Consider the following 229,132-nt stretch of genomic DNA (forward strand, 5'->3'; position numbering starts at 1 on the left):
AAATCTGCAAATTATCTTAAAATTTTAAATTTCAGAGCATTTTTCGCAATTATTTTGAGTGTATATTCCACACTTAATCGGATGATGATCGTGACATAATGATTTGTCACAAATTTCTTGACGATTTATAGATCTTATCCACTTATCAATTAACCTTTCATACCAACTATTTAAAAACGTAATTGCTTATCTAGGATTGCCTAACGGAGCAAAGTGTAATCCAACTGTTTAGCTGAGTAATGTTCAATCAATCAAGATAGCACTGTTCAAAAAGCAGTTTAAAAGATTTCAGTCATTAACGGGCGAGGCTCTTTCGTAATTAAAATCCACTGCTAATTTTGGCCAGCCATGGTTGTGTGGGCTGTTAGACATAAATAAAATTGCGCTTGCTCCCGCGTCTTCCTTTTGTTCCATAATTACACTTTTGAAACTCGTTTCTTGCCTCTCGCTCTCCCGCCGCACGGCACTTTCCTCGCGTAAAAACAATAAGTTAGCTAACTGCGCGCTGTGCCGCTTTTTTAAGCAATTTCGGGCCCGAACGACAAAACATGCGGCGGAACAACAACACCCCCGCCGCCCACCAGGCTTAATCTTTTCATTAGCACGTTGCCGCTCGCTCGCACCGACGTGCAATGACAATAACCGTAAAGCAGCCGCTCGCTTTACGCTGTTTGATCTCAAGAGAAAGCCACGCAGGCCGACCATTCCGTGAAACATTAGTGATTGTTCTGCACTGCGACTAATTAGCCTTTCTCTAGCCAGACGAGAAGCCGCGTCGACCAGCCAAAGGCTTTTATTGTTCCAGCCACGCGACCAATCAAATCCACAGTTCTCAAAGCAATTTTGAGACGGATAGAAGCCGCACTCTCTGCTACTTGCCATTTTGGGCCGCAGTTTCCTGTTGACTTCTGCGCCAGGACTATATTCGGAACAAAAGAGAGGTTTGCAAACTCCTTCTGAAAATCTAAACCGAGGCTGGTAAAATTAAATATTTTAACGAGGATAATGATAGGGCCATCTCAAATAATTCCAATTACAAAAGACACCTGAGAAGAGCAGCACTTTAACCAATTAGAAGACATGTTTACCAACTCCTCAAGGTGTTTTTGTTCGTCTGCGCCTTTGTGCACGCACGGCAGCTTCTAGTGTGTGAAAATGTTGACACAAACACGTGGTAGTTACGAATACATAGCTGGCTAGACAGCACCAGTTTTGCTTCAAACACCTCTGTGTATATTCTTAGCAAACATCCAGGTGAAAACATTTATAGAGGGTGCTTTCGGCAGCTTTTTTAGTCTGATTTGTATATTTTTATGGATAGATAAAACAGGGAAACATTAAAATTTGAATCCTGTCCGGCGTCTTTCTACAAATATTACTTTTGAAATCCTTTAAACTTAATCTGGAATCCGTTTGGGAAATTTTCACAGTGTGAGAGGTGTTCGTGTAAATATTTTCCCTCTACAAGTTCATTTCTTTGACCACAATGGAGTAAATCAAGTGAGGCAGAAGCGAAAAATAATTGCTTCCACGTGAGTAGCAGCAGGCAAGGAGTGAGGGGTGGCTTTTCCTGCGTAGCATTCAACGCGGGTAGACACTTCTTCTATCCTGGCGGGGTGGTAACGGAAATAATGCGATCCTGATTCACAAATTTTCAATACACACACGCTACACTAAGGGTCGGACGTGACCTGCGTGCGCATCAGGTGACCTCGCACAGCAGTGTCAGGAGGTGCAGCATCGCACCTCGTAAAAGTGTACATGTCGAAAAGGCCGAAAAGGCGCGGGGGAGGCCAATAATGGTGCGCTCCCTCGCCCGTTCGCTCGCTTACTGCAGTAATAAGTAGAGCGGCGCCGGCAAAGTGCGGCTCTAAAACGCGTTTTATGACCGATTCAATGGGATGGAAACTTTGATTTATCGTAGTTTTATTGAAACTCAATAGAGCCTCCAGAGGCAGCTCTTGAATTTTCCACTGTCGTTGTTTGCGATTAAATTTCCGCGTCATTGTAGAAATTATTCAGAGAGCTTCCGAGATAACGTCGCCACTGGAATAACAGAAACATTTGCATACATTGTACAAAACCTTGGTCGCATCTTTATCGCTTGCCATCATACTCTTTTGCTCTTTGCTACTGAAATAAGATTTTTACCCTCTTGAGATTTATACAATAGAGTTGGGTAGAAAAGCCGCCTTTTTGTCATTTGGAAAAATTATTAATAATTTCTCAATTGGATGAGATAGCTTCTTATTTGCCAATTTCCACATTAACAATGATGATGAAGAGTGCAATAAGCGAAGTAGAGAAATGCAAATCGAATTGAATGTGATGCTCACTGCGCGAACTCCCCTTTCCAGCTAAAACACCATACATAATTTTTTTTATTTCCATGTCCTGCACATTGATTCAATTTTATGTTTGTGAATAAATTAAAATCTCTTAACAGCTATTAGAAAATTTTATAAATTGATTAGTTTTAACAAAGTTTCTCACAAGCAATTCTGACATGCGATAATTTTTATAAAAAATAAATCATAAACTTTCAGTCTCTTAGCTGAATTTAAAATCTAGAAAGTATCTCACTGGAAAAATACTCACATTAATGAATAAATTTATTTAAATCCAGTGCTTAATTCATTCAATTTTACATCAAAAGAATAATTCTCTAACCATTTCCAACTTTGAACAATAAACGCTGATGCAAACAATCCTCTTTCACGGAATCCACCCTGGCTGGCAACCAGCTTTCTGCTCTCTCGTGCTCGTGCTAGCCGAGCATGTTCATGTGCAGCAGACTAATTAACTAGTTTGTCATCCGGGCAGGCAGGCGGCGTCAGTTAAAAGTGCTGTCAGCCAACAATCACACACGACTCGTTCTCTCCGCCAGAAGCGCAATTTTGGTAATTATCTTTTCACACGTAGTTAGGCCGACTGAAGCGTGTCTGTTCGCCGCGTTCGCATGCCCGTGTGGGGCAGAAACGGATGATTAACTCCATCGAGTAATTAGCATCAAAAACAGCCTCTGAAAATCTCGTATTATTGATTTCGTTGGTCGACACAATGCGGAGGAACTGAGGGTCATCTCATCATGTTTGCGTTATAAAACAAGCCGCACACGGAGCGTGAGCCGCAGTAAAACAGCAGCCAGAAGGGAGCATTACCCGAAAAAAGGGAGACGAGCGGGATAAGAGCCATCAAACGATTCATGAGCCATTACTGGCCTCGTGCTGTGCGCGCGGCCTAATAACAAGGCTCCGCTTGCGCCACCGCCGCAGCTGGACCGGTCTTGCTTACTTGGCCAAATTATGGCCGTGTACGTTGCCCAACACAGCGTAACAAAAGGGGTGAATGAAAAAACTGCTTTCATGTTTTCGAGCACCACTTCAATGTGGTGTTGCATTTTAAAAGTAGATTATTTCTGGAAATTGTCCAAGGGAATTTTGAGGGACAAAATTTTCTTACAAAGCAATAACTTGTTTTTCTTTTTTATTTCTTTAAGGAGAAAAGAGGAAATAAAAAATGAGAAGTTATAATCATAATACGGCTAGATGGATGGGCTGCATAAGGGGACAAATTGAAGTGAAAAAATTATCTCGTGCCCCAAGAATTTGAACAGCAGTAAATAATAAAGTCCGTACTCCATAGAATTAAAGGACAATCTGAATTAAAAGCCGTTGGGACATGCTGACGGCACTCATTGCTGAGCCTAATGAAAAATAGACAAACTTACCAAACACCGCCCTTACTCTTCCTTTGAAAAGACTTTCATCACGAAAATTCCAGGAGATTTATGATTTATTTTTCCGGTTACCTTATTTAAAGCTTTGATCGATTTGTAGCTCAGTTAAGAGTGTGTCTAAGTATCTTGAAATTTATTTGACTTATTCGAGAAGCTAAAAACCGGAAGAAAAGAGAATTACAAAATGACAAAATCACTAACTGCAATTTTCTGAATATAAGAGACAAAAAATAGAAAATTTCTAAGCTTCTCCTGTGGAAGCAATATCCATTTTATTTTAAATTATTTCTCCAACTCAATGGAACCTGCAATTGCATACGGATTGTGCTGACGCGATTTCACAGCGAGTAATTTGCTCCGAGCAGTGGCTATAAATAGACGCACGATGCTAATGCCATTGCTCTCGATTGATCAAGCTGAAATTCGGTACGCAAACACACAGAAGCGCGGGTGGGCGGGCAAAATAGTGCAAATTCGAATGCGTGTGTTTGTGCTTCCGCATGAAATAATAGCGCACGGGTGCAGCAGTAAGCCAGGCAGCGCTGAGTGTGTGTTGCGCTCCAATAAAATCGTTTATTGACACAGGCGCCAGGCAACGCAGATAAAGGACAACAATTTAATGCAACCGCCGCAATATCGCAGTGAACAAATAACCACTCTCGAGTGTATGTACGGACGCTGTGTGTGTGTTATAGCAATTTGAATTTGCGTCCGCGATCCGGTGCATCACTCTCCACGCTGTGCATTATGAATAATACGGTCCTGGCCTTTTATCAGCCAACTCACCTGCGAACGCCAACATAAAGCTGCTGCTGCATTGGACAAATAATGCACAAGCAGTGCTCGCTCGCCCCGCTTGTCCAGCCGAGTAATTAATTTACGCGATGCACTCTACGGAAATGCCGAGTGTTTCCCAACCGATGAGGCCTACAAACGGGGTCGTGTTGTATTAATTTTTGCTGACTTTGTTATTTGCTCTGTGCTGTTGCTACAAATGTGCTGAAATGTTTGCGCAGCTTGCGTGCTATTCCAGTTCCATCACATCTGCAAATGGAGCTACTTTTTAAAACGCAGAAAATTAACGTTTCTTCGAACCTATTGCATAACATGAAAAGCGTAATTTTACAATCTTTGTTTGTGTTCGAGAGTAATGCACTTTTATAACATTTAGCTACAGTTGAACAAACGATGCTATAGTAATAAAATATATAAAAAATATGTTCTATTCGATCGCTGCACGTATAGAAAACATGAAAAGCACTTATACTTCGCAACTGTAGCCGTATGTTAGGAGGGAAATTTATTTTTAGTATAGCACACAGTAATAGAAATAGGACTAGTGGAAAATGAGACATCTGTTAGAGTTAGCCCAGAAAGTAGCAACAAAAAGCTCTTTGTGGCTTACAATAAGTGTTACACCCGGCTCGTCAAATAATGGCGTCCCACTGAATTACCAGCGTCTGCTCCCAAAGCGCTCACAATGGATGAATGGTCCCTTTTTGCCGTGAGAACAAAGCGTCAATCAGTCCGCCGATCGAGTTTCTTCTACCCGAGTCAAATAAGGCGGCACTCGTTGCGGCAAAAGACAAATAATGTGCGCAGTCCCGGCCGCCGCCAAATTCAGGCCTCGCATCGCCACACACTCCAAGCAAAGTCGTTTTATTTTTATCGCACTTTTCCAGCAGCGGGGAAGCAATATTTTTTAGCCATTATGAAAGTTGGGCCTGGCGTGTGTGTGTGTGTGTGCATGCAGCTCATCTGTCATGTGGGAAAAATGACAAATGGGAATTTCGCGACTACAGGTAAAAAGGTCGTACAGGTGACTTCATCAATGTCAACACGTATTCTTATTTTACTCGTGATTGATGCCCTCTCTTATAATAATGTGGATATATGCGCCAAAAGGGAAAAACAGCTGTGCATTTCAACTAGTTTTAGTTTACTATGGATGAAGGCCATTTATCTATTGAATGATATTTTTTAGTTTTTGTCATACAATGAGTGACAACTTTTGAACATCACAGCACAAAGAGGAAAAACTATAAGCGATTTACAGATTTTGATCGTATAAGTTGGTAGTTTGAACATTTGAACACCACAAAATTTGCTATGATGAAAATATGTGCAATTTTTCAGTAAAAATTAGGATTGTGTGAATTATTTTGCTGATTTTCTAAAACATTTTGATGACGTTTTAACGTCCGAATTTGATTCCTCTCAATGATTATTCTAGGCGGTGCATGAAAAATTACAGGGTTTATCGTACAAACTACATAAAATAAAGCATTCAAGCAAGGAAACAAGTACACATGCCATTTCAAGAACACAAGCTTTGGAGTCACATTTACAAGACAAAGTATATTCCACAGCCACACCACCGGGGTCCAGGTTGCAATCTGTGTTGGTTCCCGCCGGTCAGAAGTCAATATGGCGTCGAAATAATTGATGCCAATCAGGAGACAGTCCAGCGGCCAATCAGAAGCGTCAAAAAGGAGGCGTGCCGACCAAATAATTTCATTTTCGCGTATTTTGTTACATTTCCTTTAGCCTGATGTGCCATCTAATGGTCGATTCGCCAATTGCCAGGCTAATCAGCTGTTACTAAAGAAATAACAACTAAAAAAATATTCATTGTACTGAAGGGATTTTCATGATGAATGTTCCAAGTCAATTTCAATTTACGTTCGTAACTTTCCCGCCGTACTCTATCAGACGCCATATCTGCGCGTCGCGTGAATCCAGACCCCGGTGATCCAAACACTCAGGAAATTTGGTCTAAAATCGATCAGTAAAGATCACACAAAACAATTGAAACATCATAGGGATGAATGGAATATTGATTGGCCCATTTTCCCCTTGAAATTAGATTTTATAGTTATTAACAAAATTCATGGGTTTAAAATAATATTTTTAACATTCCTTTATTTATCTTCCTAGTTTCTTCTTCTTTCCAAATTTAAATTTATTTCCATCTCTTTAGAGTTTCACTCAAAGCTCGGTCCTTTTCTCTTTTCTGTTGGGGTTGGAGGACTAGAGGAAATTGGTGCCGCGCTATATCGCAAATCAATCGGCACATACGAGGCACTCTGGAGAGAATTTGTGAATATCAATAATAATCGAAGCGGACGCGGCGGCCACCGCTCAATTGTTAATCAAGCAGCTTGCAATCCAATCAGCAGTAACGACCCGTCCGCGTCCCAAACTGGCAAAGTTGTGCAAAGTGCGCGCGAAGCATTACAGAGTTGGAGTGCGGTTCGGGTCTCCGTTGCCAGAGTTGATAATTCGAGGGCCGCTGTGCACAGTGGTCACGGTTTATTGTTTGCCAAGCGGCTCGCTATCATCAGAAAGGGCATCAATAATAATGTGCCGAGTTGAATAATCAGCCCGTGCGCCGAGTCGGACCATCCTCTGCTCTGCAGGCCGTCCGTGTCAATATTGCTGCTGCGCGAGTGCGGTGCGTGTGCCTATCGCGAGCACAAAGCAAGAAGTGAACCGTGTTATTATTGCATCAAAGGTATACAACGCGCGCGTAGGTACGTTTAATGCAAAGTGCCTTGCCCCGACGCAACCACCGTATATATATATATATGCTCGCCCACAAACGCCGCTCGCCTGTTTATATCTAATATTAGATCTGCAGCCGCATTTGATTACAATCTGCTCTGCTCGTCTCCTTTTATGAATGCCTTTTTCACCGGCATTTATTTTTTTATTTGCCCATGCGGAGCAGCCTTTTACGAGAAGAGTATTTTGAAAAACTCACGTACGCGTGTGCGGCACTGCGACTATTTTTACGAGCTTTAAATTGAACGTTTTTCCTCAGCAATAATTTTTACGTCCTTGTACGTCGCGGGCAATTTTCTATTCGGAAAGAAAAGGCCGTAAAATTAGCATAAAGGTTAGTGCGGAGTAGTAAACCAAGAGCGTGAGAATATTGGAACCTGCGCTGCTGATGGTCAATTTGTTTCCCTTAATTTAGCTCAACTGAAAGGACAATAAACGGTGTGGAAAAAATCAATTTAATTTTCTTAAATGTTTGTTAAGATTTATTTTGTATCACTATAAAGAAACTCCGCACTGGGTTGATTTTGTTAAACGAACTACGCAATTTATTACAAAAACTTTTCTTTCTATGCGTTGAATCAAGTTGGGCAGAAAATGGGAAAAATCAGTAATGAAAATAATAAAATATCCGCTAGTAAAAATTTATTATCAATTGCAATGGAGTCTTTATTTCGCTTACTTTTTAGACGGAATGGCGCAGGAAAACTGGGGCCCAGTAGCCCTCATTGGAAACGTGTTGTCCAGGGAGTTCAGGGAAACTAAATTCCGGCATTTCGCGAGTATTTGCCTGCCGAGGAAGACCTCGACGTCGGCCAAGTCTCACTGCACGGTGACAAGAGAGGGCTAGACAAGCGCTGGGAATTTTGTCACGCGGGGCCTAGAGCACAGGGGTGTCCCCGGCGCCGACGCCAAAATTACAGGGTGCGAGGGGACATTACATAGGGGTAATATAGCGATTGTGAGCATGATTGAATATATGCCAAATGAAATGGACCTAGCGAAATAAAACTATTTTACCTTTTGGTTTGCACAGTATAATAATGAATCATAATTGATGAGTTGACAAAAAATATTATAAACTGTTGACAAGAAAACTAGTTAACGCATCCTTATCATTGGAAATCAATCAAGCTTACACAAATATTAATTCAAGATTAACGATCGATCAAGTGCGGCCGCACCACCGAAAACGTGACTATCTCAGCGGGCAAGCGAGTCGAACAAGCGAAATTACATAATAATTCCTTCAATCCTGACAACCGCACGTCAGCACCTCTATCAAGCGAGTGTTCCAACACGATCAAACTCGCCAACTTAATTAAAGACTGCGCACACGCGAGCAATTGCTTTTCCAGGAGCAATTTGTTGCTCTGCGAGTTGTGTACCTGCCTGTAAATGTATAAATTTCCTTTGCTCGGAAATCCATTCTTCTGCTCTCAGCGCCGGGAAAATGTCAGAAACAGAGAACCAGCCAGACTGACTTCCTTGTTCTCTCTGAAAGTGAAATGAATATCATTTTGTTTGATGAGGAAAATAGTTTTCTTTGCCCGTACGCGCGCATGATTGATACGTTTGTTCTGTTCGTGAAATTCGCATCCAAAATATAAACTGCACCTTTTCGGTCCAATTATAATAAAGAAAATGCTTGGTTTGTTTTTCAACTCTGCCGCAGCGAAGCGTATATATTTACTCTGTTCAAACACAAGCTCACCCATACGAGAAAGCATTCACAATTTCTGCAAAAGCCCGTCTCCAAGGAGTATGTAGGTTTTGACCTTAGGACTCGTGTTTAATCTCTGTTTACGTAACGCCGACAAAAACCACACAGCGTCAGGCGAGAGCCGCAAGGCAGTGATAATGCAAGACGTACAAGAGAATAAAAACGAATCCTGATTGACCGGTTAAGCATTCTTTCGCTGGCCGTCGAGAGGAGCACAGTACAAAAGATTTAAAAATGAAGCTTCTCGTTGTGCTTTGCGCCGTCCTTGCTGTGACCTCTGCAGGTATGCAATATGTTTCCTACCTACAAAGAACACGTTTTAAGTCTGTAATATGGTCTTTAAATTCAATTTTTGAATTTTGTTGCACTTTTTAAGTTTATCGATTTGTTTTGAACGTTTTATTAGCATCGTTTCTACAAAAAATTGCTAAAATCGTTTGAGAAAACTTGGATTTCGCTTTCTTTGGATTCAGAAATTTTCCTGAATACACCAATCAGACTTAAGAGTTAATTATCATATTTTATAAAACGCAATTATGCGTGCAACTCACTAATTGTAAGCCTACAATCGTCCTTATCAATTTTTACAACTCTTCTCTTGGACTAATTCTCTTTGTTGAACATTTAAAAATATGACACTTTTCTCACCGTTCACCAAAAATTCATCATTTAAAAATTGAGCTTGGTGTTCATAATGATACATCTGATTGACACAACATTACAAATAGTGATATCCGTGGTATACAAATCGAGTAAATAAGTGACAAAATTTGGTCGCTGCAATAGTTACCATTTAACATTGCTTCAGTCTGATAGAATGTTTTAATGAGTTAATTTTTTAAATTTTGATTTAAGGAAAAAGTGGTGCTCGTAACATATCACAAAATTAATTAATTAGTTTCAAACATTTTTTTCAACTTCTTTATAATTGCTTCCAACTCGGTGTGATTCATTCACAGCAATCTTGCAAGTCAGTAACAGTTACATACTGTCGTTAAATGTATCATTATATGAGAACGTGTCGTTTTCATAAAAAGTGCAAATAATGCCACTGCGTGTTTGCGGTCGAGGCGGTTATATAAAAGTGCCGCTTGTTGCTATACATTTACAGTGCGAATCCACCGCCGCCGTCGCCCCCGTCCGCATTAACTGAGCAAACAGAACGATAATTGGCCGACAATAATTAGTGTCGTCGTTTGAAGAAATAAACGTGCCGGCCGGGCGAAATTAAATGTTGTGCCGGCCATAAAGGGAGACGCTCCCGCGCGGCAATAATTACCATTCCTCGGAGAAGAGCGAGTGCGGACGAGAAATGTAATAATTAGCGCCATGACTTATGTAACGCGCTCGTGTAATCTAATAATTCGCTCTCGTCGCTGCGTAAACAACGGTCGTCGGCAATATCTCTGCGAATAACTCATTAAAGCGGGTCGTTCAATTAATATCAAAGTTAGCGCGGAACAAGCAAACGGCCGTCGGATATCGTGCGAGAGCAAGGCAAAATCGCTGCCGGCCGTTTGGGCGGAACCACCCTGCCTGCGACAGCCGCCCCAATTTGCCCCTTTCCCACTCGATCCCGCAGCGTGTACCGAAATTTCTCGTGTGTTTTCTTAGCTTGGCGCACGCCCCACAGTCGCAAGTTTGCTCTGCTCGGAATATGCCACTTGAAAACGTCACCGGAAAAAAATTATATGACTCTCCAGAGAACTTGTGACAAGAGAACTCAATTAAATTGTTTCATTTTGTTCTGCTCTGCCAACTTGCCGTGTTCAGCACCCGCCGTCATTTTTGTTTCGCTCTTCTCTCACTCACTCATTGCGCTTGTTAAAAGTCAGCAAATTCGAATACAAAGTTTCAAACGCCAGCGCATTATTTTTCAACTAAAGATTCGAGGCTCTTGTTTGTTGCGTCAGAGGCTGTTAGTTCGAGCTTTGTTTGCTGATATTGATTGATCGAAATGGTCAAAGCCGCGCACGGCACGCGGTGTCAATTTTGTTAGCGAACGGCGCGTGCAGCGTGATTAAAAAAGTGTATCAAATGTGAAAGCTGCTGACGAATTGTGATGACAGTGTTATCAGATTATATGCGGTATTCTCTGTGTGTGAGCGCAAAGGCTCTTTTGGGAAACAGTTGATGCTTTGAAGGTCATGTTTATAATTTTATTTCAAAACCCACTGGAGCTTAAAGATGGGTTCATGAAAGCCAAATATTTACTCGCCTTTTTTTGTTTATAAGTTCACAGCACTTTTAAAAATATGTTTACTTTTTCGATCTAATTTTGTCGGCAGATTATAATAATTTGTAAAAACTTTTTGGATCAATGGCTTGGAAAAACTAACAAGAGCTGAAAGATTTATACTTGGTTTCTCCTTAAGATAAATTTAATCTACCTTTCAAAGGACTTTTTACGATGCCCTGTTAAAATACTGTTCTTTGAACTTGCCAATTAAAAAACGAGCATGGTAAATTTAATCAGCTTTCCTTCCTAATGAGGAACATGTCTTGAGACTTTGGAAAGTTTGAAGAAGCTCAACAATTTTCACTAAAACTTGTTTAACTTTCCTGGAAAGTTATTTAATTTTATAAAATAAAGTAGCAAAACAATAAAATCAATGAAATACTGTTCAAATTCATGGAAAATTTGTAAATTTAAATAGTTTTTAAAGCATTCCATTTTTATGAACAAAATTCAGGTGACACAATAAACGAAAGCTTCATTTTTTGTTGTCACAGTGTATGCAAAAATTAGAATAAAAATTTTCTGCAGCTCGGCTTAGTACATTTGCTTGCACAGCAGGGTATTTGCTGCTTCAACTCAAGCCGTCATTAATCAAGCATTCCGAGGCTCATTTTTCACAGCGCCGCATTTGCGCCCCCGCGCAGCAACAGATTGTCTCCCGTTAATTGAGTTCTTATCCGCCCACAATGAACACTCGGCTGAAAACGCGCTGCTCTGCGCCGTTGGATAAAATTATGCAACGTGCGATTCGCAATTAGCACTGAGTCGCTTTTTATCGCGCGTTTTTCCGTGCCTGCCTGCTTCGCTCCCCAGCGGCCGGTTATTAGGCCAGCTTGTTGCTTCGCCTGTAATGAATGACTGTCCGTGGCAGAATAATAATTAGCGGTCAGTGTATAGGGAGAACGAAAGGCAGTCTATTTATATTCCTGGATGTGACACATCATCAGCAAAATGCGGTTCAACACGATACACACGCTCTGCTCTCTCTCTCTCTCTGTATGTGCACCGCCGCCGCCCCGACAGCCTCGCCCGATTTTCGCCAGATGAGATTTTTCAAAGGCCTTTTGTATACGCGTGATGGATGCAAATTTGTTTTTCCACCCGGGAAATTTGATAACACTGGTACTGTGCTATAACGAAGAGTTGCCCCGCTCAACCATCACAATTTAAATTTTCCCTAACGGAGATTGGAGAACTTTTCGAAATTTGCATCAATATTTTTTCTGCGATTATAGCAAATTAATACCGTATCAAAAATAAACCAAAATCAATATTTCTAATCCGATAAGGAAATATTCCAGTATGCCCTTTGCAGAAATCATTAAAGTTGCCAACAGGTGGAGCCACCGCGCCTTACTTTCATACTCTCTTTCCGGATGTTATCCTTTGCTTTACATTTCACATATTTAACATTGAAATTTCATATTTTGGTTTACAAGGATTTTATTAGAATTTTGCTATTGGAAAAAGTAATAAAATAAATAGATTCGTTTAACTTTTCATGATTTGGACTAATTTTTTCGATATGACAAAAATAGATCACTTTACCTTGGAAAAAAATAAGATTATATACAGCGAGCGCGCAAACATGGCGTCCGGTGGAGCATGGCGCGAAAAAACGGTCACGAAAAGAAGCAAGTTTTGGTGTTTTGGTCAATATTTTGACATAATTTGCATTACACTTAACTAATTGTGTCTTTTGGATCGTAAAAACAAACTCTTGACACCGGTACGGCAATCCAAAGAGAGCTTTCAGACGCCATCTTGGATCTGCGCAATGGGAACTAATTTCATCGCACATCTGGACCCCGCTGATTGTATATAAAAAATTGTATTTAAATATTATGATGAGCCAAATCCATCAACGAATTATTTTTAATATCCAGCAAAAATACATTTTTTATCAGAAAGATTCGAGGTAACAGTTTAAAAGTAAAGAAAAATGCAAAATACCATTTAAAAGGCGATTAACCGAACTGATTTTGTGTTTCTTTTAAAGAAAATTTGACGTAAATCTTGTTGCAAATGAACAGAATGAAATTTTAAATCCCTATAAAATCAGGGTTAAAAAGGTGATTTTTATTTAAACTTTGATGTTAATGGAGGAGGATTCAAACATAACCGTTTAACAAAAATGACCATAGTTTCACACAGTTCTCTGCAAAGGATTTTTTTATAATTTATGGCACGTTCTAACATGCATGTTAGGGTCAATAGAAGCAGGCTAGCCAGCGTGTGTGTTCGACGGTGGGCGGTTTGTAGCACACTAAAGGGAATCGAGGCGATCATCTATAATGATTTAGGAGCGTCGTGCGCGCGCGAGGCATTAAGGGATTACCGGCAACGCAAGTGGACGGCCTAATCGCAGTCAAAATAAAAAAAATCACCTTTGAAAAGCTATCGCGGGAATTCGGATAGTTGGTCGATTGCGCGTACAAACGTAGGCAGGAAAGGCTCAACTTCTCTGACTGCGCGCGTTAACGTCGCGATGGAGATAATTTTCATCGCATCTCATATCTGGTTCTCCAGATTCGAGCGTCGCTCTTGTCTTCGAGTGGCCAATTTGGAAGTAATTACTTTGAAGTTGATAAACCCGCCTTTTCCACAAAATCAATATTTCATTAGGGGCGCTAGGTAGAGTGCTCGCTCGCAAATGCGCAACGACTTTTTTAACGCAATTTCCGTCGCCGATGAAAAGGGTAAATCAACGGAGAGAAAGAAGTTTTAATCGTTTTAGAACTTTCTTTCTTTCTTTCTTTGGAACTTGGATATTATGGATGGAGGCGCCGAGCTTTGCCTTGCTTGATAAAAAAAGTGATGGGATAATAATTCAGGCCAAATTAGATATGAATAATGGTAGTTTAATTAGCCGCAGGATTTGACAACGGACTCTTCCCCGGAAGAAAGGAAATTTTTTGCGTCAACTTTTAAGATCACAGGATATGAAGTTTGAGAGCAGTAATTACGCTTGTTTCTTGACGCTCAATCTTACTTTGCAACCGCATAGAAGCAAGTTTCAACAATGACCGTTTAGCTGGGAGTTTCTCGGGAAACATTCACTGTTTCTTTGGATGATTTCTTTTTATTTGACGTAGACTGTTTAATTTAAATCAAATAGTATGATAGCTTGATGGTTTTGAAGGTTGGAAACTCTGAAAAAATTAGATAATCTTATTTTCACAGCCTTATAGGTATCGTATTTCTGGGTTACTTGATAGGAGAACCGCTCCGCGTATCTTCCCACCGGTATAAGATAAATTTGTCTAACATTAATTCCTAATTTAAGCCCGCTATGTATACGGACCGAGCACGCTAGAGACGACGGCGTGCTGCAAACGTTGTGCGCTTCCCCCTAGGGTGTCAAAGTGGCGATCATTATTTAGTCAAAATGCAGCCTGGAGTGTGCTTAATTCCCCGCATAATTCCGCCATCGACATTATTCCAAAGGAGCACGCGCAACGTTAATTTGTAGCCTCGGTGGCACCTTTCCTTGCTACCTACACACGCGAGCACGTTACACCTGTACATGCACATCCACATGACACTCGCTGGTGTATATATAAAAGCGGAGGGCTCGTCGGATTAGAAGACGCGCGCGGCGCGCTGAAATGTGCTAATTACAGAGTTATGTTTGCCCGGCTCACGCGCGCGGCGAGAAATGACAAGGAACCTACTCCGCGTCGGGAGGCTTGCTTTCCGAAGATCGAACCGAGCAGTGACTTTCGACGTGACGAGATTCACCCCCGTCAGCGGGGGTGGGTGGGTGGGTATTTATGGGGGGCTGACACGTTGCTTTTGACGAGGAGTGCGCGCAGGTGACGAAATTATTACTTCTTCTCTCCCCCTTGCTGCCGAGAGACACTCGCAAACTTATTCAATTAAATATAATTAGAGTGACGAGTGACGACGCTTCTCTTCTGTGTGTGTGTGTTCCAGCCAAAAGAAGTGTGACTTTCTCGCACAGCCTTTTGAACACCTTGAAAACGATAAACGCATAATTCTACAAAAGAGCTTTGACTGCTCCAGAGGTCGCTAAAATTAGAATGAAATCAGAGAAAAAAAGGTTATCTGAAATTAAATATTTGTCAATTGATAGGGGAGGTAATTGATGCATTTTAAATATGGGTTAGCCTTTAGAATAAAGACTATAAAAGTGGCAAATTCGTAAAAAAAATATTTAACCTCAATTTTTAAACCCAAAAATCATACAAAAAGTGTGCACGTTGTTTTCTTTCAATTTTGTTAAAATTAGAAAATAGATTAAAAAAGTGAAAAGCCAGTTTAATTATTAATTGGTTTGCTGTAAGAGAAATTTCTTACTTTATAATTTTTAATCATTTCATTTTTAACGCAGATATGACAGAAATAAACAAGTAGGTATTTTATTTCAGCTAATTATTGTAAACGATCTTACCAAACACGGTACACTTTTTCCTAAGTGTTGGGGAGTAAAACTTTTACCGTGGCCAGCAGCAGGTTTTCCCGCAGAAACTTTTACCACCATTGACTGATCCATGCACTGCCAATTCCGTTCGAAATTGCTGCGTTTGATGAGAACTAATGTCTTTCTGAAGAGCGGCGGCTCGGGAAAAAAGGGCCGGAGCATAAAGTTTTGCCGCGAAAATCAATCACGGAGCGCGCAGTTTTTGAGAGCAATTGATATCACCGGTGCGCCTCTCCACTCTGCTCTGATTTATATATGTACAGTGATTGGTGTATTTGCCGGGACGGCGTTCGCGAGTTGAGAGATAACAATTTAAAGTTTTCATTCCCATTAGAGAGGAGGCGCTCCCGCAAAACTTTTTGGGATGGAGATTTAATCACCGCACAGCCTCTGCTGTATCTGCTCCGCGTGATATATTATATATCGGATCTGACAAGCTAGAGATTTGGCCGAAGAATGTAAAAATTCGTCCATCTTTTAAGGCTGAAATTTAGTATTACATTCCAATGTGATTAGGATTCGAATAGAATTATTTTTAACGACGAGGAGGATAAATGAAAGCCCTCTCACTACTTGTATTAAGTGGTTTCGAGGAGATGATACTTCTTGCGGAGTGCGCTAGCTCTCTCGACGCCTTTCAAAATTCGGGCGTGCGTGTCGTCGTCCTTTTTGCTCGCGAGCAGCGTGAAGTGCACACTTTCCCACGCGGCAAATGAGAAAAAAGCGGAGAAAAATATTTCCCTAATCGATTTTCTTGTGTGTTGCAGCTGGAATCCACGACGCTTTGGTGGGTGAGTATACGCGTGATGAGCATTATATCTTGCGCCCGGCAACATGCATGATGGATGAGAGGAGCCAGCGGAATGAGAGCGAGAGAGTCGAGGGTGTTGCATACCCACCCCTTGCTTGCTTGCTGCGGGGGCGACAAACACGGGCGTGGGAATGCAATTTGAAGCCACCGACTCGCATTCTTTGCTTTAATTTGGCTAACCTAAACGGACACTGCCGAAAGGAATACTTTCCCTTTGCGGCAGAGTCTGCCCAGAATCTAGATTTATTTTTTCTTTGTGTGTGTCTCTTCAACAGCTAAGTGGTCTCCGACTGTCGCTGACGACAGCCTTTACAGCATTCCGACGACCAAAGGTGGACTGGACAATGACGCCATAAGCTGGGTCCAAGTGCCGGGAGATGCTGGAGATCCGTTCACCATCCACTGCGAGAACGACAACGAGAGGTACTGCGTGTTGTTTGACCTCAACGGATTCATTGCAGGAGAGCAGTACAGCGTAAGTCTTTCCATTAATTCACGGGACAAAACTACATTACAATTTCCAGATCCCCGATGAGGACATTGCCAGTGTGTCTGGAAACTACAGTTACGAAATCGTCCCCTCTTTCCGCCGCACGACCATATTCGGACGCAACGTCTGGACAGGCACTGCATTCTTTGTCAACCCCAGTAATGCATAGTTGATTTAGTTTCAACTGCTTTAAACTAATTCTGGGTTTATCATATAGCCGTGCTTGACAACGGTGGCCGCACTGACTTGTCTGAAGGAACCATCGTTGAGCTGTGGGTGCAGAAAGGAGACAGTTACAAAAATGCAGTGCAGATTCCCCTCGACAGATTTGATCTGGAGGCCAACACCAATTACCTTCTGTGCAACTGCGTGCCTGGCATGGGTGAGTCAATTTTTTTCTATAAATTTCTTTACTTAAATCGGGGCCTCAAGCTGATCGATCAAGCCACACAATAAATTAGCCTTATATACACCGATTGGAATGCATGGGATTTGTTTAATTTCAGGAATTCACTACTACACTGAAATGTATCCCACTGGCTCATGCGATAAATTCGACCCGTGGTTCTTGATGTATACCGGAGATACTTTCGTTGGACTTGGTTTCCAGAGCTTCGGAAAGCCAGTTGTTCGACCTAACATTCGCCACTACAGCGAAAATATTCCGCGCGCCGCAATTAATTATGTTGTGCCGGATGCACCTCAATGTTTCTTGGACTTGTTTGATTTCGATGGTGCAATCTCCCTCCATACTTTCTTCGTCTCCCAGCCTCTCAGTTTCATTACCTGCTAAACACTACCAACAACGATTGATCCATTGAATGTAATTATTGTCAATGTACAGCTCGGTAAAATTTTGCCTTAAATTAAACTGAAATAATGCCCTACTAGCTGCAGTCTTTCATTGATATTTCAAAGCCTATATAATATAATATATAAAATGCTTCTCACATCAGCGGGAGAAGTTAATTTCAAACATTTTTGCAGGATTTCACATGTATACCGCAGTGAGGGTGGACGGCAACTGCAACGACTTTGAGCCGTGGTTCTTGTTGTATGTTGGTGTCGACTTTGTCGGCCTGGGTTTCCAGAGCTTCGGCAGGGCTCAAGTGCGTCCCAACATTCGCCACTACGACGAAAATATTTCGCTCGATGATTTTCTTTTTATTGTGCCAAGCGCACCAAAATGCTTCACTGACCTTTACGCCGGCGATGGAGCGATTTCACTTCGCACCTTCTTTGTTTCTGACCCACTTGCAAACAATTGGTGTCCGGAAATTTAGAGAAAAGAAAGATGATGTTTCAATTAATTTGGATTTTATTAAACTTTTGAAAAAGCAGCCCACTTGAGTCACCAGTGTCGCATTCTTTAGAATTGATTTTTTCTCGGTGCCCATCGAAAGGCTTGGGCATCTCCGGCATGGGACACGGAAGAGGCATGCTAAAGAAATACTTGTGTTCAAGCGCCTGTGAAAATCGGAGTCAATAAAAGTTGTCATTTCTTTTAAAGATTGCACCCACTGCTTTCGCTGAAATTCTTGCATCAGGATTATACACCAGGAATCTCTTTGCCAAATCCAAAGCGGAAGAACTACATCGCGGGATCACCTGTTCGAACGGCACAGCTTTCATAGGCAGGAATGTTATTTTATTGTAGTCTGGAAGCGATTCTAATTGAGACCAATCTTTGGTGCTTGGAGTTCCCATCAGTTTCTGCACAACACACAGCTGTTCGATGTCACTCTCACCCTAAAAGATATACGAGTTTAATATAATTAGTTTCAATTGGAAAATTTGGAAATAATTTGTCTCGTATGAAATTCAAACCATAAAGGATATAATTAACTCTAATGGCTGACTTTGCTGCTTTTCAAAATTGCTTCAAAATAAATTATGGAATTTTGTGCTTGTGAAATCTTTCTAGAAAGTTTTTTTTTCGCAAATGGTGGGGTCTTGCAAGATTTCGTCACTTGTTTCTCTAAAATATAATTGTGTTCGGTGAATTTAAATTTACTGGAGCAGATTGAATTTTGCCGTTCAGTTAAAGCACTGCTGATGAGGTCTGAGAGAGCAAAACAGCAGCTGTCCAAAATGCAAGAAAATGCAAGATTATTTTTTTACTAATCAAACCAATTCGAGCAAAAAACTAATTTAAAAAAAACAAATTGGCTAGCTTGACCGTTTTTTGCGGAACAATTAAAACATTATTATATATTGCAAACGAGATTTTAGTTTTATTGAGATTAAACAAACTTTTAGTTGAATTAGAGTAATAAGAGTAATTTTTCTGCTATAATATGCTTCGTTCAAAGACGAAGTTCCCTAGATATGTTTCTACAGTTAAAACTTTCACAAATGATGCTCTGGAAACTCATCTAACGGTGCAATTTATTAAAAAACAAAGTTAATCAAGATTGAAAAAGCAGAAGTTTCCAAAATATTTTAAGTTTCATTCTTTCGACTTTACTGACAGTAAAATAAAATGTCCTATCTTATAAAAATGAATTAGATCCAACCAAAAATTAGGAAAAAATACCCGGAAGATCGGCGCTTTGGTGATCATTTCTCCAAAAACACAGCCCACGGCCCACAAGTCAACAGCCTCGGTGTACACTTTAGCGCCGTAGAGCAGTTCGGGCGCCCTGTACCACCTGGACGCAACTTGGTGCGAGTACGGCCTCTCCTCGGTGGCCCTTTCGTCAAACATACGCGCCTGGCCGAGATCGGCGATTTTCAAAACGCCTTTGTAGCTGACGAGCAGGTTCGCCGGTTTCAGGTCCTACACACACACACGCGCGCGCTTGCTGCGTGAAAGACAGAACAGAAGTGAAAGGCAAGGATCTTACTCTGTGCATGATATACTGCGCGTGCAGATATTCGACTCCTTGTAGCAGCATTTCCAAGTATCTCTTGATTTGGGCCTCTGTCAAAGGAGCGCGCGCGTCTTTGATCATTTCCGCCAGTCCGGTGGGCATGTACTCGAAAACAAGCACAAAGCAGATGCCCTGCGGCAGCACTTCGAGTAATTTAATCACCTGCCAATCAAACCGGATTAGTGCATCGGCTACACTCTAGATTAATTACCGCGGCAGCCCTACGTGTTTGCACTGCACCTTCTGCAGCAGTTTGATCTCCCTGAGAATCTGGATCGGCACCTGCTCGTCGGGTCGGCGCACGTACAGCTTCTTCAAGGCCACGTCGCGGCCCGTGGGCCTGTGCAATGCCCGCTGCACCACCCCGTGGGCCCCCTCGCCAATGTGGCCCAACACCTTGTACTGCTCCATCCCGGGCTCACCGACGAATCGGCCCTCACATATTGCAAAGCGGACCAGGCTCCAGAAGCGTGGAATTTTTCGTCTTATGTATTTCGGAGTGAGGGAAATTCCGCCTTTTTTCAAACGAAATCGCAGCTTGACTGTCGGAGTTCGCGAGTTTTACTCTCGTGTCGCTCGACGCAAGGGTGAGCGCAGGGGTGTGCACCGGGGTGGAACCCCAGCTGCCACCTAGTTGGAGCACGCCGGACTGCTTTATTGCTGTCGTCACAACCGGCAAAATTTCATGCCTTTATTATGCATGCTTTAGTTAGAATTTGCACTGGTGCTCTTATTTACTTTCTTAACTAATCCTATCATTGTAAAATACCTTTTTGACTTTTCCATATTTTTTTATTCCTCCAACTGAAAATTATAATCGTATATATTATGATAATTAATTTAATATTAAGTCATTTTATGCAATGAAATCAATCAATAGCATTTTATCCATTTTATTGTTTGAAACAACACATTGATATATTTCCCAATCTCTAATATTGTTACAATTTATAATAATCAGGTTAATTAACATAGAAACTCATGCTCACAATTGATCCGTTATTTTACAGACACATATTCACGACGAGAAACCGGCTCAACTTCCACGAGTCTGTTTCGCTCTCACTTCTTCCAAAAAGCACACGACCGTTCCTTAATTGGTTCCGCTGCTTCTTTCAAAAAAACTTTTTTGATATGACTATTGTGAAATATAGTTCTCTTTTTAATCTTGAAACACAGCATCCTCTGCACCAGGTATAAAAACGCACGAGTCCGCGGTGCGCAACACACTTTGGCACGCATGTGTGTTCATAGTTTCTGCTCACTCGAGGCGATCTCGCTGAATTCGCACCCTCTCGTGTTGGGATGAAACAGGTATTAGACTTTTGGTTCGACCTTCTCTAGCGTCGGCCAGGGCTGATCCGATCTGCAATCGAAAACTCTGATTACCCCATTAACCTCGACAAATGATGACGATTGTGCTGACACACGATGTAGACACCGGAAAAATTCGTTTTGAAGTACACATAGTAACGTTTTACGGCCGTGAAAATGCACCAGTGGAGAGAGAGATATAGTAATAAAAAGTTACGCCCCACAAGAGCTGCTTTCACGACAACGACCTCAGTGCGCTGGCAAAATTTTATTTTGTTCAATAAAAAGTTTTTACAATCAAGACTAGAAAACAATAATTTTGCCATAAGCATCTTTGCAGAATAGAAATTTCAAATAGTGATTTTTATCAAACACAAAAGAAGCATGAGACATAATAATATTTATTCTTGTGGTTTGCGACAGCTGAAATTGTTTTTATTGAAATAAAAATAAAAAATCTTGGTTATTATCCAAGCAACACATGAAAGTTTGACAAGCAATCTTGAAAGCAGCTCTTTCGGTGAGTCTGTGATTTCGTACATCAGTCCAGATTTCATCAATTCATAAACGGAATAATACTTTTTATATTGCGGAGAAGTTCGTTTATTACAGACATCTTATCACTCATTGGAATAGCTCTGACTATAAAGTTAAGTAGTTTTCTAGAGTTCAGAAAGTAAGGGAAGGTTTTCTTAGAAAATATAATATGTATGGCATTGTGAAATATCATGCCTTCAAATTAATGTTCCCACCATTCAATTTCCACTTTCCCTTAATTAAAACTTTTTGTTGGTTTAACAAATGTTTTTAATTAAAAATATTTCAATATCGAAATTTACACAGCGCAGAAATGGCAGTATTTGGGCTTGTGGATTCATCAGGTACACATTTGGCTCATATGAATCAGTGTTTTTATCTGCTTTTAAATATATCTCACAATTTTGGCAATTTTGGAATACTTTTTTAACGTATGCATATCAGAGCACAAACGAATATGTGTGATGAAATCCTGTCAACCTTAACACTCGCTCTCCCTGCATACAACCCCCTCTCAAAAAAGCGCACTGGCCCATTTTATCCTTTTTTTTTATTAAAAAAAAAACATATCTCAAAGCGTGAAATTCCTGCTTTCAACATCATGAAATTCCAAAAGTGGAAATGTTCGTTTCATATTCCTCATATTTATGACGGCCGCACTTCCTGCTCAATCAAATATGAGCGGTGGCAAAAAGAGCCGTGAATACATTCGCGTCACTAAATTAGCAGTTCGGTTACTTCCTTCTCTAGTTAAAATAAATTGAATTTGGAATCAAGCAGAGTAACTAATTGAATGAAGGAGGTTCATCATCACGTAGTTGACGATCAGCATTAAGGAAAACAATTTAGAATGAAAGCCACGTCTCAGGCTTTGATATTCAACTGACGCTACGATTGGATGCGTTTCCAGCTTAAGTTAGCAGTGGAAGCTTTGCTAAACTTGATCAAATAGCAAAATCCAAGAATTTATTGAGCGCAATCAAGATTCCGCACGAAGCACTCGATTGTCATATTATCTATTTTACGATGTCGACTGTATCCAGTTAAATTAAACACGCCTCTGTGAATTCATGGCTGCATTTTCCGAACTTTCCATACGCTAAATCGCACGTATATGGGTTCATTTATTAAATTATACTCGAGTGGCTCTCTGTCGAGTGGAAGGCGGCAGCAAAACACAACAAACTCCTTGCGGAGCGAGAAATACGGAAATATTGACTGAACAGCAGCGTGTGCTCTCTCGAATCATTAATCGCGTCAAAGCGCTGCAATCAAGCAAAACTGCGCCTGATTAATCCTTTACAAGTTGAGAGGCGCGGAAGGGAGCTGAGCAAATTAAAATTAAAGCGCACCTTGGCTGCCGCTGCTGCTGCTTATTGCAATGAATTATTATTGTTTGCGATTGCAGCACTCTCTCGCACGAGTAGCGAAATAACCGTTTCCCGTATGCAAATTGCGCACACGCTGCGAGCGCCGGGCGTTCATTATTAATTGCATGCGCGAGGCGGTGCCAGTGCGGCAGCACGAGATTTATACTTTTGAACGCAATTAAGGCGCCGGCCCTTTTATTTATTTGCGCGTCGATCAAAGTTACCTTCGAGTCCCACGAGACGTCACCTGGACTGGCACGTGACCACCAGGTGTGACAGTATGACAAGCACACCGAGCAGCGGGGTCACTGGGGCTTGACCAGACGTTCCGTGCTGCACCGCGGCCGGAAGCTCGCCTGCAAGGAGACGCAAATTATTAATTAATTCATTGCTATCTGATGAATACAATATCAACTAGGAGAATGGATCGGATTGGTATAATGATTTCTGAAAGTTTCGATGCACTTTTTGGTCAAGGAACTAAAATTAAAATTCGTCAGTTCTTAGGATTCTACTGAGTTTTGCACTGAAGTATTAAAAATTCTTATTTTTTCAGAGGAGACACTCGAGGATTCATTCTTACAAGATTTTTTAAAACCTCTGCTCAGCACATCCCGAGGGGTAAGGGCTCACTGGGTGGAACATGGGGCCCGAATGGACGCAGAGGAGCTTGAGCCCAATGTGGCCATCTTTTTGCCTCCTCCCACCGAGGTCTTTTTTAAACTCTAGACATTTTTGTCCCTAAAGCCGCTGGAAAGGTGCAAAACCAGCAAGTGTCGAGTCGGAACTGGTGTGCCTCCCAGCCCGTTTAACTATTTGAGCATTTCAAGTCACTAAACTAACCACCTTTGCCATTTCTGACATTGGGCAGCAAGAAATAGATCCCCGAACTGCTCAAATATCTCCCATTGTTTTGGCACTCCTGAGAATGCCTTAACTATTCGAGCCGACGGGCTTGTTAAAAAAAGGAACTGAAAGATTTTGGATATTCCTCACTAAAATATTGAAATAAATCTAAAAAAGCCAGCTCACAATAGAGTTTGAAAGAACCAGAATATATTTAAAAGATTCCTACAATGTGTAGCGTTGACTATTAGTTAGAATTTTTGTAACTAAATATTTTAATCTGTTACAGCCTATGTAGAAGCTTTAATGAAGTTTGCATATTTTTCCTATTTAATTTTAAAACCCCTAACCTCATATTATGTTATTTTCCTCCGAGAGAAGTTACTTAAAGCCATAACAATTCTAAAGAAACGCAGCGTTTTGATGATGACCGTGGAGCGAATAGGATGAAATAATGAAGTTGGATCGGGAACCACGCTGTAAACGAGGATAAAACAAATTAAATGCATCTTTTGTGTGTGAAATTTTTTCTAAGGTCAAAATCCAGCATCAACGTCAATTTTTCCTCATGAACAATTTTGATATTTAGTCTCTTATTGAGCAAACAAGTTAGAAAAACTGAACAATTGTGCTCATTGCACTCAACAGGTTAATTATGGAATATTTAATAGTTTAGCATTTTAAAAATTGTTTCAATTTTGGCTCTGTACAGCTCTCTGGGTGTATTGATAAAAAATAATGTTAAAATTTGTGCATATATTTTAAATAAGGACATAATACATAAAAAACAATCAAAGGGAATTTATTCTACATGATTTTAAGTCGTGTTTGTTGAAATTGTGATTCAAGCATCAAAACTACTATATAAATAATATTGAAAAAAAAACTTCCTGAGGAAATGAGAGAATATTACTGTGCCTGAGCTTGCATTCATAAAAAAGAACACATTTTTTTAAATAAAAGTGCGCCTTGAGAGCACAGAATAAGCAGAAGAACTTTTATAAGAGCCGGCTAAAAAAAGTCTCCATTAAAGGAAAATCCCCGGAGACATCATTATTTTCTGTAAACTAAAGTTTATCCAGACACAATTCTCAAGCAGAGAGCATAGTTTTACGCAGTCATGCGTATACACGCCTAACAAATCGAGTAGATCTGCTCTCATCACATTTGACTAGTGGAGCAGCATCTGGCATTGGATTCGTCACTGCCGAGTTTCCTTTGCATTTGCATATAAGAGATTGGATTGCAATATGCAACACAGCCGGCGAGATATCAATTGGAGAGACTTCGGGATTGCATCTGCACGGTGTGCGCGTTTTATCTGAATGGCATCATACTTGAAGGCCAATAGCGCCAGACACAAATACCCACTCGGCTGTCGTTGCAGCGCACAGATAAAATTTGACGTCTGGAATTTGCATTTTGCGAGTTTAATAATCCAATCCAGCACCGCTGCGACTTGGAGCAGGAAAAATGTAGGTTGCAATCCAACGTTCCACGGCATACCGCAGCACTTTTGTGATGCGCAAATGGGAAAATAGAAGAAGAAAATAATTGTATAGGTTTTCAAAGATTTGCTTATTTCGCTCAGCTCTAAATGGCTTCGGTCTATGCCACAATGTGCGGCGAATTTAATGCAGTCTATGAAATTGGATCAATGATTGCATGACCTTGAAAGGACTCAATGTTTCTTAGATTTATTTATAAGAAGTGGCCAGCCCGTTGGCTCGCATTGACCAGCCCGTTGGCTCGCATTGTTAAGGCACTCTCAGGAGTGTCAAAGCAATGTGAGGTATTTGAGCAGTTCGGAGATCTAATACTGGCTACCCAATGTCAGAGATGGCAAAAAGTGGTTAGTTTAGTGACTCGAATTGCTCAAATTGCTCGACGGGCTGGGAGGCGCACCGGCGCCGACTCGCTACTTGCTGGTTTGCACCGTTCCAGCATGCGTGATTTGGCTTCACGGGACAAATGTCTAGCGTTTCAATGCAGTCCTCGGTGCAGAGGCAAGTGGCCCTTCAGTGGGCTGGGTCCCTGTGCGGCCTGGTGCGCCCATGTTATCCGTTCGCGGTGTTATTGGGACCCGGGTTTCAGCATTCGTGCTAGTGCAGTGCGCGCCCTTCCCGGTCCTCGGACGGACAAGGATAAAAAGAGCAAAAAAAAAAAAGTGCACAAGAGAAATGAATCATTTTAAAACTACTGGAATGATCTTGAGGTGAGAGTACAACGACTAAAATTTTGATTTTTTTTTAGATTGAAACTTCAGAACAGAGTGTGTTTAAAAAGGTTAACAGTCTTACATACGCAGTTATTTCCCAAAAAATATACTCTCAAGGGGAGATCTAATTCAACTGAATTTAAAAAAATTTTTAAGTGGTACAAAGAGTAGGGCCATTATTTAAGTAATTTGTGTGTAGTAAATAAAAAATAAATATTTAAAAAGCCTGATTCAAATGGAAATTTTGCAAAAGTGAATTGAAAAACTTCACTCGGTAGAATAAAGACCATAATATGGAATATTAATTAAATTCTTATAATTTACAAATCCTTGCCAACTTTATCAACCAAACACCAAAAAATCCTTCTTTAATATTTAATTTTGATTCTTTAAAGAGAATACGATTTTGATAGAAAATTTATTAAAAGGGGGAGAACTGAGTGAGTGAGCTCATGAGTTTCAGAATTCGCCGAGCGCATATCTCGCAAGACAAGTAGTGGAAAATTGAAAATAACTCGTCGTCTCGTGGCAGACAGACCGAAATATTCACAGAGGAGAAGAGCCGAGCGAGACTTGTGTCAAACGACCGTAAAGTTTCATTATTTTTAATTAAAAATATAACGTGCTTTGCCTTGCTTCAAGAAATAGGGCGAGATGAGGTATGCTGAGCCTGTCAGTGTCTTTACGAGCTTCACCTCGCCTTGTCAGCGAAAATTCTTTCTTTTAATTTTCGGAAACTTCTTCACTCTCCCGTTAAATCGTCGTTTTGTGCGGATAATTGCGGATTCCATCCTGCAGGTCGCTTTGATCACTACTGCTATTAATATCTTCTTTTCAAAAGGGTGAAATTGGGAGAAAAGAGAACTCTTTATTAATTCCTCTCTTGGTTAAATTTAAGAAAGATGATGGAGATTTTCCTTTAGAATAAAATACATATATGAGAGCTATTCGAAAACACTCTGGATTGTTTCTAAGGCGCAGCATCTGCGCGGGAGGAAAGGCGAAAAGGAGCACATAATCTAGGCGGATTGTTCGAATGTTGAACTGGAAACCGCGGAGAGAAAGAGGCGGCGAGAGCAACGAGATTACGAGCGCAGTAAAGTTGCTTTCGATGAGAACATGTACAACACGCTGCACGCAAGCGAAATAAGAAGCCAGCCTTTGCCTCGGAATAAATTTAATCCATCAAGCCGGGATGTCAGCCGAGCATGATCCTTTTACAAGCAGCGAGAGGGTAAATAATGCGTCTTTCTCTCGGCGGGGCCATCGTAAATACATCCATCTGACAAGCAATCTCCAAAGTCCACGGCGAGACCAAATTTTGTCCTGCGGCTCACGGTGCTTGAAATATTGCACGATTATCGTTGGCAAATATAGAAAAAGAAGAGCAAATGTTTGGCCCGGCTTATTTCGGCGGGTGTGCGCGCGTCCAAGAGCCGGGAAAGGCACTTTGTCTGCGTCAATTGGAGATAAATTGCTCGGAAATGCTTAAATTTGGCTGCTGCGAGGAGGAACAAAAAGCGCCGCTGGCATATTTCAGCAGCAGAGCGCAATTTTGCTAAAAATGCGCGGCCGCGCGTTTTTTGCTCGGCAGCTCTCTCCGCGATACAAACGCGCGGCCGCATATTTCGTTTCCACGCTGCATCCTTTTTTTGCGCGGAAGAAAGTTGAAAAATAACGTACGGTCCCGAGGAGAGCGCGCGCGGAGCCCCAAACGTCTCTCCCCTTTAACACCGTACGTATAAACCAGAATCAATATATCACCATCACGGCGCATTAACAATTCAAGAGTATTTGCCTCTAGCCCATATTTTTATATTTGTTTCGAAACAAAAGAGCGCGCGCGCTTCGTAATGATGATCCATGCTTTATAAATGAGATTATGATTTAAAAAGGCTGCCAGCGGTGGCTGGATTAGGACGGCGCTGAATTTTTGATGAGCCCGCCCAGCAGCGGTTTAAAAATGTAACCTTGCCACGCTCGTGCTCGATACAGCTTACGTGTCGATCAGAATTTATGGTCTCCTCGTGTCACAAAACTCAGTGTTTCAATTTTAATCGTGTTGCATTAATCCTGATAAATTCATTAATTATTTTATCGTTTAATAGAAAATACTCTGACCAGGAGTAGATTGAAATCCACCAAAAAACTGGAATTATTCCAACTAAGATTTTAATTATTCACTTGTAAATTTAAGTTAACGTGAGTTGATTTTGAGTAAATTTTTGTTGTGCTTTAGAATTGATGCTTTTTTATAAATTGAATATAAAGAAAAAATAGCCTAGTTTTTTATGCAAATGTTTAGGGATTGGCGATTGAATTCTAAATAAAATTTGAATCATATTTCTGACTGATTTCTAATTACTGAAATCAAGGATGAGTTTATCTCCTTACTTATTTTTGGATGTTTATGATTTATGCTAGTGCTCGTACGTTTTTTATTTCTGGCATTGCTGCTGGTCCCAGAGGAAAAATACTGAATTGATTGCCACAGCCTCCACAGCAAAAAGAAGTAGTAGTACTACTTTAATATTGTTCCTTAACAGGGAAATTTTATTTGTTTATGAAGATCTTCAAATTAAACTGTATTAAAACTCGACAGAAATCTATATATTGCTTTTCTATCTGCAAAAATGTGTTATTAACTCAAGTTTCCGACGCTGACCACACATTTTTAGCGCAAAACGCGAATTGTTTTCCGATCCATTCTGCGGCGCGCCCAGACCGATATTTATCGGCGTGCTGCCTGGGCGGAGGTGGTCCGTAAATTGTGCCACTCACGTGACGGACAGGCTGACTCACCATTCAAGATGTGCACGGTGACCGTCGCCTCGGCGATGTCAGCGACGACGCAAGTGTAATTGCCAGAGTCCTGCTTGCGGGCCCGCTGCAGCGTCAGCACCGTTCGCACAGTGTCCTTGCCCACCAGAGTGCCAGAGGTGACACTGCGAATTAGTGGCTTTACTATATATACTCACGTCAACACACACACACACACACATACACACACCGAAGCGTCTTTCACACTATCACAAACACACCTCCAACCCGCCTTGATCGAATCAGGCCTCGATTAGTGGTCTGATTGGCTCTACTCTGTCAATTGGATCAAACCGGAGTTGCATGCAACTGACACACGAATATATCTAGCAAAATCAATATGGTGCGTACGTTAAATGACAATTTTTCATATTAAAACACCATGATCGTAAATGTAAACATTGCTCCAAAATTTATTTATTTTAATATTTTAAATTGTGGTTAATTTGGTCAACAACTCTGTGTGTTTTTTCGAAAAGTTACATTTATTACAGCACTTTATATAAGCAACCATATCTGAAATCATGCAATTTCTTTCCAAATGTGTTTGAAGCACACCACCCACATTACAAAGCAAAATTGTCTTCAGGAATTTCCGCAGTTTTTTATTACTAATGTTGGTCTGAAGGTCTTCAGCTTGATCACGGTTTACTTGATAGCTCAAATAATTTTATTTTGGTCCTCACATTCCATAAATAATTATTTTTCTTTGATAGTTGTGAAGTATTTGATGACTACGTAAAGAGACAATCCAATTACGTCCCGCAAGCTACGATTGAAGTCAAGCATCACATGCAGTGTCAATTCCGCCAATTAGCCGTAAACCCTAATTGGCTGTTTTGCATGCAGAATATTCCCAGAGATGGAATAATTGTCGCTCGTGTTTTACCTGAGATCTGGGCGTGAATGGTTTTTCGCCACTGCGGCAAGGGACACGCCAGCCTGCCTCCACTCAACCGTCGATGGCGACTCTTGCACCCTCGAGGCTTCGCACAGCAATTCCACCCTGCTGCCTACCTTGTAGTAACGATCCCACACGGCGTGCCCGTGCTCGTCCAGGATGTGCAGTTCCGGAGCTGGAAATACGCAATCCCAATTTAATCAAGTCCGGCTCGGAATTTAATTTGGAATTTGCATCTGCTTTGGCGTAAGCAGCCGCAGCCGGTCGAAAATTTCCGCTCTCCAGCACAGCTATCAATATGTAGATTCTGGCCGTGCTCGCGATCGGAGCAAAAGGCCGGGCGGAGGAGAATTGCAAAGTTTTAAAAGTTGAAAAGGGCCATAAAGGAGCAGTAAAACTCGTTGGAGACACGATGCCGCGAATAAATAATTGGAAATTTACTGCCCCTGCTGTGGCGACCACCGTGTGCACGGGTAAAAATAAAGCAAGAGGCGGAAATCAATGAGAGCAGACAGCAGAGCAGTAAATTTCAGAGTTTCATTGCAATCGAAAGGGAAACACACGCGTCGATCGCGCAGTGGGAAGAAGCAATAACTGGGAATGACACTGTAATTGTGCCGTGATAAATCGGCGGAAAAATATTCACTGCTGTTCTTTATTGCAAATTCATGACTGCTGCCGTGTATGTGGCAATGTAACACATGTGCTTATTGTATGCGATGCGGTGATAATATGCTTGTAGGTGAAATAAAAGTAGCCTGTAATCTTGCTGCATTACTGCAGCCGGAAAGAAGACGCAAAGCGAGAAAGTCGGAGCGAAATTATGCCGCTTTTAAATTGCTCTTTATAAAGATACGCGGCGTTTGTTATGCACGAGCAAAGTTTCTTTTTCACTGCTTCCGGAGCTCAAGTTGTCATAAATAAACGATTCAATCGTTCTTTTCCAGGAACTCTTCTTTGAGAATCATCTATTCTCATGCAAAGAGACAGCTTCTCAGCATTTGTATTATGAAATTAAAATTTATTTCAATTTAAGCAAACACGAAGGAGTTTTTAAATTTCATTTTCTAAAGACTAGATTAAAATCCGATTGTACGCGTGAACGCTGTCGTCGAATTAAAAATTGCTCGCGGTTGCGGCGGAGCACACTAATAAGGAGTGCGTCACGTTCTCGCTGCTCTATAAATCAGGATTGCTTTAATATTGCTCGCTGAAATCCCTTCGCCGCCGCGATACGTGAGCGAACGTGGCTAATAAAGGAAGTGCAGACGAACACACACACACAAACTCGGGTATGGATATTCGATATTCACCCCGCCACTTGTCGCGGGTGCAGCTGCCAACGCTGATCTACAGCCTGAACATGAATGAAATATCGAGTGTTGCCGGCAAGCTTTGGTGACAAGTCAAAAATTCCGTCCGCGCAATTTCAGCAAAATGCAGGGAAATTTGAGCTGCATAGTGTTCGATAAAAGGAGGCTGCTTTTGATGGCGGGCGGTCTCGGCGTGCATATTTTACGACTTGATGGACAGTGTTGCGATCATTAGTCTGGTGTCAGCATCATAAATCAACCATCTCCGGCAACAACAGCCCAAAGTGTACTGATCAATCAGACCCGCTCAATATTGAAGAGCGCTCGCTCTTTGTGAGCGGACTGAAGAGAGCCACTTTGCACGCTGCTATGGAGCTAATTCTCGCAAATTAACCCGCCGACTGACGGTTAATAATGCTCAAGAGTGTAATGGGTCAAAATTGAAGCATTTCGAGCATGAAAGTTTAGCCACTTCAGCCGAAACTTTGCACTGTCATATCGTGTTGCTCTAGGCAACAATTCAGTGGGCGGTCCATTGTCGAAAGCTGATTTGATCAGTCGATTTAGACGATGTTGAGTTAAGAGAAATCAATCCCAAAAGGTAGTATTTATGGTGTTCTAGTCTTAATTAAAACTGTAAAATTTGAACAATTTTAATGAAAAAATATCAACTATCCTTAAATTTATTTATTCAGAAAATTTCGTATTCATTCATTCATCGAAGGTGAGCCCCCGCAGCGTCTATCTCAGTGGAGGGATATATTTAAATGTGAGTCAAAAATATTCCTAAAATCTGTAGATATTGATTGATATTTTTGTTAAGGATTGCGCTTGGCGAAAGACACATTTATTTAGACTTCACCCACCAGCAAAGCGAGTTCTTGTCATGAAATACGTTTTTTAACTGTAAATTTAATGTTTCACCTTGTATATTTGTTACTGTATGCATTAATTAAGTTAATTTTTAATTCAAGAAATAGGTCTGCAGTTGATAGTCAAAACTAGCAGGCACAAATAAATGTTTTCATCAAATAAATACGAAGACAACTATTTTGAACAAGGAATATCCGATTTTATCTTTTTCTATAAATTTTTTAATGTGGATTAATGAAATGTTATCATAACCAGTTTGGGTATTTCTTAAAACTAATTCCAGATTTCAAACACAATTATCTTTTACTTGCAATCTATGATACAATATCAGAAATTCTAGGGTGTAGCATACTGGACACAACGGTTCTAGTTAGATCACCGAAGTTAAGCAGCATGCGTGTAGTCGGTAGATGGATGGGTGGACCACCTGGAAAGCCTCCCTGCCGGCTATACATATAGCTCTAGGCCAACTTGCTACTTGCTGGTTTGCACCTTTCCAGCATGCGTGATTTGGCATCACGGGACGAATGTCCAGCGTTTCAAAAAAAGTCCTCGGTGCGGAGGCAAGCGGCCCTTCAGTGAGTTGTGTCCCTGTGGAGCGTCCATGTTATCCGTTCGCGGGACCCGGGTTTCAGCATTCATATGTGCGCGCCCTTCTCTGTTCTTAGCAAAAAATAGTATTATGTGACCACAGATAAAATTGCATAAAAGTATAGTGTCCACAGAAATCAAGAGTACACATTTGATCCGTCGGAGGAAGAGGGAGAAAAGACGGTTAATAAATATTTACTGAAGCAGCAGAAGGTAATCTGCTGGGGACAGCGGCGCCGATCCGATTTCCAATAATGAGAGCAGACTGTTTGTCGTCGACGCAAACTGTTGCCTCTGATGGCACATATTTCCTAAACGATCTCGCGAAATCTGATTGGCCACGACGAGCACACGCAAGATATATATATTTAATCCTACGAGCCAGAATGAATGGCCGGACCAAAAAGATCCCAGGGGCGGTCGGTCGGCAACTGCTTATGGATCTGGAGCAATCAGCCCGCCACGGCCATAAATCCAGCAGAAACAAGCAGAGCAGACGTCTTTCCGCAGTGCCTGCATTATTCTTCGGTCGGCGGCGGCCGGCTCACTTGCTTTCCAATAAGCGGGCCGGCGGAGAAAAAGGTTGGCGAGTGCGCGGGGCCAAAAAATGCGCCCGGTCCTAGGCAAACACGAGCTGCTCCGTTCTCTAATTAAACGCGGGGGGCGCAAAAAGCCGCGGAAAGTTTGTCTGCGGCTCGCACGCACGCGTTATTGCCAGGTCGGGCAACAACAAAAAAACGCGGCGGCGGCGGAGCAAGATGAGGCCGTGGGAGAGCGAATTTCCTGTCTGTGTCTTTCCTGACGACGACGTCTACCCGCTGCACTCTCTCTTCCTTCTTCCTGCCCAGCAGCAGCAGCAGCAGCAGCATTAAGCAAAGTTCGTGCCACTTTGTTTGTGCACCAGATACGTATAAAAATAAATAAACGCGCGCGTGACTGGCCAAGGAGTGAGCATGTCTTTTTTGTGAATGTGTGTGTTTGCTGCCGGGCGCATAAAAAAGCAACAATCTTCCTGCTCGCCGGGGCACAATGGAGTTTAGTATGTACGTGAGATGGATAGTGATGTAGCTGGGCCGCAGCAAGCCCGACTTACCCCACGATAAATCACTTGAGCTCGCTTTAAACTTGCGGGCGGCCGGAGTCTCTTCACCTTCCAGGCTGCTGCCTCGGACAAGGTTTCTTCCGGCGCCGCCCCACTTGAGGGATGGTTTAATTTTTTGAGCTGGCGTGTGATGCACTGCAGATTGCTTGCTTCAACATTTAGCAGGGTCGAGTGTGCTGCTTAACAGGTTGCATGCATGCACTAAATTTTTAATCCTTCGGTTTGTTTGCCACTAATTCGGAGAGCACTTCGACCCACTTTTGGCTAATCAAAGTTGAGAGACTTGCTTGATGGTGATTACCCCGTGCGCGATCTTTCTTTGCACCGAGTTTAATGGAGCAAGTAACTGTCTCTCCTTGGCTTAATGCCCTGCACGCCCCTGGTGTTTATTGCGCCTCAAAGACTCTTTTCTCGCGGCTTCTTTAAAGAGCAATTTAGACCCTGATTCGCGATCAGATTGTGAGATTAGCGCGGCGTTATGAAATTTAAGCTTAACCGGCTTACACCGTGTTTTTCTACTTTTCGTCGCCGCCGAGCAGCTACAAAAATGTCTCTCGCAAACTGCACTCGGGAGATTAAGTAATGACCGTGAAATGTGATTTCGCCGTTTCACGGTGCCGCAGGGCGATGAAATTTAATCACATCGTGGTGTGCAGCCACCGGCTCGATTGTCCTTTCAGCCCGGCAGAGCAAGAAAGCGCTCCTCTCGTGGCGACAAATTGAATATTTTCAATATAGGCCGACCAGCTTGGTTTTATGGTTGGAAATAATTTGCGCGGATCACGTGCGCGCGCACCGCCGGAAGCCTTTTCGCTGAATTTTTCAGTGCGATTGATGATGCTGCTGCTGCCAGTTTTGTTTTCCAGCGTGTATCGGTTTGTCTGATGAAACAACAATAATCCGGCCAATATTTTCCACCTCCGGCTCTCGTAAAGTAGATTTTCCACTTGGCGTGCCGAAGCGAAGAGCTTTATTTTCACGCCGAATAAATAAATTGGTGCGACTGGCGCGAGCGAGCAGCCATTATCGCCGACGGCAAATGAAAAGAAGGAGTTTCATTGCGCGCTGATGGCCTGCCGATAGTGATTGCAGCATTTTGGCTCGCCTCCAGATCTTTGCGACGAGAGCTCTGTTGTTGTGTTCCAGAGTGGTATCGTATTATGGCTTGATTTACAAGTGCGGCGCCGATCCTGCTGCTGCTGCTGCCGCCGCTGAGTGGAAAGGAGGAAAATGTGATTGTCCATTGCAAGCGACGCTCTTTTTAAAATGGCCCAGCAACATCACAAAAATTGCATTCATTCTATTCAATTATTTAACTTCTCATTTTAGAACGACTGGCTAAAAAATGTCAAAATTTAAAGATGTTTAGTCAAAAACCATATCGTTCAGCTTAAAATTCACGGAAAATCAGGTAATTTAGTTAATAAATCAGCTATCTTGGGCAAAAGATCAAACTTTTAAAACATTTTCAGCCTTGTGACAATAACCGTCAATCTCTTTTGGCAATACATGCCGTATATGCAAATATCAGAGTGCATAAGAAGTATGGTTTGGAAAATTATCTGTGTTTAATGATGGCTATAGAAAGGAAAGAAAAATCAAGATTATTTAATTTCAATGAACTGCAATGGCCCAGCTTAAATATTTCAATATATTATTCTTTCATTTCTTCCTGTAGTATGAAGTTTTCAAAATTTATCAAAGAACAAAATATAAGATAAAAGCCGCTAAAGCTGATAGACTAACAATAAGTGTTAATTAGACAGCAAAATGTAGATTAAACAATGACTAAATCAACTAAACACAATTAATCTGGTTTTAAACACATTTTGTACATAAATTCATGAGCCAAAAGATATTATTTAACCCCTTTAAATTTTCTCAGCGACAAAAAAGTGTTCATATAGTAGAAACTGTTAGTGCGACTTCAGTTTCACGGCAGTCAGCTTAAGTCGGATTGACATTCCGGTGCGCTTTGTTTTCCGCTGCGGTGGCGCCGGCATGCGCGAGTGTACCGCGCTGTATCAGTGAATTCCACCTCCCCAAAGGGTCACAGCCTAAACTGTTGACACGTCGGCACATAATATCCTCTACGAATTTGACACACATGCCTGCGTTATCCTGCTCTCTCGGCGCTTTGTTTACACGTGAATTCGGTCGGCCCTGCGATGCAGTCGCTCTCTCTCTCTCGCTTTGTGTGTGTTTAAATTCGCAACAAATTTCTGGTCCGTCCGCCTGCCAGCCTGGCAGTGAATTTGTGTGTTGCGCGCGGAGAGAGAACAAGCTGTTCCCGATGTACTCTGCAGCGGCTGCTGCTTTTGGGAGATAGGCAAAAGCCGTCCGTCCGCACCCGATTGCCGCACAGACCGACCGCACTCGCTCGGAATCAGAATGCGGCGGACGCGCGTGCATCGCAGAATTGGCCTCTGCTAATTTGTTGCTTGTTACTGCAAATCGCAAGCGGCTTCAATTTGCCGCCAATTAGTCCGAATGAAATGCATAACGAGCTGTACAGACTGGACTTACAATTAGTAGTGGAGCGGTTAAAATGAGGCGTTTGCTCTACGCAGTCTAGCGCATTTGTTTGATTGCGTGCACGCGTAGGTGACAAAGTGAGGTGGCATGAAATTTGAGTATTTTGGCTAAATCGCGAAGGAATAAAAGGATGGCAGTAACCAAATCAGTAATGCTGGGTGCTAAGCTAATTTTTAAGCATCGGTTGGAGACGTGCCAATCTAAATTCAAAATGATGATTCAAAATCAGAACTTTTATTTCAATGTTGTTAAATTCTTTGACCTTAAAATCTAGCCAACAGCCTTATATGGAATTGAAATTATCTGGCCACATCTAACTAATACTGATTTTGGAAACCCTAGAAAGAGTTAAAACCCGCTATCTTAAGAAATTGCTTGGAATTTCAAAGTACAATAAATCTCGTTATATATGTATGAATTGATTGGGAAAGACTCTAATTGGTACACAACTGACTTGAAAAATAGATTTAATTTACCAGAGACTGATGTGCATCCAAAATTTTGTGAATCTAAGAAAACAAATAGACTGCTTATTTGTGACGAATTCTTTGAGACTGAAACGATGATTAATGAGAACTGGCGTGGTCCAGATTTTCCCGACAGACATACATATTTTTGCTAGATTTGCTTATCATGGCTATCATTTTGCTTTCTGTAATAATGCAGCTTTCCATTATGAATGTAATTTTTGTGGCGAGATATGTGAAAAATATCATATTCAAACGTGTACGGTAAGAAAATTGACTCTGAGGGAAGCTTAAAAAATATGTTAAAATTGAGAAATTGTGTAGATTTTAAATTGTTGGACGCATATGCGTTTAATAAAATCAATAATCATTTCAATGTTGTTTCTAAAAAAGATAAATCAAAATAACTCATTATTTGTTAACCCCAATCATTAAAATATATAGTTTCTGTCTATCGCTAAACCTGCAATATTACATTACAATAGAAATTTCTATCTCAAAATTGAATTCAATGTCAGACATTGTTTTGAAAACCACCCTATTTAATTCAACAACATCTTTTCTCTTTTGTTTGAAACTACAAGAGCCACAACGCACCGGTCAGACAGGTAATTTGCCTTTCATTGGGATGGCGCGATAATGGAACTAGGCTGTTGTATCCCGTGGGCAATCTGTGACCTTTCTTTTTGCATACAACAACACCGCACACGTATTTACACGCTGAGCTGAATGCAAGCCGCCATTATCCTGTCCCTGTTTTATTCTCTTTCTTATGCAACCCACGTAAGATAGAGCGAAGAGTCTCCGCCGAGAATTTGTGTGCGGTCGGTTGCATAAGCAAGAAGATGAGATTCTTTCCGCTCCGGCAGTGAGAAAAGTGGGGAAAAAAACTTGGCAGATACTCACCGCTGACCCTGAGTCTGACTTGCAGCACCCTCGGCGGGTGGGTGGCAACCTGGCACTCGTACGTGGCCTCGTCCCGCCGGCTCACGAACAAAATTTGCAAACGCCAGTTGTTTGGGTAGCGGAAATTGAGGCTGAACCTTGCGTCGTTGCTGTAAGCCTGCTTTCCGACTGTCAGCAAATGGATCGAGTCCTCCTTGCGCTGGATCCACGTTACCTGTAATTCAATAAAAGCGGCTTAATCGTGAGTTGTGCTGAAAGCCCGGACCCAGACGCGAAGCCCGGCCACGCAGCAGCCATAAATCACTTAATCACGCCCGGCCCGAGATTAATATTTGCAGAAACTTCGCCACTCGGCGCAAATTAATAAGTTTTGATTTACTAAAAGCCTCGCCCGCCCACACCGCCGCTAATTGGACTACAATGCCGCTGCATGTTTGCTCTCAAGTCAGTGTGCGCGAGGCGGCCACAAATAAATTATTGAGGGTCGGGAAACTCGGCTTTGAGCAACAGAACAAGAGAGCAACACGAATGAGTTGTTGAAATATTGCGTGCGCCAGACGCCTTTCCTTTTCTTTTTTCACTCTCTCAACTCTGCGACCAAATATCATAACACTCTTTTTTACCTTATTTTCTATACCGAATTTCCAGCTAGATATTCCCCTAATTTTAATGCAGTGTGCTGATTATGCATCCTTCAATTAATATTGAGCTGTAAGACTTGATATTTAATTAATGTTTTTTGAGAAAAGAAAAAGGAAGGGGTTTCAGAGCATAGTATTTCCGCAGTAATGATTTTTTCCAAAATGAAAATTATTCAGATGTTGAAATATAATAAATAGAAAAATGCTTAATATTGCTGACGGTGTATTTTAGACAGAGAGAGTAAAGAGGAATTGCTTTCAGTTTTTTAATTGGTAGTGGTTCAGCAGATATCAATTAAGCCCACTAAATAACAATTTAACTTTCTGCGATCCATAATTATCAAACAATTGCACAAAGTTGAGTGGGTAATTTAGGTACCCATCACTTACTTACGTTTTGAGAACTTATATGACCAATTTTAAATTATTATTATATTGAAGTTTATCATTGATTTGACATAACAGAGTAAAGGTTCTCATAGATTCAGTTACAATATATAACTGTCATGATAGTTTCGTTAAATTTATAAAACAAATTTAATGTGTGATAGCTATTATTAGTTTATTTGTTTAAAAGTTTACAATTGTAAAAAATTAATAAACATTTAATAAAAATTAAAAAAAGAATAAAATATATGTTTGTAATTTTTATTTTAAATTTAAAATGCTGTTTGAATAACTTGAATCATTCTATAGTGTATTAAAATAAATTATTATAAATTTTTACAACTACTTTTATAAAATAATACAACAACAAAAATTCACCACTGATGCAAAAATTAAAAGTTTAAAAAAGTCCTCACGAGTTACCTCTTTGTAACTCTTAGCAACCTCTCTGCATTAAAAGCTGTTTTCCGCTGAAAATATTTGGAAACACTTGAATCTTTTTACTAAAATCAAAAGCAGCCCGGAGTAAAAGAGAGGAATGGGCGGAGGAAAACTCTTGAACCAAAAATAAAGCAGCTCGTGCCGGGCCGTTTTGAAATCCCAGGGCAAGCCAACCTTCCTCTTGCTAAATTCCTCTTACGTGTGCAGTTTTATTTTGCGTGCTAATAAAGGCAGCCGAGTGCGGGTGGAGTGCAATACAAGGAAAATAAACGCACCGTCTTGTCCTGGAGCATGCCAATGCGACAGTCGAGCAGCACGGTGGAGCCGACGCGCGCCGTCACGTTGAAAGGGCCGAGACCGTCTTCGAAGTAAGGGCCGTAGCGGCGCTGGCCGTCGGGCGGGTGCAGGTGCACGTGCTCCAGGAACGAGGGCCGTTTCAGCGGCGGCTGGGTCAGCCGCATCGCCGGCTCCGTGGTGCTCGTCCACGACGCATCTTCGTCCTCCAGGGCGGCGGCGACCGGCGTCGTACTCCGCCGCTGATCTTTCACCTCTTCGCCGTGGTGCCACTCGACGCCCAGCGACGAGTTACTGCCTCCTGCGAAAATAACACGCAATCGTTCTTCATTCACTTTTATATTGGCAATTAAATTTATTAGTTTAAATGTATGAAATCAAACCTGATAAAGTTAAATGAAAAATAGGAAATATAAATTCTTTGAGGAGAAGCCAATATTTTTAATGAGTTTAAATTAAGTTAGTTGAAATTTTTAGAAATTTTTCGAGACAGTCGGCCTTTTTCAACCAAATCCAGTAGTTTTAAAACACCATGAATTATGAAACTACATGAAATATCGATCATGGCGCATTATTTCTTCTCTGTTGCTAGTGGTTTTGGACGCGCAGTCTGGTTTTGTGCGGTCTCCTTTATCCATCGTCGTCTGGTCACGGCATGCACGCATTTTTGCTGTGGTCTGACCGTCATTGCGGCGCGTTAAATTTCATCGGCCGTAATGGCGGGTTGTTGGGGATTAAGCTGAGAAAGGTTACCCTTTTGCTCAACGAGCAAAACGAGAGCAAAATGAGGCGACACGAATTATCCCATAACCTTCCTTCAAATTTTAGACAAAATTCTAGTTTTTGATAAGGAAAATCGTATATTGTTTTAAGGTCTGAAATTTGTTGAACTCAATTTGAAACTAAAAATTGTTTAAAAAGAAGGGGGGCAATAAAAAGCGATATAATTATGTCATCTTTTTTTTAATTTAAAATATTTCTCGTTTTTAAATTCGATTAGTGCATAACATATAAAGATTCAGCTCTTTCTAGGCAAATAAGAATAATTTTGATTTTTAAAATCTAATCGAATTGCTTTTTTAGGCTGATTACACTGACTCAAATTTCTAATCAGTCGGCGTAATCAAATTTGTGAGACTGTTAGAATGAATATGAAGCAATTTTTTTTATCAAATATCCTAACACGATTCGATAAAAGTTGATAACCACCGATTCGAGCACATTTTAAATTGCGTCATATAAGAAAATGAAGGTTTTTCGACAATATAAAGCTCCACACCGCAATTGTGTGGCATTCACGTGACGCTGGTTGCTTCAAGCGCGTGGCTTGTCTGGCCTCAAGAGACAGGTGCACGCAGTTTCCGCGTTAAGGAGTCGTGGCCAGCACGCTTTGCACTCGATGCCCACGCTGAGTGAGATAATAGAGCACGATGTGTATCGGTGGGCACACTGTGCGCTCGTTAGGACGAGCCTTCGTTATTTATGTATCTCTCTTATCACCGTTTATGAAGAATATGACACGTGCCTTCCTCATGTATATTATTAGATAGACTAATAAAATTTTATGCCTCTCTTTATAATATCGTGTTTGAGGCCAAGTGGACGAATGCGGCCCAGACAGGTACCGCGTGTTCAATTATCAGTTCTCAGTGCTCACATCACGTTTCCTATCCCATATATCCCACCACAAAAAAATCTATAAAATAGCACAGGGAAGCAGCAACGGATGTACAAGAGCGGTGGAACCAAGAACATACAAACGTCTACCATAAATTGAAGATGAAGGTTTTCGGAGTCATTGGTGCATGCGTTATGCTACTGCAGCCATCTGTGATATGCAGGAATCTCAAAGTTGTACCGATAGAAGGTGAGTTATATTAATTAGAAATATAAATTTTCAAATTTATGGGGCTAAAATATATTTTAGATAAGGATTTCTGGTACCAGGAGGGCAAAAATCGAATCCGGAATCAACTGACTAAAAAGTTAAGCGTCAACCGGGCGAAGAACGTTATAGTATTTGTTGGTGATGGAATGGGCTTGACGACGATTACAGCGTCACGAATTTACAAAGGGCAAATCAATGGCGAATTGGGCGAGGAAAACTACCACTCATTTGAACTTTTCCCTGGCGTTGGATTGATCAAGGTAAAAATTACATTATTTTTATGCCACTCCCGAATATTGAAGAGTTTCTTGCAGACCTACAACACTGACGCGCAAGTTCCTGACTCTGCTGGAACTGCGACAGCAATGTTTAGTGGCATAAAGACCAAGTCAGGAACTTTCGGCATCGACGCAACTTTGCCAACTGGGGAATGTGACCCTGCCGTTTTTGAGGCAGCCAAGGTCGACTCCATACTCAAGTGGGCTCAAGATGCTGGTAAACGCACGGGATTGGTTACAACCACAAGAATCACCCACGCCACCCCGGCGGCGGCGTATGCTCACGTGTCAGATAGAGATTGGGAATGTGACAGTGAGATCCCGTCTCAATACAGAGATTGCATGAAAGACATCGCCAAGCAGCTTGTTGAGGACTCTCCTGGCAAAGATATCAACGTAAAAAAGGAACAAAGGTAGAGCCTAGATCATCCGACTGACACCAATTATTATTTTTAGGTTATCTTTGGAGGCGGCCAGCAGCAGCTTGGCTTTGGAAATGGTGATGGCTCCTGCCAACGCGAGGATGGATTAAACTTGACTGCCATTTGGGAGGAAAATCGCAAAGCGGAGGGAGTCAGTCACCGCTTTGTCACCACCAAAGGCCAAATGGATGAACTTAGCACCGAAGAAAAAGTGCTTGGCCTGTTCGACTTTGGTCACATGGCGTATGAACTGGAGAGAGAAAATACAGAGCAACCGTCCATCGTGAATATGACAGTCAAGGCCATTCAGATGCTGCAAAAAGCGGAGAACGGATTCGTGCTGATTGTAAGAATAAAATTTTATGTGTCTCCAGAATGTAAAGATTAAAATCTGATATCAGGTCGAGGGCGGAAGGATCGACCACGCTCATCATGACAACTATGCGAAGCTTGCATTGACCGAGGCGATAATGTTCGATGAAGCCATTGCGGCGGCCGTGGCGATGACCTCGAGGGAAAACACCCTCATAGTAGTCACCGCTGATCACTCGCACTCGCTAACTTTTAATGGTTATCCAGATAGGGGAAACGACATACTTGGTAATACATACGCTTTCTTATCAAATAAGTAAGATGAAAGCAATTCGTTGCTACAGGTTTTGCACACAACGAGTCTGATAAGAAGCCCGTTTACGAGACCTTGACCTACGCTAACGGTCCTGGGTTTAATGTGCACCGTAAAGAGGGGGCCCTTGGCGCAGGAGACTACCTTTGGAAAGACCCTACCCTGATGGAAGATAGGGATGAACTGTACTATAGGCACTTTGCACCCATCTTCGAAAAGTCCGAAACCCATGGCGGAGAAGATGTTGCCATTTATGCAATTGGTAGAATTTTAAATTTGAAAAACAACATGATTGAATTTAATGAACTGCATTTTTCAGGTCCTTTCTCGCACTTGTTCAACGGTGTATTCGAACAAAGTTACGTCGCACACGCTGTCAGCTGCATTGGAAATTTCGGGCCCAGCAAAGACTTATGTAATTCATCGATATCAGTGAAAGCTGTTTCTGTTCTAGTCCTGATCATGGCATACATTTCCAGTCGTCTTGTTTGACGAGCCTGAAATGCTATTTTGTGAATGCACGCCTTGTTTGCACGTTTTTGGCAATGTCCACCGTAGACAAATGAATTTTGCCCCGGCAAAAACAAACAAATACATGGGCCACCAATTTTAAACAAACAGTGCATTTCAATTCTACGTCCGCGCGTTTGGGTCTAATGAAATGTTTCGCCAGCGAAAATCAGTTGGACGAGAAAGGTCAATCAAAGCATGCATTGTCTGCCGGCGCGATTGATTATTTACAGCCCACTACTGAATTGTGTACTAGCATGAATGATGGATATTTGCCTGTGCCGCGGTTGCAAATAAAATTATTTACTCGCCGCACACGGATAACAAATTCAGCAGACTGGGCTGCTGTGCGCGCGGTGCATTATTTGCATGTACACAAGGCCATTGACGTGCGCAGCGCTCCATTGTTGGACGGGCGGCCGTAAAAGTTGATGGCGGCGTTTTTCATTTATGCGATTCCGGCCGGGATCCACATTGGCGTCATAAAAGGGCAGAGAGCGTTAAGAAAACAGGTGCCGCGCCGAGTTATAGATTCCCAGAGGTGATTGTCTGCACCGGGAGACGTCGCCTCGCCGTCCCACTTCTGAATGCACTTTGTTTCATTTCATGCAAATTCAGAAAAGAGCTGCGCACCCAGACAAAAAGGGGGACGCGAACGTGTCCCGCGCTCACAGAGTCGAACCAACAAACGCCGATTTCCATTTGCATTTTATGTCCCGAGTTGTTACGCGTTTATTGCACCCATTCATACATATGCGCATGTGATATTTTTGCGTTTCGTTTCATTATTGCGTTTGTTTGCGGCTTGTGATTCGCTTTGCGCTACAATAAAAGTCTGGGTGACGCATATCACAATGTAAATTGAGACCGTAGGGATCCATGTTGATTGTGTATTATAAATAACAACAATTCCAGTGTTTCTATTTCTTTGGAAGTGTAATTCGTGGCAAATAAAAATCGATTAGAAAAGACCAGAAACAAAGTACCCATTATTTTTAGCAATAAGTCCGAGATATTACAATTAGACCCCATCATTTTTCACTCCAATGTACAGGAAAACAATAAACTACTCCAGAATCAATCTTTCAAAGTCAATATGTCCGGAAAGAAAAATGGACCTGTAGGAAAATTATTACCGGCTTTCAAGAGAGAGTTCGCGAGCGTGTGCTCCTTTTATTCCGCACAAATTGCGAGACACACCTCGTGAAACCACGTCGTTTGTCTCTATCACAAGTATGCAGCCATTCATATTGATACAAGCGCACTCGTTGCGTCCGTCGGTTGGCGGTTTTGCTCCCATCGGCACGTGCGGCTAAGCCACCAAAAGTGAAATACACAGAGTCTGCTGGTATCGAGACCGAAGGATGGTAATCCGCGAGGCGTGCATGCAGACGTCATTGGCAGGAACACATCAGCGCCGCCGACAATTCATCACGACGCACACCAATCTCCGATATTGCTGCACAGCCCTTTCACATCGCACCGAAAATGGAGTTTTGTCAATCACAATTCACGCACGACAGAATAATATTTAATTGTATTCCCCATTGAAACGCCGGAATTCTCGAATTCGTATATTTAGCTCGATCATCGTGTGAAATTGCTAAATATGTTCCAGACATTTGGGATTGACACAATTTTCAATAAAGATAAAATTGGAAATGCCAGGATTGTGAAATGTTCCACGCGTCAGTGAACTGAATAATTCCTCAACGTTCGTATCCCATTTATTAGGAAATGTTGATCTCGGCTCTCCACACGAAATTAATTTCCATTTAGATAGATAAAATTTGACCTTTTAGTAAGATTTTGCCTCTACAGTTTATACAATGGGTTCTATCTTGATCACTTTTTTCTAAAATACAATTCTGAATTTCAAATTCTCTCTTGGACAACTTTTCAAGCAGCTCGTGTATTTAATTTATAATCACCTGTCTGTTTGGTTTGTGGAGCAAATAAATTCACATTGGCATTAATATATATATATTCGTAAAAATAAGTATATATTTCACCTGCTGGAGGAAATAAAGAGCAGTGATTTTGAAGGATCTCTCTATCCTCAAACAAGGATAAAAAACGTTGCAAGGAAAGGTCATACGGTTGGCTGAAAGGAATATAAATCTTAGCAAGCGCTTTGGCCGCAGGAAGTAATAACCAATAGGTTTCCCTTGCAGTTGCAGCCGTGCTTTCTTTCTCTTTATTGAAAATCGATCACCTGTCTATATTGGCACTGCTCACTGCCGCGTACACAAAGAAACAGTTTTCAATGATGAATGAACCACAGCACGGCCGTGAAAGCTTTTTCCTGCGGCAACCCGCTTTTCTCCCCCTTGTCGTTTCTTTTGTAGCAGTGCAATATACAAAAAAACGCCGAAATAACGAGCTTCCTACCAATTATGAGGATTTAAATTCTGAAGCGGACTCGTGCGCGCAATCAGCTGGAATTTAATTAAATTTATATGCCTGCGTTGGAAAAGATTCCGCCCACAAAGCATTGCTCCGAGTGAAACGCGTTATCGGACGCGTAGGGCGCCGAAACTATTGGCTTCGCTTAGTTCTGTGGCTTTCATTTATTTTGATTTCGCTGCCGAAATGATTTCAGCCTTTGCTTCCCCGAGGTACGAGACTCTTTGATCTCGCTCTCGCCGACTAAAAGCATCCCTGCTTTGGATTTATTATTATTTAATGCTCTCGTCGCAAACTCTGAAAGCACTTCTTTCTCGCTGGGTGTACGAGGAGTAAAATATGCATAATCGGCCTTCAAGAAACTGCTCAAATTTCGAGTAAGAAACAACTTTGAGCGCTCCTCTTGGCTGCCATAAAGCTTAAAATGTGTCACACGAAATAAAAAAGCGTAAAGTATTTTGGACAAAGTTTAAGTTTCTTTTCCGTAAACGGCAGATCCTTTTTAATATCAGGCATATTCATTCGTGCGTATGATGTTTAGCTAATATTAAATAATTCAACGCAAAGTCACATGTTCAAAAAACGTTCAGAATGTAAAAGTTTTTGTTAAAGCTTACGCTGTAGCTCACAAAGTGCTCTCATGCAATTGTTTGTTTGTTCTCTCTTTCACCAGAACATTCCGCTCCCAAAGCATGATCGCAAAAACGAACTGTACCAGTCTACCTTGTTTTAAACAGCACGTAGCCAAAATAAATCTGCTGCCCTCCAAAAGAAAATATACCATTCAAAATATTTTAGATATTATTGTTGGCTTGTGGAAAAATGAGTCAAAATTTTCGTACTCTAGTACTGTGAGTTATTTAATAGTTTTATCAAGTCTCCTTAACATTTTGAGAATGTTAACAAACATTTTTTCGCTGCTCGGATGGGCAAAGGGAAAAAATGGAAAAATAACTTTCCAGGCTGGAACACGGTTCATTGGTGCGAAACGCAAAAACTATCGGGCCAAAACTTTCAATTTGTTTTCAATGGCGCGGAACGGAGTGGCCACAAAAAGTCTCGGGCTGAGCGGACAGACCGTAATTAACTTGATAGGGTGAAAAATGGTCCTGTGCGTCGCCACGTCGTCTTGAAATTAATTGAACCGGCTGACCCATTCACCTAGCCCTTTTCAACTCGTCCTGCTAGTTCGGTCAACAACAAAAAAAAAACACGAGCTTTGACAACAAAATCGCGACCTTCTGTACTCTCGCTTCGCACTCGAGCGTCCCTTTTTTAATTGTGTGGATTGTGTCACAACGAAAAGCGAATGCTGCACTTCTTCTATTGGTGTGTCGCAAACACTTTGGAGCGGCAGCTAGCTCCGATTTCTAACAAACTCAGCAGTTGGCGGTGTGTTCCAAAGAGCGGCTAACAAACTTCATTGTTGCCTCTGCTGCGCGAGGCGAGTATCCAGTTGCTCACGTCGAGGGAAAAAGCGACACCTTCTTCTTTTTAAGAGTGGAAGCAGTAAGAGTTGCTGGCAGCGGAGGCGCGTATAATTATATCAAGCGCCCGACAAAAGTCAAGTCAGCAAGCAGAGCGAGCGTTGCAGAGTTGCATAACTAACAAACAGGTGACTTGCAGCGGAAGTAACAAAGGAAACGTGATTGGCTAACTAACTGGAACAGACGAACGCTTCTACTAGAAGCACAGAGTGCAGCCGCTTTAATTTGATAACACCTTATGCTTGTTAACTCTTCTTTACTTGACTGTCAAGTGAAAATGCTACGTTCTTGCTCTATTCTAACAGTAAGAGCTCGTACTAATTTGTTCACGTAGTGAATACAATCAAGCCAGCTCGTTTTTCATCCCTAACGAAATCACCAATGCCACAAGGATGTGAAATTAAACCAAGTTATTCGCAATTAGTCCAAAAATAAATTCATCTGATTCGGAAATTGTAACATTTCTGAGAGCTATCTTTTCAGTTAACTAATTTTCAAAATTTCCTGCTTTTTTATTTATTTTACAAAGACCAGCGGGGGGCCAGATGGGCGATAAAATTGGTTCCGACTGCGCAGATCCAAGATGGCGTCTGAATGTGGGAAACAAACAGCTCTCTTTGGATTTTCAAGATTGTCAAGAGCTAGTTTTTACGATCCGAAAGACACAATTAGTTAAGAGTAATGCAAATTATGTCACAATATTGACCAAAACTTGGTTCTTTTCGCACATTTTCACGTGATCGTTTTTTCGCGCCATACTCCACCGGACGCCATATCTGCGCGTCGCACGAATCTGGCCCCCGCTGACAATGACAAACTTATAGATTGGGATGGCTATACAAACAACCAGTAGCCATAATATTTCTAACAATTGAAAAAAATAGTCATTTGATTACTTTGAAGTATAATTAAGCCATTGTTTTATCAAAATAAATATCGGGGACACATCACATTTCTTCTTTTCCCCTCTAAAATACTTCCAGATAGATGAAGAATGTGTAGAGACTCGTTATACTTCCAACGTATTATCTTTTTGTAGCCAGAAAATTCACCGATTTATAATCTCTTATTTAAATCCATTTTTTTGCTGGTGGAGCGAGAAACCCTGCCCGCCTGTTTCTGCATCAAATTTTCCAATTGGAATGAAGCCACCCGGCGCGGCTGCCTTATTAAAATTCATGCAATCGCAGTTTGGATGGATGGGTACACGTTGTACGGCAGCCGAGAACATAGCCGATGTACAGCTCATGCAGCAGCCGGTTATTTAAAAGCATTGATCCGTGCCAAATCGTAATTGCAATTGCCACCACACGGGACGGAAAGATGATCTAGCCCGAGATTGTGCGGTGGGAACAATGCAACCGCACAACGTGCGCGCACGATGACTCAATTGCCAGCCTGGAACATTGTTATCCATGCACGGTGCTGGCTGGCTGGCTGCCTTCGGAGAACGGTGCCACACCGACTTGTAATAGATGAAGTAATTTCTGCGCTGAGGTGCTCTTTAATTTCAATGCCATTATCTTGCCGGCAAAGCGTTCTTGCCGGGAATAATTATGCAAAGAAGTTGAACCCATTACCGCAATTATACCCAAGGAGACTTCTTCAACACAAGAAGACAGAGGAATTTGAATTCTATTATGCACCTTCTTGAGTATATATAGCACTCTATGTGCTTAGCTCTAGAAAAAATAATTTTTACGTTGATGGAAAGGGAACTTTGAAGAAGTTATTATCATTTTAACCAGTTTCAACGCTATACTTTTTCACCATGCTAAAGGAGGACAAATTCTCAGCTGGCAACAGGCCATATGTGCACGATAACATCACGAACGAATACCATGGGACGCATGGGACATGAAATAATCAGTATTATAGTCGATTTTGGTTCAGATAAAGCTTCAAAATTTCTTTAACATTAGAAAATGTAATCTGTTTTGAAACCCTACGCCACGGAACTCCCGCTAAATGTAAATAACTTATAAAAATAAAGGTAAATAATCATTTCAACATTGTTTTCATAAAAACTGTTATCCCAGTAAATTTTAGCTTTTGCGTATGGGCTTCTGAAAATAAAAACAGGTCAATAAGAAATCAATCAACATGGTAGAAACCACTCTTTTTGAAGAAAATTCGTCAGTGAAAGGGGGTGTGGCTCATGGAAAAAAATCGAAAAATTTTATGATATCTTTCAGGGAGCATCAGAATGATTTCAAAATTATTATTATTTTTTATATTTGGCCGCCCGAACAACATATCGGCAACACGTATAAAAATCAATCGTAATTTTGCACGTCCCTTTCCATTTCAAACGCTTTTGAAAGCGATTCAACGACATGGTTATGAATTAAAAAATAGTACCCAATCGAAAATCATAAAAAAATCATTACACGATAAAAAAAATTCCACCGTAGCAATTTTCCTACTAAAATTCCTATCTTCGATGTTTACTGCCCATCAATAATGCACACCGGCTGAAATTGACGCCTCCGCCTTTATCCTCTTTACAGCAGGTAGCCGTTATAGAGGCGGAATTCCATTAGCGCACACTATTAGATTGCAACAATCGCGGAGAAAGAGCCTAGCGCGAAAGTTATATTAAAGAAGTTTGCTCGCTGTGGCAGACAGACTGCAAAGTCCCAAGGGTTCTCACTTTTGAAAATCAACAAATCGGTGAGCTCGGCATAAAAAGTGGCTGCTTCCGTAATCCAGCGACGTGCATGTAAGCCACTTTGAAGTTGCACTACATACGTATGTATACTAAGAAAGTTATTCATGAAAACGGCACGTGTACTGCGTTCTTGGGAGACTCTCGCTAATGAGCTGTGTTTGCGCACTTGCTCCAGCGTTTTCGTACCTGACACAAGCGTAAGCGGCTTAGCGGCAGGCTTCTGCTGCCCGGCGTGTTCTTGCGGCGCCAGCTGCTGCTGCGTTTGAGCCTCGGCGCCCATCAATAAAATCAACAGAGCCGCATTTAAGACGGCTCCTAATTCACCGCTTCCTGCTCGCCTCTTTCGCATGGCTGTCGATGCGCCGCTCATCGCCGGTCGGGCCGTTCGAGCGCTCGCAGCTGGTGGCACATGTCCAAAATCTGCAACAGCATGGGGAAAACGGAAATTACAAACCGAATACGCTGTGTCTGCCGACGAGAGCTTTTAAAAGCACGACGAAAATGGAAAAGCTCTCCACTCGGAAAACGGATCCTTTTTTTTAAACCTGCTTGATATTGAAATCAATATGTATCAGCGTGGGAGAAACACTCTCTTTGAAGCAAAATTGAACAATGGATATCAGCTTTGAGATTATTTTCATCTCCAGAGCGTCCTGTTTTTTGCGTTATCCGTCAGAGATGGGATTGCTTTTTCCTAGAAGCACACAGGTGCAGTGACGCTTATTTTAAGAGGCGTGATATAGAAAATTCTATTCCTCGAGAGAGTCAACCTCCAACATTCAATCAATCTAATTTTCTCAAGAGGTAAATAAATCATGTTCATGGCTGGTGTTGGAGCCAGTTGTGTTTTTCTTCGTGTAAAGAGGAAGAAGTCCATTTCAATTATATTATGGAAAATAAAACGAGTCCGGGATATTTACGACAGTTTATTTCAATCGTTGGTGAAACTTTAAAAAAAATATGAAATTCAGCTTAAATTTGTACGAGGCGTGGCCATTTAAAACAAACATAGGCGCAGTAAGAAAATAGCAACGGATTTTTGAAAACCTTTTCGCACACTCCAAAGAGAAAACCGTTGGGACAAAACATCCTTTGCTTGTACCAAAGAGCCACTTCGTCAAAATAAACATATCGTGCTGCTTCATATCGTCTTGTTAGAGGAAGAAGAGCAAGCGAATTTTTTTATTCAAATACAAACCAGCCAGAGAGTGTGAGCATCATAAAATAAAGGAGAGAGTATGCAAACATTTGCTCGCGTCTGCTACGCAGGTTGCCTAACGAAACACCGCTTGCAGGCTTACTTGGGCTTTTCCCCATATGCTTATGTTTATAAATCACAACAGATTGTGCTCTCGTAAATTGCAGAGAGTGTCTCGGGTTGCAAAACGTGTTTGAGCAGCAATCGTTCGCTTGAATGCGACTTTGACTTTGTGTCTCAACTTGGCACTCGCTTGGGCGGATCAATGGCAAAGTTTTCAGGTGAATGGCGCCTGTTGTTCTATTTCAGATAGAGACAAAATGGAAATATATATAAAGAAAATTTACTCACACTCTACACGGACTCTTTTTGCTTCCTTTGACGAGGAGTACAGAGTGAAAGCTTTGAGTCTCCGACATTGCATATTTTCTTGTTCCATCCGCGTGGAAATGCGATGTCAGCCGGAATGATTTCAGGCGTCGAGGAGGCTCGGTGGAAATAAATGCAAATCCGAAATGTTCACGCGACGCATTGCTAAATTGAGAGCGCGAAATGCAGTGGATTTTATTTAATTTAATTATATCACCGACGTGGTTTCACTTGCTTAATTTTTAATGGGCGTCGTGCTGCGCAATCCAAATTTCTGTTGCACAAATGTGCTTATAATTCGAGTCGTAAAAGTTATACAGTGCTTCACAAAAATTTCCGGTTGCAAAAAGACTACGAGGCTTTAATGTTACTGCGCTCCAATTTTATGCCTGCACTGTCTCTGTTTAAGTATTAAAACGGGCTTAACCGTGCGAGCGCACAAAAGCAAAGCCTTTTGGGCTGGAGCTGGTCCTTGCTTCTCGTTAAAAAGCAGAGAAAAGCGTACGTATTGAAACAAAAACACACTCACGCACGGTTATAGCCTGTGTGAATAATTACTAAGAGGAACATTTTAGCCACCGATGAGCCCGGCCTCTGAAAGAGTTTAGCGAAAATCTCAGTACTGCTGCTCCAGGCCGACTGTTCTACTGGACCAAGCCCGCAGGTATAGATTCAAATCATTGCCGTTCATTTGGGAGTAACGTCGATGTTACGGGTTTGAAAAGGCATGCAAAATAATTGGCACCCAGATAACCAATGCAGTTCATTAAAATAACGTAACAATCGCTAAAAATATATTCATTAAATTTAGCTTATATGCCCATAAAAGTATATTTATTATTTTTAAGGGAAAAAATACCTTCATTTATAAAAAAGGCTATTTGTCAACGCCGTGATTCTAAGAACTGCCTGGAAACATTTTAGGTTTTTGTTGCATGTTGGAAACTAAAAGCTTTTTATTAAAAATTCACCTGACAAGAAAATGTGCTTTGGGAAGCATTTTCCTCTCTAAAATCTGTATTGTAATAAATTTACACAAAATTAAACAAGATTGGAATTCCGAGTAGCCGGATTCTTGATAAGGAGCACAATTTATCCGCTGCTCCTCTGTTGATAAGGGAACAGCTCTTCATCAACTTTATCGTCCAGGCAAAATCCCAAAATGCTGCTCGGCTGATAATCAAGGCCTGCTTAAAGTGAATCTCGTGCTCCAGATTTTTTTTTTACATCGGCTCAAAAGCAGCGACAGCGTCTCCCGTGACCCCCACGGGCTACACGCGATAACGCCGCATGATAAATTGGAAATTCAGGACGGCTGCAGTGGAGATTGAAAAGTCTCTCATATAGCGCAGCACTCAAAGACAGAGAAAGAGGCTGCACGCGGGGTAATGGTAATCACATTAATGGCTCCCTGGAGCACCGATCCGAACAAAGGCAGCCCGGGCCGACGACGGAAAGGACCTATACTCTCTCTCTCTCTCTCCACCTGCGTGTGTGAGACGGATTCACGGATGCACACACGGTGCAGTAATTGGGCCGGCTAAACACTCGGGCAGGATATCTGGCGCCGCACGTGCGCATTGTTATGAGTGTGATGCGAGAGAGAGAGAGAGCTGGAATCTTTTCCATTCAATTGGCGCCCGGGGAGAGGCTGCGAATGTGTCTCGCTATTACACACGCTATCTACCTGTGTGTGCGTTCGAGAGCGAGTGAGCGAGCGAGCAAGGGCTCTTATCGCAAATACGTGGTAATGTCTGCGGGCCGATTGCAGCGGAAGCCGGCAGGAAACTGAAAGAGCAGACTTTGCGCTCGTATCACTCTCCTCGTTCGCTCGCTGTGTGTACACTCTTTCTCGCCGGCAAACGCCCGCACTCGCTGCCTCTGCTAATGGCTTGCGTTCGGCAAAAAGCTGCTGTGCAAAAAGTCGGTCAATGATATCGCACGGAATGGAAGGCGGGTTTCCGCCCTTCCCGACCGCTGACGCGCATCGTTTCAAACGCATTAGCTAATTGTGGATCTGATCTGCTGGTCAGCCCAAGTGATTTTTGATCGCGCTGCCCGAGTACCCACTGTTATTTTTGTTGAATGACCCGCCACTTTTTTCATATGTTGCGCCATGATAAAAAGGCTGAAACCAGCATGAAAAAAACTGGTTTGTAGTATTTTTTTTCACTGGGTTTGGATCATGTAATGGTCAAACGACAATGAAATGCGTGTTTAGTTATCATAAACTGTCCCTCAAAATTTGAACGAAGCTGTTGGCGTCATGACAACGAACCATGGGGGAAAATAAGTAGCATTAAATTTTTGAAACTCAAATTTAATTTTCATTCAGATACGTTATTACTCTTTAGGGAAAAATAAAAAAGTTTGAACCTTTTACAGTACAGGCAGAATAGAAAGTATTAGAATTTGTTTATTAAAGAGGGAAAGTTTAAAATAATGAATGAAAAGTACTTAATGCATTGCTCTCAAGTTTCCATTTTCTACAGACAATCATAATCAAATTTATCCTGCTATTTGCTTGCTAATGGCTAGTACTACTTTTATACCCATGTCCTTTTTTGCTATGTAGGTCAAAATACCGTAGCAGTACTATTTTTTATTCGTGTGTATAAACAAATTAGATCATTTTTACACGACACTGCTCTCATCATCAGTTTGACCTGGGTTTGTCTGCGCTACACGCTTTCCTGGATTTGCATGCCCGATTCTGAATGCGAAATTAAAATTCAGTTTCGCGTTGCAAAATCGAAATCCACGTTTTATCTGTTAGCATAACAAAGCCGAAAGTGCAAAATAAAGCTGGAAACAACACAGAGGCAGTGTCAGAGGTGGTGCTTCCCTTTTGTACGCGTCCCGTCGACACAATGGCTGCTTTTATTTATTATCCTTTCAAAAGGGGCCATAAATAAATGCGCGCCACGCGTCTGCGGGCTCGGTCGCGAGCACCACCGACAGAATCAAAGCATTCTTTTGTTTCCGAATTTCATGCTTTTCAATGCTCTTCCGAAAAAGCAAAATATCCCACGGCTGCCGAGCTTCCATCGGCTCGGCTGAGATTTAATTGTGTTTTCTGCGTTGGCGCAGGTGGCGCAGGTAAATGAAATTGCGAAGAACAGTCTTGGGAAACGAGAATCTTTTTGGTTGACAAAGCGCTTGCCACGGGCGCAATTTACCTAATGAGAGTGTGCGCACCTTTCGCCAAAATAAGAGAACACACGAAGAGGCGGCAGACTACTTAAATTTTACACAAAAGGCGGCACGGCAAACTTGGGCCACGCTTTTGTGTTGTGCTCCGGCAAGTGATAAAATTAAGAGAGGCCTGCTGCGCACCAAGGGCTCCCACAGCCGCAGTTTCGCCCAAGAAACACTAGCAGCTATTTTTTTAACAATCCAACTAACTAACCGCATGGCAACAGAAGTTAGGTTAGGGTTACCAAAATCCCAAAAACTAAATTCACATTATTAAAAAAAGGAAACGACACTAATATTAATTTTTTTACGACCGCACCAAGAATTGATTTTAATTGAACTGCGCTCATTAAATTGTGTTAATTCCATGTTTCGTGATGTTTTATGGTGCCTGTTTTTGTAACTTGTATCTAGAATGGTGACTAAACATTATTGCGTGAAAAAGGTTTTTGGTGTATTTGCGACCCGGAGACAAGGGGACTTGATATAAAAATTAAATGAACATGCATCACGTAAATAAGTACGAAAATGATGGCAATAAATATATCTCAAAAGATTTTTCCCGCGAATCGTTTTGATGCGTAGGATGGGCTTGTGTTGGCGGTGTAGTTTTATCATAAAATAAATGCCAAGCAAAAAATCCTGAAACAAAATACGTTTCACGAAGGCGTCTGGCAATCCTAGCGCGTGTGGCGAGCACAAAAATAGCGTCAGCTAGCAAATTATTCACGCCCGATGAAGGCGGACACTTAATTTTTAATTCAAATTGGCGCGGCGTGTCGCATCAGATTGCCCCTTTGGGCGCAGCACGGACACTTTTTGATTAATACTCGCCGCGCTTTCCTCTCCAGAGCCGTAATGGTGGGTGGAAGAGAGTTGGGGGCTGAATTTTTCATGCAAATAGGAAGCGTGGAAAAAATCTTTGCTGCTGACAGCTGCTGAATAAAAGGTGATGATGTAGAGGCTCCTGTGTGTATATGTGCTGGCGAATAGATAAAATTGCGCGCTCCAACTCGTTGCCTTCAAATCGGCGTGGCACTTTGATAGATGGCGCTGCGCTCGCGAAATAAATAAATATAATTTATATTCATGCATTTGCGTGAAACACAGGCGAGCTGATCGAGAGGAGTTTGACTGCCGGCAAGATTGAGCACTCGATCTACACAGAATTGCTGTTTTGTTCTACTTCTCCTCCCTCTTTCCATTTGCCGCACCTCTTTTTTGCCTCCAGGCCGTTTTTAATACTTTCGCGTCGCGTATATTTCCATTTTTATGAGCAAATAATGAGAGAAGAAGCACCTGCTGCTGGCACTCTGCTAAATCAGCAGGATGCTGATTTTTTTTCTCTCTCTCAAGGACAGCGAAAATCCATCCATGACAGGCAGGAATTTTTATTTTAATTCTATGAAAACGCAAACAATACTGGCGATTAGTCAGTTAAGCTGAGAGGTGAAATCCGCTGCTGTCAACTGTCCAGCGCACTTGAAAGGGTGCAGTGTGTTCAAACGAGCCGTGGGTATTTGTTTTGTTTCACGCAAAACATTTCAGTGCCTGCGGCGGCTCGAATATCTGCCGTGTTTATGACGCCACAAAGGTAGCACCGCAACTTCAAATGAATGCTAGCGATGCCAGCGAGCGAGCAAAAATGAAAAATTTATTAATCCGCAACGCAGCAGCCACCGTGCACAACATGTATCAAACAAAGCGCGTCGTCTCGCTGCGCGCACACTGTATTTTTTCTAATTAATTCAGCATTAAATCACGCCGGTGACGCGTGCACGCTAATCTCGCAGCTAAGCACTGGTTTTTTTTTCAGCGAAGCGCATACATCACGCCTAATTGAACAAAACGGGGTACGTTGATTGGGGGTTCAAATTTCATCTGCTGTCTAGTCGTTGTTAAAATTTCATCGGCGCTTCCGCAAATTCGATTACAGTAGCGAGCGAGCGGGCGAGAGCAGCTTTGGCCGCCGGTCTCGAGGGTGTTCCTACTTTATTATTACAGACCAAGGTAGCCGCCCGGTTGACATGAGTCGAGGAGAGATTTGGGTTGTCTCTGGTGGCCGAGAGAAGTGACCACCGCGCGTCTTGTCAAGATCCCCGGCCCGACCGCCGGTCGGCAAGAGCCTTTTCTTGCTACACGCACTAAGAGGATGGACGGAGATGGAGTAGCGAGGCGGCTCCCTTTACTCCTCTCTCGCTCGTGGCGGTGCATACACAATCAAATAATTTATGGCGCTGCAGATTGGCTTGCTCCAAATATTTTCAGCCGTTCGTCCCGTGAATTATGACTTGAATTGGTAAATCGGTCAAAGTTTGCCGTTTGGGAGTTTTCCAAATATTGAGCGATATGCGCGTGATTACCATCAAACATGGAAAGGCCCAGTGTGTGATTCAACACAGAATGATACGCGGTTGGGACTTTTATTTTTGGAATTAATGTGGAAACGTGAGCCTGTTTAGCTTCTTTACACTAAATAAGCACGAATAATGGAATCTTAAGACTTTGAGCCCAAATTTAAATTGCTAAAATCATTAAAAAAAACGTAAAAAATCACCCGAAGTTTTCTTAATGCCTCTATAATAGCTCTATCTTGTAATGTCTCTGTTGTTGCTTCCAATTTTTTTATCTGAGCTTCTCCAGACGGTTTTAGAAATTTTAAAGGTGCTTTTTAAACAAATATTGGATTTAGAAAGCAAATTTTTGGTTTAGCTTTCAAGTTAAAACCATTGAAACTTAAAATCGTATTTAGTTTCTGTTGCAAGATGTATAAATAAGGCTGGAAATCTTTTGATTTTTTTATCACACTTTTTATTTTTTTTTAATTTTAATACAGATTTTAATGATCCCATGAAGCTTTGAAGACAGTTGTCAGCTATGCATAAACAATGAAACGTTAGAGTATTAAATTTAAGTCTTACTGGCTTTGTTACAACAATAAAGATTACAAAGAAAAAACAATAATTCTACTCTTTTAGCGATGAAAATTTGCAACCCTAAATCAAAATAAAATTTGAATATGTGTTAAGAAAAATTAGGAAATCTGGTAGAAGCCATCTAAATGGTGTCAAAAATTATAAAGATGTGTTCTTGCCGAAAAACCACGTCTACAACTATCAACCATAATAAAGTACTTTTGCCTTGAGAAACATTTCAAAGCTATTTCACGTAAAATCATTTCTTAACATTCAAAAATACTGTTCGTATATTAGTCCAGGAGAAAAGTCTATACAACTTAAAAAATTGAGGTCTACATTAAAGTTTTTAGATTTTCCATCTAAATATTGGTTTATCCCTTCAGATTAGAAGTAGTGTTTATATTATAAATTTAAGTTAATTTAAGAATTTAAATCTTAACGCAAAATAAAAGCGAATTGAAAATTTTCTTAAAATTCAATTCTTTCGCTTTTTGGCTGTCACGCACGCTTTTGAGTGCTTGGTAAGTCAAGAAACGTATCCAGCAAAGCTCAAATAGAAGAAATTGAGCAACATGATGGCAAAATCGATGCGCAATGTGACAGTGTGAAGACGGGCTCCGGGGCGCGCGTTGAAGATGCATGCACAGGGGGAGATATACCATTCTCACGCGCGCTCCGTGTGTTTATGTGCACTTTCGAGAGTAGATCTAGGCGAGCTTTAAGGGATGCCGCCCTCAAAATAGACTCATCAAAGCTAGAAGCACTCGGTCGAAAACACGCCCTAAAGAGCGGTCTTGTTGGCAGCACGCGTTTTCATTCTTGCGCCGCAATTTCAGCGAGGCCGAGCGCCGTGCAAGGCGCAAATGGGCCGCAGCGCTGAATATTCCGCTCACTTGACAGAGTATCATTGCGTCGTGCCGGTGTTGGCTCCAGGAGTGTATTCATGCGTCGAGATAAAAGATGGGTAGTCGGGCAGAAGAGCAGCTCGTTTCGCTGGCAAGAGGGCAACTCCGCGTGTAAAGGCAACAATGGGCTCGCTAATCCCCTCAGGGCGCGAATCGAGAGCACTGCAAAGGTCAGACGGCCGCGATTTATGCATTCGGGCGCCAGGTGTAGCAAGATAGTCTCTGTTAAGAAAGTCGATGCATGTTTGTCCGCGGGGACGGCAAACTTTCAAATAAGGGCTCACATTCGGGATTATCAGCCGGTAACTTTTTTAATATTTCTCTGCTTAGTGCAGGCTCTCCCTTTGTAATGAAAAGAGTTTGCCGGCAGTCTTGATGGACGAGAGGACGCGAAATCAATCTATTTGTGTGTTTGTGTACTTGCTTTGCTGCACGACGCCAATATTTGCCATTCTCTCCGCCACGGAATTGGAAGAAATGATAACATTATTAAGAACGGGAGTGAAGCATTGTGCATGTGTGCTGCGCTCGAACCCCCTTTCAATCGTCACTGCAGCGCACGAATTTAATTTCCACTCAAATTGCGATGAATGCCTTGGTAAAAAGGTCGCTGTCAACGCGAGTTTAATCTTGAGCAGACGAAGGCCGATAAGCTGGTTTTGACGGCAACCAATTGAATTTGGCGGTTGCGAGAGCCCATTCACTTCTTGCAAAGTCAGCATCGTGAGATCCTTTCAAGCAAAAATTTGCGTGAGCGCTTGGAAATTATTCAGAAAATCCACCAAGTCTGCTTTTCTGTTTGTTTAAGGCTTTCTCTTACAAAATATAAGAAATTGACTGGCGTTAATTGTCGTAATTCGACATATCATTCAAACATTTTAAGATGAAGCAAAAAAGACAGTTTTAAATTATTTATTGTTGTTGGTTTTAGGGCATCGTTTGTAGCAAAATTCAAACAACTTGAGGCTTTTGTTGACATTTACTAGCAAAATCTCCATTTATGCCCTTTTTCAAGTGGTATATTTTTCTGTAAGGGTTAATTTCTCTTCATAAGGAAAATGTTTTAAAAATTTAACAACAGAGGGAGACAGACCATACATATGCTGACATTTTAAAAATCTTTAAATTTAAGGTATAAAATGCACCGGAGGCCGGATTCACGCGACGCGCAGTTATGGCGTCTGGTAGAGTACGGCGGGAAAGTTAAAATCGTAAAATGAAATTTATCATGAAAATAGCTTCATAGCATCATGAATATTTTTGTTGTTATTTCTTTACTGACCAGCTGATTAGCCCGGTAATTGGCGAATCGACCGTTAGATGGCACATCAGGCTGATGAAATGTAACAATATACGCCAGAATGAAATTATTAGTTCGGCACGCCTATTTTTCGACACTTCTGATTGGCCGCTGGACTGTCTCCTGATTGGCCTCCATTACTTCGACGCCATGTTCACTTCTGACCGGCGGGAACCAACACAGATTGCAACCTGGCCCCCGGTGATAGATATATCTTCTATCAACCTATGAAGCATTAAAATATTTAATAATTAAAGAGAGCAAAGTTGAAAACAAAATGTTCGGCAGGCAGACTGAAAGTTCAACTAGCAACGAAAACTGGTCGATAAAGCACCACTTGTGTCAGCTGATGTCGATATTTGCTCGGCCTCAAAGTCAGCAAACGGCCGAATATTAAATTGTCATCGCCTAATTGAGACGCGTAATTAGTTTATGTGGATGACACTTGATTTAGTCGGGTACGCTCCAACTACAACATTGTTATTCCACTCTCACATTCGCTGCAAGAGGGCAGCCGACCGTGAGAGAGCAGCCGCATCCAACCAGCCTATGTGCCAGCCTACATTATGCATACACGCCCGGTTTACATGTGTGGCAGGCTAATTTTATTACCACTATCATCACAGGCCGCAAGGCACGACAAGCGAAGAAGCAAAACTAGCCAGCGTCCAAACAGAATTTCCCCTGAGAAGCCGGTCATTTGCAATTCCTGACGACGCCGTAAACGGAACACGCGCGCGCGAGGATATGTAATGAAACTCACGCACGCTTTCATACCTGTAGCATTTATTTGCGTCGGTGTCCAATTTTTCCCCGTCAGAAAATTTTGCGTTGTTTCAAAAAATACATTAAACATTCGTCTGCAGCGTGAAAAGCGGTTTCTATTACGGTATTGTGTTACCAAAATAATGCGTCACTGAGTAAATGTAGCAGCGTGAGCAGGTAGAAAGACAAATTTCGTGACAAGCCGTAATCAATCCCCAGATTGCCTCGAACCACGCCATTTTTTCGTGTTTTCCGAGTGAATCGATGTCGACTATCAAATGCCTTTGGAAGATTTAAGTACAGCGTTCTTACAACAAAGCGGCATTCTTTTCAATGCAAACAGAAAGGCTCGGTAAACAGCGCATAACTTTTTTCTCTTCGGTCGTTTGTATCGATCTCTTGTCCACGAATTCACCGCCTTCGGTGGAAAAAAAGAGACAGCAGCGTGTTTTTCTCTTAACAAGGAAGAGAAATATTTGTTCTTCACCGTTTCTGCCACGATCCGAGAGACAGGAGCAGCAAAAATGTGACATTTACATCCTCTCCAGTCGGCGCGTCAATATGTAAAACAATAAATCTATGCCAAATAATAGGCGAGAGTATCTAGGCCGAGCGAATCCGTCCCCTGAGAGAATAAAAACGAGGACATGTACAGCAAATAATGTGACAAATCCTGCGGAAAAAATGCATTTTTTGCACTGGTTGAAAGAGTGCAGTATGCAAACAATGTGGGACGCGGATTTATGTGTCATGACTCAAACACGGCAGTTTATGTCAAACACACAGGTTTCTTGGCTCTCGGCCATTTTCCGAGCATATACCAAACTCAATCAGAAAAAGAGCGTGGTGAGGAAAGGGATTTCGGTTTAGTTGTTAAGGTGTGCATTTATTTACTAGTGAATTTTGTTTTGTTTGCATTTTTAGACAATAGTAAAATGCTTCGATTTTTAATCAAGGTAGTAAAAATAGCGTTTTATTTTAAAGACAATGAAACGCTTTGTATGAACAATTAAATGAGAAATCATATATGTGCACGCAAAAATCCTTCTCTGCGAAGCAAACAAAAGTACGTCGCAGCATTAATTTCCTGGAAATCGCAGATGGTGCTTAAGCTATTTTCATCGCGCGACAATAAGGTTTTGTTTGCTCTTTGATAATGGCGACAACACGCAGCGGAGCCTGTTGGAGCGGGAACATCCTTTTTGAAAATTAAGATTGTCTCGTGAATTTACGTCTGGACGCCTGAAGGCATTTTCGCTGAAATTCGAAGTATGAGCGTTATTCCGCACGCTTTTCTCTTTGAGAGCTAATTACTCGACTTTACCATTGAAATAACACGAGCGGTGACAGAAACGCTTGGCTGCGTGCAGATCAAGAGACAGTTGTATTATTTCCAGGAATCTGCTTTTGTTATTTTAAATCCTTGAACAAACTGACAAAACTGACTGATCACGTTGGAAAAGGAAAATGAAGGATAAAAATTATTTTTTTAAACCATTTGATTGCACCGGTGCTCATAACGCAAATTTGGTTCCAACTCTATAAATTGTTCGTGCGTTTAGGTTTGCAGACGTACGTTTTTTTGCATAATCTTTCTTCGCTCTTATAAAAGTTCGTCGAGTAATGCGATTTATTCCAGGTGGGAAGCAAACAAGAAAAGATCAGGACGGTATAATGATCACAGTCATAAAAACATATTCTTTAATACTGCAATATATATCTTAATCATATTATTTGTACAATTATTTGATAAGCTATTTATATCATGAAACCAATTGGATGCATGATATGTGTAAGCCGATATCGTGTTCAGTATAAAATGGTATAAAATATTGTTAGTGAAGATCCATATGCTTATTTGACTCTTGATTTCAGATGCATTGAAAAGGCTATATTACAAGCTTAGGAATAGATCAAAAAGTGGTCTCAAATATACTCTTTGTATAAAAGCGAGAAAATACGAGTGTTCTTAAAGGGAATCGAAATCAACGCGATTTCCGTGCAGCTGAAAAACTTTGCTGGATTATGCGCGTTTATCACGACATTCAAATCAGCGAATCTGGAAAAAAGATTTTAGTGAAACGCTTTATTTTTGTGAATTGCGGCAAACATTCTCGGCCGTACGAGAATCTGCTCGGTGGTGCCGGATATTTCTCTACGAATTGCAGGTTGCAGGCTCACAGCAAACATGTAGCCTTTTTTAACGACATTTCGAACAAGCTGGAGGACGTGTCCTTCTTCTGCAACCTGGACAGCAAGATTAGCTCTAGGGAGAGGCTGGCAGTTCTGGTATGGCTGGATGGGGTTGGCCTTCCCCGCGTGCACGTCATGCGGGACAACAGATTGCACGCGAATCTGATGCTCGGTGACTGGAAACGTTCTTATTAACTTTTTTTTGTCTTTCAACGGCTTTTAAACGAATTCCTGCCGGAATGTGGGGCGCCAGGCTGAATTTAGGAAACAGAAGAATTCGGAGGATGGCTCTGAACCAAATGATGGTTTTTGGAGAAAAGGCGCTCTTCAAAACGACAAATTCGTTTGGCCTCTTGCCACTTAAGCCGGTGGTATTCACGCTTTTTAATCCACTGAGTTTCGTGTTCAGGAGGAGTGAAAAGTTGGTTTCGCAGAATTTTTCATGCAGCATGACAGTTACCTTAGCGACCAATGCCGGTCTATGGACGTCATCCTACCATTCCCAACAAACAGCAAGGCATATAAATGAGTATGAAATAGGGCGAGTTGGATTCGCCGAATTCAGCTGAGTTTAATTTAATAACTCGAAATCAATTAGTACATATTGATAAGGGAACGATTTGGGCATCTTGAAATAGACACCCGCCCCAAATGAAGTCTCTCCACTTAAGTTCCGTGTCCTTTGCGTTTTTTAGTCTTTGATTCTACAAGGAAAACAACATCATCTGGAGTGGATCAATTTAGTTATTCATGAAAATAACTGCCGACACTGCTGGCTCAAATGATACAATGCCAGGAGCCGTTGTATGAATTTTGAATTCAAAACACGTTTACCTTCTCTTGGATATGTGTTATAAATTGGATATTTACTGACTACGCTGTTGCTCGATCATTGCGCCGCTAATACGACGTTGCGGTGCTGAGAAAAAGTGTCATAAAGGAAGGCAGTCGCCCGAAGAATAAATTTCACGGTACGTTAAGTAGTTGCATTTTCCTCCTCTCTCGATATGGCAGGAGCAAGAGGAAGCAGCCATCGAAGCCGCATCGAGCTATGCAGAGATGGGAATTCCTTGTGGGAATAATGCAGCCAAGCAGCTGGCACACTTCGCTCCGGCGAGCTATACTTTATAACCACGCATCTCATGCCCCGGCAGCGTTTTCCAAACTCATTGTTCGTCTCGCTGTATATAATTCCATACCTGGCATTCCCGGAAGCACAGACGGCTTTTACGCCGAATCGGCATCGCGGGCGGGGCACTCGTAATGAAATACCGCGAAGCAGTCGAATGACGCCGACGACGCGATAAAATAAACCCGCCGCGCCTTTGTCGCACAAAAGGCATTAAGCACTTTGGGCAAAAAGTGCGTTGCCACAATTCCACGTTTCACCACGATTATTCTTCATTAAGAAAATGTATTCGCGCGCGCAGACGGCATTAAAAAGCGCGCCGCCGGCAAACACAGCAACAGTGGCAGCCCCGTAAAATATTTTACGTCCCGAGAAGAAATTAAAACTTCCTTGGAGAGATGATTTCGTCTTGGCAGCTTCATTTTGCGAACTTTTTATCACTGAGACGGCGCGCGGGATTTATGCCTCGCTTTGATTCCTCGTGGGGGTTTGCCGCCCGCGTCGTCGTTCGTCTTTCTCTGCACTGGCCGGCAGCTGCACCACTGACGGCATCTGCAGACTTTCACACAACTGGTACATTTCGTCTCGACGATGAAATTTCCCTCTTCCCGACGGCTCTAAGTGGGAATTTGCATGCGACGCACTCAATCGCCGCCACTCGTTTTAATCCGGCCTCTTTTCACTGCCAGTGATGGATTTTCATTTTATCGTGCCCAGCTAACGACACGCCGTCTTTTACTGCCTGCATTTTATCTTGCCCAATTAACTAAGTCTGCTGGATGTTCCGATTGCAATTTCAAGAGGTGTAAAATTTATGTTACTCTAGAGATATTTTAATTCTGAAGATCGTATCTTGCTTAAGCCTGGGAAAACTCCAGCATTAGAGAAATCACATGCAAATGGAAAATTTGCTGCAATGTTATCGAAAAATCAAGGTTTGGGGAAAATTATGATTTAGGGCCGCTTTTTAATATTTTAATTCGTTCTTCTATATTAAAATTACCAGTTTTTAGGTGTGTTGTATTATTATTTGGAGGATAGAAAGAGGGATGAAATGATGAAGACCGATGAATTCAGATTGACGAATTTGGTTGGTGTAATAGTTACAGTTGGAAATCCGATCGGACACTTAATCAAATACCAGAACTGAAATGGTTTACAATAATAAGTGATAAATTCTTTTGCTAACTGATGGTTGGACTCACACCCCTTTGAATCGAGTTCTGCAAAATTAAACGAATCACGTCAGCACCGTGTGGCTGACGGACGAAAACTGAATTCTTATTTTAAAATCATCTTTCTGCTGTTAAACAATAATGCAAAATTACAATAATTCAAACCGCCGACAATTGTTGGCTTCCAACTAAAAGCAGGTCCGCGTTGTTGTTCCGCTACAATTATTATGATGATTGATAATTATATTTTTTTGGTTTAGTTGATTTTGATATCGGATGAAATTGCTTAAAATTTCCCGGTTGGCTGGAATTTTAAATTGAAGCGCAATATGATGACAAACAGGCAAATTTAATGAGACAAGGAGTTCTAGCTGTTTTTCATTAACATGAAAGCTTATCTTTTATGTATGGAAAAAATATAACAAAAATATCGAACATTCATTTATTTCATCAATGCGAAATTAGTTACTGCTTTACAACATTCGAAGCTAGCAATTAATTTGCACGCTGAAAGGATTTTATTAAATACCCGAAGCGAATTAATAACATTTTGTGTATGCACGCCATCCGAGTAATTCATTTATTTAATTTATGAACGAAACGGGATGATGAATGACGCACGAAAACAATACAGCAAAATATATCGTGTTTCCAGCTTAAAGCCGACCTCGCGTTTTGTGCGTGTATACCTCGTTTGCCCGAACATGATGATTATTTTGTTCTTTTCTGGGCAGTTACCGCTGTAAACACATGTTTTGTATACACGCCAGCATCGACCGAGCGATATGCCAGGAAAGGGATCACTTGTTCGCTGAATACCCATCTGCAGTACGAACAGAACGTGGACGGACAAAAGCAGTCGACCGTCGGAGCTAGCCAGCATTTTATTCCTCCGCGTGCACAGGCAATATTAAAAACATTGGCCCAACGCGCGGACGCGATCAAATATTGAAACGCCATCAACTGCAGGACACCGCTTTTTCAATTGGCCATTCAATCAATTGCGGCGTGAAATCAGTGTAAATGTGCACGCACGGGCGCCGGTCGAAACAGCGAAATATCCGTTTTTCCGGCCCCGTTTCCAGCAGTCTCGGTCCATCCTGTTGATTGGCAAACAATTCCATCCGCTGGCGGCAAAGTAATCGCTTGGGCAAAGCAGCACTGACGTTGAAATACGGTGCTTTGCGGCCTCGTGCGAATAAGTCACTGGTCTGCAGCTTCAATTTCATTAGACGTGTGCGCGCACGCTCGGTGCAGAATTAATAGCTGGTTAAAGTTGCCCGATTAATATTAATTCTGCGTTGCGGTTCGGGGCCGACTCTCGCGCGCCCAATAAGCCGCGTCGATACATTCTTGCCTGCAATTCGGTGCCTCGTTACCCGCTTTTGAGCCACCTCTAGGGAAATCCGCTATTGGCCTGGAGAGGATTCCTTTTGTCTGCGCAAAAGAGCGCACAAGGGGCCAAATTAAATAAATTCCGGGCGCAAATTGAAAAAGCGCGCCCGCGCGAACGGAGCGGGGATTCTACAAATTCAAAGGAGAAAAGCTCACAAAGGCTGCCAAGATTATTATTCCTTAGTCAAAGTAGTTTCTAACTTAATTTCGGTCGCGAAATAATACAATAATTGCATTTCGTCAGGAAATTTTGACGGAGTAGTTTTTGCTCACCTGAACTTTCCTCGGCGTGAAGATGCTTCAATTTTCCAAGTCTGAAACAAACGAGTGAAATTGAAGAAGGGCCATAGAAACGTTTGTTGTAATTGGTCGTCTATCAATTGATTTTTTTTTAATTCTCGAGGCGTTTAAAAAAAAATAAGAGAAATATTTGCGTGCAATTGAGGCACTATTTGACCTTAACAGATCCTAGCGCTGCCTTCGATTAATCTAAATCATGAATTGGACAGTTGAACTGTAAAGTTTAAAAGTATTTGTAAACTAGATCCACAAATTACATTATTTTTCAAATCGACTTAAAATATTATTCAATTTTCAACGTCGATTTTGCAATGGCTACCAACATACACTAGAAATAAATTAAATTTAACATCAATCTTACAGTTAATGTGTCCCAATCGGCTTCTTTAGCTTTAAAACAGTTCAGGTAAATTCATTTCCAACTTTTTTAGTATGAGATTTGACAAAATTTGAATGTTTGCATGAAAATCTGAAAGTGAACATTTAAATCCTTCTCAGAGCGTCATTTCAAGGGGACATTTCCAACACAGCAAGCGTCGAGTGGAATGAGCGAGTCGAGCTTTTGGTTCCGGCGGGCCTAAACTTTTTCCAAGTGGCGCCCTTTGTGCGTCTCCCCTCACAGTCAGCCCGGCTCGTGAGAGGTCACGTTTCATTAAAGATAAGCATGCAAATACGCACAATGGAGTTTTTGCGCGCAACGTCAGGCCCCCTGGTGGCGCGAGGCTGAGCAATTAATTAGGCACGTTACTGCATTTTTATGGCGGATCGTGACCTCAGCTGCGGAGGACGTGACACGCCGCCGCGCCGGACAACTTTCGCCCTTTTGTTTCACTCTGGATGCGAGCAGCAAGTTGTTGCATGCGCTCTCGTTCTAAAGATTTATCTCTCCTTTATTGTAATAAAGAGAGCCCCGGATACGGTTTCGCTCAAGTGTCGACTCAATTTATTTTTTGCCTGCCCCGCTGTCGCTCGGTTTATTTTATTGCTTCTTACGAGGAAAACAATTTATCGAGCACCTTTGCCGCCAGATTAAATAAATTGCTACCGTGACACGACAGTACGTAATTTACTCCAGACATCTGCTCAACTCGTGGACTCATTCAAAGAAAATTAATTAAGCTTGTAATTTATCCAGCTGAAAGATGCTGTCATCACAAAATTCGTTTTAATGTTTGTAAAGGAATTAGGGCTCTCGAGTCGTAACTACGCCTTTTATGGCGCTAAAATTCGAGAGTTGAAATTATAGATTTGCTACACAAATATGGCATTTTTTATTATGATATAAGCAGCGGGAGCCAGATCTGCGATAAAATTGGTTCGCACTGCGCAGATCCAAGATGGCGTCTGAATGTGGGAAACAAAAAGCTCTCTTTGGATTCGCGTACGAGTATCAAGAGTTTGTTTTTATGATCCAAAAGACACAGTTAGTACAAATAATGCAAATTATGTCACAATTGACCAAAACTTGCTTTCTTACGTGCACGCTTTTTCGCGCCATATTCCACCGGACGCCATATCTGCGCGTCGCACGAATCTGGACCCCGCTGGATAAGAGCTACCGATGCAAAAAAAATGTAGCAAACAAATTGAAAAAACTTCATCAGCTTTGTTTAAACATTCTCTGCTTTTATAGTCGCTGAATTAAAAAATAAATAAACAGTTTTTCAATTTAGGTCACTTGCTGACTGCCTTGAGCGGACAGGTTAAAGTTCAATTATCTGACATTCCATTAATAAAATCAGTCTGCACCTATTCACTTGCGCCAATTTGACGCCCCCATCTGCTCCCGAGCAGCAGTTGTCGGGGCCATTATGCAACCACAGCACACGTATGTGCCAAGCAGGTTGCATAACCGCAAACTTATCCGATCGGATTAGGCGGGCGAGTCAGTCGCAGAAGTTGGCTCCATTCTCTCTTTCTTTCGCGCTCCCAGCAGTCCGTTCTTTCTTTCACTCGGCTCGGCACTCTTTCTTTATTTATTACTCGCAGCCGGGAGAACTCATTTTGCGCGATAAAACAGACAGCTGCTGAGTTGACAGGCACGTCCGTGTTTTGACGTGGTGCGCGCGCGGCGGCCCTTTTCTTCTCATTGAAAGGATTTTCTCTTTTGGCCAGTGAAAGGAAATCAATTAAATCTGTGTTTCAGGGACTCGAGGGTTAAAAGCTTTTCTCCGCAGACTTTTTTTACTTAACGCTGCCGCAGGAGGAGAAAGGAAAAAGAATGTCGGCCGAGATTCGGGCTCGCCTCCTAATAAAAAGAATGATTTTCATGGAACACATCCGAGCGTGTGGTCCCAGCGGCGCCCGTCGCAGAATTTACAATTCAGCCCTTTCTCAGGCACCGCCGGTGCCGCGTCGAGACGTATGGTATGATCACAAGGGTCGTTTCCAGAAGTAGAAATCGAAGCGTAAATTACATCCAGCAGAACAGGGGGGAAGCGAGTGCGCTCGAGTGAGAAGGCAAACTTCGTAGCGAAGGCCATAATTGGAGTCAGGTGTTTTTAGATTTTGTCTGTTTAGACTGTTAGGACTGTTATAGGAAAGTAGGACGCCAACTTACTTTGCCAATCGGCTGAACTCGCCGTGAAAGGAGAAATAATGCAGCAAATTTATCGGTTTTAATACGAGTTTTCAAAATGCGAATAAAACTACTGCACAAAAGAGTTTTTCATTCGTGCACTACATAAATTCAAAGCATTCCTCTTAGGTTTCCATTAAAATGATCATCATTACATTCAAATTGTTTTATCATTACGTGGAAATACTTTCCAAGTGGATGCTATGTTCATAAAGTGGAACAGATTAAAAGCTGCGCTCTTTTTAGAGGAAAATTCAAATAGCAAAACAGAATTAACAACGTGCATTGCAGAATTACACAACGTGAGTGCGCTTGTTTCCCCATCATCAAACGCCGGCAGTCATATCGGTACAAGAGAGAGAGAGCATGCTTGTGTGTCTTTTAATGTGATGATGAATCGAATGGCGCATGTAGATTGATCTAATTCGCCTTTGATGTCGGCAATTCATTTGCAAAATCACAAATATGAGGTAATGAAACGCGAAAACAGAAGGCGTCAGCTATGCATCGACTCTTCCGACGCCCTCGACGCTAAGCAAATTCCAATTACGGAGCAAGCGCGCGGCAAATTCCGATATTATCCGCTTGCATTTTTCGCCAAATAAACTGCGCGGTCGCAAATTCATGCGAACGTATAATACGGTTTCATTAGCATGCATTGTGTCTCTGTTCCCATTTGCTTTATTAATATCACTGATGCTGATTAATAAGCGTCGAGGGGCCTGGCAAACGGACTAAATGACACACGCCCGCCAATTCGTGCAAATTTAACGCCCGTTGCGTTGTCAGTCAGACCGATAAAGCACTGGGAATGACCATTTTTTTTAATTAAAACCCGCGGCAAGTGTGGGAAGACGGCGCAGATTTTTTTCTGCTCTCGGCCGGTGCAGGCAACAAGCGAAATTTCTGTCTCTCTAACGGTTCATTCGTCATTGTTAACTGCAGCGGGGGCCACGGGAAAAAATGTATTTTAATCACAAAAAGCGCTCTCGCAGGAGACGATGCCGGTGGTGGCGGTGCAAATTGCTTTTGTGTTGCGAAGGTCGATAAAATGTAAGCACACGCATCAGCCGCAACACGCCGGCATAAATATCTCCCTAGACAAGAGTGTCGGCGGCGGCGGCAGAGTGCAAAAACGCGCGCGCGTATATGTGTATAAATTCGGCTCGATGGCATTCCTATAGAGCGAGCACAACTCCGGCACTTCATTAGGGAAATGGATCCTCCGTTTTCTCCGCATTTTTGTAACGAAATAATAACTCTGGCTCGCGTTTTTGCGTGCGGTTTGCATTTTCTGTACAAAAAAGAGCAGCAGCTGCTCGCGTTTCGGCCCGCGAGAACGCGCGGGAAAGGAATACCGTGTCAGATAAAAATTCGCAGCGCAGAGCAGATCGTGGCGTGGCTGTTTTATCGCGTGTTCGTTGTTTCAAAGCGCCGATGGTGGCGAGAGATGGATTCGCTGCCGCAACCCGTCGAGATGCATTATTGGCTTAAAAGCGGCGCGGGTGTCTCGCTAAAACCTTTATCCTCGCCGACGAGGACGTGTCAGTCAAAAGTTCACTTTGGTAATAAAATGGAGTGCGTGCACTGTTTGTTGAACGACTTTTATCCACTTTGTGCGAATGGGGTCGTGGGAGAAGATTTTCCCTCAATTTAGATTTGATCAAGTGCCTTGAATTATTTTTTAATTAGGACTAATTGACCAATTTCCCTCGTTATATTTGTAACAAGTGAAAATTACTTAAATTTCTAATTTTATAACTTATAAAAAGTGTCTTTGAATCATTAGCCTGGCGGATAAACATTTTAAAAATATCCAATGAACAATATTAATTAACCAAAAGGTTTTTTTTTACGGTTTATCGCTCATGCAAAGTCCACATTTATTTACATACCTAGAATAGAAAACAGATGAAATAATTACTTAATTATCATCGTTGTAAAAGGTTATTTATCCTTTATCATAGCGGAATAAATGAAAATAATATAGGTTAATAGAATACGTTGAAGAATAATATATTGCTGTTTATCATTATACCGTGCCTTACGCCAATTAAAGGTTTAGGGATATTTCTAAAGCAAAATGACTGTAATTTTCTTTTCAATAATAGCTGTTAAAACTCCTAAATTTGCCCGACGTTATTACTATTGAGATTTCTACAGGTTTGTGTACTCAAATAAATTTAATGATGGATTAACAAACACAGAGTTGATCGCAGGCAATCATTCATCAAACGGCCTGCGCTTTGGGGCTTCACCTCTCTGCAGGAGCGATTCCTTGACAGCTTAAAACAGCTCGGAACCGAATATCAAGCTCGGGAATTAAAACAGCATGATGCGGCGAGGGCGAAAGAACGAGAGAGCGAGAAGAGAAAGCATTAGGCAATTGCTCTCTCGCTCTCTCTCTCTCGCTCCCTAATGTGCTGCTGGCCGGATGAAAGAACATCATATAAAGAGGGCCGCGCGCGCACCGAACTCGAGAACGAGTCTGTTTATTGCCGCTAAAAAGGAGAAAAAGCTAGGCAGCAGCAACTGACGCCTCGTGCGGCGCGTTTCCTCCGAAGGCTATAATTAAACAGGCCCTAAATCTCGCGCGCCGACCGTTCGCAGCGCACGTGTCGCCCATCACGATGCGAAAACTAGTCTCTGGGGCGCTGATTTTTCCAGCTGCCACTTCGTCAACACGCTTCTTGAATAATGACGCCCGCCCACGAGCTCTTTGCGCGCGCTGCAGCTCAATTGCATATTACGCGAGCGGATCAGCGCTTTAGCGAGCGTTATTAGGGCGTGCAAATTGCGTGGGCAAACACAGTACAATCTGATTACAGCGTCTGCAGCTGCTCCCACTGAGGCACACTTCGAGCCTCGGGCAATAATTGGGCCACCCACGTATTGTTCCAGTTGCAAAATTTGGCGCTTTGCTGTTTTAATTATTTTAAAGAGAAAAAGAAAGTTGCATGAACGCCTTCATTTTGTTTCTAAGAGCTGGCCGATTGATGTTGTTGTTTACGAAGAGATTGTGTTGAGTTTTCCTTCTTGAGCAAAGTTGGGCAAAAATATGAAATAACCCATAAGTTTTTTTATCCAGCATTGAACCACTGACTTGATATACTTTTAAGTAAACGACGCTGTTTTTTTCTCTACATAGAGATAAAATTTTAATGATTTACTGTTTTATTTTACAAATCACTTTTTTTGTTACAAAGCATACGATAAGAGAGGCGAAATAAATTTATTTAAAGATGCAAATGCTTGCTTCAAACATTTCAAAAATCAGTTTGGAAAAGATGAATTGACACGAGCTCAAAAGCTAAATTAGCCGGGTTCACCTGCTGTATTACATCGACACTGACGGACGAGGAGCAGTCGTTGGTCTTGCATGGGAGCACCATAAAGCCCTCCATCGTGGCAATCTCATGAAAAAATGACACCCTAATACCGGCGGCTTAATAGTTTAATTAAACTTGACGCGCACACACGCAAAGAGCGCGTGAGTGCGTGCGTGCTACAATTTTGTGAGTAGACAAGGCGTCGCTAATTACGTTGCAGCCCGCGGCCAGGCTCTCTCGGTTTCTCATTTTATGGGGCAAAAAAATAAGAACAGCGAAAAATTAATTCAGGCGCGCGAAGGAACAAGGAGTGAGTGTGTATAGCGCCGGAATTGCTAATTAGGTGATGATGAGAGCGCTGCTGCTTCTAATCCGAGTGCTGATTAATCATGAAAGATGTTTTCGGAGAAAGACTGGCTGGCTGGCGTCGACCTCTTTAAATTTTCATTTCTCGAGCCAGCCCCGACTCACCCTCGCTTTTTTACTCCGCGAGCTCTCCGCGCGCGCCGTGAAATCTAGTTTACAGCGACGGAGGATTTGCTTTAAAAAGGCATTACGATAAATCATTCCTCTGCTCGCTATGCACTCGAGCTTCATAAAGAACAATTTTTCAGTTCAAGACGGAGGCAAAGAAAATGGCTACACGAGGCTGGCCCGGCCTTTATGGCTCGTTTAACTTTCTTTAATGCCGAAAGCAAAGCATCAAAACAGAATTGCGACCGGGGACCCGCGAGTAAAACGGACCTCGTTTCAGCGAGTGGGTCCGAATTTATCAGCGAGTGGCCCGAAAACGTTTTGCAAAAAGGAAGAAAAAGCAATTCGGTTTTACGACATAACTCATTCGACGGAAAACCGCGTGCGAGCACCGTTATTTCTTATTGCCCGTGCTTTCCCCTCAGTTATATTTCACAACGCAGGAAGTACACAAAAATTAACGATTTTCCGCAGTTTTCCCTTGGGACCAGGAGTAACGTGTGTGTGTGTGTTGTCGGTGAGCCGCAAGATGTAAATTTGAGTGAGCGTAAACTTTTCACTTATGGAGGCTATAAACTGAATGAGCTGTTCGCGAGATAATAAACGAAAGAGTTCATTGAAATTAAATCGATTGTACCAAAAGTTCGTGGCATAGCATAAATGTAGCTCGTGGTGAAAATTATTTTTAGTGCCTCTGTTCAGAATTGTAAAGAAATGGCACATGTTAGAATATATTAAAGTACACCAGAATTTCCGATGACTTTGTAAGTGGCAACTTAAAATTTAAATTAAAAGGATTTTTGTATTCTTCATTTTGTGATGTTAATTAAAATCCTAAAATATTTCACGTCTTTCTGTTACAAAATCCTTGTGATTGGCCAGCAGTAGCTAGGACTTCAGCGATGAACAAGGTATTTTCTAAATAGAACTTTCGTGATGGATAATATTTTTCTAGGGTGTAGCAAGTTAAGCAGCGTACGTGTATGCCGGTATAGCTGGATGGGTGACCGCCTGGAAAGCCTCCCTGCCGGCTATATAGCTCTAGGCCATCTCGCTACTTGCTGGTTTGCACCTTTCCAGCATGCCTGATTTGGCATCACGGGACGAATTTCTAGCGTTTTAAAAAGTCCTCGGTGCGGAGGAAAGTGGCCCTTGAGTGGGCTTGGTCCCTGTGCGGCCTGGTGCGTGGTGTTATTGGGACCCGGATTTCAGCATCCGTGCTGGTGCAGTGCGCGCCCTTCCCGGTCCTCGGACAGGAATAAAAAGAGCAAAAAAAGAGGGGGCTTCATTTTAATGACTAAAGTGGTTTAATTTTTGTTTTGTTTTATTGAAAATATATCAATGGACGAAACAGTAAATTGTACGGTAAGTGAGAGCATGCGATATAATTTTATTTACAAAATTGACCAACTGCCCATTAGCAGCTTTTGTAAATTCCTTTCAGTTCAAAATAATTTCTCTGTGTTTACTTTTTTACGTTCACTCTCAAATGAATTGTTAGAAACTTGATATTCTTCGCCCTAAAAAAAGGATACATACAATGCTAATGGATTTATTACACTAGTTCCGGATAAAATCCGGCGCAGAGAGAGCACCGAATTTGCTGGCACTAATTTACAATCAGCACGGATGCGTGGGAGGAAGTGCGGATTGGCAAACTCAATATTCCATCGACGGCCCGGTGGGTGCATTTTGACGGCGGGCAATTGCTCACAGCAGCGTTTTGGCAAGCGGCAGTGGGCACTGGGCAGAATCACTTTCTCCCGATCGGCAGGATCTTGCAAGGCGGAGGGAGGTAAGCGAGCGTGAAATCAGATTAAAATCTGGCGACGCGCGAGGAATTCGCACATTTGCGGCCTGCCCTCGGATCAGATCATTAGAGAAATCAGAGCGAGGACCAACGGCCGGCTGCTGGTCCGGCTGCAGCTTTTCCGTCTCGTCTGCCGGCGAGCGTTTTGGCCGCGGGCCAGACAACCCCAGAGGAAGCTGCCTTGCCGCATTAGCCGGCGTTCGCGAGACGAACCGCACACGCGAGCCGATTATTTATACACGCACAGCCGTTTGGTTTAATCTCTCAAATATACGCTCACAGCGGGAAAAACGGGCTGACGCTCATCCGTGTTTAATTCCAGCACCCAGTCTTTCCGCTTTCTATTTTTCGGCCTTCCCGAAACATTACTTTGTAAATGCCATATCAGAGTTTAATCCAAAATTTTCACTGAGTGAGCGCGGTGGCAAGTGCGAAACCCGCATTTTTCAACTCGAGCCGAGGAGTGATGGAGAGTAAAAGCGTGTTTCGCAGTTGTCAGACCTTCTGGGCTGAAATATGTGGTAATGATGAGTGATGTGGTCGCTCGAGATTCGCAATCAATTACGTCCGCGTTTGGCGGGTCGAATGAGACGAGTGTGTTTCACAGCAGGCGCCGAGATAAATTCCTGGTGGACAGTGTGCTAAGCCATCATTTTGCCAACGCGTCACGAAAGCGATAACACTTTTCATTATCCCCATAAACGCGTCGGTCGCGCACGTGACGCAGATAAATAAGCGCGGCCGCGACAGTTAAGTTAATCAGATTCGAATTTATTGCGGGAAACAAACGGGCGGCGCTGAATCCTTTTGTTCGCACTGACGTGCGTGCGCTCGCACTGTTTTAATTTATTTTGCGGCAAGCCGTTTAAAATTGGGATTACACGCACTCAGCTCTGGGTTTGCGGAATTACAAGATTTGTGTTTCAGCGCGCGCGATGCTATCCAGCACTCAGCGGCGCCTATAATTTGTTTCATTGCGTCCAAAAATATTTGCCTAAAAGCTTCTGCTCTGGCGTTCTCTTTTCAGTGTTTTAAAATGTTTTTGTCATTCTCTATATCAAACTTTTAATTTTATTATGCAAATGTGTAGTGAAAAAACTACAAAATAGTTTTAAACTTGCGAAAGTAAAACATATCAATGGAAAAAATGTCGGTAACTTGCGGAAAACAGGTCTGCTATGACGTCAAAGAAGGTGACAGGGGACACAAGAACTTGAAAAGATTCACCATTGGAGGGAAAGCTTTTGAGATAATCACTCGATCAAGGTTTCTGAGAATCTTTCGCCTCCAAGTCAAATATTTTATCAGCTGTCAGCATTTTTGGCAGCTCAGCATGGCTCTTCACGTTTTCAATCATTTTTATCTGCTAGTTTCGGTTGTTTTTCTCACTATGTAATCCTTTCCCAGAATTTATTAGCTTAATATTTTTATATTAATTGGAAAGAAAGAGTTGGAACGGGAGAGTTGTGTGGACTGGAAATAAATATTGTATCCAATCCTTTTATAAATCCATAAATGGTCGGTGTAATTTAATTTTTTGAATTTTTAAAATCCAGTTGAAAAAAATAATATTTGCACAGTACGTGTTTCTTTTTTTTTACAACTCTTTATACTTTGCACGATAAATTTTATGGATGGAATTTGCAATTCCAGTGGAGATGGAACAAAATCAGAGATGTAAATCTTCGGTGGTGAGAAGAAAAACAAGTGTAGCGGCGAGACAAAAATGCTGGGCAGGCACGAGGCGATGAACTGGCTGAGCTTCATTATTCATCGGCCAAACTGGAGCGTGGGTTCGATCGGCGAGAAAAGTGCGAGCATAGCGACTGTCAAATTACTGATGCGCGCCAGCAGATAATGCCAGGCGCGGTGGCATCAATTTTCAATTATTAATTTCTGCGATGTGAAATATCTCCGTAATGGAGAAGCAGCGGGCACGATGCGGGGAGAATATGAAAGGCGGGCGGCGGGCCCTTGCGGGCGGCTCAAACAGACAACGCGCACAGAAATAAGAAGGAAATTTTCTGCGAGAGGCAGCCAGTTGAGCAGAACCAGTATTTTATTTATTCCGACACGCAGCTCGCTCTCGACACTCATTTAAATAATTTGATTTGGCCGACTCGGGTGCGCGTCCTCGGGTCAAACGGATTTCGTCGTTTTGCCTTGTGCCGCACGGAAGGAAGTCTTGCGAAATGAGGAATTTCAAGTGGAGCGCACGAGAGCTTCTGTTTTTTGCCCAGCAGCCACCGACTTGATGAATAGTTTTCCAGGCAAGAAGCTGAAATAGCCGCTCGTCGGCGAACCGAAGAGATTTGTGGCTTTTCAAGAACAACAAACACCGCGTGGCACACCCAACAAATGTTTTCAATTTTTTGCCTCCCCGTTCAAGACAAACACTGTAAATTTGCCCAAAGAATTTATTCAACAACTTGGCGTGAGAATCATTACTGTTTGGTCGTTTAAACAAGATACACATCTCCAGACCGGTGTGATTTATGATGCTTGAAGAAATATAAAGCGTCATTATTTGTATTTTAGAACAAGTGCTTTTGTCATCATCAAGAAGTCTCCTTTTAACAAAGATTGGAGCTGGTTAGCTGGATGAAAAGACGTTGAAGCTGAATTTGTTCCTTTTGTTTCAAGTGCCGTATAGATTTAATGTCAGTTCGTAGAAGGCAAACTAAAAGGAAGGAGAGTGACAATTTTTCAACTGTCACCCAAGTGTAAATAAAGCGAGAACAACTCTAATGCCACCCGTCACGTTTTGTAATTAGCAGGAGTAAATATACACGAGGCCCGACCACCGATGACAATCAGCGCCGAAATAGAAACACAAAACGAAACGGTGGCAGTCGTGATTCGCGAAGGCTGTCAGCTGAAACGGCTTGCGAACAAATAACCCAACTTTGGTCGTATCGAGCGTCACTCTACGAGCAAGAGAGCAGACAAGAGCGAGTGATTTAGTGAAAGGGTTGCGTGACACGACGCGTTCGACAAAAAGCGGCGGAGACGCGCGCGAGAGACAGTCAAGTCATCTACACGTCACGAGCGCGGCTGATGTTTTGTCATTCGCGCACAGTATCAAACAAACAAACAAACAAACAAATGACTGTGACACGTCATAAAGCTGCTGCAGCCGACGCATGTGAAGCCGAAATTACTCGCCGCCGACGGTGACGCCGCCTGCTTTGGTTGTCAACCAGCCGCGAGCAAAATTTAAACGCTCTTGATTCGAGCCGCGTCGTTCCTGTGCGAATTGAAAACGCGCCCATGCACGCGCACCGACGGCATTTCAACCGCACGGGATTGCTCTCTCTCTCTCTCTCTCTCTCTCTCTCTCTCTCTCTCTCTCTCTCTCTCTCTCTCTCTCTCTCATTTCCAGCCAGCTGCCCTCACAAGGGTAATGCGACGAAATAATTTCCACGTGTGTGCCGACGACGACAATCGTACACCACTTGCACGGCGGCACAGCGCCGCCGAAATTCACTTTGGGAACAGAGTGCGTGTCTGATTTTACGCCTGCAGTACGAGGGCTCTCGTTACTTTTGATCGTGTGTATTTTAGCAAAACCAGAAATTCGGTTGGCAGCGGGCACGGTTGGAATGTAATTCCTTTTAGCAGTTCCCCAAAATAAATTTCCCCTGCTCTTTTTTTCGACACCATTTTAATATATGAATGGAAAAATTCCTCACCGGCATTAAATTTTGTTATTCACTGAACAATGCAACACACTTCCATGGAATACTCCGCATTGATGGAATGGTTTGCTCATGTGTGAGAAAGGCATTTCTGCTTTAGCTTACAGCTAGCAACGAGTCATGTACGGAACATAACAGGTCACAAGGGATGAGCTCGGTCCTGTAAGGAACCGCCGACGTGCCAGCACCTGGGTCCAAGTTCAAACCAAACATGAAAAAATTTCGTGAAGCCATTCACACATGCGAATAAATGGGCGTGTTTTCATACACCTTCCAATTCCAAAGGCAAACTAGAATTTCAGCTCAATGCTGCACGCAGAAAACTCATCCAGAGTAACGACCACTACGTCGTGAACCATTGAACTACTTTTACCCACTTGAAATGCTTATTGAATTGCTCAATAATAAGATAAGTTCTGCTAACAAATTATCTGTTGTAAGTCCTTCGGCAGCAATGTAATATTAGTTGCATTGAACTTTAACGTACTCTGCAGCTCTGATTCTAATTAAGAGTAAAAGTAATTGAAAATAATCACATCTACAGAGGGTGTGCAGAATCGGGTCACGATCTCTGGGGCCGTTTGGATGACGCAAGAGGCTAAATTTAAGCCTCTCCAGCTGGAATTTAATTTTAATAAAGCAAAAGATTTTGATCCATGGCCTCATCAAGGTTTTAATTAGAACTCGCTCTTTGTGAGCGAAATTCCTGCTCGTCAAGTTCCATATATTCCACGTCCGTTCGCAGCCACTTTTCTACGCCCTCGTCTATTGTTAGCATGTAATCAAACTTTTAACTAGTTTTTGCAGCGCACTCGGCCTCCACCGGCTGATCAATTACGCCACGTGCACTTTATTGTGTACTATCAGATCAATGCTGATGCAATTGCTTCTTGCGACAAGTTGTGGCTCGCGGGCATAGGTCCCGCAGCTCATTTCCTCCGCTGGGGCGAAGTGCTCATTTCCTTTCAGTGAGAACGTCCTCTGTGCCTCCTCGGATCCATTATTTATCCAACGGGCGTTACCCGTAACGGGATTCACCTTTTTATTTGTTCACAGCGAGTAAATGAAATGCATTGCGATCTCCATCCAGGCCGATTGTCCTGCTTTCAACAATGAAATTAATCTGCGAGGATTTAGATGATTTATTGCTCAGTCTTTTTTTAAATAAATTACTAAAGATTTAATATAAATTTAACGCGCTTGCGGACGCAATTTCGGAGCTATGGGATAATCCACACCCAAAACAATATTGCTTTGGTGTTTTCAAATATCCGAGCTGCGCACGTAACGACACACACACACACACACACACGCGCGCGTGTTTTTATCTAGCACATAAACGCCCACAGCTGGTGCGCGTATTGCTTCTGCCTTCGGCGTGCCACATTATTCGGCCGCTGTTTTGCTTTATGACGGGCACTGCAGCTTTTATCAGGCGCGCTGAACACGGTTCGCACATTACAGCCCGGCGTAAAGCACGCTGATGCCACTCGCGAGCGAAATTATCGTGATCAGCCGCGCTTCATCGATTATGAGCCCTGATATAGGCTTTGCTGAACTTGAAGGATGGAATGAGAATATAATCAGAAAGGATGCGATTTTGCTGGGGGATATGGATAATTTCTAGTTTTAGTAGATTTTAAATGTACCGAGCGAATGTGTGATCGACCAGTTGGAGCAAATTGATTTTAGAGGAAGAAAGGATGGACCGGGTAATTGGCAAAAGGAATCACTCCACGCCAAAAACTCATTTTTATCGCGTTTTCCTCCGTCTTCCGCTGTAATTGAAAGGTCAAATCGATTATAATCCACTTTTTGTCCCGCTGTCGAAATCAATCAATTTTCGAGAGTCACAAATCGATCGGTATCTGCTCTAGCGAGAGTCGAGATTCTAAGTGAGTCGTTTAAATGCATGTTTGCTCGAATGCAAATTGAAAATATTATCTCTAGGGTGGCTTTATTTTACAGCGGGCCGACAGCCGGCCAAATAAAGCGCTCGGCTCAAGCCGCACAGCGTGAAAAGGGGGGTAATATACGATTATGGTCTCTGGTGGTATTGGATTGGGCGGAATGCACCCTAAATTAGATTCGCTCAGGCATAAATAACTTTTTTAAAAGTCGTGATAGCCCAATAAAAGGCAACACATCCCCGGCGAAAAATGCAGACGCCACTTTAAATAAAAGCGCCAAATTATTGGGCCATTTGGGTTCGTATGTTAGTGGCCGTTAAGTTGATAAATTGTGTCGAAAAGAGGCGTCGGTGGCGGCGCTGTGAGAGGGAGCATCCCGCTTTAATGCACCCCCGCGCTGCTTTATCTCCTTTATATTCACTCACGGCCTGCTGTAAACTTGGCGCTGTCCGGCTGTGACGCTGGAATTTTCCAAATGCTCTTTTGTCCCGTTGGGAGCAGCGCCGCGCGCACACCCAACAACATCTTGATTCAAAAGCTCATTCCTGGCCCTGGCAATAACTCAAACGCAGCGTGCGTGCTGTGTGCTTGCCTTTTATATCCGTGTGACGAGCAAAATATGGCGCACTCTAACCGAGAGATAAGCACGTGCTGCAATTTGCAAAATCATTCCGTGCACATGCTTCTTATCTTACTGGCCCGAAAATTTCTATTATGCTTGTATGATAAAATTATTTTCTTCAATTAAATCATTTTGCTCCGCTTTGTATGGGATTTATCACGTGTTTACATCAATTAAATAAACATTACCAAACTGAAGTAGATCAAATCAGCCTGACGGTGATAAATGAAATAGTTAAATACATATTCAGAAAGCATTCTTTGAGAGTGCTGTACCAGGTCCACCTTCACAACCCACAAACGCAGACTAGTATGAACATAATTCACTCGCAATTTTATTCATTCGTTTTTTAGGGTGGAAGTTAGTTGGTAGTTAAACCCTACTGGTCTACATAACCTCATGCAGCACAGAAGGCACTACCAAAAATACATATTAGTTAGTAATTAGGTTTCCAATATTAAAAAATAGATTGGTTCACCGGCCCCAAGACTTCCTGTGTGATCTTTGGCCGATTTATTCTCTAGAGGAGTACGTCCTTTGTTTCTAGAGGCTAAAGAAAACTACTTAAAATGCAGACTTTGTTGCCAGTTTGATGAAACTCATAGCAATAGCATATATTTTTGCAAACACTTTTAACGAAATAAAAAAACATGTTTTCTGCATAGATATACAGGGATAAGATCTAAAAGACTCAGGCTTTTGATTAAATCAACAAAATAATATGGAAATTTTCCGATTGTAAAAACTGAAAATATTTGTGGTAGAAATAGAGCAATGCTCTGATTCAGCAAATTCACATACGTAACACACAATAGCAGTGATCACATAACAATCACATAAATAGATAAATTCAACAACCAAACCAAACGCAAATTAAGCTCAATACAAGCAACAGTAATCAGCTTATAATGCAAACAACTCAGTTTGTGCGCCGAGCACACAAATTTTGCCGTCATAATGCGAGTCGGTGCTCCGGAGAGATCTGTTGATTAATCCTAATTGAAGCGTCTCTGCGAGTTTGCTTTCGGCTTTAGCAACCCTTTGAGCGGCCAGGGGCAGAAAACCTTAGCATTGCCACGCAGTCAGCGAGCGTGCAATCCGGAGATAAGCTCTTTCCAGCGTTGCAATGGATTTCTATATATGTCAACCGATGTGTTTCGCAGATAATATGTGCTCACCGGCGCACAATCTGACTGCGAAAAAAAAGTGAAATAATGCGCACCAAACGGGTGACGCACATGCGGGCGGGAAGGGCGAGATTATTCATCTGCGCACATTAGCAGCTCTTTTTGCTCCGTCTCCGCGCCTTCATTAAAGGAAAGTGTATTAATTTTAATACCTAAAGAACGGCTCGGGTGGCGGTTGGGCTGCTTTTTAATTAATTCCACGGCTCTTTTCGACTTCAAAGCGCGCACTACTCCCGGATTTTTTTCTTCCGTCGCTTTGACGAGAAATTCGTCGCAGACTCTTCAGGCGCCGCGTAATAAAGTGCGGATTAGACTCGTTTTCAACTGCTGGGCGGCACAAAATTGTGGCCACGACGCACTTTGACCAAGAAACCGACTGCCGGCCATTGTTGCTCTCGCCCTCGAATGTATGCTAAACGGGCACTCCGCTCTTATTCGCCTCAGTACATGTTGCCACGCTTTTCATTCTAGCAGTCCTTTATTGTTGCAGCACTGAGAGGATTTGCAAGTGAAAAAGAGAAAATCTAATGGCAGCACCCTTTGATTAATTAAAAAAAGCTCGCCACAGGCAGCGTACATGCCTATTGTAGTTTTTTATTTGCAAATTCCTCCTTTCATATTCAGTGGAATGCACTCAACCGCCATTTCCATAAAGAGCACGATGGATTCCTAACACAGAAAATGAAGCTGAGCACTGCTCTTTGACTAAACTAAATTAATGTCCGCCATCTTCCTCCTTTTTAATAAGCTCACTTATGGGTGGAATGTTAAATTACATAGTTTTGAGTGCTCGCTTTTAATTAAATAACTACACACTCAAATGAACGAATCACAAAGGAAAATTGAGGCTTTCTTTGATGAATAATTGAATCTCATTTTTAACAAAAAGGACTGTTCAAATCATTAAATTGAAAGTGCGTCAAAGGTACATTTTTTTCTGCTGGATAGTTTTCAAACTGGAAAATTTTAGAGAACCCCTGAAATTACCGTAAAGTTATATTAAACGCCGACTTTGGACAACCAAGACATCATCAGTCTGTTTATTTAATTTTTTGTTAGAGTCAAATCCCTCCACCAACAGTAAGGACTGTGTTTGCAAATCAAGTGATCAACAAATCATTTCCATTCGATATTTTATAATGCCAATAATTATATATAATATAAAAGTATAGTATTTTATACTCTAGCTTCGGATGGGCAGCAAAAAATATTTCTTGCTGTGATTTATTGATGTTAAGTCTATCCATTTAATTGTTTTCGTAAAATAATTATCAGGTTAATTGCCTTTTATAATTACTATGAGATTGATCGATTCTTTGCAGATGCCTCATGCGCAATAGCTGGCTGATTGGGTTGCTCTCTTGGTCGCTTCTCATTAATAATATCCTTCTCGCAGTTGCCACTACTTACCGTTACTCTTAACTCACTTACTAACAATGCTCTTCATTCACTATCGCGAGCCAAAGTTCTTGTTCAACTGATTGCAGGCGAGGTTTCAACTCATGAGGGGTAGTATAACCCCTGAACTCCAACGCAATTTAGTTTAGGTAATGGCAGCCAGCCATTTTACTCAACGGTTGACTTAGTTAATCAAATTTAGAGATAACTAATTGGATTAATATTTTTGCACAAGTCTTTTTCAACTTTAAACGTCGCGGCAATAGCTGACCGCGTGGCTTGGCCCACGGCTCAGCTGGTTAATTGGGAAATATCAAAATTAGTGCTCCCACTGTTATTAAAAAATTTACATAACCATTATAGATATAAGAGGACATGAATGAATTGAAATTTAACATGATTGCCACCCACAACAAAACCACGCACTCACTGATGAGTATAGAGAGAAGGAAACTGTGCCGTCGGACATTTCTGTTGTGCGGGAAGCATAACCACTGCTCACTCAGTTTTGATTCAGTGACCAAGTTGTAGTCAGGAAAGACGCAATAATTGAATTTTCGTCAAACAATTACTTCCTACCGCAGATTATAGTGTGTCATGTTAGCCGACTCTAACAACCGCGGCGCCATGCTGACTTTTGGATCGTGCGCGGGGCATTGGAAGGCTTCCAGCTAAACTGTTCGCTCTGCTGTTAATTTAGCGATCTTCAAGGGAAAACACGGTTGAAACCGCACGACGCCAGCGTGGTCAACAGGGTGCAGTGCCGCGATTACAGCAAGCCAACGACGCCGCGTCCGATGCGACCGCACCAAACAACAATGGGCGCTGCAAGCTGCCCGCTTCTGCACGCGCCCCAAGGATAATTGCATTTGTGTGCACATATACACACACACACACACATAGACAAGAGACCGTCGTCAGAGAGGCAAAAGCGACGACAGCAAACTCGGCTGAACTTGGCTATGCACCTCGCTCTGAGTAATAAAGTTATGTGTGTACATGCAAACGGCCAAAGCAGGCCAGGTCAGCCCAGCCGAGTGTGCGGTGTAGGACGAGGACGGCGCGTCTGCTGCCTTTAAACGGCGTACGTGCTGGAGGAGCGAATCACTGCTGCTGTTGTGTCGCCTGTGGATGCGAGTGGGTGTGTGTAATACGCGCGCAGAGGTCGCGGCCCAGAAGAGCAGCGAAATTTATGCAGCAACAACAACAACACGAAATTAGCTGCTTCTGCCGGAATTTTAATCGTGTCAGCCACTCAGTTAGATGCTTCTTTTCATTTTAACGCTCTGCATGAGCCGCAGGCACGAGTAGGTGCAAACCGTGCAAACGTGGTAACAGCTGCGTTTGCTCTTTTTGGCAGGAAAACACGTCACACACTCAGCTTTGGGCAAATTCTAAATTTGCTTTTACCAAAATGAAAAGTTGGGGTTCAAATCTATTTTCTAAAAACAGTTTTAAAACGGAAGAATATGCAAAAAGGTAGTAAGGAAATGTTACGAAAAAAGGTTAGGAATAGACGTTAGATTTATTCATATTTTTGGACTCAAAATTACAATTAGTATCAGAGAAACATTAAATAAATATTATTATTCAACAAATGCCAAATTTCTAGAGCATTTTTAATTAAAATATCGACAAATATTAAGATTTGGATCTGGATTGGTCTTGGGCAGTAGCCATTTATATTACATTTAATTAAGAAAAGCACTAATTTAATAACTTGGTACAAATAATCTTCCTGCCTTCATCTGGTTGAAATAGTAAAATAACTAATTTTTAACACGGAAAAGGAAGTTACATTTTTTATCAAATTTTCCTAGTTCATAAAAATCTATCAAAAAATTTGTTTACAATTTTTATTTTTCAGATTTTCATCAATTTTTTCAAAATACTGCTGAACAGGCCTGAGGGGCTGCAACAGTGGCTGTCCCATTGCTGGAATTTTAAAGATTTGTTTCAAAAATTTCTCTTTTGCCTCTCTTCCTCCGTGCATTACATCAAGTGGAGCAGCTTGAAACTTACAATAAATTCAAGTATTTTAAAAAGTGAACATTTATAATTCGCCTTCTATACATTATTTGACATGTTTTGCGCCCAATTGACCTTAAACCGGTGCAATTCGCGGGCGTATTCGGACGTTGAGTGCGGCTCCACTTGAGGATTAATGGGATTAACAGTCCTCTCTGTCAGAGGTCGAATCGTGGGCCGTGGCTGTGTTTGCTCGCAGCCAAAAGGACACACAACATGGCCATAGTCGGCTGGCCGGCCGGCCGGCGTTCTACAATTACATTATGCATGCTTTCTTTGAGGGCTGCCGTTGCTCTTGATGTGGCACACATTCTCGCACAGACAGACAGACAAAACACACACACACACACACGCTGCGACGACGCCCCTCTGTGTGAGCGCGCTACACAATTATGATATGCTCGGCTGTCACATTCAGCGAGCGCAATATTTATGCCGCGAGATAAATGAGAGCAGCGTGTATCGCGCACTGGTGCGGTGGACAGCCATATTTCAGACGCGAGAGAGAGAGAGAGAGAGAGAGAGAGAGAGAGAGAGAGAGAGCGCAAGCCCTCCAAAATAGGCCGTGTTTTAAATAAAACGCGCTTTGTGCAGTGACGCCCGCGGCCAACTTGTGGCTTTTGCAGACGAGGATTATTCTTGCCGCTCTCTCGTAATGAAGCTGCTGCTGCTGCAGAGGAATTAAATTATTATTTCTCTGTGTGTGCGTGAGTGAGAAGGCGCACTCACGCACACGCATTTCGTTGGATTTGGTATGTTTTACGAACTGAGATTTAATTAATGACGAAACTGCTGCAGTGTGTGTAAATGTGTAATGATAATCCTTCAAGCTTTTCGAATTTAATCGTGCCTGAGATGTTTTTCAAAATTAATAAGAGCAGTTGCAGCTAATGATATCGATTCCCTTAATCCTGTTCAGACTGTTCATCCATAATTGCCAATTAGTTTCAGCAACAAGCTTTTTTCGCTCTGCTAGTTTTATTCGTGGTAGTTACTCGCTAACCAGAGCATCCATCAACTCGGAGTTATTTTAATACGGTTCTTCCAGTCGGACTTCTTGACAATGGGCTTAAGATTATCATCATGCGCCGACATGGTAATTCAGCTCCACATCTACAAAGGGAACCTCATTTTGTAACCTCTGCGAGCTATTGGATGTTTAGTTGCATCTCCGGAGAATTAATAATAAGCAACAAATTATATTTATTTATTTTAAATTTAAGTTAAATATGGTTTTAAATTCTTGGCCTGTTCGTTGAAAATCACATAATGTTTATTCTTCTGCAACAAACTTACAATCTTTTATTCCTTTTCTAAAACTCATATCACATATCAAAAGAATAACTAATTACGGAAGACTTCGTCCGAGTGATGCAATCAGATTTCTGCTTAAAACGAAGATTAAAGAGCTCAGTTCCAATGGCTCTCGTCGACCCCTTCGTCAAACGAACCTGCCTCCAGACGAAATAGAGCAAACATTCCTCGGGCTGTTGTTAGTTATGCAGACGGTTCATTAACCGACTCGTTTCTCAGTCGTTTTCATTTTGACGCGCGTCGGACGTCTGCCTGCGAGCTGCGAACGTGACGAGCTTAAGAATTCTCACGGAGCAAATAATTATCTTAATCAAGAAGAAGGCATCAGGATGAGCGACGAGGGAGGGAAAGAGAGAAGAGCAGTGTGTGTGTGTGTGTGTATAAATAATAAACTCAGCCGCCGCTCGGATAAAAAGCTGAGCTGGCTTGTTAATTCGAGTTTGTGCGCGACAGTCAGCAGGTCACGGCTTTTAATTCAATTCAAAAGCACCAGCAGTGGAAACCGGTTTGCAAACTACGCAAAAGTCACACTGAAATGGAACAATACGCCGGGTGATATGAATGTGCAGCAGCAGCAGCAGACAAACGAACGAACGACTCTGACGCAAAATCACACACAATAAAATGGGATGCTCAGTTAGGCTGGTTGACCGTTTAATTTGCAGTAGGCCGGAAAATTGCGGACGTGGCATAAATTTCATTAAACTTTCCGTCCGCATTGCCATAACGGAGGTGAATTTCCACCCCAAGTTAGGCGTCCAATTTGGAAACCTGGCCGCATAACTTGCTCGAGATGTTAAGATTTGCATGAAGAAGCGATTTACACGAGGAAATGGACATATTTTGAATTATGACTTTTTGTTTTCCGTGTGCAAAGAAGACAATTTTAATCGTATAAAATCTTGTTAAAAAAATCTGGCTCTTTTTTTCAATTTCAAGGACTGAGAGGGCCGCGGCAAGTAATCCAAGCAGAAAGACGAAAAATGGCTACAAGCTCAGGAATGTCTGCGCTTGATGGGTCAAATTTAGCGTATATATCAGCTAGGTTAGCACGAAGCGAGCCATGCTTTTCAGACGATGGAGCAATTTCCAAAACAAGTTGGAATGAGGAAGAAATCCTGATGTGAATCAACTCGCGCCGAAAACGAGCAACACTCTTGTTTTACGAGTTGTGCCCAAGACGGAGTAAAAGAGGCATTGCATTGCAGCGACACTGAACAATAATTCCGGCCTTTGTTTCCCCCTAGCCCCGCACACACAAACACACTCTCAGAGGGATGATGTCCGCAGCCTTTCGCACAACAGCTAGTTTCAGGGCTCGCTTCCTTCCCTCCGTGCTGTTTATTTTTTACAACCGCGCTCTTGCTCTTGATCCTGCGCTTTTTTTCATCAAACAACGAGGGAAAGGCAATCGAAGAGACGAGAACAAACAGGAAAGAGGGAAAGCTCTTCTTGCTCTCGTCAGAAAGAGAGAGCGAGTGAGCTGGCAAATCGGCAAATTAAATAGCTCCCCCAACTCGTGACCTATTTCCCACGGCGTTCCTTTCATTTTAAGTGAACGGTGCGAGTATGGAGCTATTACCTCACAGATCAGTGGCTGCGAACTACTTGATAAACTTTGCAATGCACGATTTTCCAAACTCAAGGCAAGAGAGAAAGTTAAAAGTTTATTTTTAATTCATATTATATTGTTTGAAAACATTTTGAGTCCAGCCAATTCAGAATTTGACATTTTTGCAAATGTTCGGACAGCACGTGAGATATTACAACGTTGTACCAAATATTTACGCAAATAAAGTAGAGCAATTTATTTTATTTCAATGTACAATAAATTTTTTTTGACATTTTTAAACTAGAACAATAAAATTGTCACGATCCCTTAAATACAAATTTATATTGAGTTGATTGAGACAAACTGGCAGCATTTGTGCTGACATTGAGAGATTCAATCCATTTGATGTCACACGGATTTCCATCGCTTAGAATGTTCGTCACCCACGTGGATTGGTCCATTATAGGGAATTCGTGTCTGCATTTCAGAGATAATTCGGTCTCCGCAAAGTGATCCGCAGTTTCAATTTCGTCAGGTTAAATTATTTGTGCGCGGCAAAGTGCCTGCAGCGCTCACATTCACTTGTCCCTTGTCCCCCTTGAGAACCACACACCCTCTCGTGATACAAACCAGCTTACACGTCACATCACTTTACCTTAACATCGCGCTTCCCCCCCCCCCCCTCTCTCGTTCGGCCACATTTTGCTGAACAATACCCCCTGCCTCCCTTCCACCTCAGCTGCGTCTTGCAGGTGCTTAAAAACTTGCCTCGCTCACAGCTAATACACACATTACTTAAGCTTGATGCGAGTTTGACGTGAAGTGAGCCTGATTACTCGCATTCAAATTTTGCCTCGAGTGCGGCCGCCTTTGCAAATTTCAAAACTTTCCACTTCGGTGCAGCGCTGAAATTATCTTTTGGAAGAAACTTTAGCCTTTGATCGTTTATTTATTAAGGCTATCAAATATTTCGCTATTAAATGCTTCTAATTCTGATTTTTTATCCTTTTGAAACCTGTTTTTGCTTCTTTGAAGCGGAGAAAGTTGAAAACATTACAGAAAAATAGCTTTTTATCCCTAATCAGCTGGCTGAAATATAAAATGGAGCAGAAGCCGCGGGGAAGAGAAAAAGATGAGAATGATTACAGAAGATTATCTGGTTTACCTCAAATCTTCGTCTCTCTTTGTTACTTTTTAATATAAAAGAGACGTATGAAAAGCTTTTCATCTTGAAATTAGATAAAACAACCTGTTTAAATGTGACACAAACGTTTTATTTAACTATTTAATGTTGCAAAAACGAAAAATCAGAACAGCTGCTCTTGCTAACTTTTGTTTATTTGTTTATTTTTAAATCCCTCAGCAGTTTTGCACGGACCTTTTCAGACCCACTGGCCTGTGTGTATTTATGCAACCCGCTTGGTATTTGAGTGACGCGGGTTGCAAACACTTGAAAGAGTTGAAAACAGGTCAGACGCGTGGGGCGGCGGACGCATTGCGACTCGTTATAATCACTAATGCCAAGCTAACGACACTTTTCACTTTTTGCGCTGGCAGAATTGTAGCCACGGGGACTCGTAACGAAAAGCGACCGATTTTTAGAGTGGCGTCTGAATTTTCACAGCTGGCAAGCGTTTTTAATCTCAGCAGACTCTCGCGATCGCACCTCGCTACACCCTCAAAGTGAATGTTCGAGCAAATAATTAAACGGCGGCAAACATTGACCCGGCCACCGTGTACCCTTTGAGTCGGCGAGGCCTGCAAAAACCGCAGCCTGCCTTTCTTACATATCAGGTTTGGAGCGGACGCCAAATGAACGGGTTTGTGTCAATATTTAGCGTTCTGCGGAAAAGCCGGGCCGACGGACAAAGAGGCCGAGTTCGCACCCGAAAACTATTTGCAACTCAAATGACCACGGTTGTCGGTCAAACGACAAACAACAAGCAGCGACGCCGCCGGCAATGACACTAATAAGAGCAAACGTCGACCGGCCAGTTCTATTATTAACCGTCGCCGACGACCCCTCGCTTTCCACTGTGGCCTCCTCTGGCCGTGCTGCCGAATATTCATGAGGGTGCAACCGCTTCGAGGTGATTGGTCTTTTGCCCACTCGCATGGCCACAAGCAGCGCTAATTGGTTTAATTACAAGCGGTCGTAATTTACCAATTTGGCATCTATATATGTACTAATAGGTTTAGAATTTATCAATGTCGGTTGCAACGCTGCGTAGTCAAAACGCATAAATATATCGCTCCGAACGCTTCCAGGAAGGCTTGAACAAAACTCCATAAATTGGAATTTTGATTGGATAGAGAGATTTTGTAGAATAATTCATCCCTATTTCCTGGAAGCCGATTAATATTCATGAGTACCCCTGCTTCTTGCTAGCTGTATCACAAAATTAAAAACTTTCCAATCCAGCTGCGGTAAAGAGTCCTATGCTGCGATTTATCAACGTCAATTTTCAAATGTCGAATGAGTTGCTGAAAAGTTCCAGGAATGAAATTAATTTCCAACTCTCTGCAGAAATTATCTGACGCTGCTAATGACGCTGTGTGAGACTCAGTCGATTTTCACGATTGCGAATGATTGATTTTGTAAAATGGGTTTGTTCGCGCTAATGAAACAATTTAGGCGAAATGAAAGCGTATAAAATGCAAACAAGACTTTCGCTTGTGAATCCCATCAGACGAATGAATTATTTCGAATTTGCTCGCGGTCATTGTTAACGATCGGAAGCAGGCGACGCCGTCTAGAGCAGAGGCAAGGTTAATGCCTGATTAGTTCGAATGCACTTACTAACTTGTTGGTAATGCTTTTAAATATTCATGGAGGGCACCATGCTCGTCGAAGACGCTCTCCTCGGATTCTTCCTCTCGTCAGCCATTCTATTTGCTCGCGTACGTGTATAAGCCGCGTTCTCTGCCTCTCTGGTGCGACGCCAATAGAAAGTAATGATTCCTCTGCCTGCCCGCCCTCCGCCAGCCCCGCGTGCAGCCGTGAAGAGCAGATTAAAATCCAAAGCAAACTCCTTCTCGTCGCGAGAACGCAATCTCGGCAAAGCGTTTTTGAGGCGGAAAACGAATTTGAAATCAAGTTAGGAAAACTTAACGATAATCCAAATTATTCACAATGGAATATTTTTTAATGTGAAATAAATGTATTAAAGGCAACCAAGGTTTTGTATCAGAGTTAAAAAAATAAATATGAGCTTTTATCTGATGCCACAGGGTTGTTTTCCTCTCTAATACATCCGCTAAATCTATGGAGGGTTGGATTGTACCAAAGTAAATACAGTCCCAGGTTGAAAAAATACAAAAATCAACGATGCATATCAACCAAAATTTAAACACTGTTGTTGTTTAAACTTTGAAGCAATACCGCTCGATCATTCGCAAATAAAAAATCCATTCACGGCACTTTTCCTGGAAACTCAAGCATCCGTTGTTTTTTGGCTGACGATAAGTAAACAGCGGTCTTGGCAACAGTCCTGTTTTTAATCGGAGCGTAGGGAAAATACGGTAATATTTTTGCGAGCTCTCGCGGGCGCAAACACTTGACACAGTCGGCAATGAGCGAACGAGCGCGGGCGGGCGGCGACGAGAGCGATTGGTTTATCAGCAATGCAAATAGCGTGTGCCCCCCGTCACGCAGAAATAAATCAATGAATGCCGTTTGACGTCTTCATTGTTGCCACGACTCACGCATTCCAATGAGGCCGAAATTTTTTGAATAAACGCGGAAAACACGAGGGAAACGTGCCGAGACTGCAACGTTTGCCGCGTGCGTGCATTCTTTTAATGTGCCCGTTCATCCGTCAGGATGTTTTCGAATTTCCAGAGAATCTGCCGAGGACAAGAGAGTCGAGAACGGGCTTATTTAATATTTCATCCCTCGGACCAGTTATCGTTTTGCTGCAAGGGCGACCGCCGGAATGGTGCGGGGAAAAGGCAACAAAGGACGTGGAATAGCGGATGAGACGCGCGTGTGCACATTTTTAAACGCGAGGTCTTGACGGCTGCTGAATATGCTGGCTCCATTTTTATTCCTGCGGATGTCTCAGTGTGTGTGTGTGTGTGTGTGTTTTTGCCGTGATAAACCCACTTTTTTACCAGACACATTGCGCCCGCATGAACCGCCGCGACTCGCACACACGAGTATGTGGGCGAAAAAATAGCTCGCGGACCATTAGACGCGACGATTTTTTCGTGTCGGGAAAGGAAAACAGTTCTTATCTACGCGTACTAAAATTCCATACCGAATCGAACCACGTCATAAACAGAGGTTTGCTTAGCCCGTGCGTTATTGAATAAAAAGCTAACGTGGTTTTACGAGCTCAACAATCGATCTTTCATAACTGTTTTCTCTCGGAACTGGCTGGGAGGAAAAAAAAGAGGCGGGTGTGCGTAATAAAAAAATTTGGCTGAGGGAGCAAATCTCTTTGGCAAAAAAGATGAAAGAGCGCCGAGGCAGGTAAAGGCTTGTGACTTAATCAGACACACTTTTGTCTACCTGCTGCCGGGCCCGAGTAGCTAGATAAAAGCGCGCCGCCCTTTTTATGCATTTAAATTGACTTATAAATGCCGCAAGCCCCGCTGTTCCGCCCGAAACGTGATTTTAATTCTAAACATCGGCCAATCCATCAACCCGGCAGAAGCTAGCAAGGAGCCTCTGTCTGCTTTTGCATTCAAAAGCGTGATTCCCCTTTCAAGCAGCCGCACGCGCCCATTAAAAATCAATAATAAAATCGGGTGCGGGTGCGGGACGCCGTTTTATAGAATGCACCAATTGCGATATGTATTGGAATGACTTGCTAAAGTTTTGTCCAAATTGTTTTGAGTTCAATTATTGACGAACATGTTTTTGTTGTATCCGTTGCATCCACTTTTTTTAAAAAAAAATCCTTTTCATTTGAATTACCTTCATCCCTTACCTTTCACTATCCAGTCTGGCGCTTAGAAAAAGAGAAAAAATACTCCTATCCATTTGAAGGTTCGATGAAGCCCCTTATTTATCGAGATCAATCGGTATTGCAGCAGATTTTGGACCTCACAAATCGATTGCGTCCCCTAAAAACGCAATTTCAGGCAATGTTCTGTACATACATATTTATCACGTCCGAAAAGTTGGGCCTGTGAGCAAAGCTGAATTCCAAATTGCGGTCAGCGAGCTTCAGACTCTCTCACGCAATTGAACCAGTCGGGCCGGGGCAACGCGGAAGTTTGTCCCACCACAAAAGAGGACGACCGCGTGGTGTATAAATAAATTCTGGCCACACATAAATTTACTTACTTTTGACCAAGAATGCAGTCGACGCTGTTACTTCTTGTGTGTGTTTGCCTGCCGGTCGGCTGACTGTTTCCCTTCTGCAACATTAGACGAGGAAAAGTGAGCATTTGTTAGGATTCATTACGCTAAAGGAGCTCGGGAAATCCACCCAGCTAATTCCACGCGGAGCTATTTTTATGACCGTCTTTCAGTTTATTGCCAAGCTCGTTGGATTAAGCACATAATGGCTCGGCGCAAAGTTGATTCAAACTCACGAACGTATAATGTTTGATCAAGCGTAAAGCCAAGAGTTGTTGCTCGTCGCGCAGCAGTATCAAAATTAGAAACGGCGCTGCTTTTGAGGCACCAAATTTGCCAATCACGAAGGATTATAAAAGCGCCAGCAGCTAAACAATATAAAAGTTTCGGTCGGAAGAGCGTGCAACCGGTCTGAATTTCAGACGGGCTAACGCGAAAATAAATGTTCCGCTAATTTGAATGGCAGGCGCGCGAGCTCTTTTAATTGAACAGCACCGTAATTTCAATAATTAAGCCTGACGCGTGCAGCTTAAATAATTCCGCCAGCGTTGGCGAACAAGACAAGTTTCTGACGACGTCATCTTTTCAGTTTTCCCACCCGACGTCCTCTGGTGCAATTAACGGAGATATTCCACACCTCATTCACGCGCGTAACTCGGCTTTCTGCTCCATTATTTTAGCAAGAACGAATCCTATTATGGGCAACTGCATATGTGTCTTATTCTCTCATTTTGAACGACACCAACGCGATGCGACGCCTATGCTTGCTCATCTGTGCTTCTTTTGTGCTGGCAGCTAAGTAATTAAAGCGAGCTGCGATGCACAAAGGGGCGATCTTACAAGGAATTTCACCGGGATTGGCAAACAAATAAGTCGGCCGTATTCGCTCGTGTTTCGCAAGAAATGCATGCAGTGGCATTAAAAATTAAGGCCAGTCCACTTAACTTGGTGCTCTATACTGCACAAAGGGCAAAGCAAATAAGCTCTGGGACACAATTACAAAGATGTGAACATTTCTAAAATGGTCGGGGGATGTGCGACAGTCATTTGATCCAATTAAAAATGATTATTCCAGTGCATTTACGTCCTGTTAAATAAACTATTAACATACCAACAGTATAGCAGACTTTATTAAAATAAAAAACAAATTTTCCTGTTCTCGATCATTCCGATTTTTCAAGATATTAGAAGCAGAATTGGACAATTCAAATAAATGAAGAAAATTTGGGCAGTTGAATTATTAAATTGGCGGGATTTCCACAACATTTCAACACTTGCTAATAGTTATTCTCATAATCAGTGTGTTCAGTTGATCGTTTTCAGTGCGGATTTTATTTCTAGATGAAAAATATGACGAGGCCTGGGGACTGGAATAGTTGTTGCCCTTCACGAGATAATTTTTAATCATATGTCATACATTATTCACTTAAGCTGACCTTCCTAGAGTTGAGACCTATTAATAAAATTTTTGTCTTACCGTATCAAATAGTATTTTTGCTATCTAAAATTTATGTGGCAGCTTGGTTCTCGTAATTTATCCTTGACGGTTTGTTCGTATTCCGCAACCGTGTGGCAACTGGCAACAACTCAGGTCTCCGCTAATTTAAAAAGATGGAGCATTTTTCACCATTTCCAGGCCATTCAGAACAAACGGTTTAAAATTGGAAAGCAGAAGCCGGCTCGAGCATATATAGCGTGCGCTCGGGAATAAATTTTATTTCGCTGCAAATGGAGGTCGTCTCGGTCGTTTTGCAGCGCGGCTCCGGCAATAAATAACAGGCTCGGGATTCGGAGCCAACAACTAACTATGCTATTGCACGGCGGCGAGCGCAAGAGTGTCAAGTTGGCATCCAGTCGCGCGGTGGCTTCTTGCTTCAACTCGCGCCCGTAGAGTGCCTTTCTCTCGCTCTCTTCCTCCACTTTCGCGCTAATTATGCATGCCGAGCCGAATTTCATTTCACTCCTGCCAGTATTATGACACACGCAGCCGTCCCGGCATTTGCATAACACAGCCCAAAGTTTCGAATCCTGCGTCTTACGCTAGCGAGGTGCGAAACTAACAGTTCCTTATCAACTTGCCAACGGCTGGAGTGTGGAAATGTACAAAATCCGTCTCAGATTCTCTCCGCCGGCTTGGCTCTCGGGGTGAGGAGAAATGACAGCTGAAAAACAGCGCGATGTATTTCTGTTTCCGTGTTTGCTTTCAGCAGATTAAAAAAAAATGGAGAGAGAGAAGGAAAGAAAGACATTTTTTCTCCACTCACTGCTGATGTGCTTTTAATTTTTCTCTGCGCCGTCGTCGCGCGCGATACACACTTGGCAGCGCCTTAATTTGACTCCTACTTGCCGAGCAAACTCCTTGGAGCGCGCATTAAAAATTTCGCCGCCAGGGATGGAATTTCAGTCCACTGTGATGAAACAAACGAGATGAGATATTGCGCACGGAGCGCTCATTTGCACAAGTTTTGCATTGTAAAAAATTTAATCTAGAGACACTCGGTGTACAATAACACTTGGAACTCGTTAAAAATGAAAAATAATTTTTCTAGCACACAGTGACGGTAGAACGTGACTCTCTGTTTATATTTCGCTTCACTACTCACCCAAGAGATAATTTTCAGAATAATTCTACGGCAGTAGACCTCATCGAGCGAGAATTTTTAAATCGCAGGAGCAGTAATGAGGCTGAGGTCATAAAATCAAATTCTTAACATCTAAGGAGCCGTGCTTGGTTAATTAAGCAAAACTAGTTGAGGACCAAAAACTTTTTATCTGGCCAAAATTACGACTCCTCGGAGCCCAATAAAACTGGGGGAAACTAATATCCACAACCCAAAATTCGCCATCTCCGATGCATGCACTCGGCGAAAACGAGCGCGAGAGTTGATGAAACCGAGACGAAAAAAGGGCGCAAGACACGCACCTGCCTCTTTTTACGGCGCGGAAGCGCGTGGTTTAAAAATTCACGCCACCTGCAAATTATAAATTAAATAAGCTAAAGGGGCGAAGTTAAAACGATTTGCGTCGCTCCAGGGGCTGCTTGTGCACCTCAGCAGAATGCAAAAAGAGCAGAGCGAGCCGACCGGCAACTCGTTCCATACGAGTGGACAACTCTCCCGGGAACCGCAAAAAACTACTAACGTGCATGTCGCTTGCAATGACGTCGTGTGTGTGTGTGTGTGAGGGATGAGCGCAAAAATTATACCTAACTCTTTTTCTACGTCTCCGCAGAGGCAAAGCTGTGCTGCAGAGCGCGAGTGAGTGCTCATGCATAATTGCTGGCACCTTGCAGCATATCAGAGAAGAGAGCAGAGCATGAATTCGGAGCAGCCAGCCGGCCGGCCGGCCAGGGTGCGCGCAAGAAGCAGCCCCAGGCGCAAAAAGAGATTGTCGGGGCCGCCGCCGCCGTCCTTTTGGAAGTGAGCCATGAGTCGCGAGAGCGAGCAAGAAAAACGCGCACTGGTGTGAAATTCGCAGGAAAAAGCAAAATGGATGTGCCTCGTGAAAAATGGGCGCATTTTTCTAATTTTATTTTAGACACCCGACCCCGTTTTCGTCGCCATTATTGATCACCCACCATCTAGAATTTCTTCATGGTCTATAATTGAAAAAGGAGAAAATTAGGCCTAGACTAGCATGAAAACTCCGTTCAGCAAAAACAATAACAAAAGATAAATTTGGGAACATCTCTGTGGAAAGAGCGCGTTCTTGTTTTGCGTACCTATAGAGACAAAGACATTATACTGTGCTAAAATAGCTCTTTTGTATCTGTACGTTTATTATCTCCTTGACATCATTTATCTTTTTGCATTTAGACGCAAAAGCAATTTCCTTTCCTCGTTCAATGCTAATTTAAGGCTTCGGATCTTATGCTCTCGAACTGCTTTGTATTTTGAAATTTTAGCTACACAAAAACAGTGAATCAGAGTTTCACTGGTAATTAAGAAATATGTGTAGGTTGAACTACAAGACACCCTACAATCAGCGGATTTATACAAAACGTGAATCATACAGGCTTTTCCTTGTAGCAAAGCTGTCAAAAGATCGTGTTGAGTAAAAGCAACAGAAAAATGCTGCCAAAGAGGATTAGACGGAGCTGCATTTTCCACATCGCAGTTGAATTATGCATTTTAACACTGCAATAACGTTGAAATTGCAGGAAAATAAATTTTTCCCGGCGGTCAGCCAGGCAACGCCGTAGAGGAAAGGAGCAATAAAAAACACGGCGGCTGTTTTCCGCCGCCAACTCTGTCTCTGGAGATTAATTTGCGCTCCGCGTGATGCAGATAGTGACCTTTGCTCCTCCAGTTGCATCCTGCACGCTCGCCATTATGATTAAATTATACACACATCGCACCCCACGGCCCACCATTCATTTGTTTACGACGCCTGCTGCGTGGCGATAAATTATCGAGGCTGATTAAAGCGTGTGCGCTTACTGGTTATGCTGCTGCGATTACACAATGCCATGCATGCGGTGATAATTTTTGCTTCGGTTTATTCGCGGTGATTAATCTCGCTGTGACAACCACCGCGGTGAGCATGCAGCAAATAAACTTTTATTGGTTCTCCGCGTGTCCAGTGCAAGTGAGCTCTTTATCACCTCTATTGAATTTGCAACGTGTGCGCTGCTAAATAGAAATTTTCCGACTCGTTGACTCCGCGCCGACTAATTATGTTACATTGATGCAGAGTCCAAAGCAGTTCAGCCTTCGCACAAATTACTCTGATTTAGATTTCATTTTTAGACTTTAGAGGCTACACAAATTTTATGTTTGAATTTTACTCCAAATTCCACAATCAATTATTTTCTATGGCCAAATGTTTAACATTGTTATTTTTTGAACTGTTAAGGTGCTAATTCAAATTAAATGTCTTCAAGTGGAGATGTTCTGCAAACATTTTTGCCTTTTCATTCTGTATTATCTGGCTAATGGTTTAGATATGTCTGATCGTTTTTGCAGTATTCTGCTAGCATTGCATGCCATTTCTTGCTGTTATCTTGTAATCGGTATAATCTTGCAAGTTGATTCCAGGACGCAGCTGATTGGAACCCTGCAGTATGTTGACAACCGGTATCTCAGTTTGATTCTATCTACAGCCTAGTTCAGATTTGCTTTCGCATGAGTTGCCTATTGACAATCTTCCTGATGGGCGCGCGGATTGGGACTCAAGGGAGTGCCTTTTTGTTGCAAGCTCAACTATGCAAGATATCTTCATACACTTGGGCGCGCCAGCCGTTGGGCGTTTGAAAACAAGGGGCGCGATACCATGATGTAATTCAATAATGAAAAAAACACGTTGTGTATGCCGAGTCACGCATGGCGAGGAAGAATTCGTTTTGAATAATTCAATACGCGCGAGCAGTGACGCCGTAGTGAGGCACGACCTGGATGCGTGTGCCGTGCACGGCTTTATTTCTCATTTCGGCGAGTGCTGCGCCGATTGATGCTGCGCGCGAAAAGCGATTTGCCGCGTCCCGTCAGGATTTGCGGTCGGAAACATGGCGAGAAAAATGAAGCGAGCCTCGGCAGCAGTTAAAAGTTGCGATGATTTATTAGCAAACTTGGTGGCGGACGGCCGAAATCACGTCCGCCACCTGTGAGCGGCCGGGCGGGTAGCGCGCGAGCGAGCGCGAACGAACGAACGAAATCAAATTACAAACTCCAAGTTGCGGCTGCCAGCCACCCAGCCATCCGAGCGAGCGGGTGGAGTTTAGCGCGTGCAAAAATGCCGCAAACCGTTAATGAAGTTACAAGTGTGCTTGCTCACGAATTAACACCCGGGGCCTGATCTGCTCCGCCGGTCCTTTTCCGCCGTCGACTCGTGTGCGCGCGCGAGTGGAATAATTTGTTAATTGTTTTTCGAGCACGGTGGCATTCATGAAATTCAAGTGCCAATTAATGGTCACGCGAGTGCGCACCAGCGTTTTAAAAAGGATGGTTAGAATCACATTTGCACCTAAATATCTGTTGAAGCGCTAAGTTATAATTATTGTATTTATTCTGGACACGTCAGCCGCTAGAAATTTCCTATAGCTGCCATATATACACCAGTTGAGCGTAAATTTTCCAGAAACATTCTAATTATTTGTGTTTATACATCGAAAGAAGATTGTCTTGCACTTAATTAGGTGTTTTGGGTGCCTCAGAATTTGGTTTTAATAAACGTGAAATTGTTATCTTTCAAAATTCAAGATTTAGAAGATTTACTAAACAGAACCATCTGGTTTTTTTGTCGGTATGTGCCCTTTAAGGCTTTGTAATTTTTTCAGTTGGTTGATTTGAAAACAAATTTTTCATTTGTAACCTATTTCTATTGCAACTGAGTAGGTTAATTATTTCCACGGCCGATGTGGCAATTCTCCAAAGTTAATTCTGCCTAACAATTATGCGATTATTTAGCTGATATACGGCAGGGAAAGTGTGTGAATTAATTGTTTCCCCTTTATTGTTTACAATCAGAAACAATCATTGATTTTTATATTTGATCCTTGATACTTAATTTATTTTTAAAACTCTCCTAACGTGCGTGCCTGTTTTTTTTTATAAATATCATGGCTGCTTCAATACATATATCTTCGTTATTGATTATAGAAATTGGCTTGCATTATCAAAAATCGATCGAATCAAAGCAAGTTTGCATGAGAAAAGCCTCTGAAAGCCCAAACCACTTTGTGTGAGAGGGAATATTCTCCATTGAGTTTCCAGTTTGGCCCGAAATTTCATGCCTGATAAAAGTCTCACAAAAAATATCCCCATGCATTTCCCGCGGCGCGTCCGAACTGCACGTGATTTCCTTTCGCAAAAAGCCGGCGCTTTCATGGGCAATGCATGCGTCGGTTGGCGCAAAGTTATTGTTTCCTGTGCCGCGCTGGCAGTCGACGCCGTTTTTCAGGTCCAACAACGCGCTGGCCAGCTATCTATACATATATTCGCAATAATGTCTTGAGGGGTTTCCCGAAATCCTATTTTATACACGCGGCAGGCCTTTTTACGGCATCACTGGGATGATATTGATAATATTGCTTCTGCCGCACTACGTGCCCGCCACTGGGCTTTTTTCGGCGCGTATGCAACCGAGTTTGCCTCCAGCTAGAGAGTATCAGAGCGTTTTTACGACCGGATCATCTCGAGATTTCCTCTTGGAACAAGTTTATTTCGCTCATTTTAAATACGCCCGTTGTGCGAGCAGCACGGTCGCCCTTTGCCGGCTGGACGCATTGCAAATAAGTGGAAATTTAATGCGGTGCTCCTTATTCAACTCTTGTCCCACCATGAGGGGGATAGCAAGGACGACCGGACAGGGGACATCAAAGACCCGTTTACTTTCCCTCTCGCGGTCAGCAGATGAATCCGCTTTGAGATCGGCCGCACCCTCTCTCGTTTTCAAGTGAGAAAGCTCGCTCGTGCAAACCGAAATTACCGAAACCTGGCTGCAGCTATAGGCGGGATCCTCACTGAAAAGGATTGTGTGGTCTCTACTTTGCATCTGAAGAGCAGGGAAATCACGTCATTTGGCCAGCTTCACCGGCACTTTTGGCATCAGGAAGTGCTTTAAGCTTTCAGCCGAGACTTAGAAACATTTGTAATGTAAACGCTTTAAAAGTTATTTCGCGCTTTGGACTGTTGAACAAAATTAGTTTATAAGCTGCTATTTCACCCACAGGTATTAAACTTTCGTTTGAACAAAATTGCAGAGTACATTTTTCTAATGTATAAGAGATTTAAAAAACACAAATTAAAGTACATTTCTATGAAAATTAAGATGAAAAAAACTAGCCAATAAATTATTATATCCGTGGTGAAAAACGTAGCTTATTTAAAATTCAATATTGATTTTGTAAAGTCATAGCGGCTGTTTTCTCCCTGATTTTCCGGGAAAGAAGCCCATATTTTCTCGCTTTTTGTTTTTTACCCAAGCAATGAATACAATATCAAAATCTCTCGTAGAAACATTCCCATTTTCAGGAAAATCATGCTTCACTAAAGCTCATGAACGGAATAAAATCTTCTTGCATATTTTGCTTTTACGCTTCCTTGTGATTTTCTTAGAAAGGAAAATATATTTTTAACACAAGCATATTCGCAGTAAATCCTTATAAATCTGTTGCAGAGTTGAGACTGCGAATTAATTTTTATGACAAGCACAAACACGACTTTCTTACATTTTCAGTGTTTCCAGTGCGTTTATGACCGGAGAGAAGTCTCGCGGCGAACAGGTTTCCTTGCCTAATTAGGACACGCGCATTCAGCCCCCTCGGGAGAATGATCCTCGTTTCTAATTGTAATTCTCGAGCACACGGCCAAGCCCGTTTTGACGAAGCCTCGTAAGCAAAGGGCATGCTAGCTCCTTTAATGAGCATTTCCGGGCCTTGTTATTGAGAGGATTCCGGCGACCCGGATGCCACTTTGCGGTGCAGCAGTCGGACGCCGCAAGTGGCCATTCATTGCAAAGGGGACAAACGCGCGTTGAGAACGGCAGGCAGGCAGGCAGGCCCGCATTGTTATCGACTCGATTTCTTCGCCACCCGACTAATGACGCGCGCGGTCCATCACAGTTGAGAACCCGCCTGCTCGAATACAATTCATTAACACAAAAGGGTCTTCAGCAAGAAGCTTAAACGCCGACGGGACCGCGCACATACATATTTCATTTCTCCGACATTAAATTTAAGTTCCCGCGCGAAATCATTTGCTATGCAGCGCCAAAACTTGCCTGCGTCGGCTGTATAAATAAATCATGCCGATTGTTCTCAACGCATTCCTCCTTGCTCTTACCGAGGGCCCCGGAAAGTTTGACTTTTTGCTTCGCAAGAATTTGGTAGTGCAAGTCGAGGCTGTTCGGCGCCAATGAGTGCGGCAAATGCATTAACTTCAAAGACAGCCATCCCCCTTGATTAAAAATGAAGCCGACTCATTTTAACGATTTGTTTATTAACCAACTTTTGAGGTAAAGAGATCACCACAAATCTCTAAGATTTCGCACTTTAAATTGGAGTCTAATCCTTTTCCTAAAGCCTCGGAAATGTTTGCAAAGCAAGTGAGGTGTGCAGATATCCCTTGAACTGCCGAAGCGCGGCTTTAGTCTCATTTAAAAAGTTTGCTCCCTAATTAGATCTATCTCTCTTCCAAAGTTACTTTTGGCCGAACTTTGGATGAAAACTCGGCCAATAAATAGCGGCAATGTTTGCGGCGTCACTGGTCAAGCGGAAAGAAAGATGCATGGGCACGGCCGTAAAGGAAAATTGCCAGGAGCGAATTTAGGCGCAAGAAACGAGCTTCATTTGTGTTCATCAAGAATTCATTTTTTGAGGTTTATTCGAAACGACAAGCATTTTTCCGCCTTTCATCCGCGTTGTCAAAATCTAGCGATGATTCCACGCGACGCTTGCTTTGATCACAGAACACACACACAACAGCAGCGACTCGGAAAGAGATTTAGGTGGTGCAGACAAACACAATCGCACGTCATTTGCCAAAAAATGTATTCAGCGGGTGGATAGCGAGGGCAAAGAACAGGTTCGTCATTAGTCTTCATTGCGTCATTGCGTTTCGTGTCGATATTTGCTGCCGGAGCTTGTCAATATCGCAGCGGCCGATCGCTTTTTCCGACCGTGCCCAACAAGTAATGGCCGAAAGGGTGCGGCCGAACACAGCCCAATTTTTTTCCACGCGGCGGGTCAGATTTGCGAAGGAGCGGAAGAGAGCGAGAGAAGGAGAGACGCATGCTGCAATTTCGCCAGCCGTGCGGTCGGCGCTCTTTTGATTAATAGCGGCTCGATTTTCCATTCTGCCTGCTGGCTCATCTTCGCTTTTTATCAGCCGCGCGGATTTCTTATTTATGAGCCACGGCTGCGCGGGAATAGGGTGTCTCCTTGACAGCGCACATAATTTATAGTACTTTCGCCCGATTCGCCTGCATTTTTACCCCTTTTTGACTTCTGCCAGACGAAATAATACTTCTAACGGGTTGCGATTCAAAGGTTCTCACTCAATCTCAACTTTTTCAACCTGTTTCTCCCTAATCCTTCTCTTTCCTATTATTTCCACCTATGCAATTCATTTTTGAAATGTATTTCCCAAAAAATTATTTCTCTTCTACGGCGTAAAATTGCCTGTGTTAATTTTTTTATTAAAAAATTGTGCATAGTTTTTAAAGGAGCGAAAAATGTTGACCCACATCACTCGGATTCTCTTTTAAAAAGGGCTCGCAAAGCCAACAATATGAGCCAGGCTTGGTTTTAAAGTTAATTAATTAATTTAAGATATATGGAAAGAAAAATTAACTATCGCAATCACAAACACGTTAAGTAATCGCACCGATCTTGCTGCTAAAAATTCAGATTCAAAGAGTGCAACGAAGCTTCAATAGTAACCACAAAACAGAGTGGGATTCTCGGCAATCACTTAACGGGACGTTTCAAGCATAATGAAAGGCGATTTTGCGAGGTCGTATCAGCATGATTCCAGCTTGCACGCACGCCCAAAGTGCAAATTGGAAAAGTATGTTTGTTGAGCAGCAATCCATCATCGCAGGGCGTGAGGGGCTGTAAAAGTTTTTCACTTTGAGCTGGTCGGTGGTGTGCCGTGAATGATTGAAAGGGTAATTGTGGTCGGTGGCCCTCTGACGACCGGGCCAACTGCACTTAACATGCCAATATTATAGTGCTCGTGTTGCATTTCAGGACCAAAACTTTTATTACAATTGATTCGCGCCCATTCGGCAAGGAAAATAAGAAGAGTGTCAGGAGACGTAAAAATTTTATATGCTCTTCAGAAGCAAATGCGCTCTCGTGAAACCAACAGATTATATGGGTTCTTAAATGATGCAGCTCACATTTTATCAGTGCAGGCAACCACAAAACTTTATTGGTTTGCATGTGCAATTCTTTATAGCAATGACATAGATAAGAGTGGATTTTGTGCCACGTATTTTAATGACAAGGAATTTGTGGTGGAATTCAAATTATTTCCATGGCTAGATTTTTCAAGCTCCATTATCTTCAAAAACAGACCTGCAATTTTCATAAAATTCTCGTCCCCCTTCTCAAATAGGGCTTTCTACTTTTGCTATATCGCCCTGGAACGCAGCAAAGTTAACCATGCGGAAATCAGCAGTTTACTCAATTTAATTGCGCCGACAATTAAGTCTCGGGTCGTAAAATCCGTCATCTGCACGGATATTAAAATCCAGCGTCGGTGTGGTGGAGAGTAATTTGGCGGGGCGAGATCAAATCTAGCACTCGCCGGTGGCACTCACACGTTATTTACCCATGCACTGGCCCCGCAGGCAGTTTTTCCGCGCAACGGCCAAGTGGCTCTTAATTTAATTAGAACGCAGCCTGGAGAACAACAAAATGATAAATCTCAAGCGTCGGCCGACTTTTGGCGGCGAACCAAGCTGCATTATAATATGCCCACCGGCCAGGGTCAGCCTCTCTACCAGCGCGATGTGTGCATAACCATATCCCCGTCCAAACACACTCGCGTGCACGGCGAATTTTATTAGACACAATAACGTGGGTCAGGGGCGTGAAAAATAGGGCGTTCAGACTTCGAAAATCTTGTTTGCTGAATCTTTTGGGCTTGGTGCGGATAAGCGTCTTTTTGCCTCCGCAGTAAATTTTCTCTTTAGCATAGAAATAAAAGACAAAAAATTGAAAAATTAAAAAAAATCGCTCAAATAGGGGCAATCCACTTATTAATATGGCAAATTTCACGTTTTTGTGAGAAACAAATATTAAATTCTGAATAGGGGGTTCTGAAACCAACTGAAAGAGGAACAAAAATGTTTTAATCACGGTAAAAGGTTTTTTCTGGGACGCTGAGCAAAAATTTAAAACTGAAAGGAATTAAAATTCGGAAACATTTTATAACTCATTTAGCTACAAACAACAAAACGAAAATAAATTGAGTGGACCGCACATCCAGTAATTTTACCACTTCCCTAAGTTCGCCAGTTCCATATTTTTCTGTGCAAAACTGTTCGTTGGCCAAGGGAATATTTCCGTGCCGTCTCGTCTGCTGGCCAGCTGGAGGGGTTTGGTGATGCTGTTTATTTTTTATGACCCACCGCACTAATTTAAAGTTAGTCTCTGTTTTGCCGAATTCCGCCTGAGAGCGAGTGTGAGAGCGAGCGAGTCTGTGGGGTGAGCGAGTGCTGCTGTAATTTTTAGAGAAACGCAATAATGCTCGCGCTCTGCTGCGGGCCGACGCGCGTGCAAATTAAATTTTAAACTTTAAAACGGAACCCAGCCAGCGGGAGTCGGCGCATAATATTACTCGAATTGCAAACAGATAAATTTCAGGCCGCCGCGAGCACGAATTATGCAAATGCTGGCTGAAATTTGAATTTTATGACAGCAGGAACCTCAGCTCCGGCATCGGCAGCCGTAAAATAGTTGCGCATTGTTTCACTCCTCCGATGGCGATAGTTCTACAACTATTTCATATTGCATTAGTGGACGGTTACTGCCTTATTTACGATTGCTATTCACAACTTTATCAGGCATTGTTTTGTGTTCACAAGTGCTCAGAACCATAGCATTGTGAATTAATTAGGCTGTGTTGTGGAATTCCTCAGCACTTAACATTTTACGGTTAGAATTCAGCAGAAGAGGAATGGTGTTGTCATAACAACTGTTACGAAACTCGGTTTGTGCGTCTGCGGTGCCTCAAAATATAATACAATGTTTAGGAGATTGATTACCTCTGCGATTTAAAATATTTTGGTTTGTCTCTATAGAAAGCTGGATGATGCATTATTTAAAGAGGAATGATACTGCAAAAGCCTGGAAAATGCTAGTTGCCAATGCATAAACTCGTCCCTTAGGATTAAGTTGAAGCCTAAATTGACCTAAGAAGCACTGTAATTTTTCGAGAAAATTGGCTGGAAAGTGAGCATGCTTTTCAAATGGTAAGGGCTGTCTCCTTGCTTGAAATCCGATTTAATTTCAAAACCAAGAGTTTCCCCAATAAGTGGCATACACCGTTGGACAGATCTCGACGAGAGGAATGTGCCAAGAGAATATGTTCAAGCACTGTGAATTTTGGAGCAAATTGGCAAAATTTGAATTTTTACTGTTTTTTATTATTGCAAATTGTTGAACAAATTGTTAATCGATCAATTGTTTATGGTATCCAACCATTTAAATAATTTTCAATTGTTGCCCAGCATCATTCCACTTTAAAGTGGGCTTTGTCAGGCTCTCCATCATCATATTTTGACTGAGTGAGAAATAATTGTCTCGGGTAAGTTTTCAAAAGTAATTACAACAATGGCGTGAATAAGAAGGTTTAGCAATTTTTGCAGCCTAACTTTTTGTCAGAAATGAAAGTGTTAAAAATCGCCTGTAATGGAGGCAGAAGAAAAGCTTTTGCTGCGCTGGAATTTCGTTCAAGTAATTATTTTTAAGAGCGTTAATGACTTCTAGGGAAATTACTTTTCTCAGCTCTCTCCTCTTTTTTCTTTCTTCGGCGGAGACTCTTTAATGGGAAAAATACGGAAACCGCGGAATGAGCAGGAATTCTGGCGCGGGAAATGAAGGAAGCGAGTTGCGGAACCAGCCAAGTGCCGTAACGGCAGTCAAATTTTACGCTCATGATGGGGCGATGAATAAAATAAAAAGCGGTCTTCATTATTATTTCGGCAGTTTGATATTTTCGATACCATAAGCCTGCTTTTTTGGCATTGCAGAACACTGTGTATAGAGATAATTCCTCGCCCCTAAAAACAAGTTTGCGCCAAACGAAATTGCTTTTTCGCCCTATCTTTTGATGGTGATTACACCGATACGAGACTCATTTTATTTCGCTGTGTTTACCAAAAAGGAAACATTTATCACTTTTATTTTCACTGGCGAAATGAGTTTCATTTTCGCGAATATCATCGTTTTGCCACCACCACTGATCCTCCGCACTCAATATCAATTCGCATCACGCAAAGAGCCCTCCTGAATATTCATAAGTCTCTCTAGGATAATTTATTGAACGCAGCCGTGTTTTGTGGCCATCCAATATTTATAAAGACGAAACACAAGCCACCACTCAACTGGATACGCTGCGAAATTTGAACCATAACGCCGTTGCACCTGCCAACCTAGCTTGAATTTGAAAACCAGCTTGACACTCTATTGTCGGGCGAGTGTGCGAGCCAACGAGCGAATTTCCAATGAAGGGGCAAACACGGTTTAATTACCATGCATGCACCGCAATGTGTGAGCGGCGCCGGTCATAAATTAGTTTGCCTCCCGCGCCGTTGGACAAGATTTTGCCATCGCCTGTTGACGAACCTGCCCGCTTTCACGTGAAGAGTGCGCAATCGAGTTAGTTGTCAATTTGTTATCCTCGTCGTTAATGCAACTTGTAGACGCTCCCACCTCGTTGAGTGATTTGCATATATGTACATACCGTGTGTGTGTGTGTGGTGCCAGGCATGTGTAGCGCCATTAACTAATTACGTCCTGGATTTTTTTTTATATAAATCTTTGGGAGAATGAAGAGGGGGTTGAAATGATGAAGACCGATAAATTCAGATTGACGAATTTTGTTCGTGGATTGGGTTACAGTTGAAATCCGATCGGATACTTAAATCAAGTACAAGAACTGAAATTGTTTTACAATTATAAGTGATAAATTCTTTTGTTAACTGATGGTTGGACTCACCCCTTTGAATCGGGTTCTGCACAAAAAATGATGCTGGAAAAGCCTGGAAAATGCTTGTTGCCAATGCATAACCTCGCCCCTTAGGATTCAGTTAAAGCCTTAGTTGACGTAAGAAGCGCTGTAATTTTTTTAGAAAATTGGCTGGAAAGTTACCGTGCTTTTCAAATGGTAATGGCTGTCTCCTTACTTGAAATCCGATTTAATTTCAAAACCAAGAGTTTCCCCAATAAGTGGCATACACCGTTGGACAGATCTCGACGAGAGGAATCGAAATGTGCCAAGAAAATATGTTCAAGCACTGTGAATTTTGGAGCAAATTGGCAAAATTTGAATTTTTACTGTAGGAAGGTTATTTTTTATTATTGCAAACTGTTGAACAAATTGTTAATCGATCAATTGTTTATGGTATCCAACCATTAAAATAATTTTCAATTGTTGCCCAGTATCATTCCACTTTAAACAATAATGCAAAATTGCAATATAATTCAAACCGCCGACAATGGTTGGCTCCCAACAAAAAGCAGGACCGCGCTGTTGTTCCGCTACAAATCGTTCATAATTTTAGAATAACAATCCATTCGAAATTAAATTATTTTAATACTCTTAACCATCATTTATCACAGAAGTACGTGATTTGAATTTTTGTAAAATTGTTGGGATAACTACAGCAGTGGTATAAGTGGAAGGATCATTGCTTGAGAAAAATTAAAACTGATTTGTAGATCACCCTCAAGAAATTGAAAAAGTGTATATATTATAAGCGGTCTTATTGATTTTTGTGTTTTTTATTTTGGTTCATGAAAATTAAAACTGCTGAGTTTCAAGAGCATGTGTCTGTTGGCCTCCCAAATTTTTTGAGCTAGAGAAGGGGCGCAGAAAAATTATAGGTCAACTTTTAAGAGCTTCTTTGCCGTGAATTAAACTATTGCATCAATTCCGGGGAGTGAAAATCAAGTAATCATGGCGAAAAATGTAACCCAGTCTCTGCATATTCTTGATTTCGTTGAAATAAACCCATAAGTCAAGTCATTTATTTCTAATTGCAGTTTTATCTAGCTGTTAATAATTCCAGAGTTTGCACTTAACCTCTTATGCTTTTATTATTAAAATCTATGAATATACATGCTATGGGGGAAGCATAGATATTGATCAATTCGGATTTTGTAAGAAAAAGTTCGTCCCCACTCTCGAATTAGCAATTAAAACTTTAGTTTCAATCGGGGAAAGGGGATCTCGTTAAAAGTTTTCATAAGATGATTAGCATTGGATGGAAATCGAGGGGATTACCGCAAAAATCCCTGAAAAATTCTCACGCGTAGTCACCAGCTGCAAAATCGCAGCGCTGTTATATAAATGAAAATCGAAATGAACAGAAGGTTGGCGTGCGACTGTGCGGCCGGGCAGCGTGCTCAAATTACATTCGGCTGGCATTGTATGAAATAACAAATGTGATGTTGTGTCGCAAGCTAACTAACGGCCGTTGCTTCATTACTCGATGGCTGCATCCTAATTGTGCTAATTATTGTCCGATGCCCATTCATCTCGCACTCATTGGTTCGGAATAATTAACGCTGCGAGGAGGCCAGCCGAGTGCTTCTGTCTGCATACACCCACCCGCGCTGGACGCTCTTTCCACTAGCGGCTATTGATTCGCGTGTTCCCACAGTAGTGTGCGCCCGGCTGCCTAACAAGTGCATTTCTCGCCGCTGCATGTGTACTCACAATTCAGTGGTCAGCACAGAAATCGATTTATACATACAGCATTACTATTTGAATTTTCAAAGCACATTCAACTATTGGTTTCAGAAATGAAAATGCTGGGGATGAAAAATAACTTAAACTTCATCAAACTTTTAGTTTAAGTTTAGTTGAAATTAATGTTTGGTGGAGACAATAAAAAAATCAGGCTATTTTTTATTAAGGGTTTAATTGAGGTAAATGTGATAAAACTTTTGATTACAGCCATACAATTATGTAGACCAAGTGAATAAAGGAAACAGTTATGTATTATTTTTTAAATAGGCAACCTGTGTGACGGAACTGTTGACACGGATGCATAACGAGCAAAGTGCATTAAGAACTTGAGGCAAAGGGGGAGAGGAAACTTTCATCTTTCACGCTCGGCATGTCGACGAGCTAATCAAGAAGAAAGTAATTTCCGTGGCGGCGCAAATTAAAATCCGCACTCTCGCGGGGCCGAAACAAAGTGAAAGTTGCACTTTTATCTGCATAATTAATTAAAAGTTATCTGGAGAGAGCGAGCCGGTATTTTCATTAGGACTCTGCCTGAATGCAGAGTTTCGTGGACTGCACCTGAGCGTGCTGTTGTCTTTTACGACAATAAGGAAAATAACCAGGCCGCACACGCCGCACACCACGTACGTCGGCAGGGGCGCGCGCGGGGGACGAAGCCGGCGTGTTGCAAACAAGCTAATATGCGGTTGCATTCAGCGGCTCGACGACACCAGCCTTTCCTCGCGTTTGCCGCCACTGTTGATTATTAAATTCCATTTCTCTTCTCTTTTCCCACTGCTACCACCTTTTTGCACAGTGCGACAGCTCGATTCTTCTTCGCGCAGACAACCGAACATTAGGCGTCCATTTTTCTGCTACTTTTTGAAAGCTTCGCGTGTGAAAAAATATAGCAATACCCACTTTTGAAGAACTGCGGTCATCACTAATTGGACGTGCACTCCGCAAAAGTGCTAGAAATAATATTTCACCCTTTTTCACGAGTGTCCAGCACCAATTAGTTGGCCAATTATGTACAGCTGTGGTTAAATTAAAGGCCAATTAAGTTTAGAATTTCACAAAAGCTCGATACTGTGGAAACCCGAAGAATTTGAACACCACGAGTTAAAAATTTCACATTTTCCTCTAATTGTTAAAGGGGAGAATTTACTATTGTAAAATTGAATAATTTAAAAAATAAATATTCAGGAAATTTCGTTGCGTATTTTTCTGTTATATAAGGGTAAAAGAACTTGTTGTTAATATCAAAACTAATAAGTTTCCTTGACTAGTAAATTGATTAAATAACCAACACAAATTGCAAAAGATAAATTTAATATCGCAGACAGAAAATTTAATATAAATTTTTCTAATGGTATAAAACAGACTGAGTAAATTATTTTTATTTCATTCAAGGCTTAGACTTGGGAATTTCATTTGAGCGGCTGTTTTATATGCTATATGTAGAAAGAAACTGACATGTCTTAACGAACATAAATATCTGCAAAGCAATTGCTTTCGTTCTAAAGCTGCAAAATAATTTTGCTCCTGCAAATTTGTTCTTATCATAAAACATTTTACTCTTTGGCATGTTAGAAACGTTTCAACGTGGAGATAATTTAAAGAGAAAAATAAATTCCAATTTTAATTGAATTTCTATTTAAAAGTAATATGATAGTGTGGTCTAAAAGCACAAAAATCTGTACATTTAAACAGTTTGGAATATCGACCTAATTTTATGCATTTTAGGTCGAGAAATTCAATGCGTAATTTAGCACGTGTTCTCCGCCAACGATTTCATCACGCGAATGTCAAAGCGCCGAGTGAAATGAGAATCAATATCCAGTGTTTGCCAACGCGGAAGATAAGAGGGCGCGGGAAAGTGAAGAATTTGCAATGCGAGATATATAGGCTGAAGAAGGGAGAGAAAGAGAGAAAGAAAGGGTTTCGCTCTGGTCTTGCGGCGTTTGCGACTAAAAAAGACAAGCAGCAGTGCGCCTTTTAGCCAGGGCCCGAGATAAAACTTACTTTTTCTAAGACTAATGCATACATGTATGTAGCCGAGAACTGTCGGGCCTTTTCCTTTGATATGTGTTGAACGCGCGCGGCGGCATTATCATTTCGTCGTCGCGCCGCCGCTGCCGCTTTTTCCTGCGCCGACCGACAGAGACTTTCACAATGACAAATGTCTGCGCGAGATACGGATACGAAAAGTGGAGCGAAAATTAACATTTGCTCCGCTAGTGATACACGCCGAGATTACAATAGCAGCCCAAAGTCGGTTATTTAGAACGGTTTACCGCAAGATTGATTGTGCATTTGTGCACCGAGTTGCACGCGTGAAAAATTCGCCCGCTCTAAATGGCTTATAGCTGCGGCGAAAAAGCCATTAATTGCGATGCTGGAAATAGATACCAAGTTTGCGGGATCGCTAATGAGCTTACGAGTTTGAGAACTCTTGGCTGCAAGGGATTGACACAATTTGATATGCTCTCCCATTCGTCGCATCGGCGTGGAGCTGATGAATTTTTCATTCAACTCCAGAGATCGATTTCATCAGAATTAATCATGCCCGTTGTGCAGAATTTTGCAGCTTTCGTCAAACAATGCATTTATTTTATTAGAGTGCATCACGTGATATAGACAAACATTTATAGAATACGCCAACTTCGTTCTATTGAAAGCTTCAATATTCAGACCGGCAAAAAAGTTGGATCGAGTTGCATTCAGCTTGTTAAAAATGTGATATTTTCATCTTATTTCGTTTATATCAAAACATATTGACAATTTTCCATGACAAGAATCTCCCCTGTCGTTTCTGCAACGATTGGTTGAACTGATTTGGGTTTCCGAAACGTCAAATTAAGTCTTTTAGACCAGGAATCCTCGGTAACGGGATTGCAATTGAAATCGTTGAGCAATCATCTGAAGGTTGTAAATTAACAGTGGCACCCTCTATTGACGTTGGCGACTTATTGTTAGATAAGTAGGGACTTCCCCAGTATTTCCCTTCACGAAGATGCATATTATAGCTTGATACATTAGATGTTAATTAAAATGTTTCACTCGAAAAATCAGCGGGGGCCAGTTTCGTGCGAGACGCGCAGATAGTATGGCGCGAAATAACGGTCACGTGAAAATGCGCGAAAAAAAGCAAGTTTTCGTCAATATTGTGACGCATAATTTGCATTACTTGTATTAATTGTGTCTTTTGGATCGTAAAAACAAACTCTTGACACTCGTACGGCAATCTAAAGAGAGCTTTTTGTTTCCCACATTCAGACGCCATCTTGGATCTGCGCAGTGGCAAAAAATTTTACCGCACATCTGGACCCCGCTGCGAAAAATTCTGGCGTTTTTAAATCGCGTGCTTTTTAACGACCCGTAAATCGAGTTTTGTTTTGCAGCGTGCGCGTAAAAAACTGTTTCCGACACTTTAAATTAGTCGGACGGTCGGCGTGGCACGAGAGCCTTCCTTGATGCAATTTGGCAGTTGGAGGCGGTGTTTCGGCGGAGGCGATTAGAGCAGAGAGTAATTAGCTGCCTCGCATCCGCGTTTTCGAGCATAATTCGCCCTGTCATTATTATATACGAAAGCGGATTAGAGCGGCGAGAGAGAGAGAAGGAAGAAAAGGCGACGCGGGGCGGGAGTCGGCGAGTAGGTCAGAAAACGAGGCCAAACTGCAATCATGCCGGATGAAAGCAAGACAAATATTTGCACCGCCGATTATGCATTCCTGCACAGCGTCGCGGTGAATGCGGATACATACACATCTGTGTAATTGAACTTGCATCTCTGCGGCGGACGCGACACAAGAGCCCGCTGCTCTCGTTCGCCGCGCTTTTCACTTCGCTTATGAGATGCATTTGCATTCGGCGCAAAACGTCGGCGAGCGTTACTCAATTAATTGCGCAGCGAGGCTTAATTAGCAATGCGGTCGGCTGCCTTCAAGCATGCCGAGTGTAATTGAAATGACAAAAAGCGAGCAGCGAATGGTCGGGCGTAATTTAGTAAAACTTTTCCCACTGCACAGCTGATGGTGAGTGAACTTTTGTGACGGCAAAGTCGCAAATAAATGGAATGAAAATTGATCGGCAATTAAATTGCATTAATTATTTTTGGACATTGGTTGCAACACTTTTATCCTCACAGTAATCTAAGATTTTTAATTAGATGGTTGCATCAAGTTTTATTAAACGAAACTTTAAGCCAAAGTTTTTGCTAAATTTTCTAGAAACTTCCAATATTCTAGAACTGAACGAGAGAATCAGGCACTCGCTTCAAATTAACACGATATTGGCTCCACTTTTGACTAAGAAAATTTCAAAATCCAACTCACATTTAATATTAGACCTAAAGCTAAAAAAATTGAATTTAAGTCACTACTTTTAAAAAGAGGAAACATATTCCGCTAACAGGATTTGTGCAATTTTATACACTATACAAAAATTGCAAAAATTATTAATACAAAAATATCAGAATAAAGATACAAGAAATTAAATAGTTTCGTTTCTAATCAAATATTTCCGCTAAACAAATTTTCCCGATCGAGCAAAGAACTCTTTTGGGATAGCTCCGTAAATTATTTTAAGATTTTCAACTCGAGCAAATTTTTGCCATTGAACTCAGTTTACATCACGACAGGCAATAACATGAATCCACCCCTAGCAACAAAGTATGTAGTGTCCTAACAAGTTTCCTGTGAATGAAGTGTTTGCTATTTGCTAACATCCCTAACATCGAACACTTTTATGTGAAAAATGGAATTTTGATGGTTTAATATTTGGGGCAATAAGAGCGTCAATTCAAAAGAGAATGTTTACGTCTGCAAGCCATTCGTGGAATTTCCATGGAAGACAATATTGAACGCATATCGGGACTGGAAGGTCGTAAAAAGTCTCGCGTTGGCCCAAAATAATAAAAAGAGCGGTGCTCACGTGTTGTTTGAAAATAACAGCGGAATCCGTGGCGGCGGCGGATTGAATCGTCGGGCCAAAAATAAATATCTGACATGAGCGCACAATATACTATACCGCACAGAGGTTGCGGCTCTTGAGCCTGTATTTTTCCACACCCACCATGTTTATGCGTGGAAATGTGGACGTATTTCTGCTTCATAAAATTCTTTGTGTTGCAGAGAGCGAACGCGGCAAAAAAGGTCAAGCCCCAACAACGCGAACGCAGCGTGCACTCTCGACACTCGTCCGTGTTGTACAGCATGGGAGAGAAAGAAAGCGAGGGCCGGCCTGAAATTACTTTACTCGCCGCCCGGCCGCCGGCGAATGTTTATACGTTCAGACTGGAGTATTCTTCATATTTAAATGAGCTTCTGGCCAAAGCCTGTTTTATCATAATAACGTGGAGAGGAATAACTTTGCACACAGCACTGCAAAAGTTTAATGGGGCCGAAGCCAGCCAGTTACAGCTAGCCAGCATTGCTGCTGCAACGCAAACTTTAATATTCCAAGAATAAGTTGAACGCCATTTTTCGCGCCGTGTCCAGCCGCAGCAGCACGTGTATTTATTTCTTTCTTGCTCCGTGTGTCCCAACGAGCATGATGTGCGGATAACTAAAGTAAATTTAACCACCGCATTTTTCTTCGCTCTGGCCGGTAATAAAGCTGCGAGACGTGCTGTGAATTTTTTTAACGGGAACAATGCGCGCGCGGCAGCCGCAACTACTTAGGCACTTTATTTCTCTTGGCTGCACTCGGCTGCAATTCAAATCGGCGGACGGGCGCGAGAGTACAATGCAACTCTTTGTCTATTATTCATCATAATTCATTGAAGATTGCTCTGCTGCAGCTGCAAGTTTTTGCTCGCACGACGCAAGCTTGTCTGAAATAATTCAACTGAGCTTAAACGATCAGATTGCCCAGTTGCATAACTGCACAAAGTTTTCCTGTTAACGGCGAGCTGCTTTCTTCGGCAGACACGCCTTGATTGGTTGCATCTTATCACGATCTTTGCAACTTATTGAAGCTACCTCAGCATGAATTGCGAAACGCAATTTAGATCTATCTATAGAAAAATGCAACTCCGTCAGTTTACACGGGAGTAACATATTTTTTATGAAAGATTAAAATGAGAAGAAAATGCTAGATAGGTTGAGTAAATTTTCCATTTGATTAAACAGAGTCCTAGGATTGCGCAAATATCGCTATGTAATTTGATCTATAATTTTTCTTTCCACAAACTACTGTAATTGTAACTTCAGTTTTATTTAAAATTTGCTGTTGCAGATAAAATAAGACTTTTCGTATCAAATTCGCTGTGAATGTTTGAATTTATGCGCGTTGGTTTTCATCGAGCAAGCGCATCAAAAGGGCTGGAATTCAATGCCCAGTCGCAGAAATAATTAGACGCGAGATGAAAGGTGAGGGAGGCAAAAAGAGAAAAAGGCCGTTTCAGTTAACCTACTAAACAGAGAGTGCGTCCCAAAAGGGCGGTGGTAGTTTTTAATTAAAATAACGACACACGAAATGAGTTTTAAAATAGCATTAGCAGCGAACGGTCGTGTCTGCGATCGTTTTGCGGCCCGGCATATTGCATCGATGGCGGCGAAAAGTCGGCAGTGTGTGAGCGGAAAGTTTATTTTTCTGCACACTTGATCGACAATTTGTAAGCCAGTCAGGTCGGCGCGGCGCGGAGAGCCCCAAACACGCGTAATACGCCGGCATAAATTATCCCTTAACAGAATCACCAATGGCACTTGTAGAAATGCAATTTATCATTTCGTGCACGCGGAATCGGAGGAAACGTACGCGCTCATTTGCATATCAGCCGCGCAGGTATGCAAAAAGTTTTCGCTTTTTGTTTTCCGCTTTGATTTAGACAGCTGTAGAGTTATCCGACCGAGAAGTTGAAATGATTTTGCTCGGCTCGCTATTTTTTATTTTATCTCTCTTGATGTGTGCCAATCCGAGACTGCGGCGGCTCATTTCCATGCACAATAAACGTAAATACGGATGGTTTGCATTTAAGAGTCTACTTTGCCGATAAAGCTCCGCTGTTTTTTATTTTTCCTCCCAACGGAAAAAAAGCTGGCTGAGAGCTCGATTTTTTACCATACGAACGGTCTGAACGAGAAGACCAGCTTTTGATACCATAACCGAAATGTTTGGGCCGAATCAAAAGCTATTGAAATTAGATATTGCCTGTCGTTTGCACGCAAAAAAGCGATCCTATTTTTCCTGGTGCAAACTAAAGCGAGACCCCTGTGACCTGACTGTTAATTTTTTCCAATTCAGTTTTAAAGTTTCCCTTGTGCATATGTTTTGTAAAAAATTGCTAAAAACTCACTGTGAACGTCGGGCAAAAATATTTGCCAGTGTGATCTATTAAACCAGCGCTTTTTTACTTTCATTCCGCTAAATCTAGCTTGATCCTTTTTAATCAGCTCGATCAAACAGCCTCCCGCGGGACCGTGTTTGTGCTGAACGCACTGATTACCTTTCAGCGCAGTGAAAACAGTGGGGCGTTAAGCAAAGATGTGTCGACGGCAGATTATAATTGGCCAGCTGAATCGATATCGAAGCCAAAAGCGAGAAGACCAAATATTTTACGCCGGGATATCGAGCTTTATTGGTTTCGCAGTTTTGTAATCAATCACCTGCAAATCTGAAATTACATTCTGGCCCACGATGTTGAGCAAACAGACTGGATTCAGGCCGCGTGCCTGCCGTTGATTGTTATCATCGCATAAATATGTGCATATCACGGATAAAGCGGGCTTGCACATAATAAGCCGCCCTTCACAGGGTCGACAGAGCATTTGGGGCAGCGTCCCGGCCGAGCGTCGTTTCAATAACGCACATCGGGCAGTAGTGCGGTGGCAGTATAATCCGAAATATGTACAGGATATTATTGTGGCGGACGACCGCAATCGACCTACTGTGAACACCATCCGCAGTTTGATCGACGAATAACGCTTGATTGCCAACACGAAATGTGTTTTGCGCCGACGGAAGAGGATCCTGTTGTTGGCACCAGCAAGGTTACGTTCAATCGATGACACTGCCAATTAAAAAGTTATCAGCCTCCTTTTGATGTCCCATCCACAACAGCTGGACGAGAGCAAAAATGTGATAAACGGCGATCATGCCAAAATAATATGTGTGGGATGAAATTAAAGTTACATGTTTTTATATGCAACTTTAAAAACTTGCTGGGTTCTGAAAATTCCCTCAAAAATTGCCTTCAAAGGTACAAAACGATAGAAAATCATTGGCAGTAAATTTTGCATCGTTTGTTCACTAAATTACCTAAATATATATTTAAAAAACATCCTAAGGAGTTTCTAACATTCTATAGCCAATCAGAATTGAATGAAAAGTAAATATGCAATGAACAAATTTTTGAGTTTCTTTCTAGCAATCGAAAATTCTTTAAAAACATTTATAGCTTCGTCTCACAATTGTTTTAACTGTGACCCTCGAATGAATGCTACAACTTGGCAGATGTTAATTACTCGCTCGTCTACACTGATTCAATATAGAAACGATGCAGTGTTTGCCGTGGAAGGAAGTAGGTTGAACGAACCAACCCTCGAATTCCTTCGCCTCAGCTTGAGTAAACAAAAGATGGTTCTGCTCTCGCAAATTTTCCCAGTGGCTTTATTACCGCGGCTGAGTTGTAAAATATCTAGTTTAATGGCTCGACTTGAATGCACGCAAGGTCGCCGGGAATGTACACCTACCCTCATTAGAGTTGAATACGCAATTTGCTGATTAAACACAATTACTCAGCAGCTTTGCTTCTAGTCATGTTGGGAGAGCGTGCGTGGCAGCAGGACAAAGGGGCCTTGTTCGCCAAACTCTTTCGCAGGACGGCGAAAAGAGACCAAAAGTTTGACACGGCACAAGTTGATCCTCGCCAAATTGGACACGGGCTTCGTCTACAAAGCACAATTTATCGCAGGCGGAGCAGCGCGTGCAGTAAACCCCAGATGGAAATCTTTTTAACAGCTCGCGCGCAAATTAAAGCGAACGACCTGCTGCACTGGTGAGACTCCTTCTTTTCCCTCTCGCGGCGACGAGCAGAGTGCAAAGATTATTGCCGCCCGCCTTTTTCGGCCGAATTCGGCCGGCATTGACGTGCGGGTGAAGCCGCGTAAATCTTTTAATTAAAACTCACAAAGTGCTCACGGAGATTAAGAAATACGAGTTTTATGTCAGTTGCACTGAAGTGACACAAATTTTACAATCGAGCTAGCTGCTGCAAGGAGGCCGAGAATAATATCTTTTTTCATTTCACTCGCAGACGTTTATTAAAAAATGTTGATGCCCCTCGACGAGAACAGGCCTGGATTGAAATTGAATTAAGGGTAGAATGCAGATGACGCTCAGAAAGTGTTGATAAAGTGCATTCCTCTCGGTCGGATCGATATCTAATACTCGGGTCGTGGCTGGCTGACTTTATTACGCACGCAAATATTGATGAGAATCTACTGGCCCTAATATCCAGCAAAAAGCAGGGCGCTGGAAGACGAGGGTGCAGCGTCGCCCCTTTGAAGAAAGTGAAATCGCCTTCTGGATGATGCTTCGTGTTGCAAGCTGGCTGATTTAAGGGCCACGTATTGATTGCTCGTTAGTGACAACGAAGCATGTCCGGGTAATGGGTGCGAGCGAGCCGAGCCGGACAAATTCAATTTGCAGCAGCGGGCCGGCTGGGCTAAGTGAGTCTAATTAGGTGGTCTCCGTTTCAAAGGGATAATATGAAAATTCCGGCTGCCTGCGGCGCAACCGTGATGAAGCACTGCTCTTTCGGGGCCGCTTTATGGCCAGGGGAGCGCATTTTTGCCGTTTTTCCTGTTGCTCTCACCTGCTTTATGTGCGCGCGGTGCGGCCTCGCGCACGCATATGCCTGGCAAATGTGATTACGGGGTGTGCGCGCGCGAGGGGCGAAATTTCGCGCCGCATATGTGAGCCCTTTATTCGGCCCCGCCGGCGGCGCAAGAAGGAAAAAGCAGCCGACTTGTTAGCGTGTGCGCCGCGACGGGTGCCACACACTCCCTGTTTCTCCACTTTTTCCGCTCACCTTGTGTGCTGGCGGAAAGAAAGTTGGACAAAAAGTTTGCCCCCGTTTAATGAATCAGAAGTGAACTTTCGTATGACACAGAAAGTCAGCGAGGGTGGCGAAAAACTGTGATTTCCGCGTTTTTCCACATGTGGTTTTGAAGGAAAAAATCTCGACACATGATTTTAAGAGCGGATTTTGAAGAGTATAGAAATCTCGCACTGGGAAGTTCAATGCTAAGCGCAGTGAAAAAGACAGCAAGTGTCTATCTTCTTAGAATCTCCGCTAATCACCGTCCCTTACAAACTTATATTTAAAGAATATATTACCAAGCACAAAGTTCCACCTTTTATTTATTTAAGTAGAAAAAAATTCTGGATCTTCTTCCATTTTAACTTATTTATTTGTAATATTTTGATATTCGTAACTACCTCATTTATCTCCTTTGTGTAAATCAGCGATTTGCGAGCGTAAAGAAATATGGGATCTATCTACTTTCACTTAAAGAAGACCTTAAAGAACAAATCGCTTCCTTGATCGGATGTAATAATTTATCTGCAACATTCACCCGGTCCACTTCAGCAGAAAGCAGAGGCCTTTTGAAAGAGCCAAAACGGGAAATCTGCCGGGCAATTGAACATTTTCCTCCTGAGCTCTTGACCAGCAGCCAAGGAACTTTCGCTCGCGCAAACAGCAATAAAACTCAGCCAGCACTTGAGACGCAAAACGACCGGCGAATTTTAATATTGGCATAAAAAGGAAAGAAGTTTCCTTTTTGCGGTCGGGAGGCAAAAAGCTGACGCACGAGCTGAGCGACTTCTCTCCGAAAATCAAAATTACTACGATTTCACGCCGCAGTAGGTTCCCTCCTCGGTTTGTTTTCGCAGACGAAAGGGTGAATGCCAGTAGCCTGACAAACAGTGTACACAATGCAGGCGCTGTTGTTGGTGCCGAACAAATTGAGTTAGCCCGCAAAGTTAGCCACTCGAAATTGAATTGTTCGAGTCGGCTGCGGCCACCAAAAATAACCGGCCGCACAATCACTGATTGCGAGTGAAACGCACTCGGCCAAGTGGCGAGTAATCGGGTGGCTCCGGCGCATCAGCTGTCGCCCGCTTATTGGAAACGGAGACGAGCCATCAGTTGGGCCAAATCCCGATTGAAATTCGCACTGATTCCTCTCAGTCCGCGCGCACCAAGGAAACAATTTGTTTTTCGGCGATTCGCGCGAGTTACAAGAACGGAGACGGATAAAAGGGTGCTTCAGCAGCTTTCCTTTCGCCTACTGCGATCGGAGGGTGGAAAGGATCTGAATATTGGCTCATTATTTTCTTCTAGCGCGACGCACCGCACGTCTTCTTCGCCGGCAACCGGTGTGAATCTCACGTGGCTGGAATGGAGATGAGTGTGTCGGTGCGAGTTAACGAAGCGGCTATAGGCCAAGACAAATCTTCCTAATGGCTCTGAGGGTTGATCATTGCCGTTTTAATGACCTATTAATTTGAAACTTGGTTTCCTTCCTCTGAGGACTGGGGTATTTCTTCGAACTATTGCCGTTTGAAAGATTTATTCGCCATTCACTCTTTGTGCGTAATTTATTTCCAGAAATATCCTTTTATTAAATTTGTTTAGCTTCTGTTTCTAAAAAGGATAATTTCCGCGTTGCGTCGCTAACAATGTATGCAGGAAACTATCAGGATTATATCAGAACACTCAACGCTCTAATGCAATTAAAATGGAGACTGTATCTGTACTTGCTAGCGTCATAATGAAAATGCAATTTCACAACCAAAGCCGCCACCGCGTTGCTCTGCGCTACTCTAACGCAAATCCACATAGAAGCAGCAAAATATGTATTAAGCTGGGCACAAAAACAAGAGAGAAGCTCGCAGAACAAAAGGAGCAAAGCCAATTTGAGGATAAAGCGCAGCACTCGTCGGTGGAAAAAGCCGCTCGTAAATTAGCGCAAAACACGCTGCATCAAACTGCAATTGCGGAATGAAAAATGCGAACAACGATGGTGCGGGGCAGCTGCTGAACGTAAGATGAGCCAAAGGGAAATTACACGAGGGCGGGTAAAAAGCGGATGTAAAAATAATACGCTTAACATTCGAACAACGCCGCACAGCTGCTTGTTTAGGATTTAATCTGGCCACGCTTTACATGAGCCAAAGTACAAAAGCGGTGGCGGCGGCAGCGGCACATTACGCGCGACATGGCCTACTTTGAAGCCACTTACTCGGCCATTTGAGCAGCCTATGTCGAGCTCCCTTATCAAAAGACTCAACGACAGACTCTAAAGTAGACGTTAGCCATAAAATTTACAAAAGCAATGACGACTGTCGTTTTTAACGGCCATGTCTCAATGAATGCAAGTTTTTTTTCATTCCTATTTCAACGTCAGCAAATTGGCTTATCTTGTCTTCTTTCAATTTTAAATTTGCTGCGATAAACATGCCTCTTTATTTCTGTCTGTACTTTTACGTTCACGATTATGTGGCACAATAAATTCGGAGAAGCTGCTATCTAGGTCGAGTAAATTTCACTTTTTTAGGGCAACTGTTGCTTAATAGTTAAATTTTTCCGCTGGCCTCACAACATAAAAAGGACGCAATTTTCCATTTAGTACTCATTCATAAAGAGAGAGAAGCTAAAGCTGAAAAATGTCTCGCAAAAGTTATTGCCCGCCACGAAATGGACCCTTTTTTTCTTGCCGCGTTTAATTCCCGCAAAGTGGCAGCAACATACATACTAAGGCAGCAAGAAGAAAGCGGCTGAGGGCCGGCCCAAATTCGAGTACCCTCTCTGGACAGAGAGAGAGAGAGCAAAGGAAAAAGCGGGTGGAATGGCCTTTTGCAGTCCATAATAATGCTCGTCGGGGATATTAAAATTGATACCGCCACTTTCATCGTCCCAGCAGACAGCAGCTCTGCAAAATATATTTTGCCAGTTCCAGGCGAGAGCTGTGTTTACAAAATACACATATATATACGTATATATGCACACATATCCAGCAAAAGCGGCTAAATTATGCCTAGCGCAGTTCGTGCTTTCCATTGCGATATACAATAAACTGATTGTGATTGATTTCAGTCGCGCTGACACGGAGAGTGTACATAAAATGTCGAACAAGCAAGCTGAGAGGCATTTTATATTTATAGGCATGACACAATGCTTTCATTTTTAATCGGAAAAGTTTTTAATGAAAATTTAAAAAAAAAATAGATCAAAGGAGTTCTGCTTGTGGCACATACGCTTTTTATAATTTCAAATTTTCTCCCTTCGTATGTTAATATATGACAATTGGAGACACTGAATCGCTTCTCAATCTAGCGATAGCTCCAATTGCGAGCTACGGAATAGAGGTGAATTGGCAATTTTTTAATTTAAGTTATTTTCACAAATTAGAGTCCTCCAAATCAGATTTTTAAAAAGAGCTCTTTCTGTGTCAACACTAATGGAATTCAGGCTGAAATACACACTAGCAGACACTCATTTCGTCAGAGAGTTGCTTGATAGATGTTCACTGATGCGGTTAAAATAATTAATGTCTAATCAGCTTTTCAAGGCATGATCCGAGATAAACCCAGCGTTTTTTACCACCCGTACAATGTTCAACCAAAATTGGAACAGAGCTTGTTTAGTTGATGGTTGAAATATTCACGGTTTTCACTATTTGATCTGTTAAAATGACTCAACACTCCTGCGTGCGTAAGGACTGTGAATGCAAACCAGTTAAAATCTACCATTTATATCCTATACTGTAATAAAAACAATTTTACTCTACTCTATCACAAGCCGCCAACGTAAAAACTAGCAGTGAACGTTGATCTCCATTTATTTCTTGTCTGTTGTGCACATTTTGTGTTTGATAAATACTTCATTCACAAATCAAAATATATTTATTGGATAAAAAAGTATCATGGAAGCCATTTGTCAGATGTACTTTGAAGGCAGATTATAATATGCATACATTCAAATATCATATTGTGTTACAAATCGATACCTTGTTAGGCAGCTAACAAAAGGAATCAGCATCACTCGTAAATTTTTAACCCATCCGACACAAACTAGAGGACCCTCCGGGGTGAAATATTTATGCATGCCAAAGAGAAAGTCTATATAGATAAAATCTATAAAGCAAGGCGAGTGCTCTGATGCCGCACGTGCCATTGTTCCTTTGTTGCCGGCGTCTCGAGAATTTTCCCGATACACGCGCATAGAAAAATATGATGATAATAATCGAAACATCTGCGGTTCTGTTTGCACGCGGAGGCAGCAGGTTGGGCTCGGCACAACACAATAGCAGTTGTTAGATCAATCGATCTGCCGGAAAACAGGTAGGCAGAGCCACACGCGTTCGCACCTAATTGGCACAACCGAGTGAGTGTGTGTGTGCAGCTAATTATCAAAAGCGAAACCCGCTCCTTGCGCGCCTAATGGAGAGCCGTGTGCCCCCCACCGACCCACCCACCGACCAGGCCTTGGCTGCGCCGCACGTCTGCCCTGCGAAACGCGATTTGCAGCCGTCGGTGCAGGAAACTATTGCAATTAATTAGAGCACGCGGAGAGTGCAGCCGATGCGTTTGTTTTAAACCACTCTGCATGTATATATAAATACTCAATTGTATGCATCAACACACAACGGCCCTTGACGAATGTGTGTAGCTATGCAACCTGCTCGGCGCGTTTGACGAGCGGATTGCATAACGGGTCCAGTGGATGCCAGCCTGGCTAACTTCGATTGTCTTTCGTAATGAAACGTGACACCACAATTATGAAACACGCTCATCAGAGAACCAACAACTGACAGTTAGTTGTTTGTGATGTGCCCTTTGCGCTTTCAAATACCTTCTGTCAGGAATTTAATTCATGCTGCACGGCACGAGAAAAGAACCTAACTAACAATGAGGTTGATGTTTGATGTTTTCTAGATGGAATTTTTTACCATCCACATTTCTCGAAAGCTGTAACGCAATTTAGCTGGATACGAAATCTTTGCTAACACATTCAGTATCGATTGAGAACAGCACACAAAAATGTATTCAAATTCCAGTTTGATCCAATTCGTGGGACGAATCGAGTGTCATTGTGCATGCAGCCAAGTTATAAATGAGGGTTCTTGTCACACAAATATTATTCACCGTCGAAAGAGAAAATAACATCGGCCGCCCACTCGAGCTGACGGAGCGAACTGCCAATTCCTTTTGACATAGCCGAGAAAAGTTTCCGAAATACTCTGCAGGCGTCGAGACTGTGTTGCTGTACATCTGGCTGCTGGTTGTCCCCAGCGAAAGGGACGGGCCACTCGAGCTAACTGAATTTAAGAGATCGTCCATTTCGCGAAAGTCGTTGCCGATCGACGAGTGGGCGACGAGGAAAAGTGTTTGATCCGACCTGGAGAAAATACAGAGACGATTTTCTCCAGGGGATTCGGAGAAGTTGCTTTCATCGTGTGGGCAGTGATAATCTTCTTGCGAGGTTCGCTTGCAATTCCTTTCGCCTTAAGTGCATCTTGCATATACTCTACAAACGGTGTTTTGTCCAGGGCAACCTTGCTGTTGTTTATCGCAACTTGTACGGGGTTGGTCTGCGAAGGGAGTGGACGCGTAAATTTCCCTAGTGCTCTGTCAGTGCTGAGTATTTTTGTTGCTCTCTTGTGGTTTTGGCACGCTTTTTCCGACCTACTAGTTGCCTCGACGCGCGCGTTACATCGCCGTCGGAAATTCCTTGCCCTTGGCTAGCCACTTCACAGCCGCATCTTGTTTTTCACGGCGAATTACTCTGTGCCCCCGCTCAACCATGTTTTTGCACGTTCCGCCATCAGTATATAGTGTCGGCCGAGGTTTTAATAAAGGCCAATTTTCTCTTTTGTTTTGTTCAAATTCCTGCTTTGTGCCTTTTTCAGAAAATATAATTTGCGTCCTTTTGGAAAATTTCCAAGGTAACTGACGAAATTGGGAATTCTTGGAAACGCCAAAAAGGATTCCATGTCTGATTGCCCGCGCACATTGATTGATTCCACGTATTCTTTTTTTCAACTGCCATTATTTATCAATATTTCTTCATGCTTTCGGCAATCAGTGAAGATTTTTATTTGATTTTAGCAACCAATTTGATGCATAAACTATAGATATAGGAGAATCATTAGCACCAGAATCTGTTATAAACCAAAACTATCTCTTACGTTTAATTACAACTTCACTCAGTCAGGGGTTAATTTTGCAGAGAAAAGTAAAATAAAAAAACAGCCTCTCTAAATTGTACGGTTTGAAGCAGTAAAACTAATTTTGTTAGTGCAACTCAATTTCATCATCTTGTCTTTCCTCGTGAAAACTGTCTGTTTTTTTTAATGGAGTTGTGTTCCTCTTGCTCAAGATTTCCTCGAGCGAATGCCCAACCACTGGAAAGTGGGTGAAAATCAGAATTCCAGCTCAGCCCTAGCCATAAATAGCGAGTCCATTTCTCTGAAGGAGCGGCGCTAATGAAACTCATCTAATTTTTCTCTGGTGGCTCAGTGCGCGCGTGCTTTTCCACCTCGGGTTTCCTCGCGCGTGCTCCGCACCGCACTTTGCTGCACATTTCCACGTTTCTCACGCATTATATGTCTGTGCGTCGCTTTGTCTTCGTGGTGATATACACATTATTAAATGTTGCGCGCCGCTTTATGGCATCTTAAAGGAAGCGATATTTCTGCGAGTGCCAAGTGTCGTTATTTTTTACGCGCTCGCGCCAAACTAACGACGCCCCAATATATTTACCAGAGGAATAAAATACAGCCGAACGCACTTTTTACTGGTCCAACTTACTCGCACAAGTTTCTCCGGCGGCTGAAATAACGTCTGTGCCGGCGAGGTTACGGGGTGTTATGATTAGAAGCAGATCGAAAAACGTGACTGCGATAAAAAGGTTTTTGTGTTACATCAGCCGGTGTCATCGGCCGCTCGCTCGTTTGTGAAAATGCTGCTGACATTTCAGCTTCCGATGGAAAAATCGATAATTCAATTAACTTACCGAGTATATATAATCCTATGAAAAATGGAAGGTACAATATGTGACACGTCAAACGGTCTATCCTCGTGAGAACGGATTGGCAGTTTTTTAGTGTTATTTTACGCCTTTGACGCAGCTTGTTCACTCAGCCGCTTCTGCCAATTTCCCGCCTAAAAATTGGACGCTGATGATTTTTCACCAGATTCCGCTATTTTTCTTTGTTCGTCTCGCCTCGCTGAACTTTTGCCGAATGATTTTTTTGAATAACAACCAAGCCCAACGTGATCGAGATACGAATTACCGCAGTCGCAAACAATGCTGACTGATGGAGTTGCGTCGCAGAGAGCAATGAGAGCAATTCGGCCCTAATGAAAAAATCCAATCTTGCGCCAATTGACCCATATGTCAAGCGCCGGTTAGAGCCATCAGGGCAGCGGCGCACAAAGGCGGTCGCTTTTAATTGCATGTGCGCTCTTGCAAATACAACTTGGTGCAGAGAGTTAATCAAAAATCGCCTCGGGTGGCGAGCGCAGCACAAAGCAGCGCATTTCATTTTTATTTCATTGCCGCGCCCTCTCCGGCTGCTGGCTACCATACGATAATTCGCCAAAAGCGCATATTGGCGGCGGGAGATGATCACAAGGATGGCAAATTGAATTGCTTTGTTCCGCGCGAAGTTCCCAACGCGCATAATTCAGTTTTCCATCTCGCAAGGGTGGTTCAAGTTTTCCCGGGAAATTATTTCCATTAGGCCTAATCGAAATTGCACGCGAATGAGCCGTATTGACAAGACTGCCGACGGCTAATGCCATTAAATCCGCTCAATTGGATCGCAACCAACTCCCAGGAGGATTCGGATCTGCTTTTACCGTTCCGCATTTCGCGTTTTGTGCGAGTCTAGCAACAGCGGTCGGCATCTTAAACGCGCGGTAACCAAAGTTCGGAGTCGTAAAACACTCTAATCTCTCTTGGGCTGTGAAATTTAGACTGACTTAGGTCGGTCTTGATCGACTGGAGGCTGAGGCAATCTCATTACTTAATATCACGCTGCAGACCTTGCGCTGGGCTAATAATAATAAGTCTGCATTTCCGCGGCACCATCGGAGAGCAAACAGACTCCGCGTTTGTCCGGGAAGCGTGGCGATAAAAGCGTCAGAAGAACGCCGATCCAATAACTTGCTGAATCAACAGACAATCTAGCATAACGGAAAATGAGCCGAGCGAGGGCGTACAAGAGAAAAAAAATACTGCAAAATTACCAGCAGGAGCCGCGAGCTCGGTGGAAGAGCACAAAGAGAAGCCCCTGAAGAGGCAGCTATGCAGTGTGTGCGGCTGGTGCATTTGCAGCGAGCGGCCTCTGTTTGTTTATTTGTCGTGCACATTGGAAGCTAATCCGCAACTTCCCGAAGCCATAAAGAGGAAAAATCTTTAGTGCCGCGCGCACCATAATATTTTGCCAGTGTTTGCTGATAGTTGGCACTAACCTAGCAGGCACATATTGGCCGTATTGTAAGTCGTTGCGCGCGCCGTAATAGCTCTTAAAAGCTCGGAAAATGAAGTAGTATAAAACTCGGCTGTGTGTTCGCCTCTTGCGCGCACCAGCAAATATTATCACAACCGCGCGCGCTCTATGCCGGCTGAAACTATATGATAATGTGGCCCGCCAGCGTGCGCGAGTTTGTTCTCTGTCAACAAACCTCGCCCGAGGAAATATTGTGTGCGCGCCGGGCCGCAGGCCCTCTGATTCGCGCACAGCCGAGAGGGCTTTTCAACAATTTCCAAGTTAGAACTTTGCAGGGCAAACATTTTTAATGCGTTTGCACGATCAAGATGTCTGCATACACAGAATTCATTTGCGCTTTTTCTCTAGTGCAGTAATCCTCGGCTCAATATGTCATCTGCCTCAAAGATTTATCCGCGAGGCAATTTTTCAAACGAAATTATGACTGCTCAACAGTTATTCATATCAGTTCTCGCGCGGACGAGGGGTGGCAAAGGCACAGCTTTTTTCAATAAATCACTCGTTTTATTGGGAGCGCCTCTGTTTTCCTCTTGCTGCCTGGCGGAAATTTGCGAAACGAAGCCATCTGCTCGGCTGCTCGGTTTTTATGAAAAGCACAAAGTTGGAAAGCAGGGAGGCGAGAAAATCGGGCAGGAAAATGAGAAAAAGCAGCAGCGGCAACGGCAGCAGGCTGCTCTCGCTCGTCCGGCCAAGGAGCGGGCCGCAAGATGCGTGCAGGACCGCACAAGCGTATATTTAAATACATATATAATATGTATTTTTGATAACCAGGAGCCACTCTGTGCGAAGGGAGAGCGGAAGGTCATGTTTAATGCATATTTTCACGCTTTGTCGACCTCGTAGCTCGATGCTTATACAGATGGTGTCCTATTTACTCTCCTGCGGCTCGTTCGCATTACACGTCCGAGTAAAAACTACAATTTTACCTGCTGCCCATTCGCTTCAAACGACCAAAATATTCCAGGATCCCCTTAGAACCCAACATCCAGCCGTCAGAGTCAGTGATACAGTGGATAATACTGTAGAAGGAAGAAAATTATTTTAATATTTAATATCGTGTTTGTAGAATAATTTGAAATACACAATATCAATTTTGTTCAATTTCATTACATTGCACATCAAAGCTAATTTAACTAGTGAGGAATTAACTAGCTAATTAATGCACTTGATTGCTGTGTAATAAACTCTGCGCTTTAAATCCTGTTTGATGAGATGAAATATCCGCGCGTCAAGTTTCCACTCGCTTGCTCGAATCCGTAATTCTGCAACATTCGAAGCAGCGCGAATCGTAAACAAAAAGATGAAACTTGGCACTTTGGTGCCTAAAGCTGTAAATAGCCATTAGAGGTGCTTTCCCGCCATCAATCTGCTGAAATAGGTTTTCTGCGGTTCATAAAAGTGCGGATTAGCGCGCGTTTATTACCTGCCCAGGGGGCGTTATTTGATTCCCGCTCTCTTCCGTCTCGCGGCACCATGAAAAACTATCCGCGCCGAGCAAACTTTTGTCGGGGGGGTGAAAGAGAGTTGGAGAGGCCAGACCCTTTCGGCCCGCTCCATAAAACAAGGAGAAAAAGGCACACATAGCAAGCAAGTTGGTCACTTTCTCGCATGTGTGCCGATTCGTGAGCGGAATTGCATCAGCGCGCCAGCCGGAGAAGAGAGAAAGAGTCTAGCGAGAAGTGTACGTAAGGACCGGCGACGAGTCTCTCGGGCCGAGCCGCTTGAATCCGCTCCAGTTTCCCTCAACAATGTGTTGATCAATCAAAAGATGGCTGCTGCCAAATTGCACAAAGGCTGGTGTGCAGCTGCTGGAAGAAAGAGTGTCTCGCGCCAGCTGAAACAATCGAAGACAGCCAGCCCTTTTTGGCACTTAATTGCGCTCTCCGTTCGCACTTGAGTGACCCAATTGATTATAAAACTCATCCGCCTAATGCTGCCGCTGGGTTTAATGCGCTCACCAGGAGGCTCGTTGCAAAGCAAGAGCAGTGTCACTGAACTTGACTGACTGCTAATGGATGAGCTTATATAAAAACTCTCACTCGACTGGAGAGCCTGCAGTTGAAGTATCAAAGATTCAACTGTGTTGGCGAAAAACGTATAAATAAATGTAAGCCACAATATTTCGTCGGGAAAATGTGTCTAACAATCACAGAAAAGTGTCCAAAGTGACTACAATTAAAGCATACCGTAGGCTTGTCGAAAGAAAAATAAAAATGGCTTTATTTCTCCACACAGATACCTAGGTTTCAGCATTGTTTGAGAGCTAACCTTTAACCCTTCCTCAAAATTTGAATTTTGCAAATATTTGATAGCTTCACTACAAACGCACACTTTGCGCTTGACAAACGGTTATGAAACCACTTAAAAGGCTTAATAAAGCTTTGTATAGGGGATAATTAAAACCGTTAAAACAAAATTTAAAAAATTATTAGACACGCAAATTTCAAAGCGTGTTATAAATCACAGAAGTTAACCAATTAACTCTCCACTATTAATATATATCTATTGTATAATTTTAGTCTCGTAGGAGGCGAACGCGTGGTGGCAAAAAGAAGCCAATGATTTCGGTAATTAAACCCATTCGTCGACGAACCCATAACTCGTTGGCTTTTTCGTGTTGTCCTCCGCCGCCGCCACCACCGCCGTCGCACTTTGCACATAAAGCCAGAGCAGGCGCACCATAACGCAAAAAAAAACACTGAGTGTACGTACACACAATTTTTTTTGCGTCGCGCACGGTCGGAGACAAAGGGAATGCGCAAAAGACACGGAACAAATTATTTTCGCAGCCTTTGAATACTATCTCGCTTTGCCATCCGCGGAATTAATATTGTCTGGCAGGCCAGCGCCGCTCTCGCCCTCTCTCAACTATACCAGCCTCGCGATTATATATTAATGAAAACTTTTGTTTTCGCGTCGCAGCCAGTGCGTTAGCTACAGCGGCACGCACAAACAAAGGCGAAAAGGGACGATAACCCGGTTATTGCGCTCGCACACAAACACACAAACCCAACGCGCAGCAAAACACCGTCCACATCGACAAGCCACACACACACACACATGCATTTTGCATTTGTGACGGACGCAACGGCGTCTTTTGGCATCTGGCTCTCATGTTTGCACCTTTTACATGATAATTATATACATTTATAGACGTTTCTTCTAGCTTTAGTTGGGCACAATGACATAACTAGCGTTTTGATACAAAAAATTTTGAAAATTCAAAATCTCTTTCCCTTCTCGTTTATTCAGCTTTGAAACCCTCTCAGAAGAAAATGGACAAGTATTAAAGGTGAAAACAGATGCATTTCGGGGCTCGATTACTTGCGCACAGCCCGAAAGAAAAATCGACAATATTAATTTCGCATTTCATTCGATATATTCGTCAGGAGTTTGGAGTTTTCGATTTCATCATCAGTTTTTAATAAAAAAATAAGGCTGTTCAAGTCAGGATCGGACAGGGAAAATAGTACATTTTCAAACAGTTCTCAACTTGCATTATATTTTATTCATTTACCTTTTCAATAAAAAGTTCAAACAAGGTTTCAATTGAACTTACGAATACATTATTTTTAATTTTACGGCACCTAATAGTCTAATTAACAGACTAATAGTTATTTGCATCACCAATCATATTGCAAGGCACGTATTTGTATTGTTCAATTGATTAGCTTAGCATGAATGGACATGACAACAAAGCTTGTTTAATGTTCACAATACGTATAATAATAATTTGTTTGAAGCAAATAAAAGCTTGCATATGTGGCTCCTGTTGTTTATAAATATAGTTCAACATTATTTTCGCTATGAACAAAACAGGAAAAATCCAGCGAGCTGTTAATTAAAAATTTTGCGAGTGCACGGAGGCGAGAGAGCAATTAGCATACATTTTCATCAGCGAGAGAAATTAACAAACACGGCGTGTACATATTCCCGGCGCAGGGATGAATAAAACAATGCAGTTCACCGCGGCCGGCATTTTTCTGGCGCGTGTTGGCCCACTAGAAGCGAGCAGCTCCAAGGCCGTTTCTGTAACGAAATGCTGCAACGACGACACTACACGGGGGGTTTAATCCGAGCGGAGATTAGAGCCGAAGCACCGCCCATGAATATGTGCACGCGTATAAACCCCTTTTAGGCCGGCCGGGCACGGTGCTAGCTGTTTTTTAGCCCAGCTTCACCTGCACACACGCACACAGAGCAGACAGAAGCGGAATTTAGCGCAGGCAATAACACGATTTCGTTTCGCTCTCGACACTATTAAAAGGCGCTTTGAGTAATAACCTCTCGCGCACGCACAAGCTGCTCTCATTACAAAGGAGCAGGAAGAACGATGCACGGCCCGCAAAAGTATCTCTGCCTTTTGAACGTTCAGACACTCACTCCGTTCTTTGTCCACGCAGCTTTTGAGCGCCGCAAAAGCCCTGCACGCACAATCTGCAAGGAGCGAGTTGGTCTAATCTGATTGCTAAGAGGCTGCGAAGTGCGCATTAAACACATTTTGCACTTCTCGGAAGAAGTGGTCTTTCATGTTTGCTGGAGAGCTGAATGAGATGATTTAATTACGAATTTGAAACCATCCTTTGACGAAAACAAGGAAGTCCTAATAAAATTTGATGGAATGAGGGGTTTTTAACAATTTTCATGACGACTCCCTTTCATTTTAAAGAGTTTCAATGAGAAATTTAATTTTTTTTTAAATGATTTACGGAGAAAAACTAGGTAAAATGCATTTTTTAAAGTAGTGTTGCAGAAACAAATTATTCACTCCGCTAAGCAAAGAAAATTGCGTCTTTCTTAGAAGAAGAATTTTACTCCTGCAACCTAGTTTCGCAAGACGCAATTTATAAAATTCTTCGAGAGAAACAGATTGTGTTCAACGTCATTTTCATCAATGCTCGGTCCACCTTTGTGACAAAGCGACACGCAGCTAGAGATAATTCCGGATCCGGAACGTTCAAAGCAGACTATTTGCTTGATTGCTGTGTAGCACTCCATGTGAAATTATATTGGTTTCATTTCCATTATCTTCTCTGTCATCATCGCCATCGTCATTAGTGCTTTGGCGCCGCGCAGTCTGTGTGCGTGTGCCTCTCTGGAGGCGCGCGCCGCGCGAGTCTAGAATCTCGCGCCCTATCTCTCAAAAGATAACCAAACGTATCGAGTTTCCAAAGAAGCTGGGCACAAAAAAGCAGGCGAGAATAAGAAACTTTTGCCGGAGCAAAAGAGAGACAGACTCTTTTCTTGGGTTGCTTTGGACATGTGCGGTGTTATCGTCACAAAAGTTTCCCTCGGCTGCTGGCAGCGATGACGGGATTTCTGCGAATTAACGTCTCTCTCTCTGCGAGCAATAAAAGGACAAGTTGTGTCGCTAATGGAATGAAATTTGCATACAAAACATGATACACCCGGTAATGAGAGTCAAAATGCGGCCTTCCTTCATTACGGCTGTGAATTTTACGCCTGGCATTAAGAATGCATTAGGCTAGTTTTTCTGGCGAGCGGCTCCGGTTTCATCTGCATGTGAAATTAAGCCGCAAGCTTATACGTACACCTAGAATCAGAAGAAAGTGCAAAGCCCCACAACTTTTCCCACCCCAAGACCACCACCGACGGTCGGTGCTTTGCTCGACACGTGTTTTTCTGCGCGAACCCTGTAATTTTACGCTCCTCTGCGGAGAGAGCAGGAGGGAGAGTTATTATTGTGTGCATGCGTTCGTTGACAATGATTTTGTCATTTCACGGGCGACTCGTTTATCTTCATTTCATGTGGCTTTGGTAATGATGATAATAATAATGAAACAGCAAAAATTCACTGTTTTAATTTGGCTTTAGTTAAGGCAAGATTAATAGCAGTTGGCAATGTATTCAAATAGCAGCCCGAAATTCTGTGAATAAAACTCAATTATTCGTTCGAATTGCCAGTCTGAATGGCTGAGCCAGACCGGCATTTGAAATTTATGAGGCTGAATGGGATAAAAGTGGAGAGCGTCGTGTCGTAACTATGAATTTTATAATGATCGCTGCGGCCCATTACATTAATGTAGGAGGAGGTGTCCCCGTTGCTCTGACTTATCACCCGCCATATCTTGGTAGGCGGCCGCTTTTCTTGCACTGCCATAGCCAAATCCGTGATAGGAATATGTTGGCCCTCATTAAGTATGAATTTAAATAACCCGTTCTGCCGGCTTAATAACTTGCTCCGGAGACGCACAAACACTAGGATTCCGCCTCCCGCGTTAATGATCACCATGCTACTTCACTTTTAGACGCATCATCTTAAACATGTGTACGCGCGATTTAATTCTGTCGGCATTAGCGCTAATCTCTCAAGATGAAACACCACCAGTGCTAAATTATATTAGGTTTGCGGTGACTACTATATATTATAATTAATTCTCACGCTACAGCATTACACGTGTGAGGGGCTAAGGCTAATGAATGCGTAATGAGAGCAAAATTTAGGTCAAACTGGTTTAAAATTGTGTTATTCTAATTATTTCTAATATTTTACCTCTAGACGGTTGAAACGACGAGCATAACATTTGATTACTGGAAAAGTACCCTCTGATCGATTTATTTTAAAAATAATTTTCCCTTTCCCAGACATAACATTGTTCTGCACTGCCCAAATGATCCAGATAAAAAATTTAGTACCTTATGTGGACAGGTTTTTAATTTTCTACCACTATATGGTGTCAGTGTTCAGTTTAAAAATCAAATCCTCGATTAAAAGTTTCGATTGCACAAAAAAAATAACTGTTCACGGGTGTGAAGCCGTCGCGTTTATGAATGAAAAACGATTTGAAAAGAAATATCGATATTCGTTCGGTACAGAAATACTTTGCCTGCACCTCTTATCTTCCACCGTTTCTTGTTGGGAGAGCAGACAGTACTCTTCCATTTTAACCGCGCCGCTGACTAGTCACCGGAGCTCTTCATGAATAATTGAACAGTTGTGTTTCCCAATTGGAAAAATCAATTTGCGTGAGCGCGCGCTGTGAAGGGCGACTTTTCGGCTGATGATTGGCAAATAAAAGAATCCGCAAGGGTGGCGACATTTTCAGGTTCGAGAGGCTCAACGGCTCAGACTCGGTCATCGCGGGTCGTGTTTATTGGATGTGATCAAAATTTCAATTACGCGCGCTGGTACAACTCGTGAATTATTTATACAGAGAGACAGTCTGTCTGCGCGTATTCCATTCTTATATTCTTTCCATTTCTCATCCCTCTCTCATTCTCTCTCTCTCTCTCTCTTTCTCGTTGGATGCTTTATTGGAAGTGGAAGCGGCGCTTTTAAATCAAGGCCTCCACCTCACGCCATACACACAACACAGCCGAGCAATAAATTGATTCTTTCAATAGGCGAGAGCGAACCTGCAAGCTGCGCTCCGCAGCCGCCCGACAAATTCGTATGTGCGGCGACGCCAGACTAAAATTGCACGCGGAACTTGGCGAATCCATATTGGATCGGACGTCTCATTTGCATACAATGTGCTGAAGCCTCGGCCGGCAAGCGAGAAAAATGAGACCGTTCTTTCCGGCGCGCTGATCTGATTTCGTGTCATATATACAAGGAAATGAATAAATTGTCACAGGTGCGCGACAATTTAGACACTGAACCTTATCTGCCACGACACTTGGAGCAAAATCCATTAACTATAGAGGACGAAAGGAGCGTCGAGGTTGTTTTCCGAAAAGTTTTAATGGTATCTTTTCTTTCTTCTTGCAACTCCATCGTGACAACAGGCTTAGTTTTGCAAACTCCAAAGCACTCTTTAGCAGTAATTGACTAAATATCTTATGTGCATTTAAAAGGTTATTTTCACTCCCCCTAACATTCAGAGGTAAAATCCAGTTATTTAGGAATGCAGGCTTTTTTAGCACAAAAATTATACAACAGACAAGATAAATAATAATAATAGATATCACCATTCGCTGCTCTTGTTTGCTTTGGTGGCTTCTGACAGCTAAAATTGCTCGTATCACAGTCAAGGTAATGATGGTAATTAATTGGTTTCACGGAATTTGCAATCACAGCGCAGGAGTGATATAGGATATTTTCCTGCGTATTAAATAAAAAGTGAAACCCGTGAAAAGCGTGTCTCGTGAACATGTGTATTTCTGCAAAAAAGGCTCCCTTCCATCTAAATTTCCCTAGAATTAAAAAAAATATGTTAAAGAGCCCATAAATTGTAGAGATAATATTTGATACGTCTAAAATATTTATGATATAGCCCTTTTAGAAAGTTTCATATTCCTAATTGAAGAAAAGTAAATGAATTTTCGGAGGGAAATAGTTTTAATGTCCAACTGTTAGGTGGAAATGACTGCTATCATGACGATTATTACACATTCATAATTTATCAATTTGCAATGCAAAGTTGTTTAATTTAGAAGAAGCATGGGGCTCTCGATTCAAAATTAGCATCGAACGTAAAATGGAGTCTTAATGAAATGTTAATCCACGATTAAAGCATGCGAAAAATTTCTTTTGATGCATGCAACCTTTTTTCTCCACGTACGCTCTGCCATTTTAAATGAGCCATCCTTCTCATGGCGTAAATAGTAGAGAGAAAGAGGGAAACTAATATGCAAACGCCGACTAGGTGCGCCGTTGCGGATTTCATGGCTTTGCGCCGCCGACCTTTGTAAATTGAAGAGTATAGTCGCTTTTAAAAAGTTTGCCGTGCTTCAAAGGGCTCTCGCAAGGGCGAAATTATGCAGCAATCAATATAAAAGCGGCTAGCCGCAGGTGAAAAAGTTTTAACTCAGACTGGAAGGGAGTGGCAGAGCATTCTGCAATAACAAAAGCAGCGATAAATTTGCCTGTCTCGACGAGATGCGCGAAATAATTAACGCTGAATTATAAATCAAGCGGCTATATATTGTTTGTCATCCGCACGAGGCGGCGCACTCACCTGCTGGGGCGCGAAGGGCCGCGGTGCTCAGGTCGAGGGTCAGCACTTGCCACGATCGCGAAGCACACACCGAATATATGCTGCACACGTGAAGGCTGGCGGGCGGAGAGGGTGGCTGCGAGAGCTGCGTGTCGACTGCTGCGAGGCGGAAGGGCGACTGGCGAGTGGGCGAGATTCGCCTGCTCCGCTCCTCCGACGGCGGCGGCGTCGCGCGAGTAACATGAATGCGCGCATGCCAAATACTTCTTTCGACGCCCAAATATTATTCGACTCGCCGCCGATTATTGCTCTCCATTTTGCTCCGCCGGCTGCATACGTGTGCCGAATATCTGCGAGCGCGGATATATTGGAAAAGCGCGCGCTCTGTGTATATCGCTTTCGGCTGCTGAGTGCGCGAGAAATTCCAGCTAGGCACGTCTCTCTCGTAGCTGAACAGATTAAAAGATTGCGCGCACGTTGTCAGCCTGCCTGAGTGCCATTTGCATAAACTGCTGAGAAATCAGCGCTATCAAGATTTAAAAAGCGCCGTCTAATGCGCAATTAAACTAATTTGGAATGAAGCTCCTGTCCGCTGGAAGAACTTATCTATTCAAATAAGCAGAACAAAGCACAAAACTGGTTTCAGAGCTAATTGAAAAATAACTAAGAGTTCCGTCAAATTAGCTGACACCGTTTTCTTGAGCAATTTTCTTGCCAAGGGAGGTCACCATTTGTACGTCGTCTTTTTTCTGTTTTCTGTATATTTCGCCAGCTATTCAAAATCTCCTTCGAAACTGTCTATGAGATTTCAACTGGTTATTATTGTTGGCACATAAGTCTATGAAGACAGATGCAATCGACATACTCATAAGTGTCTTTTTAAAATAAAGGCAGCTTCCTCAGAGGTTAGTGAGCTTTTTATCTTTCCATATTTTTACATACAAACCCAGCTCTTCTAGTTTCGGCTGCGCAGCAGGTTGCAGCGTCCTTCTCCGTCGTAGGGCTGGGGATAACCTGAAGCCCAAACTGGAAGAGCAGCAAAAATACCAATTTCCGATAAAAAAATATAACCGATATACATATATAAATAGAGTAGATAAAATAGCTATTTTCCTCCTAACTTTTGTTAGTTATACTTTGAAATGTAAAAAGGACTTTTAAACATTTAAACAACATTTTTCTCTATCTAGAAGTGACCTCAAGAGCAACTGTCTCAAATCCAGTAAATTTAGAAGTTACATTTTTAGTAGAAGAATCATTGATGCACAAAAAAGCCACATTTTGAACTTTTCATAGTATTTCGAAGGGTTATTCGAAGGCAATTTTCTTGGGTTTTGAGTTCAAAATACGGTTTTGTGCTAGCAGGGTTAAAAAGTCTCAAAATGGCGCGATTCTTGGCCAATCGGTGCCTAAACGTTTATCTTCTCATTTCAGTCTCTTTAACTGACCCAGAGTTCCTTTGACCACTGCTTTGGACAACAGAATAGATCACTGTGCGGTGTCAATTTTCATTACCATGGTAACCGCATTTTTTTAAATCAAAAACCGCAACCGCACCACAACCGCATCGGTCTTGACCAAAACCGTAGTTGCGGTAACCGCAAAATTACCGCAAAACCGCAATTTATTTAATGTTTTAGAACAAAATAGTTTTCTTTTGGCAAGGCTTAAATTTAATTATTTCTGCGTGCAACTCCATATCGCGGGTTTTAACCATCATAATTGCAAAAACTTTTCACCGTTAGACTCGTCTTGACCTCCCCTGAGCAGCTGAAGGGTTTAGGGGTTCTTAAACCCTTCGGACATTTCATAGCTCTGGATAATTTTATTAATTTACATTTTATTAAAAACATTTTTTTTAGTTTTGGTTGAATGGGCGGGGTGGTAATTCAGTAGGAATTTAGGATGATTTTAAATGTTTTGAAGCCAGGTCGATGCAAATGGAAGCAGATTAATTTTTTTATTAAAATTGAAGCAATGGGGTTGAGAGGGGATGAGGGTAAGCTCCCCATAAACACTTGGGCTGTTAGTGGAGGTCAAGGCGAGTCTAACGGTAGGAAATTTTTGCAATTCTGATTGTTGGAACCTGAGATTTGGAGGTTCAAAGAACCCAAAAAGTGGAAAAATGTCATTTATATTAAGTTTTGAAATAACTATCAAGATATCCTAAAAATTACGCCATTCTGAAAAATTTGGCCAGGTTTTTAATTGCGGACACACATTTAAGTGGCTCATCCGATCAACTTGTCCACTAAAAGAAGCCCATTTATTCCATTTATGATGCATCAATAACGTTGTAGTAGTTGATTGGCTTGATATTAGATTTAACACTTAATTTATTCAAAGAAAGGAGATTTTTTTAAATTTTTGGTATATTATAAAAAGTGCCGTGCCCATTCCCAGAAATTACAACAACGTTATACATATACCCGTCCCGCGCGACGCCCTACCCGTTACGCGTAACGGCCTACCCGTTACGCGTAACGCCCTACCCGTTATGCGTAACGCCCTACCCGTTACACGTAACGCCCTCCCCGTTACGCGTAACGGCCTACCCGTTACGCGTAACGCCCTACCCGTTACGCGTAACGCCCTACCCGTTACGCGTAACGCCCTACCCGTTACGCGTAACGCCCTCCCCGTTATGCGTAACGGCCTACCCGTTACGCGTAACGCCCTCCCCGTTACGCGTAACGCCCTCCCCGTTACGCGTAACGCCCTCCCCGTTACGCGTAACGCCCTACCCGTCCCGCGTAACGCCCTACCCGTTACGCGTAACGCCCTCCCCGTTACGCGTAACGGCCTACCCGTTACGCGTAACGCCCTACCCGTTACGCGTAACGCCCTCCCCGTTATGCGTAACGGCCTACCCGTTACGCGTAACGCCCTACCCGTTACGCGTAACGCCCTACCCGTTACGCGTAACGCCCTACCCGTCCCGCGTAACGCCCTACCCGTTACGCGTAACGCCCTCCCCGTTATGCGTAACGGCCTACCCGTTACGCGTAACGCCCTACCCGTTACGCGTAACGCCCTACCCGTCCCGCGTAACGCCCTACCCGTTACGCGTAACGCCCTCCCCGTTATGCGTAACGGCCTACCCGTTACGCGTAACGCCCTACCCGTTACGCGTAACGCCCTACCCGTCCCGCGTAACGCCCTACCCGTTACGCGTAACGCCCTCCCCGTTACGCGTAACGCCCTACCCGTTACGCGTAACGCCCTACCCGTCCCGCGTAACGCCCTACCCGTTACGCGTAACGCCCTCCCCGTTATGCGTAACGCCCTACCCGTTACGCGTAACGCCCTCCCCGTTACGCGTAACGCCCTATCCGCGGGACGCCTTATCCGTGCCAAACAGTCGCATAATAAAAATGGTAAATTTTGTTTCTCAAGATTTGCGGTTTTTTGCGGTTCCACCGCAACCGCAAAAATGAAACCGCAACCGCACCGCAACCGCAAAATTATAACCGCATCTGCGGTTGTGGTGAGCGGTTTGCGGTTTTTTAGTACCAAAACCGCAACCGCACAGTGCTCTACAACAGAAGCCTTCTATGTCAACAAATATATGTTCACGAGACAACTCGTAAACGGTTTACATTTTTGAATTTGTAAGAAAGTGACCTATCACTCCAATGGGAGTAATAGTTTAGCAAATAACTTAACTTTAATAAAGACAAATCCTTTCCAATCCACGCAATGTGATTGGCTATAAGCAGTGAAAATAAAATCTGTATAATTTAATGTTTAAAGCTATGCTTCTGTGTACGTCGTGCACATTTTGTGTTTATCAAATATCATCAAAATCAAGTAAATGAAATGAAAATATCCATTTTAAAACTAGAACGCTTCAATTGTTTGACGGAGCATGAACTCAATCGGGTCGGCACATTTTCGCTGAGAGTGCATTTTTATCGCTCTTATCCTGCAGTGAACGCAGCGTTTGTTTGCCAGTCCCGACCGAAACCAAAGATACGGATTTCTGCTGAGAAGTGGCGTCAGAGATAGCAGTTGCATAAATTGCACTCCGCGCCGTGCGTTATGCATGCAAAATTGTTTATTAAATCAATCCAAGAAAAACAAACAAAGCGGATAAGTGGGAGTTTTCGCTGTTGATGTTTGTGCTTTTCTACGCCCGCCGCCTCGCTTCTATTTATTTACATTTACGTGACCTGTTTCTCTCGCGCGCTCTTTGACAGCACAATGAAAAGCACATTTAATTGCTCGGAAGCGCGGTGCAAGCAAGGGACGCTTGCCGCACTTGCGGGTTTTAAATGAGCCTGAATTTTCAGTTCATTCCGAGTACACGTGCGGTGGTCCAATTGGCTTTTTGTCTAGAGCACCGGGGACGGCAAAAAGCGTCAGTGTCCAGTCAAAATCAGACTCGTTAGCCGGCGGTCAAATTAAATTGGGAGGAAAAAGCAGCAGCGTGCAGCGTGCCAAGCAGAAAAGGCGCGGAATTAAATTTATCCGCCAATGGCCAGCAGCTTCATTCAACAGCTCGGTGCGAGAGAGAGAGAGATCCAATATGAACTCGGCCGGAATGAAAAGACTGCATGAGCGTCGGCGGTGCTCAAAGTGCTGGTTCTCCGCCGGCGCTGCTCTGGATATGATAAAGAGATAAGTTGCCGGACTGACAGCCGGCAAATGTTCAGCATGCATGAAGAGAATTTTTGTCATCTGTCAGCGAGTAAGAAAGATCACGTTCATTTTTGACCATCAACTAGCTCGGCTCGGCTGCAGCTGCGCTGAGAGATCGCACATTTTCCGCGAGGAAACATCTTCTTCCTTCCTTCTTTTCCACTACGTCAAAGTCACAAGCCACTGATGGGAATGCTGGCCGAGCGAAACTTGAACTATTTAGCGGAGAGATCGGAACGATACGAAACCCCTGTGGCCAGCAGGATTAAAGCGAGAGGACCGCAAATCTGCGTTTCATTTATTTGATATCCGTCGCTAGCTCCTGCTGCTGCTGCTGCTTCAAGTTCTGTAACCTTATCGACCGGCGCTCGGCTCCTATAACATAGTTCCACATTTTGGCCCGATAAACAAACGCAAGACGAGCTTTCACATCTTCTATTTCAGCAACTTGCCTTTCAAATTATATTTTGAAACTTCTGAAACGAGAGGCCGATGCCGGTGTATTGATTGTTACCACTTATTAAGCTCGGTGCTGTCGACGACGCTGCGCAGAGAACTTCAAATGAGGATTTTCAATTTGGCAGTCGTCGCCCGAGCGAAAACAAACAATCAATCAACCGTCTAGCCGGCGGGTTTTTATTAAAAAGTAATTGGAATTGAAGATGATGATGGCCCACTGGCGAGGCTGTGTGAAACACCGCCGAGAATTGAAATGAACGCAATTCAATCACAAGAGGCCAAAGCTGAATGAGAGCAACCAAGATAATTTGGGCAAAAATAAAAGAAAAATAGTGCGGGACCCTGTTTTTTGTTTTGTTTATCTGCCCCATTCAAAGAGGAAAATGATTATTTTTGGGTTTTCTGCTTTATCAGTCCATCTCAAAAATTGCTATGGGGAAACAAGCAGGTAATCATCCCAGAGGTAAAATTTCAACTTTGATTCTTGGAAATCCCATCCATTAGAGATGTTTTCATTATGCTTTTTCTCGTATTCATTCTAAAAATAAAAATTTCGGGACTATGTCGTAATGTTTGTTTTTCTTTTTCTAACTTCTATAGCAGAGTCATATGAAAAAATGTAGAGCAAAAAGAAAGTGAGGCTTAATTGAATTCGAAGAATACGCATGTTCTGTTTTTCCACAGCGTGAAATAGAACGAAAACTGTACGTCTACTCCCAGAGCTCATAATGTACAAACATGAAAAATGGATGATAACCAAAATCTGTTGCTTGTGTCCCTAATTAATTAATGGAACACAAACAAAGAAGAAAAAAAAATTCGTATTCGTTGTGAAACTATGTTTTTCCAGATTTGTATGCTGCTTGAAATCCTTAAATAAAAATAACTCCTCCGCCCAATGGGTATGTAGATTTTTATTTAATAAAAATGATGGCCTCGAAATTCTTTCACGTGCCTCGCTATTACCAAATGAAATTTCCAGCGCTGTGTGCTGGCCAAATTCCTCGCTTTCCATGCTACATTTTCATCACAAAAACAGAAGCCTCGCTGTGCAGTACACGTCTTGCTGGAGATGTGTACCAATCTCTGCATGAGCTTCATCATATTTCAAACAAGCATATTCATGTGACTAAAATTTTCATTAAATGCAACCGCTTTGTATAACGCAATGATACGCCCACTTTTAGTGCGGAGCCGACTCAGTTCTCGTTCCCATATAGTGAGATCGCGGAAAAGCTGCAAAGCCCAGTTGACAAAAGTAGTGCTGAATTCTAAATCCGGCTTGCAGACAAACAAAGGCGACAGCTCCCATTTTCGACGTACTTTGACAAGACTTTTATACGCACGCGGCGTTAATGTACCAATCGCATATTCAGCGCGGCAGCCACAAAGGCTCGGACCCTTGGCTTGGCTGCTCTGCTGGCTACTTTGGCGTCGCGCACGCATTATGGTGTGTGCATAATTCAAAGTAACGCTGAAATTGTGCCAAAGTTTGCTCGTAAAATACATAGCTTCGCAAAAATGAAAGTTATTTTAAAATTCAGCACATAAAGCCGGGGCATTAAATTCGGCGCGTCGTATTAAAATTTATTATCGGCTAAATGACCCACTGCATAACACAACAGGCGAAAGAACACACACATAGCTCGAGAGAGAAAAAAGGGGGGCGAGAAAGACTTGTGTATTTATATGGACTTGGATTTTATTGCATTATGCTGTAAAATAGGGCGCGCGCGCGCCGCGCTCGCCCGCAAATAATAAATAATTTTTGCCGCTGCTCTTTTCCAGCATAACACCCACTCTAAACATTGTTCCACTGCAATTACATTATGCAGCGCGCATTAAGTTTTTGGCACACCGCTCAACACATTGGACTTCGCTTTTTACAACCAGAATATGGTGCAAGCTCCACAAGAAATTTATTGCTTCCTATTTTAATCAGATTAATTTGTTTATTTCTGCTCGCTCTTACCGAAAACAGAGCAGGGAAGCCTAATTTTTTTGGCACGCGTATCATGATCGTTTAGCAGAGACCTTTTGTCAACACATTTATTCTATCAAGTTCTCTTTTCTCTAATTACGGATGCAAAAAACCGGGTTTTTTCGTTCTTCTGTGATCTGTGATTTTATGTTTCAAATAAACACGGATCGTTAGTTTTTTTATCAATCGTGTCCAATTTCAAATATAAATCATTTCCATGAAACTAAATATTTTCCAATTCATTCATCTATAATTTTTCCAGAGATATCCTCAAAATTGGTAGTAAACGCGTAAATTATTTCGATTGACTATGACAACCTGCCACGGCCTTTAATTCACATTCACCTCTATTCCCTTCTAAGCCTACATATGTTCAAAATACCAACGAGCTGTTCCTAAATTGAAAATTAAACAGATTATAGTAATTATACATATCCATTTTAATTTTGTCTAATCAATGGTAAAAAATATTCATATGGATGACATTTTTTACTAAGTTAAATCCATAGGTATTACGTTAATGATTGGGGGCAGTTAATGATTTATTTGGAAGCCTGATTATCTGAAAACTTTGAATAGAGATGGGGGGAAAAGGTTAATCGATTGAAAGCTATAGAGAAAGTCATCATCATCATACTGGAAATTGCAGTTGAAGCTTGAGAAACGTTTGAATGATCAAATTTCTAGTGTGACAGCAAGAATTTCCAGCATACGAACCAAAGATGTCGAGTGGTGCTCGCATTTTTATAGAGCCGAGCAAATCGTCTGAAGGAGCTTCCAAATTCGGCGACACTGCTCAGCGCTTTTATGTCCAGGTTAAAAGGAGAAAGTGCCGAAGGAGGCGTCTGCGTGAATACATAAAAGGCCTTATTTTCGGCTCCCATTCAGCCGAGCAATTATTGCCTCAGCTGGCACGAATCGCGAGTCTTTGTAGTCGGCAGGAAGGCGTCGGGCACGGAAATCGGCGCCCTTTGCTCTTCACGATCAATTTTCGCACCTTGAATTAATAATGGCGTCTCTCTCCTCGTGCTCCTCTAAAACAAGCCTTTCAATATATTATCGTCTCGATTATCTGCGGCGCTGCAGGAAAGACAGATAGCAAAGTGGAGGTGCTGCTGGGGCCCGGGTTTAATAAAGCCGGGCCGCGCCTGATTTATTTAGGGCGGGCATTGTGTGACCGAGCTTCCACTTCCTCCGCTTCCAATGTGTGTTATTATGCGCCGCGCCGAACGTTTATGGCTGCGCTGCACTTGGCACAAAATGCACGGGTGTGCCCAAACGCGCGCGCGGGGGCCGCCGCACCGATTGTTTCAGTACAAATTGCGCACTTCACGCCAGAGACACGCCGCACACTAATTGGCCGGCGAGCTTAGCTGCGGCGCGATAAATTTGCGGAAAGGTGTGCGTGCAAACGGAATATTGAATTGGCCTCTCCAAGTGGTTTGCCCTTTTCAGCGAGAGTGACCGCGCACTGCTGAACAGCGCTCCACGAACATTTATGATTTTCTGAAAAGCAGAACTTTTTGCACGCAACTTATCTCGAAACAAAGAGAGGATTCTCGGGAACTCTCAACGATAACACAAGGAGGCACGGCAGAATTATAATAATTTCCAAACTCTCCTCACAATGAGTTCATGCTCGGAGCGTAATTCCGGATTTATGCAACCTGCGAAACATTGCTTGTCAAGCACATTGCATAACCAGCCAGGCGAATGAGGAACGGCTTGCAAAACAAAGAATTGCTTTCGCTAACAAAGTTGCTGCTGAAACTTAACAAAATATTATGTATTTGCACAAGTTCAAATGAAAACTGTTTGTATATATGCACGAAAATTTATTTCTAGAATTAATATTTTGTTGGAACTGTCGATATTGAAGCGATACTCCTCATAACACTTCAAATGCTATAAAAACCAGGGTGGATACTATTTTTGATTAGGCTCTCTTCCAAATACAATTTGTGGGGGCTCTGGTCTCTCCCCCACTTAAGATGCTGCTGGAAATCTCCAGATGTTTCTACCCCCATATCCCTCTCTGGTGGTGAAACTCTCTCCAAATAATGTACTTAAATTAATTATATAAATTAACTGACTAATTGTGTCCCAATTAATTGATATTAAAATTTACAATAAACTCTGACAGTAAAGACAAACCCAATTTCACCCTTATTAGTAATGCACAGGTGTAAATATGATTCAAATAAAACTCTACTTTGCGACGTACTCTTTGGCCATCCGTTTAGGCCGGTCCAAGTAAAAAAAAAAACAAGTAAAAATCTGTAGTTGAGTAAACTTTGTCGTGTTTTATTTCATCCGACTACTGCTCCTACAAATTGCTGCTTTTTTCTAGACGAGAATTCAAACTGACCAGATCCACTTATTTCAGTTGGATACTTAACTTTCTCTGACGAATGTCCGCTGCTTCGTACAGAAAAAAAACGATTTTAGATGTGGCTTGCGAAGGTAACATACATAGAGTTGCGAGTGTACAGCATATTGAAATATGACAAAAAAGAAGCTTTGAGAGAGAAATTGAGAAATCCGAGGGTGGCAGTGGCAATTTCGTCCGTGAAAGAGGCCTCCTTTGGCGGCCAAAAAGCAGCTCTCCAAGCCACATAAATCTAATGTTTCATTATTAGATCCTTTGATGTCACGCTGAAGCAGAAGGCAATAAATAAAGCGGTGAAAATAGTGTGCCAGGTTAGCCGGCCGCTTTCTGATAGAGAAATGGGAATTTAATCTACATGCATAATAAAAAAGGCAGCAAATTCTGCCTGCGCCGAAACCTCTCGAGCACACGATTCAATAATAAAAAAGGCGGAGAGGCAGTTTGCACCGGCGCCGCCCAGCTATTCTCAGCAACATTTCCCGATAAAAGTTGGTCGCTCAAATTTCTCTGTGTGTGTGTATCGTAAAAAAGCAGCATTCAATTGGGCATATGAGCAATCGATTTGGTCGGTCTGGCGCTTCGACCCAAAGGCGGAAACGCACAAACACTACTCGCTCCCTCTCGCTGTCTGTCCGCCTTAGCTGATGGCGAAATATTGACCAGATACGCGCTCCGGAAGCTGACCTTGGCACCGTCACTCGAGCAAATGGATATTCTGGTGACAAGAGCGAGTATGTGGACTGTCTGCGCCTCAAGATGCTTATCTCGCGTGGCAGACTCGGTTGTAACCCCATTTTTGGTCGCTGGAACAACCTTAACGCCTTTTTGTGTGTTCAGATGTCTCGTAAGATGTTTTCACCACCGTTAAAACCGTCTGCCTAGCACACCACAAAGGATGACGGGATAATTCACTGGGGAAAACTTTTCCCTTTGAGTTGGTGCAATGTCAAAGCTTGAATTTCTGTATTTCATTATTTATTGACTTACGCAGAAAGAGACCTTTAAGCTTTTACATTGAAAGAATGACATATTAAGTTTAAATAAATTCTAAAAATCATTCTGGTGATTTCGCAGATTCATAGCAAAAACAACCAAATATCCAGAGACAATTGATTAATTTAAAATATGACAAGCGAGTTGTAAACTAAAATTGAATACTCGCTCTTCCACGGAGTACACTTTTTAAAAAGCAGTCCAGATGCTGGCAAAAACAAAAAGTTCCTTTTGCTTATCAAATCATTTCCACACTCCTTTTGAAATGTTTGGTAACTTTATAATTTTTTGCTTGGCTGTTTTTAAGAAAATGGTGCCCGGCAAGTGAAAATGCTCTAATTTATCTCCCAACTAACCCCTTCATTATTGTGTGTTTCACATTTTATTTATAAAAATTGGAAAAAAAATCAATCAGGCAGCTCGTGTGTCATTAAAGCTGACAATGAAAGTCCACCAGCTGGAAGTTTTTAGGCCGTGGTGCCAAAAGTGCACAAAAGGAGACGAATTCACATTGGGGCGCGGTGCTCGCAACTTTGCCGGCTGAGTTGGTCCCTTTAAAGGCGGCAATCTAGCGTGCGACGCGCGTGCTACTCGCGGCGGGGGCGCAGAAGATGGGATGTGTGCCCGAACGAGCATTGCAACGCGCGCCGGTGACAAGAGGAAGCACACATTAAACCGGTTTCACTAGCTCAAGCATGAAGCAGCAGATAAGTTGGTCACATAATTTCATAGCGGATTTTAATGAAAGGAAATGGAAAACGACGATTTTCGCCCCGTCGCTGCGTGATAATTACTAGCGAAATTCGCAATCTCTGTTTAGCTAGATACATGCACGCCCCGGCTCGACGGGCAGGGGTGGGAGGCAGAGGGTGTTGCTGATTAAACACAAAATAAATGAGCTGCGTGCACGAGAGCACACTTTATGACACTCGGAAATTAGTTTGCATCCACTTGCGCCATCCGAGATTGATGCATGCTGATTAAAATCGACGCGTCTGCCGCTCGTTCCTGATCAAATTGCTGATAATTGTTTGTTATGATGCGGCTCCACAACGCAATTTATATTTTATTGCCATGCATATACTCGATCAAATTAATTAAATGCACACACACACACACACGCTGATCGACACGGATTATTTTATTACTTCATGCGCGTACACAACAGCTCTTTGAGATAACAGAGGGGAAAACGTTGACATTTCACTGGAATTTGATTTAATTTTTCTTGTATATGTTTTCAACACGGTCTGAAGGGAATTTGAAATCTAAACCTTTCGCTGTGGCCTCTCAGCACGCAAGCCAATTAATGTGGGCTTTTCCCTTGAAATGCCTATAGGCCAGAATCAACAAACTTGCTGACGCAGATTTCCTAGGATTCATGATTGATTCATCTCAACATTTCTAATTAACTATATTACTTGTATATATATTCCTATCTAATTGAAATATCTTATTTGATTAGTAAGGTTGGGTAAATTTTTTTATCTGCGTGTCTGATATATACTCCAGAAAATGAATATAGTTATACCATGCAACATTTAAACCTTTTAAACATCTCCTCTTACTCGGTCTATATATGTAGTCTAATTTAGACCAAAAGACCGCTTAAATTTACCAAAGCTATACAACTTTTAGACATAGATACTCAAAAATAACGCTCGTATCATAGTCTCCGTTTTCAGTGCTTCATCGAAACATTTTCTACCGTTTAAAATAAAATTTTACCTATATAATCGACGTCGGATTTTAATCTTATGATTTTTGTTTTTAATTCCATGTGTCCTTAATTTTCTCTTATATTTCTTTTTAATTGTGATAATTTATTACTCAATATCAATAATTTACATCGATCCTTTAGCCAACATTGATCAAAAAAATTGGTTCTAAGTTGATTTTCAAATTTAATTTAACAATCTGAAAATTTTCAACTAATACAGAAGTTTATATAATAGCAGATGGTAAATATTACTATAATTTTTTCGTCAAGAAATACATTTTCTGTAAAAATCGTAAAAATCAGTTACCCTTTTCCGTGGAAAACCATCCTGTCTTAAATTTTAAACCGTGTGTTGATCTATTTCAACGGTACTTTGGAAAATTGTTTAGAACCAAGTGCTCTATTGGCAGTTCCCGTCAAAGAAGCAGCCACAGATCTATCAAATATGATCAGAAAATTTGTGAAATATAAATAAAATACTTTAAAATAACTATAATAAGGAAATTTACTTACGCCAAAGATGTTCCACACTATTAGTTATAAGAAATGTTTGTTCCTAAGTTTTCATTACAATAAAATAGGAGTTGTTGACTCGTTAGCGTTGTGTACGTGCTTCGATTTGATTTATTTAGTGACTTTATTTACTTTGAGTCAATATTTACTAGAACAACTCGTTAAAATAGGTCAATTACATTAATTAGAATTATAATTAACTCGAAGTCTTGAATTACATTAGTTACTAAAATGGCAGGTAAAAATTTCCGCTAAGTTGGAGAACTGATATTTCGTGAAAATTTGTTTTACATATTTTAGAAACAGCCTTTTTTGTTTTTTATTTACTTTCAATAAAATTCTGCCATTAAAAAAACAAAAACTTTGATCCGGCTCTTCTGTCGTCATGCTCGGCGAATCAAATCCACGATCACGCGGTCAGGGTCGCTACATGTGTCGCTAGGGTTTTTGACATTCACCACGCAAATGCCATGGAGAGTGCTTTGGCAAACACTTAAAAGCGATGTGCAGCCTAAATCCAGGCTGCGCATCAGCGCGGTATCAGTGCGGAAGCAATTCGGTGCCCATACAGGCGTGGGCGTGTGTTTGAGATGGGTCTTGAATAGCAAATCATGCGCGTGATTACCATCATTCGGCCGCTGATGGCGACAGCAATCACGTTTGCACAAGCACCGGCCGTCCCGTGGGTTGCGAGCATTTTGAAGCACGGCAAACATTCGAATGGCTCGCTCTCTTTCGGCTTTTGACAGGTGTGCGGGCGTGCTGGCGGGAATTAAAGCAAGATTAAGTGGATTTGCCAAATGATGCATGGTGGCCCCCTCAGTTTAATTAAAAAAGTGTGGGCGTCACGCCTTTTTACTTTACAACGGCGGCGTGCCCGCTCGACTGCAGCCGCGCAATCAATTGCGCCGAAAAGGTAAATTAAAAAAAGCGCGGAATTAAATTGCTCCACGCGCGCACGAGCGCAATGAAAACAATCCGCTGGACCGGCTGAACACCATTTTTACGGCAGCTGCAACGAAGTGCTGGGCCTGCAGCGGCCGGAACAAACTAAAACGGGAGCAAAAAAATTGCGTCCGATATAAATACACGCGATGCGCACAATTTTATTGCGTAATTCGCGCTCTTCCGTCGCTCGCAATACAAACTGTCGGAATGTTATGGCGAACGGACGCAGTTACCGCGCCTCACTGCGAGTTTTCTCTACAATGTGTGTGTTTAGCACTTTGGCCAGAGTAATTACCGGGTTATTTAATAAAATTTAAAGGCCAACAGGAAACAGTAGAGAATGCTACTGTAAAATTGTCATCGCTTGATTACTATGCTTATTTGAGCTCAAATTAACCTTTATCTGACGCATTAAACTCTTAAGCTAGCATATTATGGTCAATTTGCACACTGCGTATTTTCTATTCAAAACTAAACCTTTGCAGCACCACACATGAACAGTGTTCTGTGGCTTAAATGATTAGCAGAGATTATTAAACGATTTTCTCAAGGTCAGGACTTGACAACCAAAGAAATGTTAAATTGTATACTTTTAACGGTGTAAAGAGTAACACACGAATAACGTTTAAATGTTCTAATTTGAGGCAGGATTTAATTTTAACATTTATTTATTTGGATTTGGTTGAGAAAATCAAAATGAAATTGATTTAAATTTGAAAAATGATTTAAAATCACCAAATTTCAATTAAAATGATGTATCGGAAAATAATAATTGTGACAGTATGAGTTCAATACAATCAATCACACTAATTGACAAAACATTCAATATTCATCTTGACGGCAATAATATCAAATCGGTGTCTTCAGCGTCACGTACAAATTCGTCGGCATCAGACATCCCCATCTTTAATCCGAGATCCTAAGATGTTTATCCTACTAGTTTTTTTTAAACTTTAGGTTGAATGAAAGGAGTGATGAAAATAATTAATTTTTATACCTTTCAAAGGGCTGATATTATGTGGATGCAATCGAGAGAATTCTTAGTAAACAGTTCGCAACACTCTGAGAAAGCTGCATTTAAATTCTGAAATTAAAAAATATGATAAATTTACATATTTTTAAAACAAATAAAGTTCATTGATCGATGTTACATGACATGTCATTGTTAAAGTTCGAGCCTGAATAATTTTCAAATGATTCCAGCTTTATTTGTGCTGCATTTTGTGCCTGTGCCTGGTTACGTATGATGTTTTGAAAATGTGCATGTATTTGCTCGCGCTCATCGACTCGGCTTCAGCAATTATTCCTGCAAATGAATTGAAACAAGAGCGAGAAGGAACAAATGAAATGAAAATTAAACCAGACAAAAGTGATTCGTTGAATATATCCAACTCTGGCAGCAGGTTCGACGTCCAAAACACGAAATTTGATTAGCGAATTCCTTTATTTTGTATCCGTTGATGAAGTGCTATTGAATTTCGAATTTCAAATGTGAAGCCGCGTCTCGCAGTAAACAGCAGCGAACGCGGGCGGGAGTCAATCGATGCTGAATAATGCATTTATGCGGCTGGGTTAAATACGCTGAATAAATAATGACGTTTCGAAATAAAGGAGCGCAGCTTAGCGCCGGCTTTGCCGAGCCAGGCTGCACTTAAACACAGCCAAATTTAACGTGTTCCAAGAGCCGAACAAAAGACCGCAATGATGATCACTGAGGCATTAAATCTAATTAAATCAATGCTGTGTGCAGCTTTGTCTAAATGTATTATTGCGCGTAGGCTTAAAATCCACCTCGCCGGTAATTATATTTGTGCAGCGCCATGGCACGATCAAAAGGATTAATGCTATTCTGGCGTCTCTTCATTTCCAGGCCCCAGGATAAACAAGATTACGCTTCTCTCACGCTCAAATATCATCAATTTTAGCTGCGGACCAGAGGAGACTGCTCGCATCCTCTCTCTCTCTCTCTATCTCTCTCTTGGGCACCAAGCAAAGATGTTTGTTCGGAACAAACCTCACCGCGGTACACAATGTGTGACTTGGCAATTTGATTGCCTCTTACCGCCAACCAACGCTCTTCATAAACAAGAAGTAAATATTTCGGAAACTGTTTCAATTTCTCTCCCAGCACTGAACGAGACAATTTGTTGTGTACATGTAAGGCACACATTAATATAAGCCTGACATGCGATCGTTTCCTTGTAATGACAGACAACTCTATACGAAGAAAATAATAATAGTTAGGAAATTGGTTGGTTATGTAAGAGATCGCTCCTTGTAACCTTTACACAGTGAAATTACAATTTTTTATTTGTATTTAGACCAAATTTCAATTCATCGAATTAATTATTTTTATTTTTAAAAGAGAATTTGAACCCGCGGAAACAATTTATTTGTGCTATGTTGAATCTATTCCTACAAGAAAATCAATGAGCTTTTCGCAACCTATATAAAGAGAGGAGGCGGACATCCCTAGAGAGCGCTTCTGAGACAAAAACTCGTCATAAAGAGTAATGATTCAGTCGGTAATCACGGCCTGTCCCTTCTTATCGGTGCTTCTCTTGACAAGCCAGCCGGTCATTATGTAGTATTTTAGGCAAAAAATTGCCCCGCGCGCACGCTCCAGGCAGAGCTGAAGGCGCGCGCTCTTGGCTTAGATCCTAATGTCCCTCGACACACTGGAAAGCCTCCTCTCCGCAGCTATTGACTGTTTTAAAATAGCGGCTGGGTCGATTGACAGCCAACTTTCCCGGAGCAATCACTCTAACACGCTATTGCAGTTGCCAAGAGTGCTTCCCCCTTTTTTTCTCTCGCAACGGGGTGTACACTTAAAATGCATGAAATTTGCCACTCTTTGGGCGCTGGCCAATCGTTTAAAATGTCGCCTCGATTTTCCACCTGGATTTTTTCTCCTCGCATCACGCCCTAGTTTTTCATATTATTAATAACATTTTTGTGGTTCACAGCTTCTAACAGTTGACCAGTTTTGAGCGATTCCGAGAGGAGGGAAATACGAAATAAATAAACGTGCAGTTCCCATTATGCGGCATGCCCACCACACTGCTGTACAAAAGGCTCTTCGAGCGTGATTCAAGCCATGCTTAATTAAAATGTACAGAGTTCAATTAAGGTGCTGCAACAGCGTGAAAACAAAATTAACGCCTCAATGGACAAACGCAAACACGCCGCAAAACAAAGGCAGACATGCTGCATTTCACGCCGGCTTGTCTGCAGCGAGTTGATTAGCGCAAAACAGCGCTAAACACAAGAAAACTTGTGATGAAAACGCAGCTCAGAAAATGGCTGTGCTCTCAATTCGGAGAGAGTTGAAGCTTCAAACAATTAGGAGTAAAAGGGGCAAGCTCAAAGACCGAAAATTTTTCGTTTTTAGTGATGGTTATAAATTCTGTTTGGATATTTGAGGAACCCTCTCACAAATAACTCCACCAGGACCGGCCGGACTTCCGCAAGATCATGATGTAAACTGTTTACCCTCTTGCACCACCACCCCCTCTGTCTGTCGTATCAAAGTGCGGCGGCGGCGGCGGTGGTGGTGGTTTTAAAGCTTCTGCACACAAAAGAGAGTGACCCTGTGTGCACGAGTTTATCAAGCAACTTTACCGTCCTCCGAAAGGGTGCGAACAAAGTTTTCTGGCCTGTATCGAGCTGCTTCTTTTTAATTAAAACCCTAAGAGCGGCCGACAGATAAGGAGCGAGCTGAGCGCGAGATTTATAATTCTCTGCCCGCCTCTGGATTAAAAATGCAAGGGAACGTGCGCTTTAATTTAAAAAAGAGAGCAGACGCGCCACCGGAATGAGCACATGTACCGCGGGGACAGCAGCCTCAGATATAAATCCATCTCGCTATGGAAATGAGTAATTACTGCACAGGCGCAGGCTCTTATTAAAATGTATATTTTGCGTCGCATCATCGCTGCTGGACCGTTTGATAATTGAGATTTTAAAAGGGTTCGCGGAAACGGAATTGCGGGATTCCGGGACAATTTGTTTCTCGGGCCGTTTCTGGCAACGAGATGTAGGAAAAGCCGTATAATAAAAGGAAAATAGCGTAAAAACCCAATTTCTTGCAAGCAACGCAAAAACTGGGGGGACACAAACACAGCTAACGAGCGAATGCGAAAATCCAGATAGACTAGCCTGGCATGTCCTCTTTCGTGAGCTCGTTACTTTTTACAATCTGGTCCCTGCGCGGAGACCCCATATCTGCAGCTGCGAAATCATTAAGTCCGAATTCTTGCAACCTCCGTAAAATCTCCAGAGAAGGAAACCCGGCAGTGCAAATATCTGAAACCAACCTACCTTCCTCGAAATGCCGATTTATGTATTAATTCGAAACGGGATCAGTGATGGCTTATGTGTGCATGGCACGCGCAGTGAGTGCGTGACGTCATCTGTTGCTCGCAAGCCGTTCCATGAATGTATTTTGCATATTTCATGAAAACCTAGCATTTCACCACAGCTTTCGCCTGCCGCGTCGTAATGTAATAAAACGGGCAACAGCAGAAGCAGCAGACCCGGCCCGTAACATTGTTTTGTCGTCGCGAGAGACAAAAAGCAGCTGAAGACGCTCGCACGAAACGGAGCTGTTTAATTTAATGCCAGCGCACATTCACTTCTTATATTACTGGGCACGAGCCACAAGCAGCTCTCTCGCTCTCGCTCTCCTCTCCTCTCTCCTCCGCCCTTCAGTGTCGTTGGTAAACTGCATGGGCTCTCTCGCGCTGCCGGTGAGGTGAGCAAAATATCGGGATATGTGCTCACCCTTGGACAAAAACCATCTCTATGCTAATTTACCGCGCTAATAAGACGTGCAGAGGCGCGACGGAAGCAAAAAATATTATTAGTCGGCGTTGAGACTCGCTGAACGGCGTTGAAGGAGGCAAACATGGCGGGCGCTCAACAATTTCCGCGGCTTATCTTCTGGCTATTCGAGAAAGTTTGCAGCGCGTGCCTAAAAATCTGTCTGCATATTGGATTTTCTGCTTTTTGCAATATTTCATAGTTGCTTGGTTTAACTCAGCAAAGGAAGAGTGAGGTTAAATGTGGCGAATTCGGTCCAGACGTATATATATGCTCCGGCTATATTAAATTTTCGAGCTGGATTACAAAACGGCTGCGCCCCAAATTGTGATTAATGGTTAAGTCTGGCTGCTGAAAACGGTTCGCAAGATAAAAACGTATTTGTTTTGCGTCTGAATTAATCTAGTGCAGAAAATTTCTCTCCGTCTAACAGCTCTTCTCATTAGCAAAGTTGAGATTTCTTATGTGTTCAAATTATTACGTGGTAACGTAATTAGTGCCTATGCCGTGTTTATTTCCAATCAGCACTTTTGCACGTCTCGGCCTCAGTTTCTTGCCCACGCAAATATAACCAACCAACACATTATTCCACTTTGAAACAAGTTACGAGGCAAAGTTTAGCAAGTGCGTTGTCACAGACCGTGCAAAATTCTCGACAAGAGGCGCCTCATGATAATCAAACGCAAATTAGCGAAGTGGAGGAGTACAAAACACATACTGGGTGAACGTGCTTACAAGCGAGAGAGGCAGCATCGCGGCCTTTATTATCGCGACTTGCTCCTCGTGATCATGTAATTACTGTTCAGCTCCAGCGGTTGAAAATTCTGCATCATCAAAGAGGAAAAAAATTATGAGATTAAACATGATCTAAATTATGTACATTTTGTGCTGTGTATTTGTATTTTTAGGATGAAGGTGAAAATTTTGTACCACAGAAAGGAGATATTACAAAAATAAAAGGGACCTTTAAGCCGAACATTTTGTGAGCTTGATTTTTTATTGAATATTAAATTAAAAAATTGATTTAGAAAATGCGAAAAAATCTAAAATGAAAGCATTTAAATTTTATATAGAAAAGTCACCTATGCACTTAAAGCTAAAAGAAGGTAATTAGTTATTTCTGCATTGTAATTGCAAACTCATTTTCTTTTCTAGACGAGAAAACTAACAACAAAGGTGTACTGAACTAACCATGCTCACACTACACGGCCGATTTGTTCCGAGCAGCAGCAGCAGCAGCGAATAGTGGTCATAACCGTTAAATTTGCATTGGCGAGGGTCACATTCAATATTGACGATGCACTTGGCTGGAGCAGCAGAGCCGGCCGACGCTGGCGGAAAGGCGGCGGTTTTCCAGCAGCTCTATTGATCATCCTCTTGCGCCTGATGAGCGCGTCGCCGACCAGCAAGTTTGTCCCCTTTGGTCAACAATCGCGCATTATGCGTCACTCTGCGTGCATTTGCACGCAGCCGAGCTGTTAAACGCAGCCCTAATCCGGCAATTAAAGTGGCTTACACTCACGAGAACCGCTCGCTCTCGCCCGGCCGCCGTAGCGCGCGCAGGTTTGAGACAACAAAACAGCACGCCAAGCGATGGATTTCGCTCGGCGATTATTCCGGTTACGGCCCTTTGGGAAGCTCGCCAGGCCGGGCAAACATACAATTCGATTCGAAAGTTTGCACGCCGATGTGCGATTTGAATAGTTTCACGTGTAATGCTATGCAGCCCGCTCGACAGATGTGCCTTACATTTGCATAAGTTCGACTTGACAGGCGGTTTGAATAATTCTCGCGCCGCTTGGCGGCACGTGGCCGTATTAATTACTGTTTTTCCTTCCCTTCGAAGAAAAACCTTCTACTTGCGTCTTTAGTTTCGAAGCTACCAAGAATATAACAATTCTGAATTATTTCCAAACCCACTCAGACACTTTAAATTAATTAGCTAGAATCCTGCTTCACCGCAATAACTTTATGCTTCGGTCTGAAAACTTGTCTCACTACCTTTGAAGGAATATTAATTTACATTAATCAACCTTTGCACTACTTCATGCGAAACAAAATTTACCCACAGTTAATTTTAACGAATACCTTAAGTTAATAAATCTCTCAGCGGATTTGAGTTTAGAAGTAGTTGTAATGCGGGACAGTTTAGCTGATTACGATGAATTTCGTGTCCGTCAATCATAATAATTCTAGTCACAAGAGCTGGTATAATTGTTGCAATTAGACCGCATGCCGGATTACTCGCGTCGCACCTTATTAAAACCAATTCCTTCTGGCGTCCAGACGATGAAATTACGTGCCACACGTGCGCTGGAACGACGCCTTTCTCGCAGCAATTAACTCGGGTAATTAGATAGAAGACATGTAAGGAGAGCCGTCTACGCAGCAAAATATTTAGAGAGAGAGAGAGAGAAGGAAAGAGGGAAAGAAATAAATGAAGAGTCAGCAGCGTCGTTTCGCTCGGCTCTTGTGTCATTTTCTCGCAGTGTGTGTGAGTGTCACTGTGACTGGAATACTCAAACAGCCTATGCTTTCAATGCCTACGAGAGCGAACGTCTTCGCGCGAAGGCAAAGTTCCGCAATCACTCTCCGTGCGCGCTGCAACGGCCATTTTTCTGCTCACTTCGCTCTGTTTAAAGTCCACTTCAGGCCTTTTCGGCCTCGACGATATTGCGCTGCGCTCGTCTACCACCGTCCCAAAGTTAAATATGTTTCCTTAAGTTGGATGCCGACTGCTCAACTGCTCGGCTGACTGAGATATGAATATCCAAGTGAAACACGTCTGCCTTCTTCCTGTAATCAGCTTCATTCGCTTGGAACAAGAGCCTGCTCTTGCTAGAATTCTCCGCCATGCAATTCAATTTTGATGAAGGGGCGCCGAGAACCTTGCGCAATTTTGTAATTAATGTATGAAATGTATGTTCTATAGAAGCCTCGGCGAAGGATTGAGGCGATAAAGCGAAAATTCGTGCAATTTTTGGAAGGCTTAAAGGGTAAATTGGAGCGACGGATTTTTTTGCGAGTTTATTTTTTTAAACAATTTGTATGACAGTTGGAATTATTTGTTAGCGTTTCTATGGATGTATTTTTTTAAATTAATAGTTAATAAATCGCAGGTAATGTTGAATTATCCCAAAATTGTACATTTATATCTCCATTTATTTTTTTCTCATTCTTCTCGCCAAAAAAATGGAAAAGAAATTGTGATGACCGTGCTAAAAAAACATTGATTATGCACCTTCTCATTTGTGGCAAGCAGCAACCAAGTGCCAAAGTTTGCCAACGCAAAGGTCTGGAAGTGAGGCTGGCCGCACGCCAATAATTCCAAATAAGACGCCAGAAATGAAGAGCCTGCTCTTGTTAACTCAAACGCCGGCGCCACTCATCAAACTTGGTCGGCCGATCCTATTATCACGTTCTCAAGTGAGCAACAAGTTGACTTTTGGACGAGTTGCGAGCAATCGTGGGCCCCGAATTCGTATTTTGCAGTGGCCTAAAGGTCGCGTGCGACCGTCGAATGTGAAATCATGTTCCAGTCCGGTTAAATATCCATAAGCGGCAAAATCCTTTGTATAGGTAAGCGCCACTCGACACGATGTCATTTTGCGTAATTGCGAAATTACGAAATACACATTAAATAATATGTGTTCTCTGCTTTCACTGCTGAAATTTCTAGGTGATTACGTTTATTTAGAATGGTATTTACTGCGAAAACAAAGCTAAAAAGCATTGATCGATTTTGCGTTCGTCAAATATCCTGATAAACAAAATGAAAAACAAGTTAGTGGGAATATCAGACAATTTGAATTTTTTATTAGTTTGAATATACGCGAACAAAAAGTTATATTATGTAAGTGTTCATCCACAACTCACCAAACAAATTTTTTCGCTTTAGCGGCTTCCTCGAAATGTCTGGTGACTTACGTCTGACAGGGGGTGAGGGCGAGTCGTGTACGGAGTGAATGACGTTGGCTACACCTTTTTCCTTCGCGTCGACGCCTGCTTTTCTGCCCGACTCATAGTATTATCATAACTTCCATAGTGTTTTGCGCTGACAGCTTTCATGACACAATAAGCTCGCCTTGCAGTTGGAATTAAAACAATACGCTCGACAAACAATACACAGCGGAGCAACTCGTGCACGACGGAGCCGGGCAATTTTCTTGAGTACGAACGCGTCTAGTAAGAAAACGGTCGGCTCTTACAGTTAATTTGTAAACACGACGGCCAGAGACTATCGTCGAATTATGCAGCTAGCGTGTGCATCAGAAAAGCAGCGGAGTGCTTCCTTGAAAAGCTTTTATACCAGAGGTTTCACGGCGGCTTATTTATTTGAAATAAAAATTTTCGCTCTCCATTAGAAGTGAAACATTTTCATGTCGGTGCCACACCGCTTTTATTAGCTGCATAAAAAGGGCCGAGTTATCGCGCGCCAGCGCAAAGTATTCTTGGCATACATTATCATATTGTAGCGCGAATTTTTATTACGCGACACGATACCATGCATTAGCGGCCCAGTCTTCGTTACTGCTTTCGAGGACGCCCTCACCGCAGTGCTTAACATGCGGTATCGAATTTTTTTAAGAGAGTGGAAGAATCAAGGTTTACTTTGCCCTCATTTTTGAAGAGACGATGAATTTATCTCGGAATTTATGAAGTTGCACATGCAGGGATCTTTGATATTTAAAATTTAAATTTAAAAAAGCACAGAAATGTTGATATTGTTCCTTCCAAATATTTCCATATCAATTTTGATGCATCTATGCAAATATTTTGTGATAAGACGGTGATGATTTGCACTTTATTGTATTCTAAAGTACTGTGTATTGTACAAAATATCAGGAAATGACACTTTCCTTGTGGTTATAGTTTATTTCTTAATTTTCAGTTATACTTGACGGGGTTCCTTTTTGAAATGTACAATTTTCAGAAACAAAGTTTAATATTTTAAATTTCCCTGTCTTGTGCAAACACAGTACAAATATTTTCTTGAATTTCTCGTGGGACAAGGAGTAAAAAGCTTTTCACGTTTATTCACCCTTTCAAGATACCTTTATTCAAACTTTTGAAGAGGAGGAAGTTTGCCTGCCATTTTAATAAAAGCGTATCGCTCTCGGAAATGAAAATACTGGAAAATTCGAAACGCGGAGTCAACTGCACGCGCTTACGAGGAATTCATTTTCCACTTGATCGCGCAAAACAAGCTGATTGTGAGCCGGAGTGCTTATTTGCTCTCATCCAACTCGCTCTAGTGCGAATCGTACCTGCCAAGGTATCGCATTAAACAGAAATTTCCGCGAGCGAAGTTTTAAACGACGTTTGTTTGCTCGCCCTTGGCTCAGAAAAAACATCCGCCCTCAATGGAAGGCACTCTTCTTCCGTTGACGTCTCGGAGAAAGAAGCACTTCATTGGCAAGCTTTTGAAGTTGCGTCTAGTCAACCTAATGAAGCGTGCAGCTCGCAATTTATCCCGACGGCCTCTCACAGTCCGTACGCATCCACCTTAATAGGACTGTAATCTGACTGACAGTCTGCCCTTACCCGAGGATGATGCAATATACGGCGCTGATGACCGAGCAGTAATTACTTGTGCGGCGCTGCTTGCGTACAAAAAAGTTATCAATTTTGTAATTGCATCGCGCTTGGTATGCATGAAGCGACAAAAAAGTCGTTGTCTGCTTCAAATCCATTTCCATATTAATTTTGTGCCCCAATAGGACAAACGTACCCCGGGGAAATCTGAACAAGTATTTCACAACTGCGAATTTTCGCATGAATGGGAAGTACATCTTCGTCTATACATACATCAAAATGCCAATAAAGGATAAATATGAATCAGAAAAATTGATATTTAACAATCTGATATAAAAATTTATATTTTCAGAAAATAATTGAACAAGCAGGGGACCAAAAACCGTTAAATTTTTAGTGCAAAAAATTAATATACTGAAATTTACAGGATGTTAAAATACATCTGTAGTGGTTGCGGAGCCGAGCTCCCACTCCTTTTTCACTTTTGGTCTAGGGTATTGTTATTAATGATTGTTAGACGATATTTGTTAGAAATTCGTTAAAGCAACAGAGAGAGCTTTTAATTTAAATTAGTTTTCGCCGGAAACACGAGCCAGCAAGTCGCATCTTAAGAGTTCCGAGCGTTTAATTGAGAAGGACCCGGTTCATTCTGGTAAATTATTTTCTAATTTTAAATTGTCCTTAAATCAATTCTTCAAAAAGTACAAAATAATATTTTAATGACTCATGACAAATAAATTAAAGAAAATAAATTGACTTGAAGTAATTTTAAGTTGTGCTGTTGCTATTGAAGAATGCTGTCAGAATACCAGCTCAAGTTATATCATATTTATTTATGCAAAAGCTTTTCCAACATTTCCAACTGTAAAAAGACAGCTCTTTCATGATATACCAGGCAGTCTCGGTAGATAAGCCAGAAACAATAAAATTGGAATAATTTAAAATATTTCTTGGCAGCCGGTTGTATCTAACTTAAGTTAATTGCATCTATGGAGAGCAATCCACAAGTTTTTATTTCCTTTATTGCGTTTTGGCGAGCGTGGCAATGGGGGTTCGTAGAACCAACAGTGCATGTCACTGCTTCCAGATCACATTGTTCCCCTCAGATACAACACGCGCAGCCTTTTAGAGCGCTCGCAACAAAGTCTGATTGCAGAGCGCAATTTATTTTTGTTTTGTTTCGCTAGCCAGACGCGTCACATTATGAAGAAATAATAACGGTTAGCTCTTTCATATCGTGGGTGCACTTCAACAGACGGCATAAACGCGCCTCGTGTCTCGTGTACTCCATAAGCAATTCATGCATATTGGCCCGGCAGCCGAGCCGAAAAGCAAACAGTTGGCGATGATGGCCATATAATTTTTTCACCGTTTAGATATATATAAGATGCGATCGAATCGTGCCGCCGACGCTCGTGATACAAATATCTCCGCCCGGGCCTGCTTTTCGCGTTCTCACCCATTCCAGTCACGCCTCGCTGTATTATGGATCACACAGCGTACGTACGTCGGTCGGCAGAGTGACGCAAATCTCGCTGCCAAAACGGCAAGCAAAAAATAAAGTTTGCGAATTTCAGGAATATGCTGATGGAGAGGAACTGCTGATCCAAAGCAGAAAGATGAAAGAGAAAAGTTTATATGTTCACGCATTCCATTCATGTCATTGCTGGGTCTAACAATAATATGATGACCAGATTTACATCTTTCATCATAATTATGATCAGCGGGGGCCAGATGTGCAATAAAATTGGTTCCCACTGCGCTGATCCAATGTGGGAAACAAAAAGCTCTGTTTGGATTGCAGTAAGAGTGTCAAGAGTTTGTTTTTATGAACCAAAAGACACAATTAGTACAAGTAATGCAAATTATGTAACAATTTGCTTCTTTTCGCACATTTTCACGTGACAGTTTTTCGCACCATACTCCACCGGACGCCATATCTGCGCGTCAAACGAATCTGGACCCCGCTGATTATGATAAGAAGCAACTGATCGCTTTCAAACAAAATCGCTAATTATTGTGTTATAAAGCAATTTGATCAATACATAAGAAATATAAATTATCTTTAAATGTAGCTTTATTTATTTAAATCCCGGATTACTACAGCATGAAACTGTCCTATTAGCTCTCTCCAAATTTATCCCTTTACTGCCCATCAAAACTTTAAAATAACATAGGGGTGATTTTAAATTTACAAGCTCTCTATTTTAGCTGTATCGATAAAATAACGTGGAATTTTCAATTTTGATTATAAAAGTTCTGCAATGATTGCGAGTTTATAGATCCCTTAGAAAATCTACTAAAGTTCATATCAAGATCAATACTCTAGACACTCGTCTTTTTAAAATACCAATCTAGGAGAGATCTTCAGCGTCAGAATTTATCAAGAGATATTTTCATTGAAATTCTGATGCTGTTCACGCACCGGCAATACACTAAAAGAGACGTCCGTCAGATCAATAAAATGAAAAATCAAGCTCAAGGGGTATGGCAAGAGGCTTGCCGAAATGATGAACGTATCAACACTAAAATAAAAAGCATAAAATTTACAACCCCAGCAGATTTCACGAGACGGGCCAGATTCCATATTGTATTTTACTGCCGTTTTTACATCTGAACATGTTAAGATAAATAAAAAGAAAGCAGCCTAAAAAGCGAAACCTTCAATGTTGAAATCCTTAGAGCCTCGAACGACCGTATTATGGGTCTTTTTGCAGCGCGCGCGCACAGGGACGTGGAGCGAGAATCTCACGTGGCATTACTTCCGTCGGGCGGCCTATTTGATGAACGTCTTCCATTAGGAGATTTCGAGCACACACGTTCGGTTGTCGGAGATGCGTCTGTCTCTCTTTCGCGGCTGGCTTGATGTATACCCTTCTCAAGATGAACGCGTAAATAAATAATAGAGATGTTGTGTGGCAAGTGAGCCGGCGGCGGATCACACGCACCGTTGCCGCGCTGCGACACTGTGATTCATGCGTTGTTATCTATCTGCATTTCTGATCGGCAATCACGGCCTTCCTCTGTTGTCTTTTCATCTCAAATATTGATTGCGCGCACAGCTGCTTAATTGGCGGAAGAATACTGATTATTTTTCCCAGAATTCGTCGTTAGTAAGCCCGCGTAACTGATCTGGTTTTGGTTTTATATTTCCGCGTGTTTCAAAGCTGAGGTAATTAAAATATGTTGGCATTCCATCACTGGAACAAACAATTAAATGAATTTGGGATTAAATAAGCTAAATATAGATTTCTTTATATATTTCGGATTTTCTGGTGATGTCAACACCAAATATCGGTGTGGGCTCTCTGAAAAGTTTAATCAAACAGCACTGCGTTGTTTCCAACTCAAAAGAGCTCTGACATTTCAGAAATAAAGTTTCGTTTACATGATTTTACTCGCAGGGAGGGTTGTTTTGGCGTTGAAACTTATCTGGTGAAATTGAAATTCAAATATGTTTCTGCGACAGTCAAAGTATAACCACACGAGCACACTTTAGAAAGAACGCCTCATTGAGCATTTTGTCATTTATGAAAAGTGTTTCCCAGCGTCTTGGCAAGAGCGATCCAGTCTGCTGTGTGAATGTTTTGTTCTCAGGGTGGAAAACTACATAAAATTATGCCGGAGACTTCGTTTAAACAGGCGGCGTGCAGCACTCAAAACTCGCCGTAATTAAATAACCGCATAGTGGCAAGAACGGTGTGCGCGGCGAGCTCTGGAAACCCCATTTCGTATAATTGCTGCTGCTGCTGCGAGTGGAGATCGAGCCTGGCTTCTTTTGGCACGGCACACTTCTGCAAAAAGTTGTCCGCTTCCCGCTGCGAATTCATCATTATTATAGCCCGATTTCTTGCCGGCTTTGTAATTTTTCCCTTCTCACAGGAAAAGCGCAGAGCGAATGCCACTCGAATTCGCTGCTGGTAAACAGAGCAGGCAAACTTTGCCGCTTTTTCTTTCCTTTAACTTAGGTTAGCTCGAAACAAAACTTACCAACTTTTATGGCACTGCCATTAATCATGGCGAGCCTCGAAATAATGCTCTGCCTCGGCCTGCCTAGCGTTTTAAAATGTTTTGTTGCTACGTACACAATTGAGAGCGGAAGCTTATTAAAAAAGCTTAAATAAATTGTGCAATTTTTTTACTCCAAACGCCCTGCATTATTTTAGGTTTAAACTCTTTCTGCATCAACAACAATAATTTAAATTAAAGATGATCATTTTTACTCCCTAAAGCACTTTAAACTATTTAATTCAAGCATTTAGTGGCATATAGTGAAAGCATCCAGTCGGATTGATTAATTGAAACCTATCAACTATTGTTAAGGTGCTAGCAAATGATTACAGGAAATCAGTTCCCTCCTGAATTCTGTCATAAAATTGAACCTTTTTTAATTGATTTATTGATTTATTAAACGCCAACGGCGTACAACTATATGTATAAACATGGAAAAATTACAACTTTTTATAGGCGGCGGCCTTGGAAAGAGTCATAGGTTTTTGTCACAGTCTATTAGGTGATACATGATAGCTAATTTTGAATTACAGTATGTGCAGTTACATTTATCACAAGTTTCTAGATGAAAACATTGGTTGGAACAGATTAAAAACTGATATCCGGGAAAAGAGTATCTTGTTAGCATATCACGGTCTTTGCAATTACTCTTCGCCCAATCATTATTTAACATTTCTGGGGTTGTATAAAATTCTGGATCGATTGACTGCCTTTTTAATGTTAAGTTATTTACAAACTTTTCATATGCAACTGTGCTGGGGAGAGAGTATTTGTTTTTTAGATCATTTACAAAGAAATCTGACTGAATTAACTAATACACCAACCTGGACTTCATCCGTTTGTCAACACAAAGGGCACGTTTGAAAAAAAATCGGGACTTAGCACTTTAGATCATTATTTAACGATAAAAATGGCCAGAAAGCCTAAATGCCATATGAAGCGATGGGAGAAATTATTGCTAGATTAAATAATTTAATAGTTGTATTAATAGAGGATTTTGACAAATTTTTTATTTTAGAAGTTGCAAAAATTGAGGTTTTAACTCTCTTATCGACATGGTTTGTGAAGCAAATACCTGAGGATTGAAAGTTGACACCTAAATAACATCTTTTAAAACTGTTATTACTGTAGCTGTATTAATTTCATTTTGTGAGATAATTTCTTACATCAGAAAATACTTCGCTCAGCACCACATAAAGAGAAAAATTTTCAGCTTTGCGCTGTTTAGATTTTGTAACACATTTTCTATACGAGATCTCTGTACTTGGATCGATTTCCCTGTTGCCGAGGACAACGTGATTCTGTCCTAGAAAAGTGCTAATTGCGTCTGTCAGGCGCAGTGCCGGCACACGGAATCTCTTGAACGAGCTGTTGTTGCATTGGCCCAGTGACACACATGGAGCGGGTTTTGGCCACCCCTAGTCCCTTTAGCGCCATTCTCAGAGCAAAGCCGAGAGTAATTTGCACGCGGCGGCCGACATCTCTCTGCAAGCCTCACTCATTCGCCAACGGCACCGGTCTGGCGCATAATTAATTTAAATTCGCTGCGCTCGTGTAAGGAGCAAGCAGTTGGCTGTTTGCTGCTATACGCGCGCGCATTAATATTTGCGGTCCCGTTTGAGTTATTATGCAGCAGAAAGCAGGTGTGTCAGCCTCCCGCCGTCCGAGATTAAATTCAAAAGCACACTCTTTACCATTGCGCCGGTGTTTTGGCAAGACCGGCTTCTGATATGAGAGCGCTGCTGTGATTTATTAGTTCCTTGTTTCTGGCATATTCACTTCTTTTTGCAGTAATTTCTCTAGTTTTCAAAGCACTTTGGGTGACATGCGATTGCAAACTTGATGAAAATTCACTTCTTGACAAAATTACAAGGTTCATAACAATTCTGAGGGCTGTTAATATTTCTTTTCAGGCAAAATATATATTATATTAATTGAAAGTTAAACAAAATTTGTGAAAACTGAGAATTCATTTAGAGGAAAATTAAGTCGAAGAACACAAGTTTGTCAAATTTCTATTTGTAAATTAAATTAATTAAATGCAGCTTCCTGGTTGCAATTTATTTAAGCTATTATTGTTCCGTATTTCTACAGAAATGTCCTACTCCACTAGTTGTACCTGCTGGTTGCAGCCCTAATTCATGAGCAAGAATGGAACATGAGTTTCAATTAGAGTTTGCTAACAATTTCCATACATTTGGTATGTGTACGTCAACATACATTTTAAAAAGCAACCCATAGTTATAGTTTCTAATGGTATTTATTATGGTTTAGCAGTGTTATTTAGCTCCCTTACAATGAATGCCTTATCCAGACAAATTATAAATTATAGAACAGCATAATTATTAAAAAGAGGTTGAGGAAATGATTCAATATAAACTCTGGAATAACTGTTCCTTTAATGATGCTTGGAATACGCTTTGTTTTCATTCAAGGAAGATTGTTCCACAGACGGTGGCACTGAAAATCAATTTTCGGGCACTTCCACACTTATAAACGGGACCAGCAGTTTCATTCTTTGAAAAACAGGTTAAAAAAGTCACAAAATGGACTGTTTTTGTAAATAATTTTGTGTGTTTGCGCTAAAACATGCAGATTTCTTCTATCCATACTGCTTTCAATATCTGACATTTCTATGCAGCGAAGAAAGCTTTTGCCCGCGTTTAACTTTGTAGATATAGCGAATTTCATTATTCTGCAACACTTATTTAATTGACAAACACTTGAAGATACATCTCTAATCTCTATTCGCATTGCGGAAATACAATTACAATAAAGGAGTTATAATTCACAATTTAGGAAAATTCTCACTCATTTTATCACAATTTATTTTAAGCAGCGGGCGAAAACGGCTCGCTATACATCTCAACCGAGAAAAGTAACATTTTATAGATTTTTCTTTTATGTCAACTTTGTTATTCGTATAGTTAGTAAAAAAATATTTATTCAATGGTTTTCAAACTTCATATTATTCAATTATTAACATAAATGCTATTCCTTGCGCCCATTTACATATTTTGGCTCCCACGCCGAGGAGGGACGTCTTAGGAAAGTTTGTTCTCAAAGTTATATCAATGAGATAATGTTGAATCAACGCACACGTTTGCGAAGATTGGTCCTAATCACCACGTAGCTGCACTTTGATCTTGACTTCGTGTCAGAGATCAGTCAAATTCCTTTCGACCGTCAGAAGCCGTCTCGAAATAATTTGGGGCGCGCACCCTCTTCATCACTGTCACTGTCAATAAGCCTAATAAACTCTGGAGCCCTAGCTCGAGGAGACGGCAGAGAAACAAACTTGCCGCGGAATTCTGTGTGTGACTTGGCGTTCCCATTAAACAAGGCCGATGCGTGATGTTTGTTATCGAGACGTGCATTTTTTTGCGCGGCGCAACAAGTTAGAAAACTATGCCCATATTACGCTGGCCGGGAGGGAGGCGAGACAAACTTTTGAACAAGTCATCCGTCGTGCTGGTGGTGGTGGTGGTGCAGCGCCCTGTGAAAGTTTGCCCTTCTTCGTGCTCCATTTTCTGTGTACACACGCACACGCAGAATGAGACTTTTGGTATCTGGCTGTCATCTTGAAGGTGCACCACCGAGCATGATGATGTATTGTCAAAGACGCGGGCGCCGGCCCCAGCCTTGATGCTATCCATCACCAAACTTGTGACGCTTTAATAAGCTAATTTTCTCCGCCACTTTCTTTTTCTGGTGGGCCGTGACAAATTGTCGCAGCCACCAAAACGGTTTAAACTCTGTCTTCTTTTCATTTCATTCTCGTTCCCTCTCGGAGCTCAACTTTTGCTGTTTGTCATGCGGAACGAGAAGAACAAAAAAAATATTTAATTCGTCCGAAATGGAAAGCGTTTGTTTATATAAAGGGCAAGACATTTTGTCGCTGCTAAATTTTTCGTCAGGAATGTCGACTCAATGAACTGACATTTTTATTTCATGCAGATTTGAATGTCGGAGATTCTCATTAGGGCTGAAATTGAATTCGCAGCTAATTAGGTTTATTACTCGGACTTTTTGCGTCGAGACACGTGCATGAATGTGAGAGCGAGAGCAAGGTACAATTTTTTGCTCTCAGACGCAGTTAATTATGAGCTAAGGCTGGCTGAGAACATTACCCTAATGAATATAAAATCTCATTCCACGTCTAAATTTATCTCCGGACCGAGCGAGCTTCTAGCTGTAAAAACGCCGTTCCTCTCGCAACGGAATATAGTGAAATTTAAGTGTTTCTCTCTCGTAACGCCGCCTTATCTAGCGCTGGGTATGCAACCATTTCGTATTCACGGTCCGTCCGGTTGCCTAACGTTTCAATTTCAAAAGCTAACGAATGGCATAGCACTGGGAAATTTGCAAAAACCTCCGTTTATTCATAAATGAAAGCATTAATTAAAAGTTTTCATAGAGCAGTGTGTTTATTATTTCACTGGCAAACAACGAAAATTGCACTCTGGAAAAACAATCCGCGAGCGGCGTAGCACCTGGCAAAAACGACGAGGAATCGTGGCATATTAATCAAATTACGAGAGTTACGTGCGCGCGACATAGCAGCCGCATACACACACCCACACGCTGTGAAATAAATCCTCAGCCGGTTGGGGTCATTGGATGATTTTTGCCTGCGATAAAATGTCACAACTGTCAAAACAGCACGATTTGTGGCAGCTGGGAACAAGCGACGCTGAAAAATGCGTTCTCTGTTGACCAAGTCCGCGCTCTGTTTTCCCATTTGGAACACGACATGCACCCCGCGTAAGCGCTGAAAAATTTATCTGCAGAAGCTAGACGCGCGGGGCCTGTAAAAATCCACCTCGAGCATCTGCCACCAAAGGCAATCTACCTAAAATCTACGTTTTTTCCATTCACACGCGATGCGCACAGTGAGGACAATTTAGAATGTGCAAATCGGGACGAGCGTGGTGCCTCCACTTTAAAAGACACTTGAGCGTGACAGCAGACAAATGATATATTGAGCCTATCGCCTCAGCACAAGGCCGGCAGGACGCTTCCAAGCTGTCATCTATAACTTCCTCTTCTCCGTCTCTTTCGGTCATTATCTTCCTTGTGAGATCTTACAAGGAAATGATATTTTTTGTACCTAAACGAGTTGAAACTAAATAATGATATTAAATTGAAAACTTACATTAAAATTATTTGCTATTATTGTTTGTGAAATATTTACCGGGCTGGGGGGCGCTCAGCCAGAGGGGTGCCCATGTAAACTTTGAGGGAAGGGTAAACCAGTCGATAGCCTTTCTCGCCCTGTAACCAAATTTATTGTTTTAATAAAATTTAAACTCCATGCGAGCACAATTTTCTAATTTCCTGTCTGTGATAAAATTGTGTCCGAGTTCCTAGTTTCCCGAATATTGTAAAAGGATTTTAAATTAAATTTTGTGTAGAATAAGCTGTAGTCTGGCGAGTGGTTCGATTTATTAGTAGCAAATTTTGCTTATATTTTGATAACGAGTTTCAGTGAGTTGATTGCTAATGCTCTTAAAAGCCTTATTCCTCCCAAACGGGAATGTGATATTAATAATAATGATTTTAATTTATAATAACTTGCTTGGAGAAACAAATCTGAATTGAATTGAAATTGTTCCCTATATTCCAGCCGCCCATCCTTGCTATAAATCCGCACAGGTGGAGGTTTTTTTAAGTACGAAATGACCCTATTTTGTTTTATTGAATTTGATGTTGTTTTTTTTTATCCCTCTCCGAGGACTGGGAAGGGCGCGCACTGTCCTAGCACGAATGCTGAAACCCGGGTCCTAACTAAACACACTAAAAATCCACACCACTTAAAGCTCAAGGCAGATCGTATAGCTGAGTCTTATAGTTTCTGGGTCACACGAGGCGAGAGCTAGTTTTATAATTTGTCCGTCGCAAAAAGTTTGGTAATTGAGGGATTTTAGGTTTCTTGCATTTCTGTGTGCGGCCGCCGTCGCTTCAGCCTTGCTTTGCGGAAAGCATCGGGTACGGTTTAATTTCAAGAACTCGTAATCACTCGGAGAGCAACTTTGCAAACAAATGTAGGCGCGCGCAAACTTTTTCCAGCGCTCCCGTCGAAAATTCGCAGGCACGAAAAGGGTAGCGGCAGAAAAGCGTCGGGCAAACCAAAGTATTTCAATTTCAGCTTAAACTTTCGCGTCGGCAGCACCAGCCAACAGAATGATAAAGGAAAAATACGTTTCGAGCAGCGAGCGGCGGCACGGAGTAATTAGATTTTATTGACTTGCTAATTACAGCCAGCGCGCTGCAGGGAAACTTTTGCTTTTCAATTATCAGGATCCACGCCAGCTGAGGGAGCCATTCGTCGCAGGGAGATTATCAAAATAATGCGATTAGTCCAAATCGTCAGCGCCAGATCCGACTTTTTCCAGCTTATTGTGTTTGACTGAACTAAAATTTGATCAAAATATTGCCGCAGAACTTGATTTTCTCCGTTGAAGCATCCGCAACGAGAGTTTTTTTTCTGTCAAATGGGACTTTTCAATTCCATCCAGATAGATTGAAAGCAAACAGAATAGCGACATGGCTCAAACACCTTTGTTTATGTTCTATTTTAAATTGTTTTGGTGCTCCTTGGATCTCAAGAACCGAGGAGCTGTTTTTCGGATGATTCGAAGCGTTCCTCTGTCAAAGAAGAATCGAGCTCTCGAGTGATCCGCATTTGTTCCCAAGTTCCCGGGTGCTCATGGCTTTTCAATATTGTAAGTGCCGACTCCATATGTACAATCATTGCGAGAGTCTGGGAGCAAGATCATTGGCGGAGAGGAAAATCCCAAGGAACGTTTCTTCTTGACAAAACACGCTGCATCCGCCGCGCGACTAGCGCGGATGGAAAAGACGCATAAAGAAAGATAGCAAGAATTCTGATGGTTATGGGAGCACCCTTTCTTTCTGCATCTCGCTCCGCCGCCGACGCCGCCGCCGCCTTAACCCGTCTGATACACATTCTTCTGGGTTTTGTGTATAGCGAGCGACACACAAGACGCGCGCGCTCTTGGTGTGCACAAAGCCCATGAGAAAATATTGACATGCAAACAAAAGCATTCTTTATTACGACCTCTAAAAAGGAGCAGCCGCGGTTCGAAGCCAGGAATGAGGAGAGTTTCGCGGTTTGCATGCGCTGCTCGTCTCAGTCCGCGGCCGGAAATCAATATTCAATTGGACGAAACGCAGAAAGGTCCGGCTGCTGCTGCTGCTGCTGCTCTTGCATGCGGCAACTTTTAATTAAAACTCGAAATAATACGCCCGGCTGCCGTTTCTCTGCGCACGCCAGAGAGCATTTTTCATTTTTCTCGGTAGCAAACAGCCAGCGGCGATATTATTTATGGCCGCACACACACCGCCCTGTGCTGATTTTCATTATTCGCAGCGTCGGAGTAATTAATGGCTGTTAAACGTGTAAGCAGCTTACTTTTGATAATTGGAATAAAACATTGTGAATGAATGTGTAAGAGGCTTAACATCATAAAATTTTGGCCTTGAACGCAACCAGCAGAACTGCGCGCGTTTGTTGAGCACAATCATCAGCCGTGCTCAGGTGAACTCAAATGACGGAAGGGTTGTTCGTTTTAGGGAAAATGACAACCCGGATCATCGCTACTAGTGATCTGTTGGTTTTCAGCCTGGCTGAATGCACCGATCCGGCCACTTATTTCATCAAAGGTTTCAATTTGGTTTTTTTATTGCAGAAATGTTTTGGAGAGAGCAGTACTTCTCTGTTAATAGCGAAGCAATTTATTTTTCAGCGGTGAAACAGATCTTTCCTCCAAGTTTTTTCTTATCTCAAAACATAAAAAATTACTCACTTTACACCGTGGAAGCTTAATTTTATTCTGGTACAGTCGAGTAACCAAATAATATTAAATTTAATTTAGTATCTTTATTTCTGACTGTTGGAATTGTTATGTGTGGCATAAAAGTGCATTATTGAATAATAAAAACCTGACAATTTTATCAGCTGACATTATCGAATGGGTCAGCCTTCATTGATAATAAACCAAAACAAGAATAAATTAGAAATCCGACAAGCTTCTCTCGAGATTTTAACTAACAATTTAAAAAATAAAAATTTATCGTAATAGTAGTTAATAATAAACAATTTTACAGTGAGTATTTTTACGCTTCTTTTTTAAAAATCTGACTCGGCAGTCGATAATCGATAACTATTCACTTTTAGCTAAAAAGATACGTTGAAAGAATCTCATCTGAGATTGAGTGAATTTTTAATTGGAAATATAATCCGCTTTGCAGGCTGCAAATTAATAGTATTATTCGTCCTTGGGAGAATATACAAGAAAGGGCAGCGAAATCTAAATAGAGGTCCGCAACTTTATAATAATAAAGACGTAGAACAAAAAGGAACAGGATCCACAGAAATGCGAAAAAAGAAAATCCGGTCGGTGCGAAAGTTTATCAAAGTTATTTAGCGCGTGCAAAAGAAAAAAAACCTGAGTGCTTCCGACTCTTTTTTGTCCCAATCGCTTGCATTGACGAGTCGGAAACTCTTGATTAAAACGAACCCATTAAATGCGCAAGCTGAAATCTATCCCCTTTTATATAACGGAATGAATTTGACGGGAAAAAGGAAAAAGTGATCGAGCAGGATTTCTGTTTGCACCCCAGAGCGAGACTTTCCGGTTGATTTCTTTCGCTCTAGGCCGGTGAGTTGCAGCCGAGAGAAAAATGGCAGCTGCGCGCCATTGTTTTGAGCGCAGTGTGTGACATATTTTATGGCGGCGACCGTCGGCGTAGAAATGATTGTGCAAATGTTTTATAGCACCTGATGCCATTAGCAGGGAAAGAAAGAGAACGGAGAGCCGAGTGTCAGCCGCGAGTCAAGACCGACTCGGAACGTGGTGTGCTGCTCCAGCACTTACTTGCACTTGACGGCACAGAAGAGTGCACGGGCTGATGCATCGCTTTAATTGAGCCACTTCGTTGCCTAGAAAACTTTAGCGCATATTGCCGTCAGGCTAATTATCCTCTTTAGTCAAGCTTTTAATTACCAACCTTGTAGAAAGATTTACTGTAAATAATTTCGCTAACGACGAGGAAAGAGCATTGTGAACTATAGAGAATCAACCTGATCAATCGAAATAATGACTACCGTGGGACTAACGAATTTAAAAACTATAATATATTCTATCACATCGAAAATATAATTATGTCTCCTTTCCCTAATACAGAGAGCAAGGCAAAAACGCACTAAATATCATATTTCGTTCGTGCCGCGGAAAATAGTCCGATCTCGAACTAGTCGAACTTGCCACTTTGTAGCAAAAGTCCGACGGACTTTCTGTCCAACGGTAAAATTGTCCGATCTCACTGTTTTTCATCATGGGTCTCAAATTGAAGCTGACGTCACGCTGATCACGTGACTGTGGTCAGAATCTAGTTTTGCCACAATATAGGGAGATCGGACAATTTTACCGTTGGACAGAGAGTCCGTCAGACTTTTGCTACAAAGTGGCAAGTTCGAGATCGGACTTTTTTCCGCAGCATGAACGATTTGATAGTTTACAGAGCATTCATTAATTTTAATTTTATAAAATATACATGTGTATACGTCCCCAAGTGCACTAAAGGGTTACGAGACCCACCAACCCCCAACCCCCTTTTTACCCCTCAATAACGCGAAATATAGCATTTTTTCGACCGTTTCGACACTTTGGCACGACGTTTACGAGTAATTGTCTTCTTCAAACTAATCCAATTACTTAGTTCACCTCAAGACGAGTCAAACGGAACCCTTTTTTTGTAAATAGGACCACCACAACCCGAGATTTGGGTGCACAAAGTTTTTTTATCGAGACGGATGCGATAAAATGCTTGATGAGCACCAAATCTCGAATTCGGCAGGTTTTGGTGGTCCTATTTGCAAAAAAATAAGTTCCGTTTGACTCGTCTTTGAACGAACTAAGTAACTGAATTGGTTTGAAGAAGACAATTACTCGAATCAAAATTTACCTTTTTTATTATGCGACTGTTTAGCACGGGTAGGGCGTCGCGCGGGACGAGTAGGGCGTCGCGCGTGATGGTTTTAGGGCGTCACGCGTAACGGGTAGGGCATCCCGCGGGACGGGTATGGCGTCCCGCAATCACGCGGGACGGGTAGGGCGTCCCGCAGTCACGCGGGACGGGTGGGGCGTCCCGCGGTCACGCGGGACGGGTAGGGCGTCCCGCAGTCACGCGGGACGGGTAAGGCGTCTCGCAGTCACGCGGGACGGGTATGGCGTCCCGCAGTCACGCGGGACGGGTAGGGCGTCTCGCGGGACGGGTAGGGCATCCTGCAGTCACGCGGGATGGGTAGGGCGTCCCGCGGGACGGGTGTGGCGTCCTGCAGTCACGCGGGACGGGTAGGGCGTCTCGCGGGACGGGTAGGGCGTCCTGCAGTCACGCGGGATGGGTAGGGCGTCTCGCGGGACGGGTATGGCATCCTGCAGTCACGCGGGATGGGTTTGGCGTCCTGCAGTCACGCGGGATGGGTAGGGCGTCCCGCGGGACGGGTAGGGCGTCCTGCAGTCACGCGGGATGGGTAGGGCGTCTCGCGGGACGGGTAGGGCGTCCTGCAGTCAAGCGGGATGGGTTTGGCGTCCTGCAGTCACGCGGGATGGGTAGGGCGTCCCGCGGGACGGGTAGGGCGTCCTGCAGTCACGCGGGATGGTAAGGGCGTCTCGCGGGACGGGTAGGGCGTCCTGCAGTCACGCGGGATGGGTAGGGCGTCTCGCGGGACGGGTATGGCGTCCTGCAGTCACGCGGGATGGGTAGGGCGTCTCGCGGGACGGGTATGGCGTCCTGCAGTCACGCGGGATGGGTAGGGCGTCCCGCGGGACGGGTAGGGCGTCCTGCAGTCACGCGGGACGGGTAGGGCGTCCTGCAGTCACGCGGGATGGGTAGGGCGTCTCGCGGGACGGGTAGGGCGTCCTGCAGACACGCGGGATGGGTAGGGCGTCTCACGGGACGGGTAGGGCGTCCTGCAGTCACGCGGGATGGGTAGGGCGTCTCGCGGGACGGGTATGGCGTCCTGCAGTCACGCGGGATGGGTAGGGCGTCCCGCGGGATGGGTATGGCGTCCTGCAGTCACGCGGGATGGGTAGGGCGTCTCGCGGGACGGGTAGGGCGTCCCGCAGTCACGCGGGACGGGTTTGGCGTCCTGCAGTCACGCGGGATGGGTAGGGCGTGTCGCGGGATGGGTTTGGCGTCCTGCAGTCACGCGGGATGGGTAGGGCGTCTCGCGGGACGGGTATGGCGTCCTGCAGTCACGCGGGACGGGTAGGGCGTCCTGCAGTCACGCGGGATGGGTAGGGCGTCTCGCGGGACGGGTAGGGCGTCCTGCAGTCACGCGGGATGGGTAGGGCGTCTCGCGGGACGGGTAGGGCGTCCTGCAGTCACGCGGGATGGGTAGGGCGTCTCGCGGGACGGGTATGGCGTCCTGCAGTCACGCGGGATGGGTAGGGCGTCCCGCGGGATGGGTATGGCGTCCTGCAGTCACGCGGGATGGGTAGGGCGTCCCGCGGGACGGGTAGGGCGTCCTGCAGTCACGCGGGACGGGTAGGGCGTCCTGCAGTCACGCGGGATGGGTAGGGCGTCTCGCGGGACGGGTATGGCGTCCTGCAGTCACGCGGGATGGGTAGGGCATCTCGCGGGACGGGTAGGGCGTCCTGCAGTCACGCGGGATGGGTAGGGCGTCTCGCGGGACGGGTATGGCGTCCTGCAGTCACGCGGGATGGGTAGGGCGTCTCGCGGGACGGGTATGGCGTCCTGCAGTCACGCGGGATGGGTAGGGCGTCTCGCGGGACGGGTAGGGCGTCCTGCAGTCACGCGGGATGGGTAGGGCGTCTCGCGGGACGGGTATGGCATCCTGCAGTCACGCGGGATGGGTAGGGCGTCTCGCGGGACGGGTATGGCGTCCTGCAGTCACGCGGGATGGGTAGGGCGTCCCGCGGGACGGGTAGGGCGCCCTGCAGTCACGCGGGATGGGTCGGGCGTCTCGCGGGACGGGTAGGGCGTCCTGCAGTCACGCGGGATGGGTAGGGCGTCTCGCGGGACGGGTATGGCGTCCTGCAGTCACGCGGGATGGGTAGGGCGTCCCGCGGGACGGGTAGGGCGTCCTGCAGTCACGCGGGATGGGTAGGGCGTCTCGCGGGACGGGTAGGGCGTCCTGCAGTCACGCGGGATGGGTAGGGCGTCTCGCGGGACGGGTATGGCGTCCTGCAGTCACGCGGGATGGGTAGGGCGTCCCGCGGGACGGGTAGGGCGTCCTGCAGTCACGCGGGATGGGTAGGGCGTCTCGCGGGACGGGTATGGCGTCCTGCAGTCACGCGGGATGGGTAGGGCGTCTCGCGGGACGGGTAGGGCGTCCCGCAGTCACGCGGGACGGGTTTGGCGTCCTGCAGTCACGCGGGATGGGTAGGGCGTCTCGCGGGACGGGTATGGCGTCCTGCAGTCACGCGGGATGGGTAGGGCGTCCCGCGGGACGGGTAGGGCGTCCTGCAGTCACGCGGGATGGGTAGGGCGTCTCGCGGGACGGGTATGGCGTCCTGCAGTCACGCGGGATGGGTAGGGCGTCTCGCGGGACGGGTATGGCGTCCTGCAGTCACGCGGGATGGGTAGGGCGTCTCGCGGGACGGGTATGGCGTCCTGCAGTCACGCGGGATGGGTAAGCGTCTCGCGGGACGGGTATGGCGTCCTGCAGTCACGCGGGATGGGTAGGGCGTCCCGCGGGACGGGTAGGGCGTCCTGCAGTCACGCGGGACGGGTATGGCGTCCTGCAGTCACGCGGGATGGGTAGGGCGTCCCGCGGGACGGGTAGGGCGTCCTGCAGTCACGCGGGATGGGTAGGGCGTCTCGCGGGACGGGTAGGGCGTCCTGCAGTCACGCGGGATGGGTAGGGCGTCTCGCGGGACGGGTATGGCGTCCTGCAGTCACGCGGGATGGGTAGGGCGTCCCGCGGGACGGGTAGGGCGTCCTGCAGTCACGCGGGATGGGTAGGGCGTCTCGCGGGACGGGTAGGGCGTCCTGCAGTCACGCGGGATGGGTAGGGCGTCTCGCGGGACGGGTATGGCGTCCTGCAGTCACGCGGGATGGGTAGGGCGTCCCGCGGGACGGGTATGGCGTCCTGCAGTCACGCGGGATGGGTAGGGCGTCTCGCGGGACGGGTATGGCGTCCTGCAGTCACGCGGGATGGGTAGGGCGTCTCGCGGGACGGGTAGGGCGTCCCGCAGTCACGCGGGACGGGTTTGGCGTCCTGCAGTCACGCGGGATGGGTAGGGCGTCTCGCGGGACGGGTATGGCGTCCTGCAGTCACGCGGGATGGGTAGGGCGTCTCGCGGGACGGGTATGGCATCCTGCAGTCACGCGGGATGGGTAGGGCGTCTCGCGGGACGGGTATGGCGTCCTGCAGTCACGCGGGATGGGTAGGGCGTCCCGCGGGACGGGTAGGGCGTCCTGCAGTCACGCGGGATGGGTAGGGCGTCTCGCGGGACGGGTATGGCGTCCTGCAGTCACGCGGGATGGGTAGGGCGTCCCGCGGGACGGGTAGGGCGTCCTGCAGTCACGCGGGATGGGTAGGGCGTCTCGCGGGACGGGTATGGCGTCCTGCAGTCACGCGGGATGGGTAGGGCGTCCCGCGGGACGGGTAGGGCGTCCTGCAGTCACGCGGGATGGGTAGGGCGTCTCGCGGGACGGGTAGGGCGTCCTGCAGTCACGCGGGATGGGTAGGGCGTCTCGCGGGACGGGTATGGCGTCCTGCAGTCACGCGGGATGGGTAGGGCGTCCCGCGGGACGGGTGGGGCGTCCTGCAGTCACGCGGGATGGGTAGGGCGTCTCGCGGGACGGGTATGGCGTCCTGCAGTCACGCGGGATGGGTAGGGCGTCTCGCGGGACGGGTAGGGCGTCCCGCAGTCACGCGGGACGGGTTTGGCGTCCTGCAGTCACGCGGGATGGGTAGGGCGTCTCGCGGGACGGGTATGGCGTCCTGCAGTCACGCGGGATGGGTAGGGCGTCCCGCGGGACGGGTAGGGCGTCCTGCAGTCACGCGGGATGGGTAGGGCGTCTCGCGGGACGGGTATGGCGTCCTGCAGTCACGCGGGATGGGTAGGGCGTCTCGCGGGACGGGTATGGCGTCCTGCAGTCACGCGGGACGGGTTTGGCGTCCTGCAGTCACGCGGGATGGGTAGGGCGTCTCGCGGGACGGGTATGGCGTCCTGCAGTCACGCGGGATGGGTAGGGCGTCTCGCGGGACGGGTATGGCGTCCTGCAGTCACGCGGGATGGGTAGGGCGTCTCGCGGGACGGGTATGGCGTCCTGCAGTCACGCGGGATGGGTAGGGCGTCTCGCGGGATGGGTTTGGCGTCCTGCAGTCACGCGGGATGGGTAGGGCGTCCCGCGGGACGGGTAGGGCGTCCTGCAGTCACGCGGGATGGGTAGGGCGTCTCGCGGGACGGGTAGGGCGTCCCGCAGTCACGCGGGACGGGTTTGGCGTCCTGCAGTCACGCGGGATGGGTAGGGCGTCCCGCGGGACGGGTAGGGCGTCCTGCAGTCACGCGGGATGGGTAGGGCGTCTCGCGGGACGGGTAGGGCGTCCTGCAGTCACGCGGGATGGGTAGGGCGTCTCGCGGGACGGGTATGGCGTCCTGCAGTCACGCGGGATGGGTAGGGCGTCTCGCGGGACGGGTAGGGCGTCCTGCAGTCACGTGGGATGGGTAGGGCGTCTCGCGGGACGGGTAGGGCGTCCTGCAGTCACGCGGGATGGGTAGGGCGTCTCGCGGGACGGGTAGGGCGTCCTGCAGTCACGCGGGATGGGTAGGGCGTCCCGCGGGACGGGTAGGGCGTCCTGCAGTCACGCGGGATGGGTAGGGCGTCTCGCGGGACGGGTATGGCGTCCTGCAGTCACGCGGGATGGGTAGGGCGTCTCGCGGGACGGGTTTGGCGTCCTGCAGTCACGCGGGATGGGTAGGGCGTCCCGCGGGACGGGTAGGGCGTCCTGCAGTCACGCGGGATGGGTAGGGCGTCTCGCGGGACGGGTATGGCGTCCTGCAGTCACGCGGGATGGGTAGGGCGTCTCGCGGGACGGGTATGGCGTCCTGCAGTCACGCGGGATGGGTAGGGCGTCCCGCGGGACGGGTAGGGCGTCCTGCAGTCACGCGGGATGGTAAGGGCGTCTCGCGGGACGGGTAGGGCGTCCTGCAGTCACGCGGGATGGGTAGGGCGTCTCGCGGGACGGGTATGGCGTCCTGCAGTCACGCGGGATGGGTAGGGCGTCTCGCGGGACGGGTATGGCGTCCTGCAGTCACGCGGGATGGGTAGGGCGTCCCGCGGGACGGGTAGGGCGTCCTGCAGTCACGCGGGACGGGTAGGGCGTCCTGCAGTCACGCGGGATGGGTAGGGCGTCTCGCGGGACGGGTAGGGCGTCCGGCAGTCACGCGGGATGGGTAGGGCGTCTCGCGGGACGGGTAGGGCGTCCTGCAGTCACGCGGGATGGGTAGGGCGTCTCGCGGGACGGGTATGGCGTCCTGCAGTCACGCGGGATGGGTAGGGCGTCCCGCGGGACGGGTAGGGCGTCCTGCAGTCACGCGGGATGGGTAGGGCGTCTCGCGGGACGGGTAGGGCGTCCTGCAGTCACGCGGGATGGGTAGGGCGTCTCGCGGGACGGGTATGGCGTCCTGCAGTCACGCGGGATGGGTAGGGCGTCTCGCGGGACGGGTATGGCGTCCTGCAGTCACGCGGGATGGGTAGGGCGTCTCGCGGGACGGGTAGGGCGTCCTGCAGTCACGCGGGATGGGTAGGGCGTCTCGCGGGACGGGTAGGGCGTCCTGCAGTCACGTGGGATGGGTAGGGCGTCTCGCGGGACGGGTATGGCATCCTGCAGTCACGCGGGATGGGTAGGGCGTCTCGCGGGACGGGTATGGCGTCCTGCAGTCACGCGGGATGGGTAGGGCGTCTCGCGGGACGGGTAGGGCGTCCTGCAGTCACGCGGGATGGGTAGGGCGTCTCGCGGGACGGGTAGGGCGTCCTGCAGTCACGCGGGATGGGTAGGGCGTCTCGCGGGACGGGTAGGGCGTCCTGCAGTCACGCGGGATGGGTAGGGCGTCTCGCGGGACGGGTATATGTATAACGTTGTTGTAATTTCTGGGAATGGGCACGGCACTTTTTATAATATACCAAAAATTTAAAAAAATATCCTTTCTTTGAATAAATTAAGTGTTAAATCTAATATCAAGCCAATCACAACTACTACAACGTTATTGATGCATCATAAATTGAATAAATGGGCTTCTTTTAGTGGACAAGTTGATCGGATCAAGAGCCACTTAAATGTGTGCCCGCAATTAAAAACCGGGCCAAATTTTTCAGAATGGCGTAATTTTTTGGATATCTTGATAGTTACATTTTTCCACTTTTTGGGTTCTTTGAACCTCCAAATCTTAGGTTCCAACAATCAGAATTGCAAAAATTTCCTACCGTTAGACTCGCCTTGACCTCCACTAACAGCCCAAGTGTTTATGGGGAGCTTACCCTCATCCCCTCTCAACCCCATTGCTTCAATTTTAATAAAAAAATTAACCTGCTTCCATTTGCATCGACCTGGCTTCAAAACATTTAAAATCATCCTAAATTCCTACTGAATTACCACCCCGCCCATTCAACCAAAACTAAAAAAAATGTTTTTAATAAAATGTAAATTAATAAAATTATCCAGAGCTATGAAATGTCCGAAGGGTTTAAGAACCCCTAAACCCTTCAGCTGCTCAGGGGAGGTCAAGACGAGTCTAACGGTGAAAAGATTTTGCAATTATGATGGTTAAAACCCGCGATATGGAGTTGAACGCAGAAATAATTAAATTTAAGCTTTGCCAAAAGAAAACTATTTTGTTCTAAAACATTAAATAAATTGCGGTTTTGCGGTAATTTTGCGGTTACCGCAACTACGGTTTTGGTCAAGACCGATGCGGTTGTGGTGCGGTTGTGGTTTTTTATTTAAAAAAATGCGGTTACCATGGTAATGAAAATTGACACCGCACAGTGCTCTAGAAGACACGCAAGACAAACTGTCGAATTAATGGCTGAACTATGAATTTATTGCTGTCGAGATTTCAAATTCAAAATTTACAATTTCTTATCTTTATATTCTTGAAGACAATAACATTCCTTCAATTTGAAGCAACCGTGACCAATTGTTATAAGTCGATCACCAAAAATGTAATTTTCGTCAGGCACAATTTGCAAATAAAATACAATTTAGATATACTTTGACATCAACTGCATATTTTTTTAAAAATAATCCTTTGAAGCATGGTTACTTTTTAAAGAAAATTGTTGCGGCACGAGTTCGTTCGTGAAATACTTTAGATAAGACAATTTTTTTCTTTGCATCAAGTAGTAGTGAATAAACACAAGCTAAAAATTGAAAATAAAATATAAATTGAAAGAGAAACCCAGACCATTCAACGACCAATATTGACCATTTCTAGTAGAGCACCCGTGATTACAAAAAAGTTATTTTTTTTTAATTTAATCATTATTATTTAACTTACTTTTAATAAACTCATTTTTTAAATTTAATAGAGCAGTTATTTGCGAGATTGGAGGTCGATTGGACGCGATTTTTCAGCGTGGAAATTTTTAGGTGGCAGTCATATTTGCTTAAAGTACTTGTTAATAGATGGTGAAATTCCAAATTTGAAGCTCGGGAATGGGGGCGTTCCCTATTTTTTCGGTATCTCAAAAATACCCGAAAAACGAATTGTGTCAATGAATTCTAAACTGCAACTCTTGACTGCATTGAGGTATCACCTTGAAATTTTCACTATCCAACCTAGTTTTTGATCCTGAACAAGTTTTGCATTTACAAAAAATTCGCAGGTCGAAGGTCAAGGTCACCTTTTGCGACCTTTTTTTGAAAATTCAAAATTAAGGGATGATAGCCCCCTACGATTTTTTTGGGGTTCAGGGCTGAAATGTAGCCCGTGAAATTCTGCACAAGTACACCAAGTTTCATAGGTGCAATCGCGATAGTTTTGCTGCAATTCGAATTTGAAGTTTGAAAACCTGCTCGAGGCCGCTTGACCGCGCATGCACTTTGAGCGGCGAGTTTGCCTCTCGTTCTTCAAGTTGATTTTTTTCGCAATTCACTTGCTTAGAAACACCAAGAGGGCCTAGGGTAGACCAAGGAAGGTCAAAATCGACCTTCAGGGTCTGTCCCTGACGTGACCCTGAGATACAAAATTTCAAAAATTTCCAATTTCATCGAACTTGGTGTCTTTTTATAGGTTTTCACCACTGTACAGCTCAAATATACAGCCAAAACAGCCGAATGAAAATCCTGAAACCAGTTCTTGAAGTAATTGTGGTAGACATTCATCCAGACGTGATGTGCAAAATGGTCAAAATTTTAAAATCTTAAATTTATGAAAAGATGCTTCTATTTTGCACACATGAAGTTCATAATATGTGTTGATAATAAAGGATCTTATGCTTAATACTATGAAAAAATGTTATTAAATGCACTGGCAAATAAGCTACTTTTAAAAACCAAAAATTTTTGTTTCCTTTCTTTTTCAAATTAAAAATTTTAAACATGTAATTTATTTGTTATTTGCTCAAAATAAATTTTTTCACTTTTTAAAAAAAAACAATCGTTTATTTTTAACACTCAATATGAACTTTGTGTGTACAAAACAGACGAATCATATCATAAATTAAAGATTTCAAAATTTGACCATTTTTAACGTCTGGATTTTTGGCTAGTACCCCAATTATTTCAAGAACCGGTTTCAGGATTGTAATTCGGCAGATTTGGCTGTATATTTGAGCTGTACTGTGGTGAAAACCTATAAAAAGACACCAAGTTCGATGAAATTGGAAATTTTTGAAATTTTGTATCTCAGGGTCGCGTCAGGGACAGACCCTGAAGGTCGATTTTGACCTTCCTTGGTCTACCCTAGGCCCTCTTGGTGTTTCTAAGCAAGTGAATTGCGAAAAAAATCAACTTGAAGAACGAGAGGCAAACTCGCCGCTCAAAGTGCATGCGCGGTCAAGCGGCCTCGAGCAGGTTTTCAAACTTCAAATTCGAATTGCAGCAAAACTATCGCGATTGCACCTATGAAACTTGGTGTACTTGTGCAGAATTTCACGGGCTACATTTCAGCCCTGAACCCCAAAAAAATCGTAGGGGGCTATCATCCCTTAATTTTGAATTTTCAAAAAAAGGTCGCAAAAGGTGACCTTGACCTTCGACCTGCGAATTTTTTGTAAATGCAAAACTTGTTCAGGATCAAAAACTAGGTTGGATAGTGAAAATTTCAAGGTGATACCTCAATGCAGTCAAGAGTTGCAGTTTAGAATTCATTGACACAATTCGTTTTTCGGGTATTTTTGAGATACCGAAAAAATAGGGAACGCCCCCATTCCCGAGCTTCAAATTTGGAATTTCACCATCTATTAACAAGTACTTTAAGCAAATATGACTGCCACCTAAAAATTTCCACGCTGAAAAATCGCGTCCAATCGACCTCCAATCTCGCAAATAACTGCTCAATAAATATTTATTTTTTAATTCAAATTAAAAGTTTATTTGGCTTTTAAATTAATTTCCCAAACTTATAGCATTGTTTTGAAAGAACAATAAAATCTGTCTTCATTTGGACATGCTTTTTTGCAATATTCATTTCCCGCCTGTGGCTAAAATTAAATTTGGGTGCATTCGGCAGCACTCGTGATTGGTCAAAATAATTTAAATCGGCCAATCAGTTCCATTGTTTTCACTTGAAAGTCTCAATTCACAGCTGGCATGCATTTAGTTTCCCGCGTATGGTTCTGTGGTTAAGTTCGTTATGCGTTTTCTCCGTCATTTTTCAGTCTTTTCAGCTGTGTTGTGTGCGTGAAATCAGTGCGATAGTGGTGTTATTAATGTGCCTCGAGGAGCCTAGTGTCGAATTGTCAACATTTCGGCGGCAGAAGCCCGGTTTCGGCATCGGAAACACAAACATGAAATTCGACCCGGTAAGTTTAGTACAACTAACGTGTAGCCTGCGTGTAGCTTAGGAAAAATCGACCCGCTCACCCAAGTGACTCAAATAGAGTCACTTGCGGCCCTAGTGTCTCTAATTGAGTACTTTTTCTCTGAGTGAATTCTGTCTAAATCGGTCATTTCCACTTTTCAAGGATTTTTAGCGAAAACCGCAATGGACAGCAGCAGCCAGCACCTCCTGTGGCGTCTTGCCTGACCTTGGCACCAAGATCAAGGAGCAACGTGCTGAGCCGCACTAACAAAACAGCACGTCCTGCTGGCCGGGCCGGGCCGAGATACGATTATTGTGCTTAAGCTGGCCGGCAGCTGGTCCTGCCACTCGGTCATGGTCAACGGTGAGTCAGCTGGTCGCTGGTCCGCCTACACTACGCTATTATAGTGTGGTCTAGTGACACTGGTGCATGTTGTGGTACTTATTTGCGGCTAATGACGTTCACTTTGACCTTAGAATCGCCGAACTGGACACTGGACCGAATTGGGATGGAAAATTACATTAGAAACGTAAGTTATATGAATGTGTTAAGTGCATAAACACTTATTTTTAATTTATTGTCATTACTGAAGTTTCCTGGGCGGCTTTTAGCTTTTTCCTTTCTTAGGAATGCGAACTATTTACATGCTCATGGTTTTATAAATTATTTTCGTCCCAGAAAAATTACGTACCGCAATTTACATTATGATGATTGATAATTTAAACAAGATTATTCGCATCAATCTCTCAAATTCCCTTCTGAATGAAGAGATAAACAGCGGGGTCCAGATGTGCGATAAAATTGGTTCCCACTGCGCAGATCCAAGATGGCGTCTGAATGTGGGAAGCAAAAAGTTCTCACTGGATTCCCGTACGAATGTCAAGAGTTTGTTTTTACGATCCAAAAGACACAATTAGTACAAGTAATGCAAATTACGTCACAAAACTTGGTTCTTTTCGTGCATTTTCACGTGACCGTTTTTTCACGCCATACTCCACCGGACGCCATATCTGCGCATTGTACGAATCTGGACCCCGCTGGACATAAATGTGATTCCAATTATTTGCAAGATTCAAAACAGGCCTATTTTCTTGACCTACATTTATACGTCCATGCGTATAATAATATAATTCATCTTATTGTTAGTCAAAACTGCTTTGATTGCCTAAACATTGTATGTAGTATACAATACATTTTGCGTAGCGATGCAAAATATGCCAAAATATCGACCAGAAACTAATTTAGCAAAGTGTCTGTCTCTCATCTCAGCCTTGACTTGCGACGGCTTAAGTCGAAATTGCTTTCATCGCCGCCCCACGGGGAATCACACGCGGTATTGTAATGTTTGTCAAGCTCCGTTAATTTAGTCTGTTTGTATCGTTACGACTCGGATCTCGCAGCGATGTAAACAACGCAACTTCGTGAAGTTGAAGGGAATTATTCACTTCTTGCAGCCACGAGGAATAACAAGATGCAAGGGAATGCTCAATTAGCATAACGTAGTGTTGCAGAATTAAATGTACGGTCGAGCAGTCATGAAAACTATCTTGCTGTCAAAAATTTTTCAGCCTATGAAACCGAGAAACAGAACGCTGAATTTATTTCATGGTGAATAAATGACTAAATATTTTTGATATCATTCTATCGACCTTTTATCAGGGGTTTTTGGCGCAAAATATGACTTTTTCGGTTTAAATTCGGAAAAAACTGGGTATTTTTTGGGTGCATTTTTAGTCATTGCAAAATTGGCGAACCTTGCCTTTGATGTAATGGTTTGTTTTTGGTCTAACTAATTTTTCCACTCACGATTTTTTGAATGAACATAAGGAATAAAGGAATGGCTATCATTACACCCTTTAAGTTTGTCTGCAGGAATCATTGAATCCGATTTTATCGAATAAACAACAAATATGATCTCGCAAAGGATCAGTGTTTCTCCGTTTTGCTGCTGGGGAATTCTTCTGCTTCAATGAGCACAATAATCGTGATACCGTGCAGTGAAACTGTGCAAATAATTGTTCACAACACACATGAGTAATTTCTTACTTGGAAGTGCGAGCTCTGATTAATTGCGCGCACCGCCATGGATAATGGCTCGAGCTGATGATAGTTCTCTGCGCCATTCCAGACGGCATGCAATGCTTTTGTACTTAAAACGGAATTCTCCAGCAGAGCGGAAAGGTTTAATTGGAATCTACAACGAATAGGGACGCATTCCAAAAAATTGTTGCTGCTGCTTATTAAATTTTATTTCACGAATCAAATATCTCGTTAACATCGTACGTTTGATATCCATGGCAGGTTTAGGACAGTCGTTCAATTACACAATCTTGCAAACACATTTTTAAGAGAGAATTAAACGCAACCTAGATTGGGGTTCTTATTTAATAATTCCTTTTTTAGAATTGATTCATTTTTGATTACTTTAAATTTATCATTAAATAGTTCTAAATTTAGTGATGTGCGTTCAGCTGTTCAAAGCAATGTTTTTACCGATTTTTACGGTATTACCTAAAAGATTTTGTTTGCATTGCCGTTTTTCTTTGAAATATGCACGAAAGATTTATCATCAGAATCTGCTACTTTTCAAGTATTTGTCGATCACCATTTTGAATATTTAGCACGCTGCTAAAGAGGGTGCTAAAGAGGTGTCAAGATAACTTAGATTGACGGAAAAATGTGGGGCCGTTGTCCCGGATAATCAGGGTGAAATCTCGGAAAATCTGCCTTGCAAAATGAAGAATATCTAATGAAGCTAGAGTATCAACATTTGAACCAAAAAAATGCCTTGCAATTTTTTTAGGGAGTTTTTTTAAAAATGGGTATATTTTGAGTTTGTTTTAAATATCTAAAATATGGTTCGAATTTTTCTGACTGTCTAAATATTTTCAGGTTGGTGATATTTTTAGTTATCCTGATATAGAGGGTGTTATTGACTATGAGTCCAGATAAATATAGAGAGAAAAAATGCACGATCGGTTGATGAAAGTAGTCGGTTTTGCAATTAATAAACGTGATCCGTCACATGCAGCTTACAAAAATTCCAAGTTGCAAAATTTGTGTAAAATTGTAGCAACGACATTTTGATGAAACTGCGGCCGCTGCGTTGCCGACAGATAACGCTCGACAATAGTACAATACCGAATAATGGGGGTATTATCCGTGTGGACTGCGTGTATCAAATATGAGACCTCTGTAAGCCGAGCTGGCTGGTTGAGCAAGTCGTTGTGTGTGCATAATCCGGCTCCAGGAATTGTTGCGTTCGCTCCGAGAAGCGGACGGGAGTACTCTCTGCTTGATGAGAGGGCGGAAGGATGAGCGCGTGCGATGCTAATCACTGCGTCGTGACAAAATGAACCGCAGTGCGCCCGCTGCCTGCTGGAATATGTTATGCACAACACACAACGTGCGTGTACGTCGTGTACGGGCCAAATAAATTGCCAGCCGCACGTACGCGGCGCGCGTTCGTGGCTCTTTGAAAGTATTTTTACAGGGGCTTTTATCTGCGAGCAGCAAGCCTGGTGGAAATGAGAAAGAAGATGGCTTTTTGCGCCGCCTAACTCGCTGCCGGCGGCTCCGTTTTAAAAAGCAGCCAAATAATCTCGGCCACTAATAAAATTAGCGCCCAAAGTGGCCCTGGAGGTGCGTCTCTTTGCACCGGCTTCACGCACCCATGTGTCAAGTCCTTTTAGCGCTTTTGTACGCCGAGAGGCTCATACACGCGCGCCGGGCCTTTTATCAAATTAGATGCGCGTTGGATTAATATGAATTACAAATGACACTTTGCTCTCCAGCTCTTCTTTCCTTCGTACTCAAATTTTACACGCTTGATTCAATTTCCGTGTCAGCAATTTATATGCATTACCATCTAATGTGCATTGCTTTTCTTCATAGTGTTTTTTTAGAACCTCTGCACAGCACTTCTCGTGGGCTATGAGCTCACTGGGTCCCAGGTCCCAATAAACTGAAAGGTCTGAGTGGCCGCAAAGGAGCTTGGGCCCAATGTGGCATCTTTTCCCCTCCCCGCACCGAGGTCTTTAATTGAAACGCCAGACATTATGTTGTACAAAAATTGTTCAGTGGAAAGTTTGGTTGTTTGGCTTTTTATTTTGCTTTAGTTGTTTGCATGATCGATTTATTGCCATCAAAAAACACGGGGCTGTATGTTTTGTGGAATTAAAATTCAGGAAAAAGGAAAGTTTTCTGTCTTCGTTTTAGAATTGAAAAGTCGTGCTTCGTTTTTGTTCTAGAGACGAACTGTAAGTTTTTTTTTATGTAAATGTAAGCAACATGATAAGGCAATTTCGATTTGTCCTTTATGTTGGGCACACAATTTTTCCTATGGATTTTCTTTCACATCTAATTGTGAAGGATAGCAAAGGACTCGTGGAAAACGAAGTGCCTTTTATTGCCAACTTCTCTCATTTCTCTTCTATGAAATTACGCAGGTTTTCCAACTAACTTTGAATTAGCTTCTTCCTCGTCCGTTTTGTTGCTCTTACGAAACAGAGGAGAACAAAGCAAGAAGAGCAATTTGCCATTTACTCTGCCCCATAGTAATATTTCCTCATCAATTTCCGTGCTGCAAAAAGCAATTTATGTTTACGTTCAATTTTCAATGACGGCTGTATTAGCGCTGGCCCACATTGCAACTCTGTTGATAAGTTGTCGAGTAGAGCACGGCTAGTTTCGAGCTGAGTCGCCTTCAAAAGCACTAAGAGCCGAATGCAATTCATTGCAGCCGCTTTTGTAGCGTTTAATTCAGTCTCTCTCGATTGAACTTTCGAGGCTGTCACGCGACAACCATACATTGCTGTGCAAATAAGACCGTTCCTAGTTCTTCAATAGCGAGTGGAAAAAGGAATTAGAGAATCTATATATTCTTCACAGGATTGACGGCGGGGAAGAAAATTGCTTTTTGAACCAAAATAAAAATCGGTACTCGGCTCTTTTCCTTTTGATAAACGTCTCAATCCCAGCATGTGTTGCCAATTCATCTGTTTCTAAAGGATAGCAAATCTTTGTTTAGCAGCGATAAAAAGGTGGCCTATTTATTCTGATTCAGAATATGCGCTATTCAACGCGAAAAGAAAGCTCGATATGCCTGCTTCGCTTCACTTTCAACCGGAACAAGAGCGATGACGGTCTTAAAATCCATCCATCCGGCGGCCTCAATTTGCGGCAGTCTCGGGAGTCCTGCAGCAGTTTAATGGCTCAGCGGCTTATTGGAAAGTTGCCTCTCATTCCACAGCGGCTTCAATAAAATAGGAACCAAGGAAATTGCACAACGCTACCTGCCGCAGTTAAAAAGTTGTATGCGGCACATAAAACCTAAAAATGACATCCCTTAAGAGATTTAATCTCCGCCGACCTTGCAAAGTGTGGGCAGCATCTGTCGAAGGAAAAATAGCAACACAATTCTCCCTCCCCAGATTGTTAAAAAAGAACACAGTAAATGTATAACTTTTGGCGTTATCTCGTGCACATAAATTTCAAAGAGAATCGTATAAATTGGGAGAAAATAAACGTCCAGGGTCTACAAATTATACTGCTAGATCGGATAGTTTTGATTAGCCATTAACGATGGCTGCGCGATTTCAATAAGTTTCCAGCAGCAGGCACGAAGCGACATATATCAAACGGCAGCGGCGCCATAAATCGTGAGGGCCAAGAGCGATTACGTCGTCGGCAGCAGCAGCGAGTGTGTATGCGCCTTGTGATTAATGCAAGCATAATGCACCGGGCAAAACCGCAGCAGCTTGCACACGAATTCGCCCGAGAGATCCACTCTGGGGAGGGACGCAAAACTTATCGAGCTTATAGTGCGACAGCCTAATACATTCATGTTATAATGGAGCCGTCACATAGTGTTGGTCAACGCTCGCCTTTCGCATTCCTTGGGGCATTTCGCGTTTGTTGTGTTTAATGTGCTCTCCGACATAGTGCAGCGAGCAAGAAGCAAGTTGCCTTGTCAAAGTGCTAGCGCACGACAAGGTGTATAATATATATTGATCGAGCATATTGAAGTCGCAGATCAACGCATTCATCAAACGACTTTCAAAAAATGAATAAATATGGATATCTAAAAAAGCATAAAATAGAATTAGAACTAATTGTACGCTAAGTTTTCACTATATTTTCACGCAAATCGGAGGTTTTCACCTTTTTCCCTATTTTTCCCAAGAATATCGTTATCATTTTTTATCGATTCGCCGATTCACCACTCTGCTAGCGAAAAAATCTCGCGAAAACTCCGCAAACGTATAACATGGGCTCACGGGCCTCATTGGAGGAAGCCTAGTCCAGAAAAGGACCATGGCAGCTCATGTCATTGACACGTTTAACATTCATCCCCTGAAATTAATTCACGCATGCTCATGGAAAGGTGCACCGCAGCAAGTAGCGAGTTGGAAGGCTTTCGCAATCCTCCTGAATCGGAATGAAGAGATTCAAAAAATGTAGGTGCATATTAGCCCGCGTTCAACCACCAAACATCGCTCAGATTCTCACATTACAAGTGCACGCAAAGCATACACTTTTAGGGGTAGGAGGTGACAAATAAATATCGGAGGTGAAGAACAGTAAGTTCTCCTTTTTAACCAGAAAGTCTCTTGTCGACTATGACTAACAGAATAAAGGGACCATAAAAGGACCTTTAAACAGAATTGAAATCGAAATCAATAAATTTCTTGACAACAATTATCAATTTCAAACTTAATTAATTTAAAATTTTAAGAGAATTGTCTGAAGAACAAATTGAAATAAGAAGGAACACTTGATGCGACTTGATTGCTTGCGATTCCGGCGAAAACTGATTATCTTTCAAAATCTCTCTCTGTTGCTTAAATGAATTTCTAACAAATATCGCCCGACAATAATTACTAACAATACCCTGAACCAAAAGTGAAAAAGGAGTAGGAGCTTGGCTCCGCATCCACTACACACTAAACAATGCGAGCGTACGGCTAGAGATGTACACTAAGCAATTCCTCTCATCTTCAATTTTTGCATCAATTTATCTCCCTCTAGCTCGAGGCAAGGTCATTTGTAATTAACTGACAAATTAGAACGGTGCACTGCAAGTTTGCAAATTACTTGCATGCTTTTTGCACGCATTCTCCAATTCCCAGCCATCGAGGCATGTGATCCCATAAATGCATTCAGGTCTCGAGGCCATGAAGCGATGTGCGATCCTTTCTTTTGCTCAACATGAGTGCATTGAGAAATCAAGATCGTCAGCAAAAGCGTGTGCCTGATACGCCTCTCTCGCACTCTGCTCCGCCAGAGATGCATGTGGAGATTTTGATTGCTGCCGGCGGACTACTTGTGCCTTTTGTTGAGCTCGGTTTTTGTCTGCACCCCATTCAGAGCAAGCAAAACTTGATCCCTTTGAGCACTCTTGCGAACAAGAAGAAATCCATATACGTACAATCGAACCAGCAGATTGCATAAGGCACTCATACATGCATGTTGAGAGGTTTTTACGCGTGCCACGGTTTTACATAGCGAACTCCATTCTCTTGAAGGCGATTAGCGTTGTGCAAAAAAGGCATATCTACAATGGCATTTTATTTAAATTTATTCAAATTGATGTGTGGTATTCAAATTCCGGGTCAAAGAAGAGGGTTGTTTATAAGAAAACTTTCTCGCGCTTGAAAGAGTTTCTTTTTAGGCCATTGCAGCTAGCGACTGGAATTGGAAGCACAAAAAAGATTATTTTATGCGTTGGCATTAACAATATTACCAGACATGTTTTTCTCTACTTTGAAAAGATGCAATTAAGGCCTCACTTTCTTTTAAATATCATTATCGTTTTAAACATTGTCCTTTGCTTGGTCTAAAAAGTAAAGTGCTTCACGCCTAAATAAGCGTGGTCCTTGTACCAGCCCCATAATTAATTTCCCAGTATTTACTCTTGCAAAGTTCAATACAATAATTACATTAAAGACTATGTATTTAAGACTGCAAGTCTTACTAAATAGCTAAATAGTAAAAAGGGACAAATTTTAACTAGGAAATCATAGGAAAATCACATCATTTCACGTTTTTTTCACCTGAGATTCTTTCAAAATTCAGAATATTTTAGTGATATTTAATTCGTTCTCCCGAACGCTTAATGATCTCTTGAGCCACGTTTTTCTCTGCCTCTAAATGAATTGAGTCGCTCTCAGGAACCATTAATTGTTGTCTGGCTCGCACCCCCTAATGACCCACTGAGAGAAACAATGCATTGCAAAACACACAGGGGATTATCACATTGAATAATGCAGCTTCTCAAGTGATGTGTGGCCGGTCCGCATTATATTAGAGGCACTCCAGTGTTCCCCAGCGCTAATAATCTTTCGAGCTGCCTCTCGCGCGTTCGCACGTGTCTCTGCTTTGTTGCTCCGGCGAGTAATGTGTGTGTGTTCATCCAGGCCGCAGGACTTACAAACTGTGCCGGGGGCAGCAACCGACCCCAGCAGGGCGCAGTCCATGGCCGCCGGTAATGCGGCAGTCAGAAGCGGAATGCACCTGCGAATTATTGCACTCCTTGCTACCTTAATGCACCACCCAAGCGCTGCAAGTGGGTTAATCTGATTTTGCTCTCGCAGCTCGCCCTGCAAATTGTTGCACATGTGGAGTGAGCCCGTGCAGAAAATAGGGGGGCTTTTATCGACACATAAAATTAGTAGACACTTGATGGACATCAAGTAGATTGAGATCAGGAACACACCATTCCTTTTAGTTAAAAAATGAAAAAGAAATTAAACTAGAAGAAAAAACTTATATAAATATCTGAAAAGAATTTAAGCATATTTATTATCAAGGCAAAAATCTCTGACATCTATTTTGTCTAAAAATACTCGTAAATATTGCTATTTCATAAATTAAAATACATCTCGGTGTGTTTTCAAAGGTACACGCAGCGTATGAATACCCTGTTTCCACACAACATCCGCAATATGTGCCGTACAAAACAGGTGCAGTGCTTCGCCAGAGCATGAAAGGGTAGAAAAGCACCAACATGAGCATCCATTCTGCATATCATTGTGTTCGGGTATAAGTGCATGCTCTCGTTTTGCTTGCTTCCTCGCTGAGTGCAGCGCGAAATTGGCGCTGCGAATATGAATATGAGATATAAGTGAACCCGACTTTGTAATAAAGCACACATGCACTTCTGCGAATGGAACGACTCGCTTGTTTTAATATGCTATGAATATGGTGGTGTGTGTGTGTTTGTGTGTCATCATACGATATTTATAATGCTGCGCTGTCATTCGGCAAATTGATACACGCGCGCGGTGCAGTGCACGAGAAAGGTGCATCATGTGGTGCTTTAGCACGCGTCTGACAAACTGCCACGGGTTTTAATCCGTATAAATTCTCATTATTCACTCGCAAATAATATTCTATTGCTAATGGAAATATACCCTTTTGCAGCAGGTAGAGGAGAGTATGCGGTTTGTTGTAGCCGCTTTCCACAATTGTATTTATCAAAAAGTTTAAAAAAATACGGTTACATTACAATGCTTTGGGCGGTGCGAGTTGCAAAACATATTTCCCGAGCTGAAAAGTAATCCTAAATGCTCTGCGATTGAATATTCCTCTGATGTGATGACTTTAATTAGATCATTCGCGATAGGAACTCCATTCGGTGCGATTTGACGTGCAGCCAAGCGCTGGCAAAAATGATGCATGCAGCGATTGTGGACGAGGCTCTTCATTAAAACCGGCGCAGCGCTGATAATTATCCCAATAAATCCTGATCAGCTGATAAATTTAGCTAATCACAGCCGACGTAATGAGATTCGGTTCACGTGCACGTTAGGCTATGCTGCATGCAGCGAGAGGGTCGTTAATTACACTGGCAAGTGTGCCGCGACGAGTTAATCAAATTAATTGGCACCAGCCAGCAAAAATTCAACATGAATTACTTTCAAACCAAAACTCCTCAATCTTTTTCATTGTGTTTGCAATATTTTAAAGCGTGGCTAAAAATGATCGCAATGTTATTTAGAAAATTCTAAATATTATTTTGTTCGTTGAGCGAAACTGTAGCATTTTTTGTTGGATGCCCGAAGAGAAAGATTTTTTGCCAAGAGAGTGAATTCCAATATCGAGTAATGCGAAGAATCTGGGAATTTGGTGCGTTGGCTTGCCGAAAACTAATGCTCCGTGCTGAGAGTTGTGAGTAGGAGTAAGCAGAGTGTAGCCCAAATCGTGATCCCCTGCACCACGTGAAGCAGCTTTTTACTGGCGACGCGGATTGAAAGGTCAGTTTAATACTTAGTTTAATATCGGTCCCGCGTTGGTTGAAAACATATGAACTTTTGCGCTTCCTTGATTGGTAAATAAAATGTTGCAATAATTATATAGAAACAGGCAAACTACTTAACTTGATGCTCGATGTTTGTAAAGCAATAACGCTATGTTACTGATTTGTCACAAATGAGAGTGAATTATTTTTTTAAATACACGATATTCAATTTTCAACTTGAGAATGTTAATTTATTAGAACGAAATTTGATATCTTATGAAACCACGTTTAGTAGTTTTATGAAAAACATTTTCATGCTATAAAAGAAATATGTTTTTCCTGACTACTATATAACGTTGTTTAGTTCATTGGCTTAAGATTAAATCAGACACGTAATTATTCGAAAAGAGAATAATTTATTTTAATTTTTTTATTACTAAATCGGCGTTGGTGGTCCCTAAAATTGAACAATCCTTAATTATCCCTTTTAAAATATGCTGTAGAAATTTTGTAGATATTTTCTGACATATTTGCACAAATTATTTATGAAATGAATCCTCTGAGCTCTGCACGACGTTTTCTATTTTGTTAATTGCGAGGTCCGAGGTCACCGCGGGGCCTGCGCTGCAAAAGCGGAAGTTGCACCGACGGCAGGAAAAGATTTAATGGGCTTCTGCCAACACACTGTTTTTTTCCGGAGGTGCCGAGCGGCGGTGCAACGAAAATAGTGTATAAAGCGGAATCATGCCGCTCATGAGCTCGTAAAGTACGGACGGCACTTTCTGGCACAGTTTAAACTCCAATAATCTGATAAAGTCGCCGTTTACGTCTGCTTTATGATTGCACGGCTGTAACTTTTAATTTTTCTGCGCCGGTTACGGCCGGCAGATTTTGCAACGCGATACACCCTTTGGCTTTATCCATCCGACACAACACGCACCGACGCACCAACATTAAATCACTGACAGGGTCATTATATTTACAAAGTCGTACATTATGTGCATGCGTACGCTGGTTTTCTGTTGTGCCACGTCCATTATTACACAATGTACATGCCAAAAACCGGCGGCAGAATTTATAGTTTATGTTGTGATCGCTGGCCCTTTGAATCAACTGGTTGTGTGTTGCTATAATACTGCCTGCCTCAAATTTCGGCTTTTATCTTTTCTCCTTCAACGCTTCATAGAATCTCAATTTAAATTCTACATTAATCTTAACATGCAGGTTAATTTCCTCTTGGGAAAATATTTTAAAATGAAAAAAAAAATCAATTTATTAAGTCCTCTAATGAAAATCACCGCCGGTTTGAAGTTTAATTTCAAGGAAGTCTAAATACGTATTGGACGCAAAAATATCTGGAATATCAAAACAGAAAATAATATTGAACTTGTCTCCAAAGCATTTTATTTTAAAAAAATCTCTTTTGAAGCTGTATTTTTAATAGCTGCCTTTCAGGAGGTTAAAACGTATTTATTTTGAGTGTGATGAATCTTGCTGATTTATTCTTGCCGCATCAATTTGAACTATAGAATGATCCTCTTTCACTAAAAATAGAATCTTCCAGAAAAGTAGGTCTCGCAATACCGGGAAAACACCTTGCTGAACTTTTGTGCCTGTTTTTTTTTTAGTTTGGTCCAGAAATCCGCTCACCAGCAGTGCCAAAAGACTTACCAACCCACGCGATACATTCGTTAAAGTGGCTCAAAAACAAAAATAATGGGCCAAAACCGTTCCTCTCTTTCCTAGTAATGCCGAGTGCTTGTTTTCCGGCTTCTCCGCGTGGCAGTTGAACGGAAAGGAGATCTTGTGTTTGTTGAAGGCATCGATTGTTAATTAAATATTGGGCCGTCAGTTGACGGCAAAGAGGTTCGGTGGGCTTCCACTTCCAAAGAACAACCCGCTGTTATAGAGACTGATGAAGATGCCTCTCACGTCAGTGTCTGCTGGCAAACTTTTAACAGTTCGTCTCTCGCTTAGTTTGTAAGTGCGTTCCAATTGATTGCATTTGGGCAATATGGCAATACGGCCTCACGGGAAAGTGAAAGTGGAACTTTTCATCGCTGTTTTCCGCTCCCTTGACACAAGCCGCGTCACTCTCGCTTGAACGCAAATTGGCTCGCATTAAATGCAGATAAAAGGAACGATAGTAGTGTTTTACATTCGCGAGCCTCACTTCAGCCCGATATTTTCCCAATTTATTTGAAACGCGTTAAATATAAAACTCGTAGAAATGACAGTTTTTATTCTCTTTATTTGGTTAAGTTTTAAAGCGGTATTTCTTGGAATGGCTTGAATTTATGATTTTTCGCCGGAATTCATCAGAAATTCGATTAAATGGTGATTTTTTAACGCTTTTTCAATTGTATTCTATTAAAATATACCTTGATGGCAATACACCGTTCTCATCAATTTAATTCGCACTCGTAACAAACAAAATGGGGAAAAAATAACTGAAATTTGAAATTTATTTCAAGAAAATAAATAATTGTAGGATGACGTCTACAAGCGTTGCAAACTGGAGGGGCTGAAAGGTGTATTTCCATCGAGTAGATTTTTCCCAAGCTTCGCTATCAATCTCCCTGGGCGGGCGGGGTTGATTTACAGAGAAAAATGCAGGCAAATTAATTTCACACGCCAGGGCCTACAATAGCAATTTATCAGGCGCGGTTAGCGAGAGCTGAAGCGTCGGCTCTCCTTCGCCCTTTTCTCGTTGTATTTTACGTTATTCACAGCAGAAGGTGAGATGTCTAGACCTGACTGGCATGCAGACGGGGGTGTGTGCGTCACATTACCCCATCGCGTGTCTACGACCAATCTCAATATTCTGCCAGCGTGATTCCCTTTATATGCTGTCTTCCTTTAACACCTTCGCTTTAACACACCTTTTACTCGCACGACAGCGAACTAGTTATTGACACCTCCATAAACCGACATATTCGAGAGGCGCAGGCGAAAACACGCGGCAAAGGGGCCCTATAACGTAAAATACCGTGTCAGCAAATCTTGCGTCTCTATATAATGCACCTGCTGAGCAAATATTTGCGATGAGCGCGTGAGCAGAAGTGGATTTCAAGGAAAATCAGTCAAACTTGATTCTCCGCCTCATGGAAGCCAGATGTGTCAAATTAAAAGAAAAGAAAAAATTTAATATTCCTGGAGCTAAATGATTTAAATTGTTTTTATGGGATATTGCATCATGTTTCTGGTTTCTGGGCATAGAGAATTTATTCAAAAGAGAAAATAACTAAATAAAAAATATGCTCAACTTATTAGGAAGTACACTCGAAATAAAATTAATTAGTATATCAGGTCAAGATGCAGCCTATGCATTCTTTCATCGAACAATTTTAGGCTCAAAATATGTCAGCAATTCCACAAAAGGAGCAAGCATCCATGCCAAGTATTTGGAAATTTCTCACATTCATTGCGTGTAAGGACGGTAAATTGCGTGCGCTCATTAGATTGGGAGAACAGAGCAGGCTAAAGCAACATATATCGTTTTAGAGTTGTTTTCTTAAGTCGTTGAGCTGAAGTAGAAATTTGCTCGAATTATTTGGCCGCTCTGTTTTTTCTGGCCAAGCTTTTTCCCGCATCGGTGAAAATCCATCGGTCGATTGGTTGTGGAAAAGTAATAAAAAAGCAAGTGTCACGTTGCAAGAACTGTCGGTATGTTAATTTAAGCAACGAAAAGGAGTTGAGTGTGCATGGGCACGGGCAGCAAAAATATGTTTCTACGGGTCAGAGGGTCGATGATCATGTAATATTCAGCAGGGCAGTCTATATGTTTGGTTAGGGTGCTCGTTTTGTTATAAAGCGGGCGCACACACGACTTTTCTTGCGTGCGTAGTGAGTACATACACAGGAGTGTATTTGCGAGCAGCTTCGACTCGGCCGCACACACAAACGCATATTTTTCGTTCGCCGATCCACACCCTTGTTCAAACATACAAGAGTCTGGAGTGCCGGCTTTAGCACGAGGCTGCTTTTCGGCGACTTGTTGTGTATGTCTTCCCAGTAAGTAAGGCGATTTTGACCCTCCCGGGGCGTATTCGAATAAAAAAGCGAGCCACTTGCACTCCCCAGAGAGGAAATGAGATCTTAACTCCTTTTCCGTTAGTTTGACCCGACAACTTCCTCTTTGTTTCACTCCGAGGCTCTTGCCATTCTAAACTGCATATGTTGGGATTAACGCGATGCGGCATTTGGAAATTCTGGGAACTCCGCTTCTTCGAAATAAATTTCCAATTAGTCTCGTGTCTACTAACTAATGTATACTAAAAAGGCAGCAGAACTGCTATCAGAACTTGAAGATTGATAAGTCAGGGCAGGGAGGTTAAAGGGCAGAAAATGCGATGAGTGCAAACTCTATAAAATTAATATTGAAGGCAACATCGTCAATAAAAACTTTTAGCTCTCGTAAAAGGGATATAATCCACTGAATAATCTAATTAATAATCTTTAAAAAACCAGTCTCAGTTGAGCTGTAAACTTTTTATTTAAAAAAATCCGAGAGGAATAATTGTGTTGTATGGGACAGTTATGCTTCAAAAAAATTAGAATGGCTGAAGTATTTTATAAGATGAGAAGATATTTTTCCTGATTCCATTTTTACAAATTTGTGACGAATTCCGTAAACATTCCACACATCTCTAGAGCCAGTCTTTCTCCAAAGTTGAGCGTGAGGCGCGTTTGGTGAGACACGCCATTTGCACGGCACACATATGACTCTTATCAGTTAATACGCTATCGAAGGCTGAATTTATAGGGGTGAACGTTTATGTGTGTTGGGGAGCAATAAATCATGAGAAAAGCGTCATTGCCAGCTCCACCCTCGCCCGGCAATTCATTTCTCTCTGAGAAGGGTGGTTATGCAAAGGGCGCTCCTCAACTTCACCACAAACCATTCCACGCAGGAATTAGGGAGTTTGTGCTCATAATTAGCGGTGCTTAGCATGTTGAGGTCGAAGACGTGTATTTCAAATCAATTTTGTAATTTAATCTTTTTGATGGATGGATACATATCCATTTTTTTAATGCCTTTGTTAGAATTTAATCATAAAAAGTCAGCTTATTGTTTGTGTCCTGTTAGCTGTAATTGTTGCAAGTATTTTGTTAGTAACTGCGCATACTGCATTGTTTTAGTTTTTCTTGTAAAATTTAATTTCAGACCCATTTTGCAGGTAACTCCAACATGTATGCCTGCCAAGGTTCTTCTCAAGGCTCAGGATCTACAGCATCTTCAAAAAGATCCACTGTTCAGCATGTCCCACTCAAAGTGGTCGTGAGGGTGCGTCCATTGCTGGGAAATGAGGCCCGTGCTTGGTAAATTAAAATTATTATTTTTAAGTAAAACTAATGATTAGTTTATCTTAGGAACACAATCAGGGTGCTCAGTGACCAGACCCTTATGCTTGGCCCAAAGGTTGAAAATGCCGCCGCAGATGCCTGGGGGCATGACTTTGCTGGAGACAGGGCTAGGGGCAACAAAGACCTCATTTTCGGCTTTGACCGCGTCTTTGGACCAGACTGCAACAACAGAGATATATACGGCGCTTCGATCCAGGAGACCATTTCCAAGCTAATCGACGGCTTTAATTGCTCCAGTAAGCTACGTGCAGTGTAACTCATTCAAAAATTAATTTTTTCCTGTTTAGTTTTTGCATATGGGCCAACAGGATCAGGCAAAACTCACACCATGCTAGGCAATCCAGATGAAAAAGGATTAATCTTCCTGCTCTTGAACGACATATACACCAGGATAGAAAATGAAAAGAATATCTCATTTGTGATCAACGTTTCTTACCTTGAAGTGTACAATGAAAATGTAAAACGCCACTTTTAATATTTTCCTATAATTACATAAAAACTTCCCACCACAGGTCAGAGATCTTCTCAGCCCCAGTTCAAACTGCCTGAAATTACAAGAGGATGGATCAGAGATTTTCGTCCAAGGTCTGCGCTGGTTTTGTCCCTCAAGTCTGGAACAAGTCATGCTGATGCTTCAAAATGGCAATTCCCAAAGGACCCAACACCCAACTGATGCAAATGCGGAATCTTCGCGATCGCACGCTGTCTTCCAGGTGAGAATGAAGCTGACTAGGAAGGATGAGAACGGCACTTTGGTGTCAAAAAATGTGGTCAGGCTCAACATGATCGATCTGGCTGGATCTGAACGGGCAGCTGCCAACAATAACAACGCCCAGAGACTCCACGAAGGCGCCAACATCAACAAGTCGCTCCTCGCCCTCGGCAACTGCATCCAGGCCCTCGCAAATGGCCGTAGTCACGTGCCGTATCGTGATTCGAAGCTGACAAGACTGCTGAAGGGGGCTCTAGGCGGAAATTCGTACACCGTGATGATAGGCAATGTTTCGCCATCAAATAGAGCGTACGAGGAAACATGCAATACACTGAGGTACGCATCCAGGGCCAAGGACATCAAGAACTGCATCCGCAAAGTCGTGGAAAAACCTGAATGTGTAGTAGCTGGATTGAACTTGGCTCTGGATCAAGCGCACAGAAAGATTGCCACCTTGACTGCTGAAAAAGAAGAGCTGCTCAACAAGATTTTGGCTGCAGAGACAACTCAAAAAGATGATCCACTAGAGAAAATGGAAACCTTGTTGACTATCATGAAGGGCATTCTGTCTGCCAGACAAGCTGAAGCAATCGCCACAGACTTAGCTGCCACTCTCGAGTGCCACTTGGAAGAAATGTCCGCCAGATATGACGAGAAGATAGAGAAAATACAACGATTGAAAAGTTTTGCTCTCTGTGGTGACATTTCTGTTGAAAAGGTTGAATTTTTCCTAAATTTTTGATCAGCTCATATAGCAAAATCACAATTTCAGATTCAAGAGCAGCGAGCCGTGAAATGCGCCTCCATGAAAGCTCAGCTGAGAGCTGCAAAGCTTGAGTTGAAGAAGGCAAATGATGCTGCACTTGCTGCCGAGTTGGACTTAGAGCAATGGCTGGTGGAGAATGAGGAGCCATGGGCTGACCTCATTGGAGTTTTCAAGCAGCTTCAGGAGTACAAATCATTGGTAATAAACTTTTGAAACTCTAAACTACACGCAGTACATATTTCATGTTTTATTCACAGAGTAATTTTGTGGTGTGTCGAGTGCAGAAGAACCACTGCAAGAATTCCCTGGAAAAGAAGGTGACGGAAAAGAACGAACTTCACCAGATGGTTTGCCTGATTGCAGAGCAATACTCAAAAATTTTCAACCAGAGAAGATGCAATGTGACCGAAGAAATGATGAGCAACTACCGCAAAATCCAGGACTTGATTAAAAACAACCATCAAGATGCAAGTGAAGGCCTACCACTGCAAAGCCCCACAGAGCAGCACCAACCACAGCCTTTCAATTTCAGAGACACGCCAAGCTATAGAGTTCACCCCCACAATCAACGTGCTGCCACATACCGCCCACACATGCCAGCACCTTTCACCCTCAAGGACACACCACCTCGCTCAAAGACAACTTACAGCAACTGCACTCCTCCTGCAGCTGGCTCTGGTAAAAAATGCATTGGATTCATTTGTATGATTGCGTTCTTATTCATACTTTATACCTTAGAATGAAGAACTGCTAGATGAATGGGGCCCTGCTGAGGTTTTATCCTTTTACATGAGATAATTTTTAATATTTGAAATGAAATTACACTAAATTACACACTTTAAATGATCATTATGAATTTGTTTTACGTATAACCACAATAAAAAAATGTTATAGCATCTTTTTGCCATTTTTTTCCCTAATAAACCTTAATAGTTTTCATAGTTTCATCAATTTGCTATGTTGGGGCAGTTTGATTGTTGCATAAAATCTGAAGTCATTGTTTAAAGCTTGCTGTTATATTTTGAAATGTTTAGAAATTTGGCATTCTTCAAAAATTGCTGGGAGTATGAGAATTTTCTCTAAAATTTTCGAGTTCAGCAAGTCACTCTTCACCGCGGACCAGAATTTTCCAGACACAAAACTTTTGATGGAATCGACTATGGAAAAAGTGAAGAGCTATGAGTTGTGTTTGCAGGACATGAATAAGCTCTTGCAACGCCAAGGTTGTGACATCAAGCTGAATCAAGAAACGAACCTTGAGCTGATTGGTAAATTGGAGGCAAAATGCGAGGAATCGTTTTCCAAGTTCGTCGCTCGACTGGAATGTCTCGAAAACAGCAAGCTGTCCGCTCAGTTTGAAAGGGACAGCTTGAGGAGTTGCGTTGCTTCCATTCAGACCAAAGTAGATTCTCTGGAGAACAAGTTCCACAACCTCTCTGATCAATTTGCCACGGTGGAGCTGAATTCCGATGAGCAACTGCAGATTTTGCAAAAAGCTGTTGACGGGAACGCCAGTGAGATCAAAGACTTGATTGCCTACGTGCAGGAATACGGTGACAACATGCAGAAACACATTTCCAACACGCAGCAGTTTGTAGCTAATCTGGAAATGTGCTTTGGAAAAAGGGAGAGCTGCGAGACAAACGTGAGAGAACAGATTTTAGGTTTGTAAACATAATACATTATTTTGGATGTGCATTAAATTATTTATTTTAGTGCTAGACAAAGAAATTCACCAACTAGGCAAAGCTCTGGACAGGATCGCAGGAGATGGAGATGGAAGAGAAAGAGAATTCGCCACTTTGAGCGAGCAGTGGGGCCAATTTCGCGAGGAGCAGTTTCTCCAGACGCAGTTGCTGCAGGATGTTGTGGAGGAGAACAAGCAGGAGCTGGCCAAAGCTGTGGAAGTCATCACCAAGATCAACAGTCTGCAAATGGTCTCGGCCCCAGAAGGATCAGAGGTGAGAGAAATGAAAACCGACCTGCTAAAGGCCACAAGCAGGCTGGCTAAACTGGAGACGCACGTGAAGATGTACTTGGCGAAACTGAGCAAAGCCATCGAAGGAAGGAGCTACGCTGTGAAGGACGATGGTGGACGCAATGATGTAGATTACACAGACCTGCAGCAGAGGATCAGTGAAATTGAGAATGACGTTCTGTACAATCTGAAGCAGCAAGTCGAGGAGCTGAAGAGGGAGAACAGCGAGCTGGCCAGAGAGGTGAAGCACTTGAAGCATGCGAGGAGAAGTGAAAAAAGCGCCAACGCTGAGCTGTCGAAACGCCTTGAAGCGGTTGAAAATGCGGCAAACTTTACAAAAATTGAAATGAGAAGATTGCAGGTGATGAGGATTTTTAAATTTGAATAAATAACTTGCAATAGAAGGTTTTCAGGAAGCTTTGCAAACTATTACATCATCGTTGGTGACCAGATTGGATGAAGACATAGTCATCAAAAAGAGTCTGCAAGAGAGCCGGAAAGAAAATGACAAAAAGTTTGAAGTGGTGCTCGGCTTCATAGAGCCTGTTATGGAGAACATAAATCGCAAAGTCGGCGAAAGAGGCGAGCCTATCCATTCCATCTGCAGCCCACTCACAAAAGCCGCTGAGAGCTGGAAGAACGAGCTCGAGAATACCTTGGACGAGGAGGTGGAGAAGCAAACAGTCATGCAGAAACTGACCATAGAAAAGGCCAACGGCGACGCAACAGGTTAATATTATACATATTTCGCAAATTGCTGAACTCGCGTCTATTTGAATTTCCCAGGCCTCTCAAACGCAGCACTGCTGCATTTTGGCGACAAATTGCGGCTGAATCTGCCCGCGGCAAACGAGTCCAAAATTAAGTGCCAGGCAGCAGCTGTCGCCTCGGCAACGCGGCGCGTCATCAGCAAAGATCCCAGTGAAAAAGGGCTGGCCGCCGTCAAGTGTGTTGCTGACCACGCCAAGTACAGGGAGTATTATTCACGCGTCGCACCACTCTCAGCCGACGCGGTCCAGCAGCAGACCAACTACATCAAGAAGAATATTAATAACATGCGCAAGCCTGGTAAATCCGCCGCCCAGTCTGGCGCACACTGATTAATCAGACACTCTATGGAGACACTGCGCTTGTTCCACTCTTCACGGTCAAATATATTACAGAAATTTTGGGATGCGGACTTTTCCTCTAAAAATAAACAACAAATAAATATTGAATATTAAAATATTTAAAAATAATTTATATTATGATTACCTTAACAACAAATAAAATCAGATTCAACAGCTAAAGATAAATTAATCCCGGATTGGAATAATCAAAATCCCGACCTAATAGGTGGTTTTACGAGCTCATTGTCAGTTTATGGTCATTATTTAATTATTAAGCTAATCGAGGTACTAGATGTTGCAAATTCTTGCCGACAGTTCAATTTAATATCCCAATATAGGGATACACCAACTTAGAAAATAAAAGTACTGTGTGTGTTGTGTGAAACAAAGGAAACAAAGTTTCCCGATTTTGTGTTGGCGCCATTTTTGCGGCAGTAATCCACACTCACAGATGCGTGCTGCCCTCGGTTGGCCGCACTGCAAACCCGGAGCAGCCAGCAAGTAGCACGCGAGGGGTTTGTTGTTGCGGTCAGCTGCGGTTTTGCTGCTCGCTGCTCGTCGTATTATTTGCTTGGCAAGAGTACCACCGGTCGCTTGCTTTTCTTCCTCTTTTATGAAGACTCACTTCATGTTGACCCTTTTTCTGCCGACGTGGGTGGTCGGCTGACACCCGCAATTAAATGCCAGAGACAACCTGCCGACGCCCCCACATCGCCTGCGAGCAACAGTTTTCCTTGAGAGAAATTTGCGTGGAACTGTTCAATGCGTCACAAAAGGTGAGAGTCTTGAATTTTAATGCGTTGTTAACGTTCTCGAGGGAATGTCATGAATTATTTATTCTGTCGAGTTATCGCTTTAAACATACATATTCATGACATGTATGTATTTGGGAAACCGTACATGTCGGCTGATTTTGTGGTTTTGCAATCTGATATATCTCTCCTGCTCTCGCTCTCCTTTCCTCCTCTACAAGCTGGCATCTAATTTATGCACACTGACACGCCGGTCTGATTGCAGACTCATCATGTGAGGCACCTCAGCGTAGATCAGCTGTTGGCAAGCCGTTAGGTTGCCCCTGGTTACTCTTTTATTTTCGTCCGATGGAACGCCCAAGGTGAGATAGCCTAGGCACACACAGTGTGTGATTATTATTTTTGTAAACATTGTTGCAGCTCGAGAGGGAGCAGCCGGCGAGAGAAGGAGGCCGGCCGGTCGGGGGCGCCGAAGCAGAGCAAGAAGGCGCCGAGGACCACGCACGGTTACTCGGGCAACTTCCTCAATAGCACATACCCGACGACGCTGTTCAACAAGGGCTACAGCCTCTGCGACCCCTACTTCGGCGTGCTCGGCCCACACAATTTCTCCAACCCCGCGCCGCCTCCCTACTCGGACCTGCTGCGGAAGCCCACCTTTCCCTACGGCCCTCCATTCACTCACAATCAGCCCGTCTACCGCGAGCCGGGCGGCCCTTACGTGGTCCTTCCCTCGGAGCCAACCTCCTTGCCTGTCTACGGACCGTGGTCATCGCCAAGAACGATGCGACCGGCCATGGTGAATCCAACCTGGGACGTCTGGTCCCCTGAATTAAATGCGAGAGAAGCCCAAAAACTGCCACCAACAAGATTTACCAATGGTAATGGAGTTTTCAATTGTAGTTAATTAAATTGTTAAGCCTAACAAGACAAACCCATAATGTAATTTTAAAGAGGTGAAAATTAGCAATAATTGAGAATTTGGAAGTGTAATGTTCCTTGTCCAGAAGTCACAGTTTAAGTGGATCAAGTATAAAATACATGATTTATCAGTAAATTATGAGCTCACACAATCTGTTTAAAATAGTGATTTTCATTTGTTTAGATCATTTTGTTTAATGCGTAGTGTTATTTCTATGATTCAATTTCACATTGACTGTCTAAACTGTCTTGTCCAAGCAAACTTTCCAATATTTTCAAAGCATTTAGTTTTTTTTTCTTAAAAATGAGGCTGAGCAAACTAGAACAACATATTATATTGTTAAAAAAAATTATTCTTAAGTAGGCAGATTTGTCGGCAGGGTCAATTCAGATGGGTTTGAAGTGGATGGGTTTTCATTGCAGCCATTATTGCTGCCATTAAATACAGTTTTTTTCATGCGGATTGCATTCCTTGCTTCCCCCAACCAAAAAGAAATATTTCGTAAGTTATTTACTGTTTCATTTGAAGCTATGGACATTATGCAACATTTTTGTGGCTTTTCTCTTTGAAAAGCAACAAATAATTCTTATATATTTCCTGTTAATTAAAATGTTGACACTAGAGGTTGGTTGTTCTGTAGTATAATTAAAACGGACTTAATTTAATTGTTGGCTGAGGTTGGAGCCAGTTGTGTTTTTCATGAAGCCGAATTTTGTCAGAATGGAAGAATTTTTTTAAAGGAACAAAGATAAAGTCTGTTTAAATTATATTATGGATTGCCTGTTAAGTCAAATCCAATCTTTGGGAAAAAAATTACTTGTAGAAGCGTGATTCAGATGATTTCAAAAGGTCTCGGAAGTTTCAAACTGTTTTGGGATTCAAAGAGAGCTCTAGACAATTTTAAGTTTGACTAAACAATATACTCTAAATTGTGTAAAGTGTGCTTACTTGTTGTCTAAAACCTAATCAGGTGCTCAGAAGAAACAAAAAATTATAGCCCTAGATAAGACGGATGGGTATTTTTTTAAATAATTCTTAAAAAACCCATCTGGAATGCCTCAAATCACGAAAAATAAAAATTTATGAAAAGAAAATTTAAATGAAGAAATAATAATATTATTATGAATGTTATCAGTTATATTTTAAAACGAAATCAATTGAAGTTCTGAACCTGACATAAATGGGCACTTATTAGTATTATAAATTATCTAAATTTTAAATTAAACTGGACATTCTTTGTTACAGGTCACTTGTGGATCCCTGATGAAGACGACTATGCTAGTTTGCCTCCGCAGGTGAGCACGGATGACAAGTCCGCTCAACACTCACCCAGGCCCGACAATCGGCGCTTCAGCGACCCGTGCCTCAACATTCCCCCGGAGGAAAAAGACAACGACTCTTCAAACACCGATTGCAACGACGAAGAAGAAGGCGAGGCTTCTTCAGCTGCCACTCTTGCCATGCAGGGAAACCTGGTCCAGCAGCTACTAATGGAAATGGGAGCGCTAAGAGCGTCTAATCAAAATCTGCAGCGCGAGCTGAACGAAACAAAGTTGCAGCTCGAGGCTGTCAAAGCGAGGCAGAACACGTCCTGGAGGAAACTCGGTCCTGAATATCAGCCTGGCATGTTTACTGGTAAGTTAAAATGGTGGAGGATCGATGCGTTGAGTTTATGTTAAAATTTATTGTTGACAGAAATGGTCAGAGAAATTCGGGAAGCGAGTCGAATGCGTGACGAGGCTGTCATGTCCCGGCTGAGGATGGCAAACGGCACCTTCCAGGATTTTACCGACCCTCGCCACTTCTTTGAAACAGTGAGTGGATTAGTGAGGTCTATTTGTAATTGGGAATCACAAGAAGCGTTCACAGTGATTGTTCTTTTGGCCAAAAACAGTTGCCACCTTGTCTCCCCGCGTAATCCAATTGCAAGGATAAACAGCATTAAATAGGCTTCGCGGGGACGAGAAGTAAAATTGACATTAAGTAGGTAGCGCTGTTCGCATGCTTCGCCAACAGATGGTGTGGTAGTTTAGAGCTGATGAATTCGCCGGTTGCGCGGGTTGCATACTTGCTGCCTCTGGTGGAATGGAGCAGACTCACAGATCTTAAATGTTGCAAAGCATCACGGTGACAAATTGATATTCATAAAAATGTTAAGAGACTCGGCAGATTTTGCATGCAAATTGCAAAGCACGCACACAACAATCTTCTCCAGCGAAAGGCTGAAAGTGTCGCTTTGAAAACTCATTAAACAGATTTTAATCATTTTTCATTGGCGATTTGTGCTGTGATTTTGTTTGCGTTCAAGCCGATTTGTTGATCGAGATTTGATGAATCAATTAGGAAGAAACGGGTAGCGCGGCGGAGGTGTCTGAATTGGGGTGCAAAGTGAATGGTAAATAGCTCGAGTCTGGAGGTTCTATAGACATTGTGTAAGTGTAAGTACAAATACACACTGTGTCTATATAAAGTAGCGGATGAGAACAAGATCATCTTGACTATTGACTACCATCATCATCATCTCTCGTGCGATGTTGATGATGGTCTTTTACCCGTTTGTACACTGCGATTTGAGTGCTGTTTCAATCAAACAAAAATATTTGCGCTGGCTCTTTTCAAATGTCAGCGTGGCGCGCGGCGGCAGCTGAGTGTTTAGAAATGTCTGCTTGCTTTGGGTTTGCGTAGAATAAATATGTGCCAGCAGTCGGTGTGTGCTCTCTCCACCTCGATCAAACTAGAATGTGGGGATTTCTAATTCTATTTGAAGCACTTAAACATATTTGCACTTCCTTTCCCTCTCGTTCGTGTCCGCACGCCAAAAGAGCAAAATCTGCAGATTCCGGCCCAGTCGGTCACAATTGTTTCGCTCTGCGCCGCCTCTTGTTTCAGCTGCCTTTGTTGATTCAGAGGGTGCCACTTTATTTCGCAGGTTAAAGTGTAATCACCTTACCTACGCGTAAATTGCAAAATGAGAACCTAACATAGGAGTAAACAAAATTCCCAAATCTCTCAGTTAAATGTTAAAATCTTATTTTTCTGTTTTTAATATTTATTGAGGCAGATTTTAATATCTTAATGGTCTGACAAGTTTCATAAAAATACATGCTGTGGAATTAGAAGAGTAAAAGTAGGTTTGTCACAAGGATAAATGAATGACCAATTTATTATTTCGAAGATATATTCGGTAAGCCCCTCGAACTTTTCCTTTTGAAATAATTTAAACTCCTTTTATGGAGCAAAGCACATTCAAAGAGTTTTCATTCAGAAAACAAATTTAAAACGACTAAGTTGAAGCCTTTAACATTTTAGTCTACCCATACAAATATATCCAACATTCAACTGATTTCGTAGTTTGGTGATAGACGGTTTAGCAACTATGGTAAAGTGAGCACCAAGTTAGAGGAACCACTCAAAAAGTTTGACAAAAAGACAAATATTTGCGTCAGGCCGCCAGCTGAAGCATCCCTAAAACAAAAAGGACTCGATATGCAAATGAGTTGACACCATTGCGTTTTGGGGCCAGACGGAAAGGGCCGAGTCATTGGTTGTTTGCCTTGCATGCTTGGTTTTCTCTCCGCTCGCTCGCGCTATAGATTGATGATGAGGCTGCATCAGCGCGGCGGCGGCGACGACGGCGGCGGCGGCCATTGTTGTTCGCAGCAAGTCGAGATTTTTTCTCCAGGCGAGCGAGAGAGTCAAGTTACCGAGGTCTGCGTTTGCCATTGGTTAAAGGCACGGCAAATATTAGCCCATGTAAGTGGATGGATTTCCCTCTTTTCCTTGCTCGGGCATCAACAACTGCATGACGAGGACAATGGCAGCTGTTGTGTGAGCGCGCCACTAAAATAATAGAACTTCTCGGGTTTCACGTATGATATCGAGTGACACGCACAATAAGATGGGGCTCCATTAGCTGAATCAGCCTTATTAACTCGGCCTTGCCTGCGCTTGGATGGTTTTCACCGTTTTTTGTGACACTCTCGTCACCTCGCTTAATTTAATAGGCGAATTTCCGTTCGAAATTTTGACTTTTCAATTCTGCAAGTTAAACTGTCCCAAAGTGCGGTTATCCTGCAAGCACGTGATTTCCGTTGGCGAGCAGGTAAAATATTTTGGTCGACTTCGCGGCACTTCCATTGTTTGCCCTGAAGGCAGGGTCAGCTTTATTTTGTGGTCCCGCCAAAAAAGAACACCCAAGAAGCAGCGGAAACCTCAATATATAATGCACCAAGTGAGGACATCCGACCTTAGGAAAATCAAACAAATTGAAAATACATACGTATTTAAACAACGGGAGGGGACCAAAACACGAATACGTGATGGTTGCCGTAAACCGCTGCATTTACGCACCTTTCCTTTTGTACCTTTGCACCGCCGACGGATGTTATTTTCAAGGCGAAACGTTAAAATTCGGCCCTAGACGAAAATATCGCTGCCTGTGAAAACAAAAATACTCGGCATGAAGCTGTATTTGGCAAAAAGGGACACCTTTAACCATTTTGATATAGTGTTTGTATTTTTTGTATCAAAATCGTTAAAAAAAAAACAGAAAGATGATAAGATCGTCTATTAACTCCGTAACTGAGTTGTAAAACTGTCATCTGAAAAACCTATGTTTTTACTCCTCTGCATTTTTATGAAATTAAACGACGTGCTCACAGGAAGGTTACTCGCTACTTGCTGGTTTGCACCTTTCCAGCATGCGTGATTTGGCTTCACGGGACGAATGTCTAGCGTTTCAATGCAGTCCTCGGTGCGGAGGCAAGTGGCCCTTTAGTGGGCTGGGTCCCTGTGCGGCCTGGTGCGCGGTGTTATTGGGACCCGCGTTTCAGCATTCGTGCCAGTGCAGTGCGCGCCCTTCTTGGTCCTCGGACAGGGATAAAATAAGCAAAAGAAAACAAAAAAAATACCCGTTTAAATAATTATAATTAAAACCTATAACCACCAAGCAATTTAAATCATATTGCTATGCAAATATCGAGCTTACAATTAGCCCGCATAAAAAAGTTGTTGCTTTTACATAATTTGGAATTTTAACGAATCAAAGTTCAGCCATAAAATGTGTTTGTTTAAACTAATCGAATCAAATGTAGCATCAAAAGAGCTCCAGCGATGCGAGCAAAAACCGGGCAGCAAATAATTATAAATCTCCTGCAAACAGGTGCACGCCAGAAAATGTAATTGAGTAAACTCACCACGCGCAAATGAGTAAAAAGTGAGTCGAATAAACACTCGATCGTGGAAAAATAAAATACAAAAAACAATGAAGCATTACGGCAATAATAATTTGGCGCGAGCGGGCGAGAGAGAAAGAGAGCACGTTTACTTTTGCCAGAGTCGAGTGTACACAGATGCCATTTTGCGAGATTGATTAAAAAATATCCGTGTTTGCCCGGCGCCTATTATGCTAATGGCAGAGCAATAACAATATGGCGTCCGGTCGGACGGTCGGTTGTGCGGCGATTTTTATTGCCGCGCGCCTGAATTATGAACCTGCGAAGCGTGTATGTAGTGATGCGGCAGATAATTTCAGCGCTAATACCATCCGCTGCACACGGCCGGGGATGGGTGGTGGCGGCGGCGGCGGTGGTACGTTTGTTGTGAACAAATATTTGAACTGGTTATTACTCTGGAGCCCGTGGTGCTCATGTATAAACTGGCCAGTCATGTGGGAGTGCATTGTGGTGGAAAGTTACATGGAAAATACCCTGGGCGAGCTTTATTGTACATAATGCATGGATAAATAGTAATACGCGCGCACGGGATGATGCTACCCTCCGCCCCAACTGCTGCTGGTGCCTGGATTTCGTGTGTGTGTGCTTTGCAGTTGGCCAAGACGGTGCTCGTGTCTGTTTAATTGCGTCCGGGGATGAGCAATTTAATAGCTTCGATTTGATGAAATTTGTGCTTTTGATCTTTTCCACAGAAAATTAAATAATTCAAACTTAAAATCAAATTTCCGCATCTAAAATTGATAATTGAACGAATTTGGTGTTTCAGCACAACCACCGAGGCAATGAAAGACAACGAAGAGAAGCGCCTCCGTCTATGAGACCGCAGGCCGCTCCTCGCAGACGAAACCATCGAACCTCCAGAGGCAGTCTCCACGGGTATAACACATCCTTCGTTGTTATCTCGAAAAATGATTGAGCACAAAGTTTTCGGTCCATTTTTTACGCCTTACATAACCAAAGATTTTCGTTCCCTTGAGTCACGAGTTGTATTTTATCTCGTCGGGCTGATAAAAATTGTTCCCCTGAGTATATCAAAGATGTTTGCCGCTTGCAGGATGTGAAAAGTGCTCTCGGTGAGACACACTCTTTTTTTAGATAATTTATCTCCCAATGTATCATTATGGGCGCTTCCTTTAAGGTGTGACTCGCGATAACCGCGCCGCCAAAGATGGCATTTTTCCTGCTCGCGACGCGGCTGGATTGCAACTCAATCTTAAAGTTAAAACAGTCTTTTTTACACCTACAGTTTCGATTTATGTATTTCGCAGAAGCCGAGCCGAGAGCAGCATCGATGAAGATGAAAGCAGCTTGTCAGGGGACCTGCTGTCGGGCAACGCGGAAACTACCTCTAGCTCAAGTCCCGCTGGAAACTCAAATGGTGATTGCCTAATTTTCGGCCACTTTCTCTTTCTAATTAGCTGGTTCATAATTTAACTGAGTGAAATGTTGTATCTTGTGTGGGGTTTGCAGTTGCTGGAGTTCTGGCAGATCAGGTGACGCAGCTGCAGAAGGAAAAACAGCAGTTGAGCGACGAGCTGAAGCAGGCGCGCGAATCGAGAGCCGACACCGAAGCGCACGTTCAAAAGTAAGTATGCAAAACACGTGGCGAAATTAATCCAGAGCCAACTCCGGGATTGGCTTATTAGCGTGTGCAGCGAGGAGCCGTTTATGTTTACTAAACATACACAAATTAAAGCCGTATTTCATCTGGCCCGAGAGGAGCAAAATCAAACCTCGCTCGCTCCAACCCGACTCTCTGCGCCGTCGCTTCCAGACGCCGAGCTTTCCCAATTATTTTTCCCTCTCTCGTGTAATAAAGTACAAAGTCGGAAGTTGGAGAAGACTTTCCCCGTGCTCGCCCGCCCGCTCGCTCGCTCCGCAATGCCGGGTTTGTGTGCTCAGCATCCTCCTTTGCAGCGCCGGGCCTTGGGGCTAATACACTGTGTAATAAAGTAGTCATTTAGATATTAAGAGAAGCCCAGAGCAGCAGAGCTGCTGCGCCTTTCACGGTGGCGTATCAGCCCTTCTGAGACCCAGCAACCAGCCTCAGCCTGCCGAATCGCTCTCTCAAGTGAACAAAATTCCGTCCTTTCGTCGCAGCGTCAGAATGCGCACTAAACACGCTGCTGCGCCTGGAATTGAAATATCGATTTCTGGCAACACAAATTATTGATATATTCAAAAGTATTGATAAACACCTACTAAAGGTTGAGGTGAAGAGTGAAGATGGTCGGCAAAACCAGTGGAAAATTGCTGAGAAGAATTTAAATGCAGTGGTCTGAAAAATAATTAACCCAACATCAATCACGCTGTTGTTTTTATTAATGGAATCCTAAGGATAAAGGCCGAATCCCACACTAATATAATTTAGGATATTCCAGAGTTTTTTAAAAACATAATTTATCCTCGTTGAAGAAGTTTGTTTTGGTGCTGCATTTTATGGGATTTTTCCATCTTAATTCCACAAAAATGACTCCAATTTTCATTTAACGTCTTTTTAAATTTTCAAATTACGTTCTTGATAAATAGAACATTAAAAGTAAGGAGGGAGAATGGTTTTGTTATTGGTAATGCGAAAATTAAAAAATGAAATTGAATTATTTCGTAGTACAATCTAACTAATATCGATTTATAATTTCATATAAAGAACATTTAATTTTTTCAGCTGATCATTTTTCATGACGATTCTTAGCTTCAGTCCAAATATTAGACAAAATATCTGAACATTTGACTTTTATCCATCACTTTACAACGCTTTTTTCAAGTTTTCAGTTTTTAACATCGTAATATTTAATTTTTGAGATACCTTTTTTGTGAATACTTTTCTCACTACTACTTAAGACAATTTTTCTCAGCGCCTCTACCAACCAAGGGAGGAAAGAAAAGCGCTCAAAGATATTAGAACTTCTTGCACCGGCTCACTATGATATACTTGTGAATGCTGCTGCTGATTAATTCCTGGTGTTTGCTCATGATATTAGTTCTTAGCTCGGTGAGCTGGAGCAAGTTGACTGTGTGCATGCTGATTTATGCCTCCAAAGAGAGAGCTAGCGAGCCGGTCAGAAAGAAAAGGATTTCATTTCCTTGTGCATATTTTATCCCATTAGCTACCACCATTGCGCGACAAAATTTTCATATTATCAAGAGCGAGATTCTCAGAGCATGCCCTTGAACCAATCAGCCATGATCCTGTTTGGAAAGATAATTGAAATATTAAAATAAAGTTCGTGGAATTACGATCCGTTTTAATCATCCCCTCGTGACGTTAATGAAAAATTCTTCGATTCTTCCCTTTTTTGAACTCCTTTCATTCGCAAAACGATATTCCAAACCCATGATTGTCCTTATTTTTCCAGGTTGGAGCGGCTTGTGGGAATTCTACGCAAGAAAATTACCACGGTGAACGGCTTGGACGGAATCTCGATGCAGGGCTCGACCGCCTCCTCGTCGCCGACCTCTTCCTTGGAGCCCGTCCTCACAGGCGCGATGTCGCAGGTCAGAAAACGCATATTTCGCAACAGCACCACTACTTCTTCCTGCCTTGATAGCGCTGCAACTTTTGCCACTAACATAATAATGAAGCGGCACTCGTTGTTGCGCCAGATGCGATTCACTGCTTTCAAAATCTGCAAAATCGTTTCCGTGATTGCTTTTAACAACTTTCTGCTGCTTATCATCAGCTCATCACCGCACCACCGTCTTTTAATGATAGCCGCACAAGAAGAACTCACATAATTGCACGCTGCCACCTTTCTAACAATCATATATTATGATTTTCTATCATTTTCACAACATTCGGTTCGTTTCAATTTGCAGGTCACGATCCACGGCCCTGTGACCAACCTGTGAACCAAACACGAAGTTATCTTTCGTTCAACAATAGTACATTATATTGTTTTTCACACCTAATTTTAACCACGAAAAACAGGGTATCCACTACTAACAGGCTGGTAGTTGACGCTAGCGCGTGGGTCGTTTTGGCCCAATATTGGAATCTATACCAATGACTAGAATCTGATTAACTTTAAAATATATTTTCAACAGTATTCAGTTTACTGCATTATTTACAATATTATATCATAGTTTTGTATCGTTTTAAGTAGTGCAGATTTTTAAATGTGCCGAAATGTGCGGAATCAAATTAAACTTGTTTCAACAACAACAACTACTGTTCTTACAAAGAAGTGATAATGAACAGCTCACACCGATGTGTAACATTTCAAGAAGCAATCTAATTAGGATAGGAATCGACAATCGACTGACTGATGATGTAGCTTTCTTTAGAAATGAATCACTAGCACCAACACACCGATCCATATATGCAGTTGGGCTAGAATCTAGAAACTTGTTTTTTCACTTAATTATATATCTATTTTGTGGGCGATACAAAAATATGGAATCTGATTTTTAAAAGTGAATTCCATTGTTTGTTGGGGTTTTTGGAATGTTTGGAATGTTTTCGACTAACGTCAAAGTTCCATTAGCCGCAAGCTCTGTACTTGGTTAATAATATTATGTATTATGTCATGTAATAAACTCACTCAGTTTTCGAATAACACTGCGTAATACAGCGCCGCCCAACAGGGCCGCTGTGTAATAAATAAAAGTCTAATTCATAATTGGCTCTTCTCTCTCCCTCTAGCTCCTTTTGATTTCCATCTCGAAATGTGTCTCTGAAGCGCTGCTGGAAAGTTAGACGCGATGAGTTCCTTTGTTTCTTATGCAAACATTTGTGGGAATGAAAAAGCATAGCAACGCAAAGTCTCTTGTGGCGCTCTATAAGTTCTGTGTAAATTTTTCTACCCGTTTTTCCTTTTTCTCCTCATCATCATCGTCGTCGTTTGAAACCGCGCGCGGCTGAAAGTAAGTCTCCGCGGCCCCGACGAACGAGCCAGCCAGCCAACCAAGCTTCATTTTTTACTCTCCACCTTTTAATATTGACACTGACGAGATATTATGGCGCTTATACCGAGAATGGATATTGACAGAAGGCACAGAAAGAAAGGAACAAGAAGTGCCTGACTGATGTGATGGTTTATTTTAACAGTCCTTTTTATTTTTCACTCGCGTTCTGCTTGCTTTTCATTTTTCCTCGCGGTTGACACATCCCAGCACCTAATGTCTGAATTTTTCATGCCCCGCAAGTAAGTAGAAAAGGGCCGTTCCGCACCCCGAATGATATAACACCTTCGTCGGTGCCATTCTTTTGCACCGCAATCCAATCTAGTTCTTTTTTCAAGAGGAAAACTCACTGACGTGAGCCAAAAATTGTGGATACAAGCGAGTATTCATCATACCCTTTCACGATTTTTGCAACACTTTCAAGACTTTACAGCTTGGAAATTGTTGTTTGAGTTTTGCTCTCGTCAAATTTGCTCAAATGTTACAGGAGTGAAACTGCGGATATCCCAACATAACAGGTTTAAGATGTAGCAATAACACCGCAGGATTGAGTTAATTAGATAAACATCTCAGAGGTCTGCTCAGGCGGAAGCTTTGTTTAAATTGTTCAGAAGTCAGCTCTACTTAAAGAGGAATGATAGTGAATTTCCCCGCAAAATCCTTTAACACACATACAGATTGGGTCCTAAAAATCATGTACAGTTAAAAAATACATAGACAGCACTGTAAATTTTCGAGAAAATCGGCCTCAAACTTAGCATTGTTTTACATGGAGAATTTTCAACGGAATTGTGTAATCACGATTTTTTCTGAAATTCCGCATTTCCCCAAAAAAAGACTCTGGCTGTCCGATAGATCTCGATGAGAGGATTCCAAATCATGTGAGAAAACACAGTGCAGCACTGTAAATTTCGGGGAAAATTGGCAAAAACAATCTGATTGGTCAGCGCCCAGCGCTGCTAGCCAACAGAGGGGGCGTTTCACGCCGTCGTTTCTGGTTGCATTACAGAAGGTGGCCTGCGCGCTACTCAATTATCATTTTAATTACGTCTTCATTATCAGAAAAATTTGAAATTTTCGCACATGGTAACCAATGAATCTGTCCTTGAAAATCAATTAAAAATTTATTTTTTATATTATACGCAGTCTCTGATAGCCATAAGGGTCCGAGTTTGCCTCTGAAAATCCTTGAAATTATTAAAATGAAAAAAACATTTTTTCTGAGATGATTCTTGAATAAATTAACTTAATTTTGGGTATTTTGATTTTTCCCAAAAAAAATTAAACGTTCTTTAACGGCCAGCTGAAATTTTCAGACGATTTTTATTTTCAAAAATAGTAAATTTGAGAAAAATAGAGGGCGTAACCGGTAAAATTCGAAAAATTGGATTTGGGGGCACTTGTGGTCAGAAGTACATAGAAAAAATAGGTCGGTTAGAGTTATCTTTACATGAAATTTCATTTTTAAAATAAAAAAATCACTATCATTCCACTTTAAATATTTTTCTGCCAACGTCGCCTTGAATACTTTCGTTGAAAATCTGCGCGTAATTTAAACCTCTCGCCTAATAAACTTATATTTTTATTTTCTTCGTTTGACCGCGAGCAGGTCTGCTTGTCGTATACTCTAGTGGAAGTGGAGATCGGCGGTCGACGACGGCTGTGTGTGTGTGTGTGTGTGTGTCGTCGTCCAACGGTTTGGCGGCGGCGAAATGAAAGAACAAGGGCGACCTTCTCGCCGCGTCCATTACTTGGGCAAACACTGCATGTGCGCTGGATGACAACGACGAGCGAGAGACGACTTATAGTACACGTATGTGAATGCGGTCGGAAGGTCTTGTGGGAACCGCAGCGCAAGCAAACATCATCAAGGCACCGGCGACGCGCACACACACACACACACACACACGGGTTGGTTCTCGCTGCAAAGAAATTAATGGAATAACAGCGCGCAAGACTCTGCCTTTATGACGCTGCTCAGCTAACTCGTCGTTTTAATTATTTAGCTTAAATGCGTGGATGTGAGCGCGCCAACTTCCTTATCTCTCGCAAGAGAGGCGCATGCACGGCACAGGAGAGGCCGTGAAAAATTTATGAGCGTAGATATTCAGTGCTAATTACGAATTAATGAGTCCTTGAACGAGTGCTTCTTTCACCGAGATAAAAAGTGAAAGGTTAAATTTTGAGCTTTCGATGTGACAATCTTTGTTCCTGCCCTTGAGCTTAAATTTCGCTTTTAAAAAACTTAAACATGTCGAATGACGTAGTTAACTAATTTCCCAGCGTTGAGATGACGATTTAAAGGATGGTATCATTTTGCCTTTCGACGAATTGACACAAGGAAACGTAATTACGGGCGTTCAATTATTAAATAAAGGTTCCACAATCGCTGCGTTGCGGTCAAACAGCAGAGAGCACAGAGGCTGTGTGTGTGTGTGTTGAGTGTATACTCTGTTCCTCGCGCGCGAACAGATGCAAAGCCGCTTTTCTCACATGTGATGCATGTGTGTATTTGGAATGACACGACAAACAGAATTGCTAATGCCCCCAGAGACGAACCTTTTGACTCTCAACTCTAGTGAACGAGGGCAATGCCTGCGTGCACACCTTTTGCTACACTACTTGCTAATTAATTCAAGCTCGACGTGATTGACGCAAATGCCTTCAAAAGAGACTCTTCGGGTGCGTGGGCACAACGAACGATCCAAGAGGAAGCTAGAAATAGCGCTGAGCGCCTCTGGCAAGTCTGGAAGAGTTATGCAACCGTTGCAACACCTATGTTGAAAAGTTGCCTAACTTACTCAAGCCAAATAAAGCGATTGAAACCGTTAGAGACGAGTGGCTCAACTTTTTGTTTAAAGAAAGTCTCAACGTTAATTTTCATAAATGAGAAGTTACGCTGTCATTTCAAAGAGGAATGATACTGCAAAAGCCTGGAAAATGCTTGTTGCCAATGCATAAAATCGTCCCTTAGGATTCAGTTAAAGCCTTAATTGACCTAAGGAGCGCTGTAATTTTTTGAGAAAACTGGCTGGAAAGTTAGCGTGCTTTTCAAATGGTAATGGCTGTCTCGTTACTTGAAATCCGATTTAATTTCAAAATCAAGAGTTTCCCCAATAAGTGGCATACACCGTTGGACAGATCTCGACGAGAGGAATCGGAATATGCCAAGAAAATATGTTCAAGCACTGTAAATTTTGGAGAAAATTGGCAAAATTTGAATTTTTATTGTAGGAAGGTCCTTTTTTATTGCAAATTGTTGAACAAATTGTTTATCGATCAATTGTTTATGGCATCCAACAATTCAAATAATTTTCAATTGTTGCCCAGTATCATTCCACTTTCAACATCTCTAGCACTGTGAATTTTAGACGGTTGAACAAAGTTCCAGAGATTCCATTGTTCACGGGACCATCAATCATGTGATTTGATCCATACTTGAAACCGTCTGAAAACACTGAAACTTCTTTCACCGTCTTAAATCGGCTAAAAACGAGTAAAAGCTGTCATTTTCCAATTGAAAGAGTTTTTCCAGTTGGCAATTTCCTGCTCGATAATGTGTTTTGATCCGTGAAAATGGGTTTTAAATCGAGGAAACATTTTGGAGCACACGAAAAATTAATTTAGCTGTGATATTTTAGGTTTATTTTTAGTAATTTTCATTCCTTGGGAGCAAAAAAACGTAGTGTTCAACTAATTGTAAGCCATTTCTTAACTTGTTGCCTCTGAAGTTTCCGAAATTTCAAACGCAAAATATATATATTTTTTTAAAGAAACACCAATGGTGTACAACAGACACATAAATATTACAGTACACTAGCACGCATGAGAGTCAATGGTATCTTCTTGCATTCCAAAAAGAGGTAGGGCTTCATATATATCCATCACAGTATAAACATTTACAATCGAAACCGGCCTTACAATATGATATTTCTTGTTATTACAGTAAATATAATGATAATCGTGACAGGCGTGCCTGGTCAAAACATGTCTATTTAGAAAACAGGCATTTTTCCAGCCCGGATCGCCCATTGCAGGGGTTCCATACGCAAAATATATGTTTTTTTTAAGGGAATAAAATTTAGAGATCAAAGGGCTGGGAGGTGCACCGGAAGCAAACTCGTCACTTGATGTCACTTTGCAACTTTCCAGTGGCTTTAGGAAAAATACCTTATTTTACAGGAATGTCGAGAAGTTTTTGGAATGGACACATATATATTTATATTTATTTTGAACCCAATAACTCGGGTCCCATGATATCCGATCACAATCAGCGGTGTTGTTGGGACTCAGTGAGCTCGTTAACCACGTTAACCACGGGACGTGCAAAGTAGGGGATATAAAAATATGTGAAAAATGACAAATTCCTTTTTAAAAAAATGCAGTTTGAGCCACAGGTACGAATGAACAATGCATTTATTACCGTTAAAATCGACTAAGAAACCATTTATTTTTATCTAAAATCTGTTTAAACAAAGTCGACTGTTTTTTTCCAAAAAATCACATCTCTCTATTTAGTTTTTAAATAAAACAATCCAATATTATTACTTGACTCGTAAAGTAAATCTTCCTCTTGTCAGTCTTGACAAGGCAAAAAAGAATATACGCTGTGAACAAAGAACATTGCGCACCTATCACATTATATTAAAAATCTTTTTGAGTATTGAATAAACAGTAATTAAATCTTTATATTTTTTGCTTTCTTGGAGCCATAAAATTCAAGAATTTGCAGAGCTAGAAATAAAAACGCCTTTCATAATTTACCATCGTGTCCTCGCTAATTTAAAATTTCGACTTGTATGAATCGTCCCCAAGAAGATACGAAACACATTAGCTGTTCCGGAAAGCTATAAAACAAGGGCAAACAAGAATATTTTTGACGCCTCTCGAGCGCGGATTGAAAGGATGAATAAAAAGGTCGCGCGGTGCGGAACGTATCACTTTTTATACGGCGCAAATTAGCACCTCCTTCCCTTCGCCGTGCTCACAAAAAAGGCACAATGGCCGGGCACAATTATTTAAACATATTTTTAATGTGTTGTCGCTACTTTATAAAATCAACAAGCCGCCGCCACGCATGCACACACACACACACATACACAATGCCAGCCAGTTATGTGTGTGTACCTCTGCGGGCGCGCACAACAATAAAAACGGCCCAGCCGCTCATTATGGACCACCACGAATATTGTTGTTTCAGTGAGTGCAGGCGCTGCCACTTGTTAGCGTCGTTTCTTTTAGTGGAATGCCGTTTTCTTAATGGGCTGGTCGCGGCGTGGGCGAATGAATTTTATTTGTTGACACCCTCCCTACTCAGAGTCGCGGCTACCGGGCACCGAGGACCCCGAAGACCTCCCACGAAGATGCCATGGCCGAAAGTCAAGTGTTTGGCCCGATGATGATGAAGACGACGATGACATAATATGCACGCTCATCTAGTAAATATTATCATTGCTCCGCGCAGCACAGCTGAGAATCGAAGCTGCGCTCAATGAAATGATTGAGCTAATTTCCTCTCTTCAAACGTTGGTTCTTCTCTCGTTGGCTTCAATGACTGCAGCGCTCGAAATCAGTTCGTATGTTTTAATGGAAGAAATCAACTCTCGCGAAATCTAGAAGTCTAGTTGATTTTTTACAAAACTATAACATTTTCCAGCATAAACATTGATGAATCTGATTGTATTTTAAATTCCAAAACACACAATGGGCATGTGGAGAACAATCGTCGAAGGTGTATGTGTACGAAAATAATATAGTAATCACCATTCTGCCTTACCGCGAATTCACAAGCTCCAAGAATGGTCATGGAGACTGTTTTGTCATTTTAACTTTTTATATATGAATTTTTGAAATAGGCGACCACTCGATGTTGTGGTCATAATGGCAATAAATTAAACCAGGCTTCATCCTCGTTGCAAAAATTGTCGTTTTTAATCTCAGCTATAGTTTCGACGTCATCCAGTACGTCCTATTCACGAGGCAATTGAGGAAAGCTCCAAAGACCAAACGTTTTTATATATGTGTTGAAGAAAATCAACGAGGACAAGTTCGGTTAATTTCTTCGATAACATACTTATTGTTAGATTCAAGTTATCATTGCATGTGAGGATAATAAGTAATTTTAAACGTAAGTATATTGTTCAAAAAACTATTTTAATTTGGTAGAATTCTAAAGGATAATTCAAAGTATTTTTTTTGTGCATTTATGAAAACAAAAAATCCAGCAGAGTTAACAGAGTTGTCAATATTGCGAAATATGATGATAGGCTAAATATGGTGATGTGCGAAGTGCTGCTGGGCGTCGCAAAAAATCAGGAGACTCGTAATGCTCATCGTGATCGATGCGGTAAAATTTTCGCCGAGTCATTTCACACGTGCATGCACACACATCGGCTCCGGCACTGCAATTATTGTGAAATGCGCTGCCCCACGGACGAACAGACACAAACGCACACACCCTTCGCTGTTTGATGTGTCAAAATTTGAGCCAATTTGTAGCATCTGCCATCAAAAGTAGCGTAGCACCTGTGCTTTTCATTTCCACATATATACGCGCACGTCGTTAATTTCCCAAAGAGCTTTCCTCCTCCTACTCTTGTTCATTCATTTATTTTGCCTTTTATTTCACAATAATATTTACGCACGAGCACAACCGTGTTTTGGGCGGCTTTCTGACGATTGTTTAAAAGGCAAGTGTCTCGTCGTCGTCGTCGGCCGGCCGCGAATGTATTTATTTTTCGTGCTCGGTCGCGAGTAATGGCAAATGTAAATTGACTCAACCGATTAAGACGTGTGCGCGGACATGAAAAATAAATTCCGAGTGTCAACAAGCGCGTCCTGCGCGCGCGTTTAACTAGCCGAGCGAAAACTGCCCTTCGGCCGCGCGCTGCTTTTTTCCCGGCGTGTGCTGTGTCAAAGCAATTTTGTTGATCGGCCGACATCATCGAATTATATTTAACCCCTGTGCAAAAGCCCCGGCGGTCGGTCGGTTGCCCGCCCGCCCGCTCGCTCGCTTGCTGTATGTGCTTTTAATTTCGACTAAAAAGTGGAGTCGGCGGACGAGAGCAGCCATCCAGCCAGCCAGCCGCGCTCGTTCGCTCGCTCTCTTTCTTTTTCCTCTCGCATACACAGGGGCAAATATTTGCCCATCGCTAGCTTTGGATCCGAAAGCCTGGTGTAGTATAATATCATCTCGCTCTCGTCGTGCCTCGCTATAATATTTACCTCTGCTCTCATCCCACCGGTATGTAATTCAAACAAGACATTATATTTGACGAAGAGCAATCATTTTAATATTCTACAATCCAAACTTTAAACACGGCCCGAACACTCCATTTCTGCACACTCTGAACTGCACGCCGTGCGGATAATCGAAGCAAATAAATACTGTCCGTGCGCCGCGTGATTTCATTTTCACTTTCCTGCAATTAATAAATAACAATGCGATCACCGTGTGCAAGTATATCAATTTATTAGTCAAAAAATCAATATTTTTTTAAACTTATGGTTTAGAAGCGAAATTTTAATTTGTTCAATCTTGTGAGCCTCACTCTTTCCTCGATTGCAACAGAAATGATGACCAGACCATAAAGAACCTGTTGATGTTTGTCCAAAGGACACTCCTTTCACAATTAAAAATCAAGCCTTTCCCAATTTCAGCCCTAAAAATGATAAACAAGGGCAAAAAAATAATTTTAAATGCTACATTTTTTTGTTTCTCTTTGATTGTTAATCTGAAGTGTTGAATTACTCCAAAGTTGTACAAGAAATTTCGTATATTTTTGAAATTATTACAAATTCGTACACCAGCCGTACTTTCTGTCGTTGTAAAAAAACAGCAACAAATCAGGGGTAGCGTGGAGAGCGGTGCTCAAAGTGCCCTGGAATATTGAGCCAGCAGCAGTTCATACAATGAGTGCTTGCAGCTCGGCCACCCCCTCCATCCCCCCGTGCGCGATATTATACAACACTGGGTGTGCATTGAGCGAGGCGGGTTGCCTGCCTGCGTGGTGCCGCTGTTGGTTAGTCCGTTGATTCGCGTGCTCTTTCATGTTTATTGATAATTTATATCTGCTGCCGCCGCCGCCATCGCCGTCCCGCGTAATTAAAGCGTTATTTAATACGCTCTCTCTCTCTCTCACTCCCTGCTCTATTCGGGGCAAATGCGCTTGTAATTATTGCCTTGACATAAAAATTGAGTGAGCAAACAAGCCGCCGCGCGCTCGAAAGTGCCGGAGCCCAAATGATATTTGCAAATGATCGAGAGGGTTGTAATTTGAATTGCCGAGCCAATTATCTGGCCACGACCTTTCTGTTCCTGATCGAAAATCCAATTCCGACAGCTTTTTCTGATTTCCTCCGCGTTTCCTCTTTGCGGTAATCAAATTTGCATACTAAATCTCTTAAATTAAACTCGATAAATAATTTAATGACTTTTAATGGGAGTTTAATGCGCAAAAAGAGATAATCCCATCAATTCACTTTTATCGCGGCGAGCTCATTTTTCATATTCATGCAATCCACTTCCTGTAAAAAGATCTCATTAGCAAATTGCACGTGTCACCGGGGTGATGTATGAGAAAGTGGAGCGGACGCACGCGGCCGCGGCAGAAAAAAAACAATTTGCTGTGCGGCGCGTGGCGAATAATAAAACGATAATGATTCCAACAGGCGAGCGTGCATAAAAATAAAGTGCGTGGTGGCGGTAGTGGCGGCTGCGATGGGTCAAATAGCGGCTAATTCGACGAGGGGCAGCTGGAGGTAACGCGCGCAGCAGGTATCGCGGGGGTGGCTGCTCGGGTGACCACGCGCTTCTTTCCAGCCGATATACATATACATTCGGTCACGTGTCCCGCTGGCCGCAAAGCACAAAGGTGGGTGGCGCCGGCAGCCAGGATGAGAAAGTGGCAGCGGTTTTCATATCAATTATTTTGTGCCGTGCTTTGATGTTGTGCACCATTAAGGGTGGATTCACCCCTGCAAAACACGCAATCCAATGGTTATAAGGAAAAAGCGGAGAGCAGCAAACGACGAGAACGGCAAGGAGAGCTATTACTTTGTACACGATAGAAAATTCTATCCTTTGCACGGATAACTCTCCTGGACCAAATAATTTAATGTGCATTATTATTTAAATGTTTTCCTAAGAAATAAAGATTTTTTGAAATTGGATCATAATAAAAAAATGGCTTTAATTTTTTTAAAGGAACTTCCGTTGCAGGGAGGGTAAGTGGAGATGTTTCACACAATTTTATTTTTTAATATTGTTTTAATACAGGTAAAGTAATGCTGATGAAGGGGTCGAAACAGCCGCTGTTAAGTACGAGAATATACAATAAATTTTTATGCTCTTTAATTATCCATTTTTTTAGCATCCCATCCTGATTTCAAGAAGCACACAAAGTAGATTCAGTCTGGACTTCATAATGATTATTCTTGGCTGAGACATCATAATTTAAAATAAAAAATATATCCGTAAAAATTAGTCAACACGACATTTTTGTCAAACAAATCTATTAAAAAATGCTTTGGTTTATTTTAAAAATAGATAAAATTTTAAGATGACTGTAATTAATTTTTGCCTTTGCAAAATGTTTAAGCACTCATTTGCCACTTTTTGAATTTGCATGTGTATAATTTAGTTTTGAGAGCGTTGTGGCTATGAAAGTAGGCTAATAGCGACTCAAGCGTTAACTTTATCAGCTAACTACATCAGTCATCACTGGTGCATGCGCTCAAATATTCAAATGTGCTCTGACATTTGCTCTCGAATAGTCAATATTTGCCTCGATTGTGTTCAGAAACGAGTACGTTCGGCGGGCGAGCGAGAGCGTGCACACACACTCACTCTTTATTATAATATGCCGTTCGCGAATGCTTAGTACACACATGAATGTGCCAGCGACGTTTCGTAATTACCACTGTCCATTTGCACATACCAAACACACAAGTGCTCGTATTGAGAAATATGCGTGGAATGCATTTGGTATTTAGGCTGTGGGAACCTAAAACTTCAAATATATCCAATGGCGTAAGATGTAAGAGCAATAAATTAAAAAAAAATACATTACCGAGGTTAAAAAATAGTTAATGTGATGCATTGATGCATTTCACAGATTTGATTCTTAAGTCTTTAAACATCATTTGGTGTCTTGACTTCAAATTGGAGTTTTCAGCCAGCCGCGCAGCGCCACGTCAGCCGGCATATTTTGGGTCACGTGTTTAGCCGCCAGCCGCCGGTCAGAGTCGGAAAAATACAAAAAGTGCCATAGAAAAAATTCGGGCTGTAACGCACTATCAAACTTCACTTTTAAAAGTTTGTCAGCCTCGCCAGCTGCCAGCCGCCGGGTGAAAATTCGACTGCAGCCTACTGTTCAGCCAACCACCGTCTAAAATTACACGGCAAAAACCATTACTTAAAATTAAATTACATTAAGGGCAATCAGGTTTTGCTGATAAGTGATTTTTAAGTCAGTAGCGTAACAGTTTTTAAAAGTTTGATGCGCATAAAATAAGCAAAATTTATTTTACTATTAAAATAGCACGGCAATTTCAGTGCAAATCTTCAAACAAATTTAATTTTCTTTATAGCATCATGAGTTTGGAGAAAAAAGTACATATGTAATACTAATCTGAAAATTTTTAAACAGGGGAAAAGCTGAAAATGAATTATTAACAAGTGCCAGGCATCATGTCATAATATACACACAGATTATGGAGTCTACAATAATGATTCTCGCGTGCTGTCGGCCGCAAAACGGGTGGCAGGCGAGCATAAAGTTATTGGCATATGTTTTTCCCGCGAGTTGCGCGCTCAAACTGTCTCATTCAAAATTCATAACGGTCAATGGAGAGCATTTATTTACTATTAATGTCGCGAGCACACCCCTTGCTCCTCAACTCTCATGCTGCACGCCACGGATAATGGTTTAAAAATGCACAGGCAGAAAAATCGCTATGTCGCTTATACTATATATTAGACCGAATTTCGAGCTGCTGGCGTGTGTTTCGTGCCCCGCGTGATTTTCGAATATTCATGCGTCGGAAAAGTTTGAGGGGCGAGTCATCAATCTTGCAGCCTGTCAGGAGGCGATGGTATAGGTCGTTGCAGGTCTGCTGGCTCTGAAAGATAATACCAAACCCCCGAAAAATTGCGGACTGCGTGGAAAATGATGATCGCCATAACGATCCACAGCAATGAGCAAACAGACTGCGAATTTGAAAGCTTAGAGCGATTTATTTGCACGCTTATTGCTTAGCAAATTTAAATAGAATAAATATTTTACCGTCTATATTTGCAGAATGTGTCAGGTGGTCTTTACACAACTAATATTTAAGAGTTACTGCACTTTAAGGTGAAATATTATTAGTTTATTTTTTATAGAAACACTGTTTCTATTTATAATCAGGGTTCGCCAATTTTGCAATGCGCAAAAATGCACCACTGGTTTTTTGTGCGGGAAAAACCGGCTGGAAAAACCCGCCGGTTTTGGGTTTTTCCGCATTTTTTTC

At 42.7% G+C, this 229,132-nt stretch overlaps 7 protein-coding genes across 9 annotated transcripts; 5 read left to right on the forward strand and 2 right to left on the reverse strand.

The window, feature by feature from the left end:
• Positions 1–9,160: 9,160 nt before the first annotated feature.
• LOC135940738 (uncharacterized) lies at positions 9,161–18,314 on the forward strand. 2 transcript variants are annotated; one of them, XM_065485767.1, is made up of 6 exons: positions 9,161–9,306; positions 16,474–16,497; positions 16,793–16,992; positions 17,042–17,165; positions 17,225–17,389; positions 17,995–18,314. In XM_065485767.1, exons 1-6 carry the CDS (start codon positions 9,258–9,260, stop codon positions 18,288–18,290), a joined length of 858 nt encoding a protein of 285 aa, XP_065341839.1. In that variant the 5' UTR covers positions 9,161–9,257; the 3' UTR covers positions 18,291–18,314. The 2 variants fall into 2 exon arrangements, with proteins under 2 accessions (XP_065341839.1, XP_065341845.1); XM_065485773.1 differs by lacking the exon at positions 17,995–18,314 and adding an exon at positions 17,514–17,897 and having other exon boundaries at positions 9,170–9,306.
• On the reverse strand, positions 18,310–20,376 carry LOC135940694 (cyclin-dependent kinase 20-like). Its single transcript, XM_065485696.1, has 5 exons — positions 20,106–20,376; positions 19,854–20,042; positions 19,544–19,786; positions 18,529–18,756; positions 18,310–18,474 (listed from the first exon to the last, which is right to left on the reverse strand). The coding sequence occupies exons 1-5, from the start codon at positions 20,289–20,291 to the stop codon at positions 18,310–18,312; spliced, it is 1,011 nt and encodes a 336-aa protein (XP_065341768.1). The 5' UTR covers positions 20,292–20,376.
• A 381-nt stretch (positions 20,377–20,757) lies between these two features.
• Positions 20,758–137,774, reverse strand: LOC135947785 (uncharacterized). The gene is made up of 10 exons (XM_065496722.1): positions 137,625–137,774; positions 93,759–93,832; positions 66,539–66,579; positions 49,910–50,143; positions 39,418–39,737; positions 37,674–37,887; positions 29,875–30,061; positions 28,968–29,110; positions 23,326–23,457; positions 20,758–21,246 (listed from the first exon to the last, which is right to left on the reverse strand). The coding sequence occupies exons 4-9, from the start codon at positions 50,091–50,093 to the stop codon at positions 23,345–23,347; spliced, it is 1,161 nt and encodes a 386-aa protein (XP_065352794.1). The 5' UTR covers positions 50,094–50,143; positions 66,539–66,579; positions 93,759–93,832; positions 137,625–137,774; the 3' UTR covers positions 20,758–21,246; positions 23,326–23,344.
• Positions 41,168–43,267, forward strand: LOC135947784 (alkaline phosphatase 4-like). Its single transcript, XM_065496721.1, has 7 exons — positions 41,168–41,303; positions 41,364–41,584; positions 41,639–41,998; positions 42,059–42,370; positions 42,426–42,624; positions 42,681–42,911; positions 42,969–43,267. Exons 1-7 carry the CDS (start codon positions 41,216–41,218, stop codon positions 43,139–43,141), a joined length of 1,584 nt encoding a protein of 527 aa, XP_065352793.1. The 5' UTR covers positions 41,168–41,215; the 3' UTR covers positions 43,142–43,267.
• A 47,705-nt stretch (positions 137,775–185,479) lies between the features above and the next one.
• LOC135948102 (kinesin-like protein KIF18B) lies at positions 185,480–203,609 on the forward strand. Of its 2 annotated transcripts, XM_065497177.1 has the most exons (10): positions 185,480–185,639; positions 185,802–186,002; positions 186,116–186,168; positions 201,060–201,201; positions 201,253–201,482; positions 201,534–201,703; positions 201,759–202,676; positions 202,731–202,922; positions 202,982–203,402; positions 203,463–203,608. In XM_065497177.1, the coding sequence occupies exons 4-10, from the start codon at positions 201,071–201,073 to the stop codon at positions 203,465–203,467; spliced, it is 2,067 nt and encodes a 688-aa protein (XP_065353249.1). In that variant the 5' UTR covers positions 185,480–185,639; positions 185,802–186,002; positions 186,116–186,168; positions 201,060–201,070; the 3' UTR covers positions 203,468–203,608. The 2 variants fall into 2 exon arrangements, with proteins under 2 accessions (XP_065353249.1, XP_065353248.1); XM_065497176.1 differs by lacking the exons at positions 185,480–185,639; positions 185,802–186,002; positions 186,116–186,168 and adding an exon at positions 200,573–200,822 and having other exon boundaries at positions 203,463–203,609.
• An 82-nt stretch (positions 203,610–203,691) lies between these two features.
• Positions 203,692–205,817, forward strand: LOC135948103 (uncharacterized). Its single transcript, XM_065497178.1, has 4 exons — positions 203,692–204,388; positions 204,441–205,063; positions 205,116–205,431; positions 205,489–205,817. The coding sequence occupies exons 1-4, from the start codon at positions 203,791–203,793 to the stop codon at positions 205,800–205,802; spliced, it is 1,851 nt and encodes a 616-aa protein (XP_065353250.1). The 5' UTR covers positions 203,692–203,790; the 3' UTR covers positions 205,803–205,817.
• A 478-nt stretch (positions 205,818–206,295) lies between these two features.
• On the forward strand, positions 206,296–217,338 carry LOC135940669 (uncharacterized). Its single transcript, XM_065485660.1, has 10 exons — positions 206,296–206,587; positions 206,829–206,925; positions 206,984–207,444; positions 208,731–209,120; positions 209,181–209,299; positions 213,486–213,595; positions 213,988–214,097; positions 214,190–214,304; positions 216,076–216,214; positions 216,536–217,338. Exons 2-10 carry the CDS (start codon positions 206,912–206,914, stop codon positions 216,566–216,568), a joined length of 1,491 nt encoding a protein of 496 aa, XP_065341732.1. The 5' UTR covers positions 206,296–206,587; positions 206,829–206,911; the 3' UTR covers positions 216,569–217,338.
• The last annotated feature ends 11,794 nt before the right edge of the window (positions 217,339–229,132 follow it).

The sequence above is a fragment of the Cloeon dipterum genome, chromosome 1 (assembly GCF_949628265.1).
Source record: "Cloeon dipterum chromosome 1, ieCloDipt1.1, whole genome shotgun sequence".
In the NCBI taxonomy this organism is placed as follows: domain Eukaryota; kingdom Metazoa; phylum Arthropoda; class Insecta; order Ephemeroptera; family Baetidae; genus Cloeon; species Cloeon dipterum.

What these genes read in the sequence shown, in the direction of transcription:
- LOC135940738 (XM_065485767.1), top strand. Translation starts at nt 9,258, where the DNA reads ATGAAGCTTCTCGTTGTGCTTTGCGCCGTCCTTGCTGTGACCTCTGCA. An exon ending in CCTTGCTGTGACCTCTGCAG is followed by an intron (nt 9,307 to 16,473) that starts GTATGCAATATG and finishes TGTGTGTTGCAG; the next exon opens with CTGGAATCCACGACGCTTTG. An exon ending in AATCCACGACGCTTTGGTGG is followed by an intron (nt 16,498 to 16,792) that starts GTGAGTATACGC and finishes TCTCTTCAACAG; the next exon opens with CTAAGTGGTCTCCGACTGTC.
- LOC135940694 (XM_065485696.1), bottom strand. Translation starts at nt 20,291, where the DNA reads ATGGAGCAGTACAAGGTGTTGGGCCACATTGGCGAGGGGGCCCACGGG. An exon ending in AGAAGGTGCAGTGCAAACAC is followed by an intron (nt 20,043 to 20,105) that starts GTAGGGCTGCCG and finishes TTTGATTGGCAG; the next exon opens with GTGATTAAATTACTCGAAGT. An exon ending in CGCAGTATATCATGCACAGA is followed by an intron (nt 19,787 to 19,853) that starts GTAAGATCCTTG and finishes GTGTGTGTGTAG; the next exon opens with GACCTGAAACCGGCGAACCT.
- LOC135947784 (XM_065496721.1), top strand. Translation starts at nt 41,216, where the DNA reads ATGAAGGTTTTCGGAGTCATTGGTGCATGCGTTATGCTACTGCAGCCA. An exon ending in CTCCTGGCAAAGATATCAAC is followed by an intron (nt 41,999 to 42,058) that starts GTAAAAAAGGAA and finishes TATTATTTTTAG; the next exon opens with GTTATCTTTGGAGGCGGCCA. An exon ending in AGAACGGATTCGTGCTGATT is followed by an intron (nt 42,371 to 42,425) that starts GTAAGAATAAAA and finishes ATCTGATATCAG; the next exon opens with GTCGAGGGCGGAAGGATCGA.
- LOC135947785 (XM_065496722.1), bottom strand. Translation starts at nt 50,093, where the DNA reads ATGAGCGGCGCATCGACAGCCATGCGAAAGAGGCGAGCAGGAAGCGGT. An exon ending in GCATGCTCCAGGACAAGACG is followed by an intron (nt 37,888 to 39,417) that starts GTGCGTTTATTT and finishes ATTGAATTACAG; the next exon opens with GTAACGTGGATCCAGCGCAA. An exon ending in AGTCAGACTCAGGGTCAGCG is followed by an intron (nt 30,062 to 37,673) that starts GTGAGTATCTGC and finishes GCGTATTTCCAG; the next exon opens with CTCCGGAACTGCACATCCTG.
- LOC135948102 (XM_065497176.1), top strand. Translation starts at nt 200,681, where the DNA reads ATGAGAAAAGCGTCATTGCCAGCTCCACCCTCGCCCGGCAATTCATTT. An exon ending in GTTTGTGCTCATAATTAGCG is followed by an intron (nt 200,823 to 201,059) that starts GTGCTTAGCATG and finishes CCCATTTTGCAG; the next exon opens with GTAACTCCAACATGTATGCC. An exon ending in CGACGGCTTTAATTGCTCCA is followed by an intron (nt 201,483 to 201,533) that starts GTAAGCTACGTG and finishes TTTCCTGTTTAG; the next exon opens with TTTTTGCATATGGGCCAACA.
- LOC135948103 (XM_065497178.1), top strand. Translation starts at nt 203,791, where the DNA reads ATGAGAATTTTCTCTAAAATTTTCGAGTTCAGCAAGTCACTCTTCACC. An exon ending in CGTGAGAGAACAGATTTTAG is followed by an intron (nt 204,389 to 204,440) that starts GTTTGTAAACAT and finishes TATTTATTTTAG; the next exon opens with TGCTAGACAAAGAAATTCAC. An exon ending in GGCCAACGGCGACGCAACAG is followed by an intron (nt 205,432 to 205,488) that starts GTTAATATTATA and finishes TGAATTTCCCAG; the next exon opens with GCCTCTCAAACGCAGCACTG.
- LOC135940669 (XM_065485660.1), top strand. An exon ending in TCCAGAGGCAGTCTCCACGG is followed by an intron (nt 213,596 to 213,987) that starts GTATAACACATC and finishes TGTATTTCGCAG; the next exon opens with AAGCCGAGCCGAGAGCAGCA. An exon ending in TCACAGGCGCGATGTCGCAG is followed by an intron (nt 216,215 to 216,535) that starts GTCAGAAAACGC and finishes TTCAATTTGCAG; the next exon opens with GTCACGATCCACGGCCCTGT.